Source organism: Haemaphysalis longicornis, unplaced genomic scaffold, assembly GCF_048455015.1.
Source record: "Haemaphysalis longicornis isolate Haplotype H1 unplaced genomic scaffold, Haemaphysalis longicornis Haplotype H1 scaffold_9, whole genome shotgun sequence".
Lineage (NCBI taxonomy): Eukaryota > Metazoa > Arthropoda > Arachnida > Ixodida > Ixodidae > Haemaphysalis > Haemaphysalis longicornis.
In genome coordinates this window covers 20,804,315-21,092,672 of record NW_027526460.1, presented here as the reverse complement: position 1 = coordinate 21,092,672, position 288,358 = coordinate 20,804,315, and the positions used below count along the sequence as shown (strand labels likewise).

Below are 288,358 nucleotides of genomic sequence, written 5' to 3'. Positions count from 1 at the left end.
GTGCACGTTCTGGAATGCCGATTCAACGTTCGCTCTGCAAAAAAAGAAAGAAAGAAACAAACAAACAAAGAAGACACACCCCACTTCTTGAAACCGGAGATGCTCGTGGTCCCGGAGGGAGTCGGCGAGCGTGCGATAAAGTTTTTGAAAACGATGAGCAGGCAGGGTTGCCGAAGTATGCTTAGTTGCTGCTGGGAGAGACACCTCCAGAGCACGGGTTGCGCGCAGTATAACACGTCTTTAAACGCGTCCGCTCGCGCACGCTAAAATAAAACCTTAGAAGACGCGTGTTCTTCGCACGTAGAATCGTTCGCGCGTTGCGCCTGCATCGTGGCGTCTCTTTAGCGCAGCCTGCGGGAAGCGGCAATCGGGGCAATTGAATGCGGCCTCTTTTTCGCGCTCTTCCGAATAGCGCTATTCCGCGAGCTGACACCGCGTAGGTCGAAGCGAGGCCTGCTGGTCGCGTCGTCCAGCGTGGCGGCGAACGCCGGTTGGAGCTTTCTTCGTTGGGTCGTAATGAAATTCGTCACCAATTGACGCCTCTTGTTCCCAATATGGTGAGGCGAAAAAAAAAGATCGTCGGGAACCGCCGCTGCGGGGCCTTTCGAACCCGGGGCGGTGTGTGCGGTGAGTGCCGTCCGCAACGGTCGTTTTGGACTTCTGGCCAGACCTCTGCATTTCGCCCATGTCTCCCGCGCCGTCTTGTACCTGGCCTGGCTCCTTTTTTTTTCAGCTTTCTTTGGTTGTTATTTATCTTCTCCACTTCTTCAGTTTCCTTTTCCTTTTTATGTCTTGCCTGGCTTGTATACGCAGCCGCGTTTCTTGGTTTTATGCTTTCTTGTTTTCAACTGCAACCTGGGTTGCGAGCAAATAATACCTGTGCGCTTTGAACGCCCTGCAGCTCGCTCGCTGTAGTTGTCGCCGTACATGGCGGCCCTTATCTCTGCCACTAGAGTTTTACACCCGGTTTTCCTACGGCCAATGCTCGCGGTTAGCGAGGATAGATAAGAGCGAGAGAGCGAGAGCGAGAGACGTTGGAGTGCAGTAACGTCGCAAGCTTACACCGGTGAAAGCAGCCAGGAATGGTTCTCGACACTACGTACTCGCTTATAGGGTCGGCGATGATTACGACTTACGAAACGGCGGGGACAGACTATTCAGTACGAGCAAAGCGAACCAGCTTTTTTTTTTCTTATTGACGTCGTTATTTCGGATTTTTTCTTATTTTTGTTTTACGGCGTTGGTGTAGCGTTCGCAGCGCACGTGTTTTGTCTGCGCGTTTGTTTTCCAATTTGTGCAGGAGCGGTTGCGATGGGACGGAGAGATTGGCTTCCCTTTTCATCAGCATGAGGCACATGTCGGAAGAAGCTGCTCCCCATAGGCACGCGTTTCTCAGCGCACGTTAATGGGGCTCGGTCGAGTGGCTTTTCACAAGTTACCAGATAAAGACAGCAGCTTCGGTTTCTGCTGCTGCTCGCCAAACCTCGTCCTGTCTAGCTACATAAAAAAATTTCACGCATCTCCACGAAGTTGAATCATGACGAGTGGGCGAAGCACTGGGGGTCGTTCTTACCGTAATTCACCCGCGTTATTGCCCACTCGTGCATGTAAATTAGTGATAACGCGTGTGTTCAGAAGTTACAATTCCAATCCGATCCGATACAATTCAATTTAATCCAATCCAATCCATTTCAATCCAATCCAATCCATTTCAATCCAATTCCAATGCTTCTCGCGCATGCGCAACACACTTTGTACACGGACGCCAATGCACGGACAAAGCGAGTTTTTAAGGAGCTTCGCACCTAAAATATGAAAGTAGATTCGCCTGGTGCTGGCTCAGTATACTGGGCAAGAATAACCGCTCTGATTGATCTCAAGATTTGGGGCCGGCAGCCCGCGTCGGCAGATCCATAACGCCACTTTTCTTCGTCCGCTATCGAGCCGCGGCGGCCGCGGCTCCAGCCCACACCTCCCCTGTCCCACCATCCCTGCAGCGCACCCGAAATAGGTGCGCTCCTTCACCGCGATTTCTCCCGTATTGCCATTCGCTCCCACAGCCCCGGCGTAAATTTTGACGCCCGTGGCGCTAGGGCAGGCCGATCTGGTTTTAGCATAATCGTATGTATATATTTTTTCGCGCGCGATTTTTGGTTGGTCGTCACGGCCGCGTCGTGAACGGGAGATGCTGCGATCACGGGGCCCCGGAAGTGAGCGTCGGCGCCGAAGGTGGCGACGCCGGAAGTTCGGCAGCGGCGCTATGTGGCAGCGCACCGGTTGCGTCGGAAGCGGCGGCGCAGGGTCCGCTCGATACCTTTTCTCCGTTCTTTTTTCTCCACCTCCGAGTGATTGTTATTTGTACGCCTTTACTTTTTGCGCGCCACGGGGGAAAGCAGTCACGGCTCGCACGGCGGCCGGATACCCGCCGGCCCCGGGCATCGCGGGGGGCAAGGAGAGCGGTCAAAAAACGCGCCCCGGCTGGAGCGAGCTAAGGAACGAAGCAAAGAAGGTCCGCGATTCGAAAATAAGCAGAAGGGGGACGGGAACGAAATACCTACAAAGAAACGTATTCCGCTTGCGAAGTTGTCCTGAAAACTGCGAGCCCCGTAGGCTTGGTGTCGTTCTTGATGTTTTGTTTCCTACACTCCCTCTTTCACACTACCTCCTCTTCTTCACTTTGGTCTTGTGTTGCCTAAAGCTCTTCTTTTTTTTATTTTTGACGTCTACGTTGTCGTAGTTCGCCTGAAACGTCGCCCGGGAGGGACTCTGCAATATGCACTCTCTTTCTCAGCTTTCCTCGCTTCCTTTATTCTGTCGCTCTTTATATATTTATGCTGACTGCGAATTCGAGATACTCGATCTCCCTCCGTCCCGGATTTTTTTCTTGTCCTTGGGTTGAGACCCCGCTCGTTCTTTGCGCCTTTGTTTTCGGGGGCCGCCACGGCTCTCTCCTCCTTTTGACGATTTTCGTATACCTGAGGCGCAAACAGCGCTCCGGCGCAGCGACTTCGTATCCGCGAGCAGCGGGTTCCTTTTTGGTCCTGACAGGGTGTCTTTAATCACCGAGCGTAGATATCTTTGCTTTCCCTCACTGCGCGGCTGCTTCGCCGCGTAGCTTTGGTGTCGAGCGTCGGAGCTCGGAACTTTTTGTTGTGCAGCGGCCAATAAAGACAGCGTAGGCAGCACAAAAGGTGAATGGAAAATTATCCTGATAGCCGTGGGATATTTTGCCCCACTAGGTTTCTATTTGTAGAAGCCGGTAGTGGACACTGCATTTGACAGTTCGATTATTCTTCGGTTGTTGGCGAAGTGGTGTTCTGCACGCGAACGAACTTCCGTTTCTTTATTGCGCGTAAACGTTTGCGGTCTCAGCGATGGCACTGTTGGCTGAAATCCAAACTGCAAACCGCCTGCAGGTGAATTTCTAGCGGGATCGAGTGTGCAAATCGTGTTTTTACCTGTTTGACCTAGTACGTGCTCCTACAAATTCCGTATAATTCCACGTGCAACCTCGACTGTCTTCGTTTAATCGCTATCGTGCAAGTTAGGCCGGGTTCAGACTGTTGCCACAACTGTCGTAAGACCTTAAAGAATCACGTCATTTCACGTCTCAGCCAACCGACTGCGGGACGCACCGTTTTTTTTTTTTTTTTTTTTTTTACGTCCATAGATCACAATATGGCTTTTGCATCGGTAGTCTGAACATAGCCGTACAGCTTGCGATTTTGGTTTCCTGTTGGTTTCCTGTATATGACACTCACAGCAGTGGGGAGCTTTTCAGTTTGCCTTGATCACTTCTGAATTCACGGATTAACCTCGGGCTTCTGCTTCAAGTTGCGATACTATCGTTCGTTTATCGAGCTTTCATCTTTCTTTTTGCCTAAGGCTAACACGAGTCGTTAAAATAGTGCGGATAAGAACATATAGGTGGATTAAGCGATGGCGTTTACTTCAGGCGTGTTCACTGAGGGAGAACAAATCGAGTACCCACTACCTGCGAACCAGAACCAGTAGTTTGTGGGTGTGGCTAGATTGAGCCAATTATCCAACCACAACAACTCACATCAATGTAGCCGTTACAGCTGCATTGAGGTGGATGTCAAATCTTCCTTCGTAGAAACTTACTCCACCTTGGGGATTTCTCTGAAATCTGGTCGATTAACACCTGTTCATTACTTCGAGTTGATGATCAATTCGCTCTCGCGCTGCAAACGACTGGCCTCCTGGTTAGCTAAGTTATTAGAGTGACTGCTCCAGTTAAGCGGTGGTCCCGGGTCGAATCCTGGACCAGGACGAATTTTTCTTCAACTGCGAAGTTTCTGAGAAAGCTGTCCAGCTTTCATTTGTAACCGTACGGCTGCACTGAGGTGGATGTCAAGCCTTCCCTTCGTAACAACTCATTTATATATATTTTGCTCTTATATAAACTTACGTACACTCGGTAAACAAAGAAATAAAAAATCGCGCGCCTCTTTCGTCCGTCCCAAAACACACAAGCGCTGCGATGGATCCCATCTCGGCTACGGGCGGACCCGGTGGAGCGGCGAGCTAGCGCAGCTACCGCGCACCGTTCGACGACGCTTCCTCTGATCCCCTTTTTCTTTCCCCTCCACCCGAGCTCCTCCTCTGTCCCGCACATGCGCCCCGGAACATTCATCGTGCCTCTTTTCCCTCGCGGTTCTTCGCGTTTTCTTCGTTCCTCCGTTTCGTCCTCTTCGTTCTTTGGAATCCGTTCGATCTCGCCGGGAGGCCTTTGTTTTCCTCCTCGCCGTGGCGCGTCCACTCCTCCCTTCCCGCTCCGAGTTCAAGTCTGACACGACGTGGAGTGGGTGTGTCTTGGGGAACGCAGTGGCCGCCCGGCGCGTATCTCGGACCGTAGACTGTGCCGCGCCGCTTACTACGCACAACGGCGTGCACTTGGGGCGAACGGCGAACACGGGTGCGCGAGACGGAGACTAATGTGCGCCGAAGGAGCGGAGAATGGAAAATGGAGAGACTGCGGTAACGGCCGACACGGTTCCCTTATTGGACCGGCCCTGGGCGATCATTATATATGATTCGCTCGCGGCTATCGCAACGACGCAGCTTCTCCGGCAGCCGCTCGCTGCAGGCTTCTGTCGCCCACTGTCCGGCAGGATAGGAATGTGTGGACATCTGCCCTTATGAGGACAACTGGAGAAGGCCGTAATGCAGAAGCTGACAAGTTCAGGATAGCCAGGGTTGACCATGTGTTCCGAACTCCTTGAGTGCAGAGGCGGCCGTAAGTACGCGACTGCATTGAGGAGGAAACGGTGCACCAGCAAGTAGTAGAATTGCAGGAGGCTCTAGGGGGCACTGTTTGTTGTAGCTTCAGTTTAAACCTAAGGCGTTGGTTTGACCATCATGAGCCATGTAATCATAGTACAAAATGCCGTCCTGAGGAGACAAGTACAGTCGAGCTGGGTGAACGCCTCTCCCCCCTCGCACCACCTCCCAAAGAAAAAAAAAATCCCGGGCCATCTCACTAACGTGAAACCAGGGGAGGGGCGAAGCATGCAGTGTATTTGCCTTGGTGTTATTTGCCAACGGAGATGAACCGTTTGGGTGTAGAGGTATACAGCTTTGCTGTAAAAGTCTCTAGTCTTTGAAACACGAAGCTCTCTAGCGTGAGGCGTAAACGAGTGCCCCGGCGGTTTTTAGTACGCGTTACAAAGTGCTCCAGCGCGAGGTGTAAACGAGTGTCCCGGTACCCGCCGCGGTGGCTCAGTGGCTAAGGCGTTGCGCTGCTGAGCACGAGGTCGCGGGTTCGATTCCCATCCGCGGCGGCCGCTTTTCTGATGGAGGCGAAGATTTCGGTGCGCGTTAAAGATCCCCAGGTGGTCAAAATTGATCCGGAGCCCTCCACTACGGCGCGCCTCATCGCCTGCGTTGCGTCGGCGCGTTAAACCCTACAAGCAATCGAATAAGTGTCCCGGTGTTCTAGTTACGTTTTGGCAAGAGAGAGAGAGAGAGAGAGAGAGAGAGAGAGAGAGAGAGAGAGAGAGAGAGAGAGAGAGAGAGAGAGAGAGAGAGAGAGAGAGAGAGAGAGAGAGAGAGAGAGAGAGAGAGAGAGAGAGAGAGAGAGAGAGAAACTTCATTGTACAATGCAGTTAGGAGGGCGGGGTGGCCGGTGGCAGCATGAGTCTGCCGGCAGCGTTGGCTCGGTTCACCAGGGAGATATGGATCCCCGGATGCGAGCTACCCAACGCCCCCTCTCACTGCTCGTCACACGCTATGGAGGGGAAGGGATCATTAGGACATGCCCGCATGGAGTGCGACACGGTGGCTAGAGCACCGCACGAAAGGAAGTTGGGGGAGGGAAACAATGTGGGGTGAATATGGTGCAGCAGTGCACGGCATGGAAGAGTGTCGGTCTACAAGAGCCGTTCCTGGGAGTTATTAAGGCTGACATGAGCGCAGGGAAACGCGTGGCGGAAGAGACGGTAGTGTAGGACCAAGTCGTGATAGCTGAGGAGGCTATCTCGAGCCGATGTGGCACCGTGTGCGAAGACAAGGCTTGGGCCCGCTCAAATTGTGAGTTCTCGAGCCTCTCCGTCCGTACCACCTTCCCCGCGACGGCGGAAGAGACGGCAATTGCACTAGCCTTAACTCAACTGCCAGCCACCGCAATTGTAATCTCTGATTCGAAGACGGGCCGTTCAAAATTTCGCCCGGGGACTCTAATAACCCTTGAAGCCCTCCAAATTCTCTCCAAAAATCCACCGACCACCCCGATAGAACTTATCTGAACTCCAGCCCACACCGGTGTTGGGGGGTAACGAGGCGGCCCACGCTACTGCTCGAGAATTCTGGCGCGAGGCGTAAACGAGTTTCCTGGTGTTTTAGTACCGTGACTACCTGAGACGACGACGAAGACAGAAGACGTCAACAGCCCCAGCCCCTAAGGGGCTTCACCCCTAAAAAAATAATTTATGACATAAGCAGATGGCTGTGTCTGAAGTTGCATGTTTAGCTTATTTTCTGAGGTCCTTAAAAGCTGTTCTTAGCTGTGGTTAGTTACTGCAACGGGACTGGAATTTAAAAAAAAATCAAAAACATCGCACGCTGTTTTCCGGTTGCTTCAGCTCTTGCATAAGCATTTATTGTTACGTAACCTGTAGATAGGGACCGTGCACATGTACTGCTGTATGAAGTTTTGGTGCGGCGGATACGTGGCTAAGTCGTCTCGCTGCTGCGATGAGGCGAACGGCGGCGCCCACATATATCTGGTCGGTAATTAGACAAGAATGCTTTCGCACTTAAAATTTAAAAGAACGAAGGGCGTTTTGTGTAGTCTTACAGTGTTAGTAAACGACTGAATCAGCCCTCGGTATATTACGTATATTGTGGCTAGTAGTTGTTGTTACTGAATAAATGTGTATATCGTCATTTCACTGTTTTTTATATTTTTGGGCGCAGCCCTTCGGCAGCCGTCTCTGGGCTGAACCGCGTTGTCGGCGTAACCGAGTGAACGACGGCAAGTGAAAGAAAAAGCGAACGATGAAAGAAAGCAAACTAGGATAGTGTCGCGAAATTGGGAGGAAAGGGCGGTTCGCCGTGGCGGCGCGAGCCAGCGCTCTCCGAAAGTGTGCGGTGGGGAAGCGGAGGGGGCAGTATGCTGTTCCCGCACGAGGCGCTCGACGGCGTGACCCTTGGCGAAAACGGGAGGGGGGCGTGCGCGTGACTATGATGTGTGTTTGCTTAAGACGCAGCTCGAGGTCCCTTCCTGGGACTCACTTCGCGCCGCCGACGCAGAGGCTCACCATCGCTGCCGTCGAGAGAACCCAGGAGCGAGTGCTGCCTCAACGCACTGCTGCTGCGCCCAAATATCGAATTAGGGAGTATAGTAATCGCCCGCCATTTTTTAAAGACAAAAGCCCTAGCTGTTTCTTTAAACTTGAAAAGTAACCATCATCGTCTTCGGCAGCGGCGCTGTCAACACGAATGGTACCAAGATCACTGCCGCTGTAAAAAAGATAAATAAAAACGCATTTGGGTTCGTGTGGGACTTGAACCCGGGTCTGCGAAACAGGAGACGGCTCAAGAATTTACCTGGTGCGTGCCGCTGGACACGTGAACGTGATGGCACGTGAGTAGAACGGGTGCATGCGGAGGAGAGCTCTGACTGTAGTGAGGCTGCCGCGTAAATTGCGGCCAGTAGTTTGACGAGTAGCTTTCTAACTATTTTTTTTTCTCAGTCCCGTACTTTAGTAATTTCGCTTTAAGATAACGCGTTTATTAGAATCAATCGCTTAAAAAAAATGACGGAAGCTCACACTAACGTGCAAGACTTGAAGGTAGCGAAGCTGTACGCAACCTTCACGACCACCTTGAAGGTTTAAGTCCACGATTTCAGCCGATTTTCTCCTTCTTCGCTGCCGCAACGGCCTTTACTCCAGCACAGTTGCTAGAAGTGTGAGCTTCCTTCGTTTTTTTGGAAGCGATAATCATTGGACATCACCTTGGAGGGGCGTACGCTATGACGTGTCTTTCTCGTTCCGAGCAAGTGTTGCCACGATTACGGCGAACGCTGGTGTCTTTCTTGGCCGATCTCCCTAAGTGGATACGCTTGGCTTGACAACGTGCGCAGGGGACTCTGAACGGTCGTCGCGAGGCACGCACGCACGAGCGCTGGGTATTTTCTTGGTTTTGTTAACTGCCGGGCGGTCGCCGCGAGGCCTGAGCTCACGTTCGCGCGCTCGCCTATTTTTTCGTATTTTAAACCGCGGACGCGAAAAATTACCATTTGCTAAACAGCTTCGCTGTTCAAAAATCAGAAATAGATATACGCTATGCAGGTTGTCAGCTCAACCACGATATATTTTATCCCTAGTATACGACGACTGGCCACTATATATTTTTCGCGTGAAATGATTCCGGGAGTTCCCAAGTTTTGCGCGTTCGCGTATTCATCCTCGAATGCGTGGGCAGGTCAGGAACGGGTCCCTCCTAAACAGCGCCTAACAACACAACGACGAGGAAGAGGGGACACAAAACGGCGCTGACTCTCAACTAAAACTTTAATAAAAACACACACACACACACACACACACACACACACACACACACACACACACACACACACACACACACACACACATATATATATATATATATATATATATATATATATATATATATATATATATATATACAATCATACACCACACGTGTCTCTAAACGTCATCACTGCACAGCAGTGCGCCAAACAATCTTATCGTAGCCTACTTCCCCCAAACAAAACACAACCTAAGGCATCGTCTTCGACAGGAAGGCAAATTCCTTATCGTGCAGTGTCACAGAAGCATGACTAATGCCCTTCCCTTCACTCTTTCTTATATGAAACACCTACACCAAGAACGGGTCAGAAAAAAAATAATGCACCCGTCCGTCTAACGGCGACGATGCCATTGAACGCGAAGCTTTCTCGTGATGCATGCTTTGGTTGGCCAATCCCACACTACGGGTATGTGTCTACTCTGGAGGCGTGCACAGCAACTCTCGGGTGGGCGCTCCGTAGGCCTAACTTTTGTGTTTAGAGGGTACGGCGGGAATCGGTACCTGATGCTCTGCGTTCGCTTCGGCCATGTCGAAATGGAGCAATCGGATGGATGCCGGCTTCGTAGCGCGAGGGACTCCGGTTCGATTCCGGCCGCGGGAAGCGTTTAGATTGATTGATTGTAGGGTTTAACGCGCCGACGCAGCGCTGGCGATGAGGCGCGCCGTAGTGGAGGGCTCCGGATTAATTTTGACCACCTGGGGTTCTTTAACGTGCGCCGAAAGCGGGAAGCGTTTACTTCTTCCACTTGACCCACGATCATTCAACATCGCCGTCTGAGAACGTTGGCTTTCCTGCAGGGCGTACTGGAGTACTACGGAATCTGTGAGGACACTGAAGCTTCGCTGTAATAAATATCTGAACCAATTGCAGCCCAAGTCCGTCTGCTTGCATGACGGGAATCATAGCCACCCGGCCACAGTTATTTTTCTCGTGGGAAGTCGTCACTGCGTAGTTTTAACAACCGTTTTTACACGGTGTTGTAAAATCCTAGAGGTGGTCGAGAAATTCATCACGGCTGGTAGATTTAGCTCCACTGAGAGATACAGAAACCCATTGCTGGCTTCTGCTTGAATACTTGTCGGGGGATTGACAAAACTGGCGAGGCCTTTGCCAGATAGGTCTGGAAGCTGATTCCCTGCCGCCTCAGGCCCACGCATGCGCACGCGTACAATGTCCACGCTGGGGATGGGTCGAAAGTGCGGAGAGAAGACGACACACGTGCAACGAACGCCGACTTGCTTGTTGGTTCGTATTCCAGCACAGTCGAAGTATTCATATTCGCACCTTTCGCGCCCTCGACGACTTCCTCACAAAACGTGAGCTGCCATTATTCAGCTTCCGTACGGAGCAAAGCAAAAAAAAAAAAAAAAAATCAACTACTCCTCTGTCGAAACGACAACGACGGTAAAACGCGAAGCTTTGCAAAAATCAAGTCCAACGACGAACTAACCATCCCAGAAGCGAGCGGACAGTTTGGTGCACTGCGATTGTGTTCTCCAGTACTTTACTGATACGGGCATTTCATGGATATCCCTAGCGTTCAACCATCGTCGTCCTTAGACGACTGGGTGAATTTTATAATTGTGTACGTCCATGCATCCCTCTCCAAATGTAAGCTGCTTCGACCGTCGTGGAATTACGCAATCATATAAACGTCGCCTTCGTAATGCGAGGGACACAGTTCGTTTCCGACCACGGGAAGGGTTTTATTTTTTCTTCACTCCACCCACGATCATCATCATCAGCAGCAGAACAAGTTGGCTTTACTGCTACAGACGACATCAGTGAGAGGCTGAGAGCTTCGCTGCAACAGTGAACGGGTTGCAGGTGTAATATGGGGTTAACGCTCCCTATTTTCTTCCGCCAATTTTCTTCCGGATCGTGAAGCCTGAAAGTGTGCTCTCGCTAGCTGTAGTACTGATCCGTTCAAGACGGAAATGGTAAGCAAAGACCGTCGGATGCCCGCACCGCCATCCGAGAGCTTACACTAAAGACGAGTCACTTCTTCAACTGAGGGGGGCCTCTGTGGTGCATTCTCGCTTAGCGGGGGCGGGGAATTCGAGAACTGCTCGTAATCACCGCCGGGCGTCTGCAGAGGCGTTTGCGCGTCTCCATTAACACGCGCGCTCCCGTCTTCAGCGGAGGCCTCTCGAGGCGAAGAACTCCCGGCGTCGTCGTGCTGGGAGTTGTGAGTTTCGGGCGGCGCTCGCGGCGCCTGCCATTATCGTCATCATTGGTAATTACGGCCGCACCGTGGACGTTGCCGGCCGCTACAGCCTCAGACCTTCTGTTCGGGACGAATGCGGAGACCTTATTAGGATCGCAAAATTGTTCACAATCCCTCTCGCTCCCCCTTCCTCCCTTCCGCGGCTGCCTGCCTAATTATTTCTCCCCGTGTTTAGCTAGCCTCGCCTGGAGAGTAGGCTCGGGCGGCAAGACGGAGCCGTGTTGAGTTTCCGCCCTGGAGCGAGTGGGGAGGATAGCTTGCGTTTCACCGGGGTCGGTATGCTCGCCACCTCGTCTCCCTTTCGTATATGCCTTAGTGTGGATCATATTCCTCGACGCGCTTCCGCTGTTTGCGGAGCATAATTTGCCTTTGTGCATTGAGGGCGTTTCAGGGCGTGGTCCTGCGACAGTGTTATATAAAGGCTAACCAACCACCTTGCGAGACGAGAAGGCTGTGCTTCAAGACTAACCTGGATTTTTGGAAGTGTGTGCGACGGAAAGATTTTGGCGCCAAGGTTTGAAAGGGTCCATACACCATAGGAAACAAGCAAGTCAGAGCATGGATGTTCTTTCGTGCTGGCTCTACACAATAATCTCGTCACACTCACGCAGCCGCAAATATGGTGCCACAGCAAACACGGCCTCTGCCAGCGCTGACAGTCATAGCAATCTGCGCACATGTACATTGCACGCTCTTGTGTAAAAAAGTGTGTGCGTAGACATGTGTTTGTGTGTGTGGCGCACGTCCCTTTAAAGGGAGGGTTACGTCGATATGCGAATCTGTGACTGCGTTGGGCGTCACATCAAGGAACTCTGATGAAATTTCAACCTGTTTCGCTAGCGTCAAGGCTTGGCTGCGCAGGTGGCTACTATGTTTCATTGGCAACGCTATCGCCAACACAATTATATCTAACCTTTCACTATGTTTTACGTGATAATAAAAGTAGTCCCCCGTCATGAAGGACGTGAAGCAAGGAGACACTGTCTCTCCAAACTTGTTTTTAGCCTGTATTGAAGGTTGGGGTATTTTGGAAGCCTTATCGAAAGAAGTCTGGCCTATGCAAGATTTATTGGCAAGGCTCCCTAGAGCGCCTTCCACCTTACAATCAACCGTACTGAGTAACAAGTCACCAATAACAGGTACCAGTGCCGACTCTATGCACACACCTTTTTCTGTGCACAAGATGGAAATTTTTTCTACTAAAGCATAGTGGAATCCAGAAAAAGTGACAACAGCGCCAAAAACATTTCAACTGACAGCCCACACCTGTCGAAGAAAGCCGATTCGTCTTCGTTTTCTGTTTTTTTTTGTACACACTCGAACGCACCTCATCAACTGGGAGCGTGGCATTGAATGATACAAACCAACTACGACAATGATAAAGGCGTCGCAACCACCTGAATTAGATTATTTTAGATACACAGCCGTTCAATACCGCGCACCACTTAATGAAATGTGTTCGAGCATGTGTAAGGGAACATAAAGGCCAGTAGATATTGACGTGACGGGCCCGGAGCAAATTATTGACGTTTCTAAGTAGCTCTAGTAGGTTTGGTAAAGGGCGCATGGTGACGCCCAAATTGGGTACAAGATCATTTAGCAAACCGGAAGAAACACGAGAATGTATTGGCACCTTCCGTCGTGCGTTTCATAAAGGTAACATGGTTACGCCCTAATCAGGTAAAAATGTCATTCAGCAAACTGAGAAAAATGGGACGATTCCTGGGCATTGCAGTACTGGTTCGTGGTTACGGTGCAAGCTGCCGTTGGGGGGGGGGGACGTGTGTTATAACTCGCTAGTATAGAAATTTTGGTTTTGTCTCCTTAAAATATACAAGCACAACCCCATAGCTTCGGAAATTTAGGAATTTAATGGTTCCTGGCTTTCAGAGAGAGCCTGGGAGAGAAATTCAAGAGTCACTGTACAAATTTGACGCACCTTTTAACAGCAGAACTGTGTGAGCTTGAGTTCCTTCCGCGCCTGACGCCGCTCAAAATTGGGCGCAGCAAGGTGCAGAGGAGGAAAATGCTAGGTCACGATGTGTGAAGGAAAGAGGCGAGGAGGCAAGGAGTCGACGAGCAGGTGTTGGGAGTACGCGTCGTGACGCATATGTTCGGGTGGGGAGGCGCGCGTCGGTGATTGGCTATGCCTAGTGATGACGTAAGTCCTGTTGTGCAGGTGTTCTCCTAGTTGAGAGAGACGGCGTGCGCTCGGCGGTATCAGTATCTGATCTACCGATAAGATGGGCACACCTAGGAAAAGGTTATTCCGTAAAGGTTATTCAACAATGGACCATATTCACACGATCAATAAGGTGATAGACAAGTGCGCTGAGTATACTGAACCCCTATATATAGCCTTCATAGATTATGAGAAAGCATTTGACTCGGTCGAAACCCTAGCAGTCATTCAGGCATTACGGAACCAGGGGGCAGATTAGCATTATGTAAGAATACTAGAGGATATCTACAATGGGTCCACAGCTACCATCATCCTCCATAAGGAGAGCAGTAAAATACCTATAAGGAAGGGTGTCATACAAGGAGACACAATCTCTCCAATGTTATTCACAGCATTTTTACAAGAAGTGTTCAGAACGTTGGATTTGGAACAGGTGGGAGTAAGGGTTAATGGAGAATACCTCAGTAACCTCAGATTTGCTGATGACGTTGCCTTGCTAAGTAACTCGGGGGACGAATTGCAAAGCATGCTTTCCGCACTGGGCGAACAGAGTAGAACCGTGGGCCTGAAAATTAATATGCAGAAAACTCAAGTAATGATCAATAACCTCGGGACAGCACAGCGGTTTGAGGTAGGTGGCGAGGCAGTGGAAGTGGTAAGCGAATATATCTACTTAGGCCAAGTTGTGACCCCAGATCCCAACCATGAGGCAGAGATAATTAGAAGGATGAGAATGGGGTGGGGTGCATATGGCAGACATTCTCAGATTATGAATAGCAGCCTACCATTGTCGCTGAAGAAGAAAGTGTATGACAGCTGCATCTTACCGGTACTCACCTACGGGGAAGAAACCTGGAGGCTCACTAAGAGTGTTCAACTTAAATTGAGAACGACTCAGCGTGCAATGGAGCGGAAAATGATAGGTGTAACATTAAGGGACAAGAAGAGAGCGGAGTGGGTCAGGGAACAAACACGTGTTAAGGACATATTATTAGAGATTAAGAAAAAGAAATGGACGTTGGCAGGGCATCTAATGCGAAGGCAAGATAACCGCTGGTCATTAAGGGTAACAGAGTGGATCCCTAGAGAAGGCAACCGTTGCAGGGAGCGGCAGAAAGTTAGATGGGCAGATGAGATCAAGAAGTTTGCGGGGATAAATTGGTCACAGTTGGCACAGGACCGAGGTAATTGGAGAATAATGAGAGAGGCCTTTGCCCTGCCGTGGGCGTAGATAGGCTGGTGATGATGACCTAGGAAAAGCCAAGTAAAAGCTAGTGAGGACCACGAGCTCCGCTGTTCCCTCAGTCTTCGCACGTCAATTGCCATGGTTGCCGATTTTTTTTTTGTTTTGTAGAGAGTTAGTCTCTCTAAATGTCTGTGAAAGGCGAAATGTCTGTGAAAGGCGATGTTTTTCAATCAAGGCATCAACAGTGTAAATGGGTACGTAGCAATGTGTTATAAATGAATACGTTCGCATATTTTATTGCCGATGCCCACTGTCGGCTGGACAGCACCTCAAGGCATCGGACGAGCGTATTTATGTCGTGATGCCCTTGGTGCGTCATACGGTGGTGGAGGAAGCAGGAAAAATGTAATCCGACTCTTTAAAGATGAATTCCTCAGGAATGCAGCAACCTTTGGTCCTAAGCATAGCTGTAAGAAGGTGTAAGCTCACGGATCTTTCGAACCAATCGCAAATGAACGCTTTCTTTATTGTCACTTTATAGGACCACCTCTAACATGACCTGAAAGCACGAACGCTTCAAAAAAGTTTGAATACTGAAGCGCATGGTGGTGACGGAAAATAACAAAGTTCGGGGCGTTGGTCCCTCTTTCAGAGGATTGGTAGCAGGCGATAGCCTTAGCCGCATGCTTGCACGACCACACGCTCACCGTATACGCTTGCGGATGCGCACCTACTTGCCGAGGGATTCTCTTAGAGCCAGGCAGTTCCGCATTGCGTGACTGAAAGTGCGGAAAATCCCCATTAGTTCTTGTTGTCTGCTCGTTATGGGCAAGCGAATGGTACCCTCGACGCCATTCTGCCCTGCTCTTACCCTTCGCGCTCTTATTCTCGGAATGTTAACACACTTCTCGAGCACGCGATCATCCCTATTATGCATTGTTTGTTATTTTTGTACTTCCGTGGCGAGCTCCTGTTCTCTTTCTTTTCCTACTTATCCATTTCTAACGATGAATTGAAGGGCTAGGACAACGGGACAAGAGAGTCAACACACACAAGGCGCTGCGCCAACGCAAGGCGCGAAGTCAACACACAGACTCGCTTGTCCCGTTGTCCTAGCGCTTCAATTCCTTGTCATGTTCTACCAACAGGCCCAAACCAGCACCCTCGTGAACTATCCATTTCTGGGTAGCCCGCCGTTAACGAGGCGCACGTTGCTGTATTTCGTCATCGTCATTTATATTTTTATGCCTATCGATTCTCACGTGGCTGATATTTTTTTTTGTGGTTTTTGGGGCGCAGTATTACCCTGATCTATCGCCTCTTGGTTTCTCTTTGCCGTTGCCGTGCGTCGGGCTTTCCCTCATATCGACTCGGTATGAGGAGAAGCACGCTTGCGGTTTCGGCCAGAAAAAAAAGAGGCGAGTGCGCTTACAACTGAATTCGTCTCGCCTTCGAAAAATCGCATGACATGATATTTTTGCCATTTAAAAGGCTACTCGACTAACTCGTTAACGCCCCCTCCCCTCCAAGAAAATATAACCGAAATTTTGGGTAGGTAAAATCGCTGGAAGCCGACAACGCGATAGGAATTTCGCAGGACCTCTACACGCGCCTTCGCCTGGTGGTGGATGAATGTTGCGGAAATATAACTCAGACCTGGGTTATTTATTTACATTGTCCTACCCGGCATTTCCGAGTACACCCGGTAGTTCTACATAAATCGTAAACGTTGGCCAAGTACCGTTTTGTGCTTGAGATTGTGTTTTATGCCTAACAACAATGAATTGGAGCGCGTGCGACGCCTGCGATGAAACTTCATGTCGGTGCACTTTTTTTTTACATTTCGTTATTTTTGTTTATCTTTTTTTTTTACGTCGGCAATTCTTTGGTTTTGGTCTCTTCTGCAGCGTCTCAGTTGCGGAATTAAGTGGGAAGCAGTCAGGAGCGGCAAGCCTCGCATATCGCCGAGTAACTTCGAGCTACCAGATCAATAAATAAAGCGCGTTCCCGTGGCTCCCTTTAACGGCCCTGTGGCCGCTTCCTGGGTGCTTCGAGCCCGAACGTGGCATTTCACTTGGCACCCTTATCGCAGCAGTCAAAAAGAGGCGGCGCGCGCCCGAGTGGGAAATCCCGCGCTCGAGGAAGCGGTGGTGGCGGCGGCGGCGGCAACCCGGGGCTTATTTTAACATTCCTGGGCGTCCTCTCCTGCCCGTCGGCGGGGGAGAAAGAGGAGGGAGAGGTCTTTCCCCTCCGCCTCGCCCGGCGTCCTCCTCGCGCGTATCCCGGCGTGCCCCGGTCGGACAAAGATGGCGGGGCTGGGTGCCCGGGACTGCCGTGCGGACGCTGCCTGGGCGCATCCAGCGCGCCGCGGGCCCCCTTCGGCGGCCAGCTAGGCCCCGCTCGCGAGCCGGCCGAGGCCCCGCGCGTCCCGCCAAGCCCCCTGGGACGCCCCCGAGGCCGGACCGACGCCCCAGCACCGGTCGCGCTGCCCCGTCCCCCGGAAGCCATTGCGCCCCGGGAAGCCTTCTCCAGCGCACGCCGCCGCCGCAGCGCGCAGGCCGAGGTGAGAGCGCCCGCGCGCATGCGCCACCCCGCGATGCAGCCACCATGGCTTCTCCCAGCCCCCGCCGCCGGCCGATCCCGCCGCGACGACCGCCGCGGCACGCTGCCGACGCCGAAGCTCGGAAGAGGCTCAGTTTTAAGAGGCAGCCCCCCGTGCGTCTTTCCAAAAGACGCGGACGATGCGCGAGTCGCCGCCCCGCTGTCGAGCGGAGGGGGCGTTACGGAGCGCTGTCTCCCCAGATGCGGGACCTTGCGCGCCCGGTCCCTACCTCCCCTTTCGCCCACTTTTTTCCCTTCATCGTCCGCTTCGGCGGCCGTATAAAGGTTGAAACCGCATAGACCCGTCCCTTTCACGCCTGCATATGCTACTATGCGAGCTTACTGGACTCGGTAATGAAGTGCTAACCCGATTTCGATGTGATGCTGGAGGCGCATAGTGTCGAGGACTTACTGTGCCAACATCGTGCAGTTCCCCATATCTCGGAGGGCAGTGCATGCTCGGCTCGGTTCGCTGGTGCCCGCGTCAACCCCATTTTCGCACGTTTAGGTCTCCGTAGCAGCAGCTCCCTGTTCTACAAGGTTAGATTTTACTGTGGCACCTGTGTTGAGTCTCAAGCACCCCCCTGTGCAAGGCTTAAAGTGCTGTTCGTAATCGTGTCGCTGTGGGGTTTGCCCGAGGCAATCTCCGCCAGGTTCGGCTTCGAGCTAGGCCTCATCGTAGCTGGAAAACGCGAGTCGTTCTCAAAATAGACCCGCGTTTGATATTACTATTTCTTCCGCTACACGGCAGCAGTATCGGTATTTAAGGCCGTCATTGCTGCAGGATAAATAGCGCCGGAGACGAAACTTCGTATGTTCGCGCCTAATTTATACATCTGAAGAATATAACTGTAGTGCGCGGATGGCTGGCGAACCGTTAGTGCACGAGAATCCGTCGCGTTGTGTAATTAAGATTAAATAACCAAGAGACAAGTGATGTAAACATGTTCAATTGCTGGTCTGGCACGGAAGCTTACATATTTCTTTGAAATAGCGTCTGAACCAATAGTAGAGCTGTTTAGATTATCGAATAACCAAGCTAACATATTTTTGTCGTTTTAGGGAGCGCGTAATGTATTCGCGTGTTTATTCTCTGTCGGCCTTAGACCTATTTTAACCATGTATTGACATTTTTAAAAACGCGCCTTACACGTATTCTTTGGAGGAATGTTCCATTGACTGCCTGCGTATTTTAGGGATGCTTCTCCCCTGCACGCATGTGTGTGCGGTGAAGCACGCTTTAGGTTAAAGAGCGGAAGACTAAATTGATCGCTGAGATTGATCGCCCACGTCGCTTTTCGACCTTTACAGTGAGGTGGGGGCAGCAGCGCATGTTTCAGCAAACGCGGAGGAGTACAGCAGTGGAGTTACGTTGCGTGGAAGTTAGTAAGAGCCATCGGTGATGGGGTTGCTTGGTAGCCTGTCCTGGAAGAAATTGCGTACACTAGATCTCGGTGATGTTTTTTGCACATTTTTTGAACAAACCTAGTATTCGGAGGACAGAAATATGTAAAGAAAGGAGTCACAACAATAAAGTCGTTGTTTTGTGGTATAAAAATCCGGAAAAAGTGGGGTGCAGAAGTTTTTTTCGCACTGCATTCAAGCAGACTATTTAAGGTAACAAGTCACAGCAACTTTGTAACGCATTTGTGTTCGGCTAGTATAATGGCACCTGATTAAATATAACGTTTAAAGTGTGAAAAATGGCAGAAAATCTCAACGGGAAGTGTGGGATAAATGCGTGAGCCCCTTTTCTGTACACCGAGCTCCTTTAAAATCGGCTACATTATAATACGCAAATTGGTTGATGCCATTGTTCAGCCACAAGAAAACATTAGGCAAATTTGAGGTAAACCATAAATGCGTATTTTATATACCAGCAGTGTTCTGTTAACTAAAAAATAAACATGGTCTTGGCTTTGGCGACAGGAAAAAGAAACGCGTTGAAACAATGTGTTAACCGAAACTAAATAAAAGAGCTCGTACTTCAGCTCAATGGGGCATCCGAAGCCCTGCAGTAACAAATGATCCCAAGAGGTGGTGCGCGAGCACTGCGAACGCGGGAAATTTGAATTGAATTAACCGAACCTTCAACCCGTTCGTTATGGGAGGAGAGATGCAGTTACGGGGCAGAGGTGCACATGTCTATGGTCTTTCGACGCGATTTGCACCGAAGTGAGCTGATGTGTGCCCGTTTTTATTCTAGGGGCAATATAAGAAGTCGGATATCAAAGTATGATGTCTCAGTGGCCTTATAATAAACGTCTCCATAGGACCCCGTATACATATGCCGTCATAAGTAATTGGAACAAACAAGGATTAGTCAATACCGCAAGATATTTGTCTTACTGGCTTTATGAGAGCCATTACCCGTTTAGGGGCAGCTTTTTCTGCTAGGGAGGAATTTTTTAAACGGACACCAACGCAGCCAGGTAGTTTCCTGAAGAAGAAATTCCCATAAATTTGCGAGACTGTGTTTCAATTACTTTTGACGGCGCCTGTACGCGTATGGAAAGGTATGCACCCAGGCCCTTCAAAGTCAGCTTCACCGTTATACGCAAACGCTGTGGTAGAAAGACATTCTTTCAGGGGGCACTATAAATAGTTTTGTAAGAAAATAGGGAGACACTAGGTCCTTTTATCAGCAACATTTTTGAGCGTGGCCGAAGTGCGACACATCAAAGCGTTCTAGACTGACAGACGAGTTTAAAATGCTTAAGCCTTTAAAATTGTAAAAGCCGTTTAGGCCTGACTCTAAAAGAAAAAAACCTTGTCTGCCATGTGGCTTGTACTGGAAGTAGAGGTGTTTTGTTTTGAGCGCTGGTTCTTTCTCTTTTGAGTTCGAGAAGCGCACTTCGTGGCGAATTTCATTTCGACATTACAGGACAGTTGATTCCGTCTACTGACCTTACAATGCCGCAAGTAGCTTGTATGCGGTCTCGGGCCGCAGAGTTTTTGCTGAATTGACAAACAGGGGAAGCCTCAGTGATGTGGGGACGTCAAAGTGGGTTGGCAGATCCCGCTCCTCCCGTTAATTTGACCAGGCGTCGTGTTTGAGTGCGTTTGAGAGAGCTTCCCGAAAAATAAAAGTCTGTCGAAACGGGCATACTCCACGCAGCGCCAACAGATCCTGGCGCCAGGTTTGAACAGATGAAATAAACGTGTTAAAAAAGAAAGATCTCGTCAAAGTATTTTAGTCCTTACTAATACGCACGTGTTTCTGCGTTTTGACCTTCCTGCTCGGTCGGATCTGCACAGGCAATCATTTTTTCTTCACCGTTTCAGCCTACCTCCCAGTGTGGAATAAATTACTCTTGCTGGTTTAACGCTCATATTTACTCACTTTTTCTCCGCCGCCGTGCATCCCGAAAGAGCTTGTGATGCAGCAATTTGGGCATATATATTCACTTGTATAAGTCATCCATAGGCACGTATTGGTCTCTGTTTTAGCTGCACGAATGTTGTAGTTGCGCTTTGCTTACTTAACCCCTTTAAATGAAAGACACAGTGCAGGTTCTGCCAATACGCTTTAAACCGTTCCTATCCTGCTATGCGCTCCCCTTCAGCTTTTTGACCCATCAAAATTATTTTTACGTGTGTTGGGGTGGGGGGTTAAGGACGATATAGCGGGGGTTATTTAAAAAGATTTTTCATTCCTTTCTTCAGTTTATTTTTTTCTTGCGTAGTTCGTTGCTCAAGACGTGTTTACTTTCATATCCTGCAAGGAACTCCGTCGCAGACTGGCGTTTACGTGATCCAAAATCCTGTTATTAATCTTCCCTGAGGCCATACCGCCGCTGTCTTCATCATTTTTTATCGCTTCTTCGTTCGTCACGGCGAGTTCAGCGCGCGCGATAGCTGCTGCGGGAGCATATCGGCTTTGACGTCTGCGCTCCGTGCCGGTGGATGGCGCTGTAGCACCGGCCTTGTTTCTGCGCGCTCGCATGGAAAATAATTTTCGATGGTCTCGTCCAAAGCCACGCCCGATTCGCCCGATGAGATTCGTGATAGTGTATTCAAGTGCGGTGTAATATCGGGCTCACTGTCTAGATTTAAAAAAATGCTTAAAAGCTCATTAACATATCCACCGCGACAACGAATTGTCTGTGGAATCCCCTGTATCGCTGCGGTCGGAGAAGCAAGCGGTAGGACAGCGAGTACCGTTCACATTGGGTTAATGGGCAGTGCGAAACTACATTGCATTCTCTGTTGTCGGTAGCTTAACTGGACTAGAAAAAAAAAAAGGAATGAATGGGCTGGAGATATGAGTATATTGGTGGCAGACACAGCAGTTTGTTGCACTAGGCTGTTGGTATTGAAATGTGTGAATGGCCCTACAACAACACAATATAAAAGCCGGGAAGTTCTTACAGATCTGGATTTCTGACTGAATTTCTTACTGTCTTTTTGTTTTGAGGTAGTAAATGCTGATATTAACTTGGGTGTTTTCCTCTTTTAGGGAAAAGCTGTAATTGCAGACGGGATACTTGTCGTGCGGAGCTAATCGCTCGCATTCCTCAAGCAGTTCCACGTAAGCCTAATGTTCTCTCGATTTTACAAAGTTCTGATCTAACGAAATGATTCGCGGGTTTTGGTGACTTCGATAAGTCTAGGTGCAAGTGTAAGTGTGAACTGAGCAACAGACTAATTCGATTATCCTCCTTGCATAAGCAGAAAAACGACCGGTTGAGCGTATCTGGCTTTTGTGTCCCGCCGCTGCTACTTACTTAAAAAGTTCGCAAAATTCTGCGCTCTGGAATCCTGTCGAGGTTCGACAGCAGGAATGAAGGATGATAAATTGGAAATGTTGGTTGAAGCGCGTTGTTTTTACTTCTGACTAAACTTGTAGGAAACAGTCATTGTTGAGGATGAAGAAATGAACGCTGATGCCTTCAATATGACTGTCCGTATTTTTTTTTTTCGCTACGTTGGTCGCACCTAATACGTGGAGATAAGAATCGGAATCTACACCCCCTGCACATTGATATTGTGGTTCAGGAAGCGCGTTCAGACCTGCGTGCATTTACCCCAGGGTTGTAATACCGAGAATGAACGATAAAATGCTAATCCGCTTGAGTTGTGCCGACGTCAGAGAACAAACCCATTACTTACCGTGATACCGTGAAACAATAGAGCGCGCGTTTGTAGCTGACCACACATCATGAAGTACTTCCGAAACGGGGTATCATGTTAATAAAGGGACCATGAAGACAAAATACAAGTTTGGTCCATCAAACGGACTACTGTGTTCCGATAACGATGACACTGATTTCATCGCAAACTTCAAACAAATAAGCGAGAAATCAAAGCAAACATGTGAAGCAGTGGAGACTACCCAGCCATTTTTTTAAGACGTCAGAGAATCTTGTTTGTGCGATTGGTGGCCGACGATCTAAGGCACCGTCGACCGAGAAACATGACTGAGCGACTGTAGCAGGGCCTCTAGCTTCGTCTGATCGCACCCCTTGTTAACACACTAATAAAAAATCCCGGGCCATCTCCACTAACGTGAGACCTGGCGAGGGGCGAACCATGCAGTGTATAAGTGTATTCTTAGCGCCTTGGTGTTTTTGCCCATGGAAATGAAACCGTTGGGGGGCAGAGGTATACAGCTTTGCTGTAAAAGTCTCGTGTCTTTAAGCACGAAGCGTTCTAGCGCGAGGCGCAAACGAGTGTCCCGGTGTTTTTTAGCACGCGTTACGAAGCGTTCTAGCGCGAGGCGTAAACTAAACGAGTGCCCCGATGTTTCTTAGTACGCGTTACGTTCTAGTGCGAGGCGTAAACGAGCGTCCGGTTTTTAGTACCGTGACTAAATGAGACGAACGACGATTACGACGATGACGACAGGAGACGCCACAGCCCCAGCCCCTAAGCGGCTTCGCCCCTAAAAATACCGGGCCATCTCCACTAACGTGAAACCTGGGGAGGGGTGAAGCACGCAGTGTATAAGTGTATTCTTGGCGCCTTGGTGTTTTTGCCCACGGAGATGAACCCGATGGGAGGTAGAGGTATACAGCTTTGCTGTAAAAGTCTTGTGTCCTTGTAGCACGAAGCGTTCTAGCTCGAGGCGTTGGAAAACGAGTGTACCAGTGTGTTCTTTTAGTGCGCATTTTTCCCACGGAGATGAAACGTTCTAGCGCGAGGCATTAAAACGAGTGTCCCGGTGTTTTAGTGCTTTAGTACCATGACTACATGATGCTACGACGACAGGAGATGACGGCAGCCCGAGGCCCCGAAGGGGCTTCGCCCCAAAAATGTGTTTAGTGCAGGCCTATATGACGTCACGGCTACCCGTAACACGTCACTGGAGCGCGAAATTTGAAAGTGTTTCAATATGTGTTGCGTTTTTTTTTTTTTCTGTAAGAAGTCTTTCGTGGCTAGGACAGAGCTGACTCAGTTACCAAATGCTAGTTCTGTCAAAATGAACAAAGTTTTATGTTGTCTTCATAGCATCTTTGAGGCGGGAAAAGTGGGGTGAGGGGTAAAGGAGGACTCTACGTGTATGCAGGAAAGAATTTTCCTTATTGAAGCCGGGACGAAAATAATCAGCGAACCGCGCTTGCTGTCGTATATCTTCCCCTGATCTGACGATAATCTTGTCCAAACTCTGAGCGTTATCGAGAGAGGTCGAAAGTCAGTGTAAACAAATAAGCTCCCAAGTATCTCGCGGCGCACGACGCTCGTGGCGGCGGCATATTCAAAAAGCCGAAGTATAGTGGGCGAGACAAAAGGAAGAAGCCGGCAGCGGTTTTTCCGAGCCGAGTGAAAGCGGGAGAGGCTCAACGGAAATCGATGCGAGTCCGCGCTATATTACAGTCTTGCTCTGCGGAAAAGCAGGCGACAGCCGTAGCGATTATTTTCTGCGCTGACGTTGTTGGGCCGCATTTAGAAGAGCACACTCGGCCTTTTCGGCGTTCCGTCGCGGGAACAGCGGGGGGCAAGTCTGGCCTCCGCTGCGGGCTGGCCTTTGTCTTAAGCGGCCAGCCCATTTCCATATAGAGAGCCTCGACGGGTCGCCGAGGTTTCGCGCGCAGTCGGCTTCGAGCTCGCAGAAGGACGCGCTGTTCGGGACGCCTGTGCGCTGCGCTCATTCACCGCGCTCTGTGAGAGGACGCCAGTAAAAGCGCCATTTGTACGAATGCAGATTGATCGTCATCTTTTTCTTTGGCGGCCGTTCGCGTGTTGAGTGCCGTGGACTAAGGGTGCGACCGTCTTGCCTCTCGCTACGTGCGTGCGTCTTTTGTCGTGGTGCTGCGCTGCTACCTTTCATGGACGTCGGCCCTGTACGTGCGTGGTGCGTGACTTAAGATCGCTTAAGTCCCTGCATATGCAATAGTGTGTATGTAAACCCATACGAGGGCTACTCACCCATCTTGCACGAGCAGAGATCAGCCTTATAGCCACTCGAGCTTGGGAAAGGTACTGTCCCGTCCCCTGATCCTAGAGCTACGTTTTTCTTGCTTTTTTTACGATGAGCGTCACTTGCGAGCGTCGGAAGGGCCGTGTCCTGTCGTTTTTTGTTAATAAAATCTGCGTCAGACTCTATGGTATGCTAGCGTGGAGGAATGTGAAAGGTAGTACGGCGTCCGCCGGCGAGTATCGGTACAGCACTGCCGTTTGTTACAGACGAGTTGGCAAAAGTGCGACCAAGGAGAGCGTAACGCTGGCACTGCACACTCCGTTTATAGTTCTCCCTTGCCCACGACGGAGATCGATGCTCACGAGGCGAGCGCTTTACCGTCGTCGGCGCTCACAGCCATTTCTGCGACCAACCCTCATCACCCCGGACCGGCCGTCCTGGCTGCTGACGATCCTCTTCGGTCGTTTGATGCTCGCAGGTTAGATTGGAGGAGGAGGAGAAGGAGAAGGGACGTGCTGTGGCGGGTCAGCTCCGAAGAGGAGGGAGGGGGGGGGGGGGGGGGGAGGAGGTTAGCCCGGTTGGTCGATTGATTGTCGCGGGCATTCCAGCAGTCGTGTGACCCGTCCGCTGCGACGCGGCGGGGACGTCCCCGATGACTGTGTCCCCGCGCTGTCCCTCGCCGTCCCGAACTCGCTTCACGCTCGCGCGTCCAGTCCCGTTCTCATTATCCGCCGCCAGACCGGCCTAGTTTTTCATTTCTTCGGGAAGATTCTTCTTCTCTTTGGTGTAGATAGCGAGATTGTGGACAAGTGCCAACGGTTCGCGGAAGCCGGGTTTGTGCCAGTTCGCCCCCTCCTTGTTTTTGTTTGTTTGTTTGTTTGTTTTTGTTGACAGGCGCGCATACTGCTCGCGGAGATTTAGAAAAAAGGGACGGAAAAAAGGTATCCACATGAACATTCTGGCATTTTTGAGCTCCCGAAAGGGAGTTTCTTTTTATAAGGGGCCTTCCTTTTTGGGGGTCTTCTATTTCAGGTCAGCGTCTTCAATTTTAATTTGTTGTAACATAACGAGAATAAGAAATAGAAAATGAAATGTTTTTTTAGGTGTGCCTGTGGGTACATATTTATGTAAAAAAATAAAGAGATAATTTCTATTCGTACGGTGGGTTTCCCCTGCGCTAGTAGCACGATTCCGGCTGGGACAGATTTGTGCTGTCGAACTCAATTCTCTTCACCCACCCACCCACTCACCCTTCTCCTCCCCACCTCCTTTACGCTGTCTTCAGACCCCTCGCTGTTCCGTCCCGTTTCCGGCTGTTCCGGCTCGCTTTTCCGGCGTCATCCAGACAACAGCGCCGCCGACTTTTTGAGCAATAACACCACTACTGCTAGCGCAGTAAAAAGAAAGTGCGAGGGATGAAAATGTGAAGCCCGGTAGAAGCGAATACGTTCCGAGTCGTGGTTGACCCTCTTCCCTGTGTGCGCGTCGTTCTATTGAGGACATCGTAATTAAATGGGCAGCCTTGAATGCGTCTTGTTTTATTAAATAACGAGAAATGTAAAAATTGGTCCTTCCGAGCCAAATAAAGGCTATGATGAACCGGCCCTGAGGAAACGTCTGCCGAACGACCCTTCGAAAGTCAGCAAAATCGATAACGATGTTTGCCGAAGTTGTCGTCGAGAAGTGCTGCAACACTCCGTACGTGCGGTGTTCAGGGACGGCGTCTCTGGCGTGCGGGTTACAGCGGCAAAACCGCGGACTTAGGGATCAGAACGTGCCCATTACTCTGTGACAACGGACGGCACTTAGCGACAGTTGCACGCCGAAAAAAAAAAAAAACGGGAGAACAGAAAAGTATACGAACGCGCGTCACTGTCTTACTGTACTCTTCTATTTATCTATCAGCGCTATTATCACCTCATGCGGGTCGTCGCGGCGAGTGCCCTTTCTTTTACGCTGTTATTGTAGCCGAGTATAGCGGACACAGTAGTTCCTCGCGCGACGCTAGTAGGGCTTTTTTCGTGCTGAAAAAAAAAAAAAAAAGGCAAAAGGAGAGAAGCAGAGATCGCGAACTTGATCGTCAGGGTTTCCCCAAGTGGAGCGGTCTTTTCTTTCTCTTCCCCTTTTCATAAAAAAAGGACAGCGGGAGAAACATTAGCGCTGCCCAGGATCAACATAACCGCCTCGGCGCACGGAGCTTCCTTTTCTGGAGTGTGGCTTTAATCGACCCACTTTTCGCCGCATTTTCTTGCGTGCTATTTTTTTCTTTCTTTTCTCAGTCTCCGGCTTCCATAGAAACGATCGCGCCTTGAAAGGGGCGCTAGCATGAAGCGCGCATTCTTTCGGCTCTCCTTTGCGACTCGCTCATTTGTTCACGACACCCTGTGAAGATGCGTGATTGCGCCGTAATTCTGTCGGTTCTTTTCTTCCAAGCAACGAAGTAAGATTTAAGTAAGGACGTTAAACTTACGTAGCCTTATGGTAAGCGGAGTTGTCATGCGGCCGCAGGCTTGACTAAGGAGTGTCCTTAAGCAAAAAAATTAAAGCCGTTCCATTCAATGTGAAAGCTGTCGGAAGTGCAGAGCAGTGATTCGCCATAATGGGCTGTAGCGCCGTTATCCGCTCACTGCTATCCCCCCCAATGCAATTCAAATTTCCCGCCTTCGCTGGGCTCGCCCCCCCCCCCCCTTCCCCCCTGCCTGAAACTGCGCCAGCGGGAGTTTGGTTTTATTTGTGCTTGCTTTTCCTCCCGCACGTGCCGGCGCTGCGCTGCCACTTTTTTTCGCTTACTATCGCAACAACCAGCCCAACGAGCGTTCCTAACTCAATGAACGCAGGCGCTGGCGGTTAATTTCGTATGTTTTGCCTCAGATGTGCCTGCACTTTTATTCGCGCTAAATGGCGGGAAGATGTATGACAAGCGCCAGCGGTTCATGAGTTTCGAACGCTTATGACTATATAAACCGCTTGATTTTCGAAGCCTCTGGTTTACGCCGCAACGACAGCCGCTACCGTCGAAACGCCGTGTGGCTCAGCTTGGGTCCAGCGAGTTAGCTATGACGACAAGGCGAGCCCCTAAAGTGATCTGCACTTAAAACTAGGTTTATTGTTTTTCCGCTTTGAATTGTGCTCAACCGCGAGACCTCACAAGAGGATACCGTCGTGGGTTATCAACAGATCAACTGGTTCCGCCGCCAATCATCACTAATGGGCCAGCTTGCCCTAGTTCACCCGGGCCAAATTCTTTCGCTGTAGTGGTACTCCCAATATCGCTCTTGATGCGTCTATCTATAGGAATTTGCTACTATTCGCAGCACAACACATTTGGCCGTGTGATACGGCAAGTCTCCGTCGCGCCGTTATATCTAGTTACCGGCCTACCGAGTCCTTCAACCGTTCCCTCTCCGTCGCCGCATCACGGGCCTACTCGTGACACCGCCATCCGGGGTGGTGAACCAATTTTAGCACGTCGACGCCGAGATGTGCGCTACGCACTGTGCCTCCGTTGCTGCCTGTTGCGGCGGCGCGCGGTTTTTGCTTTAAAGGGCGCTCGCTGACACCGCGCAGCATCGCCGTGCTTCCCCACTGGGCGTGCCTGCCCGCGGGAGAAGCTCGCTTTGAGGTCGCGTGGGGCCCGCCTCGCGGCAGCAGCAGCGGCAGCGCGACGTAATTACTGTAATGAAGGCCAGCCCGCGCGCCTTCGTCGATCGAACGCTGCCCAAGTAGCAAGGCGTGCTGTTTGGCTCCGCGCCCCAGCGTTTCACTTCGATTCATTAGCGGCCTCACACCCGCACGCCGCCACCCCTGGAGAAGGAAGGCCACGACGCGTGCGCGGCGCTGATCCGTGTACAGAGGGGGGGCACCTTTTAATGCGTGTCAACCGTCTGGGCCGAGTTCCCCGAAGCGAGCGGTGTAGCTCAACAAAAAAGCGCTATTGGCGAAATTAAGAGTTGTAATCGTTGGAATTGTGGAGAAAAAATAACGAAAAATAACAGGAAAAAAATAACGCAGAAAAAATAACGAGAAACAAAAAATAATAACACAAAATGGATAGCCGCCAGTTATGACCGGAAAATAGAAACAAAAAGGAAAGAATAAAAACTGTAAAAATAAAAAAAAGAGTAAAAATAAAAAATAAAGTAACGAGAGCATTATGGTCTACCTAATGCAACGCCTCGACGCGATTTACTTAAAAATAAAGAGATTTGAAAATCTCAAGATTATTCAATAAATTTCTAAAGGTTTTCAAGTCGAGTCGTGAAGCGCGAGTAACTAAAAAACATAAATATCAAAATAAACAACTGAAAATGAACTAAGTAAATTACGAAGGCCTATTTATCCAGCGCCCTCGCGTGATTTACTCAAAAGCCATGAAAAACAAACAAAACTAAAAAGAAACTGAAAACAAACTCACAAAAATTACACAGGTATATCTATATAAATCCAGTGCCTTCACAATAATATCTTCACAATAATAAATAAAAAAGTGAAAAACGAAACACAGGAAAACGCGCTGTCTGGGTTCACGTGTTCGTTCAGTCAGTGCCACCAAGGAAACGTTAGGTTGGGGAACGAAAAAGTGGCGTGAGAACAATTACGCCTTGCTAGACAGCTTTCTGATTTCTGTAGCCATTTTTTTTTCTTTCGGGAAGGGGGTAGATTTTGAACAGCAATTTAGACCCGCGGGAAACTGAATGCTTGTTCAGTAACGAGGAATTTTTTTGTGTTCACTGGCTGGAAACAGTATATTGCTTTGCAGGTTAAAATAACTGCGACTTCTGGGAGTTACCCCATCTTCAAGGCCGTTGTATCTGTGGAGCACAAAGGTTTAGTTTCAGTGGTAGGAGACACTCACATGGCAAAGTATGAGAGAGAGAACATGGTAAGAAGAGAAATGAGAGACATAAAGTCAAATAATAATAACTGTAAACACCTCTACATGCAATGGGCGCCCTCTATAGATTGTATTCACTGGCGAGGCATGCATGCAGGCAACCGTGTGAGTGCGCCGCCACTGGTTGCGTCTGGCTCTGCGAGATGGCGGTACTTGTTCGTGCTAAGCACTTATGTGTGTTGGACGTTCCAAACTCTACGCCACCGAACGCAAAGTAATGCCTCGACTCCAATGTGAGTGCGATTAACAACATCTCTGTTGACACCACCGTTGAGAATAGGGTTGAAACGGAGCACACGACCCACGCCGGTGTTTTTCTTTTCTTCGGCGTGGGGGTGCAGTGGCACAAGCCACGCCATGTCCGTGGTGCTTCGGCCATGTCCGTGGCCATTTCCAGTGCTGCCAAGGGAAGAAATGACAGCTAAACTTTTCAATGAATACCACCTATACAAAAACGTGGGCGTTTTTCATCATTTTTGTTTTTTGTGGGGGCATTACCAAACGCTAATCAACAAAAAGGTCGGAGGGGGCCGGGCTGATAAAGAGAACATGTCGTATGATTGGGCTGTGTCGCTTGTCGCATTTGAAGAAAATATGGCTAGTATTTATTTGATGAAGGCTGTACTCAGGAATGTCGTCAACTCTTTCATTACCCTAAACTAACGGGGAGGAAGGGGTCACACGCGAGTAGGTTAAACCATGTTTCCACCGCGCGTCCTCCGAACCCTGCGGGGTCAAAAATTCGCTTTTTAGAGGCAAAGCCCCTTAGGGGCTCGGGCTTTCCGCGTCTCCTGTTGTCGCCGTGGTTTCATGTAGTCACGGTACTAAAACACCGGGCCACTCGTTTTCCAACGCATCGCGCTAGAACGTAACGCGTACTAAAAGATCACACCGGCACACTCTTTTTCCAACGCGTCGCGCTAGAACGCTTCGCGCTTCAAAGACACGAGACTTTTACAGCCAAACTGTATACCTCTACCGCCCATGGTTTCATCTCCGTGGGCAAAACGCCAATGCGCCAGAAATACACTTATGCACTGCCCAGGTTTCACGTTAGTGGAGATGGCCTTTTTTTTTTTTTTTTTGTCTTTAGAGATACATTTATTTGGACGTTTTTGTGAACTGCTCAGCTGGCAGAAACATCTAGTCTCTGTGACCCTTCGAACTGGTAGCACTGTGTATTATTTTTTTCTTCGAACGTTGTGTTTACCGGAACAATTTTGAAACGTAGAGCCGCAGCTTAACTTGCAGTGAACTTGCAAAACCTGTGCAAAATTTATGAACTTGCGGGTAGTGACTCCACTTGAAATGTCCGTTTAGGCGCGCGCGAAGAATGGCCTTTTAACTACCCTTCTTCAACTGAGCTGCGTGGCACCGCCCCTGCGTGGAGAGTTTTACGCAACACTGGGCGTCTTGGGCCCGGGGTTCCGGCGGGGAAGAAGACCCTGGCTCGCGGCGGTGCCCTAACCTCCTCCCCGGGGCGCGTTGCTATATTTACCCAACAAAGGCGCGCGATGTCCGCCTCGGATGCATGCGGTCGCCTCCCCTGGAGAAGAATGACAGAGGAGACGTCGCGGAAGAGAGGCGGAGGAGGAGGCGCTCTCGAGCTTTGTCGTCGTCGCCGCCGTCTGCGCGTGACGTCACGACTGCCGCAGCTGCGAGCCCGCTTCGCAGTCTGATCGCGCGTGTTCGTAGCCCCGCGTCGGAAAGGTTAAAGTTGAGCGGCCCCGTCCTGTTCGCCGCCGGGTCACGGCGTCGCAGGCAGCGCTGAGTCCGCGGGCGGCATCGATCAGCGCCGTCTACACAACGCCGTCGGCAGCCCTGCTTCCTCACCAAACAGATCCGCCCCTCTCGCAGCAACGGCCACAGCAGTGGTAGTGTGACCTCTTTCTTTGGATCCGCACTTTGACCTTTCAAAATGCGAGATGCCAGAAGACTCGGTTACAGCCTTCAATACACTAGCGTGTTCAACATTCGGACGCCGCGGGCCAAGTCAGAGGTATACCCTCAGCGTTCTGCTATGTCCGGCCTTAGGGGCTCCAGGGATCCTGTTTTCGTGGCAACCATTTAACCCTTTCGGCCGTCTGGTGGTGTGAATTGACGCCACCACATAAAAGTTCTTCTGGCGCATAGAGAACGAAACCAGAACTGCTCGTTTTTGGCGGAATTGCTCTTCAATGATGCCTGTTGCGATAGATATTACTGTTGTGTCATTTTAGTGAAGCTGCACGCTACATTTCATATTGAAAGGCGGATTCATCGAGCCACGACACTAGATAAAAAATTTCCCCCTTCCAGAGCGACCATCTATGTCGATGCCGCAGAATATCGGCATAAAGATGCATTCGCCATTGCTGTAACTCATTCCACGTCATCTCCTCCTCTTGCAACCCTCACCATTTACACCCGTCACCCGCATGTCGCGGAAGAGGCGGCAATCGCACTGGCATTAACCCAAAGGCCCACCCCTGAAATTGTGTTTTCGGATTCGAAAACGGCCGTTCAAAACTTTGCCAAAGGGCTCACACATTTCCGACCAGGCACACAAAATTCTCTGTCTGAATTCGCCATCCGACACGGTCGAACTCCAATGGTTCCCGGCTCACACGGGCATTGGAGGGATAGAGGCAGCCCGCACGGCAGGCCGAGCGCACTTGTCACCCGGGCGTACGATGTGGACTCTTCCCTCCATGGAGCCAGATCGACCAGGGACAGTCTTCTGACCTTCAAGAGGTCACAGAGCATTACCGCCTCTCCCGCCGCAAGCTTCCCCCGTTCACTCATCCCTCACTCTGGAGGAGGAGCGCCTCTGGCTTCAACTCCAAACGAATCGCTACGCTGCAGAGCCGTCCTTCATCATGTCCACCCCTCCCTCTACCCATCCTCACTCCGCCCCCGCTGCGGTGAAAAAGCCATGGTCCAACACCAAATGTGGGCTTGTGGAGAGTACCCATTCCCTCCAATTAGTTTTCCTGACCAGTGGATGGAGGCGTTGGGCCGCTCGGACCCCCAGCTCCAGAAGGAGCTTGTGACTCGAGAGGCTGAAGTCATCGCGACCCTCCGGGTCGTTCCCACCGCGCCCTAACCCTTTATGTAAATAAAAGTTATTTCTCTCTCTTTTTTTTTGCACAGAATAATGAGCTCCGGTAAGGGCGAAATTACGGCATTGAGGCTGAAAAAAACGGTGGTCCGAGTTTTATTCCCAAGCTTGTAAATCTATAAATACATGCACTACGAAACTCCTTTTTTGCTTGTAGGTTCATGTAGTCATAAAGTTTAGGAAATTATGCAAAAGATATGTCCATGCTTAACATAGAATTTTTAATTGCCAAATGTCTTAATTAATTGCCTCATAAAAAACTGTTTATACTTGCACTTTACGCTCTATTTTTTTGTTTCTGGGCTTATGGGGCCATAAAATTATAAAAAAACACAGAAAATGGCTTTGCTTGAAATAAAAAAACCAAAGCAGAAAGGGTTAAAATCTTATTTGGTGCATTTAGCATCAATTGCTGCTAGCAATAATTAAAGATGCAACAAATAAGTTGACTTTATAAATTGCTTTCGCGACGACCTTTCGTTATCCGAGGGTGAAGCTTCAAGTTCGGCAACCACGTCAAGGCAGCGTCGAGAAACAAAGCTGAGATTCAAAATTTTAAGGCGAATACAGTAAAACGTGTCTTCGGTTACAGCTTCTGTTCAGTTGCGGGATTCAATACCTCGTGCGCCACCATTTCCAGATTGTCATGTTAGTTTTTCCCTTGTTCCGAGGTGATTTTTTTTCTTACGCTGAGAAATTAATTTAAAAATCTTTTAAAACATATCTACAATCAGGAGAATCATTACGAAGAAATGGGACGTGTAATGTATGCGCAAGTGTAATGAGCTGAAGACAGTGACGTTATTCTGGATCCGACGATCCGACCCACTGGTCGCTCATATACTGAGGTCTAATTGGGAGCTGTACCATGCAAAATAGCCTGTCTCGTTTTCACAGCGTTTGTAGAAAGCAAATTTTTCTGCACCGACGACGGAAGTCGTTTGTTGCGACCCTATTATGTCGTCATCGTCAGTATGGAAAGAAGTCAATCTAACATGGCTCCTTTAATTGGTCAGCCAAACCGCACGTACGTTGAAATGGCCACAACTTCACCGCAAACAAAAAAAAAAGAAAGAAAGAATATTACTCAAATTCAACGCACCACTCAAAATCATTGCAGTAAAGGACAAAAATTATTCATTTTCAGTCTACCCACAAAAATAAAGAAAAGGAAAGGTCTATCGAACAAGATGTTTGAGACACCGTCATATTCATTTTCGCATGGCCCGAGTCTTTGATTGTCAGGCTTCTTACATACACCCGTGACGCGAAGACGTATGCCCTCGCGTAAGATGCCAGGACACCTAAGCACTTTTCAAGATGTGAGTGCGGAATAATTTGTCTTCCTGAATACCGCTGTGTGCTCTTTTGAGTCTTGCGCTGCCAGCAAAGCTTTAGCGTTCCTGGGGGTAATGTTTTCGCGTTGTGCGAATGAACTTGTTCAGAAGATTTTCTTGTGTTTCTACATTACCTTTCTGGCTCTGGCTCGTGGCGCCTATCTGCGCGGACTCCCCCTGTGCTCCGAACAAGGAGGTTGTATTCAACCTCTTTGGATCCGAACGCGCCCTTCTAGCATAGAGGCATAGGTCGCATCCCCTTAGAAGCTTGTTGAGCTCGATTGGACCACATTACTAACTCGCATCAGGAACACACCGACACTAGAAAGCCAAGCCGTCACTCGTACTCAGGCTCCAGAATAAACCCGATTCTGATTGATTGATTGATTGATTGATTGATTGATTGATTGATTGATTGATTGATTGATTGATTGATTGATTGATTGATTGATTGATTAATTAGTAGTGTTATCCCCTTTGAAACAGGGTGATGACTGTCATCTTACCAAGAAATCTATGTTTTATACTCTTCGTTTAATTCTAGCGCTGCTCTGCAGGAAGGCACAAAATACTTTTTTTTTCTGTTGCAGGTGGTAGCTGTCCTAGGCATTATTCCCCTCTCTGCTTTTCTTCCACCAGCATCCTAATCTTCTTTTAGTCGTCTCGACAGCCTTGAAGTTAACTCCCTCTGTGCTACCCTTAAATCCTAGGGCTTTTGGAAGTCGAACATTTCCCTCTGCCCTGGACATCTCTAACGACGTTTTAGCTTCCATTCAGCTTCCAGTCTAACGTCGTTTTATCTCTCTCTCTCTCTCTCTCTCTCTCTCTCTCTCTCTCTCTCTCTCTCTCTCTCTCTCTCTCTCGCTCGCTCGCTCTCTCTCTCTGGGTAGGTGGGTGGGGCGAGTGGTGTGTTGGTTCCCGGTTCCCGGTCCCCCGTCGGGGGGCTCCGTGCCGGCTGATGAAGCGGGGCGGTGTGGGGGCAATCGAAGAATGGCGGTGGGCCCAGACTCCCGCTAAACGGCGGCGTGGGTAAATATAGCCGCGCCAGCGTCTCGCTCCCGGTTGCCTCCGCCGTTCGGAGGATGGAGAAGAAGGCGTCGAGGAAACCGCCGGCGCAACAGCGGCGCAACCGTAGTCTGGGACGCTGCGTCACCGCTGCGTGACACCCCTCGGGAGGAGGAAAAGAGCGGGTCACCACTTTCGGCCACTCACTGTGAATGAAGCTGCTGACAGCAAAAAAAAAAAAAAAGAAAAACACGCGAGTGACCTAAAAATAAAAAAAACGACTGTCCTGGCGCCGCTTTGCTGAGCGCTGAACCTCAATGCCTGCGGACGCGTGCAGGTGGAACGGTCGCTTCTCCGTGTGGTTGTTCCGCGAAGCTCGGTGGCGCAACGCGCAAACGGATAACAAATTATGTGTGCTAATGTAGGTGTTGACCGTTGTTCTGCTTTGAGCGGAAGGTCTATCGGCTGGTTTAGAGTAATGCTGGTTTGAAATTAAAAAGCGAGGGCCATAGACGGCACCATAGTGGCCAGTGATGTAGTAGCGAAATTCTAAGGCGATTTTCGAAATTTGTGTTTATACACTGCCATACGTTTGCTTTTTATATGTTATTCTTCCTGTGCTTGTTTCCGTGGAGAACTTTGTTTTTGTTTTTTTTTATTGGTAAAGGCACGTCAAAACTCTGGTGTGAAGCGGTAGTCTGGTCAGTTCAAGCCAATCTAAAAGTAGTCTTGCGAAGGTGTAAAAACTGCTTTTGTCCGTCAGTTTTCCATCACTTGCTGCTTTGTTTTTTGTCGCTGGTACTGCCGCTTTCTTCATTTTTTTTTTTTTTTGCGGCGCAGATTGATTCAGTTATTGACGCCCGTTTTGATTGATTGTAAGGTTGTAGGTGCAGTGAGTTGCGCCGTAGTGGAGGACTCCGGCTTTATTTTGATCACCTGGGGATATTTAACGTAAGACGAAATCTCGTACACACGGGCGTTTTGGTTTCGCCTCCATCAGCACTAGTGGTGCGAGGCTGGAGAAACAGCAGAGCCGGGTCTCATTTAGTCGGAGACCCAGCTGTTAAAAGCCAACGCTACGAATAACCCAAAGAAAATAACGCCGGCCGTACGCCCCAAATGCGATTATGGTGATAGTTCTTTTTTTTTTCTTTATTGCCTGCTTTGGCACATACAGAACACAGACATTCATCCACAGACATCTGTCAACCTGACTTTGGTTGACGTCATGTGTTTAAAAGTCCCTTAGGTGTACCAATGATTCCATGTCTGCAAGACATTTGGGCGGATTCGACACATATTTTTGATTTTCCACGTATTCACTCATTGCCTCTCTAAAATACTGTCTCGCGCTTCGCGCATCGATGTCAGAGTACCTTGCGGCCATTCTTGCTTTCCAAATAGAGCTCAATCCAACAAGCATGATCAGGTCGTAAGGCTTACCATCCTCGCTTTCAACAGGCAAGTACCGTATACCTTGGGCATCCACAGGCAGATCCTTTTTCAGAGTTCGTTGGAGCACATCCCACAGGAACACAGCATCCCAACAATCGATGAATACATATGCTCAATAGTTTCAGCTTTTTTGCATATTATGCAGTCAATTCCCCATGGAACGAACAAGTCCTTTTCTGCCATCCACGTCTTAACAGAAAGTGTTCCAGTATGCAGTTTGAATAAAAAAGTCTTTAAAAATGGTGATAGTTCAATCGGATAGACGTCGGTTGTGGTTGTGCTCTCCAAGCACACCCACAAGACCCGCAAATCATGCTGAGCTGCAGATTTCGCTGCACATTTCACTTTCGTGTTTTACCGATTCCTATGACAGAGGCATCAACCGAAGTTTTTTTCTTGACTTGTTAAGTGATCCGCTAAATTTTACGTTAACTTCTAATGTCGCTCAGCGAAGCAATGTAGGTAGTGAGTTTCAAAGAAGCGCGTAAGGTCGTTTTCGGCCGACTTTTCTCCTTTGCTCAGTTTAACGCGCCCACTCGAAGTCTCGCGCAACCGCCTCGGAGACTTCGCGCTTTGGTCGCGCTGTTTCGGTTCCTCTCCGGCTTGAACCCGAGCCAGTGGAGACAAACAAAGAGTCACCATTGTGGCACGCGCGGTGCCGCTTTGGACGGTCGCTTCCTGTCGGCGATGGAACCCACAAGCGACGCCCTTCTCCGACGGGGGAGGGAGGGAAACGTCCGTTTCCTCCGGTTGTTTTCCTTGGCTTCCGAGCGCCTTGCAAGGACAGCCTGGACGCCTGTGGTCACAGCATTCGATAGCGCCATTCGGCCTGTGCCTTGGGTGACTCTGGAAGCGCGCCTGTGGTGGTACCTCCGGTTCGCTTGGGTACCAAGGGCCCTGATAAGGAAGCTTCTCCTTACTGCGTAAAGAGGGCGCGTCAGTGAACGTGTGAATTGCCCGAAAAGAAAAAAAAAATGGGGGCAACGCCGATTTTCGTGCAGCTTGAACTTGCCTTTTATCTTTTGTGTCTAGGGCGAGGGTTGCGAAAGCATTTTATAGTTGCTAACTCAACTTTTTTTCTTTTTTGCAAATGTACTCAGAAACGCAGAGCTTCGAGGGGAAGTATGTTCACAGAAAAATTCCGCTTGGGCAGACAAGAGCCGACGAATTGATCGCAAACCGCATAGAAATCGGGGAAGTGTTAACAATGGTGCCTGCAAATTTTTTGGCTATTTTGCCTTCATCATCATCATCATCATCATGTCTGCGCCTACTGCAGGGCGAAGACCTCTCTCATAGATCTCCAATTATCCCGGTCTTGTTCTAACTGCGACCAGTTTATCTCCGCAAACTTCTTGATCTCATCTGCCCATCTAACTTTCTGCCACCCCCTGCACGTTCGCCTTCTGTGGGGATCTACTCTGTTATACCTTTAATGCCGAACGGTTATCTTGCCTTCGCATTACATGCCCTACCCACGTCCATTTCTTCTTAATTTCTACTAATATGTCCTTAACACGCGTTTGTTCCCTGACCCACTACGCTCTCTTCTTGTCCCTTAATGTTACACCTATCATTTTCCGTTCCATTGCTCGCTGAGTCGTCCACAATTTAAGTTGAACCCTTTTAGTGAGCCTCCAAGTTTCTGCCCCATAGATGAGTACAGGCCACTTCTTCAGGGACAATGGTAGGCTGCCATTCATTATCTGAGAGTGCCTGCCGAATGCACTCCACCCCATTTTTACCCTTCTAATTATATCTGCCTCATGGTTGGGATCCGACGTCACAACTTGGCCTAAGTAGATATATTGGCTTACCGCTTCCACTCCCGCGCCACCTATCTCAAACCGCTATGCTCTCCCTAGGCTATTGAGCATTAGTTTAGTTTTCTACATTAATTTTCAGGCTCACGATTCTACTCTGCTTTTCCAGTGCGGTTATCGTGCTTTGATACTTTGCTTTAGTGGGAAACAAATCTTGGGTACGCAACAAGTCACCCCTTTCCGAATTCCATTGATTAACATACTTTAAAGGGTCATGGTGACAACTTTTTGCCATCAAAGAACATCGTCCGTTTTCCCTAACGTTGTTAATGTGCTTGAAGCCGGAGGCTTCTAAGCCAATGAATCTTCAACGGCCAAAAAACTTCTTATCCTGAGGGTCATCAGGTCACACGGGCCCCGCTGCGTACCAAGTCGTTGGTGAATGGAGGAATACCTCCATTCCTTCTTAACAGCCCATAATCCGACACAGATGCCTTCAAAACGACCTGTGCAGTTGTTTTCTCCTTCATTCTTGCTTCCTGCCCATGTCTGTGGAGGTGAAATCGATGGTCGGAGGACGGGGGAGGGGAAGGAGGGGGGGGGGGGAGGGGCGTGGAAGGCGGGAGCGCCCACCCTTGCGGACATGATGGGCCTGTAATGCTAAATGTTATGGGTAAGATTTCTTCCACCCGTAGATGAAGACGCCTCTAAATTGCAATGGGACATGCACAATAGGAACTGGACATCGAATCTAAAGTGGTATTGTGCAGGTGTCCTTATGGAGGTGCATCTTTTATTACCACTCTGAATGATGTAAGATAATCTGCAGCTCAACTCCAGCTGCTTCAACTATACACGTAAAAAAAAGTACAGTAAGTCAGGGTCGAAGTTTTGCAGTTTTGTATGTGCTACAGTTTGTCGAATGCTTTTCCTCTTTTCGCGGTGGCCGGGCGCTGCCCCCTCCCCCCCCCCCCCCCCCTTTCCTCCCGCGTGCTTTAACGATTCGCACCACTCGCATCGTGACTGGCTTTGTCTACCCGCGTCAGCGTCAACGGTCGCTGTCGGGTCTTTGAACCGAGCCGCCGTGGCGTCAGAATTGGCGTCGAGGGGGACGTCCTCGCCTTTGGCCCCGCGCGAGAAGACGTGCTGCTGCTGCAGCGAGACTTGTAACCTGGCCAAAAGCTTTGCCGACTGCGTCGCCATACATCCGTCGTCGAGTGGCAGCGCAACGCTCGAAAGCTATTACCCCGGACCTTCACTTCACCCGGTGGCGTTGCCACCGCCTGCGCAAGCAGTTGTTGCCCTTCGTTCAGTGGCCGCGCCAGGTGGGCGTCTGGGCCAATGCCGACCGCCAAACGCGTCTGCAGAGAGGTCCTAAAGCGAACTAAAAAGTTTACCATTTTATTACCACTCTTAGTACTACTTCAAAAAACGCTGGGGCGCATAGGAGAAAGGGCTGGCACGTATCACTAACATCCAGCGAGCATGGAAGTATGGTATTGTCTGCGCAACTTTATAACAATGAGAAGAGTACTATATATAGCACTGATCTGCTGTATTGATCACGTGTAGTTTATAAGAGAGGGCCGCAGGGGCGTAATTGTTTGTTTTGGCTGGGGTGCTACCATAATCGTTCGCTCATTCTGCAGGAAGACGCCATACTCTGTCTCTCTCTGTGCTTCCTAAATATATATAGGAATCCACCAAAACCAACAGCCCATGAGCCAAAGAGGGCATACTTGGTGGAGTTTGTTGCTTTTGTCGTATTAAAATAAGAATGTTTGAATTGTTGAGCAGTCGGAAAATTGAGAAAAATGTGTGCTCGTGGTTATATCCGAACCTAAACTTTTCGAATGACGCATCGCATGGTTTACTGATTAGTCTACGGAAACGACTGTGTTTCTTTTCATTTTCTGATGTACGTATGTGTGCGTAACTGCGTTCTGACGCTCAGGACTGGTAGTCGGCGCCACTTCGACGAGCCGCAGAGAAGGGGATCTTATTTTTAACCCACGGCACGGCCTTGACTCGAGGGTGTACGGCGTGTCAAAAGAAGACGACTGACCTGGAACCATGTTACGGTGTACCTGTGGCCCCAAGACTGTGAGAACCGACGCAGTCTCGTTGTTGATGAACGTAGAAAGGAAAACCAACAACGAAGAACGCCTAGGAAGGCAAATGAAAAGTAGTTGGTCTCTCTGTTTTGTTCTTTTGCGTAAAACTCGGGATTGTAAGTAGTTCGCCACGAAGAAGAAAAAACATGCGCCCCGGGTGGTATTCGAACCAACAACTTTCGAAGAAAGCTACTGACGTTGTACCCGCTAAACTACAGCTGCAACTGCATTTCCATCAATTTTCTGGCGCGTTTATGTACGCATTTTAGTTTCTGAAGTATTGAAGTCCTCTCAGATCACTAATGCGCTGTGAACAGGTATTTCCTCCTGATGAGACCGGGCCACTTTTACATCTTGCTCCGATGGACCGCATCTCTCGCTCCAACAAGCTCGAACCCAGTTCATGCGGCCACCGCATCTGCTGAACGTTTCGGTCTCTTTAGTCGCACCCTGACTTTCTTTCGCCCGCAACACCCCGGTTTCGAACTTTGCGGAACCACGCGAAATCTCTGCGCTGGAAAGTTGCCTCGTGGCTGGAGAGACTCTGAGGCGCTCTGGGTTGCCCGGCCTGTCCTCAACGTTCGCTCTCGTGCAGGCCGGACAAAACTGGCGTTGAGACAAACGACGCGTTCGCGTCACTTCCCGTCCCCGTGAGCTTCCGGTGCAAGTAACGGCCTTCAGTCTGCAGGGAGCGGCCGATTAATCGTCCTCGCTGGTCGTTCCAGGCCGAGCCGGCTGACGGATGGCTCCTTTGCTGGCGTCTTCTCCAATAGGAACGCGCCAGAATGGTTGTCCCGGCAGGATCTGTGTTTTCTTTTTTGTTGCTTTTTTTGCTTCCCAACGCTGCTTCCGCCAGACGTAAAATGGATGGTCATCTCTCTGGCTTCGTGGGCAGTTCTGTGGCCACCTAATGCCCGGCTAAAACAAAATAAGCCACTTTGAGTGTGGGAGCTTTCGTCGGTAATGGTCGAATGTACCGAAGACGCGTTCTTTCTTCAGGGTAGATACGCAAGCAGCGTTCAAACGTAGACCCTGCTCAAGCTCAGCCCCTCAGTTATCGATTCAAAATTAAGCGCCCAACTGCTTTCTTGCCACTGTGGTGCAGCGCACCGTCTGAGACAAGGCCTGTTTGTTTTTCATCTGACATTCGGGACGGCGTCCGAACGCTTGCACCGACTCTCGTCTATATCAAGCTTCCCGAGTTACACACCTCGGCGTTATGCGGATTGTGCGACGCCGCCCCGGCGGGATTTGCGAGATTTATGAATTTTCCAAGCTATTCCTTATGCTTACTTTCGTATTGCTTATCATAAAATAGTCACTCAGGTCCACTTCAACTGCTTCCGATATTACAATTTGAACAATGTACAGGACATACAGGTCTTCTTCGCGTCTCTTCAACCTGCAAGGAACTGACCTCCCGTGTAGACTAAGTAGTTGGGAAGAGAGGTCTTGCTGAATACACTTCGGGTTGGAGTGGCTGGCCCTGTAACATCATTTTGAAGGCCATGGAGTCAATTCGTTGGTGACTGGGAACCTTATTTTCGCATTAGAAGGAATGCCGCAGTCGTAGCGATCCCGAAAGGCGGAATTGCACGCGTCGTTACCAGAGCTCCTTTCGTATCGCGCAGAATATGTCACTGTGCGCTATCACTCCTAGCCCTGTCTTACTTCCTGTTACCCCGTCCTTCTTTACCTTGCCGTGAAAGCAAGCGGACTATCTGTCAACTCACCAGATTTGCTATTCTGGTGCAATACTTTTTAAGCAGCCGGGTTCATCCAACCCTTTCGTTCCGCTAGCGGAAGCGTCCCGCCCAGAGTTGACGTCACACTTTGGGTCTCATTCGTTTCTGTCTGCACAATCGCAAGCTCTGCTAATTGCGTCCATTAGCACGCAGACGAACATCGTTGCGCAACACCTCGTTGTACAATTTGGGCCTCGCAAGCGTGACGAAACGCTCATTGTTTCCCTTCTAAAACCTCTTCTCACGCACCGCCGCACCCGCTTCGACCTTGGCTTTCTTTGCAATGCTCTCCTCCGATCATCCTGCAAGGTGCTATCAAGGTTATCGCGTGCGACCGAGCGCTCTGTACGAGTGCTAACGCTACGGTCGGTGCAACGCGCGGCCACGTTCCCCGAGCTTACCTGCCTCGCCCCCAGGTGAGTGGTTGCTCCGCCTGGGTGTGGCCTCTGCAGCGGGGAAACCGAGGTGCTCCTCAGCATCCGCCTTAAACTTGGCACGCTTCGCGCAACACGCTGTTGCGACGGGCTTTTCTCATCTCCCCCCTTTCTTCTGGCGCATACAACGCTTCTCCCAGCCATCGCGCTGTGCGGAGCGCCTCTCCGATGCGGGCGCTTCTCTTCCTGGCTCCGTCGTCCTCCCCTCCGCGTGCTCCGCTCTCAAAAGAGGGGCCGGCCGACATTTCTGGTCGTCGGCGCCCCCTGCCGTTGGGAACGTTCTCGGAAACGCACCGGCGGCCCTCGCAGCCGGCGTCTGCACTCGCGGTACCGTAACCTCTGTTGTCTCTTCTGCTCGGTGTCCTTTGTGTGCCGTTGCGGGTTGCGGCGTACGACTGCTGCGGCCTTTTCCCTTCCTGCTTCCATTTTCCAAGACGGATAACCTGCGCGCCTGGTTGTGCACTGGATACCGATCCCTCCGCTGAAATGCGGCGAGCGCGATGCGTGTAGTGAGCCGCTCTTTGCGGAGACCGCCTTCGTGAGCCTCGCGGGACGCCGGGCAGCCAAGGTGAGCCGTCGCCGACGATGCTGCTGTGCGCTGAACCTCCTTCGCCTGCTTCACTAACCTACGCTTCTTCGCCTTGTTTACGCGTGCAGCGAACGTTCGCTATAGCGAAATCTCTTTATGAGAAATTTCGCTTTATTCCAAGCGTTTCGTAGTACTCACTGCGGTGGATAAAGAGCAAATCGTTCCCATGATTTTAGCGAATCATCGCTTATAACGAAGCCAGCTCCCTGTTCCGAGGGCTTGCCTTTCGCGCGTCTGCTTTTTGTTAAAGTATTGGTGCCGATACTATTGTTTAATGTCTGATTTCTTCATGGTTGCGAGCGCGGTTTTAATTGTTCAGTCTCCTGCCGTGTTCCATAATTTGATACAGGGGTGATAAACAAGACACTTAACGAGTAAAAGAAAAACTGGGAGCGTGGTGGTGATGGTCTCACCTGCCCTGATACTTGAGCCATGTCTTAGCGATGGTCTGGTTCGGCAACAACGGCGAATTCCTATCCCTGTAGTACGGAACTTTGCGGGTCGTGAGGCGCTGTTGTTTGACTCAAGCAGTGGATTTCCTGTCTCGTTGAAGTTTTGATTCTCGCCACGCTGCCGTATTTTGATGAAACGGCAGAGAAACAAGGCAGCATATAAGTGTTGTCGTGGTTTATGGACATATAAATGCTCGCGGAAAAAAACAGTATCTGGTGGCGGCATAAGGTGGATTGGACTATAGCCACCTTTTCTGCTGGCTGCCATTCCGAATGCCAGAAGCGAAATTCGGGAAAGCTGATTTTTTACGCGGGCGTTCCGTGTGCGGGAAACGATGTGCGCGTTGTTGTGTCGTGAACATTTTGCAAACTTCCGCTTCTGGGCTTCGCATTCTTACTTTTTTGTCCTTCCCTTCAATACATCATCTCCATGTTGTCCTCGTAGGAAAGTTATTTTTATTCTATTGTCGCGACATTAGATAACATTACTTGCGCGGCATCTTTGTTTTTTTGTTTTTTTGCATTCGATTAAAATGGGGTGGTCTGCTTATTTCGCTTTTTTTTTAATAGAGGGAATACAGTGAAAGAAATTCGCACTTAAGCACTCGTTGTGCGAATAAGGAGGACAGCAGTTGCTCCGAATCGTGTCCGAGCAATGCGAGTGAAATAGCTTCTCTCAACCGTGCACGTACTAAGCTTTGATGGTTTTAATTACGACTTCGGCGCCCGCTGGCCGATTCAGGGTTGCTAGCATCCCTTCTCTACGGTGTTCACATTCATGCACTGGTTGAGAGATTACACACCCACACATGCAATAATTCGGCACTCCAATTTCCTGCATGGTGGAACGCGAAGCGAACCGCACCCGCGAAGTTTCCCGCTGTTCCTACACTGTGGCCGCACCGCATTACGCTGGAGGCTGTGGACGAAGCCAGCTAACAAGGGGGCGTGTTTAGCACGTGGCGCTCTTTTTGTCCATGCCACGGCTTGTTCCGTGTTGGGTTGTAGTCCTAGGGCAACAGATTGGCGCATTTTTTAGGGCAGATCTACCGTTGGATGTGTACGCCCCACTCCCCCTCCATTTCGTTGTTTCTTGCGGTTGAGGCGAAATTGAAAAACCAGGATGAAATATTCTTCCTCCTCCGGAACTTGCAATGAAGCGGGCGTATAGAATTGATAAACATACCGCAGCAAAAGTGACCCATACGTAGCTGGTTTTTTTTGAAAGCCAGTATTGTCTGATGCAAAACAAAAGCTGTTGGCAGGTGAAGAAGGGGACGGCTGCCGCGGCGACCTCAGATGGCAGGCTGCTACTCGGAGCGCACAAGCTTTACATGCTTTGCTGCGCATTCCCTGGATGCATACTTCGTACGCGCCTGGGGTTGGCGTAAGACCGTGCAGTCACCGGTACGTACGAATCGAGGCACAACGCTTTAGGGAGACGTTCTGCTAGGCGGTTGTGAGAGAGTCCGATTAGTTCAGCCAGGGTTCTTCAACCAAGCGTCGTTGAATTGAACCATGAATCGAACGCCGTTTGTGGTAGGGCACGGTCAGAAGTCTTTGCGAAAATTTTGCGCTGTTGAATACGGCGTCGTGGTTTCCCGGACGAGAAAATAAAAGGCTAACGTGCAAGAAATTTCTGCTCAGGTTGGCGATTCCTATAGCTGCACAAAATGCATCAGTCGCCCTCCTGTATGGCGCACCTACGCCAAACTTTTATTCGCGCGTGTTCCAACCAAACTTGTACGTTTGTTCAAAAAAGAAATAAGACATTAAAATTGTCTTTTCAGTGATACCGGGGTGGTTTCAAAGGAGATAGCACTCAAAGGCGCTCCCGCGAATGGGTTGGTAGGGAAGTGATGTGGCAAGGCTTTGAGCCTAGCGGAAGGTCACTGGATCCCTCCCCCTCCGCTTAGTTCCCTCTTATGTGGAACTGTTCTGGGAGAGACATTTTGCCTTGTGAAAGGCGCACCGACCTGTATACGAAATCTTCAGCCTCTCCCCGCGTTTTATTTAAGGTCGGAGACCACTGCGACGGGTACCAGATTCCTAACAGGAGGACGCGGCAAGAGGACCGCCATGCTCCAAATGGCATCTTGTACAAGAGGGGCTCGTGCCAATATGGCAAGAAGTCCGTGGGTCAGATGAAATCGGTCTGCATGCGTGCCTATCGAGAATGAGAGCGGCCGGAGCAGTACAGCGCGTACGGTATTGCGCGCACTCCTCGAGAGGTCGGAGTAAGTCCGTCGTGTTGTCAGCACCCGGACGACGCGCTGAGCAGACTTCTACGTGGCGCCCCGCTGTAATCCAATCGCCTTTATGGTGTCGTGCGCAAAGAGGGGAACAGTGCCTTGAGACGGACAACCGCGAGGGACGCACGAGTACACAGAGGGATGCCTCTTCTCAGCCCGTGTCCCTGTCGCGCTCGCCACCAAGCCCATGCCTGCAGTCTCTGCCCCCTAATCACGAGAGCAAACTGCCCCGGGCAAACTTCCTTTCGCACGGATTGCACGCGTTCTCGCTGCGCGGACAAATCAGGGCGCACCCGTACACTGGTGTCTTCGGGTGCAGGGACAACACGGGGCCTCGCAACCCACATGTACGTGCGCAACCAATCGGACGTGTCCCACTGGTGGCGGGACGAGTGTGTTGTTTGCCTTCTCTTCTGGCTGCGGTTTCGCCCATCTCGGCTGCTGTGACCCGCCTTCTCAGATTTCTTCTCTCGTGTTGTTTCCGTGTTACTGTTCTTACGGGACATGAAATGTCCTCAGAACAATCCAACCCATCTCTTTCAAATTTTTGTGCGCTTGTATGAGCGCGGAATTCAACATTTTTTTGCGATGACTATTTTGGGAGTTTTGGGATTATTATTTGATTGAATAAAATGAGAAGGATGCTACGATGACCATATTGGCATGTCTGGAGTGCAGCCTCCACAAAAGCATTCATGTCCCGATACCCATATGTTACGGTGGAGCGCGAGTGAGTGTCCTGGCGCGCATGGGCAGCTATACGGCCGCATCTTGTTCGTCAGTGTCTGCCACATGTTTACGCAACTGCTTTCGCGTGCCCGAACGGAAAGACTCGGGCGTTGCATCCCTGTTTTCCCGAACCAGCAAAACTCGCACAGGCGACTCGCAGAGAGCTCACATTCGGCTGGCACATTCTTGCAGTACAGTCTCGGCCTCATACCAGGAAATAAACAGTGCTAAACTTTCGAGCTCAACATTGTGTTCCCTTAAACAAAATGGAAAGACGAGCTAGTTGGTGAACATACATGAGTGAAACTTAAGCACAAACGGTCACAGGGACGAGGGGCGTCACACAGCATTCTAGATAAATAAGTGTTACTTCTTAAGGACAGGGGTTAGAAGTAGAAAAAAGAAAGGAAAGGAAATGGGGCCGTGCGCATGTGCGACGGTCACACGCGCCTGATTGTTGGGTCTTGGCTTGGTATATATGTGCTTTCGATTTTAATAAAACTTTCGCAATAGGTTGCGCAAGTGAAATATCCCTTTTTGCAGCCCTTGGTTTAACTTCGAGCGGAATAGAGCTAGATCGTTAGCCCCGTATCACTCGCTCCCTTGCATTATTCATCAAAGCCAACTACTACGATGCGCTCGCGAAGTCGCAGTTATCATGTATCTTGTAAGGTTAGTATAAGGTTAGCCTGTGAAGCACCCGACACCCTTATAAATCTCGCCACTGTATATCCATTTGGCTGCGGGGTTTTAGGAGGAATAATTAATCACCATCATCACCAGCCTGTCTACGCCCACTGCGGGGCAAAGGCCTCTCCCGCAGGTCTCCAATAATTCTGATCTTGTGCTAACTGCGACCAATTTATCCCCGCAAACTTATTGGTCTCATCTGCCCATCTAACTTTCTGCGGCCCCCTTCCACGCTTCCCTTCTCTTCAAATCCACTCTGTTGCCCATAATGACCAACGGTTTTCTTGCCTTCGCATTACATGCCCTGCCAACGTCCATTTCTTCTTCTTAATTTATACTAATATGTCCTTAAAACGCGTTTGTTCCCTGACCCGCTCCGCTGTTTTCTTGTCCCTTAATGTTACACCTATCATGTTCCATTCCATTGCTCGCTGAGTCGTCCTCAGTTTAAGTTGAACCCTCTTAGTGAGCCTCCAAGTTTCTGCCCCGTAGGTGGGTGAGAATAATTAACACTGCTCTCGAAATCCTCGCTGTCCTAGCCGCGTGCCACGAGGCCTTGTTGGTTGTCGGATTCTTGAGGGAGGCGGGTGCAACGCCGCGGCGTTGGTTCAGCGTAGCCCCTGTTAGCCGATTACGGGCCTCTTACGCGAAGCGTATCCTCCGTTGGCCCTTCCAGGAGTGACGCGAAACGGGCGTTAAACCGGCTTGCGCCTGGCTTATCGCTATGGGAACATCTGCACCCATTTGTCTGGACAAGAGGACCTCGCCTCCGTCGCTTCCTCGCCCTTGTTGCGCGTTGAACGTTCTGTGGGCTGGCATAGGTCGTAAAATGGCTTCCAACTAGAAGCCGCTGACACCGTATAACGTGGTTGTTCCCTGGAAAAGGGGAACATATTTGGCGCAGTCGTTCGTTTCGGGGGTGGGACATTATATTTCGCTTTTGTTTTTCTGTTAATTTTCCCGTCGTAAATTACTTGGGCGTGGGCAATTTCGAGGAGAAACGCCGCGGGTTCCCGGAAGTGGCCACTTTGCATGTTTCCGCTCTCCGGAAATTGACTGCTGCTGCGCGGACCTCGCACGATCGATTTGTTGTGTGCTGCCTTTCTATTGGGCATAATGGAGTGTGCGTGCGCGACCCGTATTTCGCCTTGAATTAGCATGGAGATCGTGGCTGGGAGTTTGATCGGCAGCCACATTTGTCACCACCCGATATTGCTGGTTTTGCCAAATTAACAGTATTTGTCGTCGACCACACGACCATTTTTGTGTTTCTTACCTGCAGTATTTGAACTATCCTGTGTGCTGTTATAATAATAATAATAATAATAATAATAATAATAATAATAATAATAATAATAATAATAATAACGGTGATGATGATGGTGATGATTATGATGCTGATGATGATGATGATGACGACGACAACGACAGCCTTTATTTCGCATCAACTCAATGCGTGATGCCTGGGACATGCAGGGAAAAGAAAGCGCTAAATATTGCAACGCACAATAAAAGTTTTGTGAAATCTGTCGACCAGCACCCGATTACTCCATATTTATGCTGCGATAGTGCACCGTGTTTGTGTGGTTACTTACATAGTGATGCCACCGTTAGGCAACTATCTCCGCGTCGTTAGAACACCTTTAGCGGTAGAAGCCAACCCAATGCCATGTTGACTGAACTCCGCGCCCGCAGCTTGACAGCGTTCATTGAAATTCCTCGCTTCTGAATGATTATGTAGGATGGTTTGATTCAATGTTTTACCAGTTCAGTGTTTTAAAAGCAGGGCTGTTTAAGCTTTTGGTACCGCCGCATAGCGTTATCATACAGAAATACCAAGAAAAAAGACCGAGTGCACGTGAACGTGCGCCTCGTGAGGAGCTCCCAGCGTCAGCCAGGCTTGTGCGTAGGCTTGCGCCATGTGAGGAGCTTGAAAAAAAGCAAGAAAAATACCGAGCTCACGTGAGCGTGCGCCTCGTGAAGAGCGCCCGGTGTCGACCAGCTCGACTTTCGAGAACACCCTGCCCAGCGTTCGTGACGTGATCTCTCGCGTGTTCTTATGCTCGCCAGTTCACGTGAGCTCGCGCCTGGAGTGGGGAGCGCAGACACCGAGTTCGCTCTACAGACGCCGAGTTCGCGAAGCCGGTTGCCGCGGGTTATAGCGCGTGCGGTCCACTTTGGGAGAGATGTGAAAGGCTGTGGACAAAACGATCCGGGCCTTCTAGTCATGGACAGCTTTAGGCGGCAAATTCGAAATCCACGTGAGGTGCAACAGCCGGGCCTTCGACGAAGGAAGCTGTGCGGCCGCCAGCTCTGCTGCTTGCACCACTAGTGCAAGCTGCGCCAATTGTTTACCACTTGTTGAAAATTGAAAGGAGGTGTCTCTTTTCAAGTATTTGCCCTCGTTTCCTGTTATGTTTGAATTCATCCGCCTACAGTTAGTTAGTTTTTAAACCGCGCTACACCTGCGTTCTAGGATACCACCTTGGTGGATATCATTTTGCCCTCAGTGCCAACAACAGCTGCTGTTTTTTCCATGGATTTACGCAGTTACCGTTGAACCTTCCGGGAACAGTAGTCGTGCGAAGCCGACACAACGCTGCCAGCTGCATTAGCGTTTACGCGCCATTTCTGCGCTGTTTTCCAAAGGTCTTCCTGAAGGGCTTTGTGCTTTCGATGCAAACACGCCTAGCACGCGCATCAATGAGCGCGTGCGCGGAAGGAAGCATGCCCCAAAATGTCCAGCGTCTTGGCGTTTCTTGCGTGCTCACGAAACGTCGGCTCATGTTCCCACTATTTGATGTCCTATGCAAACGTTTAATAAAGGTGCAAGCCCGGGCAAGTTATTAATCCATACGCCCGGGCGAGTTATTAATCCATACTTGGCATTCATTGCGCAGAAATATACGACGGCACAGAGTACGGCACGAAACGCAATGTGCATTCGATGTCCTGTATATTCTTCTCATGGTCACCTTTTCTTGCGCAGTGAATGTTAATTACACAAAAGATCTGTGGAAGCCGAAGCTTTCTGTGAATACGGCTTTATTAAAACAAAATAAGTGGACGTGTAGACCGGCTCGTCCTGCTCCGCGTTACTTCCGGGCGCTTGTCGTTTGCCTCTACGTATTAAGTCCGCGTTGTGTCGCCTGTTGAACTTCAAACTCTCTGGTGCTTGGAAACATCGAACATGCCAATCCTTTCCGCCGCCAGGCATTCATGTCGTCATGATCTGTAGCGCAACAAAAAACACGGACGAAGGAACAGAGTAGACGAGACAGGCGCCTGTCTCGTCTACTCTGTTTCTTCGTCCGTGTTTTTTGTTGCGCTACAAATCATGACGACCGATCACCAACTAGCCCAGCAAGAAGTTCTTCTCAGGGCATTCATGTCTTAGGCTCGCACAACGTGGTCACAGGAGTGAGGAGGGAAATGGAGATGGAAGCTAAATGCACCGCACATGTGAGCGTTTCGCTTGCCGCGCGATATAGAAGTGGACTAAAAGGCGATTCGTCGCCTGCTAGGAAGGTTCAAAGCTGCCCGTTGGAGGCATCGATGCCATTCATGCATGCATACAGTTCCAGTGTTGCGCACACAGGCAGAATACGTCGCGGGATACACTGTACATGGCCTCAGCATGTGACAAACATTTCTGCTCGGCTCTGAGTAGGCTGCTTTGACACGTGGTTTCACCCGCCGCCTTGAATCCCACTGCAACCGAGCTCGGTCGTGCTTCCAACGAGTAAAGGGCTCGGTGGAATGAATGAATGGATCCGATCGTTGGCCAGCTCTGCCGGGTCTGTCGGAGTATATGGCTCGTGATCGCGAGGAAGCCTGCCTTCAGGAGGCCGTCTGCAGCGGCCGAACCGGCGTGGCTTCTCCTGGCGGGGAACGCGCGAGTTCGCGAGAGTGAGCTTTTGCGCCCGGGACGCTAAAATTACCAGGCCCGGGAAGCCTATTTTTTGCTGCTGCCGCCGCTTCGCGCTCTGTGCGGCGGCGGGCGCCTGGAATAGCAGCGCATGGCTCCCGCCGTCGGGACGATGGGCGGGCACCGCCAAATTACCTTACGGGGCGGACACGGGCCCTACAATAGCAGCATGCGGGGACGACTATACTGCCGCCGGTAGCTCGGAGAGGTCGGACAGCCGACTGCGGGGTGTCTGTCCTGCGCTCTTCCCGACAGGGAACGCTGGAAGCGGGGTTGGCGTAGATGTGGTGGAGCCTCGTTGCACGTATCCAACATTCTGTTTGAGCGCGGTATCTTTCTGCCGCTTTGAAGCCCGTCGCTGACAGGCTAGAGGCTAGCAGATTTTGCTGAAACGAGCGAGCAGTTGCGCAACACATTAGAAATTACAATCGGGTGCGACAGCGTAGCATCTCGATGGGACGGTTCAGAAAGCTGACACAGCGGAGCAAGCGCGGACCCTTGTTCGCATCGTGTCTTGTGGGATGTAGCTGATAGAACGTTCGCTCGATAAGTCCGCGATTTTTAAACGTTGCTAAAACGTGGTTGCGTTTTTTTTTTCTCAATGATCATGTACAACATCCAGTCCTCAAATCACCTTCAGCGTTTGTCAATATGTAGCAGCATTTCCGTCAAGAACTCTCGTTTCATTGCTCTTTCCTGAAGATACAAAACCGCTGCGTTTCCGTTACTGTAATGCTCGCGCAATACGACTTCGCCGAGTAATCACCGTAATTTCCTTCTTACGTCAGAGCGATTCGGTTGGCGTAGGTTTTCTCTGTATTTTCTGATGGAAGAACAAGAGTTGCACCACTGTGTTCCTCGAGCCGCCAGTTCTAGTGTTGCGCCACGGCTCGGACTGTTCGGGTTAGCGTCCTTGCACGAGCGTCCTTGAGCGATCTCGGAAGGAACGGAAGAGCGCCACCGCAACCAGGAATGAAAGCGGTCGCGTGCGACGGAAAGACCGGCGAAGAGGTGGACCGTGCGGTAAACTTGCCCCAAAAATTGGTGTGCCCAGCTGGCGTCCGCCGTCGCCAGTTTATTAGTCTCTGTCGTGGTACAGCACGTGCTCTGCCGTGGCTCCACCAACCCTCTGTATATAGGGAAAGCACCGTCGCTGTACTGGCACCCCGCACGACCGCCAGCCGATATAGAATGGCGGATGGTAAGTTCAGCGAGCATCGAAGAACGAGTGAGAGACGTGAACATAAGCACGCCACTCCATCTCGCCGCCCAGCGAGTCTCCCCCAAGTGAGGCGGACGGCAGGTCACGACGGCGAGTACGGCACAACAATAGGGCGCGTTGCGCGGACGGCCACATCAGCTATTGATTGATTGATTGATTGATTGATTGATTGATTGATTGATTGATTGATTGATTGATTGATTGATTGATTGATTGATTGATTGATTGATTGATTGATTGATTGATTGTAGGGTTTAAGGCGCCAACGCAACGTAGGCGATGATGCGCGCCGTAGTGGAGGGCTTCGGATTAATTTTGACCACCTTGGGATCTTTAACGTGAGTTGAAATCTCGAACACACGAGCGTTTTTACTTTTCGCTTCCATCAAAAAGCTGCCGCCGCGGCAGGGATTCGAACCCGCGTCCTCGAGCTCTTCTTTCCCATTCGTTTTGATAAAAGCGCATTCGCAAAAGTCTACAATTATGTACGGCGCCGTAATGTTACCATGCGCATCTCAGCATAAAAGTCCACCCGCAGACGTGCGAGGTTTCTTTCTTGTGCTGAAGTTGCTAAAGAAAAGCTGCCGCTTTTCATAGAACTGCCTAACACGTTTTTTTTTTGTTTTTGCTTCACTCTCGCTATTAGTTGTCCTCTCCGGGAATTTTTTATATCATCTTATATTGCTTCGCCTTTGCTAGTGCATTTCAATGTCGATAAGTTCGAAACCGCGCTATAAATGGAACTAGCGAAACCGAAATCGATTCTAAAAAAAGTTTCGAATATACGATAAATACATCACTGGCTTGATGGTTGAGCATGCATGGTTTGAATGACGGATAAGAAGCCCAGCATGGCGAATTTCTGCATAAATATTTTCCCTTGTGAAGCTGTTTACAGAAGCCCTGTGGTGGCGCTTACTGGTGTCGCACTCTTCTGATTACGGATGACGGGTTACAGAGACGGCGCTTGTGCTAGGTCGCACCACATGGCCCTGTTGTTGCCATAAAACGTCCTCCACCACGCCTCGTCTAGATACGTGTCGAGTGCAGCCCGGACGATGGAATACTGAGAGGGCACGCGTGCTGCTCGTTCTCGAAGTAAAGCCTGTTTTCATCTCCCTCCGACTGCAAAAACGGGCCCCTACGGAAAGGGTTCCGTAATAAGTCTCTCCTCCACCGAATTCCGCTTCTCTTCCGCATAAACGGTTTTTTGGCGAACGGAACCCCTTGCGTTTGCGCCCGTTTTTGCGGTGCCGAGAGAGAAGGAAACAGATCCTACCGATGCGTGATAGCGATGCTGAAGGCCGCCCTGCGATGACTGCACTGGTTGGTTCCGCGCGGAACAAGATGCCCGCGAGCTGCCGGTAGCTGTGTTATTTATTAAACCAAAGCTTTGTTCGTGGGACCGATGACGTCCCGTCAAAAAACTAATGCATTTCCCCATAGACCGGTTAGTCGACTGAAAAGCTCTGACAAGATCTCCGGACACACGGCGCGTGCGTGAAACCGAACTTCCATTATGTCAAAACGGTGGCTTGAAAATTGCGAGAAAAGAACGGTTCTAGATAAGAAAATACACGCATCGATCATGAAGTAGGAATACAGTAGTGTACCTTTATCTCATAAACCACGTATCGGTATACATTGAGGTCATTCGTAGGTGCGTTACTTAGTGCGCGAAAAATCGTCGCACGGGTTCGTTCTTCGTTTGCGAATTGGGTCTTTGAAGCTTTGACGATCGATTGGACGCATTTTCAGCGAAGGTTGGACGTAATTTTAGGGTTTCGCGCTTCGCTCAACTTTATTTAGGAAGGGGTGGTAAATTTTCACTGCACTGGATGGTCCGCGCGAAAGGAGATGACCGCAAGCTTCCGGTACCTGTGTTATTTTTTGTGTGTGTGCATCAGTCTGTGCTACATCGCTCCAAGCAAACGCGACACTCACTGTGAAACCGCTGCTTTTTGCCATATAGTGGTTCGGAAATTAGCGCAGCTTTTCTCAGCTTTGGGTATTCTTCAGAACGTTTGCCTCTGCTCCTAGCTTAACTAACGCACGGTCACTTTAACCGGCAACCTTGTTAGCGGGGGGAAAAAAGTAAAGGAGACCATTTTAACACGAAAGTATTTTATTCCGGGATTCACGAAGATATCACTTACGCCATATTCGTCACGGAAGTGACGCCAGTACAACGAAGCAAGCGGCTTGTAAAGGGTGCACCCCTGCACACAGGGTCTTCTTGCGGGGAAGCAACCTTTAGTACTAAAGAGTACGTTATACTTAGGGCTGTTCGTTTTCGGGTTTTATATTTTAACACCAAAGTGTTTTATGCCGGGATGCTTCAAGATTTCACTGACTTCATATCCGTCACGGAAATGACGCCAGTACACCCTTGCCGAAGCGACCCGGCAGCAGGACGCCGCTCGCCAAGCACACCCACAAGACAGCCGCAGACACGCAAACCATGCTCAGCTGCAGATTTCGCTGCACATTTCACTTTCCTGTTTTACCGATTCCTAAGGCAGAGGAATCAACCACAGTTTTTTTTTTAACGTAACGTTTAGTCGCACGCTATTAATGAACTCGATAATAATTTTGAAAGGGGGCACATAAGGTACACCCAAGTCCGCGGACAAAGGTGTTTTGGGGTTTTTACTCATACAACTAAAAAGAAAACTTCGTTGTGGCCTCTTTTCGTATTACCGAACCCGTCAGCGAAAAGATAACGATGCACACACACCTTGCTCTAGTACGTTTAACCGACGTGACATTTAGTGCTGCCTATGCGACTCGGGATTAGTTCGCCCCGTAGAAGTGTCGCTTCTTGTACAGAACGCCGCTTCGTCGCTATTAGGCACGTTGCGCTGATGTTTGTCTCGCATGCAGCAGCGCTGTTTTCTATATCCTTATGGTTCGGGTGGTCATTTCTTGTAGGAAAGATGCCAGGAATATCACGGGCTCGGTTCGTAGCATTCGTATTACGTAAGTGTCGGCGCCCTGTCCTAGACTGCAACAACCGGGATTATCGTGAGTCACGCACGGGCGCCCACACAGAGAAGGCGTCTAAGGTATCGTCATGATAACAAGGCCGAGAAGAAACAGCTTAAGTGGAGCAGGCGAAAATACGTCAGTCGCTGCTATTGTAGCCGACCAGTCAGATTGCAGATAGTACAAATGGCAGGGAGGATCCGATGCATTCATCACGGGCGTCTTTCTTTACACCGTGTCTCAGTGTCGACCCCATAGATTGTTGGCACGGCATGCTGCAGGCAGTGGGTGATAACTGCTCGAGAAATCTGTACCGGTGGGGCAATCGGCTGCTGTAAAAATAACTGGAAGCTGGAATCCGCGCGAAAAATGTTTCTGAACCAGCGATTATTTGTTGATTAGCATGGATGCAATGCAATCGGTTCGTAACATCGCAACTCGCCAGCTTGCTTCAAGCAGACTCGATAAAAAGATGTTGCTCATTTAATAGCACTTCATTTTTTTGTAAGTGGTTGCCACTGAAACCGAAGGAGTACATGCGCACAATGTTTATTAGAAATAAATTGTGAGCTTGAAGTTAGCTCCGGAACTACAACCTCGATTCAAGTTGTGGTGGAAAATCACCTTTGTGATTTTTATTAGGCACGCTTGTACAAAGATCGCGCATTCAAGCTTCAAAGCGGGTCATTATTAGGAAACGACACGAAACATAGCAGAAGACTAGCAGACGCTCCGATGACGCGATGCGCGCGCTGAAAGCAAATTCTGGCTTGACATGCACAGCGCATGCGTGATGCTTCGCGCTGCTCACGGTAGGCTGCTCTGATAGTACTGGCGGCCACGCGCTCCCGTTTTCACCCTTAGCGAGCTCACCACTGTACCTGGCTCAGGTCACGCACACTGAAATGCAAAATGTTTATTCCGCGCTCAAGGGTTATTTTTAAATCCTAAGATTTAATTTATATCTGGCCAAGAAGCGCTTCTGCTAGCGATCAAGCCTAAATTCTCGTGAAAGTGACTCGAAATCACGAGCTCGCCACCTAAATAAGAGCGGAATGTGATCAGCTTGTGGGGCTCGTCCGGCGGGTTGGCCGTAGAGCAAGTAACGGTGGCGTAGAGTGAGTGTGTGCGTGTCTGTGCGTGCGTGCGTGTCGGCGTGTGTGTGTGTGTGCGTGTCTGCGTGTGTGTGCGTGCGTGTGTGTGTGTGCGTGTGCGTGTGTGCGTGCGTGTGTGTGCGTGCGTGCGCGTGTGCGTGCGTGTGCGTGTGTGTGCGTGCGTGTGTGTGCGTGTGTGTGTGTGTGTGTGTGTGTGTGTGTGTGTGTGTGTGTGTGTGTGTGTGTGTTTGGGGGAGGGGGGTGTTGGAGTGAAAATAGAACGAACGAAAAGAGGAGCAGAACGGAAGGGCCGTAATACTGTTTGCTACAAAAGATGCCCCCTGCAATGGATGCCCACTTCTCTTCGTTTTTTTTTTTTGCCCGAAAGCGGTCACCGCGCATTCTCATGACCTACTTTCACCTACAGAGGCAGAAACGAACAAATGGCTAACGGCCTGTCAGGTTGTGGCCACCTTAAATATTGCGAACGGGCGCTTCGAGAGAGACAAGTGATCAATATACGAGCACTAGCGGTGCTCAGCGAGCCTGTGTCGACGGTCAATGCCAGAAGCAGAACCGGCCAGGAGCGCACAAGACGAGCGGAAGGACGAGCTCGCTCTATCGCGGCCGGTACTCACGAGACGGTTCTTCCGTGACTCAGCGCGGTAGGCGTCCCCTGGGAGCCGCAGCCGGCGTCGACGGCACCTGCCCGAGGACGTCTATAAATACGGAGGGGCTCGCGTGGTGGGGTGCGCACCTGCTCAAGTGCTGCCGTGAGCCGTACCTCCTCGTAGCCGCCAGTGGCTCAGACCCGTGCGCTCAGGCTGCGAAGACGATCGGCGGAAGCTTTTTTACCCGTCCAAGCTTAAGGCTTGTATAAGGGCTGCTGCGCCATGGGTGGGGAGTAGTGGTCGATAACCTTGTTGGTGCATCCAGGCCTAATAAGGGCCGGCGCAAACCATTCAGACTCCGTGCACGCGACAGTTTGAGCAGCCCATGGTAGTGATTGATAAGGGATGTTTTGCTCTCGTAGCGCTACACTGGCTGACCGCAAAAAACTACTAAGAAAAAGAGGTGTGCTATGGTCGACAATACTAATGGAGTTGTAAATTTACCTTCCAATTGGGATTTGGTTTTCGAAACGTCTGCATTGAATGTAGTAAGGTGGCTATGTTGTGTGCCCTTAAACGCATGCCGGTCCTATTTCTGCTCGTGAGCGTTTTCGGCATCCGACCCCTGGGAATCGTCTTGAAGGGAATTGGGCTTGCATAGCCGTAGTCAGTAGGAAAACGCTCTGCAGTGGGTTCTTTATGAATGAGGCCGAAAGGAAGAACACCGTGGACTTGCATTCATGAAGGGGCTACGAATCAGCGCGCCGCTGTGCCGCAAGCTTCGTGCAGCGCTTTTCTGCTTTGCGGCGGAGCCTCCACTACGTGCGCCTTTCGAGTGGGCGCCCCTGTGTCGGTGACTGAGGCTTGCAGCGACAGCCGAAGGATCCCAACAAGCCGCTAAATGTCTGGTAAAGGCCAAACCGCTGGCGCCTCGCTGTCTGCGTGATTCAAACTTCGGCGGCGGCAACGCGACGTGTGGCTACATGCCCGAAGGACGCGGATACCGTTGCGGAGACCTCCTTTCTTCCCTCTCTCGCACTCAGCGTGCGCCGCTACTACCGACCTCTCACGAATTCTGGACAGAGCATTGTGTGTGTCTGTACCATGTCGCGCCGTGTGCAGAAACCAGAAGGAACGCTTGTTTGACTCTTAGCGCTTTGGGTATAAATAAGAGCCCCTGAACGCTGAACTTGCGTGAAGTTCATTCCTGTTGGAGCAGTGAATCAATGCTGTCACTTTGCTCGAGTCCTGTACTGTAACCTCGCCCGTTAGGGCATTGTTCTTGTCTTGCCTCGGCTCATTTCTCGCCATGCAGCAAGCCAGTTACGTTTGCCTCCGGCTTTTCAGCAACATTGGCTGACCGCTCGCTTCACCACGCTACCATGCGCATGACGGAGGTGACGGATCTCGGCTCGGGACGCCTGCCCGAACGCAACAAAGGGTGTTCGTATCCGCAGAGGGTCCTGTACAAAGACATAAAGGAAAGTCGAGGGGGTAGAGGGGGGGGGGGGGTCGCGTAAATCAAGCGGGCAGGTAAAGTTGGTCGAATATTAATAGGAACGAAGAGAGGGATAAGAGGCTCAGTGAGAAGGGAAGAGTAAGTTTCTTCGATTGTGTACAGCACTTTGCTTCAAGTGTACGCGTGTTTGTGTGCGTTTCCCCGTGGGCTAATCCCGTGTGCACACAACATACTTCTTCCTTCTTCGTGTGCCGATCAGCACTCCTTGTGTCTCTCCGAAACACAAAAGCGAGTTTCTATGTGATGAGCACTCAACGCCTTAATGTTCTTCGTCAGTGCACACAAGCCATGGATTCGCAGTCATCGTGCATGATGTGACCCGTTACGGTCTTGCGTCCGCTTGCACTTAGCCGCTTGAACCCTGATTCAATGCGGCAGCTTCAATCTACGATTCGGCAGTGCGAGGTTAGAGGCGCGCTCGACAAAAAAAATGGAGCTGGGCTAGCGCAACTGCGAAACAATATTCTGCAATCGTATTTATGATCAGTCCGCAAACGTATCAGGCGTGCCACTGAGAGGAATCGCTAGCTGGTAACATTGGCCACGAATGATTGTGTTTCCTGTCGTCTTTGATACCTGTAAAACGTAACACACTGTTGAGAGGGCATCTTTTATTTATGCTCAGACTAACAGAATGGCAACGTGCGGCTTAGAGTTAGTCCTGTCTCCGAGGTGGAGCGCTCGCCCTTCTCTCTCTCTCTCTCTCTCTCTCTCTCTCTCTCTCTCTCTCTCTCTCTCTCTCTCTCTCTCTCTCTCTCTCTCTCTCTCTCTCTCTCTCTCTCTCTCTCTCTCTCTCTCTCTCTCTCTCTCTCTCTCTCTCTGTTGCTTGTTTTTTGTCTCGAGGCGGAACAGGCCGAGAGAAAGAGCGCGTTCTGCGTGTCTGTCATGGCCAGGAAGCCAGCTCTTCTGGTTATGCACCGTGATAGTCGGGTGGGCCGTCGGAGGCGAGAGAAAGACGCAGTACAGCGGTGAGTCACTCCGCCTGTTCCTTTTGTTTGAGCGCCGTGGAGGACCTCCTGCCGGCACTGAGAAAACAAGAGCGGCTGCGAGAGGAACACGAGCCGCGTCCCGGATCCAGAAGCAAAGCCGATGAAAGCAATCCAACGGGGGAAAATAAATCCTGCGCTAAAAACTACTCGCGCATGCGCGGAGCGGAGGAAGTGCTGAAAGCTGCGCTCGTGGGAATTGCCATCGCTTTTTTTTTTTCTTTATCCCTCTCGTACATATGCGAGCGGCTGACGTCATACGTCGGATTTGGAATGCATACCGTCTGGGCCGCGCCTGCCTTGTTTGCGAGCCCAGCTTGCGCTCGAAACAATACGAATAACGCCGGGGTGCCCGAAATGTGTGCTTATTCAGCGGGTTGCGTCAAGTAAAATGGACTCGTTCGCGGATGGAGGGCTGGTCGATTGAAAGCGTTCGCCTGTCGGACATGGCAGGCAACGCATCGGTTAGGCTGAGTTTGTCGGTATGTTTGTTTTGTGGGGATGCACTTCACGGTTTCAAGCTGACGTTGGAGATTTAATGGATAAAGACAGAAAGGTGGAAATGCCCGAAAACCTTTATATTTTTAAACTTTCGCCGGAATTGATCGTTTGCGGAAAGGTAGAGACAACTTGGAACAGTGACCTCGGCGAGAAACACGTAGACAAACACAGATGGACCTTCCTGCTGCTGTTTCGTTTCAGGGAGAACGTAAATACTACGTACGGAACGTTCGTTCCGTGAGAAAAAAATGGCAGGGGCTGTAGATAAGAATTGGGGAGTTCAAGCTTAAATTTGTGGAAGCAGAAATAAGGTATACATGCTGAAAAAGATGCTGCACCGTTCTTACTCTCCGTCCGTGGAAAAGTTTTTTTTGGGGGGCGCCCCAATTAAGAGGTGCTTTTCTTTTGCGCGGAAACAAAGCCAGGCCGCGTGTTCTCCAGCGGTGAAATCACTGCAGTCAGGGTTATTTGCATCGCTCTTGCTTCGATGGCCAATTCAACAAATTTGATGGTCAACGAAATGATCAATTTGTCGTTATCGTTTAAGCTGCGTCGGGGTGAAATACCGCAGTGTTGCGCCGTTTCGCGTAGTGTAGAATCATATTACGAGGTTTGTTCGCCTCCGTTCGGAAGCGAGATTGCCTAGGTTTCAACTGTCATTCAACTTCCTAGCGCCATTCTCTCCCGTGTTGGCCAAAAAAAAGCCCATGTTTTGGGACGAAATACAGATAGCGATGAGCAAACACAGCCTGCGAAGCCTATTTGTTTCTTGTATAATTTTTGTCACGCCGGTGCGAAAAAAATGGCGAGAAGTTTCAACGTGTTGACCAGCCAAACGCAAACATGACGTCAAAATGATTGCGCTACGCGTGAATCATGCGCACCTTATTATGACATCATATTGAATGACCAATCACCGCTTCCATCCTACACTTGATTTATTTGAATGTACAGGGTTTAACGCGCCGACGCAAACCAGCGATAAGGCGCGCCGAAGTGTAGGGCTCCGGATTAATTTTGACCACCTGGGGATCTCTAACGCGCGCGGAAATCACGAACACGCGGGCGTTTTTGCTTTTCGCCTCCATCAGAAAAGCGGCCGCTGCGGCCGGGAATCAAACCCGCGTCCTTGTGCTCAGCAGCACAACGCCTCAGCCACTGAGCCACCGCGGTGAATCCCATCCGACGCTTCGGCTATGCACTGGTTAACGAAGGGGAGGGGGGGGGGGGGGGTAAACTCATGATCACTAGGGTCCTGCGGTGTCATTACTGATTTATGCCGATCCCCCTTGTGCCCATTTCCCCCCATTGCAGACGGGGGTGACGTCTCTTCGTTCTTCCTTGTTACCTGGTAGCGGCTGTCGCGACTCGCACGCCGAGAAATTCGCCCGCGCGCTTTTTATCCACACACCCGATCGTTCGTGCCGGCTGTGTAAGTAACCTGCTCCATGTGTGCGCCCCAGTGAGGGAAAGAGGCCATAACAAATTGGCTTCGAGCGCCGACCGACTCCTTTCAACTGTTTCCACACAAATCGTGTTAGTCACGCGACTGTAACAGGGCCACGCGGTCGACGGAACCCTGACGTCAGCAATTGATTCACGGATCTCTCGCTGCCCCGCGCGACAGCCGCGCATTGGGGAGAAACCAGCCGCACGCACTCGCCTGCCATTTATTCACAGACTTGTACCGGACGGCCTCTCGTCGGCAGTGAAACTTGCGTTTGCAGCTTCGAGTCCGCTGTATTTGTAAGCTGCAGCTTGATTTATTCAAAGTCGGGAACACTTAAACTTGCGTGCATAGCTTCGACGTACACACACGCATACTCCCGGCGGCGACCCGGTGCGTGTGTGTGACAAGAAAGCCGTTCAAAAACCATAAATTTTGTTGCGACGCCGCGTTTCGGATGGGCTATCGTTTATCAATTATGATACAACCTACGAGTTACACCATATTTGAAGGCGCTACGCATTTCTGTATGCGTTAAAAAAAAGAAGTCACGAGGACACACAATATGCAAGTGCGCATCGCCTACTAAGTTCGCTTCTGGAAGTATGTCCTCCTGGTGGTCTGTGTGTGTGTGTGTGTGTTCGTGTGCGCGTGCGCGTGCGCGTGCGTGTGCGCCCGCGCATATAGCGATAATTGTCTGTTGTACGGGAGCGTGCTGGTACCTGAAGTGAGGCAATGAGGGCAAACTACTTCATCAAACTTTTATTCGTTATTGTTTTGGATAAACAAAAGGTAAAAGAGCCTGTTGGCACTTTCGATGAACCGCTATAAATTTTTCGAACAATAGTCATTTCGTGTGAGTAGAGAATACGATTTTATTGCTTCGACAGGTTCAGTGACTTCTACGAACCCAACTTCCGGTTATGGTTTGTCTTTTTTAGCGCGTTCATGGTTTTATTCTTGCTTTAAATATCCGTTTACAGTTATAAAAATCTTTTGGCCGGTTCGTACGCTTTTTACTGTTTAAAGCGAAAATAAGGTCGGTGAAATCACAAAAATTGGACACAGTGCTCCTTAGATAGACAAGAACCTTGAGGGAAAATGGTGCTATTTTTGTTTGTGCATACGAATACTCTAGTCGTGAAGCAGGGTTATTAGAAATCGCAGAAAGAAAAAAGAAAATGAAAACAGTAGATGTAATTACCTCAGCGCAGGCAAGTATTTTCGCCGTGTTGCTGTTCCGGTATTTTTACTCCCACGAATGAAATAAAATATTGTTATCAAAAATTTCGCCACCAAGGTATGTGTAAACAATGTAGACAAAATGCAAGTTTATTTCGTCATAAAAAGCTGTCTTGGCCCATTATCAACGATGCCATTGTTAACGTAAAATTCCGATGACAAAGCTAGGAAAAAGATCAGAGGAAGCAGTGGTGACTCAACAGTACTTTTTTGCCGTTACCTTATGACGTCATTTGGTTTTGGTTGTGTGGTCGGCGGCCGCTGAGAAAAGCTCCCTCCATCTAGTAAAAAGGCATCTAGTTCCGTTTTATCGTGTCACTTAAATTCTTTCGGGCAGTTAACACGCCAATATTGTTTTTAATGTTCCCCAGTTACGTCACTGTTCACATCGTATAGCCCAAAGTGTGTACATTTCTTGTATTTGGGATCTTTTTAAGGCGAGAAAACGTATTTTGGGACTGTGATTGAGAAGAGTGAGTTACCAAAGGCTTGTTCTTTCCCGTGAAACAAATTGGATTGGATGGGAAAACCATTTATTGATTTTGCAGTAAAATCTGCATGCAGTCTTCAGACGGGGCCTACGTCGTCTTCCTGACCCCAACGGTTATATTTTCTCTTTTTCGCCCCTTTAAACCGATGGCCTGTTGCAGCCGGACTCGGTAATGCAATCTCTAAATAAAGTGTACAATGCGAAATTCAGTTATAGAGCCCGTGTATAGAGCCCGTCCATAATTTCCGTGCGTGTATATGCGTCGGCAACTTCCTTACACGAAATGTTTGACGGATTGCACGCACGCACGCATTGCACGATTTGAAACATTCTGCAAAAACGTCACCATCATCATCATCATCACCACCATCATCATCATCCTATCTAATCCCACTGCAGGGAAAAGGTCTATCCCAGTAATCTACAATTATCCCGGTCCTGGGTTAACTACGGTCAATCTATACCCGCAAACTTCTTAATCTCATCTGCCCATCTAACCTTCTTGCCCTCTCTAGGTATCCACTGTGTTACACTTAAGGACCAACGGTTACCTGCAATCAGGACTGCATACGTTTAAATCTGAATAAAGCATGCATTTCTCACTTATGTTTCAACATCTCTCCACCAAATGTACACGCCTGCGTTAATCGATAATGTGACACTGGCCGCCACCGAAAAAAAAAAAGTGTTCACAGTAAAGTAGTTATTCAGTGCTTTTTTTTTTCGTTTAAATCACAAGTACGGCTTTTACTGCGTTTCAACATCACTGTCGTCATGGTTGTCACGGTCGCGATCGTTATCCTGTTTTTCCACTGCAGGATATCCTGTGTCAGCTGGGGAAGTATCTTTACGCTTTGATAACAGCTGCCCTACCCTTGGTCCTTTCACATTCACTGTGTGTCTTTTCTGCATATTTCGTAACGGCCTGGGATGTTGTGCTGGTGGACGAGGCGATTGGCGCGCCAGTAATTTACGTCGCTGTGTGGGAACGCGATTCCGATACTACGGCCGTCCATCTTCCTGTTGCGAAAACGGACCTAAACAGAAGGGGATCCGTACTCCCAAAAAATCGTGACCTTATTCCGCTCTGTGAAGGTATCGGATGAGCGGCGAAGTTGAGGCGACGCAGAATTCTGAACAAAGGTACGAACTCATTTATTGTCGTGATCGGTGGTCATTATTGGGTCATTCCTTCTTGGTCGTGATGGGGTTACGACGGCTTTGCGGTCGCTATTGTACATACTGATCGGCTTTGGTACACCCTTGGGCACGTTCTTATCCAGAGTCTAATCTGTGCACGAGCGGTTGGGGAGTGGTGGGGTTCGCGCAATTTGTGTGCTACTAGAAGTTAAAGCACTGTAACACAAATTGCGTCAGCCGCTTGTTGTCCAGTGTGGAGATGTTGGATGTTGAAATCACCAACCATGATGATGGGCTTGGTGTTTTTATTTCTGACCCAATCAAAGTGCGCTGACGTGAGAGTCTCGATCTGGCTCTTATCGCGCACACATTACAACATCTCGCGCTATGGACGGCTCCTCGCTGCAGAGGCAAACAAACGCACATGCACGAACGCCTCGCGCAATGGAACGCACCGTGCTCCAGATGCACGTGCGTGGAGCCTTGGCAGGTTTGGTTCGCGCACATGGAAAATATGCGGAACTTTAGCCACAAGCAGCTTCGCAGTAAAAACGGTGATACGGCACAGAGGCCGAATTCGGTCGACGAGCGACTTTTTACGGAACGCAATCTGTTGATGCCCGTTCAGGACCGGTGGTTGCTGCGAACAATGTTGAGAATATTTTGATACCATTGAGTTGTGAAATCAGCAACACTGAGATACACTAATGTTACCACACGAAAGTTTGCTCGCAAAATCTGCAGAATTACCGTGTTTTTCAGTGACATTGTTTTGAAGTGATATCTTTCCATTCTCAGGCGTTGCGGCCTCGGCTATTATTATTGAAATGCATTCTCCTCTTACGTGAGAACTTTGCCAATGTGCTTAATTAAGTCGCTCGCCCATGTGTTCACATCATCTTAAATAATATGTTGTATTCGTGAATGTTGCGCACGTCATCAACGTTCCTGGCCCAGCGGCCTGGAACTCCCATGAGCGAACCTTTTTTTATTTCTTTAGTTAGTTTTTACTAGCGAACTGCGAAATGACACGTCTAACATTTAACTAAAGTTGATTAACACCATGTACAGGAACAAAAATTGAACCGTCAGTACTTCAAGCCCATAGCACTGACCCTCACAACCTGGTTATACTTAGCAGCTCGGTAAATCAGTGGCTGCTTTGTTGGCTGTATTTTAAAACCCCGCTCGTAACTCTACGATGTGTAGCTATACTCTCCTCAAACACCTTTTTATGGCCGTATAGTTCAGCTATCTTAGACTGGGGTGCTTATATGGCACTACTTCATGTAGCACGTGACAAAATTGTCAGACAAAACGTAACATCGTTGGCCAGAAAAGGGCGTCGATTCTAACCTTCAGTGTGAGAAATTCTCGGTAAAAGGAAGAATGTTCGAAAAAAAAATGAAATGAGTCCGAAGGACGTTGTAGGGCAGTGCATCTAACGAAAATATACTTTGGTTCGCTGCACTGACGATGACCGGGCGTCCTGGACCTGGTGGCGTGCCACATGCTGCATGCAGCACCTGGACACAACCATCTCCGCCCTTCCGCGTTATCGCACGGATCGTGCAGCCGAAGAATAACTGCTCGTGTTATCGTCCTTCGGTCGAGTTGTCGAGTGGACTGCTCTGCGATAAGGCGAGAAAAGTAGCTGGCGCGATACGGACGGCATGATTGCGCCGCGGTCGCCCCGAGGCGAACGCTGACAGTCCCTCACGGCGCACACTTCTTCCCTGCCGTGTCGTCGTGCTCATTGGCTGCCTCGGCCCGCTTAGTCGGACGTGTCCTGGTTCCGGCCAATGAGAGGACGCGTGGTGCGTGACTCCATTGATGACCTGCGGTTGTCTCAGAGAGGGTGAAAGCCGTCCCTGTCGAGATTGTCGGCCGGCGGGCGATCTGTCCGGCTCGGACTCCTAGGACGAGGCTTTGCGTCCACGCCGGGGATACACGAAGACGAGCTGTCGTCGCCATTAATCCGCGAAAGTTGACCCAATGAGGATACGCTTGTCGCACAGCCGAAGGTGAGCGTTCTCGTTGGAACTTCGGAGCACCGCTTCAACCCGTTAGCCTTGCGAGTTGTGGGCAATAACGTAGTCACAGGGGCATCACGCACGCAGCGCTGTACGACAGGAATAATATCGCTTCGTTGTGATGTAAATAATAACCGAACCTCCTCCAATGGAGGTCAATACAAAGCAAGGCACTATTAAAGGCTTTTAGATTAATTAACACCCCGCATATATCTTGTGTCTCCGAGCAATTGGGTGTGTAGCTTGTATTGCAACACCCCGATTATATATCTGGTGTCTCCGAGCGACCACAGGACACTCGCCAACGTAGACGTTCGGTGCACCGTTCGGACTGTTCAAGTTTCACAGAAATGTGTTTGCACACTCTCCGTGATAGCATATATTTTTTTGCGGCTGCCGAGGACCCGAAAGCGTAATATAGATATTTGGATCTAAAATCTACAAAAATAAATCATCATGTCTACTGACCACCCGCAAGTATCTGAAAGAGATGAAAGAGGTATACATATATACATATTGATTCAGAGCGTGTGAACATTCATTGTCATTTATTTCTGCGTTTGCCGGCACATCTCCGCTGAGCCTTCTGTTCTAGTGGCATTTGCCGACAACAATGCCGGCGAGAATTCCGCGTGAACCCGCGTTACTCGGTAACGCGCGGTTGTTGTGCGTAAAGAAGTACCAGCCCTGTTAGTCCTAACCTTGCCTCTGCAGCCGTCTGAAGGGAGTGGAGAGGTAACATTCGGACGAACGTGCCGGGGTCTTCGTCCCTGGTTCCTTTCCAACGCGTCAAACGGGGACCCGCGGCCTGACATTTGAGCGTCGTGGAGCCGGGAGGGTGTCTCCCCCCTTCGCGCTGTGTCAGAGCACCGCCGCGGCGCGCGCAATGACTGATCGGGGGCGATGTTCCTTGGCTCGTCGTGCGAGGGCAATTGTTTCGACAGCGCGGCGCAAGTGCTTTTTGGCAACTTAGTTCTCTTCTTCTTTCGTTTCCGTTCCTGGAGTTGACACGCAGCTTCACAATATGGAATGTGATCAGCTCTGCAAACATTCTGAACAGCATAGCTGGGCCTCAGGGTGTCAAAGCGTGTCGTCCTCCTTTTTCTGTGCCTTATCGTTCGATGTTTGCAGGGAGAGGAATTCGCTAATGTTTGAGAGAAGCCGTGGGAGCAACCGTGCGCTGAACGAAAGTACTGCAGTTAAAACTTTGTGCAAGACTTTTAGTCAAGTTCGAATGGCGCCCGCGCTGTGTGCGCTGATTTTAAAGCGAAACTTTACTCGGCTAGGATTCCGTGCATTTTTCCTGTGCGAAAGAAGAAATGCTTCGCGGCAAAGCCAGCATTGTCGCGAATGCTCAACAAGAGGCTGTGACTTTTGTTTTACCGAAACTTTCCAAAAACAGTTATGTGACAATTGGCTTCTAAGGCAGTTCTATCGTCATGATGCCTTATTTTATTTACTTGTCATTATTAGTTAATTCGAAATAAATCAGTGCGTACCTTTGTTCTGAACTATGTGTCCGCTCTGTGTCGTGCGCTAAAGAGCTTCGCTGCCCATCCGTGTCCACAGAGTGTAATGGCTCGAGTTCGTCTTTTGTTTCTTTGCTTTTTCTTTTCCCCGCTCATTGATATACGTAACTGATTCCTTTAACGAAGTCTTGACGCGCCTTGTACCAAGAACGTACCACGAATGTTTGGTCTGGATTCGGCATAAATTTGCTTTACATCGCAAGCTGGTCAGCAGGCATATATGTTCGTTGGATAAGCTGGTGTTCAAGCCCAATCTGTATTCTTGAAGGCTTTCCGCCTGAGAAAAACGTCCGGTTAAGTCCACCCGGTCAGATCATATCTGTGTACACCCACTACCACAAAAAAGACACGCGGGCTTCATCCTTTCATCAGTAGCCGCCAAATGCTAACTAAACGCAAGGGCAAGGGTGGCAGAGTAAAGACATTATTTTGCGCAGCTAACACGTGCAATGCGGCTCTATCTATGTCCTCGTTTTGTTATCACTTGTTTGATTTAGTTTATCTGTATGCTTTACTATTTGCATATCGTGTTTCTAAAGCTAGACGTTATCTCACCTTATCACGAGGCTCTTGCTTTGATCTAGGCTAAGCCGAACTAGCTGTATCGGGCTGTTGGTCGGGTGTGCGGGTCGTTTTTCTCTGATAAGCGTGTGTTGTGTGCTTTGTAGGAATCGAATGTTTGCGCTCTAGCGCTGTCGCTTCTCGTTTCGTACAAAAATAAAATTGGCGTTTTGTCACTCAGAGAGCACATGTGCGCGTGGTCCAAAGCAATGGTGAAAGGGGGTGAAATATTGTGGTATGAGTGTTGCAATGCTGATAGTTTTGTTTCGCTTGTTATTTTTTTTTACCGCGAGGTTATATACGTATGTGCCTACGCGTAGAAAATTTAAGGTGCGTTGTGTAAGTCAGCCGCGTCAAATAAGCGCAGTTCCCCCTCCCCCTGCCCCGTTCTAGCTTGTGTTCTTGTACCGATTGTGTGCTGTGCATTTAGTCTTCGTGTGTGGCATCTCGTTCATGTTATGCATGCATTCAGGGACCGAACTTTGAGTCCTGACATCGTTCTAGGTGAACGAAACATAACTGAAATTCCAAACCACGGGAGCATTGCGTTGTGGCGTGCGCGTAATCGTGCGCTAAATGTACTCGTTTCTGCCGTGGTGCCATGCTTATATGATTTAAACTCACGCGCTTTAACCAAATTTACTGGAGTAAAGGGCGTTAATCTGGTGCGCTGAAGAAAGTAAACTAATTCTCTTTGGGGAACAAACGCTGAACGTTTTCATAGCGGAAGTGCTAAAAAGCTACCGCAACCTATTTTCCATGAAAAAAAGGTAAAAGTGCTGTGTTCCGCTTGTCCCGTATTCTTGTTCTCCTACTAAACTGCATCACTTTGTCAACTGAGGCAGCGTCAACTAGTTTTACTTTTGTACGAGCTTTACGTTTATTCTAGTTAACTAGTTTTACTTTTATACGAGTTTTACGTTTATTCTAGTGAACTAGTTTTACTTTTATACGCTTCCGTTCATCTAGCATTGTGCTTAACCCCTTTCCAATATGTGCTGCTGAGCACAAGGACGCGGGTTCGATTCCTGGCCGCGGCGGCCGCTTTTGTGATAGAGACGAAAAGCAAAAACGCCCGTGTGTACGAGATTTCAGTGCACGTTAAAAATCCCCGGGTGGTCAAAATTAATCCCGAGCCCTCCACTACGGCGCGCCTCATCGCCTGTGTAGCGTCGGCGCGTTAAACCCTACAGCCAATCAATCAACCCCGCTTCTGTGCATCAACGTACCATCAAGGAAACTACGACGTATGTGAACAAAGGCTGGATTATATTGAGAAGCAATTTAGTAGCGTATTGCATGGTTCGCCGTTGGTTGTAGCGCCATTTTGTGTGTACGTTGTTGCAAAAGATGTTTTAGCACTCCGACTTTAAGTTTCTTCATCACCTTTCAAGACGTTCACGGTTGGCCTGTACTAATGAGCGTTTGTTCTCTCTCGTTCCAGGGCTTCCCCATGATCAGCTCACCTTCCCATGAAGCGCTCACTGGTGAGTGCGTTCTCTTTTACGAATCACGAAACAATTGTCCGAGAACAGTCTCGGCACAGGCAACGAATGGCGAAGCGGTGCATCGAAATGCGCACTGAGGCGCAACTTGCGGTCCGCGTTTTATCCAAATGCTGGCGTACCAGTCGCTGATTGGCCGAGTGTTCTAATGCTGCGTCCGGGGCGGCTATTTCCAAACGCTTCGTTGCACACAGCACCCACGTGACATGTCTGTTCGCGCGATGGAGAGCGGTAATTCAACGTGGTCATTGGCTGCGCTCCAAACCTAAAGCGACCTAAAACATACCAAATCGCCATTATTAACCAAAACAACGCGTAGATGTAAGTTTAGAAAAAAAATCAAATTTAGAAAAAAAAATTGGGCGATAAACCTGCTGGGGCTCGAATCCAAGCCTTTAGCGCCAGTATACTCTACATCTAGGCTGCAGAGCCCGAACGGCGGGCTTGTTGTACAGGGGCTCAAAAGAATAGCGCGCACAGTGACATCACACATGTCACGTGGGTGCTCTGTGTAACAAAACGTTTGGAAACACGCATCCGGCGTTGCTATTTCCATTAAGCAGTTTCAGAGTCTTTTGGTGATGCCTGTATTCCTATCGAATTCTGTGGTGGTGGTGGTGGTGGTGGTAGTATTCGCATTTACTTGCACAGAGTTATACAAAACGCCGGTAAAGTTTGCTGTGTATGGAAAGTAGCTCTGATGCCTGACTTGGGCGCGCCTTAGCGAAAGTTAAGTGTCGCCGTGGTGATGGCGTGCGCCGCTCTGACGTACCTCGTAGGGGAACTGTCCGTTTGACCCACAAAAAAGCTTCCCTTAGATTCGCACGAAAGAATACGCTCACTTAAAAAAAGAGAGATAACGTAGTTCGTGAGGCGACATGGAAGCCATGACAGGGGACGAAGAGGGCACCTTATCCATTAAGTGTCGCCTGTTTTAATTTGCGTTCCGTTTTGCACATACAGCCGAGACCATCCTTGTTCTGTACAAGCGGGCTCTTTAATTAAGGGCGACCATAAAAGGTGAGAGACAGGCAAACGCGTTACGTGCTACGCGCTAATGGTCGCCGGAGAGTCTGGCCTTGCTGATAATGCCCTCGCTTCGTGCTTCGCACAGGGTTAGAGGGAAAAATGTGGGAAGAAAAGCGAAATGCAATGCAGGGAGTTGTTTGTACGTTCCTGCGCCCGTGTTGATTGAGAAAGTATAGCCGGAAGCAGCTTGTGGTCGTTGCATTTATGTAGAGCTCTGTCCACTGGCCTTCCCATAGCATAGTGTAAAAACAACATCCCTCAAGACAGCACTAGACATCCCTCGAAGCAGTGTCGCGGTGAATGCCTTGAAATATGCACCGATTTTACCATTTCGGTTTTATTTCAGTCGCTGGCATTAACAATGTGCGTGCGTACCGTCGCGCGCCGATGACAGTCTGGAGCCCTACCTACCGCTCTTGCATGGCCGATACACAACGCCCTACTACACCACTTCCTTCCCAACCTTCCTTTTCTCTTGCTATGGCTCAGCCGTTGAAGGTCTCCAGTTCGAGAGCACAACTGTACAAGAAACCAAAAAAAAACAGGCAACGATTGGACGTCTCATTAGGCCGGTATGGGGCAGTGACTGAAAACCATGTAGAAGTAGGCACTATAGTCTCGTCTCATGTAGCGTCTAACGGAGAACGAATTTTCGTCTTTCGGGAGGCCTCACACCAGAATGTACACGAGCGTCGCTTAGCCGAAGCTAAAATTTTAAAGCGAAGCTGTAGTGTTCTCCCTGATGGCGTCTGTAACGCCAATACGCCCTGCGGGAAAGCCAACTTTCTCTGACGATGATGTATGGTCGTGGGTGAAGTGAAAGAAAAAAACGCTTGCCGTGGCCAGAATAGAACCTGGGTACCCGGTGTTATAGTGCCGGCATCTGTCCGATTGCACCATTTCGACATAGTTGAAACTCTGTCGAAACACAGACGACAACCAAAGAATCCGTCACGAGGAAGCATCGCGTTCAACCATCGTCGTCGTTAGACGGAGGGGTGCGCGATTTTTTCCCCTTTTTGCCTTGTAAATGCATCATCCACTGGAAGTTGATTAGCGCACGGCACTCATGATTCTTGAGAAAGGCTTTAATCGCGTTGGCAAGACCTGGAAGCCACGTGACGGGGTCCGACCTGCCCGTTTTCTCGCAACACGCGTTTCTCGCCTGAACGCCCTCCAGGAAACCATACGGCAGTCTGCGCGCGTCGCGCAGTTGTCTCTAGTTTAAAGCTATGAGTATGCCTTATCTGGACTATCGTCCTGACTGTATATGGGGCTTTTGCTGACGTATACAGGCGAGGAAGAACGATTCCCTTATCTCGAGGAGACGTGACGCACGCAGCGGGCCTGAATGGTGCCGTCGCCCATGCCTTTAGCCGATAAGAGCATATCTTGAGGGTTTTGTGACGTCATTGCCGCCTTCCCTTCCCCTCTCGTTACTGCCCTGCAAGTGTCCCCCGGCTTGAAATTTCTAGCGTTTTTTATAGCTCGGTATGTGCCCTTCGTCCTTTGGGTGTATTGCCTTCTTTCTTCTTGTGATAAAGAAGTATCGAGGGCTCTTCTTGGCACTGTTGCTCTTCCGTCTGCTCGTCTATTTTAGTTGAAGTTATAAGAAGAAAATAGAGTAAGGGGGGGGGGGGGGGTGCATCAAATGAGACCACGCGTAGAGAACTTTACAAACTGCGATAAAACTTGCAGAGTTTGCCCGTGAGTGAGATTCACCTCTTGTTCATCTTGGCGCGCCCGCCGCGCAGTTCTTGGCGCCGAAAGATAGCACCGCACCCGGTGCAGCAGCTTCTATGCTGCCAAGAGTTCTGCTCTACGCGGGGAGGAAGAGCTCCTAAGAACAGGAGGGTGTGCTAACTCTCTTCTTCTATCACACCGTATTCGGCATGTACGAAACGTTATGTAGGATTAAGGCTATTTTAAAGCACTGGCTGTCGCATTGGTGACGGTGGCTAAGCGCTTCGCCATTTGAATTAAAGGGACCCTGTAACGCTTTTTTTTTTTTGAAATCTTAAATGCTTCTCACCCATCACACCCAGTGCTTAGATTACGGGGGTCTCAACATACCTCAGCCAAAAAGTACTAATGTATGTCCATCAGACAACTTAGACTCGCTCATAACATTTTCCTCTCTTTCCCGGTCTCTACGTTCTTCGACGGCTTGAATTGCGTCACTAAGGCCATGTAGCGGTTGTGCGCCGGTTTTCCTTCAGTTGCAGCAATGAACGCTTTTCGATAGAAACTTAAAAAATAAAGCCACAAAAACAAAACAGCAACGGAAGGCGTATCTGGTGCGACGAACAAATCACGCAGTGCCGCTCCGTGCTAGCAATAACTATAGCTTTCGCAGTGCTTCGAAACGCGGAGGAAAGAGTGAAAGCTTTTATCAAAAGTGTTGCAGGGTCCCTTTAAGTGTTGCTACCCCTTACCCTTTCAACTAAGGCTGTGGTTGTGATGGGCTCGCAACCTCGTTTTTTTCCCCCCGTGATTTTGATATTCTCTTACAAATCTCCACAGCAGACCCGCTAACGCATGCATCAACTGTAGATCCTGCAGTGCTCAGGAAGGGGTCGACGCTCCCTCCATTTCGGACTGGATGGATGCTTTGGCGTTCTATTTACGATTTTCTCTATTAAATGGGTATCCTTGCCACGTTATACACAAGTATCGTCCTGTTGCGAGTACTTGCTCTTAGCATCCAGCTCGGGCATCAAGAGGCAACGCACTCCAGTTTGTCCTATTGTACTTTTCATAGACTTTTCATTTCCTCTGAATTTTCATTCCCATCTTCTCCGACCACTAAACTGTTTCTGTGTCTTTCACTCTCTCTTTGTCGGCCCCTGATAGTCCATTTCAGCCTCCGGTTTTGTATTTTGTCGGTGCAGGATAGGATAGGAGTAAGTTTATTAAATGCCGGCAACCGACGGTTTAAAGCGTCGTGAAGTTAGCGAAGAGTCGACCCGGGGTTACGCTTTTTTTCTCGGGACTGTGAGTGGTATACGCGCGGTTGTGCGTGTATGCGGGTGCGGTTGCGTGCGCGCGTATGCGTCTTCACTTGTTTCCACAACTTGTGTTACCGTCCGTCTTCGAAACGCCACCTCAACGCTGCACTGGGGTGGTGGGTTGACTGCAGTAGCTTTGTGCATTCCTCAAGAGGCTTCGGCGATGAGAGGAGGTCTTGCATGCTACATAATTGTTTTGTTTTTCGTTCGAAGAAGGAGAGGGATGTACAGACAAGAGGAAAAATTTTCGGTACTCGCAGAACCACCTCCGGAAAAGTGCACTTTTCCCCCATGACATATCTGAATCCAAAGAGCGCTGGCAATCGGCGCGAGTGCAGCAGAACATCTGATGCTCCATGGACCTCGATGAACAAAGTGCTTCGTACCTGACTTCTTCTTCCTTTCCTGGCACCATCCCTAAAGCGTGGCGGCGCAAGGGGATAAGGGAAGCGCTACCCCCCCCCCCCCTTTCCCTGGCAATAGAGCGGTGAAATCATGCGCTAACGTCGACTGAGCTCGCGGAAAATTGCGCTGAATTCGAGTTCGGTACCGCGTTTCAACCGCCATCCAATATACGGCGCGGCGGCGGCGGCGGGTCGCCTGCGAAGTGGGGCAAAGCAGACGCCCCGCGTGAATCCAATAGACGTGAGCCGAACGAGTGAATTTCCCTGAAACCATCACCGACGGCGGCGGCAGCGACGAAGCGCGGGTTCAACGCTTTTTGTCTTTTCCGTTTCCTGCCTCCGCTTCCTTCTCTTCTGTGTTTGCCTACGAATCCCTTTGTTTCTGCTTGTATTTCTAGCTCTAGCTACTGTACCTTTTTACATCCAGCATGCTGTCGCACCCAAACACGCGCTATATATATATATATATATATATATATATATATATATATATATATATATATATATATATATATATATATATATATATATATATATATATATATATATATATATATATATATATATATATATATATATATATATATGTATATATGCACATTATCTCTGCATTGATATCTAATGTACTGGTGACGGTTGCTTGTAACCTGACGGAACGAATGGATGGTGAAGGATAAAAAAAAACGTCGCCGTCGACGTTAATTACGCCGTCGCAGCAGAATAGCCCAGCCACCTATCGATCGTGCACAAGCTTCGCAGATAACGGTTACGACGTGCGACGGCCAATTGAGAAGCCGTCATTGGATTCAAATAAAGGGAATGGGCGAACGTTACGACGGAAGCGCCGTCGCCGCCGGAGGTGGCCACGGTGAAGCGGGGACAAACAGAAACTTTAGGCTTCCCAAGTTGCGAAGTCTGATCTGCGTGTCCGCAATGAATAGAACGTTGGCAGGATGGAAGATGATTAAGGAAGGAGAAATGATCTGTGCAGAGAATCAATCCTTTGGGGGATGTAGACGTTTCCCTGGTGTCAAATCTAATTATTGAAAGCCGCAAAAAAAAAATGGACAAAATATGGCATGCCGCGTTCTCTCTTTTCTCTCGCTGAGTAATTTTGGGGCTGCCTTTCCGAGGAATTACCAAACTTGTTCGTTAACAGCGCGTTCCCTTTGCTTTCGCCTTTCTACGTTCTGTTATGGGAAGACAGTGGGGCTCTTCGATTTACAGTCTCGGACTCGCTGCGGATAGTGTCCGCGGGTAGTCCGAGGATTTCCCGAAGCCGTAGGGATACATGGGAAAATCGAACGCCGGACTGCTTCTCGGGGAGTCCGCGGTGAGTCCGAGACTGTAAGTCGAAGAGCCCCAGTAAAGAGCAGCTTGGAGGTATCTTTCAAATTCAGTTAATTTCTGAGGTTTTTCTCGCGGAAGCTGCCCCTGTCTATGAGGCACGCCGTAGCGGAGGGCTACGGGTTAATTTCGACCACTTGGGGAACTTAAACGTGCGTCGAAATCCCGACACACGGACGTTATCGCTTGTTGCCTCCACCAGAAAAACGCCCTAGCTCCGCGGCCGAACCTGATTTGGCGAATGTTTATAGTGTGTGGAGGCAGGTGTAAAGTGAATAAAAAAAGTTTTTTCTTTCTTCTTGCACGGGTTGCTGAATGTATTTGTTGAATTCAGTGCGGTGAAGAAACATTGAGCGCTTTTCAAGTTGGCGTATATTTGCAAGCCGCTTAAATTAACTGAGAGGAACACAAAAAGACGAGAAATACAGGACACGCCGCTGACTAACAAGTTGTTCTTTACTGTAGAAAACACGGGTGTGACCCAATTTTATGTATACACCTGCGTTTTCTTCAGTGAAGAGTCAGTTGTTAGTCAGCCTCGTGTCCTGTATTTTGTGTGTGTGTGTGCGTGCGTGCGAAGTTACAGCTGCTTCCCCTACGACCGCTGTTCCATTTATTCGCAGGTAAACGGGAAGGCAAGAGACATTACGCGAAGCTAGCATAGCCAGCAGGTACGTGTGAAAGTATATCTGCTTAGCTTACGAAATACTATTCCATATCCAGTGCTAGCGTAGTTATAAGCATTGCGGGGGTCTGCTATAAGCCCCACTCTTGTCCTTTTCGGTCATCCAGCCCGCGGTACCAGGACGGTCAATATAGCATACATACGACATTTCGGTATCTTAGAAATGTCCAGGGCGTCATTGTTACGCGAATGCCTTTAGGTTTATCTTGTAGGACCAATGAAACTTTTTTCCCACTTTGGCGCTTCCTGAAGAGAGATTTGGGTGTATTGGGGTAATCTGGAGTTAGGCTGTACGCTTGCGGAGCGTCGTGCGCTAATTGATAGCTGGCTGAAATTTTCCCGAGTCCTGTGACGAGCGGTTTTGTACGCGGCTGCAGCGCAAAATATTTTGTCGCACATTTTCCTCTGCTTCCGTAACCTGCCTTCGCAACTTTTGTCGTTAACTGTTCATATGCATCACTAATATACTTGTTTCGTGTTTTTTTTTTTCGTCGGTAGTGGTTACACGCTGACAGGAGAGAAGTAGTGTGAGGGACGTTCAAGAAATTGACCGGGGAACTTTTGCGGCCGCTTCTTGGTGATGCTTCTGCGTCATACGGGAAAGTACAGCCGTCTTGCCGATTGCGTTGCTTTTCGTGGCCCATCTGCGTGCTGTATGGAGTGCACTCCTCTCTGATTAATCATCCACTCGGCTTAGGGAATTCAGCAATGACTCCTGGGACGTCGGAGTTGTGTCACACGCGTTCGCCGGAGATCGATTAATTGGCAGGCGGGGAAACGGAACAAAAAGAAAAACTTGCCATGCGACGAGGACACACACCCGAAGAGCGTAGACCATGCGCACTGTGTTTGAGGAACGCGGACGACACGGCGAGCAAGTTTCGACACATAGTGAACACGCAGTGCGGCTCGTATGCGCCTCTCGTAAACGGAGGCGCTCGCTCGGCGCAAAGCCACGAGGGGGAGGAGGAAGGCGGAGAGTCATTTCCAATGCAGCTGAGGCCGGCGACACATCGACGTATCGATCTGCCTGGCGCGCAAAAAAAGGAGAGAGGAAGGAGGGAGTGCGGGGAAGGCAATAATATCATGCGGGTGCAGTCAACACCGAGGCTCAGTTCTCCCTCCTTCTAGGTTGTACCGCTGCAGTCGCGTCGAGGCTGCGGAGAGGAACTGGAAGCCGACACCACTTAGATAATGAGGCCCGGCCGCGCATATTTCTTATTCCGACCAGCCTCTGCGGAAAACTTTTCGCTCGGGTTGGATGAAGGCATCCGTCGGTAAGCGAGCCCGGATGAAGTCGATCAGCCCCGTGTTCTCTCTCTAGGGATGGGAGAAACTGACGCCGAACAGAACGCGCGCTGCCAGTTATGGCGTAAACTCGAAAAAGTGGGCACGCCAATGGAATGATAGCCGCCGCTGAGAACTGGTGGTTACGATCACCGATCGATACTTTTCATTTCTCTGCACGCGCGGGGGGTCGGCGCCGGGTAGGCAGTGACCGGCCAAACGTCGTCGCTGACCGCAGGTTCTGTTACTTGCTCTTGTTGCTTCTGCTCGTTTCATTGCTAGGTGGATAAACAAAGGGACAAAAATTGCAGGATAAATGCTTAAGCCGTTCTTATAAATACGGAACCATTCAAGTTGGCTTCACTACTGCACTCAAATGATTTGCTCAGAAGGCGTCGCTTCAAAGCAATATAACAAGTCTGATATGAGAATGTAAAGACCCTACGGCCTTGCATTAAATACCTCTGTCAGACCCCATGTATCCGTCCTTCAGAGTCGGCTTCGCTATTATGCACAAATGCATTACTGTGAGGATTTTCTTTCTTGGGAGGGGGGCGGGGGTATACGAAGTCTGGTATCAAAATATGATGGCGGAATGGTCTTTTAATAAATGCATACTTAGCTCTCCCTATATCCCTACGGAGCGGTACACACCAAGCCTATTTAAAGTCGTCTTCAATACTGTACACAAATGCATTGCTGGGAAGACATCTTTTAGGGGTAAATATGAAGCGTCTTACATCAAAGTATGAAAGCTTTTGTTACTAACATTTTCGTATGCAGCAAGAGAGTGACACCTCAGACGTTACAGACGAACAGACAGCTTTCGTATTTGAGTGCACACATGAAAAAATAAGCGTTTAAAGGAGCCATGAAGAGAAAATACAGCTTCGTGTGATTTCAAAGAACTAAGATTTAGTATCTCACTCAGCTCCATTACAGCCCCAAAAGATGTTTTTAGCGAAAAAAAAAGCAAGAAGTATTTCAAAACTTTCAAATTTTGCGCCACAGTGACGTGTTATGAGCAAGAATGACGTCATTCGGGCCAACAATAAAACATAATTTTCAGTGCGTTAATTGCACGTTAGCATTCAAGTGATGCGGTCAAATGGAACTAGAGGCCCTATTACAGACGTCCAGTCATGTGTCGTCGGGACAGGTCAGTTAGGCGGCCGCCAATCGCACAAACAAGGTTCCGTGACGTCATAGAAAGGTTGCGGGAAATTGACTAGGGGGTCGCGACTGCTTCACACGTTTTCTTTAATATCTCCGTTATTTGTTCGAAGATTGCGATGATATTGGTATCATTGTTATCGGGACTAAGCAGTCTTTCCAATAAACCCAACTTGTATTTTGTCTTCATGGCTCCTTTAAAATATTGGCACCATCAGCGCACATTATCATATCTGTGCCGGAACCTACGAATGTTACATGCATCGTTTATATTTATCATAAATAAAAGCGGCGCTTAGATTGGTCCTTGCAGTACGCTACTGGTAACAGCCAGCCTCGCTGAACAGACCGATATTTTGACTTTTATTCAAGTAGCGGTGTAATAAATCTAAAGCGATTCCACGTATGCAAATGTGTCTAGCTTCATCGCTAGTAGTTTATGTTGTACGTCATCAAAGGCTTTTCCGATGTCTAGAAGCAAACGTGTGGCACACATTTAATGTGCAGTATTATCGATCATGTTGTCGTTTATAACGAGCAGATTTTTCTTTTTCGTGGGCTCATTCTTCATTATTACGTACGGGATTTTATTATCCCATCATACCATGTAGTTTATAGCCCTGAAGACACCTCTGATAGCACCAAAATTGATCTTATTTTTATGTCATTTTTAGTGCCACACTTATGGCCACGACAAAGCGGTCGATCTTCCAACCATCTGAAAATGTAGCCGTTACAAACATCAGGTTTATAAGGACTAGACCTTACGTACAGTATAAAGGACACGTGCTTTAAAGTGATAGCTAAGCTGCTGATACATCGTCTTTTTAGATTTCAAATAAAATTCTCATAGGCGTGTAAGAGCACATGTAATAGAGTTAGGCAGCTAAGCAAGTAATCATTTCAGACAGAAAGAATTCTATTGCATTGAGCTTGTGGGTTGCCCATGTTACCTACTAAAGGCTGATGCCGACTTGGAGCCAATAAGAGTGCTCCTTCTGGCCAATAAAATCTATACATCATCATCTCATCCCGCAAAAGTTTCGATTTCGGTGATATTCGTAGTACTTTTTGGTTACATCACCAATGTTACGCCACAACTGTGCTATCATTTCTAACCCTCGGAAATAGTGCAACGTAATAGTAGTTTCTTCTCGCTGTTTTTAGATCTTCCGTTTAATTATTCTGGTACCTCTTAAGATCTTCGTAAGTTTTAATGTCGTGGCTTTTACAAAAAACGAGTTCATTCAAATTTCTTAGGTTAATTATTTTATGCTATAGGAGCTTGTTCATCCACGGCTTGTGGTGTTTCTTGTTGTCGGGCTCTTATTTTACTGTTGAAAAACAGACGCTACGTCTCGTTGTTTGTGTGTTCTTTCGTCTTTGTTTCGCCTTTCCTGCTTTTCTTTTTTTCAAAGTGTGAACCTTCACCAACTCGCCCAGCTGTCTATTAGTACACTTGGAATGGCATCATCCTGTAGGATTCCAAAAACTTTGCTATAAATAAGCCGCGTGCGTCATTCGCATCGCACGTATTATAATGCATGCAATAGTCGTTCATCACTTTCTTCGTCGTCTTCCATATCCATCACTTGGCAGAATTGCTTGATATCTGTACAGGTCATCTTTTCACCCTTTGCGTCGTACTTTTTATATCTTTCATTTAGCATTTCGAGGTAACTAAGGTGGCCACCTACTCCAGCTTCCTACTCTCGCTCCCAACAAGCCTGCAAAGACAACTATAGTGACACTTACAAACGTTTCCCCTGCAAATTGAGGTAGGCGTTTTCGTGCGTCTCTATGCACCAGCTGTGAGATACCGGACACAACTGAACATCATCGTTAGACATGCTCTCAAGAACTCACGAACAAATTTATTTTACGTTCTCCTCCTCCCTCTATATCCACAAAAATTCCATTCTCGGAAGGGATTATCCTGCATTGTAATGCATAAACATCAGTGGCGCATTACTTGGCTCAGTTGGCGAAAAAGGGCGGCGTCCCCAGATTCCCTAGGAAAGGAAGGTGTCATGAAAATTCCCTGCGGTCTTGTATTAGAATTCCCCATGTGGCTGCGAATGGGGATATGCGGCGGCCTGACGTCATCATTGGGTATGCGACGTACCGACGTAAGCACTAACGTCGCTAACGTTGCGCTTTCAGGTCCAACGTCACCAGCCTGTATCCGCCGCTTGACGTACAATGAGTTAAAACGTTAGACAATGAGTCTATACGTCTTGGCGTATTGACTAACAACGGGAACCCGTCGAAAGCTCTGAAACCCGGGGGGCCTGCTTCTGTAACAGTTACAAATGTACGCATTCACTGCGGTGAAAACTACGAATATAGGCTCCGTAAAGTCCACCGCTAAGTGCCGCCTGTTGTTAGAAGCCGCACTACGAAGCTAGAAAAGCCCGTGTGTTACGTTGCGCACGCTGGCTCACAGGTGTTGGCGCAAACGGCCCGGAAACGGTGGCCCCGCAAGGGGCATAAAATAAAGGCAGGCATTCGTTGTTTAATGTTGTGGCCACCCTGTCTTCCCCCAACCTGCGTGTGTGTCGACGTCCCAGTGGCGACGGCGTTCTCCGTAATGTTTTCCTACCTGCGCAAAATTAAAAAGAAAAATGCTGCGCGTATCGCTCGACAACACAACTGTTTTGCGCCCGTGGCGTTGTGACGTGCTCGCCGTTCGAAACGCACAGCTGCGCGCTGTTTCGGTTTCCATGCGCCCCCGTTTCTGGTGCGCTCGCTCCGAGACGTTGCGACCTCGTGAGTACCAACCAGCTTTGCGTGTGTATGGCGAACGCTGCCAACGGATTTGAACTTTGCGCCGGCGACGCAGCTTAGATCGCTCAGGAACACCTGTCGTTAGTAGTAGGATTTGCCGCTCTACCCTTGGTGTCTCCATCGCGCCGCTACCGTCGCGCCGTTCTCCTAAATGACTGCGAACGGCAGGACTTTCCGTTTATCTGATGCGCAAAAAAGGCTGCGAAGTGTTGCTTCTGCAGTAACAACACCTATACGGTGAGTCCTCATCGTGTTTCAAAGTTCAAACGCTGTTTGCTTAGAGACAGAGTAAAAGACGAACAACGATGCAAACATCTATTCATTTCACTGTGACAACTCCATTGATGTCGGCGTCCTGTTGGATTTTCAAGGAGCCACATTCAACCGCAGTCGATGTAAGATGGCTTCTTCACGTGCTTGCTCATCCCATGGGTGTCACCCTGAACAAGGTACAGAGCCTAACAGAGGCGCATAATTCTTGCAGCACCAAAGATAGACGGTCTTGTTTTCCAGGCAACCGAGGTTGCGAATGTAGCCGCGTCGTTGTTGCCCATCAAAGGAATCGTTTGAGAAGAGAGGCCGATAAGGTCCCTTGGTCAGCTGCGACATTGCCGGTGATCCCACAGTTTTCAGGAAGCCACTTCCATTCTGTCACCCTTGCATTGCTTGTATGTGCAGGAAATTTCTTAAGCTATCTGTTGTTCCTGTAGCTATGCTAAGCACTGGAGTGCTGATCAAGAACCAGCAAAGAGAGCCTGTTTATTGGCTGTCTGCTTCAAGATGTGATGAAAAGCAGCGCACCATCCATCCAGCATGGTAGCCATCATCGATGTATTGTGGCTAAGTGGGGTGCAAATTACTGCGAAGAGATCCAGATCCCAATCGGCAACAATTAACCGTCACTAAGCGATCAGTGTACTCATCAGTGTGAGCTTTGCAGTTGCTAATAATGAGCTCTAAGGCAGAAACCTTAGGGCCGACATCTTGATGTGTGCGTTCCGCTTGAAGCCAGACGCGATGGCTGCGATTTTCATTGGAGGGGCATTCAGGGTGGGAGCCCCTGACGTAGGAAGATCCTGTTGAACCACGGACGACCTGCTAGAGGATGACCTGGCTGCCTCGTCACAACGCGCAATGGCGTGCGAAATTGTTATATTGCCGCTAAGCAGGAGGCGGAAGCCCTCTGCTTTCTGTCATTGTCCCCTTCTGAACACCAAGAAAAAACGTACTGTTTTGGCCTGCAGCCCCTCTAGTTATTTTAAAGTTTCTCTGGAGAGAACTGAATCGTGGCTGCAGTAGCTGTAGCGGAGCAGGCGCCCGCAAAGAGTGTTATATGCATCCTGAAAAGGAAGCTGACGTGACATGCATCAGCTTTGCTGGAAAGCATGTCAAAAATGCACACAGATGATGATGATGATAGCTGCTCTTTCAGGCAGTGAAAGTGTGGTGTCCAAGTCAGATAGCGGCTGAAAGTGGCACCAAGAGATTTGTGATAGTTAGCGTGGTACCAGTACGCCTACGGCCGTTAGCCGGTAACTCGTGGCGCCTCGTTTTGTGAAGGCAGTCGCGTCTCATTTCGTGGTTGATATTTTAAGGCCACGGGTCACGGGATTTTTCGAAATCGCGCTTATCGCACGCTCGAGCGGAGCACCTGTTGCGGCCTGAGCACCACATGCAGATATCTTCGCGTACATTGTGATTTTAACTAGTTGCGGCAGCTATCTGTCAAGTCCTATCAGGGTGAGGTTAAAAAGAGTCGAGCTCAGAACGCAATCCTGGAGGACACCTCGGGTCACGTTGTACGAGGATGTCTCATCTGCTGCAGGCATGTAGCAGGTGGTGATTATAAATCCATGCATTCCGCAATGCCTGCAGATCTCATTGCTATGCGCGTAGCTTCATGCACGGAGCGCACGATCATACGTCGGTTTGATGTCAGTGAAGACTGCGATGGTTAAGTGCCGTCGAATCAGCGTGCTTCACGTGTGTTGCAAGGCTACCACATTATCAGTGCTGCCCCGGCCCTTGTGAAAGCCAGACAAACATCTGTGACGGATATACGCTTCTGTGAGATCCCAGTCCAAGCGTAGCAGCACCGGTCGCGGAACAAATGGTCCCGGAACAAATGGTCCCGGAACAAATGGCCCCGGAACTTATGGTCCCGGAACTAATGGTCCCGGAACAAATGGTCCCAACTTCGAAGTAGGAAGAAATGGTCCCACCACTACTACGCCTTAGCGCCTGCATGAGGGAAGGAGGGGTGTCAATGTATTTATATTTATGCTTGTATCTGTGCACAATGTATTTTGCATCTGTTCGTACACAGTATATTTGCTAATGCTGAATTTGCTTGAGCTCAATGCTGTATACAAACTTTTTTTGTCGCACGTGTACGATCTCCCGGGCTTGCTTTGTTCGGATTTTTTTGTTATTCCGAGTGCCAGGCAAACCAGTGGTGAAACTGTCAATCAAAAATATGCGTGTACTGGGCCGCCCTCGGCCGGTGTTTAACGTGAATACAATAACGGGCTACCGTAATTTTCTTCGTGAATGCAGTTTTGTTATGAAGTGGAGCAACACAACTGTTTAAATTAACATGGCTGACGTGCAATACTCGCAAGAATACAAAATTTTGTTAATGCTTGAGAAATGAGTCTGACTTCATCCAGTGCGTTGAGCCTATTTACAGTGACGGTATTATTTAGGTTATGTAAAGTAACAAAAATGTGAGTGGGACGGTACTGTTGACCGCCAGTCAACATAGAGCTGTACTGGTGCATTGCGCTCGCCGTTTTGTCGCTATTACAAAAGGGAACTTTACTCGATGAGGGTTTATTGGGTTGGCTAAGCTGAGTTACTGTGCTCACCACCTAGCAGCACCGCCTTCTCCGTAAGCTTTCCAATTCAACTGAGGAGCTATAGGCCGATACGAGTGAATATGCGTGGGGGCTTTTCCAGGTTTAAAAACTGACACAGTGCGGGTGCGCCTCCACCCGGGTTCAAATCCGCCGGTCTTCATGGGGGTTTGACACTGTGAGAAATCAGCGTTTCGCATTGCCGCCTTTCAGTTAAAAACCTTTCAGCTGATAACCCCAGGTCAGAGCAGCCTCGAGCTTTGCGAAAGAGAATGGTTCGTCCGTGTAAGGTGTTTTAGGTGAAGGACGGTTTGCTGCTCTTTTGAAGCGGTCGCAGGAGATAACACCGGTGCGGCAGTAATGGCACAACAAGCTTCGGCAAGATTCAAGTCGGCTATCTTGATTCTCAAAAGTATGTAGTTGAAGGGGTGCAACTGAGCCCGTGAACACACGAAGACCACGAACGAACGGCTCGATATCCTCGTGCGTGGCTTTTTTGGGGTGTAATTTCGAGAACAAGCACACCCATTCACGCTTTACAAGCTTCATCAAGTGTGTCTAAATGGGCTTTTTGCACGCACCTGGCTGCTTGGGCGTCTTCTACCGCCGAGGCCTGTCGCCAAAAACTTCCTTAGCGGCGTAACGCGCAGGGAAGTTCCGTTTGGTTTTCTCCAGCCATCGCTTAGGGCGGGATGTATGCGCAAAGAAAAGCGCCAGCGGGTCCAATGGTAACGGCTGCGAATTCTTTCAGTGCGTTATATAGCGACAAGTTGGGCTGCGAAAACGTAAGGTTGTTTCTCGCCTCGGTTAGAACTCTCATCTTTGCAACACCAGTTAATGACGGCAAGACTTCGTATATGTCTAGATAAGTGTATGCCTGTGGGGAGTCAGGACTCCACGGTGGCGATAGCATTAACAAACTGGTTCTTATGGACATATCGGCGGACATCTGGCGGCCGCTGTCCAAGTCTGCAAGCGTTTCATTGAAAAATCTTCTCTAAAAAGTTAGTGCATGAAGAATACAACGACAAGTTCTTCGTCGTCTTCGTGCTCTTAACGTTTTATAACAGTATGTCAGGACCGAGGCTAGACAGATTGGTTTGCAACAGTATTGGTTTGCAACAGATTGGTTTGCAACCAACAACATGTTTAATTGAAAAATAGTTTGATGTCAACTAGTTTGATGTCAACTAGTTTTTTTGCACAGTTCACTGGGCAAAAAACTAGTTAAAAGGCAGTTATTGGGAAACGTTACTACGTAAGGTTAAAAGGCATATTGGCGACCCGTGTCGGAGCGATTACGGCTGCCGCTATTGTGCGGGCAGAGGCGGGACAGTCGTACCACATTTATAACAAAATCGTAGCATTGTTGTAACGATTTCGTAACAAGCCGCATAAACAGATCAGCTGTTTCTTTTTTTCTTTTATCGGAACGAGACGCCGACCTTTAAAAACACAACGCTACACTCAGCCCCAAGAGAATTTTCGTTATCACACAATGGATTGTACACCGAACTCCAAACAAAAATTTCACCGCACTTACGTCACACGAACGCCATGCATCGTCATCGCCACGGCTGTCGACGTCATCATGCCCCCTGCTAGAGAAAGCTAGAAGACAATGTACCTCTGCTTTTTTTAGAGGGGCAATGCGTGGTTGTAGCGCAAATGTCTAAACCTCGTATTTCGCCATCTGTGGATTACAGGTTTGATGTAAACCAGCGCCTCCTATTTTTTTTTTCTTTGGTTTAAGTATTCTCGGTTGCGCACAGCGAACAACAACGCTTTTTTGTTGCACTCCGAGATATTTTCTGCCACGATTACTCCTTATAGCTACAGTTGGGCTTCGCAAAACTCGTTTTTTTTTTTTCGGTTTTAAATCTAACCACGTCATTACCAAAAAATAAAGCTACTATACTACTGCGGTCATAAAAAAATAAATTTAACTTTTGCGTCCCCCCCCCCCTTCTCTCATTTACGCCTATTGTACTTCGTCTAAAGCCTCTTTTATTTCGCAGCGAAGCCGTTTATGGCTAAAGTTCCGTGCATTTTTGTTGTGCATGTGGGACTCGGGACCCAGGTCCCGAGTTTTGTGCAAAATCGTTTGATTCACTGCAAAAACGTCTCAACTTTTGAACATACAGTTTGAGAAGATTAGTTATAAATATGAGCCATTTTCAAGACCACCTGCCCCGGTGGCTCAGTGGCTGAGGCTAGAGCACTGCACTGGCCTGATTTTAAGGCCCAAGCCCGGCCCGAGCCCGCTTTGTGAAGCCCGAGCCCGACCCGGGCCCGGGCATTCAGAAGTGAGCCTAGCCCGGGCCCGGTCCGGGCCCGTCGTCTCAAGCCCACGCCCAGCCCGCGCACGGTCTTTTTTTTTTTTTTAGCCTAGGGAGGGCCCGCATGTGTGTGACCAGGCCTGGTCTTTGACGTTGAAGAAAATTTGTTTATTATATTTGGTCGAGTGTCTTCGTAGCGGGAAATCAGACGGAGCATCTAGTCTGTACAAGCACGCCCTGAATTGTAACGCAGAAAATAAGGGTTTAAAAGTACACGTAGTTTAGTTCACACCGTGTGCAGTTCACGCCACATGGGCGTAACAATAGCTCTTATTCTTACACGAGAGACACCATCACCTTTGATGACCCGACTCTTGGCAACTTCATGTGGTTGTTTCGGTCACAAGTTGGTATTAATGAAATTTTTTGCTCTCCATATGAATCCACGAATATGTGCGTGCGTTGAAATATTTTCCCTGGAGTGGTTGTCAAGCGGTGGTGCTTCTCTAGCACGTGAGTTTGATTTCAAGCCACGGCAGCCGCATTTAAATCGATTCGACATCTAAAACACACGTACATAGACATAGGCGCACAGCTCCAGGGTGGCTTAATTAATTCCTTCCCCGCTAGGGCATTCCCTGTAACCATATCTTTGATATGTTATACACCAAAATATAAAATCTTGATGCAGTACATGAAATGTCATTAAAGTTACAGTATAGTGACTATCAGCCCTAGCAAAACACGTTTTTAAAACAATGTGTACAACTAACATCAAGAAGCGCGTAAAAGTATACTCAGAATATTCAATTTTATGCTCTTTTCTACACTTCACGTCGGAACTATTAACGGCCGGTCCTATGAATTCAAGCCCGAGCCCAGCCCGGGCCCGTGGCGTCGAGCCCGAGCCCGGCCCGGGCCCGTGGCACTGATCCCGAGCCCAGCCCGGGCCCGGGCCCGCCGATTATCGACTTCGGGCGGCCCGGCCCGGCCCGGCCCGCGGGCCCTGTCGGGCCCGGGCTTTCGTGCCGGCCCGGGCCCGTGCAGTGCTCTAGCTGAGGCGTTGCGCTGCTGAGCACGAGGACGCCGGTTCGGTTCCCGGCCGCGGCGGCCGCTTTTCTGATGGAGCCGAAAATCGAAAACGCCTGTGTGTACGAGATTTCGGCGCACGTCAAAGATCCCCAGGCGGTCAAAATTAATCCGGAGCCCTTCACTACGGCGCGCCTCATCGCCTGCGTTGCGTCGGCGCGTTAAATCAATCAATCAATCAATCAATCAATCAATCAATCAATCAATCAATCAATCAATCAATCAATCAATCATTATCCAGACCAGTAGACTCTCGGGGATAGAAAAAGTTTCTCAAAGGTGTGCTGCTATATTACCCAGCGTAGACGATGTCTGCATTCGCACCGCCCTCGCTCTGTCGGCGTTCCAAGCATTTGCGTGTCTAGTTTTCTTTGGCTCCGGTGTTCCCGTCGTCAAGAAATTTGCCGGTCTCTGTTTCTCTTCCGTTGTGATAATGGCGAGGCCTCGTATGTCCAGGTTCGAGCATCGCTGACCATCTGCCTTCATAGTGTGTTGTGACTTTGGCTGCCGCTGCTGTGGTTTGGCGGTGGCGTCGTAACCGAGCGCGTGAAGACAGAAAGAAAACGGCGGAGAAAAGCGTACCGAAAGTGTGAGGGGGAGGGCGAACGCTGACCCCGCACGAGACGCTCGTCGGCGGCGACGCTTGGCGAAAGTGTGAGGGGGAGGCGGGGAGACATGCGCCTCGTTGCGCGGCTCGTTGCGCGGCCTCGTTGCGCGGCCTCGTTGCGCGTGACATTTGAGAGGGAAGTTCAAACTCGGTTTACAGCAACATGCTCGGCGGCGGCGACGCGCTGCGAGATAACGACAGAGTAGCGCACGCCGTCGTGCGTTCGCTGATCACGCGATCACTTCCTGAGACGCAGCAGCTATGAGCCATGATCGAGGAGACTGCAGTTCGCAGGGCGCACAAATTTCGCATTAGGAAGTATAGTAATCGCCAGCCATTTTTTTAGATCTTATCAATTAATTGGGTATACATAAAATATCCGCGATCCTATAAAGAACAAAATTTAATTGAAGATCCATTCGTGGTTCTTTAAAGGGACACTGAAGTGTAGAAGCCAGTTGGACTAAATCAGTAGACTACAGTGTCGTGAATACAAATACACTACTCGCATATTAGTGCAGAAAATGCCGAAAGCGTGAAAACAAGTGTCGACGCCCCGTACACTTTCCCGCGGAGGCCCTGGGCCGCTCGGCCGAAGACTCCCAGCGCCCTCTGGTCACCCGAGCACAAGCCGTGGTGGCGGCCCCTTAGGCCAGTGGTGTCAATAAAAGTTTTAAATGCAGAGCATTTCAGTAACTCACGATGTCACCCGCGTTGGCGTCCGTAGTCCGCACCGCACCCCTCCCTACTATATAAAAATAAAATACTATCCGGCGCCCGGTTTCGACCCCTCGACCCTGCGGGCAGAACGCAATGTACATGGTGCGCTTCCCACTACGCCACAAAGCCAACACGGAATCGGACGCTACCAACGCGCCTTACATCGTTGACTCATTCAAATTACTGCTGACGAGCGCTTTCTCGTCAGCAGTTGCCACAAGTGCAACAACATTAACGTAACGCAAACTACTTAACGTCGTGCGCCCCCGGAAATGCTCTGCATTTGATCGTGCCCCTCGCGAGGGGGATGTTTATACAGGAACTCCTACTTCTAGCGGACTCCTGGCGCTCTCTTTCTGCCATTGTAGAGACTATGAGGTGGTCTTCGAAGGGCGCCAAATTTGAATTCTACAAAATCGATTTTTATCTCTCTCTCTCTCCCGCGCTACAATTTGTGAAATCAGAAATCGCTATTGCATGGTGAAACGGGATTGGTGGAGCTTGCCTAAGCGTTTTTCTGATAGAGACACTGAGGCAGCGCGGACATGCAGATGTAAAATAAATGTATGTGGAACGTTCGCTGGTCATCCGCTTTTTTTTATGAGGGGTAAACCTCAACTTGCAAACATCATGCGTAGGTTTTGTTTTAGTTCCGATTTCGTTGACATGTTCTACCTTGCGTACAATCGCAGTCAAAAAATGCGTACATGCGGTGTTGTGGATCCGGATTCGGGTGTCCATTTTGGTAGCGTGGCTAGTGTTCCGAAACGTTGATCAGGAGGCCGAGGCGTGCTGATTAAGGAGAAAACTTTATACAATTATTTACACGATGAATATACAGGTTTGGATGCCGAGTCTCGAATCGAATCGTACAACGAGCAACCCTCGGCGGCGCACATGCGGCACCGCCTTTTTTTGTCCATAGAAAAAGTCCGTATAGAGTTCCCCAATGCAATTTCAACTCCACGAGTCTGGTATTATCAGGAACGCACATATCAAAACACATAGCTAGGCCCCTCCCACGCTCGACGCTGTCCCGGATGCTTGCCCACGTGACCACGAGGGCGAGAAGACGTTGGCGCCGCTTCGACGGGGAGACCTTTTGTCCGAGCACGGGGCACACCTGGGTGCCTGAGCCAGGTAGCTCGCCGATTACCGATTCCACGGCTGGGGAAGTCGCCTAGCTCCTTCGTTATGCTGCGCGTCGTCTTGCGGGATTGACGCAGGGTAGGCGTCTTCTCTCTTGAATAAGGCGTCGTCCGCAGCATAGGCCAAATCGGGCGCTGGCGACGAAGACACCCTAATTAGCGTCGACGTCCCCTGTCAGCTCAGTTATGTCGGGTTCACCAACCCCATCATGACAGCGGGTAATCGTGAGAGCATACGTACCGTACCTACTGATCATGTATATGAAACAGCCAGTGGCAAAAGCGCATATTAGAGAGTTTTAGCACGCATGTTCCGTCCGTTCGTGCTTACCGGCAGTACGGGAACCTGACTGCGGCTGCGCGCGCGTGCACAGCGAGGAGGCCCCCCCCCCCCCCCCACCGTAACGAATGCGGCGAACTAATCCGCCCTACTGGAGCGAATGCGCAGGTGCCTTGTCGGGTCCCGGTCAACACGATACAAAAACGGAGCAGACGGAGTGCTAAAACTCTCTATCCGACTTGAAACGAGACAGCCGTCAATTTAGTTGATCAACTGCACGTATATTGATTGTCAACACCTGCACCAATGTGGTAGCATGTCCTGGACATTCCTGGCAAAGCTTCGCCGGTGTCATCAAGTCCTGCCCATAAAGCGCGCGACTTGGTGGCCGGGTTTTGCCTGTAAGCCGCCGTACAAGATGGCGTTCACAAGAACTTTTCTAATAACCATGCTAATAACATATGGTGGCTATAGGCTGCTGCGACCATGCTAATAGGCTGCGATGAAAGCGAAAGGCAATTCAGACATTCGGATAAGATGAAGAAAATCGAGTAAAATCGGACTCGACTCTGCGCGTTTTGTGACGTACTGTGAAACGTCACGAGAAAAAAAAATAAAAAAAAAACGGCAGAGATAAATGATTTTTCAGCAAACGAGGCATTGTTGGCCGTCGAAAAAAAGCCGAGAGAGCTACAAAGAACGGGATCTTTCAATTACAAAAAAAAAAAAAAGTTGCACTCAGTGTGATATCTGTTGAAACAGCGGAGCTGTGGTTCTCTTGTATCGGCTCGAACGTTAAAGGGCGCTCACCGGAGAACGGCAGCGCCGTCGCCGCGCATATTCTGCGGTTCGCGCAAAGGAATCGGCAGAGCGGCGGGAGAGGAACCCTTCCTCTTCGAGACCACTGCGCCTTCTATCGGTGGGTCTGAGAACCTGCACCTAGCCTTGCGTCTTCCACATCGTACAGCAGACGGACGAAAAGGCTGTACCTATAACAGTTCCGCTGTTAAAATGTGTGAACATCTCGTCCGTCCCCGCGAGTGGTGCAGGATCCGTCGAGACGGCGCAAAGGCAGGTGGCGTGCCGCGCTTCGACTTGACGTCACACTGGCAATTCGTACCATCACCATCACCATCAGGCAGCCCTCTCCACGAGCTCTCTCCACTCTGTCGTTTTGTGCTCTCCTCTGTCGCTCGGTGTGTTGACAGATCGACGCGGCTGTGCGGAGCGACGCGAAAATTTTGCCGACATGCCCCTCACGCAAGAAAAAAAAAAAAATGTGCGGGCGTCTGCTGCCCGCTGCACCCGCCCTCCCTTTCCTTCCCTTCAGACCTGCCCCCCATCTTTGCCTCTTTCTTTCCCCGAGGCTTTACGCAGACGAAGAGACGACGATGCCGCCGTGCTTTTGCAAAATGACACTACTACCGACAGCGCATCAAAAAAGAAAAGAAATGCATAGCAGTCTTCCCGTTCTGACGTCGCAAGCTCTGAGGCGCCTCAGCGAGCGTCGATGTTGTTCGAGCGGTTTCGGTTTTGAATAGCCATCCCGGGAATCACAGCGCGGCGCTTCGGTGTGTCTTCTTTGGTAAGCTCGTAGTTTCCAGTTACATGCACAGATGGCGGCGCGTGCTGGAAAGAAAAGAAAATCCAAGAGGCAAGAAAACGCTAGAACGCGGCGACCGAGGCGGACCAGCTGGAGTTTTTGGGTTAGTTCTTCGAACGTGTGTGTGATCGACGCTCGGCTTCGGCGTCCCCACTTCGTCGCCGCGGAACTACTACAGACACGCCAAGCGTGCGGGGCATACCAACTACACCGGCGGTGTCGTGGTGTCATCCGTATTCGTCGCGCATTCGCGCCTTGTTGTAGAGCTGGATTTCTCGCGCCGCGGCGAATCCGTAGGGCGTCTCGGGCGTGCTCCGGAGCTCTCGTAGGTCCTCCCTGGGATCGGCGGTGAGAGTTTTAGCCAGACGCTGCATCAGAGTTACCAGCGACGGCGTTTGTTTCTGCCTCGTCGTCATCGCGGAGGCGTGTGTCATTCCTGGTGACGCAAGTTGCGCGCTGCTTCGCCCGCTTCCGGGTGCCGACGCAGAGCCGCCTTTGGTTGAGCTCCACCCGTTGAAAGGAGTGTTTTTTTGCAACCATCAGATGAATGCTATCGGGCGTGAATACGTGCTGTACTTTTCTGTTGCCTCTTTTTGTTGATGCGAGCAGGGTCAGTGCTATCAATGCAACGCCTACTGCCGGTCGGCATGTTTTGGTGCTCCGTCGCGTTCGCCAGTTCCCACGTGTTTTCTCTCGCGTGAAAAGTGTGCTTCTCTTTTAGTGCTTTACGCGCCTTCGTGCGTGGCCACTGTGCAGTATTGTATGCTGATTTGGACAAGTATCTACGCCGGAAGTACTTCACGTTGATTTGCTTGCTGCTCCAGAAAGTCGCGCTGCGCCATCGCGCTAGCGATTGTGTCGGATATTCCTCCTGTATGGCCGTATTCCTTTTCAAATCGTTTGCAGTGTGATCGGAACGCGAAAAAACTGAGTTTTTTTTTTAAATGTCACCCATGCTTATCCAACCAACTTTTGTTTAGTTTAAGGTGTTGAGGTTTGTTGTTGATAGAAGTACAATGAAACACGGAACTGCGAACGCAGCTACATTCTTCACATTCGTTGCATATTGTGGCCCCTTAAACCGCCAGTGCGCTGTTGCTTTCTGAACCCAAATATCATTCCACTCGTGCGCCGACATATCGGCAATAAAGGAGGCAAGGACTCGTCTACTACCATCGCTGTTTAGGCTAACCATTCCACGTGTGTAGTACACACCACTGTAATTGACCTTATCGCGCGCTTGGATGTTTTCCTGAAAGAGTAGGGGGAAGGCGGCTCCCCGGTCGTGTTTTCGTAGTGCCTTGTTCGAGCAGAGCAAAACGTGATCCATCATTGGAACGGGCCCGGCAGCAGCAGCTATGCCGTCTTTACCCGGCGCGCACCTGCGCTGGTTTTCTAACTCTGGTCGCAGCTGTGAGCCCTGTCATGAGCCAGCCTTAACCTTGTCTGGACAGTAACAAAAGCATGCCTCGCTTGTGTACTCTGCGAGCCGCATCCGGGAAAAACAGTTACGGGGGGGCTCTGCACAGCCAAAAAGGGATCAGGGCACGAGTTGTGAATACGGTATCCACTTACTTACTTTGAGGGGGATCCAGTTTCCCCTGGATTGGGAGCTGCTATTGTGTTGTTTCTCAGTGCTTGTTGTGTTGATATCTGGCTGACACGCGCCTGTCCGTTTCATCGTACCCTTTTCTCTTTCTTTTGTTCTGTGCGCAGACACATTGATGTTCAAGATCTCTCGGAAGCCAACCAGTGTGATAGGGGGAGAATTGAGGATAACGGTGAGTATGCAGTTGCTGTTTGTTGGTGGAACCTAAGTCTCCTCGTTTTTGCTAAATGAATAAAGTTGAATGTGCGCCGTTGACTCTGCCCGTCTTTTTCTTTTTCAGGAACTAGAGATAGGTCCACTGGGGCATGATGATAAGCAGTATCTTCATCCTGTGATATAAGCTGTAAGTGCATTTTACAACAATTAACATGCTGTTGTGTGATGTGTATTAGTGCACTATGCTAGAGTGGTTTCGTTTAAAATGACTGCAATGAAGCTTTTGGCCATGAAGGTTGCTAAGGGGGAATTCGGTTTCTGCCCTCACAGCCATTATATACTTTGTGAGTAGAGCCCATGAGACAGAACATCCCTAAGGCTTAGCATTCCCTTTTTAGTTCATTTTAATGCTGTCCATGAAGCACTGAACAGAATTGGTTCAGGTTTTGGTGTTCCCCTAGTTGCTACCTACACTGCAGTCTCTTGGGAAACGTTGAGCTTGCTGCCAACAAAGTTTGTCCCACTGCTCCTTTTTTAGTCTCATGTCTGGTCCTGTGTGACACCACTTAGTGGCTCAATGGTAGTAATACATGGTAATTCATCTTTAAAACAATGCGCGTCTTGCAATAACCAGGTTCCACTCTTGGTTGCCTTGTGCAGCAATCTTACCGGGGGCGCTCTTAGCGGCATAAGCTACAAATGTACTTCTAAAAGCATGGATAATCTATCACACTGTGAGTTGGAAATTTAGACGAATGTTTGTTCCAGAGAGCTTGTTGATTGCACTGATATGGAGAGCATGAAGTGTGGAGTCCAGAAGCGTACCCACATGCTCCAGCCTGTTTGCTTCCTTACTTGAGGCATGGACGGATTCGTAATAGCAGCTTTGTTTTGTCCGCTGTGTGTATGTCTTGCCATTGACGGGGGTCTGGAGAAGGTGAAACGAAGCGCTTGGTTCCCTCGCAGCGTGGTCCTCTGCGGAGGAGGAGGAGGAAGGCGGGAGCAGGATGGCGACGGTGGAGGGTCGGCCGGCCCAGTATGGGGTGACGGTGCAGCAGCTGCGGGAGCTCATGGAGACCCGCGGCCACGAGGCCATCCAGCGGATCCAGGAGGAGTTTGGCGGCATCCAGGAGCTCTGCCGCAAGCTCTACACCTCGCCCACCGACGGGCTGAGCGGCTCGGCGGCAGACCTCGAGCACCGGCGGGCGACCTTTGGGCCCAACTCGATCCCGCCCAAGCCGCCCAAGACCTTCCTGCAGCTCGTGTGGGAGGCCCTGCAGGACATGACGCTCATCATCCTGCAGGTGGCTGCCTTCGTCTCCCTCGTGCTCGCCTTCATCGAGCCCGAGGACCACGACGCGGGCCACGGAGGTACGATGCTCCTCCTCCTCCTCCTTTTCCCCCTTTGGGAGGGAGCACTCGCTGACGCCGCTTTCCCTCCCTCTCTCTCTCCCTTTACGCAGGCAAGCCAAAGGAGTCGGGGGAATCGGAAGCCGGCTGGATAGAAGGTGTAGCTATTCTAGTGTCTGTAGTAATTGTGGTTCTAGTGACTGCATTCAATGACTACACGAAGGAACGCCAGTTCCGTGGACTCCAAAACCGGATAGAGCAGGAGCACAAGTTTGCTGTGATTCGGGGTGGTGAGGTGAACCAGATCGGCGTGTCGGAAATTGTGGTCGGCGACATCTGCCAAGTCAAGTACGGTGAGTCGCCCTCCTCCTCCTCCTCCATCTCCTTGCAAGGAAGCGGCACTGGGGAAGAGTGCATCCGCGCACCTCGTGAACGAAGGGCTGCTTTTGTCGAGTCTCGAACTGCTGTGCTTGAGCGATTGTCCACAATATTTGGCTGAATATGTGCGTACTAGGAGACTCAAGCTTGTGGCAGCTGCATGCCTGGCGTAAAGCTGTCAGGTTCTGCTTGGACAGGTTCAGGGGACGGAGTTTCCTAAGTGAACACCGGCACGACGTGTACTATTGCATAAGAAGGTCACCAGAATACAAACTCTGCAACAAGTTCATCCCTCGTGGTGCAGCCTATAACTACTACTGGCTTGACAGCTAGAAGTGTTTCACTGTAATGAGGAATTCAGTGTCCTCCCTGTGTCCTGAGCCATTGCAATTCCCAAAGTGCTGTTAAGCCTGTATATATCAAGTTCAAATGGAAATGAGAAAATATTTGATTTATCGATCACCTAAAGGCTAATATTGAGAAATAATGTATGCTGGGCTGAAACGTCTGTGACATCCCAATTGTTTCTGATTTTGTGGCAGAAGATTAATCTATGGCCAGAGACGATAGTGCCGTGTTTTTGTTGCTGGCTTGAGATTGGTACCTGTGTCCAGTCTTTGCAAGCCGTTTGCAGCGTGGATCATGCCGAACGACCCCAGTTCTTGCTGTTGTTTCACAAATGATGAAGTTCCAACTTCAAAGAGAATAGTGTGCGTGTGCTTCATGATCCATGGTCAGGTGGAAACTTCACGGTACGACGGTGCATGTTTGTGCCTTCTTCCACTGTGTACTTGTTGTTTTGCTCTATACCAACGGCAATAATTCCCGGTCTGGCAGCTTCAAGTAGTAGTCAGAAATGGGTTAAAATATAAGCTGAAAAAATCTTTTTTTGTTTGTCTGGGTGTTTGCGTATAGAGGCCATTACACAATGTTCGCATAGGGCGGGAACCGTGGATTGTTTTTATATGGGCAGCATTTCGAATAGCTTTATGCCACCAAGGCCCTCCCAGCAGGGAAAATATCCTTCATGGCTTAGTAAGGCCAGTGGCAGTTTGCAAAGCCTTGGAAGCCCGCCTGTGTGTGAATCACTTTTCCAAGCCACTGAAAGGGGAAAAAAAATTATATTGATGGTGGCAGGGGTATTAGACAACACTCATTTCAAATAATTTGGTGAGCCATTTAACCTTCACACACACAAAATGGGGAAATGGTGCATTTTTTTCTTCTTGCTTTAGACTTTTTGTGCATTTCATATTGGACTGATTCCCAGTCCGTCCTTTTCGTTTTGTGGTTTTTTAGTGTTTAGTCTGCAGGTATACTTACCTGCTACCTGCACTTTTCTGCTGCGTGTTTCATCGTGTTGTTATTGCATAATTTTTCTTGCGTGTTGAGGCCAAAAGTTTAGAGTACTATAGTAAAATGCTCCTAATTATCTTTTTTTTTATTTTAATTTTTAAACTGGCCGTCTTCATTGGTCGCCTTAAGCGTGCTTGTTATTTGAACTTTCATGTATTAGTAAGCGCTTAATTATTTTTGCCAAACATTATATGCCTCCACTGCATTGCCTTGACATTTAATGTGTATCAGTGTAAGGATCGTTGCTAAAAACTACGTCATCTTCCTATTCTGAGTTCTTAGCATACATATAATCGGGCTTGAACCACCTGTATGCAAGCCTTATGGGGAGCCTTATAAGAGGGGGCTTGGCATGACAAGGTAGAGACGAGCAGTATTGACTGCGCCTGCAAGGAGTATATTTTGTTTCACACACGAGCCTTACACGTGCTTCTGAGAACTGCATGGTTGCCTCATCACATTGTGTCTTGTCGAAAGGTAAGGACCTCTACTTAATGCAAATGCCAGTGACTGGAAATGCTTTGTCAGCTTTGCTTTCTTGACTGTTTAGCTTTAGATGTCCGAACTAAGAAGCACTCTGCAATCGTGAGGGCAGAATCGGTGCCAAAGGCATGTTTGGTTTTATGGCAGTAGCCGTCCATAGGGGGCTCTGGACGTTAGGTAACATTTTCTGTTAACTTGAAGACCACGCCTCTCGTAGTTCTTCTGGATTTTGTTCAATACTTAACAGTGCTTTGTGATGTTGGGGAGCTCACCATATATCAAGCTAACTGGAAAACCATACCTATTTTAATTCTCGGCACTTTCTCTGTTTAGCAACTGTGTTACTTTACCATGAATCTTCGTGGTTTTGGAGGGCTAGTTGGCTGAGAAGGAATATTACAGTTCAGTGTATAAAGGACTGATAAGACGAGAATGATGCTGTTTAGCTGGCATACTTTTCTTACAATTTTCTCACTCAGTCGGGCAGTTTAGGTATATGAAGCTTTGACTGAGTTACCGTAGTCAGGACCCCTGGATTGCCTATTTTTAATCCATTTTCCATTTCCTTTGCCATGCACGGTGCAGGTGATCTTCTGCCTGCGGATGGAATCATTATTCAGAGCAATGACTTAAAAATTGACGAGAGCACGCTAACGGGTGAATCAGACCATGTAAAAAAGGGAGAACTTACGGACCCCATGCTGTTCTCGGGTGAGTAATTCTTTCTTTTAAGTCCTTATGTGCAGTGAACAAAGTTTGCCTATCACTTTTCACAGTGGTGTGCACAGTATGCAGTGCTTTTTGCTGTCTGATACACGGCCTGTGACCAGTACTAGAATTTATACAGACGTTTTAACTTGTGCAGAAGTTTTAAGCACGGTTGTGTCCCCACACCCTCAGCAGAAATCGTGTGTGCCTGATGTTTCTGCTGCTTGGCCTTCCAGTCATTGTAGTCATTGTCTGGCCGCTCTGACTAAGTTGGGTTGTTTGCTGTCGTCATGCTACAAACATTCCGTGAACAAGTTATTTGACTACTCTGCAAGTGCACTGTTTAGTAATTAAACGATTGACTGTACAACAGCTGGCGTGTTTATCTTTAGTTGAGTCTTGTCTCTATTAAAGGAACATTGAAGTGAATTTGTCAAGCTCCACTGCGTAGACTGGCTCAAGTTAGCACACTTTTCATCTTTCATCCGGTTGACAAGTCGGTAATTATTTAACAAAGCGTGAAAGAAGGAAAACTACCATGTGGGTTTGCGGCGGCCGCACCAACTAAAGGCTGTGACGACGGGAGGAGACGCACCGTGATTGGTTAGCATTCAAACAAGTTTCGGTTTTGGTTCTGTAAAACAACATGCTTGACATCCGACGGCATCGTTGGATGGGCATTCTCGATATCTCAGTAATCGTCGTACCGCGCTTCTGCCATGTTGTCAGCTGTAAAATGCATAAGGTAAGCCCCCCACGACGGCTTGGAATCGTAGCAATCACTAGCCGAGGCCTACACAGTGGATGAACGCCCTCCGCGTCCCCGCAGACGCTCAAATGCCATGCGCTTTTCCCCCCTATTTGGAGCTTGCCTCACTCATACCTGTATAGTAAAAAGCGTGTTTGCACCAGGCCAAGGGCCGGTGGATTCTGGCCTGTGCCCACTCCCCGCAAGCAGTCGGTGCGTATGGCAACAGCACGCCAACGAGAACTCGCTAGCGCGCCAGTGTCAACCTGCACGCGGTCTTTGAACTAGTTCGTGGAGCAGTGAACAAGTTTCCACAATATCTCACGTCTAGCAATTGCATTTCTTAGACGGAAAAGCGTTCGCAGATGCGTAGTCGTGCTACTGACCGCTGTGCTTGTTCGCCGAGCGCAAAAAAGTGCTTCCTGCACCCTAGTTTTACGCTGTACCGTGAAATTTTCAGTTGATTTTATTTCCTTAGTACCTATATTGACTTCGCTGACTCTTCTCCCGCCTTCAAGTGGCCTTATATTTTCCTAATGGCGTACCAGTCAGCGAAGCGCAGCGCTTGTGTGAAGCGACCTTGACTTGGAGCTAGATACAGTGTACAAACTAACGAAGTAAAGAGAGGCACATTCTTCCATTCACAAACGTGTCCTGGCTTCGTTTCAACTGAGTGAACGAATTGCGACGACCCGTCGGCGGCGGGCGGACGAAACGCTGGGCCAACTGACTCTGTCAGAAAGCCGGCGAGCCGTGCAGTAGCGCAGCCAATTGCCAGATCATCTCCTCGTGACGTCACACGGAAACGCCACAGAAAATGGGCGAGGGTGCAGAGAAGAGGACAGCATTTTCGAATTCATTTTTCTACTAAATAAATTCGTGTAAACGTGCTCAGAGTGGTCGAAACAGGGCCTAGGAACTCCGGACTACAATTTGCGCTCGTAATCCCGCAATGTTTACAAATCTCTTCAGTGTCCCTTTAAGAAATTGGGGAAACGCTTTGAATGTTCCACGACTGATCTCTGCTTGTGTGGACGAGTGGCGACTGCCCCCCTGGGCCTTGCTAAGTGTGGCCTCCTGCTGCCTGTCGACAGGTACGCACGTCATGGAAGGGAGCGGCAAGGTTTTGGTGTCTGCGGTGGGCGTCAACTCACAGGCGGGCATCATCCTCACCCTGCTGGGGGCGGCCCACACTGAGAGTAAGGAGCAGAAGAAGAAGAAGAAGAAGAGCAAAGGTAAGCACTGTGCTAGTTCTTAATAAGGGACGTGGTTGCATACGGAGTGCGGCAACTGCATGCGAGTAGTAGTAGTTTACATTTGCTGCTGTCTGACTGCTCCCCCGTTATTTGACCTCTGGCAAGGGTCGTTTAAACTACCCTTTAATGTTTGTGAGTAGTTCCCTGAAAAGATTTTGCAGTAGTGCAAGAAATTATCAAAATGAGTGCTTTCAAAAGGTATCGGAGAGACAAAAGTGCACCAGCTGAGATTGGAGTCTGGCCCGCTGGTCAGGACAATTCGCTTTGGGTCAGGGCTCAACATTGGAGGTTCGTGTGTGCCGAACTTGGTCAATTCGCATGTTCCGGCGTGGTGGCAGTCGTCACTACATTATTAAACTAAGCTTCGAATAATTTTAGCTGCAAGCTCATTGCAATTGCAATTTTAGCTGCAACGCGGTGCATTTGTTGCAGATGGAGTGACCGCTAAGTTTTTCTGAGGACATTGTGGTGTTGTTGCCTTCATTTCTCTTTTTTCTGTCAAGTTTGACCCTGTTCCCCAGATTTGGGCATCCCTGATCCCGAAATCGGTAGAAAACCTCTGTTGCCGGGACTGCCTGGTATATGACTGTATGTGCTCACTTAGTGTAGTTAACACCCTTACTCATGTCCTTGCTTGTGTGATGTCTAAAGGGGTCCTGAAACACATTTTGAATGTGGAAAATAAACTGCTGCGGCCATTATGCTACGGGGTCAATGACGTTTGGTACGGTTTATTGCACCGCTCGTCAAATGACATGAGCACAGCTCGCTGAAATGCATGGACATCATGCATCAATCGTCCCGTGCCTACCTGGAGAGGCGTCCCGTCATAGCGGAGGAGCCAGTCTGAACATATTGCTGAACAGTTATAGAACAGTGTGAACCTGTTCTCGTATTGCCTGCTGCTTTGCACATGTGTTTGCCGAGGGGTTTACAAAAAGCATTAGTGTGCGGTTATTGGCTGTAAGTCCAACTGGACAGAGTATCGCAGGTTATTGTCGCGCGCTTCCAGTTGGCAAGTTGTGGCAAGTGTGGCTGCTTAGGGTCGGACGGAAAAATGCACGTACGTTCATGGGTGACACTTTGCTGACAAAGCTTACAGCAGAGACCAGGAAACGACGCATTACATTGGACTTTCCACAAGAAAGAAAAAGAAAAGAAGGCGTGATGCTAACACTGTGCCTTTCTGTCTTGCAGGCTGTGAGCACTTAGCCAGAGCAGCATGAGGAAGAGATCCTTGTTATGCACTAAATGTGGCTACCATACCGTTCATCAGTGCATTTGAGCTGGAAGCAGTTTACTGACGTACGCAAGACCAGATTTGCCACCATTCTGTGCCAGTATTGCTCTGCCTTCCTGAACTCTTTTGATAGGCCTGGACTCCTTTAACACAAATTGAACTACAAAACTCGTCAGGTGGGCAGATCAGTGCGACCAGCAAGGTGGGCTTCAGGACCCCTTTAGAAGATCTCTTCCTTGGTGCCTAGTCATGCATATTTTCACCTGTCCCCCGAGCCGTGTTTTGTTATTGGCAATCTTCCTGTTGCCTTTGTGTAGTCCCATGGGAGTACTGCCCCCCGATGTGTTGTGACATGTCTCCATCGACTGTGCGTAATAACTCCGTTGTCGCTCTCTTTCTCTCCTTCCCTCTTCCAACCCTTCCCCCTCTCTGTGCTCGCCCCGTCCTGTGTGTGCGACCCTCCAGACGCTAAGAAAGGTCATAGAAAGAAGAAAGGGGAACCAGGTGACCATGCCATTCCACTCTCAAATGTTTCCCCCTCACTCGTGCACAGTTTTGCCCGTATGCTAACACCTTGCCAGTGTACACAGAAGAGAACTTGAGAGCGTGGTATTCTTTTCGTGCTAGTTTACTCAGCCAGCTCTTCGAAGCCAAAAGCCAGAGGGGGCAGCGGTGTTGGCTGATAGTTTTGGTCTGCGATGTTCGGCCTTGTGTGCCAAGAGGAACAGTTGGGACCACAGAGATCCTTTTTGCTTTTCGTATAAACCAGAGCCAAGTTGTTAGCTTCGCATTGGTGTATTCAGAATTTTCTTTGTTTTAGGAAGGCCTTCAGGGATTGTTTTTCGCACCTCCTTTATTTTCTTTAGAAAGGAAATCGTTTCAGAACCTACTGAGCTTGTCTACTGGTAGCGGTCTCCCTAAACTTTGTTTAGGTTGCGATTTGTTTGAGGAAAGAAAGCATTGAAGCTCCAAATGTCAGTTTGGCATTTGCCCCATAACAGCTTTAAACACTTGCCAAAGCAGTCAACTTGTTCTGTTCACTACATTTGCTTAGGTCCTTAGGCGCTTTACCAGTGCATACGACAGTCCATAGCTTTTGAAAGATACCCACCACACTGCCTCAGTGGCTAAGGCGTTGTGCTGCTGAGCACGAGGTCGCGGGTTCGATCCCCGGCCACAGTGGCTGCTTTTCAGGTGGGAGTGGGAAGCGAAAATGCCCGTGTTTCGAGGTTTCGGAGCACGTGAAAGATCCCAGGGTGGCTGAAATTAATCCAGAGTCCCCCACTACGGCGCACCTCGTAGCCCCACCCACATGTAGCTTCAGGGTGTTAAATCCCTCGATCAGTTCCTGAAAAATGTGAGACTGAACGTACTCTCAGCATGGCAGAAAAGATGGGATGAATTCTGAGGGGTGCTCCAATTTATCAGTACTTTATTGCTCTTGGGAAACTTGTTTACTTTCCACAGGGGAGTTTAAGCTATTACGAGGTATCACTTTGAATTCATGCACTTGTATGAAAACATTCCTGTGTTTTATACAGCTGTAGCTATGCTGGATGCAGTTTGTGCGAGCTTTCTGCTAGCTTTATTTTTTGGCCTGCTAGTGTCAGTCACCTGAGTATGTGTATTGAAGGCAAAGCAAACCATACCGACCCCCTTCTAAGTACTGATATTGATGGGAAAATGCTGTATCAGGTTGTCCTGTTCAGCACCCTCTTCTACACGTGAGCTGTGGCAAAGTGGCGAGTCCCTCCTTTGCCATCTATGCCACACTTGGAGAAACGTGCTTGTCCTTGTGGAGCTTCCTCTCTCTCTCTCTCTCTCAAGTCCTCTTGCTGTTGTTTGTTTTCCTCCGGGCATAAGTGTTCCCACCAATTTGGGCATGTCTCTTACGTGATGTGCTATTTGGACTTCCTGTAGCGGTCAGTGTCTAGGAACAAAGAAGCCAAATAGGCGAAAAAAAGAAAAAAGATGCCTCTGATGATTTTGAAGCATATGTTGGCTCATCTGCGCAAAAAGTACTTGCCATGATAGATTGTTCTTTTTTCTTCCTTCAAATTAATCAAGCCTGTATTTTCGTGGCTAGGTCCCTGTGTCCTCGGTGTGCACCAATTAACACAAAAAATAGCCCCCAGACACAGTGTTCACTGGACTGGTGAGAACGGAAAAACTTGAAATTTGAGCTGCCCTTGAGCGGAGAAAACCACAGCTTCCGTGGAAACCATGTGCGTTTCTGTGGGTTGTTTTTGGCAGTGGTAAGCTCGGCAGAGTTCCCATATCTCGGAGAGGAACTTTCTACAATATTCACTTCATCAGATTCCAAGTACCTTTTTAACTTTGCCTGAGAAGCTTCTGTAGAGTGCGCAGGAAGAAATGACTGTGTAGTGAGAAGAATGCTTTTTCTCGTTCCCATGTCAAGCGCGATCGTAAAGCTTGCACTTCTCAGCCTGCATTCTCTTAGCTGTATCTACTATCGCCTTCGTTTAACCCATACTCCACTTTGTCTACGAGCCTCCTCATTGAATAAAGTCAATCAATCAATCAACTGCTTAAAATGGTGATGCCATGATTTTGGAAGAGACGCAGTAGGGTTACCTTTGTTTTTTAATTGTTGCTATCCAGATTATGTGTCTTGGCATTTCTTCAGTAAAGCTTAGTAATGTTAGTTTCATTATAATATCTGCGACAGCTACAATTTATAACCCTATGAACACACAGCGCTTTACGACAACAGTTCTCATAGCTGCCAATTTGTTTCTGGCACAAACATTGGGCACTGGAATGATGCCTCGAAAACATGGTACCCTAGGCATGACTAGCAGTAGCCCGCAAGAATACCCTTCATCACTGGCCTGTGTGAGCATGGCCAGAGTATTCTGACCGCAAAAGGAAAAGTTGTTAAACTGCGACTAAGTTCTTTCTGATGTATAAGCACAATGTAATCTTTCTTCTCCAATGAATATTTCTAGCAGCTAACCTTGATGTGTGAGATGTTAAAGAGTAGGTGCATCAGAACAAATATTTTCCAAAACCATATGCACCACCTGTTTTCGTTTCTCAAGCCTGGTTTGCACGTGTCCGCGACTACTGTTGTTCCTAATGCCTCTGATCCGGGGTAGATGTGTCTGATGAACACATGGCCTGACAACGCTAGTCTTTTGCAAAAATGTCTTGCTGCATATTTTAACTAATTTGCATTATGTGTGCATGTTTAACCCAATTTTTTTCTTTGTGGTGAAAAAAAGAAAAGTAGATGTATGCGCTTCTTTTCTGACACCTGTGTGTACCACAGTTTTGTAGGGCAGTTATGCTTCTTGCATTTGCTAAACATTATGGGGGCAACCATATGAGCTGAATGTACCTCCAAAACTTGAAAAAATCTGTTGTGGTCTGCCAAGATAAGCTTTGCATACAAAAATGTCGAGCTGCTAGTCAGGGAATCGGCCCTTGGCACCGTGGCAGAGGCATGATGCTGCCTGGACCATTGTGTGGGAGAGTTGAAATTGGGGGGGCCTGCATTTTAACAGATTGTGCCTTCGTACAAGATGCTTGCCTCTCTCTGAACAGCAACTAAGGTTTGAATGTCCTCGTGCGATTATGCACTGGACCAAGCATCCACGCAGGAGCTATCCAGCTTTGTGCAGTCAGCGCATGATGGCTGATGCATGTGCATTTAGTGGCCGAGAGTGCTTTTACTTGGTATAGTACTAACACCGCTATATTGCTGCTGCCTTATTTCTCTGAGTAGCACCTGTTCTGTTTTCGGTCAACCCTCCAGCAGATTAGCAACAAGTGAACTTGAACCAGCTTTATTGGCGTGATGCCTGCATTTCCTATTTTTTGCTGTTTTGATGCCTGTAACCTTACGTGCCAACCTGCTTGTACTAACCAGATAGTAATTGATGCTGTCGTCATCGCATGTTTTGCTGAACTGATGCATTCTGGAGTACCTTTGCGCATTTAACCTTTGCTTGCCAGTTTCTAACTTGCATCATCAGAGCAGACTAAAAGTGGCCGCCACGTTCGGGAAAACGCTGGCATAAAAAGTGCCTTTTTACGCTTTACGTTTAAAATTTTGTCAGTTTTTCAGTTTCATCTTCCTTTTTTCACCAATGTTTTTCCGCAGCACTGTACGGTGCAACTAACACTGTTTAAACGAGGGCTGGCACTTACCCAAGTTGCTTTCATTGGCACCCGTGCCACCAAGCAGCCGCACTGTGGTTGGCCCCCTTTTGGTTTGGTCTTGACGAGTGCTTTGTGCAGTTTTTCGTTGGCCCGCGTTCGGTTTTCTTTGACACTGGTTGACATTGTGTTCTGTTTTCCCCTTTTTCTCCCCCATTGATTGGGCGATCTCCCCCTCGTCCCTCTTATTTTTTTTCCCCCTTCCTCCAACACTTCCACCCGCTTTGCCGCCTTGTTGTGCTGCGTCCCCCCCAGCATGCTACGTCGAAGCTGGCGAAAAGGAGTTGTCGCCACTCACCCAGCCTGACCCAAATGGTAGCGTATGCCTCACCGAGAACAACAACCCTGTTTGTTGGTCGTTGGTTTTCGTTTTGTTTTGTTGTTCCGTTTGGTTCTCCCCGCCGCCCCCACCGCACTCCTCCCCCTGCCTGGTGTTGGTGCCTGCCAAGTTCCCCCTCTTTCGCCCACCTTTTGCCTGTAACGTTTTCTTGCGACCGTGCAACAACCTGCCGACTGCCGTAACAGGGGCATACACTAGCGCTGTGCGCACTAGAGTGACACTGTGGGCCACTGGAATGTGTAGCTGGGTGTGTTTGTGTAGACCAAGTGCACTTGCCTGCTGTCGAGTTGTGTGACACGAACGGATTGCACCTGTGAGTCTCCTGGGCAACAAAAGAGGTGGCTTGACGCCTCCTGTCAGCAGTTTGGGGTCCACTTGAACAGCTTCCTTTTCACCCCTCACACTCAATGCCTGTGCTAACACCATTCTCGGGGAAGGGGGGGTTACTGACCATTGGACAGGACACCGTCCCTACTTTTGAGAGCAGAGAGCACATTGCTAACCGTAACTGCCCTGACGAGACGTGTGCTGTGCTGGGTTGGTGCATGCAGTTTCGGCCTTACACATTGCACACTGTGGTTTGTCCTCGTTTGTTGCATTTTGTGTTGGTTTGAAGTTGTTTCAACTGCTGTAATCGGTTCTAACGTGTGGTTTGTAACTTACATTGGTTGCCCATACTGCGGGGCTTAATAGGAGTAATTAGTGTGGGGCAGTTTGGTGTCCTTTTAAAACCTGCTTGAGTCTTACTTCAGAGGTTGGAAAGATGTAAACTGACCCAGCTGTAATTGGTAGTCTGTGTAAGCCATGCCACATTTTAAAGTCTGTGCTTGCTTTCCTTGCTACAAATTGAGGGGAAAAAATCAGCGCATTTCTTTAATTAAAATGAGTGTTGGGAGAGTTTCTGGTTCTCTGTTGTTGAAGGGACATTCCACTTTTGGAGCAGCTGCCATTCGAACCGAATCCTTAGTGTCCTCAGTCAGAAATCATAGAAATGTTGAGATAATGGAGCTGTCAGGAAAAAAGAAAGGTTGAAAGAGTTCTGTTCTAATCTTAATAAAAGTTTCCAAGTACATCCGGAATTTCAGCACCAGCAAAGTGAGTCAGCTCTGCATTTATTTTGTTAATGTAGTTTAAGCCAGCGAGAAAAGAAACGTGACTGTTACATTGTTTTCTTCCAGCTTTGCACAGTTGATGGCGTACCGACTAGCAGGAATAGCAGTTAAGGTTCAAACTGCAAGAAAAAGAAAAAGCAAGGACAAAGTCTGGCTAGATTTATAAGCATACAGAAGCAAAAAAATCTGCAACATGGTTTTATAGGGGCATCGTGTAATAAGTGCACAAGGAAAGCCGGACCGAAAGATAGTGAGATACACAGTGCTGAGCGGTGCCTGTCTCTAAGCTTCTCTGACGGGGTCTCCAAAGGGTAAACGGTGGCTCAGCGCGTTTCACTCAGTCATTATTTGTCACTGCCCAATAAGCTATGGAGGGAAGGATGGTAAGGAATGATAGTATGGCTACTGAGGAATGGTGTCAGAAGTAGGGACACACAGATGAAACTTGGTGGAGGAGTGAGGTTTAACTTTCACCCCGCAACAAACATCAACAGGAATGACAAATATGATGCATCACTCAGTTTCGATTTGGCAGCTGTTAAGCATTCAAGATTTTGGAGGCCAGATCTCGTATCCCGGTGGCCCTTTCCTGAAACTAAGGATGAAAGAGTAGTCTACATTTAGCACAGCTGCCGTGTTTCCTGCTGCAGCTATAACTTTGAATTCTTTATGCTGAATTACCTTATTCAACTGTAGGGTGATTACTGCCGCAGTTTATATCTGCGCCGTGCTTGCTAGAGTGGCTCCCCCTCCCGCCACTGTACAACCGCCCTTCCCGTGTTGATCGGCAGACGAGGAAGCGGGGGCCATGTCGGGCAACTCTCACCTGGCCGGGGGCGCTGGGGGCGCCATCACTGCCAACACGCACGTGGAGCCTGCACGGGCCGACTCCATCGTCCCCTCTCCGGCCGCCGAGGACAGCAACCCCCGCAAGGAGAAGTCCGTGCTCCAGGCCAAGCTCACCAAGCTCGCCATCCAGATTGGATACGTCGGTAAGGAGCCCTTAAGCTTAGGTTACCACCTAGTGCAGGGGTCGGCAACCTGCGGCGACCCGTGGGGCCGTATTACGCAGCTCCCAGGACGACGTCTGAACCCCCGCCCCTCCCCTGTAACTTCCTATCCGAACTCTGGCACACCCATTTTGACCTCAAATGGGGTTAGACGGGAGAGAACAACAGAGAATTGATCGCTTCCGGTTGGCATTGTCCCCTTTCTTCAGACTTAGCCAGATTGTTGTCAATTATTGTCAGATATATTGTTGTAAATTCGCTGAATGTTTTATCCCTGCCTGTAAAGCCCCCCCCCAGCCCCACCCGAATTGCCGCCTGGCCCTCCGCCGCTTCAGCTTCATTGAACTCGGCCCTTTACCTTCAAAGGTTGCCAGCCCCTGACCTAGCGCGTAGAGGTGTCCTTGGTGATGTCGAACAAGAATTTCCTATTTTTGTGTTTTGCCTGCCAAAGAGATTAGAACATCTATGTGCTAATCCATGATTCTTGTGATCCTAAATGTTTACCATAAAGCGCGAGACACATGTACGAGACACATGTACGAGACGAGACACATGCGAGACACATGTACAGGTAACAGAGTGGATCCCTAGAGAAGGCAAGCGTTGCAGGGGGCGGCTGAAAGTTAGATGGGCAGATGAGATCAAGAAGTTTGCGGGGATAAATTGGTCACAGTTGGCACAGGACCGGGGTAATTGGAGAATAATGGGAGAGGCCTTTGCCTTGCAGTGGGCGTAGATAGGCTGGTGATGATGATGATGGCATGTACGACTGGTGCACGCGTTTCGCATGCGACTGATTGTTACGATTGATTGTTAGGACCTGTTTTGGCGTCGTTCGCTGGTCGGAGGAGGCTCACGACGCGTGACTGGCAAGCCAGATGCAGTCGTGCCATCGTTGCGATCATCGGGAGGCCACAGCCAATGAGAGCCCGCTGAGCCCCAACCGTCCGCAACCGGCTTGCGTTGCTCGAGTCAGATCGGGTGTTGGGAACTTTAGGCTTAGCATCCTGGCGGATATTTGATCGCCGCTATCTGTGCAGCTGCGAATGACAATCCGTAACACAACTTTTCACCACAATATCATCCCCTTTCTCGCATGTGGAACTTTATTTAAGCTATAACTGCCGTTTGAGCGATCGGTGACCAAGACATCTGCGTAGCCTGTTTCGATGCTTCCGCGCAGGTATCGCCATCGCTCGGCTGCTCGGCGCACCACGCACCGTAGCGACCGGTCAGCGTAGGCTTGCATTGCGGCAGATATCTGATCGCCACTTTTAAAATAAGCCCTGACAACAATCCCTAGCACAATTTTTCACCACACTAACACCTACTTTCTCACATGTGGAACTTCTTTTTAGCGATCAGATTGATTCAGAAGAGCAGCGACAAGTGCAGTTGCTGCCGTGGTCTGCACCGGTTCGAGCCGCTGAGTGTGCCGAGCTGGCAGGCGCGGCTGGCGTGTGCGCGGACTGTTTCCGAAGGCAGGAAACGCTTCACGATTGCCTGCTTTATCCATTTTTTGCGAACAAACACGCGGAATCTACAAATTCAGCTCAGCGATCGTCGTAGTTGACCATGGAGCAAAAACAGTGGGTGGAGCGACGCTGACGATGCACGCATCGGGCCATGTGTCTCAAATTCACGCGTACGACTAGTTGTGGCGACAGTCGTAACGATCAGTCGCATGCGCATCGCGTGTACCAATCGTACATGTATCCAGCGCTTGAAGCTAACTCATCCCAATGGTACAAGGAAAAGCACTGTGCTCGCCTTCTTCATGAGAACAAACTATCCTTTTGACAGCGCTGGTCTAAATGAGCTAAATCGTGCTGTTGACAGTTGAGCCCGAGTGGTGGTGGGTGTTGTGCAGGTTCGACGATTGCCGTCCTGACGGTGATCATCCTGGTGGTACGGCACTTGATCGAGGTGTTTGTGGCCGAGGGTCGCCAGTGGAAGAGCAGCGACACGCAGCACATAGTCAACTGTTTCATCATTGGCGTCACTGTCTTGGTGGTGGCCGTCCCCGAAGGTCTTCCATTGGCTGTCACGCTCTCCCTCGCCTACTCCGTCAAGGTGCGTGTCGTGCAAGCGGGACTTCTTCTCGGGTGCTGCCTTTGCTGGCAGGAATTCGGGCACTTTGCAAATTTGTGGCTCTCTTCTGTTGTGCTCTTGCAGAAAATGATGAAAGATAACAATTTAGTACGTCACCTAGATGCCTGCGAAACCATGGGTAATGCCACAGCAATTTGCTCGGACAAGACCGGTACACTGACAACCAACCGCATGACTGTTGTCCAAAGTTACGTATGCGGTAAGTTTCCAAGCACGTGTGTGTGTGTGTGTGTGTGCATCTGTGTCCTGTGTTCTGTTTTTGTCTTGGTCAGCTGCTACAGTTTGTTTGTGCCTCCCATCCGGCAACCTGTATGAGGGTTTGGGATGCTGGTTTTGCAGGTGTTCTCCACAAATCAGCACCGAGGTACGAAAGCTTACCCCCTGTTGTGGCGGAGAAGATTGTGTATGGCATATCAGTCAACAGCGCCTACACCTCAAGAATTTTTGTGAGTGGTCGCATTCCCCTCCATCTTTGTTTGCCTGTAGTGGTGGCTAGTTTGTGTCAGAACCTCGTTGAGTCGTAGTATCTGGTGGGGAGGCGATGGCACACCATGCAGGATGGCTTGGCCGGTTAATACGAGACGATCGCATGGTGTGAAGCAGAATGACAATGTGGCGGGGATGGCACTTATGCTATGATTGGGCAACGTGGCCGTTTGCTCAGGCGTATTCCTAGGCAGACTGATTTCACTTTAGGCTTAAAACATGTCTAGATAAGTGAATTGCAGCTCTAAATGTCTGGAAATGGGCTTTCACAGTCTTCCATTAGCTTAACAGGTGGCATTCATGTGTGCTTTGTGCTTTGTAAAGTGGTTCTATCTACGGGGTTGTGTCCAGCATTGAGGGTGCCCGCCATTTTGACACGGTACGCTTGCTTTTACCAATTTTATGTGCTGTGCGTGAGGTTGATCCACCCCCTGCTCACAGCCCCCGGAGAGTGCCGGCGACCTGCCCAAGCAGGTGGGAAACAAGACGGAATGCGCCCTGCTGGGCTATGTGCTGGACCTGGGCCGGGAGTACCAGAGCGTGCGCGACGACATTCCCGAGGAGATGCTGCACAAGGTCTACACCTTCAACTCGGTCCGCAAGTCCATGAGCACTGTCATCGCCCTGGACGGAGGCCGGGGCTTCCGCGTCTACACCAAAGGCGCCTCCGAGATCGTCCTCAAGAAGTGAGCGTCCCTGCTACCACAGCGCGCTTGTTTCACTTGGGACATACCTAAATGTTGACCAGCAGAGGACAGGTTGTGAGCCAGCGTTGCACTCCTGAATTACCGGTCGGCTGCTGAGAAATTAGCAGTGAAACGGCTTTCCAGCTGTCATTGCTGCGACAGTTTAGAAGTCTTGTAGCATTGGGAAGTCAGGTGGCCTGCGTTTCAGCCACCTCCACGTGTTGAGGTGTATGCAATGCCTCCGTTGCGGTGCTGTTCAGGTGCAGCTTCATCTTTGGATCTGGAGGCCAGCTGGACAACTTCAGGTCAGAGGACCAGGACCGCCTGGTGCGGACAGTCATCGAGCCCATGGCCTCCAACGGACTGCGGACCATCTGCGTCGCCTACAAGGACTACATCCTCACGGTGGGTCCCCAGGCCACCACACCTGGCTCAGCTCGTTGCTTGAAGAAAAGCAGTCGCGGGCCATCTCCACTAACGGGAAACCTGGGGAGGGGCAAAGCATGCAGTGTATAAGTGTAGTCAAAGATTGTAAGTCTCTCTTGCCACACGGTGCGCTCTGATTGGGCACCGGAGAAGCGCCAGTGGGCGGAGCAATTGTGCGCTTGCTGAGGCGGTGGCGCCCTCTCTTGCATTGAACCGGATTTAAGCAAATAATTAAATGAGAGACAGACTGGCCGTAAGTCGCCTTTGTGTCACACGCTTTAGCATGCTAGGAAGTGTGCTAAGAAGTAGCGCGAGGCGTTGGAAAACGTGTTCCGGTGTTTTAGTATCATGACTACATGAGACGACAGGAGGTTTCGAGAGCCTGAGCCCCTAAGGTTCTTCGCCCCTAAAAGAAAGGTCCAGCTGTTATTTAATGGACTGCAGGAGTGTTGCGTTGAGGACACTGCATCACTCAAAGGTGTTTATTCTGCAGTCTATGTAGCTTAGGAAAGTGCGCCGACTGTCTTTTTGTTACGTTTGCTTTTCGTTTTCATGGCCGTGCCTGACAAGCTATCTTTCGACAAATTTTCTCCCGTTCTTGTCGAATAGGCTTTGTAAAACTGGGTTCATTTTGTTAGCAACAAAAAGTTTACAGATTCATTCAACTGGGTGGATAGCTACTGCGAAATGTGTGCCTGTAAAAACAATGTGAAGGTGTAGGTAAACGAAGGTCGAGGTCACTAGCCATAATGTTGTCACTGTGTTGGCTGCCAGTGCACAGGTAGCTCGGAGAAAAGCTACATGCCGGTACATTTTATATTTTTAGGGGTCAAAGTCCAAGAAGAGAGGTAGCCTCGGGGTAAGTTGTGAAATTCTGAGGCTTACAAGACTGCTTGAGCCTACTTTTGTGCCTCACTAGCTTTCCCTATGAGCCAATGATGCTGCTGCGGTAATTTTACATTTCCGTGTGTGTTTGCTTAGTGTGAGCTTGAAAGGCACTACTGTTTTGCTTCTTTCAGGGTGCAGGTGCAGGAAGAAAAGGTTCTGTTGTAAGTTTGTAATTGGACGAGCACATGGTTGCGATTAAAGCATGTGAATGTTTGGGACGTGAACAACATGTTGTAATTTACAATGTTTCGCTGTTGTGGTAAATTTGTATTTCCTCGTGTGTTTGCTTAGTGCATGAAAGGCACAACTGTTTCACTTGTTGCAGGGTGCTGCAAGTTCTGGAAGAAAAGGTTCTATTGTAAGTTAGTTACTGCACAAGCAAATTGCCAGAATGAAGGCATGCGAATGTTCATGACTTAGATACCATGTTATTTATTAGGTTGTTTTGCTACTGTGGCAATTTCCTGTTTCTTTGCGTTTGCTGAGCGCAAGGTTGGAAGGCCCAACTCTTTCACTTGTTGCAGGGTGCTGCAGGTTCGGGAAGAAAAGGTTCTATTTTAAATTAAGTTAGTTATTGGACAAACAAACGGCTGGAATTAGAGCATGCGAATGTTGGTGCCTTAGATACTATGTTGTTTTAATTTAGGGTGTTTCTTTCAGATTGATTTCAGTGGCTGTATCGCTGTGGTGCCACGTGTGCCACTTTAGGGAAGGGTGTAATAAGAGGTGGGAGGCATCATCCTAGGCACAGACTGACCGCTGCCTTGTTTTTAGTGCTAGCAACACCTAGAATGACAGTACCATTATTCGGGAGAGTAAAGAACAGGGATCACGGAATGTTGGGTGAAATCAGGCTACCTAGATCTGAGAACGAAAAAGGGGAAACTGGTATGTAAAAAAGAATGAAACGAAGCTTAAACAGGCAGGGTGGAGGAGTTTAGAATAGCACTTCAGAACATATTGCGGTGTTTAGCCATAGAAGATAGCATTAGGCATACTGAATGGCAACCTAACTACGGTAATCACAGCATCACCAGTAGTCTTCCCTTGCAAAAAGACCTAGAGAAGTTACTACCAGACTGCTTTAAGAAAATGAAGAAAATTACCGAGAGACGCAGGGACGTGAAAGTATGAAGAACAAAGAAGCAAATCAGATTAGAGTTGTCAAAATTGGGCAGCAGTTGCGAGGTTAGTGATATTCGTACAAACAAAAGGGGAAAAAATTCAAGAAATGGAGGAAACTTAAAGGGACCCTGCAGCACTTACCATCGACTGCTCAGAATGTATTTTGTGGTAAAGCCTATTGTCCCAGCAATCTCCTCCCGCAAGAATTAAGGAGACATACAAAAGAGGAGGAAGTTTAAGCTTGTTTTTGGCAGAGATAGTCTTTACTCATAACGACTAACAGGGATGGGTTAATGAAAGTAACGGGAAAGGGTCCACAGAGACTTGTGTGCTAGCAATAATGCCAGGCAACGAAGCGGAAGTAAAAGGACTAGCTTGGTTTGAAACTAACTAAAATTAGGTGGAAAAGGGGCTCAACATGGGCGCATGTGGATAGTCATTCTTGCTCTTTCAAAGCTAACACAGATCTGGTTGAAATAACTATTTAAAAAAACGTAACCAGCAGCTGAGGTGAGCCCCTGGTTGGTCGAACGCAACTGATTGGAAGGGCTTTTGGGCTGGAGGGACCGAGTGACACCTGGCCGACTGCTCGTGCAGGGTTCGAACCCCAAGCCGAATGATGTGACAGTCTCGGAAGAACCAGACTGGGAAGACGAGGACAACATTGTCAAGGAGCTCACTTGCGTCTGTGTGGTCGGCATCGAAGACCCTGTCCGACCCGAAGTAAGTGTCTTTCCACGTTTTTGGAAGCTTCCCGCCATGGACTGCTCTGCCCAGCAGTGTAACGGTCTCGAGCCATGCATTGAGCTGGTTTATCACCATTCTCACTGCTGGGCTGTGCTCGCTGGCGTAGGGGTATTTTCTCGGCACATGTCTTCCACGATCTGCTTTGCATTTGGAGGCAGTCAGCTTTCCTTTGGTGTAACCATATTGAACAAGCAGCGCAACAGGGATTGGACCAGAGAAGAGTGAACGGTGACACAGCGCTGTGAATTCCGCCCCTTTTGTGCTGCTTGTTCGATATGGTCACTATGAACCAACTAGCCCAACTTGCCACCCTTCTTTCCTTTTGTAAGCATCTTTAGTAAGCCGTTCCACCAGCTGTACTTTGTGGAGGAGCCACTGATGTCGTGCTCGCTTACCTGCCAGTGACATCCGAGCTGCATTTGCTCTTCTCGGTTTCGAGATGGTCGCAGTCCTCCTGCATGTTCACTTGTCGCCATTGCCTGCAGGTCCCCGAAGCCATCCGCAAGTGCCAGCGGGCGGGCATCACGGTGCGCATGGTGACCGGCGACAACGTGAATACGGCGCGGTCCATCGCGCTCAAGTGCGGCATCATCCGGCCGGGCGACGACTTCCTCGTGCTGGAAGGGAAGGAGCTGAACCGGCGGATCCGGGACTCCACCGGCGAGATCCAGCAGGCCCTGCTTGACAAGGTGTGGCCGCGGCTGCGGGTGCTGGCGCGCTCCTCGCCGCAGGACAAGTACAACCTGGTCAAGGGCATCATCGAGAGCAAGCTGAGCGACAACCGGGAAGTCGTGGCCGTCACGGGCGACGGCACCAACGACGGGCCCGCTCTCAAGAAGGCCGACGTCGGCTTTGCCATGGTGAGGCAGCACCCCCTTGCCTCCGCAGATCTGTGAGCTGGACACACACCACGGGTTGTCACGTCCGCTTGCTCTTTGAAAATTTGTCAGGTGGAAGCGTACACACAACGTATTAACTATGGGTTTTTGTGTCGGGTACAAGGTTTGCACTCAAGGGCTGCATTGAAAATGGTGGATCCAGTGTTGTACCCGGGGCTTCGCCTTGCGCCTGGCACTTTGCAGGTTAGCCCCATCTAAAAACCACATGTCTAGTGTGATCTGTAGGAGCCTTGAACGCCAGCGCGCGCATGCTGCCCCGACAAATACTGCGAAAAGGATATTGCTGGCACATTACCCATTTAATCGTATTTTTAGGATGCAATTGCTACGAACTTGTTTTTTAACTGTTCATCAGTTTCTGTGCCTTTCACTTGGAGTGAAAAGTTGGGTGTTCTTGTGTGGCGATAGATGACAGAAGCAATGAGCAGCCGGTGCTGATAGGCTTCAAAAGACCTCGTAAAAAACAAAGCACAGTGTAGGGTGGAGACTCAAATAAGACATGACACGAGCACTCATATTTCGTCTTATTCCTTTGGTACCCATCTGTGTCAGTTTTTTTTCACGAGGTGCCTTACAAAAGCGCCCTAAAGCAGCAAGCTCTGTCAAAGTGTGGCTTGTCTCACGTGCCAGGCCTTAGCAAGTCCCCTGTTCTTCCTGCCTGTGGTGTCCAGGGCATAGCCGGCACAGACGTGGCCAAGGAGGCCTCGGACATCATCCTGACGGACGACAACTTCACGAGCATAGTGAAGGCGGTGATGTGGGGGCGCAACGTGTACGACAGCATCGCCAAGTTCCTCCAGTTCCAGCTGACGGTGAACACGGTGGCGGTCATTGTGGCCTTTACGGGCGCCTGCGCCATCCGGGACAGCCCCCTGAAGGCGGTGCAGATGCTGTGGGTGAACCTGATCATGGACACGCTGGCCTCGCTGGCGCTGGCCACTGAGATGCCCACGTCCAGCCTGCTCCTGCGCAAGCCCTACGGCCGCACCAAGCCGCTCATCTCACGAACCATGATGAAGAACATCCTGGGCCACGCCATCTACCAACTCACCGTCATCTTCCTGCTGCTCTTCCTGGGGCCGGAGATATTCGACATCGACCCGGGCATGGGCGTGCGCCTCTCCGAGCACTTCACCATCATCTTCAACACCTTCGTCATGATGACCCTCTTCAACGAGGTCAACGCCCGCAAGATCCACGGCGAACGCAATATCTTCGAGGGCCTCCTAACCAACCCCATTTTCTATAGCATTCTGATCATCACTGCAGTTGCTCAGGTCCGTCTCTTTTTTTTTTTTTTCGCTCTCTCTTCGTTGGGGGGGGGCAGTGCCTTATCTGCGTACACTGTCAGGTCTCACGGCTCGATAATGACCAAGTGCAGTCAGACAGTTTTGCTTGTGGGTGATAGCCCCACGCCACCAAGCTGGGAAGAGAGTGAGTGTTTTGCTATGTTCCTAGCATTGTCGGGCGTTATTCTCTTCTGTGGGCCATTGACGGCTGCAGTGTGTCCCTAGTCAAATGTTGGCGGAAATGTAGTTTCAGTGGTATTTCTGTCGGAAGCACTGTGCCGTCTCTCGGCTAGTATCCTGGCAGTGAAGGCTCAGCAACTTGTGGACTGGGAACGGTATAAAACCAAAGGAGCAGGAGCATTCTACTGAATGCATGGTTTTCATCTACCATCCAGAGCACTCCTTGCAAGCAGGGTTTGTATAAACCTTTGATTTAGAGAGATCCCTTCAGGGGCCCGCCCCGTATCCTTGGAAACCTTTGGGAAAGCTCAGCTGGGAGAAAGAAAACGGACTAAGCTTGGTGAGCAGAGCTAGCTTGAAGAGTCGCTACTGATGTATGCTTTGTAGTAGTAGTGGTGGTGCACTTTTAGGCTGGTTCTAGGTGAGGAGATGTCTTCGTTTGTGGGGGGGAGTGCTGGCTAACGGTGCTTCTCTCTCTCCCTCCCTCTTTCCCCCTCACCCTGGCTCTGCCTGCGCCTGGGACCCACCCACCATCACTGCTGCGCACCCTGGCACCACCCCACAGGTGATAATAGTGCAGTACGGTAGCGTGTTTTTCCAAACCAAGGCCCTGAGCCTGGACCAGTGGCTGTGGTGTGTGTTCTTTGGCTGTGGCACGCTGGTGTGGGGCCAGCTGGTGACCACGGTGCCCACCAAGCGCATCCCCAAGACCTTCACCTGGGGCTCGGGCGCCCCCGATGAGATGATGAACGCCACGGGCTCGCTCGTCGAGGACGGCTCTTCGGGATCCCTCTCGCAGGACGTCAAGCGCACAGGCCAGATCCTCTGGATCCGAGGGCTCACCCGGCTGCAGACACAGGTGAGGGGGGTGGGGACGAGGATGGGGAGCATCCTCCTCTTCCTCTTCCGGAAGTTGAGCCCGCTCGGGAGCTGACCGGGGTGCACACTGGCTGCAAAGTACTTGGCTGTCCGCACAGAATATTATCCAGGGGCTAGTGTGCCAGATAACGAATGCTGTGTTTGGTGCAGCTTGCGAAGTTCAAGGAAATTTCTGGCATTCTGCTGTCATCAGAACTAAGATAGGCAAGCTCCGAGCTAGCAGACTTGCTCATTTTACACCTAGAGTGGTGGCACTGTGGACCTCTTTAACAAACGCTGCACAAGCTTAAGCGAGAGAGAATCCGACGTTTAGTGTCGGTGCGCTCCTGCACTTGTAAGTCAGCCAGTGTGAACTCTGTCTGGTCCCTGTTGAGACTGTAGACACCAGCAAAGTGTCTCTTAAATGCCGTTGTCGTAACTGAAGAAGATTTGCCGCTTTTACTCGGGTGGCCGCCCGTGAAGTGCGATTTGTAGCGCTTGTGGGAAGTGGTGAGCCCGTATAAGCTGCAATGGTCCGTTTGGGGGCTTGTTAAGTTAGCTATAACTGCAATGACAACTCGTTGCGAACAGTCGTGACAAGTCCTGAACAACCTTCGGCAGGCCAGAAAATTGGTGCAGCAGTTAAGGAACATCAAAGTGCTAAAAAAAGCTTTACCTGTGCCGGCAAAATATTATCCGTGAATGTACAATAAACGTAGCAATTGTGACAACTATTCGCTAATATTGCGCAAAATGCCAAGAGTCGGAAAATGGGCTCTGCTGCGGTGCACAATCTTTTCAGCACTATGACTTTTCGCGAATCTAGAAATTGAAAAAGGATTGGCGTAGTAGCTTGTTACAATGTTTTTTAATTTTGGAAGGGAACGGTGAGATACACCTGCAAAAGTAAAATAAACCCATGTGAAAAATTTCATTACACTTTTTTGCGGACTTCAACTGCAGTGTGTACTAAGCGTTACTGAGCAAGGTGCCTCGCTTCAACAATATTGTTGGCCACTATTGTGTGTTCTAATTTTGCCCAAAGCAGTTTAAAAAGGTCTGTGATTGAGAGTTATGCGTGAGCTACTGTCCCCGCCTTCTGTCAGCAATGTCAGCTGCTTATACTGCAACGGCTAAGCTGCGAAAGTCCGAGGTGATTACTGCGGGTGTATCACAGTGCTGGTGACTTTCTTTGTCACTGGAAAAGATAAAAGGGAATTGAAGGTGAGAGATGGCAGCCTTAATTAATTTTAAACACGCAAACTATGCTTCGTTGTGGAATAAAATCAGGAAAGCTAAGACAGGTTTAACTTCTTCAATTTGAGCGAGATGGTATGGAACCTTCAATATTTTGTTCACTTGCACTGGGCATTGACAGTTACTTGGCATGCCATAGGGGGAAGTTAATGCTTCTCCAAAATGTTTGTAGTTGTAAGCGAATTGGTTTGTTGTTTCGTTACTTTTCATCACTTTTTGAACCTTCCTTTGGTGTCACGATGATGTGGTAACATGCCACGAGAACCTCTCTCGATCTATTGGTGTCCAGGCTAGAGTAGCCTCTTTAGCATCAACCCTAGCGCGAAATGACTGCCCAGAGCGGCGTTTAGGTAATCTTTTGAAGTGATGTTATGGGGGCAAACTGGAAATCTAAGTGGGTCTGCAGATTTGATGTGCTCGTCTCTGAGAGCCAAGTTGCTAGCCTCTGACCTAAAGCTACAGGGACGCTGTCCTGGAAATTGACGATGCTCTATCGGATCGATGCTGTCGAGGATGTGCACAAGAAAAAGGGCCAGCGAGGAGGAATCGGTGCAGGCCAGCACCCCAAAAAGTTGCTAGGAACTAACTGGTGAAACTGACATTGTGTTGTACCTCTTGTAGCCAGTGTGCCGTTATGCACTTTTGATGGCCCTCCGGCTACCCGCACTAACTGACCTGGGGAAGAACCCTGCATGGTGGTATGACACAGTTGTGCTGGCATGTGTGTGAAGTGGCTGCCCCCGTGAAGGAGGGGTGGTCGGCCATGCGAGGGGGGTTTTGCCCCCTGTGACCATGTGGGTCCCCACGCACTTCGGGTTGTTTGAGGGTGGGGTCTGTTTTAGTTGTTACCTAGTCTGTGTGTGCAGGTGTGTGTGCGTTGCCTACGTATTGCATCTTGCCCACTCTTTTGTTTTGTGTGTGTGTGCGTGTGGGAATGCCTCCGTAGAGTAGAGCGGCGCTTTTTTGTTGGGAAGTACACTGTGTGGCTCTGGCGCGATGCGTGCCTGTTTGATTGTGCAGCATTGTGGTTGGCTTCCCTTTATTGAGTGTGTGTGTTGATGACGGGGTCGAGTGTGTGCACCCTGTCCCATGTCGCTGCTCGGAGCTAAAGCCAGGGGGAAGGGGTTCAAACTGGCTGGGGTTCAGATGGGAGGGGGTTCAGAGTTCGTGCCCTGTGCTGTGGCGGCTCGACAGGGCGTGGCAGTTGTGCCACCGTCTTAACGCGGTTGTACGAGCTTCCAGCTCGAAGGGAAGAAGGGGCTACCATGATGCCTGTTGATGGTGGTGCTGCTGCTGCTGCAGCTATAAATACCAGCTTCTGTTGCGAACACTAACATGGTCATGGCTTCTGTTGGTGGTTGGGAATACCGGAGGACTTGTTTTATCCCCGTTGCTGCAGTCGGGGGTGTGTTATGTGTACTGCCTGTGTGTCTTCCCTCCATTAGGAGTAGTGGTGGCCACCACCCTTTCCCCCCCCCCCCCCCCACCCCCTTACCACCACATCTTTCTTGGCACGTATGCCAAGCTCTTTGTACTGTGGATCCATTTTTTCCACGTTGTGACTAACTGCTTTCCCATGACTGCTGTCTATCTTCCTGTTCAGCGCTTTGACGAGTGGCAACACGGTGCCAGTTGTCAGGTCGCTTTGACACTTATCTAATAGTGCAGCTCGCAGACTGTTGATTTGTTTCGAAGTGAGTAGTGGCAAGGCATCAGTCTCAAAAAGGGTTTGTTACATTGTATCATTAACTCTAGTGAGCATTACAGGCTTTGTTTCGTGATATTAATGAAGACTGTGTGGATTTCTGAACCACCACTGTTCCAAAAGGGAAATCCATGTACACCTTTTAGTAACTGCCAAAATGGTCCTATATAAACTCGAAGTTAAAAGGTAAATCTACCAAACCTTTCTGGCATACTAGGCCACAAATGGAGAATTGCAACGTGTGATAAAAATGTAATATTGTTTCTATGATTCATAGTTCCCGAACATAGCGTATATACATAAACGAATAAATGGACACCTTGCTTTAAGGTTGCAAGGTAAATTAGGGTAGCAGCTAAATTTTGTTACAAAATGACCTGAAAAACTGAACTTTGTAGTTAGGAATTAATGTGCCTAGTGGCTTTCCTGAAGCTTTGCTAGTTTGTGGCGTAATTGCTCGAAAAAAAAAAAAGCATTTATCCAAAATCTTGGAGACTAACAGAGTGCTTTTAGGATGTCGACAAGTGACTAACTTAATGCTCAGCGCGCAAATTTTATAGGTTTCATTAACACATTTTTACAGAAGTTAAGGCTTAGGATGCCAGAGCATCCAACCCATAATGCCGAGCTCACTGTCTATGAAAGGGACTAACCGCAAGGATCTCAAGACTGGCACCCTGTCATAGCCACTGGATACAGCTTGGCAAGTTACGGAGTCAGTTTCTTCACCATTTCTCGTTAGAACCCGTGGAAAGTGTGCTTGGGTGAACTTGATGAACACTAGTAATTTCATTATAGTAAATGAACACATCTGGCCTCACCACTGAATATACCTGCAGCCATTGTCGCTGTTTTTCACACCATTTTTTACTGGCTGCAAATGCCTCGGGGCTATTCTTCTTTTCTTCTTCCTTGAAGAGAGTGAAAGAATGTCGGCAACAAAGCGTCCATGTAGCCATGAGATTTTGTTTCAATAAAGCCCAACTTTGTTGTGCTTATACCGTTCTTTTTGTTTTCAGGTTAGGTTATTGTACTCACTTTTATTTGTCTGATCGTTCGCCCCTTTTGTGTGTTTGGTGAAAAGGTTTGTGACACACTATCGTTGGGCTGTCGCGTATTACACTCAGTTGACTTTGATCCATAGCAAGTATTTTGTGCTGCAAAGAGAGTGAACTATGAACGTTGCTATATGCTCCATACGCGTGTTACGCTGCCCACTCTACGGTTGACCTAGTATGCATCTGTATTTACCATGTACGTAGTCAGTGTTCAGCTGTTACTGTCTTCTATTTCCCACTGACATCTCTCTTATGTATCTGTGCTATACCCCTCTTATCCTGTCATTTCTGGCAACACAGTGTCGAAGCTACCATCAGCTGGCAGCTCTGAGACTGCGTAGTTTTAAGTGCAGAGCACTTTAGGGGCTCGCCTTGTCGTCGTAGCTCGCTCGCTGGACCTAAGTAAAGCCACATGGCATTTTGTCGTCGTGGCGTAACCCAGAGGCTTCGAAAGCCAAGCGGTTTATATAGTCGTAAGCGTTTGGAACCCGTGAACCGCTGCCGCTTGCCATACATCTCCCCATTGTTTAGCGCAAAGAAAGCTGCAGGTACATTTGAGACAAAATATACTACGCAATTAACCAACAGCGCCCATGTTCATTTAGTTAGGAACGCTCGTTGGGTTGGTTTTTATGATAGTAAGTGAAAAAAAGTGGCAGTGCAACGCCGGCACGTGCGGGAGGAAAAGCAAGCACAAAAAGAACAGAACTCCCGCTGGCGCAGTTTCAGGCAGGGGGCGCGCGAGCACTGCGAAGGTGGGAAATTTGAAATGAACTGGGTGAGCAGATAGTGGCGCTGCAGCCCATTATGGTGAATCACTGCTCTGCACTTCCGACAGCTTTCACATTTGAGTGGACTGGCTTTAATTTCCTGAAAGGGGTGCCCCCTGAGAGGCATTGATTTTTAAAGATCTGCAAAGCTTGCTTTACAGGGCTGCCAGCTGTGGTGAGCTAAGGGCGTTGACATTGTTCAGCTCGTATTATCCTGCTGTGCGGTCTCTGCTGATGGAGCAGGGATGGTCAAAGTGTTTGCTGTGTTTTTAAATGCTTTGCTTGACAAGAAACTTTTATTCGAGACTAATGTGCACTTGTTTTCTCCGTTTTGTGTGCTGTGTATGCTTTAATAACTGCCTGTTGCGCATCGATGGGCATGTTTGCACCCGTGTTGCAGTTTAGTGTATCTAGTATTGCTCAAGGTTTTGGTATTTACCGACACCTCAAAATTTCAATTTTCTGCATTTCGTGGAAACATAAATCAACACCTAAACAGGATCTTTGTAAAGTTTTAATCAAAGAATAACTCTTGGTTTTTTATTTAATAATGACTGCAAATAAGTTTTTGCGACAGGTCTCTCAAATTGTCAAGTTGCGAGCAGTACAACTTTTCGTACAGTAGGAGATACGAAAATTTCCTTTAGAAGCAAAACTTACTTAAAAAAAAAGTATTCTTTGCCCAATGTTGCCTCAACGTTGCCTTGTTAACGATGCCTAAGCTGAAACCGGCATGGCTTCAATCGATTATTATTGTTATTGTAATGGTGTATGTGGCAAAATTTGTCAGCCTAATTTCAGTCGAGGCAAAACAGTGTTCAGGTGTAACAGTGCCTACAGTAATTTTCCTAATACTGCTCTGTGCAATTGTGCCAAGCATTGAAATGCTCATTGCTTTTAACAGTGTTTCAGCTTATTCACAGAAAGGAAGCATTATTACACCAAATGTGTAAGTTGAAAGCTTTACTGTGAAATTATGCGGGGGGTTGCACTTGCATGCTTTGTTGATCTCATTAACACTACTGACAACCACTGCCTGTTACTTAGTGCAGAGGGAGTTTCTTTGCAGTGCAGTTTCAGAGCACACACACAAAGTGGTAGCCAGTTCCTACTTGGCCAGAACAGAGGTGGATGTAAGCGTACCTGGCAAGGTTTCAGGCACAGGGTAGTTGAACACCATTGCATTGTCTGTATGGACAGCTTTTTGAACTGCATCAAAACTGTTAGACTTGGACATGATGAGGCAAATGTGAAATTTAAAGGATGTCCTGGCTCCTTTAATGTACATTCTTACGTATCTGTACTGTGAAAGCTTTTAGAAGTTGCTAGCCGAGGAAGAAAGTGCAGCAAGGACGTGCTTCCTTAGTTGTAGACCAGCCGTTTGGCAAGGGTTTAGGCCTAATTGCGTAACTGTAATGTCACGAAGTGCTGTACCATCATGCTATCTCTCAGCTCTTACCTCACAGCCCTTGCCTGACATTACACCGGCGCACGTTTATCAGGTTCAGGAATATGGCGCGCACTCGCAAACGGAGCACAAAGTTGACTATGCTCAGTCAGATATGAGTACCTTTGTCTTGCTCATGCACTTTTCTGACTAGACTAAACACTGAGAACTTGACACGGTGACTGCCAAGAAGCCAGAGTACGGAGTTGTTAGCGCAGAGGGAACTACATTGCTTGGCATTTTAATCTGGCATGAACGGCTCCTAATTCTAATGAAGCTTCAGGTTTTGCCCAAGCGGGACAAACACTTTGCCGATTAGTTTGCATACCAAAGCGAAGGATGAGTCGCAGCAGCCAGTGGCGAGAAAAAGGGAGGGCACGTTACGAGGGATGCAAAAGTTTCGCTTCTTAATGCCTCGTCAAATTTGAATTATGAGGACCAATTTACTCAGAGGAATACAGGTTAGATTGCTGATCTGATCTTCCCTTTTTGATTTGTGCCTTTTCGCTTGTTTTTGCCAAAGCACTTGGTTCCTTGAGAGGGTTTGAGTGAGACATCCTACCCTGGGGTACAAGCAACTCTGCAAGCGCAATAGAAGAACAGGTTCAAATATCTTCTCACGTACCTGTCTTGAAGTACAGCTAGGCACTTTGCTTCTTTAAAAATGCCTGAAAAATTTTATTCAACATTGAATTGTTATTCCCACTGTTGGAAATGCATCTTTACTCTGAAGGCAAAATATACAGGGGGGTGTTCCAAGGTGAATCGCAATTTATTCAGCTTGGCAACTTATTAATGTCAACACAGCAGCGTTTTTTTTTTTTTTTTGAAGCCACTTTGATTGCCACTTCTAGCACAGATGTCTTCACTGACGTATTAAGTCACTGGCTGTTGTAACCTGTCTTACGGCAATCTCAACGCAATTTTTCTCACCCATGCAAGCTGTAGTTTGGGTTTGATTTCGGGGTCCTTTGCATCTGTTGGTTTTGGCCTGTTGCAACAAAATATGTGAACGCGCAACAAGGACATATAAAAGTGAATTCTACGGTGTGGTTAAACTGCAGTCTATATGTAGTTGCTGGTAAAGATCATCATCATTTATTGCTGGGTTTGAGCCAGAGTGACCTCCGTTTAGCTGGTAAAGATAGCACAGGTAAATGCTGGGAGTTTGTTACATGGCAAGGTTTACTTCACATTGCTGTATTGCCACCCATTTAACTACTACCCCAGTGGCCTGGAATGTGACAGAGGCAGCTAATGATCTTTTATTTTGTATTAACCGGGGCCTGGAAAAACTTGATACCCTTTTGTATACATTTAAGCTGGCTACATAGTTGGAAAATGCAGAACACACAGTCTCAATACTACAGAACATTGTTTACAAATTCAAGTACCAGAAGATATTCATGGTAGTATCTAATTTTTTAAGCCACCAGGACATTTTTTTGGGGGGGTTTCTTTGTTAACAGCTTGCGAAATTCATACCTTTAAAATGGGGTGATGACTGTGCACTTGCCGCTCAGAGTCTTCGTAGGGGCACGCGTTGATTCTTTCTTTTAGTATGAGGCCAATGCATGGGGGAAAAAATGGCAAAATAAAAACAAAGGTCAGCAGGTGGGAATAAAGAAGTAGGTGTTGAATTTGGTGATAAAGCAAAACATCGCCCACAATGTTCTACTCTCTGCAGCAGCAAAAAATGCCAAATGGATGCATGCTACACAACAAAACGAAAGATAAATTTTTGCACACTTCTATTGGTTTCAATTTCTGCAGGTTAACATGACATTTATTACTATTTTGTTGCAAAAGGTCGTTTGCGGGCAATGCTTTGTCTGCAAGAGGGAGCCTGATTTTTCTCTGTTTGGTGTGCTGTTGTTCACTATATATTTTTGTAGCGTTGACGTTAGCAGCCAAAACCATCATCTCAAAGCCAGTCCATTCATTGCGCAGCGGGTTGAAAAGATGAAGCACTAATGCAGTGCAAAGAGGCCCTCAACATAAAGTTGGTGCCCTTTATTGAAAATTTCTTTCCTCGCGCGTCAGTTATTCTGACACCGTTAACCAGACACGAAAACATGCTTGTTGCCTTAATTGCCAGTTCTTTTGTTTCTTATGCATCACCTATGCAAAGCATTGTACTTTTATATCAGCTTTTTTAATGCATTACTTTTAATGTGTAACATTCAGTTGTTGTCGCCAAGCTTGTTGAAGCTGTCTGGTAGTTCCCGCACGACTGCGAGACAAAAAATTACTCGCCCCCAAAGGGAACGAATTCACCGATTAGTATCGTCTAGCTGGCAGGCAGGAAAGAGCACTACCAAAAGAAAAAAAGCAGGCTGCTTCCTGGGTGTCCCCTTCTCCCCTATTTCACCTCAAGGGTTCCCCCTTGAAACGTGCGCCGGGTTCCCCGCAGAACCCAGCCCCCGAGATGGCTGGCGAGAACATGGATCTGCTGAGTGACAGCTTAGCGCAACTGCGACGGTTTTCTGCTGCCAGTCACCACGGCAGCCCCGATGACTTGAGCGGGGGACCCCAAGCCCGCCTACGGAGGCCCCTGCCATGAGCAGCAGCTGCAGTGTGTGCCGTCGGGATGAGTGTCCCCTCCCCCCCCGAGGAGGACTGCGTCGTTTGCCTTGTGCAGAACGTAATCCCGACCTTACCGGCGGCTCCCACATTGTGCCAATGACTCTCTACCGGGACCCTACGCTCTGCAGGGCCATTTTTTTTTCTGTGCCAGTTCCCTTTGCTTTGTACAGGCTTGTAGCACCAGAATCTCCTTTTCTCATCAGGTAGGAAGTGTCTTTCTCGACTAATTTTTGTCCAATGCATGAAGTGGGAAAAAAAAAAGGGAAGAAAGGTGTCTTCGACTCAGTTTGTGTGTGTGTTGTTCTTGAAGTGTTGCACTTGTCTTCTTAGTCTCGCTGTTGTGGCCGTGATGCAAATTAAACGTGGCAAATTTTGGGCTCTGTACACGGCTTTAGCACTGCATAAATATTCGGTTCTTTTGTAACTGAGGTCATGTTGCGAACAGCGCATTATTTTTATTAGTAGTAGTGTTCATTGTGTGTTGAACTTTGGGAAGTGTGTAGTGTGGGTGCACTAGACTGCCCAAAATGAACGTGGGAAAAAAAAGGGCCCCTAGGGCCGTGTGTGTACTGTCCGGTCGTTGTGGTATTCCCAACTGTCAGCCGAAGCCGTGACCATGCTTTTTGGTAGTCGCCAAATCCATCGAGTAGTACCCCGGGTTGTCCAGGGTGTGCCATGAGCTGCCAGCTCCTACTTTCCTGGCCATTGTTTGTTGCAAAAAAAGTCATCAGCCGTGTTTTGCCCTTGGCAGACTGGGTGCACTAGTCTTAGCGTAAGGGGCTTTTTTTTTTTTTTTTTTTTGTCTTTTTCGTTGGAGTTTGTATTGGGTATTGTGAACATCATTGTAGGCTTGAAGTGGTTCCATCCTCCCACGCTCTCTTTGTTGCACCACCCCGCCGTTGTCCACCCCGCCAGCGGTGGGCGACAGAACTGGTAGTGGGTGGAACCAAGCCTTAGACGCTGCTTCCCCGAGGCCTACCGGTGCCCCGTCCCCATCGTGCTTGGTTAATGCCTGTATGGTGTGTCATGGCCAGTGGGTGCAATGACAGGGTCAGGTGGTGGCCGGGTGACGTGTGTGCGCCGATTCTTCGCGTATCTACCCCCCCTTTGTCTGTTGTGGGGGGGGTGGGCATGCGAGGTGATCGGCCTAAATTAACGACCTTTTTTTTTCTCCCCCGAAACGAGGTTCCTTTTGCCATCACGATCGACTGTTGCGGCTGGCGTCTGTTGGTGGGGATGAACCATCGGCCCGTTTGTTTCTTTGAGTGGCGGGTTTGAGTCTCTCTCTCTCTCTCCTTCCCCCCCCTTTCAATTTCGGCCTCATTCCACGCCCCCTCATCACTTCCTTCGCCGGCCCTGCACTGCTGTTCTTCCCTTCCACTGCACTGCAGACCCCTTGTTTGTTTTTCTCGAGCTCTGTGTGGCCAGTGAACTCTTTGGCCTTTCTTTGCCCACACTGCTTCGTCCCCCCCTTCCCCCTGCACAACCGTGGCTCTCTGCTGGCGTGTTCGCGGTGGCAGGCTGCATGCCTTGTCATAAAACAACGCCCGTGTCGACCATGCGTGTTGATGACCGGGGGAGCCATAGGCTTTCAGCCATCTCGAAGCAGCGAGTTGCACCATAAAGCAGAGCCCGTGCTGCGCTGGGATGTATCTGTTCGAGAGAGAAGCCGTGCTCGCACAAGACTCTCCGAAGACCAAGCGGCCAGGAGTCGAGATAGACAAGGTGGCTTTCCTGCAAGGCTTGCTCTGGGGTTCGCACTTGAAGAGGACAGCAGCAGCAGCCAGTGGATTTGGAGAAGTTCCAGTCGGCAGTGCGGACCCTTAGCTCACTGCTGGGCCGGGCGGCTGCCGGCACGAGCCTTCTCGGGCGAAGCGAGTGGAGCCGGTGGGGTCCCCGAGGGCCGCCCTTCCTCCTCTGCCCATCCTCCTGTTTGTTGTCTTGATGTGCCGACTGTGCCCCTCTCCCGTCCTGCCCTCTTAGCATGCCCTGGTTTCAGAGCTCCGCTGTCCACCTGAGTTTGAGTAGCGTAGTTGCTTTTCTTCGCCCACTTTTGTACACAGTCCCCACCTGCTCATTCTCACAACTTTTTTTGTTTCGTTACTCTCCTCCTTCTCTTTTAGATTCGTAGAAGCACAGCCCTTCCAAATTTGTTCCTGACCATTTCCTCACACTGACATGAAAGAAACGAAAGAGCTTGGTCATGTGCATTTATGCCGCGGCGTCATGCGCAGGCCTGAATCCTTTGAGCCAGGACGCTTCTGGTGATGGTGGAGCGTGTGCGTTCTGTTGGAAGTAATTGTGCACAAATGATGCAGCACATTCTTGACAGGCGCTTACAAGGCAACGAATTGCCAAAAAGTTGGGGGTAGCACACTCATTCTGCAAAACCTTGGCGCTGCTGTCATCTTGAGTGTGCAGCTGCTTCTTGAAACTACTAGAGTGCTGTAGCAACTAAAACTAAGTCTCTTTTGTTTATCCCTAAAGCTGCACACTTCTTGTAGAAACAGCAAGGATTTATAAGCTTTGCTTGGTGTACTCGAAGCATAGGATGTCCCTGAAGCTTGAAAGAGCCTTTAATGATAAACGAAACATATCTGGCATTGAGGAAATGTCTAAGCTCAAAACCTTTAAGGAAACGAGAATCGCGAAGTTCGGATTATTGGCCAAAGAGGCAAAAATTTTTAGGGGGAGCCATTGGACACTTAAAAATTTTCACAAGAATAAACTAAGGGTATCTTATTTTATTTTATTGGCAGACACAGTAGCGCGAGATGAAGGAGTAGGTAATTAAAATATAGCTGTGATACATAAAGTATAATCCCCAGGGAATAGTTTGCACTTGATGCTAATGGGAATGAAGCAGTGCCAACAACATGGTCTTTTCGTTTTCTTCTTTCCATCTCTCTACCTCTTTAACTTTTGTGTAGTTTGTGGGGGAAGCTTGAGTAAGGTCATGGTTGTACGGAAATTTTATGCTGCATTTAGTAATCGTACTGGAGTCATTTCTCTTTTCGTTTTCATTTCCATAATTATATTGCTCATTTTCTTCCACTGTGGGGCAGAGGAAGTAGTCTCTCGCACAGATGGTCAAGCAAACGGGTTGCCTTACCGCATAGCACGGTATGCAGTGCTGGGAAACGCATTGCATCGTGTGGGGGCAACGACCCTCGGTGACAGGCCTTTCCAAAAACAGTCACGCTCTACCATCTCGAGGCAGTCTCCGCTACGCGAGTGCTCGCACGACTGTGCGGGCGCTGTTGGCCTTCCTGTCTTTTTTCTCTCTCTCTTTCTCGCTTTGCTGGCTTTCTTGCTTTTTCTTCTCCCTCTTGCTTTTGGTTGCCCCCCACTGGGCGCGCTGAGATGACATTGGCCACCCGTCATCACGTGACAACACCTACTCACCCGACTGACGATACTTGCTGGTCAATGCCAACACATACAGTTCATTAACATGGCACAAACTCTTCCTGGTCGGTTGTCTGCCTTCGAGGCCCACGGGGATGGTGATCACAGTACCTAATACATGCAGGGACCATAGGTGGGTGGGGGGGCTGGGTGGGTGGGGTGTCGGTGCTCTACCCCGGCACAGAGAGCGGCTGTGCGACACTCCAGTGCCCTGGGACAAGCCTGCATACCTTCCAACAACCACTGCATCCTGTCTGGCACACATTCTCAAAACATGCATGATGCTTCGACTAAACACTCTCTCCTGGCACAGCAGTCGTCCCGGCTGCTTGGCACAGGTGCGCTGTTTTACCTTGGTTCCTGCTTTACGACTTACCCACAGGTCCTGTGTTGGGAATGTGGAGCTGTACTGGGCTTTCGTTCCGTTCTTTGCGTGCGTTGCTTTGTTTAAATGTTTTTTTGCGTGTGTTATACAGATTTTTCGTGCTCAGCAGGGAAAGGGAAAAGCTGTTAACATTTTTCTCCCTCTCTTTCTGTCTCCAGTTTTGCTTTTTTTATTCATATGCGTAACTTTGTATTTCTTTGTTACAACGTGCGTGACAAGGCAGAGAGTTTTCCGTTGCTTTCGTTTCTGTTTGACTGCGCGGGCAGAGAGACGAGCATGTGCAAGGAGCGGTCACCTCACTCGTCCTGTTTCCCACATGACAATGCTGCTTCACTGTTTTTTGCTTACACTCTCTTCTTGTGCTTTCAGTTGTTGGTTTCGTTGCCGCCGTCGAGCGTTTGCTTCCGACACCCTAGGTGCCCAAGGAGGCCAACACGGGGAGGGCTTTCTTTGTCACCCGCCCTGCTCTCCTTGCCTGCGGTCTCTTCCTTTCCGTTCCGTTATTTTCCGCCTTGTTTGTGGCTGTACTGAACAAAAACTAATGCTTGCCTGCTTCGGTGACATGTGACACTGCAGAAACACTGCTGTCTGAGGAAATGGTCAGGTGCTGTGGAGGAGGAGGAGGTTTTGTTGCAATTGAAGTGGAGGTGTGTTTTCTTTTTTCCTCTATGCACACGTGGGTGTGGAGCCTGCATCTTAGCTTTTACGTGTTTGTGCCGGGATGGCACATTCGTACTGTTCAGACAGGCCATGCGAGTGTGAGGTATGCGCAGTTAGGAGGTTGAAATCCCACAAGTGACTAGAGGCTCGTTTAGGCCAGGCTTGGTGTATCAGAGCTCGCATGTCAAGGAAAGAAAACGCTTTGCAGGCTATGGAGACTTTGCTCGCACAGCCACGGTTGGCTGCATAGACCGGCGCTATGCGGGATCCAAGTGTGCGCCCTTGCTTTCGTGTGGGAGGCATTGGCTGCCATTGCATGCTGGCTCGCACAGAGTGTGCGAAGGAGCCCCTGGAGGCGTGCACAGAGGAAAAAACAAAGCACAGCATGGGTGTACCGTTGCCGTCGCGACCTGGTCTTTATTTCCTTTTTCTTTTGTGCCTCGCCCCGTTCTTCTTCCTCCTCCCCCCGCCCCGGGTGCCCCTCCGTCCAGCTGCGGGTAGTGAGGGCCTTTAAGAGCACGCTGGAGGACATGGAGGACCAGCGCAGCGTCCACAGCCTGCACAGCCTGCACAGCTCGCGCAGCCACCCGGGCGGCCGGCCCATGTCGGACATCAGCTTCATCGACGAGGAGGCCAAGAGCCCGTCGCCGCAGAGCGACCCGCTCCCCGCGGACCTGGTGTCGCCCCGGCACAACGGCCGCGCCCGGGACGCCCTGCTGTTCTTGCGCCGGGGCCCCAGCCTGCACAGCGGCAACCACCTGCCTTCGTCGGCCGAGTTCGCCCCGCTCGTGGCGGAGCGCAACTCATCAGAACCGGCGACCCCGCGCTCGGCGCTCAGTGCCTCGTCGTCCAGCTCGTCGACGTCCTCGTCGGCGCCCGCCGCTGCGCCGGACAACAACAACCGGGCCAGCTTCTCCAACCCGCTCACGCAGGGCTACAACCTGCTTGCCGAGCCGCCGGTGAACAAGCTGCACGAGACGAGTATCTGATGGCCCCCACGCAGGGTTGGGCTCTCGCGCGGGCGCTGGAGCCGACACTCGGGCGCGTGAGTTAGCGGCCGGGACGTCCAGGGCACACACATCGAACTCTGCTCAGAGGGGGGCGCCTCTTCTCCTCCGTAGCGGCCGCCTCGCTGCTCCCAGGAACAGGGCGCCGGTTCTGGTGAGGCCTGTCGCGAAACACACCGCTGTAGGGCCTTCGGGCACTCCATTTTCGGTGGGCACTGGTCGGCAGTGTAGCTTAGTCTCTGGTGGAATGCCGGTTCTTCATCGATCAAATCAGACCGTAAGTGCTCGATACTACCACTAGGCCAGTGGCTCTCCTGTGGCCCCTGTCCATCTGCCAAGTTGCACAGAACTGCAGCCGCTCGCGTGTAGCGGCACTGGCTTAGCGATGCGCACCGGCTCGGGCTGCTGCGCATCACTCGTAGCACTTATAGTGCTTCCTGCGGACCCAGCTAGGCAAAGGGTCGCTTCTATACGCATTGCCATCGGGTGACGTCAGGGGTGTTCCACGTAGAGTTGCAATTTGGGCTCGCCCCTGTTCCCTAGGTGTTCCCTAAAAGATACACGTTTTTACACATAACCGTGCGCTCTGCCGACAATTTAAATGCCTTCCCACCAAATCCCTTGGCACGATCATGAGGGGAATACACGCTTTGTTCTCAAGATCAGAATTTCGGAGTTTGCGAGAAAATTTCAAGGACATCTATACTCACTGGTAGAAGTAACTTCCATGTATGCTAGCTCAGGTAATTCAGCACTTGACAAGGGCCACATCCGCAGTGTATTTATTGTGCGAGGTCTTATCATCCGCTCTGCCGCTGTGCGTTGGTAGTTGCAGCTAGCTTTGTCCCCAGCGCTCGGTGGGGTGCAGCGAGCATTGCTACCCCGGCCCTGTCATGCGCCGAGCGAAGCCCAGCACAAAGGCAGATTGTGAAGTGGGTGCTTGCCCACTGGTGACCACTGCCGCTCGCCCAGCGTGCTGTCCCGGCTCTTCGTGGAGGCGTTGCCATGCAAACCCCCCTCCCCACTCGCCCCCACACCCCTCAGGACCGCCAAGCTCTTGCGAGTCTTGCTCGGGTGGTAGCTAGGTCGCGAACCGCTGGCCCGTCCTTCGGGGCGCTCGCAAGAATTTTACAACGAGAACAGTGGACTAGAGAACAGTGCAGTCCAGGTCCCCTAGGGAGCACGTCTGCAGTACCCTGCTCCACGTTGACGGAAGAAGGAAAGTGTGGGCCGTTGGCAGCGGCAACAGCAAACTCTGTTGTTTCACCGTCACTGTGGCTTTTGACATCGGCGAATTCGTTCTGTGACTGTGCTATCCGAAAGTCGTTGAGTTTTGAATTTGTTTATTTATCCTCACTTTTTTTATCACCCTCTCCGGCAGTTCTGTGCATTTTGTGTGTGGAGGCGGCCGGAGTGCGTTCTTCTGTTCCGTCAAGGACGTGTCCTGAGTGGCCCTTTGAGTGTGTTGCGTGTTTTGCTCTGTCGTTTGTCGCCTGCCCCCGTTGATCGCGTGTGTCGAGCACCTCCTGGTCGCAAGCCGTGTCATCTGTCCAGTATTTTGAAGTTGGCACTGCCTTGTTTCTCGTTGACCTGGGTGCCTGGACAGAAGTAGCAGCCAGGCCGCTGTTTTTGCTTTGCAGAGGAACCACCATGTTGTTCTTGTTGGATGTTGGACCTTGTGCAAAGGCGCCCAAGAAGTGTGATATTTTCAAGCACACAATAGCAAAAATGTGCACTTCGGGAACCTGCTCTCCTTCCCTGTTCAATTTCGTGCAGGGTCTGCATAAGTGTACAGACGTGTGAGTGCATGAACCCACAGTTTGCAGTGCCCCCGTTAGGCCCCCCTGCGGTTCACACCCCCCTCCCCGCCTTTGTTCTTTCGCTCCTGTCCGTTGCATGGAAGCCCTTCCCGGGGGGAGGGGGAAGAGAGGGGAAGGCGTCCCGTGGACGCGATACTCGTACCGATGCTGCCATTTGTCGTGCTCAGTTTCTCTTTGTTTCTGCCTTCGAAGCGGGCCTGGCTTTTAATGGGGCCAGCCCTTGAAGCAAGCTGCCGATTTGCGCTCGCAGACCACGTGATGTTTCAGCAAACGAATGCAAGGCCGTTGAGGGGGAGAAGAAAAGATCACCTTTGGCACACACACCGTCAAGCTCTCGCCCACCTCTCCCTACCTTCATTGTTTCATTCACTTGATCTCCCTCTTCCCTAGGCACTAGCCCTGCGGCAATTTCTACAGCATCCCTTTGAGCCCCCGAACTTATGCACTCCCTGCCTAGTGAGGAGAGCAATGAGGGGGGAACACAGTGACGAAGCCAGGCACACCTTGCAAGTTGGTCGGGTGCGCTCGAGCTGTAGTCTTGGGGGCGGAAGAGTGCGTTACCCCTGGCGCCCGTGGATATGCGGCAGGTTCCTAGTCATGCGTTTACAGCATGCGACAGTGAAGGCGTGGACAGGAAAGTGCCGATTAGGAAACGAATATGCAATTTGCACTGTGTGCTCTGCTCCTTTCCTGCCGTGACCTGTTGTTGTTTGACGTGAGTGTTTGGGTGCAAGGTTTTCTGTGTCCTTTGTTTTTATTTTTTGGTGCATGTCATACTGGGCATTTTTTGGGGGCCAGCCCTTGGCCAAAGCGTGGAGTGTTCCTAGCCTTGGGTGGTATTTTCGCTGTGGTCGCTTGGCCAGAACGCGGGCCGACAGCCGTTCTCCGAGGCGCACCAGAGTGGTGTGCGTTGACGGGCGGAGTCAGGGTCAGCGGAGCTTAGTGGGCTGGGCATTTTTTTGAGGTTTGGCTCGTGGAAGGGCTTGATCAGGAAGGCCGTGCGAAGAGAGCCGGGTGCTTAGTAGGTGCCCGCGTGCAGCTGTTGCGCTAGCTTCAGGCCGTGCCAAGCCTCTTGGAAGCCGGGTCCACCTTTCTCGGCTGGTACAGACCCCTTGTTGGGCGGCGCCCTTCTGCGGCTCCCTTGTGGCGCAAATAAGCCCCTGGCCCTCGCTGACCACAAGGGATGCCTGCGAGTGCGGGTGGTTGCAAGACGTGTTGTCGCGTCTTCACAGTTGCTTGTCGCCCCTCGCGTTGCACGTGACGGCTGGCACCACCGACATTGATTACTCCTCCGTTCCACAAGGTTTCCCCACAGGGAGGTTGTCCCTTAGTGCTTTGCGGGGGGCTTTGCGGTGAGCAAATCAAGTACCAGTCTTCCTGTAACTTTTGAGTCTGGGTCGGAGCAGCTTTGGGCGAAGGTCTGAGCGAAGTTGCCCTCCCTCGTCTCATCTCCTTACACCGCCTCCTCCCCCTCCCCTGGTCATCGTCATGGCTGCCGCCGCTGTATCGACACGTATGCATACAGGAATCGCGCGCACCCAGTCGTGGGTCACGTTTTTTCCAAATATCCAGTGGGTGTTCGCATCTTTGTGGTCACAGAGCACGAACAAACATTGTAGACTTGTAGGTGGGTCAGTGTAAACTATAGAGATGAGTACAAATATTCTGTTTCCACTTTGCTCTTTTGCGGGTTGGCCGCTGCACCTGCACGTTGTGGGGAAGAGGCCAGAGAGGCAATTGGGAGGGGGGGGAACAAACCAAGCGCTTTTCACCAGTTTGATAGACAACAGCTGTGGCTCTCTTCCTGACCAAGCCCCGTGCCACCCTTAAGCGTCTTGCGTGACTGAAGAGTTGCGTGCGCAACCGACCAGCATTTAGCTTCGGAGCTCCGCTGCTTGCGGCAGCGGCCGGGGTCACACGCAGCTTTCTTCTCGTAGCCGAAGCAGTATACCATAGCTGGCTAGCTTGTGTTCTCGGACACAAACCTAGAAGAACTTGTGAGAATAACGTTGTCTTTTGCAGAAGCTCTTGCATCTGAAGCAATACCTTAGTGTCACTGTAAGACGTACGGTTTCGTTGGCTCGGCGGGGTGGCGGCGCGAGTGCTGTAGCTGGCAAGTTGAGCCCGCCCCGAGCACTCGTTTCGTCACCCGCCGGGAGCCCAGTAGACCTGCATTTGAATTTGTTGGTTGTTTGGCCTTTTTGTGGATTTTAAGAGAGCGAGAGAGACTCCAGTGTTGGAATACGTCACTGTATGGCGGTGTTGAGAGATGCGAGATATTTTTAACCAAGGGCTCATTGCAACTGGTCACAAGGTATGGCGCCGTACGTAGTCAGCTATTTTCCTCTTTACAAATACTCCCATTATTGCTATTATTTTTGAGACCTCTGGCAGGCTGGCTGTTCAAGTCTTCATGTGAGCTATTGGCGCGTTTGTGGATTGTTACAGATGCCTTGTTATAAAGTTGTTCTACTGTGCACAAAGATGACTTGCTGCGTTTCTCGTCAAGTGTGGCAGAGTCCTTTTTTGCGTTTAGTGTAAATAATACCGAGGCATGTGCGAGCTGTAATCTTCTAGCCTGAGTGACGCTGAGCATTGTGGAAGGACGGCGCCCTTTTTTTTCTCTCTTCCTGTTTGTTTGTTTCATCCCTGTGCAGGCTAAGGGAAACCTGATGTACAAAAGAGGTGATTGAGTGCAGCAGCTCTGTACAGGGGATACATAGAACCGCATATTAAAATGGAGATCCTGGAAAACTCTGCTACATGCCGCCTGGCTCTGTTTTGCTCCCCAGGGGTGCACCACGCCCCCACTCTCTTCTTTTTGTCTTTTTTTTTTTCCATCCCATAATGCTACGCTATCCAGCTGCCAAAATGAATTTGTGAGCTCTAAAAAAGGGGGACTGCTCTTATAGCCAGTTCACTGCCCTGTGACACTGAAGAGCATTCTGTAAAAAAAAAAATGTTGGGGCTCTTTAGATAAACGTGCCCTTTACACAAAAGACTCACGAATTTTTAAAACGCATTGTGGGCTTGCATCAGGGCTAATGTCTGCATCTTGCTACAGATTAGTCAACACACTGGCAGCCATCAAGGGAACCTGTGTAGCCGGCCCTGAAAATCGGCCTTTAGCCATCTTTACATTGCTGCGGTAACGCCGCTGACGTACACTCGACGGGGCATCCCTGCATGTTGCTATGCTTGCGTGTTGGGGTTGGGGTCAGCCAGCATGGTTCACCTACAAGTTTAATGCTATACTATCTCAATAAACAGTCAGTAATAATGAAGTGTCAGGTGAGAAGAGTAAACAATCGCAGCTGGCCACAAACTACTTTGCATCACCGGTCTTGCTTCTTGGTGCCTGCGACCTGAGCGTCCGTAGTGCAAGCACTGACAAGTCAGTGAGCTGGACTAGACGTGGCCTGTAGGCTCGCATGTGAGCTCACGAAAGGTTCGTCTGTAAGGGCTACTGACTTGTGGCGCCATATGCTGGGCCCCAGCACTGTGCCCGGCACTGGTGTACAAAAGTGTGCGTGGTGGTGCTTGCTTTTTGCCGGTGCTGAAGTGCGAAAGAGAAAAGTTTTTCTGCTCCCGGGGCGTCTCATTGATGGTTGTGCTGAGGGCTGGGGCGGAGTGCAGGGCCTGGGTTTCACACTCATCCCCACCCTGATGCTATTTCCCAAGGTGATTGGAGGAGAGTTGCAGGATCGATTGATTCCAGTTCCCTACAGCAAGAGTGCAACAGATCAAGCTGTAAGACTCTTTAAGCTGTTGGAAACCCTTTTTTCTTTATGTCCTGCACCTTGTGCTGCCTGCTACGTTGTCCATATAACTTTGTAGTGATTTGGTTTGTTGGTAGCCATAGAATGCCTAACAACAGCCCTCCAGAGTAGCCAACGTGCCAGTTTTCGCAATGTGGCCTGGCTTGCTGCGGGAGGGCACTTCGATGAAACACTGCTGCTCCTCTTGGCTCGATCAGTAACTTGCTCTCGTTCGTTGTGGGCCATCGGTGGAAACGGGCACGTTGGCGTCTTTAGACGTGCTTGTCTGTTTTCTTTTGCGGGGCTGCATGTGTCATTCTAGTCTTGCTCGTATCTCTTGTGCAGTGAGAGTGATGGTGACGCACCCGTGGTTCAAATGCTGTGTTGTACTAGTGGCTCAGCCCATGGCATTGCAGTTTGGCGTCTCGCTGCGATAGGCGTCTGATGTGGCGGATTGCTCTGATGGTTTTTTGACACCATACAAGGGGGGCTGCTGTGGAGAACAACCTCCAAGATTTATTGCCTTTGGGGGTTTTCTGACGGGGCGATCAAAAGGAGCAGCAGTTATTTCGGTCAACATTTCAGAAGGGGACGAAATTCTTCACTGAGTAAATAAAATGGGTCAATGAATTTATTCACAGCATGCTTTTATGCTGTTTGTTTTCAGTCTAGGTTTATCAACCTATCTCAGTCCCAAGCTGCAATTCACAGGGCTGGAGCATCGGGGCGGGGCATGGCCATCCTGAAGTTTGCTCTCTGGGAATGCCCTCCCTGGGTGTTGCTCTAAACACTGTGCTCTGGGACAGCTTGTTACTGAAATACAGGCAGTTGGATCACGTATGATTCAGATTGAATGTTCACGGTGATGATTTGGTTCGCTTCGTATGTCCCGGATTCCGGAGAGCAAGCTCAGGGATGTGTCCACTTGTGCATAATACGTGGCATGCACTTGTGGTTGATTAGGGAGGCTTTTCGTTTTCTGCCTCTTGTTTCTTTTTTTTATTATTATTATTGCTATACCCAGGGGTTGTTTAGTGTTAATTGCTATTTTCCCCCTCTTTGGTTTCTCTTTTCCTCTTTTTTTTTTTTTTTTTTTGCTTTTCTAGTCTGCATAGGAACATGTTCCCTTTCTTACCATGTGCAGCCACGTTTTGTTGTACATTTTTTTTTGTGTGTATGCGGGGACTGGAATCTGGTGCTTTACTTTGTGGCAAATGTGAGCGCAACATTGTCATTGCAAGCAGCTAGTGTTGGTTTGATTTTGCACTCTCTCTTATGTTGTACACAAAGCAGCATCACTGAGCAGTGTTCGTTTGAAGACTGAGCAAAAAAAGCAACAAGTCAGCAATTGCGCATTCAGACAACATACTTGATGACAGTGGAATTCAAAGTGGCCCGCATTAAGGGAGTGCAACTGCCAAGAGCAGAGAAGTCGGTGCTTGTGCTGCTGCAAGGGGGCTTCACTTGGAATTCCTCTGAACGAGCAATCACCTGACCTGTTTGCCCAACTAACACTGGACTGTTGTACATACATCCCAATGGAAACGGTTGTTTTGTTCCCAGACTTGCTGCGCCATCTTCCTGTTTGCTGTAGCTGCATGCCGGTGGGAATGGGGCTAGAGCAGCTGCCATTTTGGTTCGCCATGGTCGAGGATAGCGGTGCTTTGGCCCGAGACATGGCTGACCGGGCATCTTTGCACTTGCGGGGATAGAGGGGGGGTTCAGTGCAGTAAGTCCGTGTTAACTTGCAATACTCAGCCACTTCCTTCTCTGGTGGGCACAGGTCCCGCCGTACACACTGGACAGAGTCTCAGCCAGCTATACAGCAAGTTTTGTGCGAGCGGAGGGTAGTGTGATCAGTATACGCCTAGCTTCAGGCAGCCTCGCGTTTCCAACTTCTAATTTGGCTCCACTGACGAAGTGGCAGCGTTGGCAGTGTTGTCGGAATGATACCTCAAATGGAAAAATAGAGGCACTTGAGGGAGGCAGAAAGGAGAACGGCAGCACAGAACAATGAAGCGGGAAAGGAATTGGGCAGCTTCGTGTCTACGCCCATTTGTTCTCATGCTTCTATCTTGTGTGCTGCTTATTGACGAAGCATATGTTGGCGAACAGAGACAGGTGTTTTGGTGTTTGAAGCTCATGTTAGCTCGTCTGGACCTTGCAACCTTCTAGCGGCAAATAACACCTCTGTGGCGACAGTGCCTATGAATGAGGGGTTGGTCGCAGAACTGAGCATTTAAATTGGGAATATTGAATGTCTAGCAACAAAGCACTCAAAAAGCATTGAGGGGGCCTGGACCATTGCGGCATGTTTTTAGATTTCATTCCACTAAAGTCCGCGCACAGGAAAAGGAACTGAGGGCGACATGCATCAGCCTTTATTTGGTTACCAGTTATTTGTGTGAGATGTAATTTAGCGGAGCTCGCGTACATTTCTATGCAGGCAGTGAAGTGAGCTCGCCGTTCAGATAGGAGGTAGTTGCGGTGTGGGTTAACAAGGGCTTACTGTATCACACTGCTTTGGCTTTGTAGTGCCTGTTGTTCTTTCAGCTTACTATTTGAGCTGAATCTGCATTGTGGAGAAGTCTGACTTGCATTTTGTGCTGCTTGACTGTAGTAACCTTTGAGAGGGCTGCATTTGGAAAGCTAACCTTGCGCTTTGTGCACATGGCGGAGCGACTGGGTTCGTTACGGAGTATCCGTATGCTGTAGACGGACAAGTGCTTGTTGGTAGTGTGCGAATGCATCGACATGCCTGGATAATAGCTGCTGTATTCAATTTAAAGTACCAACTTTTATCAGCTGTCCAGCTGTACTTAGCTGATAGTGAAATAGGGAGTCTGTCAAAAGCCGCACTTTTTTTTTCTTTTATGGCCTGGGCATTTACTGTGAGGAGCAAAACCTCATATCCATAGGCTTGCCTTTTTTTTTTTCTTTTTATTGCATTGTGCCATAATTTGCATCTTTCGCATCTTTTGTTCTAATGTGACGGGAACCTTATGGGGGTCATCCTGGGTAGTTAAGCATTGGCTTCTGGAAAAGGAAACTACTACGTCCGCTTACCAGGCCTGGCTCTCTCACCAGCCATTACCACGAAATGTTTGCATTTGTGGCCATAATGCCGAAATCAGTATTTTTTTTTTGCTAGTTATTTTAAGCACCAACAGGTATTTCTGGCATTGAGGTTACTTGCGCTCTAATGCCCACCATCTTCGCAGCCTTGCGTCATGTGCTAGACCTCAGATTTTCTCACTAACATGCTTGCGTGTGTTGTCTGGGTGATTTACTGGCCTGCGTCTAAGGCTGCTGTTGCAGCATAGAAGTCCTCTGTAGGAAACCACGCAGCGAGCATTGGATCCCGGCCCCACTGTCCCTCTTTCTAGCACGTACCTCACGTTCAGCCCACTGCAGAAGGGTTGCCCAGAAGCCCCCGATATTGGGTTAGCCGCTTGTGCACTGTTCGCCACAGCCAAAAGCAAGCGTACTGGGCGAATGGTGGGGCTTCCCGTTGGACAGACGCTGTTCTTCTCCGCCTTTCTCTTAATCTCGTCCTCGTACAAGATATCTTGCCCACCTCGAAGGGCCGCCCTCATCCTTCTGTTTGTTTATTCTCCTGTTTCTCCTTTTCCGTGTTCACCTAGTGTCTCTGCAAAAGAGAGCGAGAAAACGTGCCACTTACTCCATTTGTCGTTTACGCATGCAGGCCTATCATTCTGATGTATTGGCGAAACAAGTAAGTTGACCCCTTGGACTTATAGGCACGCAACTCCGGCGGCATGGACCTTACTGTTTGATGCCTTGAGCAGAGCAGGCGGCTTCTTCCCCTCTCGTGTAACTCTCGTGTCCTCCTGGCATGGCCATCGTGTGCTGCCACCGGCGCGCCGACGGACGGCGGCGGCTGATTCGGTGGCGCGACCATCTCTCTGTGCTGTGGTGCAGTCTGCTGTGCTTGCATGCCGCTGTGTTTTACTTGCCGCTTCCACTGGCTCTCCACTAGGGTTGTTCCTCGGCTGCTTGGCTGGCTTGTCTTTTGGGCGGTCTGCCGTTCCTCCTTCGACGAAGCGCAGTAGGAGGGAGTGTCGCTTAGTGCGTGTGCCGTCGTGCCTGCTGTGGTGATGCAAGTCTGGCCTGGTGCAAGTTTCGTGCCGTGTGGTGCTTTTCTTTTGCCGTGCCTTGGTTTTGCACACTCGGGCGCAGGGTCCTTTACGTTTGCCACGAACGCAGACAGGAGGAAACAGACGGTACAGCACTGACCCTTCCCCCCGACACTCGTTGAGGATCACAGGGCGGGGGTTTGAGGTCGAAATGCCTGCGGTCTGTTGCACCTCCCCGGGGCACGCACTGGTGCCGGGTCTGTCCCGAAGCGTCGTGCTCTTGGCAGCTGCAAGGGACCGAACACGACCCGCCGTGTGGCCCCCCCCGTGACATTTGGGAACATGTGGTGGGAAAATCTGCCGCTTCCAAGGAACACCTCGTGTCCGAGAGCACTCTCGGCCCCCCACTGGGAGAGAACCGGAACGACAACAGCACCACGACAGTGTCTACAGGAAGGCATCGCAGACCACCAACACACACAACACCACCGGGCACTCCCACAGAATCTCACGGGACCAGCGCGGGCGAGTGGCGGAACAACACCTACCACCACAAACTGCCGCACAGACTGACTGCAGGCATTTTCGTTCTGACTTCTTTTTTTTGCTCCTTTGCCTGTCGTGGACACTTGTGGTATAACCCCGTACCAAGCGTTTTGTTTGTTTTTCTCTGAGTGGCGAGGCTTCTCAACTGACAGACAGAGGGAAACTAAACATGTGCATGTCTTGGTTTTGTGCGTCTTTGGGCCCTTTTGCTTTTGTTTGGCTGTTGATGGTTTGTTTTGTTGTCGAGTGAATAGTGACGAGCCGCATGGACAGCACAGGAAAGGACGGGCACCAGGTGTGTCCGGGTGAGCCACACCGTGAGACCTCACCACCACCCTTCACGCTGACCGGGCGTAGAGGGGACCGTTTGCGAGGCTTTTTTTCGGTTGGCTGGGGTGTGTGCGCTTGGCAAGTTCTGCTGTGTGTTTTTGTTGTGTGTGCTGGTTGTTGCTGGGACGGGGAGCTGTTGAGAGTGGAGGTGCCGCCGCACAGGACCCGCTGCTCCCTACTAGGATGCACGTTTTTTGGTTTTTTTGCTATGAGCATGCTAGGTTTTGAAGCACAGCTCTACAGAGGAGCCAAGTGACCAGTGGCTGTGCCATTTTGTTGTTTTGTGACAGTGGCTGTTTCTAGTTGCCTGTCTCTGAAGCAGTACAAATGTTGAGTCAAAGTGATTGCAAGTTCTAGGTACGTGGGCTCTTGGCAGTAGCTCTTAGCACCTTTGCCTTTAAGCTACCCTAGCCAGGCGAGCACTGGTAATGGCTTTGACAGCTTGCTTTTCCTCTCTAGGAGTGCTGCCTAAGACCTCTTAGCCGTGGTCGTAAGCGTAGGAACGCCTGTCTTCAGAGCTAGTCTCTGGGAGGGTGCATCCTCTGTGCACTGGCGTCAGGTTTGCCACGCACTCTCTTCGGCACTTGTAGTGTTTGAGCCCGAGTGAGGCCTTGTTGCCGACCATGGGTGCTGCTGCAACTGCTTTGTCTGCCTTTTTGGACAAACTCTCTCTTTTCCGCCTTTTTGCTGTCTGGCTGCGCTGCCTCTCATATTTTTCTTTTTGGTTTTTTATGCGAGCATTGTTTGGTTTTGAAGCTTTTTTTGGTTGGCTCACGTTTGTTTGCTGCGTTTTGTTTGAACTTCTCTCTCTCTCTCTCTTTCTCTCTTTTTTGGTTTGGTACTCACACGTTTGTTTTGTCTCCCCCGCCCCTGCTCCCCGTTTTTCTTTTTCTTCCCCCTTCTTCTTCGTCTTCTTCTCTTTGCTTTCTGCCCCCCCCTTCCCCCCTCCCCTCCCCACCCCCCGCCCCTTCTCTCCCCCGTTTTTTCTTCTGGCCTGTTTCAGATCCGAGTAGTGAATGCTTTCCGCAGTAACTTAGACGCTCGCAATAATCCTGCCTACCAGACCGCGCTCCTTCGGAAGGCATCAGCGGCCTCCCCTTCGGGCACGGGCGGCTTTGTGCGGCCGCAGCTGCACGCGCAGCCGCACTCGTCAGCCGGCGCGGGCGTGGCCTCGCCCAAGGAAGAGGCGCCGAGTGCCCCCGCCGCTGCTCCCCCTGCCGTGCCCCCCCGAGAGCCCCCCGCCGCCGCTGCCGCTGCCGCTGCCGCCGCCAGGGAGCAGCCGCCCGCCAAGGAGGGCGACGCCACATCTAATCACAGTGTGGAGACTGCCGTGTGAGCCAGCGGCACCACTTCCCTTTCGCGTCGCCGAGAGCCTCCAGAAGATGTGTGCGTGCGTGTGTGTGTGCGTGCGTGTTGTTCCCCGCGGCTGAACCCTGCACCTCGACGCGCCGCTCGGCCGCTGACGAAAGATGTGCGTCAACCACCGCACCTGTCGCTCCCCGCCTCAACTCGGCTTCCTCTCGACCGCTAACACCGTTGTCGCATTGCGAAACACCCTCTCTGTGTGCGTGTCGGTGTCTAGGCAAGGCTTTTTTGTGCCACGGACGGACGCATCGGTGTTGGCGACGATGCAAAACAAAATAACGTAGAAAATATGTCGTCGAGCCTCAAAACATTTTATCGCCGCAGAACGTGAGGCTCAACTTCGGTTTCCTTTAACCACTTTCCACACGTAGCGCCTGCGTTTGAAACCCTCTGCTGTGTGTGGACAGCTAGGCTGCCGTTTGTATGTTTTTCTGTTCTCTCTCTCTCTTTCTTTTCTCTTCATGGCTCAAAGTTGTCGCCAGCTCTGAAATGTGTGAGTGATCGGGGGCACACGAGCACGCGGCTTTTGTTTGCGTGCGACGTCACGGCACGATGGGCGCGGCTGGCAGATGAAGCTGCCGTATCGCTTGGCACCCTGCCCACTGTTTGTACACTGTTAATCAAAAAACAATGATGCACGAATTCACGTTCTTGAGCAGAAGAGATGGTGTTGAATTGCATGTGAAGCATGCAATCGAGTCGCAAGGCAAGGTTGCTTGAAAAAAGATACCCGTTAAGTTTGCGCATATTTTAATATCGAAGTTTAGGCAGTGTGCGTGTTCGAACTGAACATGTTCCCATCTATGACCGCTTTCGTTTCCCTCAACTTGTTATTGATCTTTCAAATGCCCCGCCTCTCCCATTGCGTTCCTGTGAAGTTTGCAAACTGCTTTCGATCCTTTGCTTCACCCCCTCCCCCTTTTTTTCCCCTTGCGAATTGAGCGTTTAGAAATCAAAAGGGTTATGGAAATGGTAAGTTAGGCAAAGTGCTGTTGCACAGTGGGATTGTTAGTTACTGCACAGTTCTTGCTGGATCATACGTTAGTCGTATACAAATATAAATACTATACAGATATATATATATATATATATATATATGACAAGCATTTATTTTAGCATTACATTGCGATGCCGAGAGAGCAATGGTGGAGAGAGAGGGGTGTTAGGCGCGCAATTTAAGCAACAAATACTAGTAGCAAAGTTTTTTCAGTGCTATGGAGCTGATGATTAGCAGCGAACATAGTGGCCACACAGGTTAAACAAAAGAGAGAAAAAAAAGACATGGCTCAAGCTGTCCCCGCTAGGCCTTTGCGCAAACGGCTTTTGTTGGGCTCTGTAGTTTTGCATGTTGGCAGTCGTCCCTTGTTGAAACGAAACATTCTCCCCACTGTTGCCACTCCCTTTACCGCAGCTGCTGCTGTCAGTGGACAAGCGCTCTCTCTCTCTCTCTCTCTCTTCTGCACGTACGTCGCAAGAGTCTCTGCACCAACCCTCTCTCATTCTCTCTGTGCAAAAAGAAAAAAAAAAAAAAAACAGGCATTCTCTTTTCGGAGGGTGTAACATAGAAGACGCGTACAAAGGCGAGATAAAATGCGTACTCTGCCCCGTGTCCCCCGTCACTCTTGCCTTATGGCCTGTCGTCTTGGGCTGGCATGCATCCCCGACAGACCGCTCCTCCCAACTCGCTCCCCCTCCCCCTCCCCGATGAGAGTCAAAGCCCCACCCTTCTCCCTTTTCACTGAATGTCAAGAGATCGCAGTTTTCTTGGTGTTTTAAGGGAATTAATGCAAGGTGTGAAAGTTGCTTGCCAAGACGAGAGAAGAAAGAAAAGTGCTTCATGAACATACCAACTTCCTTTTCCTTGCGTATATCTACGGCATTATATATATATATATAAATATACATATACGATATAAATATGGAGAGAGAGATATACATGTCTAACCTTCCTGACCTTAACCAGCTCTTACACAACAAGAAAAAAAATACGATGTTGCTCCTTTGTCACTCCAGAGTAAATTTATTTGGTTGGCAACGCTGGCGCCAGCTCTGCACTTGTACAACGAATACGACGGGATTTTTCTTACGAAGGAGAGTCTCGCTGAAAAAAAATGCTTTATTGTTTGACTGCCAATGGCCGAGCTTTCTTTGTCAAGCTTTGAATTCTCATTTACCCTTTGTTTTGTGTGTGCATGTGTGTGTGAGTCTGCACGCACTTCAGTTCTCGTCATTAGGTACGATTGTGCTGCACTGCACGTCATGAAAACAAATAAAGGCGTTGCGAATGGGCGCAAGAAAGTAAGTGGGCATTCACGGAGAGGATTAGTAGGCACGGAGCGAGAGTTCGTTTTTGTAACAGTTGCGTGGTGCGACTCAAACGGGGCAGCACGCGGCAGATTTGTCATCAACTTGCGATGCTGCGGAAAAGGACGGAGTAATTCATGCTCATTTTATTTTCTCTTTACCGAAACCCGAGAACGCATGTGTGTGCCTTGTATTGCGCGGGCAAATGTATTGAAAGGAGAGGGATGCCTGTCATCTATGTTTCCCGCCATGTAAGGGACAGAGAAGAGCAAAGATATTTAAAAGAAGCGAATTATGCAAGTTAGCACCTTACGTCCGTCTTCACGAGCGCTAGCACCACGCAGCTGACAGGACGGTTGTTATCCCCACATAAAGAATGCCTATTTGCTCCTCAGCCTTCTAATACGTCTTTTTTATTTGCACCCGATTTTGCGTGCACACTTGCTCGCGTCCTAAAGCTGTTGCTCATTGTTGTTTATTCTCAAGCAGGAAGGGAAAAAAACTTGTTCTCGGTGCTTGATTTTGCACTTTTCGGAGAAAACTCCAGTGAACGAGGTCAGCTTGGCACCTGGGCTACACAGGGGATGCATGGTATGGTGGAGGTAGTACCACAAGGCGCAGCATCAGTTTTGTGACGCGACTCAGGGCCCCCGCTTGGACGCTTTGGTTACCTGCTTCAGGGACATAGCTGGGGTTAGGTGAGTGAATAAGCGACCTGACTCTTGCATCCAGTGTTTGTGGCACAGCCAAGAAGGGGGGGCGCAGTCCGAGCGATGTTCTGCAAGCATCAAGGAGCAGATCGATGGGCACCTTGGACTATGAGACACTAACTGTAGTCCAGACCACAAAAATACAGCCAATGCAAGCAGCGCCAAAGTGGCTGAGCTTCTGCTGCCAGCTTTTAGCTGATTCTTTGCTTGCAGACACTGTGTGGGGGGTCATTGGCGAGATGACGGAACTGTTTGAACGCAAGCACGGTGATCTTTACTCAGTTTTTGGTCTTGCAGCACCGGCCTAGGTGATCAGTAGCTTTTTGTGAACAAGGGTGCCGCAGAAAGATAACCACCCGCTTTGGCTACGCCACGGACTCTTGTAACAGCCTCCCAGCCGGGGTAATGCAGGACTGAGGCCAAACGTAAGACCCCGTTCATTTAGACTCCCTCTTTCGTTGGTGGCTAGGGGGATTCGCTCATTTTTTGGCCTTAGCTGGCACATTATTCTTCCCAACCCCCGGCCTTTTTCTTGTGTGTGTTTAGTTGCTCTTGCCTTGAAACTTGCACAGTAGTTGTGTGGTCGCATGGGTCCTTCTTACTCGGCCTGTTTATTTATGTCCCTAGCACGTTTCCAGCACGGAGACAGGGCAAAAGGGTGAGTGCCTGACTGATGCGAAGTTGGTGTGTGTGGAAGCTGTCTCCGATGCAGCCTTTCTTCCTCTTCAGGTGTGGTGAACTCAGCGGCGAGGCTTTTTTTCCTCTAACGTGGAGGGTGATGCCATTATGCGTAACTGTTAGCACTATTATTGCCATTTGCTGTTCACTGTTATGCAGAGCCTGTTTCGTTCTTGTTTGGCTGTATTTCCCCCTCTTCCCCTCTTTTTTCCATTTTTCTTTTACTTTTTTTTTCTGATCTCATTTGAGGTACCGTGCAAGCTCTTGTAGCTTCTCATGTCAGCAGGCTGCGACGTTTCGAGATATCACCAAAGCTGTTTCTAGCGACCGTAGGCATCTCTGATGGTAACGATACCATTCTAGGGCCCATTTGAACTTTTTAAATGCTACACACAGCCGTGGTGTTAGAAGCTAGGTGTATTTCGCCTTTAAGTGTCTGGCGTCCATCGTGGTCAAGTTGAAAGTCTGGGTGCATTCTTTCTTTCATGGTAGCGATCACGACTGCAATCTTCTGCAAAGCAAACTCGGTCACTTTCTCCCTCGGTATTCTCTCTGTCGGTGAGCTCGGTCTGCCCACATGCCTGTGCGCGCCACGTCGAGCATCTGGCATTGACGTCCGTAGAATTGACATTGCTTTACGTGCCTCTTGTTGAAACGTTGCACTGCTTTCTTTCTTCGAGTACATCATGATGTGAATGTCTTAGAGTAAAGAATAATTCAAATTTGGGGGAAAAAACACACTAGTGGAGCATAACATCTGTGTGTTAATTCTAATGAATGCATGACAGCACTTGTGTTTTCAGGGGTAATTTATGCAACAACTTATCAGTGGTATGTCGCGGCAAGTGCTTTGCATTTGACACATTGTGCATCATAATGACCGTTCAATGCCATTGTAAATGAATCATCAACTTCATCTTCTGTTGCGAAATAAAGTTACCCAGCTCTTGATCAGTGAGTCTTGTCTGCCTGCCCAGTTGGGCTCATGGTGTGGGCAGCAGTTTCTGCAGCACCCGCTTCCCTGCTGCCCACTGCTACTAGGCCCACAGATTAGGGGGGAGGAGCCTCGTTATGTTATAAGAGCTAACCCTTGCGAAAGTGTCTTTTGGGATGACGACTTCCTGACCTGGGCACAAATAACTGAGGCAAGAACAATTCTGAACCCTGACACACCCATGGTGCTGCCAGTGTGTGTAGCGCCCAAAATCCCAGTGTGCCTCCCCCCCCAAAATGTTTCGTGCCAGGCTGGGGTGCGGTTCAAGGAGCATGAAAAAACCGCCTGATGTCGCCTACAGGCGCGGAACCTGCAGTTTTAAGGACATTCTTGTTCATATGAAGCTGAAAACAACTGATATGTCGATGTCTGATCCCTGTGCCCGCTCCAGATGCTGTACATGTCAACATATGCAGCCCGGCTGCATTTCGTGCCGGATATAGCGAGCTGCGCGGGGAACCTGCCGCGAGCCGATCGAGGCAGTCCCGCTGTTTCTCTGGCGGAACAGCACGGCCGGGAAATGGCGGAATAGCAGGAAAAGCCTCATATGGGCATACATGTGGTCTGGACATTAGCGTGTCATTCCTTGTCTTTACGCTGGTACAAAGTATAATCACATGACAGAGCATGTCACTGTATTTTGTTCAGTCAACTATCAATCCTTGATATTTTTATTTTTCTACCGACGTCGCATTTCATTGACTATTGCAGTTCCTTAATTTCTGCTATATGAAAAGCATTGCTCTGCACATTTTGTATTTCCTTCACATCAACAAAACTGTACAATTCTCTTTATTGCGGAGCTTTGTCTTTTCGGCACTATTCCATTGTTTCCTTGACCTCCCTCTTGATTAGAATCTGCATTTGCTTAACCGGAATTTTACTGAAGCCATGTCTGTTCGATTTAGCGGTTAGAAATAGAATGAAATTTAAGAAACGTGCAATAAGCTCAACATTCAACAGCAGCGCAATAAGGTGTTCCGCTAAGCGTAAGTTTACTATTATAATAATATACGAATGTGCCGCACATGTGACGAAGGTTATCGCGGGAAAGCTACTCTTGCAAATGCAGACAGAACACCAGCTTTAGCAAATCTTTCATGCCAGTTTCGTTATCGCCGGCGTACCCGTGCCACACATACACAAAAAGTGACATAAATGCTGAAGGCCTTAGGATGCCAAATGACATTAATTGGTCGGGCTGTACTACACGCGAAACCGCAAAGGTAGTCTAGCAAAGGCATTAAATCGATTAAATGTGCATACACAAATCGCATGTTGAAGTCAGTTATTCCAAGCTTCGTTTGAAAAACAACGCGCAAGAAGCCTTGCCTACATAATCCCTCCCCCCATGTTTTGGTCGACCGTCCCCCCCACCCCCCCACCCCCCTACCTTGAAAAAAATTCCTGGCTACGCCCCTGGTAGCAGCACTGTGGCGGCGGTGAAAGGTCGTGTTCTGTCTGCCCAACTCCAGAAGAGACCTTCAATATCAAACTGTGGCAAGCTGCTGCGACGGAAGGGAGGTTGCATGGAGTACTTGAGGCCCTTAGCAAAGTGTTGCTCAAGTGGCTGCCAAGGAGAATAAAAAATTGCGGACACCTTCAGCATGGCTAACGAGGACGTAATATGGGTCAAATACATAGGCACCTACCGGGAATTGTGGACTTGAGCATCACTGTATGAGCTGCGAATATGCGAAGCCCTGTGAAGTTTAGGTGGGTTCTGAGGGCAGCTTCTTCCAGTGAAAAGGAATTCATTGGGGAATTTCAGCGAGAAAATATGGCTTTTTTTTGTGATCTCCATCTGCTTGTGCAGTTTTACTTGGATGTGTATTGAAAAGGTCTGGCGCTTTACTTAAAAGCATGTGGTTACGGATGGGTACTGATCTGCAGTTATCTCCTGGTATACCGTCCCTCTGGTGTGTGACCTTCCCGAAGAGAGAAAAAGCACAATACATAAGGAAGGGGTGACAAATGCATAAGTGGGGTGCAGTTATTAGCACACAGTTTGGCAAACATTTTTTTAAAACAAAGCTTGTATTGGCTGACTCGTGTCGCCGTAGGTGTTGTTGCTGGCGTCGTATGCCAAAACTCCCTCCTCTACCGTAGCTGGCGGCCGAAAATCCCCCAATCCCACAATTGGTGCGCCGGTTAACGCCATACTTCTCTCCCTCCGGTGGAGGGAAAGGGAGGTTAGCTCGCTTCGCGTGCGCCGTTTCTCGCCAATTCAAGGCCATTTGCGCCATAGGTAGGCCGCGCGTGGCCCGCTCTGCCGAAGAGCAGGCAGCGCTGAAAGAACGATAACTGGAGCGGGCCCGGAACACGCGCGTTGCTCCGCGCGCTAATCCTAAACTTCGGCCAGGCGAAACGACGAGCCGCGGAAGGGGTTCGGTAAGCAGGGATTGGACAATTGGTTTGGCAGGGATTTCACAAGGGATTGGTTTACGGTTTCACAGGGTTGGGCGTACAAGCAGTACAAGCTCCTCGTGCATCCCTGGTCCTGATGGTGGAAGGGTTCAGTGCTTTTTGTTTTCTTTTCTTTTTTCATATTGAGGTTGACAGCTTCAGAAATTCCATTAGCAAAAATTATCGTACATGTGTGCGTTCACTATGTACACCACATTGTAGAACAAGTGCATCGGTAATGTTTTTATATGGTTTTCATCGTTTCCATGGTTTCCAGATTCTGTGTTGGCCACCGTGTGCACGTCAATTTGCGCCGATTTGCGCGCCCTTTTTCTTTGCCGTTACCGTAGCTGCCGAAGCAGTGTAACCGAAGAGTTGGGGGCAGGCGCCTTGTAGGCGTCCCCCCCCCCCCCCCCCCCCCTACCCTGAGACTATGTTAATTCCCTGCGAGGCCACATGCGCGCATTTCACCTTCAATTTCCACGTATATTCTGCCTCTATGAACTCTACGTGAACTCTAAGACAGGTGTCGTCATATGCGTGCCGTACTCGTGAAGCTCGATTGGCAACAACCTCAGTCGTCGTGAAATTGCCGTACTCGCTCGCTGGCGCGCGGCCCAAACTCTCTCTCCGTTTCCTGCCCTTGCATACTATTTTCTCGCTCCCTGCAATTTGTAAATTCTCATCTGTCTAACTACACCTCCTGCGTCCTCATCTCTTGCCTACTTTTCTTCCAGCACAACTCTGCCAGCACCCGGTCGACGCGTACGCTGTCGGGGCGCGTTGGCGAGCGAGTACGGCAATTTCACGACGCCTGACGTTGTTGCCGAGCTTCAAGAATACGGCACGCATATCACGATGCATATAGAGGCCCGAAGACCACGAGGCACACGGTCGCTACGGCAGCAGCCGGTCTCACGAGCGCAATAGCTGCGGAGCGCAGTGCACGGCATTAAGTGTCGGGTAGGGGGGGGAGAGAGATTTCACAACGCCTACGAGGCGCCAGCCGAGTTGGGCAGTTTTTCATAAATTTTTCGCCAGTACTCTTCCTTGGCGCCCGTTTTTGTCACAACGTAAAGGGCGATGATGTAAAACTTCGAGCGCGCCATTTTCGCCCAGACGTCTCGCCCCATCCAGCAGCCTCCGTTTTTGGCGACGCTGAGCCTCTACACCTGTAAGCTATGACAGAGTCCGCCATGTTTGCTACGCGGGGTCCTGCATCAGACCATGGTACAGCAAAAGTTGTTACAGATAACACTGTGACTCTGCTCATCGGCACTGGGTACCTGCGGTGAAGCAAGTTGTCAAGAACATTTTCTCTGACTATCCACTTCGGGTGGTAAAGTGAGGCTGGTGGACTCTCGAAGCATTGAAAGCTTGCTTTTGTTCCTATTCGGGTTGCGGAGTGCTGTACGGAGAATCTCCAACTGTGAATCTGTAGACAAGACAGTTACTCCCTCAGTGCTGCTGCCAGCCCCTCTGCGTGGTGAGTTTTCGCACCTTTTGTCCAGTGAACTTGAAAGTACGTCTAACGGTGAAAACCTCCAGTTTCAAAGCTGCGAAATTGCCGCCTACTCAGCGTTGACGTGTGTCTTCTGAGTGGCGCCGGCTGGCTCACCTCTGCTGACCTCCGACAGGGGTTCGAACGTGCTTATGAGAGTGGATGGGTTCCCCTTCCCGACCCAGAAACTTTTGCATCAGCTGGTAGGTGCAACTAGGCATTTGTAATAAGCCGCCCACCATCAGCTAAAACTGGCAACCGAAGGTCGTGAGCTGAAAACATTTGTTACGCACGAAGCCTTTAGGTTCGGGGGGGTGACGTCAGCCATATACCGAAAGGGTGCCCAGTGGTACTTTCTTACGTAGATGACTTAATGGTCTGGGCCAAAACTGCCAGTGGGCATGATGAGATTCTGCGAGTGGTTCTGAGGTGAATTTGTAATGCAGCCCTCACATTAAGGAAAAATGTTTTTGATGTGGACCAGGTATTTCCTTTGGGGCATGGGGGCAGTCGGTGAGTGCATTGCACACATGCACTCAAAGGTGGAAGCATTCACTCAGACAGCAGTGCCAGAAAATGCACCATTGTTACATTTGTGTTTGGGACTCGCAGGATATTATTCCCGTTTCGTGTCACACCATGTGGACATTGAGAACTACTCAAGAAACTGCTGTGCAAAGTTCAAGCATTCATTCGGAACAAAGCCGCACAGCATAGGTCTGATGCAGACAGGGCAGTGTCATTACGCAGAATAATCTACGTTTGATCCAGAATTCCTGGTGATTGTGGCTACAGACACATCAGACGCAGGTCTCGGGGCTGTTCTGCAGCAGCAGTCAGAGAGCGAGCTGCAAACAGCATTTTTGTCATTGACAGCTGCTGAACGATTGCAACTTTTCAGTCAGGGGAAAAGAAGCCCTTGCATGCCTCCTTGCGTGTTAATACTGGCATTTTTACTTCTGGGGCTGGCATTTGCTTCGCAGAGCTAGCTGATTATTAGGCGTTAGTGACATTGCTGTTCTCAAGAGGTGTTGGCAGACGGCTGCTACGGATTGCAACATGGTCTTACAGACCTGTGTATTACAACTTTGTAATCTTGTGTTAAAAAAATTGGCTGACAATTACGATACTCCTTAATGCAGAATTTGAGTGCAGCGTGAACTCAATCTTCTTGATGACACTGCATACCTGCTGCATCTCAGGAGGTGATCGCGTCATCAGCGAACGCACAATGGCGCGCACTATACGCTGGCGTTATCTTGTAGCGCATCACTGCTGGTAAGCACGTCTCGCGCAGCCTCCACATGCCACCCTCCCCATCACACTTTCGCCACACTTTCATCCTCTGCTTTTACCCACCGCGGTGGCTCAGTAGCTAAGGCGTTGCTCTGCTGAGCACGAGGTCGCGGGTTCGATTCCCGGCCGCGGCGGCCACTTTTCTGATGGAGGCGAAAAGCAAAAACGCCCATATGTATGAGATTTCGGCGCACGTTAAAGATCCCCAGGTGGTCAAAATTAAAGGAGTACTGACACCAAATTTAGAGGCCTAAATAACGATATAATTGGCTTCAGTAGTTTGTACAGATTACCCACAGAAATTTTTGGAGCGATCCGAGGCTGGAAACGCATCAAAAATCGATTTTAATTGCCCTGGCCGCGAACTATTACAAATCGGCAGCACTAGCGAAATCGCTTAGGGTGTGACGTCAGGCTATCCGCGATTTTGCGGCCGATTCAGCATGACGTCATACAGTTGTTTCCGGAACCGGAAGCGATAGCCTGCGCTGTTGTTGTGGGCGGTCTCGCTTCGATAGGAGGTTTGGCTTGGCTGCGGTACCGCTGTGAGCAAGGCTTGCGAAGTGCGCACTTCACGTTTCCGCGCAGGTATTGGCGGTGAGCGCGAACACAGGCGGCGCTGCGAAGCGCGCCTCCGTGACGTCAGCTTAGGGATTCTCGCATTTGTCGTCTGCTTCACTCAGGATCGCTCTCCCTGCTGTTTATTTGCGCTCGGTCAACGTCTGATGCTTGTCCGCACCAGAATTGGCGTGTGGGTAACTTTTCATCATAATAGGCTTAAAATCGCATACACTAGCTCATGGTGTCAATTAAAGTATGTTTTGGATACCGCTACGGGAGAAACATTGCCGGCGCTACCCCATTCTTTGCGAAGCCGGTCCTGCGCGGACCGCGAAGAGTCGGAGCTAGGCGTCAGCTTCTTATGTAAGCATTCGAACAAAAGGAACAGTCAGCTGCTAATAACCGACAACAGCGAAAATGGAAGACCAAAACAAATTCTATGCCTTCAGGGCTGTCGGCTTTGGCAGAAGGCATCACGATTCCCGGTAATCATATGTAAGGTAAAACAGTTTTTGCAACCTTGCCGAACGCTCGAACGCGTTTTGTCACATCACTTTACGTTGTCGAGGCATGAAAGTTTTCCGACATGCACTATAGACTGCAAGAACTGTAGGTTGATTTCCAAATAACCCAGTGTGTATATACGCGCGTGCTGATTCTGTACCAGGCATCTAACTAGTATGGAGGTTTATTGAGCAAAACGAGTCACGTCTTCGTTAAATTTATAGTAATACATATATGTTGTTAAGACCTGGAGGGATATTTCGGAACATTTTGCACAGGCATATCTCCACGATATTCGGATATGCGTTATAGGAAAACTGCACTCAAGAGGAGGAGGAGTATGAAGGGGAGGAGGGGAAAACTTTGTTTAACAATTAAATCGATCTGGTTAGTGGGCCGGGTTCTCAGTCCAGGACAGTAAAAGTAATTTTCTTCAAATCATAGAACGCCATCTGGAGTAGAATAGGATTTCTTCTTCGCGCCTGGAAGGGTTGAAAAGCAATAAAGAGTTACTTAGAATTCTTCTTCGGTTTCGAGTCTTGTAATATGTACAGGTATATTATTTATTACGTTAGTTAGCGAGTATATCATGCCTTTAACACCGTAATCATGTCATCATTGTTTGAGTTGAGAGTCAGTTCGTTATGATAACGATATAATTACGATAGAAATTCGGAGCACAAAAGCCACCTTCGAGTACTGTGGGCCACGTTGTTTAGGGCGCGATCGCGGTGGCGTCGCACAAACCTTCTCATTGTATTTGCATGTGAATAAATAAAGCACGCTGTTGATATGCACCTTCTTGCACTCAGCCGTAATGAAAGCCAATTTGTGAAGAAGGGAATGTATGCCATACAAAATGAAGGAAATATCCACACGACCTTTATGAGGCTCCCAAACATCCCGAAACCTCCTAATAAGAAGTTGGTGAGGGCGCAGAAAGAATGCGTTGGGCAGAAAAAAAAAGCAAGAAACATTAATCTGATACAAGACAACAACGAAAGAACCATAAGAAAGCCGCTTTATTTCCTGCTGTGCGATGAGCGTGTAGAGGCCGCTGCTTGGTACGTAGTATTAGACTGTTGAGTCTTCATAGTAGCATCTCAAAAATACTGCAGGGAAGCCTACGCGTTTTGAATACTTATCGAGAAGCTCTGATCGCTGATCCTCGCGAATAAGCAAGAAAGGACGAGTTACACACGATCTTCTGACCGATACTCTGAAGAAAGTTGTTCTCTATCTCTTCGTGTGTTGCAAACTTGTGGGGGATACAGCTTCAAATTATTCAGATGCGTCAGAAGCTGGCAAAATAACTGAGTCGCTAGAAATACGCTTTTTAACGCACTACAGCAACGAAGCGGGCAATTTCTAGCCCAGGCACTGTTGCCCCTCACAAGCGGAGTGTAGCAGACGACAGTGGCGCGAATCCCTAAGCCGACGTCAGAGCCAGGGGACGCCACTCAAAGATCTCACCGCCAATTGCCATCTCTCGACCGGTCGGCGCACCGCCCGCCGCGCGCCGCGGGGGGCCGGTCAGCGTATACGCTTGCATCGCGGCAGATATCTGATCGCCGCTTTTAAAATAAGCCCTGATAACAATCCCAAGCACAATTTTTCACCACACTAACACCTACTTTCTCGCATGTGGAACTTCATTTTAACGATCAGATTGATTCAGAAGAGCAGCGACAAGCGGTTGCTACCGTCTTGCTACCGTGGTCTGCGCCGGATCGAGCCGCTGAGTGTCCGAGCTGGCAGGCGCGGCCGGCGTGTGCGCGAACTGTTTCCGAAGGCAGGAAACGCTTCACGATTGCCTGCTTTATCCATTTTTTGCGATTAAACGCGCGGGATCTACAAATTCAGCTCAGCGATAGTCGTAGTTGACCATGGAGCAAAAACGGTGGGCGGAGCGACGCCGACGACGCATCGCATGCACGCATCGGGTCATGTGTCTCAAATTCACGCGTACGACTAGTCGTGGTGACAGTCGTAACGATCAGTCGCATGCGAATCGAGTGTACAAATCGTACATGTGTCCAGCGCTTTAGTGTGAACCGCGTGCAATCCGTAGCAGACGATGCAGCGAACGTCCCTGACGTCACGGAGACCATGACGTCACGGTCCGACGTCACGGAGACCGTGACGTCAGGCAGTCCGCTTGCAGGCTCTCCTTCGAACGGCCATTTTCCCGCGCGGCGACCGAATTTGAAAGTGGTTGCAATAAACGTGCTATAATTAATTATATGTTGGTGGCTGACGCCTTTCGGTTCGATTTTCGTAATTACTGGGACCATAGGTATTCTTTACAGCATAAAAACTGAAAGCGAGAAATTTCGTGTCAGTACTCCTTTAACCCAGAGCCCTCCACGACGGCGGGCCTCATCGCCTGCGTTCCGTCGGTGCGTTAAACCCTACAATCAAAGGGGAGTGACAATGTTGTGGCTGATGCCTTATTCACTTATTCAGACTAGTGTTTTAGGGACACTAATTCAGACTAGCAGTCACATCTGCTGCTGAGTCAGAGTTGGATGAAGTGGTGTCCTTGGCTGTCTTGTATCCCCAAAAAACAGCTGTTCTTTGGAGATACAGGACTGCTAGCTATTGCTGACGATGCAACCTTACAGACTGCCTAAATACATTGCACCTGTATGACCCACCAAAAACCTTTTAGGCCCAGAGCTAATGATTTACCAGGAGGTAGGCAGCATTGTCTTTAGATGAGGCGAAATTTTTGTGCCTACAACCTTGACATTCGAGTTGGTGTTGTGCACACATGGCATGTACACAAGAATTACAAGAGTGAAGCAAAGACTTTGAGAGGAATTCTGGCGGCCCAAAATGGATAAGGAGATGAAACGCGCAGTGAGCAGTCGCCACATTTGCAAGCAGCTAACAAGTTTTCAAAACGGGCTGGTTCACACTTGTGGCATTCACAAAGCTGCCGTAGCTAAGGCCGGCTGTTGACATTATCTGCAGGCCAGTCGAATGATATTCCATCATACCAAGTGGCCAGAAGTTTACTTCACCCGTACAGTGACGCCAAATCTGAAGTTGGCGTCATCGTTATGTGATGCCCTCAGGCATGAGGGCAGTGCTTGAAAATTTGTATCTTGCCGAGGCCAGTGGCTTGGTGGAGAGGTTTAATAGGAGCGCAAAACTTCATCCCAACTCTTTGCCTTGGAAGGCTGGTGCATCGAGTTGACTTTCGTCAATAAAGTGGCCCGAATTCTACTACAGGAGTCTCCCCAGCTGAGTTACTTCATTCCAGCTCAGGGTTCGCTGCGATGTTGTGGGCATGCCATGCACGGAGTTCTTCAGACAGCCTGCCTTTGCTACGCGCTGGCTGTGTGCCCATGTCTGGGCAAAGTAGACATCAATGGAGACTTATACAGGCCAGCGACGAAGGCCCCAATGTTTCGGGAGGGGGCTAGGAAGTTGGAATTCGTGTGAGTTTGTAACCCAACAGGTATGGAAAAGGCTGGGCTATCCTATCCTTCCCAAAGCAGTCTTTGTAAGATGGGTGGAAATGGAACACCTCCAAGTCGATGCCAATTCCAGAGGAGTGTTGGACCGAAAGGAATTGGCAGTCATCGTGAATACTGCAAAGTGAGGACACAGACCCAGGTGTGCGTGAGCAACTCCCAACTGCCTCCACGAGCAACAGTGATGCCGTCGATATCACCGTATAATGCTTAAGATTAAGCTCAACCCCCGCCGACAACAGTCCTTCAGATACGAGATCGAGAAAACCACCAAGTAAGGATTGACAGATTCCGTTACAGCTCCGGTACTTATACTGGTTACTTTTTTTCTTTCTTCCAAAGGGGTTGATGCGGCATTCCCATCTGTAGCATTTCTATAGGTTGTGTGGTGCAAGTCCTAGATGGCAAATAAATGTTCTTTCTGTTCACCGTTACAGGAATCTGGTGCACTTCTCTGCCCAGTGTCATCTTTAGCACCCTTTTGCTCTGGCATGGGGTAAAACTCGGGCCTTGCATTGCTTGCATCTGGCCTCATGTACACACACTGCTCACTGTAGTCCAGCCATACACTGCCGAATTCGAAGAAATGTCTAGAGCTCGGGGAGCCTGTTTCTCATCGTAGTCTAGAGCTCGGGGAGCCTGTTTCTCATCGTAACAGTGAGTTCATTTGAGCTCAAGCAGTCCAATTCGAGCCAGGTATATATGACAGCATCCAGCGCATTCAACAGAAACCGGCTAAGTTATCACATTGTCATGCGAAGAAATCGCATCGGCAAAAAAGGACCAGCACGAGACGAAAAAACTTACATAAAACGATCGACAACAAAGAAGACGCAAGGCACGCGGTGCGAAGGTCATCGACACCGGCTACGGCGCCGAAGGCTCGCGACCACGGCACGAGCTTGCGCCGGCGACCAGCCAATGGGAAGCGGCCAGTGACAGCAGCTGGCGGCAGAAGCGGCCGAAGAACACCGAGAGTGAAGAGAGACCGGAACGCTGGCGGCCGGGTGCCCTGACCCGGGCCACGTCCAAGAGGCCCTTCACAACAAAACCCCTGACGCCCTCTCCCGCAAGCAAGTTGTCTCGTCGGACGTCGTAAGAAGGCAGCGACGTTCCAAGAGAGCTGCGTCGGCTCTTCAGTGACGGGATCTCGGAGCGCGTTGCCCTACCTTCAGCCACAAGATGTCACGCCCTGACTGTGCTACCTGGAAGTGAGGTGCGGTGGACCATTTTCGGTGACAAACCACGTACTTTCTCTACTTTTGTTTGAATTGTAACGTTTTGCCAATAGTTAGCCACGCTCACCTTTTGTTATTCTCTCATCACTGTATCTGTTTCTGTTGTGTTTATTTTGGGTGGTTTGGAGCAATAGAACTTAGTCTCGTCGAAAGTTTTTCGTTCTGTTATTATTATTGTCCCGAACCTGACACACATACACTTTGGGCCAAATAGCACAGGGAGCAATCCTTTTGCGTGAACGGTACAGAACATGCAGTACAGCCCTGCACATGCTCACTAGCTTTGGAATGCTGATTCTTTCTTATTCGTAGCAACTGCCATACACGTACCGGCAAGCAATAGAAGCTCATGCATCACTTTGGAAAAAACATCTCGGACCAATTAGCATCTAAGAAAGAACAACATATAGCGCCAGCAGTTCTGGCAGTTTTGGTAATGGTGCCAAGTGGTTCAGTGCAGATAACAGGGACAGTAGACATTTTGCTCCTCAATAACGTCTTTTGCGAAATGACCAGAGTCCAGAACCCTTTCGGTATGTCATGAAACAGCAGGTGTTTACTGACACATAGCCGAAGTAAAGAAAGTAGCACATGCGGTCAGGCTATTTTGGTAGAAAGCTTCTATGCCAACCTTGGCCAATTGGCCAATCAACTATACGCCTCGAGCTTCGCGATCGCTGCGCCGCCTGCCGCCGCTTCTCCGCGGCGTTTACGGGATGTCCGCAGCGCAGCTGATAGCGGTTCATGCAGTGTTTTGGTTCTCTTTCTCTTCTTTTTGCCTTTCCGCGCCCTAAACATCTTGTTATTGGGATGTCTGTAAGCAATTGTATGTTTAGGGCATTTAAAAAAACAGCTGCGTCCTGATTAGAGTTGTTAGAGTGCTCGAACGCCAACAAGAGCTAACCCGGGAACGCGGTACTGCGGGCTTCTTCGCGTCGGCGACGGCAGCGGCATATCAGTCACCTCCGAATATCTCAGGCGCAAGTGAATTCTATTGACGCCTCGTGTAGACCTGATATATGGCACAGTGAGAGGTAGGTTTCGTTTTGCAGCGTGGGCAACGAATTCGGCCTTGTTTTTGATGTATACGTCGTCCAAAAATATCATTCGGGAGATGATTACCTAATATACCTGGCAATAACTTGTGCCTTTTATAGAAATAGAGGCCACGCGAACATGTTAAGTATATTCCAAGTCTATGGGTCGTTAAATATGTGCCCACTCCCGCCTGATAGAACGGACCAAGGAGAGTTAATGAAACCAAGAAAAAATAAATGGTCTGTCAAGTCCGGAAGCAATGTTCGTGCGAGAATGAAAAAAAAAAAACAGTGCAGCTTCGCAAATCCTAGAGACGTTCGTCTTAGCTTAAGCAAGGTTGAACTCACTAGACCAACTAGATGCGAAATTCACTGATGTTTTCCAAGACAGGGAGCGGGAGGAGGCTGCGCTTAACTATCATTGTGTACAAATGCGGAGCGAAATCAAGGAAAGGCCGTTTTAGTAAATCACACACAAGCTGCACGTTCACCTTTATTTTGTTTTTCGACTTTAACGAACAGGGGATCACTCGGCGGACACATTTTTTGAAGTACAGTAAGGAAATTCACAAGCGATAAAAGGTGTCGTTGGATTGAGTGTGGTATCTGATAAGGCCCCCTGATTTCACTTTTGTGCTAAATTCTGCAGGCTCCCTGTGTCATACGATGATGTTTCGAAAAAGCGTTTAGTCACGGCCGCGGATATAAGCGGAAGATATATGTAACCGATGACTGTTTGGGGAAGCTCACCTCGCGACAAGACGACCCAGCCGTAAATTCTTTGTGCTGACTCCCGCATGTAATTTTGCGTTATCAATATTACTTATTGCGTAGAATGCCCGTGATATTTATGCCACATTGGCTTGTTCGGGGTAGTGATCAGTATCCGAGATATGAAGCGTAACTGGCGGGCTGCCAGGTATGAGTACTGCTCCGTTAGATTATGGAACTACACGAAACCGATTTACATCGCAGTGTATAGCCGTAGAATGAGCATCTGAACGAACGCTGCTTTCAGGGCAGCGTTCTTTCAGGGCAGCGAACGCTGCTTTCAGTAAATTTCAGGGCAGTGGAATTACAATCAGATCCATGCATGTATGCCGGTTTCGTGACGATGGCTTGTGACACACACCTGGCGCTTATACGAACCGAATGTACCAGAGTAAGATCGCGTCAGAAGCATTTACACTCTCGTAAATGAACCACGTTTGCGAACAGGGTGACTGGTCTACATAAATATGTATTTCCAACGCATACAAACGGAAAATATCAGTCGCGAACGTGCCTCAAAAGCAACGGCGACAGTGGTGAGCGGGCCGGCAACTCCCGCGACTGCTTTCGAAACAGGCCGCTAGGGGGATTGGCGGGCCCCTACAGGCAGCGCTCGAGGCGTATACTCCCAACATTTCCTCTCCCGTTAAAAATGATGGTGATGAAAAAATTACACTATCTTCCCACGTGGGAACCCTGAGGGGATGCAAAGCCGTGGAGTAGTAGCGTGTTAATTGGTTGTTAGAGTAAAGACACGTGTAGTAGCGTATTAAATGTCTTCTTTATTTATCGAGTAATGGGGAACGTTTTGCGGCTTCTCGTTCTCGAAGCGAGGAAGCCGCTGTTCGACGCTGGCGTTTAGAAGCGTTGTCACGTTGCCGAACGCCATCTTGATCAGCTACTCGCCGCTGGCGTTTCAAAGCGGCTTCTCGTTCTCGAAGCGAGGAATCCGCTGCTCGACGCTGCCGTTTACGTTCGGCGTCGCGAGCTCTCCTCTGTCCAGCCTTGTCTTCGGAGGTGCTCGCGGTTCTGACAGTGTGCTGGCTGGCGCTAGTTGAAGGTGTGCTAGCCAGTTCGCTGACGGAATCGTCGGCGTCCATTTCCAGTCATCGGACGGCGCAGTACCGCAGAAGCAACTGAGCGTAGCGCTTTGGTTTATTTGCAGAGCAGCGGGAGTGGAGAGGAGGAGCAGCGCGCATGCGGGTGATTGGACAGCTGGTGCGCAGAGGGGAGAGGAGGAGGAGCGCGCGCTAGCGCACAGGTGGTGTGGAAAGGAGGAGGGGAGAGAGAGCGGCGTTATCACAGCTGTTGTGGAGAGGAGAGGTGCGGACGCCGCACGACGGAGGGTCGACTAAGAGATGCTTTGCATCTAATAAATCTTCATTTGTCAAGCTGGTGCAGATATTAGGGCACCCGCCTATTAGGGCACCTTCCCTATTCCGGGATACCGTGAGCTCGGCTGGCGGTCCAGGCCCTCTTCACCAGTTCACGCTGGATACCAAGGTCCGGGCTCGCCAGGCGGTTCGCCCAGTGCTTGTAGAAGGGGGAGGTTATTGGGGCAAGGCCTGGGGTCTTCTGGCACTCCCAAATCTGGTGGTACAGTGTACCGGGTGTTGGACAGAAATTGCAGGTAGACGGGTATTGGGTGGGGTAAATCACATGGAGTAGGGTTCTGTGGGAGAATTGTAGCCCTTCTCCTAAGAGAGACCATGCCCTCCCACTCCCTGCTAATCTTTCATATCTACTGTCGTCAGTGTAGATGGAAAAAAATTGGTTAGCGCGGAGACATGGTATTTTTCCTTCTGGGAAGATGCATAGTAGTTCTACTCCTCTGGAGGAGAGGAGTGTTTTTTGTGGAGTGGGAGGGCAGTCGGTTTTCTTTATTGTGTACCAAGGAGGAGGTGTTTTCCACACTAACACGGAAGATCCCAGCTGATGTGTATACCACTGGCCGTTTTGCGTTAAAAGGAGGAGGCTGGCCTAGTGCATTGTTGGCGATTTCCAGGGGGTACTGCGGTGCTCGATGCCCAAAGTCGTCCCTCCATTGTGGTTGGTTCCTGAGAGGGCCACCAAACAGCTGATTGCAGAGAAAGCTTTTATTTGAGCAGGAAGACTTTAGGTTAAGTGGGGGAAGGGGGTGGGGGTGCCTATGACATCTAGAGGTCAGTTGGTGCCTCAGAAGCGAGCCCCGTGGTAGGGCGGGATAAGTCATCTGAGCTTAATGGGTGAAGGGGGCAGACTACTTGCGTGAGACCGCTTTCAATAAGTAGAATAGTGTGCAGTGGGAGACAGCGTGGGGAGGGGTTCAGTGTATGAGGGTTGATGTATGAGGAGGCAGTGGGAGGAGGGTTAAAGGTTCTATATGGGGGGATAAGGCGCTGAACATTGGATGGTGTGGAGGATTAGCAGTTCGTGTGCGAGGTGGCAGTGATGGGGGGTATTTTTTGCAGGTCTCTAGCTCATGGCTAGTGTTGGCAAAGTATTCATTGTTTAAAAATTCAGCTGATCTTGGCCTGTTAGAAGAGTTTGCAGACAAATGGCTTTCTTATTCTTGCTCCCAAGCGAGACAGTGCGTGTGGAAAATGCTTGGTAGCATCGCCCCGTCTTCCCTTTTATTGATTCTGTGTTCCCCGTATGAAAAAATAAAATTGAGGGAACGAGTGTTGCTCTGCCGTTTGTGCTCAATTAAACATCAGTAGGCCATAACACAACGAAAGTCGGCGGGATGTCAGTAGAAACCCAACGGCCACTTGGCCACTAAGCGTACCGCCGACGGTACCGGATCTCATTTGTGCGGTCAATAAAAATGGTTTGCTAATGTAAGTACAACTGCGTATTCCCCGATTCTCACAGAGTATAAATATAATTCCAACAATAACATTCGAAAGGAATGTCTGACTTTTTTATAACAGCTTATTGCCTGTGGTATGTGGAGGAAAATTTGACACGTGCAGTGAGGAGGTGGTGGAGAGTGGAGAAAAATGTATTTACAAAAAAGGGTTAGGGCGCACTGGGTGCTAACCTCTGGTCACGGCGACATCAGCCGCTCAATTCACGAGCTTCTCCTGGAGTTTGAAGTTCAAGTGGCCCTACACCCACCTGCTGGTCAGGGGAATTATTGGGAAGAAATAGGTCCTCTGCACAGCCCTCCCTGCTTCCCTACTTGGTATTTTATTGACTGAATAGTGCTGTACAGTATGTACAAATGCAGATTTATGCAATTCATGAAAACGGAAAAATACATGAATGAAGAATTGCAATGGCACGTTGAGAGTGTCTGTTCCTAGACAGACTCATTCGCCTGCAAGTGAATGCAGTGCATCTTAATTTACTCCAGTGACGTATATTGCTAACAGTTTGTGCATTCACAAGCTTGAACGGCCACACAAATAAGCGGAATCACCGGTTGCAGTGACGCACTGGTGCATTGTAGATGATGAGCAATCATGCTTGACGACGACGTTGATGACCGAAAACTTTCTCTACGGCTGAAGGGCGGCGTTGCTGAAGACCTCCTTTTCGCAGTTTGGTGCCTGGCGCGGTGACACACCCGCTCGAAGCCTCTGTAAATGGAAAAGCAAGGCTTGTATCCATTTGAGTGCGGCAAAAAAAATATTTTCTTGGTGTGGTTACATACCTGGGATGTGAGTCACGCCTTAGTGAAGGGCTACGGATTTAAATTACCTGTGGCCCATAAATATTGACTCATTGGCATTTTAGTTTCCTTTTTTTTTTGCTTCTGTCCTGATGAGTTATTGCAGCAAATTGCACACGTGTTTTATTAAGCTGCCTGCCCAATGCATACCATATTTGTTTGATTATAAGGCGAGGGTGCAGCTTGGAGAGTAAAAAAATCGTCATATTGGGCTTCGAATATTAGGCGCGGTATGACTTTGCGACTACAGATTTTGGAGAAAAACCTCGCCTTATATTCGAATAAATGCAGTACTTCATGCCTGCTTGGGTCATTTGGCTCAGCGTATATGGTGTTGTGCTGGGAAACATGAGGCCATAGGACTACTTAGCAGTGGCGGCTGCTTTTCAGATACAGGTGAAACATGATACATTCTTTATGTGCGAAGCGCGCACATTAAAGAACCCCAGGTGGTCTGAATTAATGCGTAGTGTCTGCTGCATGGTGCCCCACAATTCGGGTGTAGATGGACTTCGCGTGTAAAACCTCAATTCAAGCTCACGGAACTGCCCATTTATTGCTCGTATTAGATAACTTTCTGCGCCAAAATGAAAACTGAGCCTAATGGTGTTGCTAAAGTTCAATCAGCTTGTTATAAGCAGTTGCTACTTTCGGAGCAGCACCCTTAGGGGAATGTTACAGCATTCGCACATCTCGGTTAGCTGCTATAGCTTTTAGGAAGCTGTCCTGGTAAAATACCTACAGCTCACACGTAGCATCATTTTTATCAGGAAAAACAGCGTAAGCCTTTGAATAATAATCTACGTGTGAGCAGATAGTGGGCACACACTGTGCCACATGCAGCAGAGGCCTGGGCTCTCGGGGAACATGCTAGTGCCATTTACAGTTACAGTTTGTAGGGACGCAGCCCCTACGTGCGCCCGCGGAGGGTGATTACACTGCAGTGAGTGCCGGACGAACACTGATAGTGGCGTCAGTGCGTCATGGTGCCCGTGCGCGCGTGTGCGATGAACAGTGAGCCGCAACGGACACGTGTAGTGCAACAGAACCCGGAGCATGCGCACAACCAACAAAGTGGCTTAAAAGCGGCGCTCACAGGAGCAGCTGGACAGTGCGCACCGAGGGACACGCGAGAGCAGCTGCGGCCGCGGGCGGCGGCGAGCCACGACCATGACGCCCGGACCGCGAGGAGCAACCAGCGTCCGAGGCGGACGCTCTTCACCCGACGTCGGCACAAGTGACTGAAGACGTCGTCGTGAGTGTACAGCACCATGCTGTACCTTTCTGGACAAGCAGGGTTTCAACCACCGCAATGTTTTCTTTACGCGCTTTCGGCGCTTGCTTGCTGTGCTCTCTTTTTGTTGCCTCCCAACCTGCCTTGTTTGTTTTTTCCTGTTTTGGTTTTCCCGGAATAAACCGCTGATTTGTTCTCATGCGGATCGGCGTTACTTCGTCGGGCGGGTTCGGGCTCGCGAACCCTTTACGCTCGAAGGGGGATCCTTCACGTTGAACCTCGTTATCAGGACAGTAATTTAGTTCGTTTTGTTCGATATTCGTTGTAACAGTAGAGCTAAAAATTGGTTCAAACCAATCGGTAATCTGGCTCCTGCAAAAATCCTTGATACAAAAATGCATTATTTTGATCTTCGAACCTACTATAAACAAGGTAACCCTTATCTTTCTCCTTGTGGCATTTCAAGCTCAATGAACCGGAACATAAAATGGGAAATTCCAATAGAACATAGTCCATGGCAAAACAGGCCTGCGTTCCTATTTTTTCGAGGAAAGATATGTGCTCTTTGTCTGATGGCTATTCACAGCACTGAGCAGGATGACGTTTTCCAGTGTCCACAAACAAAGGGGCTGACTCTATCACCCCTATGCATAAAATTCATACCTGGACTCACCCCAAAAAAGTTATGCCTCAGATATGCCTCCTTCAATTAACACTTGCCCATATAAGTGACCAATACTCTCATATGACCCACATTTTTACTGATGGATCATCTGCGCCTGCAGATCTGCAGTTCTTCTGGGCTCTTCATTTCATCCACCGGCCAAGCACTCTCATACCGTCTTGAGCGCCCAACGTCATCTACATCTGCTGAGCTTCATGCCATCAAACAAGCACTTCGCTACATTCTCCGCCAGCAGCCAGCACAGTGGGTAATCTTCACGGATTCGAAGACAGCACTGCAAACTCTTCGACGTGCCAGCTGCTTCAGTATTCACGAGCATATATCCCGCGATGTCTCTTACCTAAATCATCTATTTTGTTTCGCCGGGCACCGCGTGATACTGCAGTGGATCCCTGCCCACTGCGGCATCATAGGCAATGAAAAAGCAGAGGAGGCTGCCAAGAGAGGATTACGACTGCGGAACGAGAGGAACATTTTCTTCACGAAGCACGATGCCTCGAGACTAGCAAAGGAGCTTGTTTTCAGGGAAAGAAGCACCTTCTGGTCTCTCCCGGAAAACCAGCACCCATTCCTGCATCATGTCGACCCAACTTTGGCACTGAGGTTACCGGAGCGACTTCCACGTCGGCTAGAGACTTTGCTCCATCGCTTACGTCTCAACGTGGCGCTAACACATACCTACCGCCATCGCCTTGGCCTAACCTCGAACCCCTATTGTGACAACTACGGTTCACCAGAAACCGTCGAGCATATTTTACTGGAGTGCCCTACATACTGTCAAGCAAGGAACAACCTCGCACAGAAGATCGAGTGCCTCAACCACAGTTCCTTGACTTTAAAATCACTTCTGGGACCATGGCCATCTCCCTCCTCTCAGCGTAAAGTGCTAACCGTATTATTTGAATACCTCAATGACATCGGCGTCGCTGAGCTGATATAGAACCAAACCATCCTTGCACTGTACAACCGTCCATAGACTTTTCACGTGTCGCACTGACGGTCCCCAACGCACACGCTACCTCCTTTTTTTTTACTTCTTTTATTTTCTTCTTTCTTCTCTCCCTTCCGCCTTTCTTCCTATTGCAACTTTATTCCCTCCTCTCGTACCCCGCAGAGTAGCATGTCGGCGTTAACATGCCGGCAAACCTCTTTGCTTTCCTCTAATAAAGAGCTTTCTCTCTCTCTCTCTTTTCTACTTCTGCAGTTTCAGATGCCACGAGTTTTTCCAAGCAGCTTCTAGCCTACTGGTGAAACATTTCTTTGTTATATCTGATAGTGCGTGCGACTCTCGCAAATTCACTTTTGTTATAGAAGAACAAGTGTCATTGAAATGAAGCGTATGCAGTTCGCTATAGCCGATAATTCGCTATATGTCAGTGTTCGTTATAATAAGGTTCAACTGTAGTAGCATTTGGTGATTCCTGCCCCCTAGTACACAGTGCCTGCCATCCCTAGTGACAGGTGTTCACCACATTGAGTGCTTCTCTGTTGTGATGAAAAAGCATAGTTGTGCCACCTCTACTTTGTAGGGGCCTGGGTAGGACGGTGAGCCGAGGAAAACCTATGAAAGTTAAACCCCTGGAGGCATATCAAAAACTGTTCTGTATGGCCAAAAGGAAGCTTGTTCAATTGTGTCTATGCGATCGCGCCGCTTTGGTGCCTCACCTGCCGTAGAGAGCCGGGCGTGGTGAGCAGAAAGTAGATCATGTAGCCGGGGATCATGACCATGGATGCGAGCGCCATGAGCCAGCCGAGCATCTCGCCCCACCAGGGGTACGTGTACGTCTTGGCGTACACGAGTGGCTGGTACTTGATCACGGAGAACAGGAAGATGGCCTGCAGAGGAAGGGGGAGCCACTTTACACGCTGCCGTCTGTGTACTGTGTACATAACGCGTGAGTAGCTGCAAATGGCAAGTGAAGAGAGGGTGGGACAATACGTGTCCTGCCTACTACCATACCTTCCACTATACTGCCACCAACCATACCTTCTGATATGTTCATTTATGCCTGTTGCCAGCGCGTGGCTGCGCTCGGCTATCTTATCCTGTGTTTCATTCGAAGCTTGCATTTCTTCTTTCGCATTCCTCATCGGCGGTCTTGTTCGGCGGGGAAAGGGTGTAGCTTTGCGATCATTATTCTGGACTGCACTGTCTAGTCAACAGTGTTCTTGATCTAATTCGATGTTTCTAGAAATGAGAGCACACCAGATAAATGCATGAAAAGTAACACAAACACCACAGCATTTGATTCGCCAAGAATCGTCCGTGCACAGCACTTTGTTGGCTGCTGCTTCGACGTTTGTGCATTTTTTGAGTTCATTGTGGAACGAAAGTTGGCTCCAATAAACCTTATTCCCTAAAGAATCTTGCGGCGTCCTTGGCTACGTAACATTACATTGTTTTCTCCAAATGGTCGAGACACAGCGAGGAAAACGCGTAAAGCTCTGAGACATTTTTCACTGTTGTAAACAGGCTTATTGGGCTGACGTTCGCTTGCTAGCCTGTCGCGTTCATCAACAATCTATCGATCGTGCGACTTATGTGATGGAAGCAATCATCAACGGTGCGCCAGCAGCATTGAAGTTTCCTTCTTTGTATACATTTTAATGATTTCTCTAAAATACCGTGTCAATTTTTAACATTTGTAGCTTGGAAAGCTTTTGATGCTACAAAACATTACAATGTTTGCCATACATATAGAGGTTATGCATAGGTACGCGGTGAGGCCAAGAAGTACCTGGACAGTAAATACAAAAACTAAGAGAATAAAACTCTGCATACGAACCACGCACACTACCGGTGCAAAGACCGACCATCCCAACCGGAACAGGATGCTTGGCCGACGTCCAATCATTTCATTGATGTTGTTGGAGAGGTTTTTTGTCCCTGTAAGCACGTTAAATTAGTTCCTGTTACTTGCAATAGGCTGTCACACCATGCTTATACATACTCTCGAAAGAAAAAAAGCATCTGAAATGGGCTCTAAAAAACATGCTCACCATAAATCCATGACAGTGCAATGGCCTCGAAGAACACTGTAAACAGCAGCGTGATGCCGGTGACGGCATAGTTGTCCACTAAATGGAAAAGGTACATGCCACCCTGTAATCATAGGAACAAAGGAAAAAGGCCTGCTAAAAAATTATAGGGGCACCTAAAGTTTCTTTTGACGTGAGGATGCGTGGGTATCAGTATCACCTTTTGTTGAGTTCTGCCTTTGAGTTTTGTGCTGGTGAGTTTAAAGTTGAGTGTATGATGTCGCAAAAAATGCGAAACAAACCGGCCATATCTCTACCTTTTGGATAAGTTTTATTTGCAGCATTTCTCCTTACAGTGTGATGCGGAGAGAGGTTATAGTGCTGCATTTCGCGAAGACACTGCTTTTTAATGCGTAGCATTCTTTGCCGAGTACCCCCACAGCCAGGACCGTGTAACGCCCTGCATTTCCACGAAAATGCAGATATCGCGAAAGTTCCACCTGAAATCGCTATAATGGCGTAAATTGGGACAACTGCTCGCACGAAATTTTGAAAAACTAAAAAATAAGAAAAATATAAAATTGCGGGAAATGGCGAAACGTGTAACGCCCTGCATCTCCACAATAATGCAGATTTCGCGAAAGTTCTACTTCTAATCGTTATAATAGTATAAATCGGGATAATTGGTCGGACATTATTTAGAAAAGCCAAAAAAATTGGCTGGAAAAAATTACACCATCTTCCCACGTGGGAACCGTGAGGGGATGCAAAGCTGTGGAGTAGTAGCGTGTTAATTGGTTGTTAGAGTAAAGACACGTGTAGTAGCGTATTAAATGTCTTCTTTATTTATTGAGTAGTGGGGAACGTTTTGCGGCTTCTCGTTCTTGAAGCGAGGAATCCGCTGTTCGACGCTGGCGTTTCGAAGCGTTGTCACGTTGCCGAACGCCATCTAGATCAGCTACTCGCCGCTGGCGTTCAAAGCGGCTTCTCGTTCTCGAAGCGAGGAAAACGCTGCCGTTTACGTTCGGCGTCGCGAGCTCTTCTCTGTGCAGCATTGTCTTCGGGGGTGCTTGCGGTTCTGACAGTGTGCTGGCTGGCGCTAGTTGAAGGTGTGCCAGCCAGTTCGCTGACTGAATCGTTGGCGTCCATTTCCAGTCATCGGACGGCGCAGTAACTGAGCGGAGCGCGGACGGGGTTTATTTGCAGAGCAGAGGGAGTGGAGAGGCGGAGTAGTGCGCATGCACGTGATTGGACAGCTGGTGGGGAGAGGGGAGAGGAGGAGCAGCACGCGTAGCGCACAGGTGGTGTGGAGAGGTGGAGCAGCGCGCACTAGCGCACAGTGTTGCCGGTGTCTTCCTGAGCCGGCACGAGACGAGCCGAGGGGCGAGGAGGAGAGCGGCGTTATCACAGCTGGCGTGGAGAGGGGGACGCAGAGGAGAGATGCGGACGCCGGACGGCGGAGGTCGACTAAGAGATGCTGTGCATCTAAAAACTTGCAGTCGAGACAAGCGGCTTAAGAATGCTACGCATTAATTCTCTGAATTTCCGCAGAATTTTTTTAGCTGTGACACCACTTTTCTAGACAAAGACAGTGCTTTTCAGCTGCCCACTAGATGATGTGATCGCAGACGACGATGTAGACGCTTCCTACATGCTCTTGCTGGGTTTTTACTCTTCGTAAATCGCCGAGGAAGCACCCATGTGCGCTGCCTCGCGGACTATATTCACGTGATGGAAAAGGCAGTGTTTTTTCCCGATAGCTTCCAGCCACGCTGTTTACCGGGACTTTACCAGAAATAGAAAGGTCAATACTTCACTGGTATATCTGGAGACTCACTTACCCAGTCCAAAATGCACACATGGCACATGCCGACACTCTTTTTTTTTTGTTGTTATAAAACGTGCACTTCAGGATGCATGGTATAAGCGTGTTTTTGAAGATCCACGATAATCGCACAGCCTTACGTCAACAGCTATTGACACAGGAAATTTTGTCTTGGAGTGATCATCTGCGAATATTTTATACTGAAATAAACCTTCTTACATCTTGTACCGCTGAAGGCACCGAGTTTCTATGAATCCTGCTTTATGGTTCCTTCAAGGGTTTACTCGGGATGTCTTCAAGATAACCATCCTTTTAAACCTGTTTTTAATGACAGATCCACATCTTACATCTTTTTAAATCGCCCAACAATTTCTGTGCCTTTCTCACACACAGTCAAAGAGCAAGTGTCTGAACACATACCTGTAAAACATCCTGTAGCACACTTTTAACCCCATGACAAGTTCGTCCTGTGCTATGCGACTTGTAATTCATGAAAATTGAGAAAAATGGATTGATTGATTGATTGATTGTAGGGTTTAACGCGCCGACGCAACGCAGGCGATGAGGCGCGCCGTAGTGGAGGGCTCCGGATTAATTTTGACCACCTGGGGATCTTTAGCGTGCGCCGAAATCTCGTACACACGGGCATTTTTGCTTTTCGCCTCCATCAGAAAAGCGACCGCCGCGGCCGGGAATCGAACCCGCGACCTCGTGCTCAGCAGCGCAACGCCTTAGCCACTGAGCCACCGCGGCGGGTTGAGAAAAATGGAGTTCCAAGAAGTGCAGTTTTGCAGCACTTGCTTTTACAGGGAAAATATCACTGGGCAGAATTTTACAGTAACGCGTCCAAAACATCCTCCACCGTGTCCTGTGCTGTGCACGGTCCCAATTTTACTGCAAGTTGCCGGGCGAGCGCAGCGCCAGCCGCGGCAGACCCGCGCAACTCTGGATCGGTCCCGCCGCGCACACCGCCTTCAGCGCCCGAGTACGCAACTTTTGCAAAAACGTGTGTCATTACGTTATTTGCGTGTATATCTACTACACAGTGCAACGAAGTCATGCAGAAATTTGTTACAGTAGGGGGAAACCTCCAAATAAAACGGGGCGCGATAAAATGCTGTCGCCTTGCTGCCGAGCCGTAGGTTGACGCAACTGGGAAGCGTGTGTTCAAGGCTTTGCCGCTTTGCATTCTCCCGCGGATTCTTCTTCTCTCTTTTTTTTCGCAGATACGAAGTGCAGTTGCTGAATCTTGAAAAGCCCACACTAAGCGAGCGGATTACATGCTGCCGTGGTGTACGAGCAGCTTGTTAGTCGGCTGGTTAGCAGGTGGTATAATACTGCCGCGAACCATGCATTGGGTTTGTTTATTTGTGTTTTGCTTTTACCGCCCGACTGCGCCGGTCTGTGTTATCTCTGTGCCAAGGGAAGCGCGTGTTACATTTTTTCTTTCTGTGCCGCATGTGTTATCTGTTCTGATAGGGAGAGCATTCCGATCTAACGTGAACAGCCCGGAATAATCTTCTTGGATCTACAATGTTCTCGATGCGAATCGACGGTTCGAGAACCACGCGCGCCGAAAGAGTATGCGATTCTGCGACGTTCGCCGACGCACGTCACTTTGTTGACCGCTGCTTCGCCGCCTTTGTATTCTTTTGAGTTGTTAGGGGAGCACAAGTTCGCTCCAATAAACTTGTTTCTTTTCCAAAACAACTGCGTCGTCCCTGGCTTCGTGACAATACACATTTAAATTTGGTAACAGAGAGGGCCCCCAAACAGTTATAGTATAGGGCCTAGAATATAGACACTATAGTTATAGCAGCATAGATTATCACCCAGCGGTTCTACTCTGCTTTATATAATATTTCACGTGCTTATATCGCCGTATTAAATACATATAAACACATATGGGGTGAACACGTTCTCAAATGTTTCGCAAGATATATTTGGATAGCATAAAATCACCACCTCTTCTGCAAAAGAAACAATTAAATTGTTTTCTAAGGCACTGAAAAGCAAAGAAAAATAGAGATAAGACGTTCCCCAATAAAAGTTGGAAATAAAAGTTGCGAGGCGGAGGAGAAGGACAATATTTATCCAATCTGTTGTGATTGCGGTCACTCCCGACCAGTGAGGGGTGTCCTCAGGGGACTAAATTTTTCTCCCTTGACTTTTGCTGGGAAGGTGTTGATGGTAATAAAAGCGCTGCTATTTCTTTCGAAGAGGTCTCACGCCGGACCCGTTGGCGTGGAGAGAAAAAAAAAAATACCCGAATATGAATATTCCGTAATTTATTCCGATACGCCTATTAGACGTTCTGCCTACCCCTCTCCCCACACCCTCCCCGCCCAATGGAATTTTTTGTGATAGCCTTCCCGTGAAGAGTTTATTTTTAGGGGCGTGTTTTTATACACCTGGCGTACTTGGCTACACCTGGAAGCTCAAAAGTTTCTTGGCGGAGCGGGCACTTATTAGCGGCAGAACTTTAGCCATACACAAACAAATGTGAATTTCATACTGTAACATGTATGGAGCATCACATTCTGATCAAAGACCCACATCTAACACTCATGTGGAACAGTTAGTAGTTCTGCAGTCGCTAATGCACTCGCATGGCTAGAATATACCTCGCACAGAAACATCGTGCAACGTCTGATATATTTGCAGACAAAGCCTCCTCCTCTGTCGATTGAACAATATCAATTACGTTTTCTTTTGAAGGGAAACATGGTGGTCTCGAGAAATTTTTGCCCGCAGGCAGGCTGTACAAGCGTTTCTCTGGTCACCCGAGCACAAGCCGTGGTCATGGCGGCCCCTTAGGCCAGTGGTGTCAATAAAAGTTTTTATCTCTCTCTCTCTCTCTCTTCTGGGCATCACGCCTATGCGGCCTTTATATGCCATCCCATACGCGAATTCAACCGGATAAATCCATCTACATTCACCTACACTATACGGAAGGATTACTGTACAATCTCTTACTTCGTTTTAAGCCCAAAAGGGGCACTAATATGCTTCACCCATGCTGCAAAAAGAGGAGCGCTGCCCAGCCAGGAACGTAATGGCTTGCGGGGACCGACCCAGTGTTGCGCATATCTGCCGAAGGGGACGCTAGGTGTCACGCGCTCCGTGTCACCCTCTGGGTGCTGTCCGGTGCCTATGCCATTTTTCTTGTTGCAAGTCATATCGTTGAACATAATAGTATCCCTAAGTCTGTAATTTATACAGACTCTTTGAGTGTGGTGCATGCATTGTCATCCACAAAGTCATCCAAAAACTACGTCATCAATCTTGTTCTAAAGACCATTATCTCTGCTTATGCCTCAAATCTTGAACTGACTTTGTGTTGGGTACCTGACCACTCTGGGATAGCCAGTAATGAGACCGCGGATCAGATGGCCGCTGCTGCTGTACATACCAACAGTACCTTACACTGACCTCAAGCCACACATCAGAAAGCACCTTTGCAATATCTGGCAAGCAGACTAGAATACACAGACACAACGTTACACTTAATAAAACCACGCTCAGGACCACACATCACCGACACACACAACGGACACACCGAAGTGGCCTTAGCAAGGTTACGGATAGGCCACACACTTGTAACGCACTCCCACCTGCCCACTAGATCACCAAACCATGTGCAGCAAGTGTGGAGAGGGCCTGTCCGTAATCCAGGTACCCATTGAATGCAAGGCACTTGACACAACGCGACGCAAACACTTCCCACGACTATACAGATTACGCATACCACTACACCCAGCGTTTTTTCTGTCTGATGATCCCATTTTTCTGTCAAACGAGTTTTTAAATATTTAGCAGAAGTAAAATCTTTATACCTAATTTCATACCCCGCATAATCATAACCTGGCCTTCTACACCAGCCATCCTCATTGTATTTTACAGATTTTGCTTTCATTCTTGTTGAGCGATTTTAGTCTTTGTCTTCATCCCTCATACATAACCACTGTTTTGTCACTCTTTTCCCCCAGTTGGCCTTGCACCATTAATATCCAACCATCATCATCATGTCTTCAAAATGGCAGATGTAAGGTTGTTTAAAAGTAATCCTCCTTGGCAGTCAATGAGGTGGAAATTGTTTCTCCACAAAATTGTTTCCCTGGCAGTGCAGTTAAAAATAGCTTATGCAATCTTTTTTTTACCCAACTGGCCAAACCATTACCGATTTTACAGCAAAGCTTTCTACCTTTACCAGCCAACGGCTTCGTTGTGTGTGCCACAAGAAACTTCCAACCAGGCTATATAAAACTAAGGCACTGCCAGGGATGGAACCTGGGCCCGAAGAGAAGCAGAGCAAGAGCCCGCCATCTTAGCGACTAAGCTACACCCACACGTGGAAACAGGGGAGACACATGCTGGTTTTGATTCAGCTGCTAGGGAGGGGGAGCATGCTTTTTGGAAGCGCCACATGAAACCAGAGTGAGGGGAGGCAGTGAAGGCGATGACGCACCGCCCTCCTCCTCACCCTTCGAAAGACGCTCCTCTCCGTTTTTTTCCGACGCACGGCCGGGCTAGAGCGGCGGCGTCCGCCGCTCTAGTCCAACCGTGGCCGACGCTCCTGCGTTCGGGATTCCACCCCTGCAAATCCCAGGTAAACCTGGGCCCAAAGAGTAGTGAAGCGAAGCGAGAGCCCGTCGTCTTAGCGACTAAGCTACGCCCACACATGGAGACGGGAAGACAGACGCTGGTTTTGATTCAGCGGCTTGGGAGGGGGAGGGCGCTTTTTTAGTGCGAATCCGAGGTAACGGCTGGCAGAATCTCTGGTTTCACTCTTTGTAGAGTCACGTGTGTGAATTCAAGTGACGTCGCTTGGGCAATTGTTGTGGGTGTCGTTTAAAGCTTTGCTTTCCAACCACCTTCACAGCGTAGATTGGAGCCATTTTGTATAATATATTTAGAACATTCAGAATTTCGGCATAGTTTTCACATTTTTCTGGTGAGGAATGATTAATTGATTGATTGTGGGCTCTAACGCACCGAAGCTACACCTGCGCACCGTAGTTTAGGGCTCTGAATTAATTTTGACCACCTGGGGATCTTTGACATGCGCCAAGATCTCAACACACGGGCGTTTTCACCTCCATCAGAAAAGCAGCCACCACGCCCGGAATCGAACCCACATCCTTGGGCTCAGAAGCACAGCGCCTTAGCCACTGAGCCACCGCGGCGGGTTCTGGTCAAAAAAGAAATGCGGCAAAGGCAAGAGTTCATACTGAATAGAATGAAATTTAAAAAAAAAATGGCATACAGTTAAATGAACCAGGAGTGCAAAAAACAACCGCAGGAGCTGATCCGATTGTCAAACATAGCTGCACCATTGCTATGACATTGCACTTCTCATTTATGGTGCAACACTTTTAGAACTTCTCCTTACTTCTTTTCATGGTGTATTCACAGTCTGGTCTTTTTTGCGCGCTCTTATTTGGGTGCCAAGGAGCTGTTCGGCAGCCCCTGTAACAGACCCCACGCTGCCCCGGTGTGCAATTTCATTATAACCATGCCCTTTCCTCTTCAGTAAGTATGGTGCCAACATAAACCCAGCATACTTCAGCAAAAAGTGTTTATTTGAACGCAACAAAGACAAAAAGAGAGGTGTTATAGGTGAACGGTAAAAGTGTTGGGGCTGATCCCCATATGTGACTGACAAATAAATGCATTTCATTTCTCCAACCTAAATATCCGTGCATGCACACGCACTAAAATTTGAAGATTACTTGAGAAATCATAAGGGAATTTCGTGCCTTAAGAAACCCTACCTGAGTGACCATTGGCAGTCCAAGCAGAAACTGAAGGAGGACCGTGAAGAAAGCAAGGAGTGTTCTCCGTTTGATGAGGTGCGGCCATTGGTCAATAATGCCAGCGACTACCGCTTCCGACGTACAAAACTGTAAAAGAGGGTGTTTCAGTACAATTGTGCAAGTACAAAACAGCGGAGTGGTTGCTTCTATGCATGTCAGTATTCCCGGGCAAGACACAGCAAGAAACGGTCGTCTGCCATGTGTCTATTCGTTTCGTTGAAGAAAGCGGATATGCCAAGGCCGGTTTGCTCACTTGAGCTTATTGAGCACTAAATAATGTCAAAAACAATGTCTAATTGTCTACCAAATGGGAGTTTAGAGTGCGCAAATCAATTCCTTTACTTGTTTCCGCCAACATCAGCACATTCTCTCGTGAGAAACAAGAGGGGTTGAAAGAACAGTTCCCTTTTTCCTGTCCTGCTCTTATGATCTGGTGACATGCTTGCGAAGACCCACTGGCAAGTCTACAAAGACGTTGGCTGATTGATTGATTGATTGATTGATTGATTGTGACTGACTGACTGACTGACTGACTGACTGACTGACTGACTGACTGACTGACTGACTGACTGACTGACTGACTGATAATGAGGTTTTAACGTGCCGACGCTACACAGGCAATGAGGCGCGCTGTAGTGGAGGGCTGCAGAGTAATTTTGATCACCTGGGGATCTTTAACATGTGCCGAAATTTCGAACGCACAGGCATTTTCGTTTTTCGCCTCCATCAGAAAAGCGTCTACAAAGAGGCATTCAGTGTATTCTGAAAGCAACTGAGAAACAAGTTTGTACCGACATACTAGCATGCCTGCCTTGGAAATACATTCCGCTTGGCGACAGCAGCTCGTTGATAAAGGACAAACTTGAAGAAAGGTAGAACAGCCAAAGGTTGTGTTTTGCCCTGTACGATTTGCGCCACCTCTAGTCGCAAATGTCGATGTCAGTAGTCTTTAAAGGCCACTGATAAGGCAAACCTACATACTTAGTCGCAAATGTGGGCGATGGATATTACAATACTTAGTGGGTAGCTTCCAAGTTGTGAGAAGCAGTGGCCCTACCTGTCTACAAAAATTTCGAGGAGGATACGTCTGCCCTTATTCATTATCTGGTTAAATCTAAACAAAGGAAGGAAGGACTTCTGCTGAAAACAAACACCAATGAAGCTATAAAATGTTGGATCATTATGAGAAAATTAATCGCTCATTTTCCCGTCGCGTCTCTGTCGACAGGTTAAGAGCATGTTGGCCATTTTCAAATTGTGCCTAAAACAAAGTGAGCAAAAACTGTAGAACAGGTGACCATTCAGAATAGAAAGGCCTGTACCACATCAAATCACTTTGTAATTCGGCCACAGCGACGTAAGGGTTGCTCTCTCACTCACTCACTCACTCACTCACTCACTCACTCACTCACTCACTCACTCACTCACTCACTCACTCACTCACTCACTCACCCGTAAGTCACCATATATAGTTATCCACCAATACAGCTTCGCTGGTTTTCCGCCTTCACATGGCTGTAAATGTTCTAATGCTTCCGGTTTGGCAATTAAAAAGGTGAAAAACCTAATTTGAAGCCTGTATTTATGACACAGACCAGACTCGCCAACCGCTTCTTTCCGAGAATTGTCAATGCCGTCTGCAGGTGTAGATGCCAAAAAAAAAGAGGGGCTGTACCAGCACTTACAACATGGTGGCATCTGCTGCCATCGTGTTGTATATGTTGGTCGATCCTTGCTCTTCCTCATCTCCCCCGTTCTTTCTTTTCTGCCGATCAACACAGTATCCATCACCTTCTTTGGGTCTGCAGTGGACTCGCCACTGAATGTCACCGGTGTTCACCTTCTTATGTAAACCACCCTATGAATATCGATAACCCCTCTTGGTGCGCGATCGATTTTCCCCTTGGCTCAGGTGTTGTGAAATTGCCTGAAAACAGCAGTGGTTCATGTACGGGGCACGTGAATGCCAGAAGATTCGTTCAGGGACACTCATTTCCTCTTTCTATCCCCCTTTCCTCTACACTCACCGTATTCACTCAACTCCCGGTATGTGTGAGCGATGACGTATTTGTGTTCTGCCCCATGCCTTCTTTAAGAAAGGGACAGAATTTGCAAGAGGGTTCCCATTACTGACAACAATTTCCACTGCCTCAGGTCCCAATCCGTGCTGCTTACACTGTCGTGAGTGTGAGTGCGTGGTTCAAGCTACTGCTTTCCACGACACACAGGAGACTCTTTGTTTCCAAGGCAACTAGAGGGCTGGCAAGGCATTGCTCATTTAGTGCTCAACTCGGTAGCGCTACTAGTGTCTCGTTTTTAGGGGTTTAATTTATGGTGACGCTAATGTTTTGGGTGAGCGCACCTGGCTGTTGATCCCAAGACAGAGCAGCATAATGAAGAACAGTATTGACCAGACGGTTGAAGCTGGCATTCGAGTGACGACCTCAGGATACACGAGAAACGCCAGGCCTGGCCCTGGAGAGGTCAAACAAAGGACGGAGGTACGTTAGTCGCGAAAACAATAGCTCCCCCAAACCGCAAGCTGATGCAATAATATGTCTGCTGATTGCTGTCTGATCAACCTGAATGGTTTAGCAATGTTTGCTCAGAGCAGAAAGAGCTGCTTCATAATGCTCCCAGCTGTACCGCATGCCACGAAAGCAGACACGGCTACCGAATGGAAATAAAGAACATAGACGTTGAAGTCCTCGGTTCATCAGTTATCTTACCTAACCAACACTGAAAGCTGATCGTGTACGATGATGGTTCGAGCAAAGGTTGTTTCCATGCGCAGCACTGTTAAGGCATGCATGTGAGTTGCGTTAATGAAGGACGAAATGGATGGTATGCGTGGATCTGTGATGAAATGATGATCTTTACTTTAATTGTAATAATTCAATTCATCAATTATAATAGGTCATCGGGCTCTTTAACGCAATTCATCCTCTCCTCTTGAGGGAAAAAATCACAATTGCTAAGTACGGTGGACAAACGTGATAAACAATGACAAATTGAGGGGGATTGCGCTTTTCTGTCTACACTGAAGATGAACACTTGAGGGGCTCCATTCGTAGCTTCGCCGTATGGATCCCACAACTTCTTCTAAGCTTGTTTTTAAGTTTTTACTTATCAGTTTTCATAAACACCTTTACACTGTCTGCTTTTTCTTTAATTTGGCGCTCTTTGCCCGTTGTTGGACTTTGCGCCACTGAACCCATAATTGTCATTATCAAAAACGTAGGAAGCAAGATGACATTAAATGAAATGACAATACAAAAGGGATGACATTTACCTGACTTTACTACGTCGCCCACCGATTTTTCAGCTATGTGGGCCATGTGACCAAGCATGGAGAATATTACTGTTCCAGCTAGGAGGCTCGTCATAGGGTTGACCGTGCAAACAATCGCCGAATCCCTGTGGACAAAGGATATCTCTTTTTTAAATGCTAGTTGACATTTTCTCGAGGAAGCCATCACCTAATTAACCATGAGGCTGAGCAAGGGAGTGAGCAAGTGGGTGAGCAAGCAAGTCGGCATTCCTAGCAACCTCAACATTTGTCTAGCAACTGCCTGTTTTTTTTTTCTGTTTATGTCAAGTTCCAAAAAGTTACACTGATTATTGGAGATTATTTATTTGCTTCGTGGATTTTTGATAATATACAAAACCCCGAAATCTCACTCTTATCAGCAAGAGTGGTGGCTGAGCGGTAATAATTCCCATCTCACAACCTGTGGAGGGTGTGTTCGGTTCCCAGTACTGCCCAGTTCGTTGTATTTTGCAATTCGTATGAGCTCAAATCGTCAGGCGTCTACTCTTGAACTTCCGAGAATGTGAAGATTGGGTGTGCACTGCTAAGTGGATTCTACCTCTAAAGAAGTGTGGAGGGTATGGGTATGCCACGCATGGTTTCTCTGCAAATCCAAAGGCCTCTAACTAGCTAACATTTGTTTTTGCTGCTTTGCTCTGCTACAGCAAGGAAAGGAGGATGTACAGTTGAATGTTAGTTTTAGGAAATAAAATTTTATAAATATGTTTAACGAATATATTTGAATTTCCTTCCCCCTCCCCCCCTCCCCCCTCCCTCCCCCTCTTCGTTGCCCATTTTTTGGCTTAATACTTTTTTCGATTTTACAGAGTTCTTTATAAACGTGAAGAGAAAAACAGCTTTGGTCAGTCTGAAAAAGCTAGCTTGTTGCAACTCACTGATCAGTTCAATTCCAATCACAGAAGACATTTTTTAGCTGATGAAATGCGAGCAATATTGAAATACTTTCGAATTTTCCGCTGCAGTGACGTATTATGGGCAGGCTAGATGTAATATGGTCCACCACAAAAAAAACAAAGTTATCAGTGTGCTAATTGCACATTAGCATTCAAGTGATATGATCAAATCGAACTAAAGGTCCTACTACAATTGCCCAGTCTTTTTTTCTTGGCGGTGACTTAGGCCGGCGGCTCTGAATCGCACTGACAAATTCTGTGACAACTGGAGAACTCGCCAGAAAGCGGCTGGGAGTCGTTACTGCTTCGCATGTTTTCTTTAATATGTACCTCTGTTATTTGTTTAAAGTTTGCGATAAAATCGGCACTGTTGTTATTGGCACAACGCAGATTTGTATTTACAAAACTTGTATTTTGTCTTCATGGCCCCTTTAATGAAACAATTCACTGCTCCCTGTGACTTCATTCAATCTAAGTTTCTTCAACAACGGGTTCTGACCTGAAGAGATCTTGATGAAATGTGTTGTAGCTACCCAGCGTCACCAAAGAGGAGAGGCCAATGCCAAAGGTATAGCACACCTGAGTTCCCGCGGCAATCCATACCTGAGCATACGGGGGGAAAGGAAAAGTGCCCGCATGAAGTTTGCATTGTTCAAAAAAGAAACGCCGTGAATAGAGCAACGCCTTTTCCAAATAATAGTTCATTAATCCAATTCACGTAGCGTTCTCACCTTTGGTTCGAGCAACTGGCTCCAGTCTGGAGTGACATAAAAGAGTAAGCCACTGGATGATCCCACCAAGGTAAGACCCCTCACAAGGAGAGTAAGAAGGCAGATGTAGGGAAATATGGCAATGGCCCGGACTATCTGGAAAGGAGGAAACGTGCTTGTTACAAATAGCGTCAAGCATGCTTTCTACAGAAGAGGCTTCACAAGCTAATTATTTCCAGCACCCAACCAACAGATAGGCTCGGGGCACACTTCACTACTCCTGTGCCTCCTTCGTTTGTCACCACTGATATAAACGCAGTCTCTTGGGGGCAAATGCACCAGGGACAACACATTTTGGAGTTTTTATGCACCGAAATTTAATTGATACACTTTTATTGTCCTCTTTCTACCATCAACATTGCCGAATACAGTCCAGCCCGCTTGTAATGAACACATCGGGTAACGTAAATCAGTTAGTTATATCCGTTTTTCGCTGTACATATCCGGACATAAAATAAATATTGTATACACATGGTAACGAAAAACGAAGATTTTGTTCGTTATAGTCGGGCTTTCGTTAAAACCGGGTTCGCTATAAAAGGGGATATTATACTCTCTAGCGCCCCTCCGATCGTACTTCTCCTCGTCCACTTCACCATTTCCGTCTGAGTACCCCTCCCTTCTCTTCTCTTTCCTCCTGTCCTATTCCCTGAGCTCTTTCTATCCCACTTTCCCTCTACACTACTCTTCCCCTCACAATTGGGTAAGTAACCCACTAGCGATCAGGCTTGCCAGTACCATTTTTGGTTGATTCAAGGGAAAGACAGACCAAATTTTCAAGTTCACGCAGTGCAAGAGAGGCTATCTGTTTTATAGCATTGTTGGGGTCGTCGCATGCGCAACAGCAGCGCACTGGACTGCCGCCTGACGCTTAGGGTAGCTCTCACCGCAGTTCATGGTGGCTTGGTAACCAGAAATCAAATTGCTCATCCTGAGCATCTAAAGCTTCTTTTTAGTCCGCCATACTACAGTATATAGCTAGTGTTCATTATGTCGTTGGAGTGAAGAACAAAGTAGCTTTGCCTCGTCCACTGAGATTGTAATCAAAGGAAAATTGCGACGATATAGCAAGTGCTTGCAGTGGAACAATCGGGGATGAACAAAAGCAGTCACGGGAACGTTACCAGTAAAAAGTAACAGCATTACAGTTACCTAAGCCAAAGAAGTGACTCAGTTACAGTTTCCGAATGTAGATTGTTACAGTTACTGTTAAAAGGTAACGTCGTTACTTTTTCGTTGCTGTATAAAACTAGTAGAGGAGGACGCCGAAGGGTTGATGGACGTGCATCACGCGACGTGTGGGCGTGGCCTCGGCATACTGCCCCCCCCCCCCCCTTCACACTTTCGCCATACTTTCATCCTCCGCTTTCTTGCGGGCTCATTCGGTGGCGTCTTTGTTCTCTCGGTTATCTCGTAGCGCATCGCCGCTGGGGAGCGTCTCTGTCTGGCCGCCTCGGCGTACCGCCCTCCCCCTCACACTTTCACCACAGTTTTCTCCACCGGTGTTCGATCTTCGGTGTTCCCTTCATTCGCTCGGTTATGAGGCCGGCGACGCCACCAAACCACCGCAGCAGACCCTTAAGTGCTACGCACTAAAAGCAACAAGGTGACCGTCATGTCTCGATAAAGTTCAAAATCTTGAGCTCCTAAACACCGCTGTGCTCTTCGTTATGTAGGCACCACCGCAACTGAGGCAGCGCATAGTCGGTAAAGCGGCAGTTCAGTTGCGACTAGAGCCAGCGAACGCTTCTGTCTCTTTTCAGTTCATCAACCTTTTTTTCTGTGGGCACAGCTCCGTGTGAGCAGTCTGCGTGGTGGAAGCTTCAGGCTTCGATTTTAGCGGTAAATCTCAACTATCATGGTGACACGCCGTGTCGTACGCTCGTCGAGACTCTTAACAAATTCAAGCAGGGAGACTTGTTGCGGATTAATAACAATGCTGTTCTTGTGATATTTGTTTGATTGGAAATTCGGTTATAATTGGATTTTTGCGGTCCCCACGGACTTCGTATTACCGGGAGTCAGCTGAACCAAGAAAAATCCTGCAGGGCACTTTCTTTTCTCGTCTTTTTTTTACTGCACTTATACAAGACTATTTATACTGGCGATGGCGAAGTAGGATCATTACCTTTGCGCTTTCATGGAGACCTTTCCATATAACAATGAACACGATGAACCACGAGACTAGGAGATAAAGGGCCAGTTGTGGACGCACGGTTCCTGTCTCATGCAGTCCAGAAGAGATGCCCAATACGTGGTTCCTGAAAGGGCAACAAGCAAAACTTACTGAATGTGTAAAAAAGAAATCAACGCGACAACACAGCATGGTGCACTGCTATCCTGCAGTTTTCTATGGGGGGTGAGAAAAAATCAAAGCTTAGTTTTTACGTCAATGATCCTGGAAAAACGTGCACTGGGACACCATGGAAATGTGCACAGTGATTACACCAACTTCGACAGGTAAGAAATACAGTGCCATTAAAACTGCTGCCAATGAAGGCTTTCTTTTTCGATTTCCAATGTTGGCCCGAGGCATTTCGTTGTCACTGCGCACACCTATACGTGTGTCTTCAGCTGTTGCAAACAGGTGCACGCACCGCATGCCACTGCGTATACATGTGTTGTTTCAACTGCACGGGTACTAGCATCATCTTTTCAGTCAGTGAAATGCTTCTTCACTGTTTAGTTGCCATCTTAAATAGCAGGTCAAAGTCACTGTCAGGCTGTCCTCCCTCCAACTCAAGTATTCTCACTGTGTCCTGCTATTGTGCATCCTCACAGTGGCCATGCCACGCGTGTACGGTTTGGGTGGATTTCGCATATACGAGCGCAACATCCCGGTTGTCCCATCCTCTACTCCGGTGACATTAATGCTCCTCACCCTGCCTTGGGCTATGACATAGCGAGTGCACGAGGTTCAGATCTCCTCAAGATCATGGAGCATGCTCGCTTCACTCTACCTAAAGACGAGCTGCACTCAAATTTTCCTCAACGTAAAAATAATGTCATCTAATAGTGCACATAAAAAGAGTGCTAACTGCAAAACACTACGTTTTAAACAGGAACGTGGGCAACGCAAACGGCTCGTGAAGATTGGCATTTTCGGAACCACAACTGGAAGAAAAGGCGACCATTACCGGCGGCCGGACGTGACGTAGGTGATGGAACGGAAGCGGGGTGCCGGTGCCGATGGTCGCTCGCAGCAGTCTCCAAATGCGCGTGGTGGTGTCACGTTTCAAACTTTTATTTCTACAGAACTTCTGCTAACATTTTGCTGATGCTAAGGAAGTTAGGCGAAATTGCGACTTCGTGATGCTATCAACCGAGATGTAGTGGGCTGTCGGAAGTGGTTTTTTTTTGCCTTTGGAATACTTTCCGGAGCAGCAATCCCTGGCATTGGTAGTAAAAAAGCAGGACCAGATTTACAACGCTGTTTGCTCTATGGTATCGAAAAGCAGCTTAGCCGGCGCCTTGGCTATCAACCCGTTTCTTTTTTTTTTCTTGTTTTAGGGCTCGGGCTGTCAGCGCCTGATGTCGTCGTCGTAACCGTCGTCTCATGTAGTCACGCTACTAAAACACTGGGGCACGCGTTTACGCATCGCGCTAGAATGTAACGCGTATTTAAAAAAAAACACCGGGACGCTGGAACGCTTCGTAACGCGTACTAAAAAAAAAAAAACAACACCGGGACACTGGTTTACGCCTCGCGCTAGAACGCTTCGTGCTTCAAAGACGAGAGTTTTACAGCAAAGCTGTATACCTCTGCCCCCCAATGGTTTAATCTCCGTTGGCAAAAACGCCAAGGCACCGAGAATACACTTATACACTGCATGCTTCACCCTCCCCAGGTTTCACGTTAGTGGAGGTGGCCCAAAATTTTTCGCTCTCTCGCTCACGGTTCCCACCTTCTTTGTTGCTTACCATTCAGTTTTTACCTTACATTGCATTCTGTTTTGGTGCTGTACAAATGCGAAAAGGTTTCAGAGCAAGGACCAAATGGCGCGTTCCAAACTGCGCAGTAAGGTGCCGGCACGTGCGGAATGAAAAGCAAGCACACAAAAAAAAAAATTGGCCGCATATCTGCTCCTTCCATTGCAAATGTCGTCAAAAGACGATAGTCTCTATCGACTTTTGCCAAGTAAATGCCTCCCTTCGCTTCCCCGCTCACCTCTCATGTTGTTCCTGTTGCGTCGCGCTCCTCCCAAGGTAAATACGCCAAAGGTTTGCTTAAATCATTTTAAATTTCCAACGTTCCACTGCTCCAAACCGGGTGTCTCGATGCCAACGCTGCCGTACGGCGAAGACACGTGTGAATCGAGGCGCCCTACTTCAACGTTTATAGAACCGCGTTTCCCTAGTCCACGTGCGTTCCAAGCAGAACGTGGAACCTATCTAGTGGAACCTTTCATAACTTTTGCCACTTGATTTCTTCAAATGCCGCCAGAAGCTATATGGCGCGGGCGACAGCAGGCGACGGCGGAGTGATATTTTTTTCTTCAGTTGATGAAGTATTTAATCTTACCAAAATCAAATATGTACGATTTTTTTATAAAGGAACGCTGCAAATATCACTTCTGTATTAATTTGTTGTCTTATATATGCGTAATGTCTTGTTGTTCTTCAACAATATTGAGAAGTCTGAACATTACACCGGACTTAGACGGGCACATTTAGCTGTGACTATATAAGACTATTACTTTGGCCGGGTGGCTGAATCGAGTCACAGACAGACAAACGGACAGACAGACAGACATACAGACATACAGATCGACCAAAAATTCCCCGCATTTCCCCGAGGGGAAGAATGTGAAAGTGCGAATGCAGGAGTTGAATTTGCGCGGTTCGGTAATGTTCGCGAAAGAGAGATCACACACACACACACACACACACACACACACACACACACACACACACACACACACACACACACACACACACACACACACACACACACACACACACTACAAAGAAAGAAAGATGCATTTATTCACAGACACCTATTTGTGTTGTCGTTTTACTTGATTGCTAGAGCGGATCTCAGCTTTGAAATTTCGTGTCAGTACTCCTTTAAGCGGGTGCATTAGCCCTTCTCACGCCCGATTCCTGGCCAATCCCCCACGTGGGTATGTGCCATGTCAGCGGCCAGGCAGCGCGCGCCCATCTCCCCCCGTTGCCAAGGAAGACGAGGAGATTCCTGGCCAATCCCCCACGTGGGTATGTGCCATGTCAGCGGCCAGGCAGCGCGCGCCCATCTCCCCCCGTTGCCAAGGAAGACGAGGAGCGCGTGCACCCGCAGCTGTTGCTATGTGGACGGACGGCGGTCACCGGAATTCAGGGTCGCTTATAAATTGCATTCGCACTTAAAAGAAAACTCCCACCTCCCCTCGCGGGAACCCCTGTGTAGATGCGACGCATAGGCGGAGCGGCGAAGGGACCGCGTTTTATAGCGCACATAACGTTGAGGGGACTGCGTAAGCCGGTCCCAGTCGATGACGACGTAGGCGTACTTGTAAAGCGGCGTGGACTCTAGGTGTTTGAGCCAAGCGTGGATGTTGCTTCGCCGGAGAACGGCACACCGGTTATATGCGCAGCGCGCCCGAAGGAGAGGAAACCACGGACGAGAGAGTACTGCACATGCGCCGGCCCCAGCGCATCTGCCGCGGCTATGACGCAACACAATCCAACACAATCCACTTTAATCCAATCCAATCCTAATACAATCCAATCCAAGCCAAGCAAAGCCAATACAATCGAATCCAATCCAATGCCCCTCGCGAGAGAGTGTTCGCTATCGGAGAGGAGAGGGGGTGAGCGGCGGAGAGCGCAGCTGGCGCGGCGAGGAGAATGGGGGAGGGGTGGACAACGCCGACGACGACAACGACGACGACGCCGGAGGGACAAGGCGAGTGAATCAGATGCTCTGCATCTAAAATTTCTGGGTTTAAGTAGCCCAAGAAAGACTATCGTCTTTAAAAACCTCCCACTCGCGCTGTTTCAGGCAGGGGGTGCGCAAGCACTGCGAAAGCGTATTTGAAATGCGTTGGACAAACCTCCGTTCAATTCATCAGGTGGGGAGCGAGACAGGGTGGCGATTGGCGCGATGGGTGGTAGCAGTGAGCGGATAACGGCGCCACAGCCCATTATCAATTTATGGCGAATCACTGCTCTGCATTTCCAACACCTTTCAAGTTGAGTGGAACGGCTGTAATTTTTTTCTAGCTATGCCGCCATGCCCGGAAAAGTCCTAAAACCAGTCGAACACCAATCCTCACGACCTGCTTTGGAGTGAGCTGGAAGCCGAGCGGCGAAAAAGGAGAGAACAGAGCGTGGTGAGCGCGCAGTCGCTGACCTTGCAAACTGAGCAGCCAGCGTGAGATAAAACGAGTTGCTAGTTTCTTGAAAGTTGGGTTCAGAAACCAACCGTGCGTTCACGAGCGCCGATTGAAAAGAAAAAAAAATTAGCGCCACCATCATCATCACGAACAGCATCCTGCCTTCATCATCATCAGCGATGCGTGGCCCCGAGCACGAGCCGAGCCACGCAACAGATCGAACATGACTGCTCGCCTGGTCGGTCGCATCTCCACGTCCCAATTCCTACAGATTCAATGCCGTTGTTCGTGCATTGACGTGCGATAGGCGCATATGGTCGGGCAGCCACGTCTGAGTGGAGGAGCGACTCGTGCGACGCTGCGAGGAATTTTCTGAAGGAGCGCGTAAAGACGCACCAGTGTATTTTGCTCCAGAAGCTGACTGGCCCCCCGCCCCAGCTGCTGCCTGACCTGAGGACAAAGTACGGGAACTCCGTCAAGTCCCTCAAGGCTTTCCTGCGGCAGTTCCCGAAGGTGTTTGCCATCCGCAACCACAGGAACGTCTCCATGCTGACCAAAAGCCGCCACCCGGCTTCGTCGCTTACCGGCAGCGTGGAGAGCCCCACTGGTAAAGCATCGGACAGCGGTACGAACGAAAAGGACATCACCTGCCTGACTGATGTCAAGGTCACCGTGTACCGCATATTCATCGTTTGCGGCTTCATCTCCATCGAGTCACCCGTCAAGACTAGCCTCCACTTCGACGTTCAAGTCTTTGAGTGTGCCGACCACACCAGCCTGCCATCGTCCGGGCTGCAGGTGGGGGACAGCGCCATCTTTGACGCCAACGTAGAACCCAAAGACTGCGCAGCCAGGTTCCGATCGCCACCCGCGTCACTCGTGCCACCATGCAAAGCCTGTCATCGTCGGCTCGCCAACTTCTCCAGCAAGCGGGGACGAGCAACGCAAAATACATGCGCTACCCTGGAGCATACAAGCCGTCGTCTACCTGTGAAGCGGCTCCAGACCTATCGTTCTTCAGGTGTGAACGACGAGGTGCTCCTTCGGCTGGCCACAACAAATGAGGAGGAGATCACTGCGAAGAAGTAGAGGCTACGAGTCGTCCTCCATGACGGTGGCGTACCCACCGTTGGCGAAGACCCTTTTCCATTCCCGTCCTCAAAGCAAGATGAACCTGTTACGGTCCTGGGGAGCTCTCGCACGCAGACCATCTGGACAGCAGGAATTATTTCCGAAAAGCTGTGCATCAATTGATGGGCTTTTCAGTTGGTGGCAATCCAGCCTTCCTTCAGGACTGCTTATACGACGTAATGTTACAGTTCTCGTGTAATTCGTCTTTACCCCCCTGTTTGTTTTCCAGAAATTTAATTGCTATTTGAAGAACGTTGGAAGACGCATCTGCTCTGAAAAAAGCAAACGGGCGAAGCGTCTCATTGTGCGGTCTTTCAAATGCTGTCCACATGTGCCATTTGAATGTGAGGGAAATGCCGCTGCGATAACGTTGTTGTGAAAATATTGCAGCTTTTGAACTGGATTCCGAACTGTTGCTGCGCTGTTTTTCAATCTCTATTTCTCTCTAGTCAGTATCGGTGCTTGTGCAAAGGGCGGACTAAGCGAGACAGAGCGCGGCTTCTTTAATCATTTATATCAAGAGCAATTAATGATTGACCCTGCTACTACTAATAAATAAATGATTTACCTTAATTACCACTGAGCCCATTTCGTATCGGTGTGTGAGAAGGCATTCATGTCCAATTTCACGCCGCTGATTGATTCCTGGAGTTTCGCGTGGCGATTAACGTTTTCGAGCTTATACGTATGGCGTGTTTGTCTCGTTCTTAAGGTGTGTCTTGCTATTCACAGTACATACGCTAGCATGTTGGCTATAGACCGGAATCATCTGACGGAACTGCCCCGGTGCTCTGCGTAGCGGGAGGGTTCTTATACCTTTCACTGCCTGAGCATGGCCTCCGTGAACGCGCGCGGGGTGATCTCGGAGGCCGTGGCCTGAGACTCTTTGCCCCTCAGTACGCTTCCGAGTCCCGCTTTTGCTGTCTCCTTGCGAGTTGCCCCACGGCGCTTTCTTTCGCCAAATATTAAGAATAATGCCGACGAGGGCGGATCTAGCAGCCTGCGCCTTCGCTCGTTTTGCTGCAGCCTTCCGCTCATTTTCTCATCTGTGGTGTACTTGCGCGGAGGGCCGCGTTTCAATGCTAGAGTGGTTGCGGCCACCGACAGTGTAGAAGGTTTTAAACTCAATGGTGTTGCCAACACGTACTGCCACGCAAAGCCGCCTGGCTTGCTGCAGACAGTTGCCACCAGAATACAGAGCGCATCCTATGGAACGTGTCGCTGCCGATGAAAAATTCCCTGGTGTTGTCCACCAGCGTGTGGTTCCTTGTGTTGTGGGTTTGCCAGCCCACCTGAGGGGCAGGTTGTCATGCTCGCTGAGTCATAGAGTTTCATACTTATTAGTATGAAACTCTATGCGTTGAGTAGGTTGTGCGTTTACATTGACGTTTATAACACCGACAAGTAGAACTACATTCAAAAGCTCTTAAAGGGGCCCTGAAAGGCATTTTGAGCTAACTAAATTGACTAGCGCAATCGTTAGATTGGGTCGTCAACATCATCTGTGCCAAGTATTACTCTTTTACGAGCAACGGAAAGCTCACTTTTGTTGCAAAGTTTGTCGTTTTTTTCTCGCCCTTCCCTTCGTGTTTTTGGACGCCGCCATCTTCACATGTCTACGTCATCAATTCCCAGATGTTCGTCATGAGCTAGACATCCTGCTATTGGGCGGCTTTTTCACGCACTTCCGGCAAAGAGATGAGTCGTCTGCTCAGCGTCAGCTCGCCGGCTGATCTGCCAGCGGAGTGCCGGAGTGCTTGGACATTTTACGACAAACGAAACAAGTGTAAACAAACGCTTAACCGTTTGTATTAAATGCAACAGGGCCATAACACGACATGGATATTCTCTTACTTGAGTACGTTCCATAAAGAAAGTGTTGAAGCCCCGTGGCACTTCTTTCTTTCAATCGCAGAGAACGCCCTGAGCCGAATGCCCGGGTTTGCCGCATACATTTTATTCAACTTCCAAACAATCCAGAGATGCGTTTCGAACGAACACAACGTCACAACATGCGTTGCAAGTCCGAACCGCGATTGAAAGACGATGGTTGCCTCCTCCTGCCCCTCGTAAATTCGGCACTCACCTCGCGCGCGGTTTGCGGGGACGAAGAGCAAGTCACTTAACTCTGGCGCACAAGCCGAGATGGCTTTTAGCCACGCACACTGCACATACCCCATGCGAGGTTGAGTCGTACGCCGCTTGAGAAAGATAATCCAGACCATGGGAAGCACTATCCACCTGCAGAAGCACAACGTCGCATTTCATCGCGAAACAAAGGCGTCCACAACACACACACCATCGCCTGCTGTAATGCCAAACGCATCTCGCACTTCCAAATGGGAGTGAGTGATATGCCTGCAGTGCCCATATGCCGCAATGTGGGGCCCCAAGCTGAACCGGGATCACGCAACCGTAACTGACATCCAGCGCGGTTTGTGCCTTGTTGCCAGGGCAACCGATGTTTGATATTGTCAAAGAAATGGTGCTCGCTCCAGCGCTAGAAAGCTCAGAGCTGCGGCGGAGCATGTTTTGCCAACGTTGCCACTCTCCACCACGCGTCGCCCCAAGCTGAACTGGCGTTTTGTGCACGGGTTCTGTATCGGTTTAAAATGTCTTTTTCACATGCCGCCGCCAGGAATTACCACCGCCACAAAATAAGACCCGGCACCAGCGGGGCCACATCTGATACGGCGCTTTTTGGATAAACAGTGCGCTGTGCATCCAAGGGAGCGAGCGCAGGATCCTCCCCGCGCGGCTGCGAGTTCGCCGCCGATAAAAAGTCGCGTGCCGCCGATAGCAAAGTTCTGCAGCAACGTACACCGCGAAAGGGCAAGGCCAGGCCGCCGCACACATGGGACCAGATTTTTCGTTCGCTTTTCCAGCCTTGAGCGGAGTGCGGGATTCATGGTGTCAACAAAGCTTGTCCGTAGCAGACGGCTGTGTGAGCAGCGCAATAGCGGAAGTACGTCACCGCGGAGGAGCGCAGCATCATGGGAGGGAAGGCTCGCTCGCCGTCAACAGCGGAGAGTAAGTTGAAAGGAGGAGGAAACGCGGCGCGACGATAATGCGCGGTTTTTGATTTACGATTTCTTAGCTAATACTCATCGCTTCAACAAAATTCTTGCGGGAGGAGATTGCTGATACATTGCTTTATTTGGTTACATGTACATCCACGCATCGGCGGAAGGTATTTCAGGATCCCTTTAAAGCGAAGATTTCGTTAGTTTTTCAATCGGCTTCGCGGGGTGAGGGGAGCTTCTGTTGCTGCTTTTTTTTTCTTATATAATCTTCTGGGGGAACTCATCCGTGCATGGGCGGCGGTCAGTCATGAACTATGTTTGCTGTGTATCATGCGTGCAGAATCCTTTGTGAATATTCGACAATAACTTTCACCTCGCTTCACATCAAGGATCGAATTGTAAAAAGGCACTGAAACGCGAAAAAGTTAGCTATCTACCGTGGTATGCCAATTTTACCTTCTAAATGTGCAGTTCAATATAACATGTATACTTTCAGGTAAACTAAATCTAACAATAAAAAGTAAGTATTTTTGTTTTAGATTGAAAACAGTGTAATTACCATATGGCTGTGGAGCAGTTTCGTTAGCTTTCGCACTTCGCGAAGACGACGGCCCATCTTTGTGCGGATATATTTGTTGACACGAGCAAGGCTGGTTTTAGTTCACTTGGCGAGGGAGGTAAAAGTCGCACAGATGTTTATACCGGAGCGTAGAACAACTCAAGTTTGGCCGTCCAACTTTTGGAAATGTCTAAAGTGGAGGTGGCTTGGGGCCAGCCAAGGTACAGCAAATATTGCCCGCAGGAGTGCAAGGGTTCAATGATTTAGGAAAGAATTCTGTGGCATATTCTGTGGCATATGCAATAGGAATTATAAGAATTCTGTAATAGGAAAGAATTCTGTGGCATATGCAATAGGAATTATAAGTCAACAGGTAAGTGCGCGTTTTGCGCTATTGTTATGAGTTAATAAATGAATTAATTTATTCATACAGAAGAGGTCGAACGCTTCATGTTGGGGAAAGGGAAGGGGGAAAAAGGGGAAAAAGCTGTGGAGGAGGGGTGGAAACGGCGAAGAAATTGCATGCCATTGCCACCTTCAACACCCAGTCCAAGACTTTGTTTTGGGTTGTAGGCGTTGAGCTATGGCAGCCTCCGACTGCTCAGACGTAGTTATTTGGATGCATTTATGAGGGAGCCGTCTGGGAATCCCCGCATTAAGTGTTGCCTATTGATAACTAACCTACTCAAGTTGCATATTCAAGTAATGAGACGCATAAGCTTGATATCTAGGTCACGTTTTGACCTTGAAAATGAGGCCTGTTATTGACTAATCTACTCAGAATTCTTATCCTGGTTGGAGATATATAGCCTTGAGGTCTGAATCAAGTTTTGAACGGCGTGTGACTTTGGTGGGGTTCACATGCTAATAACACACGCACGCACGTACGCAGGCACGCATGCACGCACGCACACACACGCACACGCACTCGCACACGAACACGCACACCCACCTTGCCGTTCGTTTTCCAATTCCTCGAGCCATAGAACGCCTCGTGCTTATAAGACACGTTACCCTCGGAAGTTTTTGTTCTGGGAGGTCAAAAAAAATTGTTCCTGCGTGGCGTGCGAACTAAACTTTTAAAGAAGGGCGATGACCCCGCGCCGGCGCCGGTGCCCGCGGAGGCCGCAGACGCGATCGCGGAGACGCCAGCGCCATCTCTCGCCCCCGCCGCGGATCCTCCCGCGGCGAAGTGCGAGGAGGTGGCGCCGCTCGTCGGCACCTCAGCAAAGAGCAAACTGTTCGCATGGCGACGCAGTGAAACATCCCCCTCGCGAGGGGCACGATCAAATGCAGAGCATTTCCGGGGGCGCACGACGTTAAGTAGCTTTCGTTACGTTAATGTTGTTGCACTTGTGGCAACTGCTGACGAGAGAGCGCTCGTCAGCAGTAATTTGAATGAGTCAACGATATAAGGCGCGTTCGTAGCGTCCCATTCTGTGTCGGATTTGTGGCGCAGTGGGTAGAGCACCATGTACATTGCGTTCCGCCCGCAGGGTCGAGGGATCGAAACCAGGCGCCGGATAGTATTTTCTTTTATATAGTGTAGGGGGAGGGGTGCGGACAACGACGGTGCGGACTACGGCGGGACAACGCGGGTGACATCGTGAGTTACTGAAATGTTCTGCATTTAAAAGCCAGAAACGCAAATGCTTGCGGAGTTGTTAACTAACTAACTAACTAAGTAACTGACTGACTGACTGACTGACTGACTGACTGACTTACTGCAACGGCTTACTTGCACGAATGCTTTGCTCTGTGGACAGCCAATGCACTCGCCATTTGTATAAGTGCGGCACGCACACACACAGCTGGCTGGCGCCGCATCTTTTCAAAGTGCTACGAGTTGTGCCGCGCCTCCGCCAGATGGCGCCACGGGTCCCGCGACCGAGAGAAGACGCAGTGAAACATCCCCCTCGCGAGGGGCACGATCAAATGCAGAGCATTTCCGGGGGCGGACGACGTTAAGTAGTTTGCGTTACGTTAATGTTGTTGCACTTGTGGCAACTGCTGACGAGAGAGCGCTCGTCAGCAGTAATTTGAATGAGTCAACGATATAAGGCGCGTTCGTAGCGTCCCATTCTGTGTCGGCTTTGTGGCGCAGTGGGTAGAGCACCATGTACATTGCGTTCCGCCCGCAGGGTCGAGGGATGGAAACCGGGCGCCGGATAGTTTTTTTTTATATATATAGTAGGGAGGGGTGCGGACAACGACGGTGCGGACTACGGACGTCAACGCGGGTGACATCGTGAGTTACTGAAATGCTCTGCATTTAAAAATGTTTGCAGGTGGCATGTGTTCGTTTCACACATCCGCCCCGCACACGGACCACTTAGTGAAGGTCATTCGGGGAAAAGTAACTTTCCGAGAGAATCGACTGGTGGCTTGGTGGTGTCTTTATGTCCGCCCCGCACTCAGACCACCTCAAGTCCACTGAACAAGGTTGGCAGCTTTTGCGAAAGACCGGAGGGTCATGTACGTTTCTATTTGGTTTTGCTGTGGCTGAATCCATTCTTCATATGTGCGAACATAGTGTGGTTTGTGTCTCCACCTTTCTTCATCCAGCTTGTTGCGCATTCCCATATAAGGTGCTTAACGCTGGGTCTGCTGTTGTGACATAGCGTGCATGGACGGAAAGGTGGTGGCGTGGGTATGGTGCCGTCCGGTCTTTTTTTGTCAAATCGTCGCATCCAGTAAAAACTATATTTTCAAATAAAAAAGCTTTGCAAACTCGTCCCGAAGCATAGTTTGTTGGCTTTTAGTTTGTTGGCTAGTTATTGGCTAGTTGTTGGCCACTTTCTCACAAAGTCAGACGGCACTGCTCGACTCAATAAATGATTCAGCTATGCGGGCAATAACTGGTCTTCCAGCCCTCACCCCCATCCCAATACTTCAACAGGCAGCACCGATGAGCACATTTGATAAGTTAATGCATCAGCGTCGAAACGCCCTCGACCTAGATGCCGCTGCACTTGCAGCTTATATGACCGGTTCACCAGCCTCACAACTATCGAACACCACTATACGGCCCCCATGGAAGTTCCACCAAATAAGATACACGACCTGATGCCCGCATTCATCCCCGAATGGTTGGTGCTCCGATTCCGCCTTCTACGGTCGTTGCTAGTCCTTCCTTTACGTTATGTTTGTCGACGCCACTGCTTCAAATACACTCCTTCATACCGCTCTACTTTGACTATGGCTTCCGGACGTGCACCTACATTACCACGGAGAAGTGGCCAGCAGCGCAGGCAAAACTCCTTGCCATTCATCCCACACTCTATACCCCCCTGCGCAATTACTGCGGCCAACGCGCCACTCTATATCATATGGTCTGGGAGTGCCAGAATAACCCAGGCTTGAAACCAATTCCCAGGCCTACCTACGAGCAGTGGGAGAGGGAGCTTGCCAGCTCTGACCCGAATAGGCAGTTATGGCTAATACAAAGGGCGAAGACGGCGGGTAGAACCGACGGAGTCCTGGACTAAGCACGTCGCCCACCTACCAGCTCTTCAATTGAATAAAGTTTTTCCTCCTCCTTGCAGTGCGGGATGCTCAGCTACACACATCTGTGCTAATGAACCCCGCTTCACCGCAGTGTACAATGTACACTGATTCATCGGCAGCTGTTCGAGAGCTTTGTAGAACTCTTACGTACAGCGAACTTCTGCTAGAAATTCCGAACATAGTGGGCACTTACCCATGCCGTGTTCGCGTGTCATGGCGGCAACGCAACAGCCACCCTGCAATGCAGGCTGCAGATGCCGGTACGCACCCCGTGCGTGTGCAATATCCCGCTCCTCTGGAACCTTCCCCTGTGGCTGTTCGCCTAGCCAGTGCGAAAGAACGTCTACGGCGCGCAGCGCGCGCTCTTATACACCCGCGCGACACGAATCTCCCTGGCGGGTTGTCTCGCCAAGATGAGGTCCTGCTCCGACGTCTTCGCCTGGGTGTCGCCCTCACACCGGCTGTGACGAGAACCTGGCCACCTCATGCCCCGTTTGTCTCGGCATGCCCACTCTGCCCCGCTCCTGTTTGAACAGACTAGAGCAGCTGTGGCGGAGCACTTGGTGTGGAGCTGCCCTTCCCTGCGAAGCCTCCATCGCATCGCCTCCTGCGCCCCGCGCCCCGCACGACCACCAGATTGCATGGTGTGAATACAAGGTTCACATCATAGCCCCCTGCTCCAATTCTTTCGGCAATCCGGAGTGTATCTGCATATTTAGTTTTTCCTTGTGCTGAATAGCAGATTTCGCCAATAAAAAAAACTGTGGCTCAAAGAACAGCAGTGAATTAAAAGGCGCAAAGCCAGCAATTTGTAAAGTACATGGTTCTTCATCTAATTTCGGCAAACATGACCGGCATTTAATTACGTGCATGCTAAACATACGTGAAAGTTTCGCTTACTCCCAGAACTCTACGATGGGCGTGACGGAGTTGTTTGGAGTCAGTTGCGTGTCGTTGTGCTCCCAGCAGTTGTTGGTGTTCCAGTAGTTGCTGCAGTGCATCCACGGTAGCACCTCGGTGAAAGAGGAGACGAGATAGAAGAGAATCCAAGCCACGATCACCATGTAGTAGATGTTACAAAACGTCACTATGATGAGAGACGCTATCCCGACACCTGCAGGGGGGTTGAAACGAGCACGTGTGGCTTAATTGGTGACTTGTCACACGCTTTTGCTAATTAGTGCCACAGAATGTCACATTATCTTAAGCAAACAGTGCATGTCAGACTTAAGTGAAATGAAGGATAAAGAGCTGAAAATATTAGACAAAAATAAGTACTAGTAAAATATGTCGTGCAAATGTGGACAGTTGCAGCTGTTTGCACTTGTGGTCCCTTGTGGTCCTTGTGGTCCTTCCACGTTCTTCACTGAAAATGGAGCTGAAAGACCACAGCATCTCTGGCGCCTCTACCAGGCAACACCCCCATTCCTTAATCCAGTTTTCAATTCCGTATTTCACAGAACATTTAAGAATGCAAATTTACTTTCAGCTTGTTGCCCCAGTAGAAACCAGCACGACCACTTGTGCCAATAGACCAGTGGCTAGTGATTCACCCATGGGTTGTCAGTGGGTCATCACTGGTGATCACCGAGTAGTGAGGGATGCTAATGGGTGACCCCCACCCGACCTCATTACTGAGTGATGAGGGTCGCCGCAGGCCTCTGATGGGTGACCCTCTCGAGGTGGCCAGCTGGTGACGCATGGGTATGTCACTAACGTGCGACCGGTGGTTTACTGCATGGTAGCTTTTGGGTCCTGGATTATGGTGGCGAGAAGGCTTCTAGCCACCATATCTGGGTCACATTTGGTCACCCGAAAGTGATCGACCTGTGACCCATGTGTTTGTCACTGGTCTGTCACTGGAGGGTCAAAAAAAATTACGCCCATCTTCCCGCGAGGGAACCCTGATGTGATGCGACGCATCGGGGGGTTCAATTGGTCGTAACGTTGCCTTGAGCGTTTGCGCTGACGCTGGTATTGGATTGTGTCAGCCCACTCGCTGAAGGGACCGTCGCTTCCATCACGTCTTCATCGGAAGAATCAAGTCAAGCACGGAGTCGTCAAGCAAAGTCACGCGGAGTCGAACGAGAGCGAGCGCTGACTGAACCGCCGATGCACGCTACCCGCTTTATATTCACAGCGCCTGAAGGAGACGAGACAGCGGAGGAGAGTTGCGCATGCGCGCACTTGCGCACCGGAACAGACGCGAGTGGAGCGAAGCGCGCGCGCAGCTGTTGTTGTTATGCTAATGCGACGGAGTGAGAGTGTTGCACAAAGCTGTCGGAAAGAAGAACGGGGGAGAGTTGCACATTCGCAGGTGGTGTGCGTCGCGCATGCGCGCACTTGCGCGCGCCGGAGCAGTTGTTAATGCAGCGTTACGAAGCGAAGCGCGCCCGAACAAGCGTGCCAGCTGTGGTACGCTAATGAGCCGGAGTGAGAGTGCTGCACACAGCTGTGGGAGAGAAGAACGGAGGAGGGATGCGGACGGACGCCGCGACAACGACGCAGGAGGGACATGCCTCAGAGCAAGAGATGCGTCGCATCTAATAATTTGTGGGTCACAGATTACTGTTTGGTGGGCCACCTCTGGATCGCCGGTTGGTCAGTGCTGTCAATAACGTTCCTGGCTAGTTTACGTGACAGCCGGCTTGCCAGAAGTTAAGCGTTTACCTAACAAAAGAAATACTCTTGTATCTTCCCCCCATCACATTGAAGTTTAAAGTCTTTGAGCACATTACACGCTTCGTGTTACGATTCGGCGCGAATATTCTGTGTGCGCGTGATGTATGCCGGAGTATTGCAGATGTTTGTGTTGCGGTGAAGCCAGGGCGTCAGGTGGCGACACATCGAAGCCTCTTCATCGGGCGAGCCCTCGAGGCACGGAGGTCTCGAGGCAATGATTCACCCCGCGACGATTACGAGAACCATCCGGTTCCGGCTACCGTCGGCGAGCTTCGGACAACGGTTGAAGCCCTCCTTTCTCGCCCTCTCTCCGGCACGGAGTGTACAGGCAGCAGCGTCTTCGGGTTTTAAATAGAAGCGTTCTGCGGGCGCTTATCAGCAGAACGTCCAGGGCCTCAGCTAGACGTTTATCTGCCCTTTCGAGGCGTCGTGTTGTAAGCACGCCAGGGTTTCTGTTGTCTATTGCCCGTGCATTAAATGTTAAATTTTCTCTTGGCTCGTCGTCGTTCGGAACGGATGCAACTCCCTGAAAACCACTCGTCCACCACGCGGCCACTACATGGCGGAGGTGACGGAGGTAGTTTGTGGGACGCCTTCGCCAATTTAGCAGTACATACATGCACAGCCGTTTTCATTTTCCCGAGGAAGGGGAGGGGGGGGGGGGCAACCGATATATATATATATATATATATATATATATATATATATATATATATATATATATATATATATATAGAAACCTGGATGTAAGAAAGCTGACAAAAGTTGGTTGCAATTTTTCGTTACATGCAGGTTTCGAGTTAAGGCTTGCGGGAATAAAGCAGAAACGAAGCCAAAATGCTAGACATAAGTGAAGGGGAACTCAGCCTTCATAGATTTATTCCACAGCGAAAAACTGCGTAAGTTGCGCCTCCTGCGTTTGCACGAGCTTCGGCTCTACACGGCGCTCCAAAGATTCAAGGTCGCTTAAACCCGTATTAACAAAGACAACTTAAGTACCAGTTTTGCCTTTTGCCACATTTCGGCGCCATATAGGGTTACAAGAATCAAACGTATGCTGAAAGGGTGCCTTTTTGCGAACTTGATGCTCTTCACCTCACTCAAGGTTGTTGAGACGGTGCTAGCGGATACTGTAGGCGGCAACATTCTTCTTTTTCGCCTGCGGAGACGGCATTTACAATTGTGCGCTTTTCTTGAAAGACAGCTTTTTTTGTTTTGTTTTCTGGCAGCAGCACTCACCGCCGACGAACCGATACCACAGATTAAAGTAGAGACGCGCGACTACCGGCCGACACGGCGGCCTAGCACCTCAAAACTCCTGAGTGAAACCGAAACTGCTCTCACACGTGGAAACGCGCGGTAGTTTGCTTTGCGGGCGAAAAAAAAACGTAAAGGGTAGTTACTCTTGCTAGCTGGTGCGGCGCCGTGCTACACAAGCAAAACCAGAAGTGACTGCTACGTTACCCACGGGATGGTGCTAGCCCCTCCATTTTAATCATCATCATTATCATGACGAATTTCGTGTTTAGGCGATTCCAGATGTTTTCATGTTGCGCGGGCGTGTTTATCTTGGGAGGAGCTAGACGTGAGAGGAACAGCATGAGAGGTGAGCAGGAAAGAAACGGGAGGCATTTACTTGGCAGGGGCGCCAGACAACTATCGTCTTTCGCCGACATTTGCGACGCAGTGAGCAGATACGCGGGCATTTTGTTTTATCATAGTCATCACATTGTATGTTCTGACCAATTACTTCTGAGCCATTGCGCTCATCTTGCGATGCCAACGAAAATAAAGAGAAAGTGTTTAAACACCAGAAATCTGTCTCGCGTATCTATAGACTTACTCACAGTAACCCCTGTGGGGTCGATGTAAACGCAGCGCATGCGGCACACTGCAAAAAACTGCAGAATAATTTTTGTTGCTATTTTGGTGTGGGCTGGTTTCTGTTGTTAATTTGGTGTGTGCTGGTTTTCGTTCAGTGCACTGTACGTTTTTGTGAACTTCTATCTTACAGCCAATTTAGTGTTGCGGCAAGCCCTTTGCGCTCATCGAGGCTCGGGACCAAATGGCTGACGGAATAGGTGTTATACCTTTGAACATGGGCACAATGCTCCATATGCCGATGCCTCCACGGCTCAGGTACTGGCCCAAGGCCACCTCCAGGTAGAACATAGGTATTGCCGTCGTGATGAAGCAGATGAAGTAAGGGACGAGGAATGCACCTGGGTGGTAAAATTCAAATGCGTCACTTACGCTCACTTGATTCAGTGCACCTACTATCACTGTGGCTATTACTCTGGCTATTGGCTGTTGCCTTAATAACGGGGATCCGGGAATTTTTATTAATAATTTAAGAACCATTAAGCACTTAATGTTGTTAATGAATGAAGTGATACCGCTATAGGTGGTATTCACTGAAAAGTTTAGCTGTCAATTTTTTTCGCTTGGCAACACTGGAAACGGCCACGGACATGGCGCGGCTTCTGCCACTACGTCCGCACGCCACAGAAGAAAAGAAAAAACACCGGCATGCGTCGTCTGCTCCGTTTCAACCCGATTCTCAACGGTGGTGTCAACAGATCGGTTGATCGGTGGTGTCAACAGATCGGTGGTGTCAACAGATCAACAGATCGGTTCGCACTCACACTCGAGTCGAGGCATTGCTTTGCGTTCGGTGGTGTAGAGTTTGGAACGTTCCAACACACATCATGTGCTTAGCACGGACAAGTACCACCATCCCGCGGAGCCCGACGTAACCACTGACGGCGCACTCACGTGGTTGCCTGCATGCGTGCCTCGCCAGTGAATACAACCTATAGTTAACATTTGTGGGCTACACTGTGTTATTGCACAGCGAAATGCTAACACGAGATACAACAGGACGAAGTGAGAATCTTGAGATTTTGTTTTTTAGTTCGCAATTTTAGAGCAAAAGATGAGCGCGAGAGCTTCAATCAAAACCCACTGGCTTTCAACTGTTTGTAATGCATTTATTATCCGCCTGAAGTTACTGCCTGGCTACCGAAAGTTCTTGCCCTTGTGCTGAAATATATTTTGTGCGGCTCAGCAAAGTCGGTTTAGTCTGAACTGTGGCCATTTTATTTCCTTGTGTGTGTGCGCGTGTGTGGGCTTTTTCTTTTTTAACACGAGAGTGTTTTATTCCTGGATACACCAAGATTTCACTGACGTCATATCTATCACAGAAATGACGGCTTGTAAAAGGTGCACCCTTACACACAGGGTCTTCTTGCGGGGAAGCAACCTTTAGTACTAAAGAGTGCGTTATACTTAGGGTTGTTCGTTTTCGGGTTTTATATTTTAACACGAAGTTGTTTTATTCCGGGATAAACCAAGATTTCACTGACGTCATATCCTTTACCGAAATGTCGCCAGTAACCTTTGCCGAAGCGACCCGCCAGCGGGGCGTCGCTCGCCAAGCACACCCACAAGACAGCCGCCGGCCCGCAAATCATGCTCAGCTGCAGATTTCGCTGCATATTTTACTTTCATGTTTTACCGATTCTTATGACAGGGGAATCAACCAAAGTTGGTTTTTTTTATAGTGTCGAACGTTTAGATTGTATACATTGTACATATATGTCCTTATTAGTCCTGTATATATGCATCCTCCCCTTCTCTCTCTCCACCCGTTCCTGTACACCTGTGCTCCCCGTTCTCCACCCCCACCCCACCAGCAGGCGTTTCGGTGTCCACCCTTAGGTGAGACAAACTGCGCCTGCTGGTGGTCTTTTCTTTTCATTTCAACAATAAATTCATTCATTCATTCATTCATTCATTCATTCATTCATTCATTCATTATTCAGCAGTCACTTTAGTGAGATGCTCACCGCCGCCGTTCTCGTAGCAGAGGTAGGGGAACCGCCAAACGTTGCCCAGGCCCACCGCGTAGCTGATGCAGCCGAAGATGAAGTCCGCCTTGCTCGACCACTTGCCTCGGGCGGGTGGAGGGCCACTCTGGCTGCTCAGACTGGCACATGATGACCGGTCGACCTGCGCATGACGACCGCTTGGCCTGAAGCAACTTAACGCAACTTCTGTTGCCCTTTGAGGCCACCACGGGCTTTCCCTGATTTAAGCTCTCCTTTTCGACCTCACGAACGTCAATTGCTTACTAACGGCGTAGATCTAAATCCCACCCCCTCCTTTGCTTTCTTTTTAGAAGAAATGCAGGTACCAGCGTTTGTATGTAAGGTACCATCACATCACAAAGGTCAAAGGGAAGTTGAGGGTATGCTTTGGTTCCCTCCTTTTTATTTATGTATTCATACCCTCAAAACCCGAGGGCATTACAGATGGGAGTGGGTGCATACATGCACTGCATACAAATCATGATACAACAGAAAAAATTCAATCAAGTAACATCGCTTGATACAGGGTTGAACTAAAGGCTGCATACAAATAAAATTAGTGACAGCAACTTTGAACAAAACAGCATCTTGTATACCAACAATGTCATAAGGAAGACGATTCCAACTTACAGAAGTATCTGGCACAAATGAGTCCTGAAAACACTTGGTGTGCGCTGACGGAATTCTTCTTTGTGGCGAGGATCAATGCGAGGGGAAACGTAAGTTGGTTGGGGTAATAATCTATTTCTGAGTAACGTATTGTTGAAGTAAATTTTATGGAATTGACACAGCCGAAACACTTTCCTGCGAAAAGACAGTAGGGCTAATGATAGTGTGGTTTTCATTGATGTGATTTAGTGCCCAACCACTTGTGCAATTATATCCTATTGACGAAGAAAGAGTAGCTTTTTTTTTGCCTTGGCTACCTGCTAGCTAAACAGCCGCACAAAGATATCCAAATGATACAACTTGCAATTGAATCTGGTGAACGTACAGTGGTGAGAGAGCGTAATAAATTTGTGAGTGTCTGCCAGTCAAATCTGTGGGAAGTCACTTGCAGGAGAGTGATGTTTTCGGCCCCGGATGTTGCGTGGACCTCTTATGAGCTTAACAGGCTGTACGATGTGAATGAGGCAGTGACTCCCTCATTCACATCATACAGCCTATCAAACTTCGGTATGCCTGGAGAGGCTTGAGCAAATCAACACACAAGCAAGCCTAAAGGTTTTTTTTTTTTTTTTTGCAGCGAAGCTGTTTACCTCTTTCCCCTGTATGCATCCCCTGCATGCGTTATCAGGGGTAGTACCAGTGCCGCGGGATGTCGCTGTACAGAAAACCGGGTAAGGGGAGAGGGTGAGGCCAAGCCGCAGGTGAGTCATCCTTTTCTCTCCACCGCCGCGCAAATCCGCACCATTCATTCGCCAGTTTTGGTCACGTGGTCGGTGCCGACCACTTTTGGTCCATCTCCTCGGTTCTCCCCGCCAGCGGTGGCTGGGATCGTGCGTCAATCGGATTCAATCATCGCTTTCATCTTTCATGCGTGCTTTTTCATTACAAGAGGTGGTACAACGTGGTGTAAAGGATAACGGAATGCCAGGGTGCTGTGCTTTTGGCTGCAGCAACAGAGGGGAGTCGGGTAAGGCAATTTTTTCGATTCCAAGAGGCCAGGCAGATGCGAAGCGACAAGCGATATGGATACGCAGGATTTGACGGGACAAATTTGTCCCCACGGGAGATACCAGCCGGTGCAAGGACTTTGCACAGGCTGGTTTCTTTTTGTATTTACATCGCGTTGGACCGAGATGGGTGTTGCTGACTAAATGGGACGGTTGAAGTGTTCAAAGGCGCAAACGTTGCCGTTGCGTGTTGTTGTATGGAGTCGATTACGAAAGCTTACGCCAGTTTTGTACGCAGCTTACGCAAAAACGCCCGTGTGTACGAGATTTCGGCGCACGTTAAAGATCCCCAGGTGGTCAAAATTAATCCGGAGCCCTCCACTACAGCGCGCCTTGTCGCCTGCGTTGCGTCGGCGCGTTCCTACAACCAATCAATCAGTTTTGTTCGAGGCGCACTAAAGAACTTCGCACCCATTTCATTTCTTTTTATATATGCTTCATTAGACCCCTGTTTTTTTTTTGTATTCTGTACCTGCCAGTACTTTCCAAAAAATAACGCAAACGCATGATGTTGCGGTGAGTATAAATGCCACTGCGCTAAACCTCAGGTTAGGCATGATGAAAGGGGCTGTGCATTCCAGGCTGAAAGAGCATATATGCTCCTCAATAATGCCATTGACTACAGGCAATTCCCTCTCGCAACAATTTCACAAAACGCGCACTGGGAAAATCAGAAAACTGAATCTTGCAGCTAGTGCTGATGGGACTTTTGTTTACTATTTAAATCTAATATGAATAAGCTCGAGCACACTGCGATGCACTGTAAACAAACCGTGCATACGGAGCGTACGCGGATGGGAAAGGCTTCCCCCCCCCTCCTCCTCCCAAGAATTATTTTTGTTACGAGGTGCTACACAGCTTAAATCGAGACACTGTATCGAGATCCGATAGCTTGGATCGAGATCGAGATCGTTACATAGCTTGTATCAAGATTATGTTCACTAAGACAGTGCGTGAAATTTTAAGCACTCGAGAAACCAATAGCCGCACTGTTTCTTTTCCACACACCACGCATTCCCCATCATTTTGTGAATAGTTCCCCACAAAGCTCTTAGTTCGCAAGCAACCTGATCTAGCCTCAAAAAGCAGAGCACTGCCCTTGGAATTATCGTCGAAATTTTCCTTTCTGGTCTCCAATTTCCCAGCCCTGTACATCTCGAACGTTTTAGCTTCCATCTTTTCTCTCCATTTATTCGTCTCTATCTGCCTTGCCTCGTTTTTGGTTACGGTGGCTGTCTTGGATTCTCCTCTGTTCTTTCCGTATTTCGTCATTAGCCTTCTAGTCTTCCTTAGCCCCTGCGTGTCCAAGTCTCCCTTAGCCCCTGCGTGTCCACGCATTTCACCTAAACAACTCAGCTGTCCACCTACGTTGATACATTGCTCTGAACCTCCTCTCAAAACATATTTTACTCCGGTCTTCTCGAACTTCAAACGACGCGCAGCCAATATGTCCCTACACTGCCTCGTTAGTTGTTTTTCCATGCGTTCCTGCTGCTGTGCGCATGGAAAAGCGTGCTGAGCTTTTGTTGTTAAAAGAAAGTCACTCGATAGCCTGCTTTTATTTTTTTTACTTCGAACCCCCTCCCCCTTTTTTTGCACTATAATATAGCTTTCCAATACACTTCGCCCTTGCTAAAAGAAATCGTTCATGTCCGATAAAAGTGTTGTCCGGTTTACCATTACAAACCCAGGCAGCACAGGACTGTACGGCCTAACTCAAGCCGGTGTACTTTGGCCGGTGATTTTCTGTCCGGCCTTTTTCTGGCAGACGTGTTCGGCCCGTGTCCAAAGGTGGGCCTTTTGGCCGTATACGGCCGTACTCCCATGGCTATCCAACGGCCAGTGTCCGTCGGCCAGTCGACCGGCTTACGTTCATACGGCCAGATTCCAGCCGTAGGGCTCCGGCCATTTCAAAGCCACCCGTGTGCGGCCGAAGTACGGCCACCGGATGACAGCCGAAATGCGGTCGTCGGACTCCAGCCGGACTAAAGCTGCCGGAAGTTCGGCCATGCTACGGGCATTGGAGTTCGGCCGCAGTACGTTAACTGTGCTGAGGCCGGTGGACGGCTACTGCATGCAGTAAACCTAGCTTTGACCACTCGCTTTTGATGACGTACCACCCAGTTTCCGTATACAGACGGGTCAGCTCACCTCGTTGCAGGTGGGTGCTGCAAACGGCGGCGCTTCGTCCTTGGTGGAACAACGGCGTCTCAGAAATGCCAAAGCGAGCACGTGTGGTTCGGACGCCTTCTTGTTCATTTTGTATACCTGTGGACGCGTTCGGTCCTGCGGCAGATGAAGGGGAGAAAGCACTCGTTAACTGCGCGGCTGGATATCACTTCGGAAGACCACGCTGTTTGCGCGAGCATATTCTGCGCCTGATTAAGTCAAGTGGCTCACCCGCTGTTGCTCGCGCATTTCAACATTCGGTTGAAACTTAATCCTCAATAAATCTAAATTTAACAAGGGTAATAAGACGTTCGTTGAAGAAACGTAATACAAAAACAACATGGACGCCTATGAGGGCACGGGGAGTAGTAGTTCGTCTCTTTTTTGCGTGACGATAGGAGTTTAAGAATGACAGTAAAGAAAGAAAATGGAGAAGAACTTGCGCTTCCAGTGAGGTCCCAGCCCACATCAAATTCGTATAACGCGTCGGGTGCTCTAGAACAGTGCTTGCCCAATGAGGATCCGGGAACCTCAAGGGGTCCGTTAGGGCATTTGGTGGGGTCCGCGAGTCCCTCCTTATATATTTTCTTTTGTCAAACCTGAAGCCCCTGCATCGCGCCCACCGCCGCTTATGGGGGGGCTTTAGCCACACTTTGCCGCCAACACGTAAAAATATTGGCTTTGTCGCACACCCCGCGTTGCACATGCTTAAAGTCGGCTTTTTTGCGTGACACTCCAATCATGCGGCATAGCCAGGCACACAGAAGGCGAGAGTAAATTGACATTATGGCACGCATACACACACTTCATCGTGGATTCCGCCGTCACTTTTAAAATCCCAGGAGGGGTCCCCGGCACGCTCATGGTTGAGAAACGCTACCTGAGAAATTGCGCTATGCAGGGGCGATTAAATTCCCCTCCACTTTCCTGTGTACTGTTTGTTGGTGTGACACGTACTGCCGCGGGGGGTCTCCTTCTTTAGTAAAGTTTTTTGGCCCGAAGGGCATCTAAGGCCAACAGATTGCTATGATCGGATAAAAACGTTATAAAATGGTACAGGTTCCGTCACAAGTAATTGGAACAATGATTTGTGAATACCACAAAATATTTGTCTTACTGCCTTTATGGCAGCCATTGCAGGTTTACGGGAATCTTGTTTTATTAGGGAGGACTCCTTTAAACGCACACCAATGCAGCCAGGCAGTTTCGGGAAGAAGAAATTCCCGTAAATTTACGAGACCGAGTTCAAAGTACTTTTGATGGTGCCTGTACAGTCGACTACCGTTAATAGGGTCTCCACGGGAACTGTGAAACACATCGAATTAACCGAACTTTCAATTACACAAAAAGCACAAGAACAGCATTGTCATCAGTCTGCAGCACGTATCCGGTCTCGAAGTTCCAGAGTACGACTCGGGTCACCATGATAGTTGAGGCTTATCGCTAAAATTGAAGCCTCAAGCGTCCGCCACATCAGCTATTCGGACGGTGCTGTGCGCAATAAAGAATGATGACATCAAGAGAGAGGTCACTTAGCTGGCGCGAGTCCTCAACTGACTTGTCGCTTCGTCAACTGTGCACTGTCTCAGTTACGATAGTGCCGACAACAATACAGAATACGGCGCTGCTTTTGCCGAAACAATTTTGAATTTAATCGAAAAGGTCGGTCACCTCGACGCTTTTTATTCGAGGACTTCCAAGTAACCGATATAATGAGTTTTAGCTTAGAATTACCGAGCGATTTCTTCCACTGGATTGCATGTAAGATTGCCGGGACCAGCAGGTCACTTGTAATTAACCGAAAATTCTAATTAAGCGCCATCGAATTATCGGAAGTCCACTGTGTTAGGTTAAAGGAGATCTAAGGGTGCGTAGAACTGCATTGGTGTAAATTAAGAACGACTTTCAAAAGATGCTTTATGAATGAGGATATGCTGATGGGGCGTGCATGGAGGGCCGCGGGGGGTAAAACAAAACTTTCTTAATTTTCACCCCGAATCTGTCGAAGTTCTTAGTGAACCAATACTACGAGTAGCTCGAATACTGCGGGGGCGAAAGCACTCCACCGTATCGCACAAAAAGTTCTCGGTGTACAGACCTGTTCTGGCGTTACGTCCGGTATACGAGTGCGTCGCGAGGCGCAGGTGTTCGGCGTACTGGTTGTGATTGAAAACGAAGCATTTGTAACCGCAGTGGTCTCGCATTTCGTATTATCTGGAGCTATCTTACGAAGGAATTTCCTTTGACTTTATCTTGTCCTGTGTAACACATCGTACACAGTATCACCAGAATCAACTGGGACGGGCGACTAAGATCAACGCTTTTGAGGTGATAAAAGTTATCGCCATTAGCCACTTAATCCTCCCTCTATTGTCCTTGTTTTCTTGGAACAGGATCGTCGCGATCCTTCTCAAAGAAGGGATGTATTCCGCCACTATGAAGAGTTGACGGATGTGAAGTTCGGGTTTCTCGCTTAATTAGCAATGATTATTGCCCGCAGTCGTTTCTTTTCTATTTTTTTTTGTTTACATTGTAACGAGAGGTATAGGAGCGCTTGTAGGAGCGCTTTTTGATTGTCAGTATGTTTTCTTCGAAGGTCGGAATGTCGTGGCCAGCTGTGCTCGGAACGATCAGAGGTATATATAGGCTATTTAAGGCACCTTCCGCGGTGTCTCTGTGGCTAAGGCGTTGTGCTGCTGAGCCCATGGACCCGGGTTCGATTCTCGGTCGCTGCGGCCGCTTTTCTGATGGAGGCGAAAAGCGAAGGCGCCCGTGTGTTTGAAATTTCGGCGCACGTTAAAGACTCCCAGGTGGCCAAAATTAATCCGGAGCCCTCGACTACGGCGCGCCTCGTCTTCTGTGTAGCGTTGGTGCGTTAAACCTCATAATCGATAAATAGGCTAGTAAGGCGTTGTCAACAGATATATTCGAGGCGTGGGAATCGGACGTTAGCACGTGTGCCCTTTATGGAGCTCGCACGTTGCCTCGTCTCACCTGTGTCAAGGTCGGGAGGTTCCGAGAATTGCAGTGCGCGCTTACCTAAGAGAGTTATGCTTATTACAAACCCTGAGCGTGGGGAAGGTGGGGGCGCGTTAGAGATTGTCGCCGGCGGCTCGACGTTTCTCCGATGGGATAAAGGTTGACCTGGATTTCGTGTGTTGTTCTTTCGTGCTGTTGTGAGGTTGGCGCGGCGTGTTGAGAGCTCGTTATATTTTCTGTCCGGTGCCTTTTTTGTTTTTTGTTTTGTTTGCTCCGTTTAACTTGGGTTTCGAGAACATCTTAAAAACCCCGCATGGCAGTATAAATGATAAAGAGAATAAACGATTATCGGTGGCAACAGATGGGCTTGTACTGAAGCTTTAAGGAGGCGACCTTAGTCCTAGACGCCTTGAGCGCGGGCGACATCGACAGCCTTTGGGCCAACCGGTGCTGGTCGTCTGGGCCGGTGCTCGCCAAGGCTCTCTGCAAAAGCTGGGTAGTGGAAAGTTGCAGATTGGGGGGAATCAGTGGGGATCGGTCACACCGACCGCCATATGGCGTAGCATTCCGGGTTCTCCGCGAAATCGGCAAAGGGGATTTCTGACGGTTAAAAAGGTCGAGTCAGGTATATTCGTTCCGAGAGCGCGTAAACAGTTAAGAACGTGCCTATTTATGCACACACCCAGGATTGGTTGCGTTTTTGTGGCCAGTGGCGGCCAAATTAAATAGCGAACCCTTCTCGCTCTCTGTTGTCACGCCCCCTTGGAAGGCGTGGCTTTTGTAATAAAACCGCCGTGTTTGAATGATGAGGAGAAGGGGTGAGAAAAAGCCCCCCCCCCCCTCCCCCCGCACCCCCGACCTGACACGCTAATCTGCTATGTTATGCCTTTCAGTTGTAAATGTCTGTTAATGAATGGTAAATCTTGGAGGTGACCGTCGTCTGCCATCGATCAACGAGCCAGCTTCACATCGACTTCGATCGTTTCACACCATATTTTAACTATACGGATGTGTGTCTCGACCCTATCGTTCATCTGACTAGAACGATGCAGTCGGCGGGTCATTGCTGAGAGGCAGGAGTGTGGTGCGTGGCAGTATACTTGGATAAAATAACTCCGCGGCCCTTGGTAAATTCACTGAGAAAATGTGCTCTATTGTTGAAGGCTGGTAAATGAGAGATCCCGTCCTATCTATAAGGAAGAACCTACAGCGCAAAAAAAAAAAAAAAACACACACACGAGGAAGGGCACACAGAAACAGCGTTGCGTTTTCGTGTGTTCACTGTTTTTCACGTGTTCCGTTTTCTTTTTGCGTTTATTTTTTGTTCTTATAATGGACCAACTCCCCGGAGTTTCCATTTTAGCGCGATCTAGGCGAGGGAGCAAGTTATTTCCGTGACGTGCGTACATCGCCGCTTTCTGCGCTAGTCGTACGGAAAATTTTAGATCAAGGTCATTGGGGTTCCTTTCCGTTCCAACAAGTCTACGCTTATGAGAGAAGATCTTCTTTTACCTGGTGGTGAGATGACAGGTGTGGCTAGCGGATACGTCGAGACGAAAATGCGTGTGGGGGAGCACAGATCGAAATATCGTTCGCACTGAGCGAGGCTCCACAAACACCACGATGCACAACCGTCTGAGGCGGGACAAAAGATGCGCGTAAGTGGCGACAGCTTAAAAGGTGCGCTTTTCTGGAGCCTCTCCAGACAAGGAATGAAAAGTGACGTGGCGTTGTACTTGAAGGGCAGCGTCATTCTTCGAACCAGGGCACGAAAGGCAACGCCTTCGACCTGTCTGCATGCTTTCGGCCTGTTCCAGAAAGCGTCACTGAAGTTCCGGAATTTGCACCGTTTAGGACGTCAGCGTTGCTTTCCTAACAAGCCAGCGCTCGGGAAGTGATGGATGGAGTTACGAAGCAAATGTGATGGATGCGTTCGCGCGAATTGGAGCCGCCGCCGTTGTGTCTCCGCCGATGCAGTCTGGTCTTGCCCAACAGACAGCTGACTTCCAACTTTGCGCGTATTGCCAAGCCATGCGTGTGTTCCTGCTCTAGTTTTCATTCATTGTGAGCGCTGTAGACGGGAGCTTGGTTACCAAAACCAAAGTCCCTCAATGCTTTTCTTGTCATGAAACTCCGGCCGCCGTTTCATACAGGGAGAAAAGCTGCCGCTAGGGGCGCCGCGGTCTGGGAGGGGGCATTCTGCGCCCGCGCCACCCGCGCGCACAGCGTACCGCTGAAGCTGCTGCCCGTTAGAGGCAGTTGACAGCGTAGAGAATAAAATATTGTGCTGCCCAGTTCAAGTACCTCACTTTAATCAATGAAGATCACCGGCAGCTGCGTAGAGAGTTTTAGCAGTCCGTCTGTTTCGTCGTTTACGTAGTTACCGTGACGACCGGGACCAGACTGCGCATGCGCGCGCGGCAGGGCGAAGAGGAAGGACGAGGAGGCGCACCCCACCGTGATGAATGCATGGGGCCCGCGGAACTAATGCCCCTACCGCGACGAATGCGCAAGTTCCCAGACGGGTCCCGGTCAACACGGTAACCACATACAACACGGAACGTACTGAGTGCTAAAACTCTCTATGCCTGCGTGCCTTCTTTGGGCCGGCCTGAAGCAGAACCTGACCGGCTAGAAGCAGCCACGGAAGCTCTTTCGCCTCTCCCTCTCTGTCTTTGTGTAGTTGTCAGGGCTAATTACCGCATTAGTGCGTGCGAGGCACGGATGCGTCTCGGTCGGCGGGTTAAGCTCCTTGCGAGGTCAATCGTGGGGCTCAAATCAATAGGCTCAAATCACCTGAAATAATTGACATCGTCACACGGGACCTAGTTCAAATCAAGTCATGGGAGTCTCTCTACTGTGTTCTTCCTTAACGGTACGCATTTTCATGCATAAAATGCTTACACAAATAATAGCGGGAAAGACCAGCCCTTCCAAGCATGCGACCTAGTTACACCTCCTCAGCTTCAGATGCTTCAGCTGTTCTCTTTTAGGCGCTCTCTCCCGGTTCAAAGACTTGGCATAGAAGCGGAATCGTAAAAGTATGTAAAACTTCACTATTGCAAGTGTTAGTTCCCGATCATGGTCGCAACAGCCAACTTTCGGCAACTGCACGCCCTGCAAGAAGGTGGCAAGGTCTGTCATGCTTGATGCGGTGATCTTGTTGTGGCTAAAAAAGACGGTAAACGAGTCCTCCAGAGTTGTTACAAGCCTGGCAAGCTCGCCAGACGGATAAAGAAGGCCACCATGGTCAAACTCTTCAATAAACTCGTTCCGTGCATCTGACCGAGCAGATTCCCCAGGAATAGTGAGTCTTTCAGAGCAAGGTCGGCAGTCTGTCTTCTGGATCATTTTTCGGGCTACGTATCCTGCTACATAGTAGACAAGGCGAGCCGGACTATTCTGGGTGATGTATTCATGGTCCTGCGGTGCAAACGAGTTCATGGCGTGCTCTGCATCCTCAAGATTTCCCACGTCCACCAGCTTGTCCAACTTACTGACGACATCAGGGCAGCTTTTACGGCACGTGGCGTTTGCCTCACCGAGCAACGCTGTTATAGTCTGGGGGTCACAGTTTCCTCCCTTTGGTGGCCGTGCCAAGTTGTAGAACGCTAGGACATTCAATGTCGCCAGAAACTGTGCTGGGGTTGGGTGATCGTTAGTGCCGTTGAACTGCCTGACGATTCCAAAAAAGCTTCTCCAGCTTGTCCTGGCTGAGCTTCGATGTGAGTACGTATTTAAAGTTGCAGTCGGCGCAGAGGTAAGCAACAAGATCTAACGTTGACTGCACAGTCACGCGGAGGCCCTCCGCCGTGTTCGCACTTAGGAACACCTTTTTTCAATCGCGGATATGAACGAGCTCCCATTCGTTCAGAAAAATCAGAAACTCCTTCAAGTATGCGGCGTTGGCAGAGTCCGGTCTCAAACTTGTCTTTGCACAGCGTGATGTCATGATGGCGATCAACTTCGACATCCGCAAAATAAATGCTTCCGTCTCACGCGCAGGTCCATAGACCTTTTCTACTTGGCTGCGGTAAAAATATAGGCCTTTTAATACTTCTTCACTGAAGAGGCGAAGAGCTGGGCCGACCCTCATGCATCTTCTCGAAGCCGTTCGGGTAGAGGTGCAGCCTGCTTATGTGAGGCATGACCTTGAGTGTGACGCTGCTGCGGTCATTCTCCCATGCTTCTTTTATGAAGCCAGCATGCACGTTACCCTTCGGTGTATCGTAGCCGGTCTCTAGAAAGCCATTGCGTACGTTTTTCATCAAATGCGGGAAGTCTGAAAAAAAAAATGTAAAAAGCGGCGTTCATCAGCTGGGTGGAGGCATTTGCACTTGATGCTTGCTGAGGAACCTGAATGCAGAAAAAAAAAAACAACAACAAAGTTTTATACAGCCTGTTAGAATACACCGAGTAAATAATTATGAACTCGACACATGACATCCCATTACCAACGTTACCAGCGCGAGGTGCATTGTGCTTAAACGCACCCCTTATGCCGAAAAGCTTCCACATGCTGCGATTCCAGCTGGCAGCATCGCACGTCACACCATCGACAAAAAGGCCCGCCTGCTCACAGAGTAACGTCGCCTCCAGCACAACTTTCGACAGTGCAGCCGCCTTGACGTTGCCCCTTGACGCAAATACTCCCAATATTTGCATCCACTGTCCTGGAAAATCAACACAGTAAAGCAGAATATTACAATTTAACTTAACCGCAGAAATTGATATTGTAACTTAGTTTAATTAGGCAAACGGATATATCGCACAGTATCGATCCCGCATGGTGCATCGTCAGTGTATACACCATAGCTGTGAAAGGCTGGAACACGACTGCCAGGCCGTGGTCAGCAAGCTCGCCTCCAGAACTCTCTTCTCCCAGCCCTTCGAGGTCGACAAATCCCTCGATGGAGCCTGCGTTTTAATCGTTTAACACGGTAAGGAACAACACTGATTGCAATTATTTGTGTGTACCTCAGAAAGACCAATGCTTTATTTCTGTTAATTGGTATGGTAAAATATATGAAGAGAACTTGCCTGATGATTTCACTTCGATGTTCTCGGAAAGTTTCATCTCGTCGAATACTATTAGCCCATGTCGGCTGAAGTCGTCCATTGTCTTTGTTTTCTCACGCAAGGCATCAAAGGTACTTGGATTGAATCCTAAGCCGCTTTTGAAATGCTGCATTGCTTTCCTTATGCAGCTGCGGCCAGGTAGAACCAAGATCTCGTGGCGCCGCAAGTGCTCGTACAGCTGCGGGCTTCGCATACGCATTAGTATGCACTCGAGCAGCCAGTCATTTCGGTACTTCATACCCTTTGTAGACTTTCTCCTGGCTGCTTCAAAGCATGCTCGAACCGCGGCCTGTTGTTTAGAGCGGAGGCCTTTGATTTTCTCTGAGAACTGCTTTTCCGGCAGTTGCTCATTCATCGCCTGCATCTGGCTTATGCTAATTTTTGCTTTCTTTAGCTTCGCCCTCATTTTTTTCAGGTTCCGCCGAACAGCAACTGTGTTGTTCCTAGCTTTTACTCGGTATCTTATTCGCGCAAGCTGGTTAAGAATTAGCTTTCGCTGATACTTGCAGTGAATGCAACTCGCCTGACCATCTTTGACTGTGCGAGAAGTTGCATCTCAATTTCTTCCACATTTAAATTTAAAAAAGATTTGCAAACTAATTGCAGAATTCATAATAACTTTCTACGGCTTTCTTAGCAAAACCTACTCTTCTTTTTGTGTGCGGTCCTAAAAAACACCGCCTTCACCATGGAGGAAAAAAAAGCCTTTTCTTTCCTCCATGGCCTTCACGATATTCCCTTCCCCACGCATAAGCTTCGCAAATCTGCCACAGCTTCGCACTTGTTTTGTTGTGTAAAGCAGCCGCCTGTGGCGCTAGTATCTTACCCCCTTTTTGGCGCGGTTGTTTGAATGTGGAATAACGAGCTGCAATGATTGATAGCGGTTCTAATCAGGAAACACTGTTGAGACTGGATTTTGTCCTACCTGATAAGCATCCGTGTAAGTGTGACGCCGGCATTCAACGAAAGATTTATGCCGGTGTGCAGTCAGTTCGTTAGCAGCATCGTGCGAGTATATCAGTGCTTTGCTATAAAACAAAAAAAACTTTGCTATAAAATGTGTCAACATTATACCAACGCTGCCTATTTGAAGATGAAACAAGGGTACATATAGACGTTCAGTTTGTTTTAAGGAATAAAGAGTTTTCGCGCCTGAAAGTGGATCAGCTTGAGAAAGCAGCTTGTCTCGATTAAAACGAACAGCGACTGCTTTCGTACCGGTACGCCGTTGCAGCGCAGCGCGTAAGGTGAAATATACTTTGCAAAATGTTTGTGTGGGCGTGTGTGTAGCGCGTTCGCGATGCCACACTTCTGAACGAACGTTCAACCATGGTCGATGGGATCGTGGCCCACGCCTCGCACGCCCATTCCGAGAGCTTCTCCAGAGGTGCACGCTTCAGCCGACAGCTCGTTTTGAACGCGTGGTAGCCGCTGCTGCCATTGCTGTTATCAAGCGCGCAAGTGAAACGATTTGACGATTTGTGTGAACGCCGATAGAAAAGCCTAGGCGCCTAGGCTTGCTGCGTGCGAAAAATCGTTCCTAAAAGCTTTGGCGCCATCTTGAGATGGCGATGGCGATGGGTGGGACGAAATTTCCGCTGTTTCGGCAGTTTCGGTTTTGTATCCGATTCTAACGCGCATGCGATTTTTCGGCCTATTTTTTCGTAAAAAAAGTGCGCGTTAGAATCGGGTAAATACGGCAAGCTTAAATTATATTAAAACGACATTTCAAAGATAACACGTTATAATGGCGCGATGAGACAAGATTCAAAGATTTAAAGATTTTATTTCCTCAGAAGTACGAGGAGGCAGGCTGTGACTAAAGGCTACAAAGCCTGACAGACGTCCCATCCCCCTTTGGTACAGTACAATGATGAGGCAAAATCAAAGACGTTAGAAATTTTAATGTGAGTTACAAAAATACAAGCAACATGTAGAGCACAATACATTACAGAACAATATGGTAAAGGTACAGTAAGTACATTAGAGTACAAAGGAGTAAATTAAAACAAAATACAAGTGGACAATCAGAGTACAACTATGATTGAGTTTTAAAGACAGGCACAATTACAAAACCTGTGCATTTAACAGATTGATGGTGGTTCCTGGTGAAAATGCGCATGGCTTGATTTTCAATATGCTGTGCTGACGAAATATGACAATGATATGGCGTATTTCCCCAGGCTGCAACACTATAATTTAAATGTGTATGAATGAAAGAAAAATGAAGTGGCAGGAGAGCATCATAGGAAAATACGGACCAGGTTTGATTAGGGCCCGAATACCATAGGCAGTATTATTCTTGATACAACTGATGTGAGAGCTATATTTTTGTTTAGGGTTGAGTAACACACCAAGAAAGAAAACAGAGTTGCAAACAGCAATGAGATTAGGACCGAGTGTTAAAGGCGGAACTGAGGGTATTTGTCGTTGAGCAGTTTTAAAAATCATACATTTAGTTTTTTCAGGGTTAATGTACAAGCAGTTGTTAAGGCACCAGTTTACGGAGTTCAGTGTTTTACTTAGATGTAAGGCCTGTGACGGATTTGCCTGAAGATGTTATTGTGGTATTGTCAGCGTATAATAAGCAATGGCTTAAAGTCAAGCAATTCAGAAGATCATCAATATATAGGAGGAAAAGCAAGGGACCAAGTATCTACCTCCCGGGCAGACCCTCATTATCAATTTTCGTACCACAAAGCACATCACTCATGTAGACAACGTAATCCCTATCTAAAAGGCAGTTGTGTATAAAAGTTACAGTCGGGCCAGTTACTCCATAAGTATGAAGTTTCGTAAATAGAATGTTATGATTAATGGTGTAAAAAGCTTTGTTGGAGTCCAAAAAGACTGAGCCAACTATGTAGCCAATATCTGTAGAATATTTAATGTGATCAGTTAACGAAAGCAAGGATAAACTAGTTGAGCTTCCCGAATGAAGCCCGAATTGGCGTTGTTTTAGTGGGTTAAAGTTTTCTAGATACTCAGTTAAACAGTTAACAAACAATTTTTCTCAATAATTTTACTGAGGGAAGAAAGAATAAAAATTGTCCGATAATTGGAAATTGGATTTTTGTCGCCTTTTCATACACCGGAATGACCCTAGCGGGGTTTTGTTATTTATTAAGACATACCGCTAAAGGCGGTCTACATAGGGGGGAGGGATACATTGAAAACGAACAATGCGAAGAATACTAGCGGCATGTTAATAGGCAAATGAGTAAATACGAGCGGGTGCGAGGACAGAAAACAAAAGAAAACAAAGCCAGAAAGAAGAAAAACAAAGAAAAAATCTGGAGAGAGAGAGAGAGGACATCTTTATTGGCCGGCTAAATTAGTCGCAGATACCAGCCTCCTGTAGGGAAGGCAGCATCTATGACTGCTGGCGTTGAAGGGCCTCCATCGCGAACTGGACGGCTCCCCGTTGAGAGTCTAAGTCTTCCTTGCCCACCGCACGAGCAAGATGGGGTGGAAGCACGTCTGTTGGGTCCGGAGTCACAGCACATGTCCATAGCATGTGCGCCATAGTAGCGCGACTAGCACTGCACAGCACACACACGTCACTCGGCTGTAGTTCGGGGTGGACGTGTTTCGCCCATACAGGGGTCCACGTCGCACGCACTTGCAATTGTCTGAACAGTACTGCCTCTTGCCTAGAGAGGTTCGAGTGAGGCCCAGGGTATCGTCTCCGGAAGTCCCGGAAGCACTTCAGTACCTCCCCGTACGTAGTAATCGGGTTGAAGTCTTCACCTTCGTTGTCGTGATCGTCCGCTAGAGGAGGGGAGACCGAGCCGGCGTTGCGTCGAGTGAGCGCACTCGCCATCCGGTCCGCGTCCTCGTTGCGGTTCGTTTCGGGTCCCACTGTGCCCATGTGGGCTGGGAACCACTTGATGCACACCGTTGTCTGTGATGACCGTAGGGCCCCGCACACCCTCACAACACTCGGGTGCACCTTGTTCTCAGCGAAACGCAGGACGGCCGTCCGGGAGTCGCTGAGGACGGTGGTGCAGTTAGGGTCGGAGAGAGCCAGCGCGATGGCCAGCTCTTCCGCTTGTTCAGTGGATGATGCCACGATGCTGCCGGCCGTGTAGAGCTCACCGGTGGTGGCTCCGATGACGGCGGCGGCGTACGTGTTCTTGCGGTCCGGGTACCTGGCCACGTCCACGTAGAAGGCCCCGGTGTCTTTGGAGTGAGTGGTTGTAAGTGCCCGCGCTCGAGCGAGCCGTCTTTCGTTGTTCTCCCCTGGACTCATGTGGCGGGGAAGTGGGGCGACCTGCAGCTTGCGCAGTAGGTCCCGCGGAAGCGGCAGCCAGTCCCTACCTTCCTGCAGCCTCGGTTGATATCCTATCCTTTGTAGTAATCTGGAAAGGACTCATATCAAACATACAAAAGCACTTTTTAGTGAGGTTAACATGCAAAGTAAGTGCGTAAAAGTTCTTGGAATTTGGTCGGATCGGTTACAGTTACAATGTGGGATAGTAGGGTGCTCCATTGAGCAATTGTGCGAGGTATTAATGATTGCGAATATCTAGAAGTGAGGCATTTCACACGTGTCACCTTTAAGACATGGTCCTGTCCGGGAAAGATGGTCGGTGGCGAAGAAAAGAAATCAGCATGAATGAAGAATGATGGTACAGTTTATGAAATAATGATAAACGTGATAGTTTACGCCGATGTGATAGGATAGGCAAAGATGCGCGAAGTTTCAAAACCGTGACGCTGGTGGGACGTAATTAATCTGAAAAGATGAAACGAACGACACGATTTTGAAGGGATTCAATTTGGCCAACTAAGTATGCTTTTTCACGGTCCCAAATGACAGATGCTTATTCAATTTAAGGTCTGATGACAGTTGTGTATGCAAGTTTACGGAGGTTTGATGGAGCATGTTTTATTCGGTGCTTTAAAAAAGTGATGAGTTGTTGGCGGATGCAAGAATGATGTTGCTATGATGATTTCATGTCAGGTCACAGTGCAGGTTAATACGCAGGTACTTTTAAGTGTTGTCTAGGTCAACAGTTGAGTTATTTAAAGAATAGGAAGTCTTATTGCGTATGCGTGGTTTCTAAAGGACATAAGTTTAGTTTTAGAATTAATCAGCGGCATTAAACAAGTGGAACACCAAGTAGATATTTTGTCAAGGTCAGTTTGGAGGGCGTCAGAAAAGCATGTTATTATACAATAAATAAAACAGTCATCGGCAAACAACCTTATCATCGAAGAAACGCAATTTGGTAAGTCATTGATAAAAATTAGAAAACGTTTAGGGCCAAGGACATTGCTTTGGGGAACACCAGAGTGCACTTCGCCAAAAGAAGAATTCAAATTATTAGCAGATGTGAATTGAACCTTTGATGATAGAAAATCTTTAAACTATGCAATACAAGAAGGTGGATATTAAGTTGTGTAAGTTTGATTAGCAATCTGTGGTGACGTACCCGGTTGAAAGCTTTGGAAAAATCTAGAAATATTGAGTCGATTTGAAGCCCAGCGTCAACGGATGAGTGAATGTCGTTATGAAACCAGAAAGCTGAGTGTCACACGGGTACCCTTACCTAAACGCGTCTTGTATTTTGTTTTTATGTAACTATCCGTGCGCCAGCAGCACTGAGGCCTTTGGCTGTTCCTGGGCACGTAAATAAACATGATTGATTGATTGATTATATTATTATTATTATTAATATTTTGTTTCCTTCGCGTCTAAAACCGCTGCGATAGCTATAGTTATCGCCAGCTTGAAGCGGCACAGCGTGATTTGCTCGTCGTACCAGATACGCCTTCTATTCCGGCTTTGTTTCTGTGGCTTTTTTTTGTTGTTGTTGAAGTTGCTATCGAAACGCGTTCATTGCTGTGACTGAAGGAAAACCGGCCAACAGCCGCTACATGGCCTCAGTGACGTAATTCGAGCCATCGATGAACGTCAAGACAGGGAAAGGAAGAAAAATCTTATGGGCGAGTTTACAAGTTATCTGATGGGCAAAGAGCAGTAATTTTTAGCTGAGGTACTTTGCGACCCCCTAATCTAAGTACTGGATGTGTTTGGTGACTACGATGTGGAAGCATTTAAGATTTCAAAAAAAAAAAAAATGTTGAAAAACATGTTGCGGGTCCCTTGAAACATGCAATGTTACATTATCATGAGTCCATTAAAACTGGGTAAATATTAGCTAGAACTCGGTACGGCTTCAATAAGTAGTTTAAGCTTGTCAGTACTGCCCAGGAAGCATGGATTGCTTTTTGTTGCGGGCAGCGATCCAGAAGAGGGTTGTAGCGTCAGAGTAGCTGCGGCAGGCGTGCCCTTGAACCGTCACAGCGAAAATTGGGACTCTTTTTACGCCCCGGCACCGAAATCTGAAGAGGAAAGGAAATAGCTGCAACGCGCACGCAGAAATAACTATTGGGCTGCATTGCGCCCTTGTTATTAAATGTGTAGTTATGAATAGACAGACGGGTGGTAATTAACCATGAATCATTACATTCCATGCTGCATCATAAAAAATAAACATGAGAGAGAGAGAGAGAGCGAGAGAGAGAGAGAGAGAGAGAGAGAGAGAGAGAGAGAGAGAGAGAGATTTTTATTTCTCCCTCTCTCTCTCTCTCATGTTTATTTTTTATGATGCAGCATGGAATTTAATGGTTCATGGTTGGAAAGAAAACCTACTCCTGCTTGCCTATAGCAGGTTTGAAGGCAATCAAACGCCTTTACCATTTAACACATCCTCACTCAGGTAATAAAACAGATGCTTACATCCGGTTACGGCAAGCTTAGCGGGCACTTAGGTTCTTACTAGGTACATTAAAAGGAAGCTCAAATAAGCCCAATGGGCCCTGGAAGAAGAATATTAGGAGCGACAATTATGGATAAAAAAACTGCGTCGTTGTTGCGGTTCATGATGATGATGGTGACGCTGCAAGCAGATGGTTATTCTCCGCTACAGTGGCATTGACCCGTGAGGGCATTAGAGCGTTGCTAGGGGACTGTGTTCGTTCTGAAAGTTTCAAGGGCATAACGATCAATTGGATAGGTGATTAATCTTCAAGCTGTGGAGTTTACGACGCCGTTCGGTGGAAAGCATGCACCGCTGCCCCGGGACGCTCTGGCAGCTCCTGGCTCTTCGAGCACTCTTCCCAAAATAAGAAAAGCGGACCTAAGTGTAACTCAGTATTTGTAAAAAAAAACAATTCCTGGTTAAATTGACTATTAACTTCGCTAAACGCAGTCGCTGCCACATTACCCGTTCATTAGTTTCTATTTGTAACATGCAGTGTGTTATAATGGCAGCGGCATACAAGAACTAAAACAATAGTCTCAGAATTAGTTATGTTCATTTCAATTTACAGAAACGATTCGTATTACTATAGTGAAGCAGAACTGAACTACTTCCCAAATCACAACTGACGCTGCATTTCGTTGTTTCTAGTAAGCGAAAAAAAATTTCACGCACCTCTACGAAGTGAATCATGATGAGTGGGCGAAGCACTGGGGATCGTTCTTACCGTAAATCACCCGTGAGAGTGCTTACTGCTGCTAAAACGATTTCCAATCCCATCCAATACAATACAATTCTGCTTAATCCAATCCAATCCAAATCCAGTCCAATCCAATGCTCCTAGCGCATGCGCAGCACGGGTCTCCAGGAGCACTCTCTCTCGCTCTCTCTCTCTCTCTAAACTTTTGTGAACCTTGTATTTTGTTCTCGTTAACCTTTTATGAACCTTTTGTTCACGAACAAGGAGGAGGAATAAACTTTTATTAAACAGCAATGTGCTGGTGTCAGGGGCACCCGCCCGGTGAGAGGAGTCCTCAGTCCAGGACCCCTTGGAGTCTAGCGGCCTTTTTTGCTCTCTCCACCAACGTTTGCTGCTCGGAGAGGTGAGAAGTGGTCAGCATCTCCACCCACTGCTGAAAGGAGGGTGTTTCGATTTACACCGTGCTGTGCCGTGAGCACGAACGCCGGACGCCGCACAAGCCTCGGCCTTAAGGTTCTTCGCCCCTAAAAAACGTGAAGGAGGAAGACGCCCGTAGTTAACCCACGTGGGGCGTGAGCCATACCATTAATTGGAAATGCGCGTAGGGTGAAAGAGAACGAAGAAGAACCGGTCGTCGAGGTCTCTGCCGCCAGCTACGCGTCCAATTTTTCTGCGGACGCGTCGCCAAGGTACGCCACAACACGTCTTTCGCAGTCTAGAGAGCAAATACAATCTTCTAGGTATTTCGGAACGACGCAAAATGAAGTTCTCCTTGGGCACGTTGGATTGTTGCTGCCTAGTGAAATGATCGGAGCCGTGAAATTGTGCAAATGAGCGTACGCTGCCGCGTTTGCACTTGCAATGTACAAAGTAACCGTCTCACCTATAAATTTAAACGTAAATGTGGATTGCCCTCGCTCTAATTTTGTCTTTCGTGTTTGCCTGGCCCAACAAATACCAGTGCCTCCAATTTCTTGGCTTGATTGCCATGGTAATCGATGCATTGTTTTCAATGGTCTGTCCTGGACCTTCAATTCTCTGGGGTATGGTATCAAGTAAATAACTAATGTTCTCCTCTCAATATGAAATTTCGTCTCAATTTTGGATGGTGTTAAGGCCTGTGTATTTTGTCTTGACAAGACCTTTTTGTCCACGGCGCTGCGCAATATTGGCCACAGGATGTTTTCGTTTGCATTGTTGAGAATTCCCCTTCGCTGGAAGCGAATTGTTAAAGATCCTTAATTTAGGATACTGCAATGTTGAATATTACGCGTAACATAGGTATCGAAGTACAAGTGTCATGAAAAGTTAGCTTTAATAAAATAACTGGGCTTCACTAGCCGAATTTTTCGTGTTTACAATAGTAGCCGAATCACGGTTGATGAGCGAGACAGTACGTCGCGCCCTGTAGTATATTTAGGATATGTCACCAGGACTTGTTCATCGATTCAATGTGCCTTTCATCAATCCTGGCACTCGCGAAATTGTGACAAAGTGGAGGTACACAACTAATTGTAAAGTTTAACTTGCGCTTTCGAATAAATTGGTCGTCGTATTTGCCGTGACAATGCGGTCAAGAGGGGCAATTTTTAAATGCGATGACGCCTTCATTCCAGCCGTCAATATTTTATTCCGGACCACGTATCTGTCCACCTCTTTGTCCATAACTTGATCTTTCCTTTGCATCTCTCAATAATTTTTTCAGTTGTAGCCCCCCAAATGTTGCTTACCCACCGTGGTGGCTCAGTGGCTAAGGTGTTGTGCTGCTGAGCACGAGGACGCGGATTCTATTCCCGGCCGCCGCGGCCGCTTTTCTGATTGAAGCGTAAAGCGAAAACGCCCGTGTGTACGTGATTATGTTGCATGTTAAAGACCACGTGGTCGAAATTAATCCGGAGCCATCCACTACGGCGCGCCTCATCACATGCGTTGCGTCGGCGCGTTAAACCCTACAATCAATCAATCAAACAGACTTGCCTTTATTTTACGTCTTAATTCTTTCTCGTCACTCTCATCAACCTCCTCTTCCTCTTTTCGCGTTATAAGCTGTCTTTTCAAATACTCACTACGTTATAAGCGTTCGTTAGACCTTTACGTGAATGTCCACTTCGCCGTACGCAGTACTCGTAGCTTAGGACAGTGCTCATGGCTCGCAAGTGCTGTGGGGTAAAGGCTACCTGGACAGCCCAACTTTCCGGCCCGTTTACCGGTTGGAAGGTGGAAACTTAGCGCCTATCCTCGTGTTTCGTCCTTCGACTGGAAAATCCTTTCGGGCTTAGCGGTGGCTTGTCATGGAGTATTAACTAGCTTGAACACATCAGTTAATAATATGTTATTTTGTTCACAAACTGTAATCACGAACCTGCTCCTCTCACAGCGCGGCGATGGACAAGGAAGGTGCGGTGAGCCGCCGCCTCCGCGCCATCTACGGGTCGGGGCTGGCCGTGGCAGTGCTGCTGACGACCGTGGGGGCGGCGTGGTTCCGCGCTGCTCCGTCCAAGCAGAAGACCCTCGAACTGGGTTCGTTCGAAGCAGGTCTTCCCGGATGGCTTCCCGCGTCCTCGCAACTGGCCGCCGTGCGCAGGTAGGTAGCGCTTGGCCCAGCTCGAAATTTCCGGTGCCCTAAATCACCTCTTACATTGGTCACGCGTGAAAAAAATATTCGAGCTTAATCTCCTTCCGGAAGGAGCTTTCCGGAAGGTGGGTGGATGTATTCGTGGGCGCAAAAGCACACACGCCATTCAGCTCAATCCGCTCCTTAGCCGCGCGAGGAGTGGATGACACTGAACCATCCGTCATTCATTTTTAAAGACCCATCACTGTCTTTTACGAGGTATTGAATCTGAATCGCACACAGCAAGCATGAAAAGGGCCTGTCGTCGTACGCAGCTGTCTACTCATCCGTTGCAATCACCAATACGTAAGATCGTGTTCTGGCTAATTGTTCGCTCCTCACGCCATCCTCGCCGTAACCGAAGAGCGGGTCAGGAGGATTACGGAGTGTTTGGAATTACGCATAAGGAAGCGCGTACACATTTCACTGGAAGCCAGTGATGCGTGATCTTTTAGGATGGAATTCTAGTCAGTCTGAAATGAGAATGAAGCTGGGTCGGAGGACGGAAGACGTTATTTTTCTTTCGTGGTAAAGGGAATAGCTCCTTGTGGTAGAGTTTTTATCTACTACCATCGGATGACTGGTATGTATAGTTGTTTTTTTTTCTTGATCTTTTTGCCGCCGTGGTTGCCTCTACTGAATACTTCCATGATTCCGGCAATAGTCCCCACCGGTAAAAGCGTTCTACTGGTTACTTCCATTTGAGACCCCAATTACACGATTGATTGCGAGAGGTCGCCAGGCCCTCGTAAGGGTTGTATCGCCCAAGGCGGCGCTGAAATGACTCTTAGCGGTAGAAGGGGGGGGGGGGGGGGGTGAGGGGCGGTAAAGCTTTTTAATGCGGAAGCCTTAAATTGCCCAGTGAGCGAAAGCCTGGTCCATAGCCCTTAAGTGGTACATAGCGCTTGAACTCGGCAGTAGCGATAAAGAGAGCGGAAAAACGTAGCCAAGCGAGTGACGCGACATGCAGGGAAATCCACCATCGACGTCAACTGTCCCCGTAAATGGCGTCAGAAACGAGCGGTGTCGCAACGCGTGCGAGACAAATCGAAGCCATTCGAAAGGGTAAGGCGAAAGCATGTAGCCAAGCAAATCGTCTCAAGCGGCAACAGCATAAAGCCCTTTGAGAACGCGGGACGGAAACAAAGCGTCTCATTCGCATTCAGAACCCTTAAGAAGTATTTAGGTGTCCTCAGATTTTTAAATTAAAACATTCTTATAGGCTTCTCTGTCAAAAGTTTGTGCCAGTGGCAGAGCATTTTGTGCCGGTGGCATAGCGTGTACCACTGTGCCACTCTGCCAGTGGCACAGTGACAGACGCTGCTGCTGCACCGTGCGGGTAGGGAAAGCAGACAGGAGTGAAAAAATGCTGTAGGAGCGACTGATGTTCCACAATTTTATGAAATCTTCCGGGAGGCCTCGTGAAATGCTCAGTTCTAATGGTGGTGGCGAAGGAAAGAGGTGAGATACTAGGCTATTAAAACACGCGCTCGGTGTGGCTCTTACAGACGTAACATTAGGCGTAGCGGAGCAATATGCAAAATGCAAAGCAGCAAGATGCAGCAACACATAGCCTAACCTTGCACGTCTCATTCAAAATTGCTTAACAATTTGCGTAATTAATATACTGCCTGGTCCTTCTGCGCCAGTCGGCCGGTCACGCCGTCTCCGTCCAAAAGAGTTAAGGTGCCCACGTGGGGGAGTAGCGTGCACATGTGAAGGAGTGTGGGCGCATGGGCGTCAAAGTGCAACTTCCCTAAAAACCCTGGCATGCGGTAAAAGTGGTTGTTCAGCATTCATTTCACAAAGGAGAGACGGCTGTTACCCGTTGGGCGAGCTTCATAAATAAGAGTGCTGCACCCTTGCCGTGGTTTACAAAAGCATTCCGTTGAACACGCGTTCCCACTTGGGAGATTCAAATTGCCCGATGTACGGCCTCAAGCCCGAGGGTTAATTAAAACTTCGCGGTGGACTCAGTATGAACATATGATGGAACAAGTTTTACGCCTGCAACATGCTTCGCAATTCCAGCGATAGGATAACAGACATATGCGGATCTCTGTAAGTCAGGTTCATGTGTCTTTGCGTGCCTTACATGTAGTCGTCTCTCATGGTTAGCTTCCATGGCGCATAGATACGTGTTCCAGTGTCTGGCAGTTTTACCCATGTGAGTTTTGTTGTCATGAAAGTTGTCTTGCGTTTTATATTGTATGCAATCGGTTACAAACATTTGTCGGTAGAGCTACGTTGGTGAAAACAAATTTTTGCTTGTCTATTTGCAGGGCAGCGCACCAAACACGCGGTTTCCTCCGCCTGTACTTTACTGTAATTCCTCTTAAAAACTGGACTCGAGGATATTGATCTGCTTAGAAAATCAAGTTTGTTTAAACGTTGAACGCAACAGCCTCATGGCAGAGTCCGAGTGCACTTGTTAAGTCTGTTGGTAGCAAAGTTTAATTTTCGCTCACAAAACAAAAGCACTCTTAAAAATGGTCGTGGAACTTTATAACGGAACGCTAACCTGTTACTTGTCACAGTATTCAGTAGCTGCTTAGTGCTTTTAATAACTGGCCATGCTTAGCATAGTAAAAGAATCTGCGCGTGACACTGCGGATCGGCTGAGCGCGGACCACGACATAGGCACATTAAACAAGCACGTGTCACAATTAAAAAACAAATAAATCGAGCAAGAAGACCAAGGGGATGCACGAGGAGAGAGAGTATAACTTAGTTACCTTAGAAATGCATCTGCTTCTTCTTGGTTTTATAGCCAGCAGCGGAAAGTCCTAGAGTCAGTGTGCTTGTCACAAAAATCAAATACATTGGCGATAATTTTAGAATTATGCATTTTAATGTGAGCATATACAAGTCAGCATGATGATTTGCATAAGCTTTTAGTCGGGATTTGGAGTGGAAAAAGTGGTGTAGTTATTATGTTCAGTAATTTATAGAATTTTGTTCTACCAGTGAATGTGAGCATCAAACAAGCAGCAGTTACGAAGTGCACGGTCTAGACTAGTAACGATAGCATTCAGGTTCCATACTTACTGGCAGGACCTACGTACCGTTCTGGGGGTAGTAGAATTCGTAAAGAGATAGTAAATACAACCCGTAACTACATTTTTTCTAGAATTTTCTAGAAGATTGAAACACGTTTTAAAATCCATTTGCGGCTGACTTAAACTTTGACTTTGCTACACAGGCCCGGTCCTCTGGCCCACACGTCGGTTCTCCTCGACGACACTCTGGAGTTCTTCCGCTCCCGGCACCGCACCTCCTCTCACACGGTGCTCTATAACAACCGACTGCCGCGGAAGGTGCTGCCCGAGCACTACGACATCGAGATCCGGCCGCGCTTTGTCGAGAAAGTGGACGACAACACCAAGATGCGAACGCCCCCTGGTCTAGAAGCCGGGGACACGGCGGGTGCCTTTGCGGGCGACGACGACGACACGTTTTCGGCCACCGTGGCCGTGAGAGTGCTCTGCGTTGAGGCCACTGACCTTGTCGTCATGCACGCTGGAAAGTTCAACTACACCAACGGCACTTCCACGCGCCCAGAGGCAGCGGTGCAGGTGATGGCCCCAAGCACTAGCCTCTTGGTTAAAGGCAGCGTGTACGTGACACGTTAACAAATCACGTGAACCTGTTTAGATTACGAGTTTAGTTTGGTTGGGACAGCTTGTACTGGGGGCGGACACATCAACAGGCGCTGCAGCCTAAGGTATATTATCGAAAACGTAACAGGACGGCTCACAAAGTGACAACCCCACACCCTCCCACCTTGTGAGAACAGACGGTGCAGGCGTATAGGAATGTGATAGCGAAGTAGCCAATGCAACTGGCTGTCACTCCTTAGGGTACGGCACACATTAATTTTTATAAATACACCAGAAAGCCAAGGGGAATGTAGTCCCCCCGAATGGCCAAATTAGTAAAGCACCATCGGATGCATTATACAAAGCGCGTACATTCGAGTACCTCTCAGCTGCGTGTTTTACAACGGTGCCGTTATAGGCTAACGCCCTGTTTCTGCCGCCGTAGACCGAGAAAGCCACCCCACCTCTGCTTACTTTGGAACACGCTCTCCCTCAGGCCGCCTGCTCGCCCCCTGCGCGTCATACCTTGTTATAAGATGGCGTATAGTGCACCCTACAATTGGTTGAAAGTTGGGCGAATTAGTAAGGATTAGAGACCGGAACTTTAGGCAAAATGCCTATTTTTTCCTTGAGTCCGTATCAAGCCTATTTAACATATAAGCATAAACTAAGGGAAGGGGAGCATTTTAAGCAATAGTTTATTGTGCCTATAATGCCTATTTTGACTATATGGGCTTTTTAGCGCCTATTTTGACTATATGGGCCTATATAGGCTTTTTAGCCCCTAAAAATGCCTTTTTTGTGTTATATGCGCTTTTTTTTGGTTTTTAGAGTCGCTGGTCTGCACGGACTGTTGTCGCTTCAAGAACCCGCAACAAAGTGTTTGTCGCCCCCCATTCGCAAAAAAAAAAAAAAAACGCGATCCGTGCCAAACAAGCCCAGAAACACAAGCCATTCACAAGCCACCACCACGTAGTCCTCGTCACATCGGCCGAGCTGCCAGAGGTCCGTACGCAGCGAACCGCAGCCAAACTTACCCCGACGTCACTCTTAATTGTCCACACGAGCTGTTTTGTTGTATGTCCTTCTGACGCGCTGTGTCCGCGGACCAACAGCGAGAACTTTTGCCCGTGTGCCCCCCCATTACTAACGCAATAAAAACCACGGCACCGATGAATCTATATATATGAGATTCAACGGTGCTGAGAATAGGGCCCCAGGGGCCCTATTCTCGACTGCACAAATTTCCGGCAATTCGCCCATGTCTTTTTGCGTTAGCACAACGTAAACAATCAGTGACGTGCTGCACCTACAGCTATGACGACATGCAGTGTAATTTGATGATTCACTCATAAAGATCGCAACCAAGGTATCAAATATTGTGCAAGAAAGATATAAAACCACTTGGTATGTACTATAAAAATAAAGACGGTAGCTGAGGGTGACAAGAAAAACACATTTCTGGAGATCAAATTTGGCGTCAACACCACAAGGCGATCGAGTAACGTTGATCCAAAAGCGAGCGAAGGGCGGATGTCGAGCTAAAGAACATCACGCAATTTTTTTTTACCGTATCTATTTATTTCTTTCAATCGCTTTTAGTAACATAGCTGGGCTCAGGCTCGGCTTCAATGCAAGCTTTGTTGCGTTATCACCTTCCCTACCGCCACCGCCGCCACGCCATCGTCTGCTGCTATGTTACAAGTTTATGGCGTGATCACAGAAAAAGACGGCCGCGACAATCGCTTCTATGACACATAAGAGCAGCGAAGCGCTACGCCTGATAACCGCGGAACGTACCGATGTCGCCGATTAACTCATTCGTCAAGCTTGACTCCAATCAGCGCTGTAATGAACCAAATAGTCACTTTTCTTCGTTATTTTTTTCTTGAGTTCGATCATGTGACCCAGCAGCTTACTAGGACGAGTATGGACAAATGGCATGCATTGGGTTCTCTTTGTCATGGAGAGGCTTGTACGGCCCTCTTATGTTGCGGTTACGCCAAACAAATAATTTTTATTTTATTGCCAAACATAAAAGCAAAATACTGCCCGTTATTTGTATGCTCCATGATCGCTGACTTGGAAGCAGTTGAAACTGTAACTTGTTTCGGTAGGAAACATGCTTTAAACAGCGCGCATGCGAAACTGCGCCTGCTGCAAATTGCCGCACATTTCGCGGCGCCGTAAGCCCGGGCTATTTTTTGCCCTATTTCGCTTGTATTTTGCGACAAAACCAGCCGCCATTTTCAAGCTGTTACGTAGCATTACGTCACTTTTACGCAGGCTGAAGTTGCCAATGCATGACGTAATCGTTCCCGCCAACTGTTTAAATTACGTCACGCCTTCTCAGCCAATCACAGAGGGGGTGTGTATTACAAGCAGTATTGTTGTTGAATAGCAAAGACAGCCTTACGTTGTCATGTCCGCTGCATTTAGTCTGGTTTTTCAGTCCCGGCCAAGAATTATGCGCCTTTAGTAACGAGAAATAAGGCAAACTTTAGAACTGGTGTCCGTAGACGACATGAAACGTCAAAATGACGACAGCACACACAACCGCTTTGTCAACCGGAAGCACGTGACCAAAATTGAAAGCCAATCAGAAAAGACTTCCGGAAAATTGCCAGAATTGCCGGGAATTTGTGCAGTCGCGAATAGGGCCCCAGGGTGCAGTTTCAATTTCGGCGTATCAAATATACGTTGGGCGTTGTGGTCTTAAGAAATCGGTGTAGGCTTGGTTTTGTAGCGTAAGCTACACTGGCCGAGGTTGAGCAGTTTCGCGTGGACCTTGAAAAGCCGTGCTGCGCAAGCGCGAGGAGCATTGGATTGGATTGAATTGGATTGGAAATGATTAAATTATATTGTATTGGATTGGATTTCTTTTGGAGTACGGGTGTGTAGATGTGTAGAAAACAGGGTCTGCACATTCGCCGGTCTGCGCATTCTAGAGGAGTGACGTCATAGCCGCGGCTAGTGGCCAACGGGGGCTAGTGGCCAACCAATAACTCGCCAACAGCTCTGCTTGTGATCCACCTTCACGGAATGAATGCACCAATGTTTTTAGATGCGACGCATCTCTTGCTTTCGGGCTTGTCACTCCTGCGTCGTCTTCGCGGCGTCCGTCCACATCCCTCCTCCGTTATTCTCTCCCACATGCAACACTCTCACTCCGGCTCATTAGCATACCACAGCTGGCGCGCTTGTTTGGCGCGCGCTTCGCTGCGGTAACAACTGCTCCGGTGCGCGCAAGTGCGCGCATGCGCGACTCTCCTCCGTTGTCTCGTCTCCTTCAATCGCTGTGGATATAAAGCGGGTATCGCGCCGCGGCGGTTCAGTCAAGCGCTCGCTTTCGCACTGACGTGACCTTGCTTTGACTACTTCGTGCTTGGCTACTTCGTGCTTGACTTGCTTGATTCTTCCGATGAAGACGTGATGGAAGCGACGGTCCCTTCAGTGAGTGGTGTGACACAATAATTACGCCCATCGTCCCGCGTATAGGAACACCCGCATGTGATGGAAATGCATCATACGCGTTCGCAACACGTTTCACGCGATTTAGAGAATCAACCCAACGGAAACAACAAATGAACCCCCCGATGCATCGCATCACACCAGGGTTCCCTCGCGGGAAGATGGGCGTAATTTTTTCTATTTCGTATCTTATCGCAAATGTGCATCCGCAAATGATAGTCCTCAAATGTCTTAGCACTCTATTTTATATCAAGAACTTGGCCCCTAATGTGATTGCCGACAATACAGTCCACACTTGACGTTTCTGTTTGTTCATGGGTGTACAATACACAATGCTTAAAACTAAACCCCCTGCAGTATTCCCACACATTAGAGGGCATGGAAACTTGCGTTTCACGGCATGCATACCGCCAGCTGACAGCCCTCAAGAGCAGGGACAAGATTGATTGATTGATTGATTGATTGATTGATTGATTGATTGATTGATTGATTGATTGATTGATTGATTGATTGATTGATTGATTGATTGATTGATTGATTGATTGATTGATCGGTCGGTCGGTCGGTCGGTCGGTCGGTCGGTCGGTCGGCCGGCCGGGTTTGGTTGGGTTTGGTTTGGTTTGGTTTGGTTGGTTGGTTGGTCGGTCGGTCGGTCGGTCGGTCGGTCGGTCGGTCGGTTGGTTGGTTGGTTTAACGCAACGACGCAACGCAGGCGTTGAGGTGCGACGTAGTGGAGGGCTCCGGAAAAAATTTGACCACCTGGGGATCTTTAAAGTGCGCCAAAATCTCGTACACACGGACATTTTTACTTTTCCCTCCACCAGAAAAGCGGCCGCTGCGGCCGGGAATCGAACCCGGATAACTTGTGCTCAGCAGCACAACGCCTTCGGGGGTATTCACACGACGGAGCGTTTCAGCGGAGAAATCCGAGGGAGGACGTGACGTCACCGCAAGCGGACTTCCGCTCGGCCAGCTCCTTCGCTCACTCGGAGGATGCGTCTGTCGGACGGACATCAGTGTTTGCAGTCGCCTATCTCTAAAGCAGAGCTGCCATAGCACCGCCGATTCGCTAAGGCCGCAATTTGTGCTAAAGCCCCTAAGTACCGATCCTGTCAGCCGACCAAAAATTGGCCGTGGACGCGATGTAGGCGCTGCCGCTGGTACAGAACGGCGCGCGACGCGCGAGGCAGATGGGTGGGGATGACCGCGTTGGGAACAGCCGGCCGGTCCGCCTACGGGCCCGCATACAGATGTTAGGCTTAACACTGCGGGAAATATTCGATTCCCGCTCTCGCAAGCGGCGCAGATGTCGATTTTTAATGCAACTTTCCATCACATCATTATCCCCTTTCTCGCATGTCCAGCTCTGTTACCGCATCGGGGAGCGATAACAAGCTATCGCTCGAGCTACCTGCGCCGGTCTGCGCCACTTCGCGGCCGCGGCCGCCGCTCGCCCAGCGACTGTGCTGGTGGTATACGCGGCTCACTCAGTGCGCCTGTCGTGTGCGCGGCGCATTTTCGCGTCCATTGTAATAAGAAGCAATTAAAAATACAGTGCCTGCAAACGCTCTAGAACTTGAGTCGCGGCCAGCTGCCTGACGAGCAGTCGAAATCCCGCCGCCTCCGCCGCCAAGCTCGCGAGCACAAGCTCCGACCTCCGAAGGGAGCGGTGCGCCGGAGAGAAACCGTGACGTAGGGGTCACGTGATGCGCACTCCTAGGCGCCAAACGGCGGATTTCTCCTTCGTGTGAATACCCCTTTAGCCGCTGAGCCACCGCGGCGGGTAGCAGGGGCATTAGAGGTTTGAAATAATGGTATCGTATTTATGACAGCGGTGCTACTTAATCCACGCACAGAACACCACTAAAAAAATAAAAACTCCTTTCTTAAAAGGACTATGGCTAAAACGCGAAGACTTTCCTCATACAATCTCAGTCATAGTTCGAACCGAAATTCAAACTGCTTCGACTGTGTCCGAATGGCGCAGTCAGATAGACGTCGGCTTCACAGAGCGAGGGACCCGGGTTCGATTACTCCCACGGGAACGTTTATTTAGGCGTTTGATATGCCTTCGCTTATCATCATCATCGTTTTGTTGAACCCGATGTATACAGTTTGCTTTCCTGCAGTGCATTTTGCACGACGAACGACGCCATCAAAGAGACATAGAAAGCTTCGCTTCAAATTATTGCTGGGGGAAAGCGTTCTTCGGTGCACGTGAGGGTAACTGCGGCAATTTCTTAAAGCTCTAAAATTTATCTTGGCAGCACTTTAGCCCTAACTGGCCAGATACGATGCCCAGCCTTTCCTCCGGACAATGAGTCGCTAAATGCAGTTTATTCTCTCTCTCTCTCTCTCTCTCTCTCTCTCTCTCTCTCTCTCTCTCTCTCTCTCTCTCTCTCTCTCTCTCTCTCTCTCGTCCTTTCGGGTGCAGGTGTGGGACGCAGCCACACCGCTGCTCAGCATTCCGGTGACGAGTGTAGAAAAAGGTAATGATGATACACTGATTATCAGGCCAAGCAAGGAGCTGGAGAGAGGGAAGCGGTACGTCATCCAAATACAGTTCGCCGGGCGACTTGGTGACACCAGGGGCTTCTACAAGTACCACTACAACCTCGGCAACCTCAAGCAGTGAGACCTCTTATTCAAAAAATTTAAAAAAATTTAAAGCCGTTCCACTCAATGTGAAAGCTGTCGGAAGTGTGAAGCAGTGATTCGCCATAATGGGCTGTATCGCCGTAAGCCGCTCACTGCTACCACCCATTGCAATCCAAATTTACCGCCCTCGCTAAGGTCCCTAAAATTACAGGGACCTTAGCCCTCGCAGTGCTCGTGCGCCCCCTGCCTGAAACTGCGCCTGCGGGAGTTCTGTTCGTTTTGTGCTTGCTTTCAATTTCGTATGCTGGAGCTGTTTTGCGTCATCCCGAACGCGCCATTTTTTTTTTTTTTTTTGCGTGGCTAGAGCCTTTCTGCGGCATTTTGAACGCGCCCTTTTTTTCTTGCGCGGCCGCTTTTTTCGTTTACTGTCTAAAAACTAACTCAACGAGCGTTCCTAACTAAATGAACGCGGGCGCTCCCGGTTAATTACTTATATTTTGCCTCAAATGTACCAATACTGTCTGCGCTAAACAACGGGGAAATGTAGGACAAGCGCCAGTGGTTCACGAGTTTCGAACGCTTATGACTATATAAAGCGATTGGCTTTCGAAGCCTCTGGGGTACGCCGCGAACGACAGCGTTACCACGGGACGCCCAGTTGCTCTACTTGAGTCCAGCGAGCGAGCTACGACGAGAAGGCGAGCGCCTTCAGTGCTCTGCACTTAAACCCCAGTTTCGGTTAAAGGGGACGAGCATTCACTGGAATTGGGGTCGAAAGAGCGTCGCAGAAATACAGAACTTCATTCATATATAAACAAAAGAACTGCTGAAGTAAATCCCTTTTAAAGAAGAAGAAATGTCGTAGGGTGGGTGACCGTTTACATGTATTTTTCTCTGTATTTAATTCTTTCTTTCCTCCCTTTTTTTCTAACCTTCTTCCTTCTTTGGTAGTGTAAGCTGAGTTATAAAGAATACATGGTATTAAGAAAAATATGGACAAGAACCTTACAAGAAAACTGTGGTTGATTTCTGTCATAGGAATCGGTAAAACAAGAAAGTGAAATGTGCAGGGGTGTGCTTGGCGAGCGACGCCCTGCTGGCGGGTCACTTCTGCAAAGGTGTATTGGCGTCATTTCCGTGACGGATATGACATCATTGAAATCTTGGGGTATACCGGCATAAAACACTTTCGTTTTAAAATATATAACCCGAAAACGAACGACCCTAAGAATAGCGTACTCCATAGTACTAAAGGTTGCTTCCCCGCAATAAGACACTGTGTGCAGGGGTGCACCCTTTAGAGGGCGCTTGCTCCGTTGTGCTGGAGTCATTTTCGTGACGGATATGACGCCATCGAAACTTTTGTGTATCCGGGAATAAAACACTTTAATGTTAAAAAGAAAACACGTAATTTTTCTATTGCGTTCGTCGTAAGCAAAGAAGCATGCAAACTATAGCACAGCAAAATGGTCAACATCGTAGGTAGCTTTTTTGTCCCTGTTCGTTTCCCTTCAAACGCCCGATTCGCAGGCATCTGCTGGTGACTTTCTTCGAGCCAACATTCGCCAGGGAAGCCATTCCTTGCTTCGACGAGCCGGACATGAAGGCCACCTTCACCGTGGTCGTGGTAAGGCCGCGGTCTTACCATTCCATATCAACAATGCCCCTGGCTCGGTCCGAAGACAGGTGAGATTTCTTTCGCCGCTTGGCTTTTAAGGGAGCCATGAAAAAAAAACGTTTTTATTCATACGAAACAGCGTCATACCACTTCAATAATCACGTCATTCTTAACCCAAACTCCACTCAATCAGTCTAGCCACCTTCTTGCATTCCACCCGACAACACAAATGCGGCCGCCAGATGCACACGTGACGGCAGTGGTGCCTCTTATTCTTTCGGGTCAATTTTTTGCGTTTCGAAGCAGTGGTCTTAAGAGGCAAATACACCAACCAAGGGCGTTTATTCAAAGCGGTCCCAACGTTTCGCAGCCAACTCGGCTCCTTCATCAGGGGTGACTATGTACGACAAGAAGCCCTTCCCACCATCTTCGCCCACGGCCTCCGACGCGCAAGGAAAAGAATCCAGTAAAGGAAAAAAGAAAAAGAAGACGACACCTATATAACCGCTGCTTCTTGTCGTACATAGTCACCCCTGATGAAGGAGCCGAGTTGGCTCCGAAACGTTGGGACCGCTTTGAATAAACGCCCTTGGTTGGTGTATTTGCCTCTTAAGTTTAACCCAACCAGACAGAGTTCTGTCGAAGATGTTCACATTCAAAGCAGTGGTCTGATTGGTCGGAATAGAGTCGAACTCGCAATTAGAGGTTAATTTAAGTATAACTAGGGTGTATGTTGTCTTCGTAACGACTTTAAATCTGGGAGCGCATTATGTAGCGAATTATGGAGCATTATGGAGTGCAGTTGGAATAATGAAATAGAATAACCAGTTCCTTGGAATTTTTCTAGGGCTATAAAACAGTGCATTTTCATTCCTTAGTTGCCACATATGCACAAAAACACTGCTATTGCGATTGAAGTTCGTGCTGTTATGTGTACGTCACAAGAATAAAGGAAGCTCAAGATAACACAAATGGTTAAATTGGATACTACTTAAATTTATGGGAACACCGCGAAACCTATCAGCTTGTACTATTGCTTCAACGATTAACTCCAGCGCGTCTGGCAAGATTTCAAAGCTTCATTGTGTTTTTATTGTTGTTTTTTGTTACTGAGAGTGCGGATTTTTATTTATTTATTTATTTATTTATTTATTTATTTATTTATTTATTTATTTATTTATTTATTTATTTATTTATTTATTTATTTATTTATTTATTTATTTATTTATTTATTTATTTATTTATTTATTTATTTATTTATTTATTTATTTATTTATTTATTTATTTATTTATTTATTTATTTATTTATTTACAGAATACTGTCAATCCCCCATGAGGATTATTACAGGGGTGAGCATCACTGCCCCATTTGACGTATGCAGCTCAAAAAATCAGAATAAGAAAGAACACATAATCACTGTGAACATAGCAGTACGGAATAGTACAATCATATATAGTTATTTGTACTATAAAACAAGTATGAATTCACCGGCAAAGAAGCCGAGGTCGAGAAGAAAAGAGGTAAAAAAAAAGGAAATGCAGAGTGGAAACAACAATTCGGTTATTATTATCAAGCAACCACGAAAACCATTATTATCTGTAGACAAGTGTTTTTGTGTGACCATTCAACCGGGAAGGGCTGCGTGAACAAAACACTTAATCAGTTTACATGCCAACTCGTTTAGGGTAAATTAGTACCTTCAATTAGTTTCATAAATTTGTCTAATGTTGACTGGTGTGCAATTACTGCATCCAGTGTGTTCCATTCTAGAATAGCGCGTGGAAATAACGAATAACAAAAACATTATTGCTGAAGGAATATTATTCGAATATTCGAAGAATATTTCGAAGGAATATTCGAAGAAATATTTGAATTCCTTCGAATTCTTCGAATTCGAAGGAATATTCTGCATGCCTTCTACTCGTCGGTGTGGTGTCTCAAAAGTTCAAGTAAGGATCTAGGTTCATGCGGAAAGATTTGTGTAGAAGTAGGAAAAGTAGTTCAAGCTGAAAAACCTTTGCACGACTAAGGGTGGCTAGACTGGCACGGTGTAATCGAGCGGTAGGCGAGTCCTAAAGATGCGTGTTCTCGCGAATATATTTGGAACTTGTCTTTATATCAATTCTGATCTTCAAATTTTTTTCTAGCTACGAAAATTTCTGGCATATTGCTGGGTACATAGAAAAGATTGACGCAGAAGCGCGTTCGCAATGCCGATGAAGACAAAAAACAAGTTTGATTCATTCACACCTCCTTGTCTCGATAACAACGGTATCAATTTTATCGCAAACTTCAGAGAAACAATCTAGATAATAAAAAAAACATGAGCAAGGGGCGACCCTCCAGACGCTTTTCGGTGAAGTCATTGTGACGTCACAGATTGTTGTTTGCGCCATTGGCTTCCGAGGACCTAAGCCGACGCTGAGAAACATGGCTGGGCAGTCGTAGTGGGCCCTCCTGTTTCCATTTGGTCTCGCCACTTGAATAGTAACATGCAGTCAACAAACTGATAACTACGTCTTTAGTGCTAGCCAGTGTCACGTCACTCCTGCACATATTACGTCACTGCAGCGCGAAATTTGAAAGCTTTTTGATATTTCGAGCGTTTTCCAATTTGTAGTTGGTCCCTCTTTCAATGGAATCGGTAAAACACGAAAGTGAAAGGTGCCTTCACCGGAGCAGTTTAATGTTAAAGGAAACTTCTCATATGCGAAAGGTTCGCGGGCATAAAATAGTTTCGTGTTAAAATATCTTCGGTGGCTGGAATTGGTGGCTGGGGGCTGAAATATCTTTGGTGGCTAGTAAGTTCGTTAACCCACTGAGCACTATGGCTAGGTCAAATTGAACAAAGCTGTATTTTCTCTTCGTGGCCCCTTTAACGGTATGCTGCTTCAGCACCCGTCCTACCTGAGATCCTCTCTAGTCTTTCACCCCTTGTCCCTACGTGACAACAGAACCAAGCGCCCTATTCTCGACTGCACAAATTCCCAGGCAAATCGCCATGTTTTTTTTTGCGTAAGCGCGACGTAAGCAATCAGTGACGTGATGCACATATAGCTATGACGACATGCAGTGTAATTTAACGCTTCACTCATAAAGATCGCAACCAAGCTATCTAATATTGCGCATAATAGATATAAAAACACTTGGCACGTACTATAAAATATAAGGCGGTAGCTGAGGCTGGCAAGAGAAGCACATTTCTGCAGGTCAAAATTGGCGTCAATACCACAAGGCGATCGACCAAAGTTGAGCCAAAAGTGACCTAAAGGCAGATTTTGAGCTAAAAAATATCAAACATTTTTCTACCCTATCTATTCATTTATTTCAATCGCTTTTAGTAACATAGTTGGGCTCTCTGCTTCAATGAAACCGTTTTGCGTTATCACCTTCCCGGCCACCACCGCCGCCATGCTATCGTCTGCTTCTATGTTACAAGTTATGGTGTAATCAAAGAAAGAGACGCCAGCGATCCGCCTGTATGATACGTAAGAGCAGCGAAGCGCTACGCCTGATAACCGCGGAGCGCACCGATGTCGCCGATTCACTCATTCGTCAAGTTCGACTTCAATCAGCGCTGTAATATATAAAAGACTCACTTTCCTTTGTTATTTTTCTCTTGAGTTCGGTCATGTGACCCAGCAGCCTACTAGGAGAAGTGTGGACAAATGCCATGCATTGGGTTCTCTTTGTCATGGAGAGGCTTGTAGTGCCCTCTTATGTTGCGGTAACGCATAACAAATTATTTTTATTTTATTGCCAAACATAAAAGCAATATACTGCACGTCATTTGTATCCTCCGTGATCGCTGATTTGGAAACAGTCGAAACTATTCGCAAGGGGCACGCCCTATAGGAGGCGCGCAAAGCGATCCAAGATGACATGTCCTAAGGAGGATCGGGTGTTCCCTCTAGGGACCGCCGCTTGTGTGTTGTTGATGTTGTTGAACACGTTTATTTCACATTTTGAAGCCAATCTAAGGCTACTGTGAAAGAAAAAATAGGTAAACGGTTCGTCGTTTGATCACTGGCTTGTGTGCGCGTTGAAAGCAAAGGGGACTTTTTTAACGTCGTTAGGTGGCGGTGACGGCAGATTTTAAGGACTGTCCTTAACTAAGATATTAGGCGCCACATTAGAACTAAAGACGAACATTTCGCCCCACAAGCGAAAGTGAAGAGATATGGTAAAAGTCGCTCACGTCGCTTGCTGCGGCGGTAGGGCTGCAAGCGGTCGATCTGTGACGCTAAAAAGTTAAGTTTCTGCCTGCAAATATCGCTGGTTCACTAGCCACCACCATAATTAGCAGAGTTCACTCATTAGCGGTTCAGACTTATCAGGGTACGCGCTACTAGGCGTTTTATTACCTACCAATTACTTGACAAATACTGCTTGTGTAAGGCATTTTCATGGTATATCGCTCGGTACGTTGTGTCGCTCCGTGCAGAACACGCAAGTCAATGGCCTGGCCAGCGTGAATAGTTATAGTTTCCCACTATGTCTGTTTTACCACCAGCGAAGGCAAGGATATAAACGTTTCCAATCAAACTACCTAAACGTGACATTTTGGTTTTGTTTAAAACAATACCGAGCGGTCGACGCCGTGGCAGTCTTAGTCGCATTGCTCCCTACTAAAACCAATATTTTGATAACAGGCACTATTAGTAGAGCGTTGGATGCTGCTTACAAAAAAAAAACACATCCAAACCAGCCAAACAATTTTGTGGCTCCAGATTGGAGCTGATTAAACGCTTGATGCTTCTATGCAGAATGTTAACCTGCAAACCAGCTTGAGCTGCTTTCTTACTATCAACTAACGTTTTCTGCATTGCAATAAGCGGCGCCCTGAAACAAGGACAACCAAGGAAGAAACTCAGAGCTCTTCGCACGTAAATCATTAATTGTAATATGCTGGTTCTTAACTATCGCGTCTGGGCAAGCCTGTTGTCTGTTAAATGGGAGGTGATGGCCAAGGTGTCCCCAAATTAAAAACTGCGCTCGCGGTGTCGTACGTGCTAACAGCTTTGTTAATTGACCTTACGCAAAAACTGGCGCCCTCTTGTGGGAACCACGTGCGCTTCCGCCATGTTGGGGGATTCCCGGATCTCCGGATACCGCTGTGTACATGATAGCCCGGGGTTAGCGACACGCACGTCGGCATTTATCGTTGTCCAAGATGCCCAAATACTACCGTGTAACTTGCTGTGCACAAAGACGATACGAGGACGACAACTAAAATAGCGTACACATCTTTTTTTTTTTTTTTTATCAACGGAAACATGGCTTGAGCGCTGCATGAAGTCGCTTGCGGGTGTCGACTTCCCTTCGCGCAGTAATATTATAGCTATAGTCGGATACAACTCAAGAAAAATGCGGCTTTTCCACATCAAAGGACCCCCATCCAGCCAATGGTGTCGCCGTATCAACGTGACGTCGCGGTAGACCGCCTCCACGCCGCGCTCACGGAAGAAATCACAGAGCGTGTTCTCCTCCGCGCTTACCGACTTCTACCAAAATGGCTGCCTCCGCTGTTCGCGGCGAGCCATCGGCGTCGTCGGGCTCTCTGAGGGTGGTTTTTAGTGCCGTTCAGTCGTATTCCTTGTTTGCGTGTTGTGTGCAGTTTTCTTAACATGCTCGGTAACCACAATCGCTCTGGTGTTCTTTCTTCTGCTTTGTGAGCGCTCGGCGTTGCCGGAAAACAGCCGCCGCTGCAGGTACAGGAATCTGTGAACGCTATGCGGTCGTCATCATCCTGTGCGGGCGTTTGATATTGAGCGTGAAATGCTTCTCGTTCTATCGTTTAGTCCCTCCTGTGTCTGTGCTACCCACGTTATCGCACCAGTGACTGCGACAGGGGGCAATAACTCTTTGTTTATTTGTCGTAGAATACGCCAGTCAGTTGTAAATATTTCTGCTGTGCATAGCCCACGACGTTGACGCCGTGGAGACTTAAGCCCGGGGCGAAACACAAACAGCGCGGTTTCGCGCGCTGCATTTCGTTAGAGCAATGTCGAGCCGTGTGTACTGTTGGGAATGGGCCCTCTCACCGCAGCCTCCAACTGTTGGGAAATGACTATCCCAGGGCGGTCGCCAAGGTTGTGACTCGCCTTCCTGCTCGTCACCGAGGTTGGGAATCAGCCATCCCGACGCTGTCTCCGCTGTTGCGACTGGCCATCCGAGCGCAGTCACCGGTGTAGCAACGTTGCCTTGCTCCGTCCGCTATCGACGCGGCGCAGAGCAGAGCGAAGAAGTTCTCAAGCCGACGAAAACTTAAAGTAACATTTATATACAGTATGTACAGGGTAAGCAAACGTTACATAACTCGCACAAAGGCGACAGCACCCCTTTACTCGGTGCTTCCGAAGAGACTGGTGCCGGAGAGAAGCCGCCGAGGAAAGCCGACGATGAGAGCCTCCGGGCTTCTTTTATAGCCCGGGAGTTCGTTGTGGCCCCAAGAAGTTCGAAATGCTCCAATCAGGGCTCTCGCTGCCTGAAGTTTGAATTCCGACGAATGGTAGCGAAGCGGTGAGTCAGCTGCGCCGCCAATGGGGAAAGGGAGAGCGATGCCGCCGCCGTCTCCGTGACCTCGCCTCCGGGCGTAGCGACATGCCCTTGTTTGGGTCGTTCTCCGCTGAGGGAATCGGCCGCGCCGCAGCGTTTCGAGATGCAGGATTCGGCCGCGCCGCAGCGATAAAGGGAGAGGCGTGACTCAGCCTCGCTGTCGGCGCGTCGCCTCGTGCAACGCCTTTGGGCCAGGCGCTCTGGCACAACAGTACCAAGGCCATGCCGGGGTGCCAGGCGCCAAGCGTATTCGCCCAAATTGTGATCAAGTCGCCAAGTATAAGAAGATGAATTTTCGCGCTTTTTGACCGTGAATGCTTACGAGCTGTAGATTAGCAGCGTAATGTGATCTAATATGCCTCATTTTCTATTTCAATTCTCGGCAGCGCTGAGATCCCATTGTTAAGTATTAATTGCAACTTGCATGTTTTCGTCACCTGTTTTTTGTTGGAGTGCTAAGTTGTTGTTTCGGACAAAAGCGTTTGTGAATTAAATACGAATAGGGATGTGCTTTGAGTTTGCATTGCCTATGATAAAAAAGATTATACATGAGTATTACCACTGCAAGTTCAACTTCATTGTCTCGCTTATGCATCGGGAATAAGCTGTTCTTCACGATAGTGGCATTTCATTAGCTAGATTTCACTGGTATGGTCGGCTGCAGCAATGCATGTAAAGATATGAAAAAGCACTAAAATCAAGTAAACCACCTTCCAGCTTTTCCTACACATGCACATGCATATTGTTCACCAAATCAAATTCTTGCATGAGAGATGTGTATTATTGAAGCTTAATAGGCTCAGCTCGCCTCGTGTTTATGTCACTTAAGTACGAAGCTGCTGTACGTGCTCTGCATGCACGTGCTCTAAATTCGAAATAGAGAATTGAGGGTGGAAAACACGTCAGCATTTCACCCATTCTCACTGTTGTGTCACAAGTGGCTGCTGGAGCGAGAAGCTCGCTGCTCCAGTAGTGCTCAACATCGTGGATGCGAAGTCAAACAGTAAGCTGCTGCTTGCAGCAGCACTGTTCGCAACTCATCTCGTGCAATGTCTACACATATATTAGCAGTGTAAATCACAATGACAGCACATCAATTGATGCCCACTTCATAACACAGGCAATGAAGTATGTTTCAAGGGTTACTTAGTGATCTGTACCATAACAGGTTATCTGCACTGATTGATGAATGACATGTTGGTTGAGTGGATGCATGGAAGCACACATATGGTACGCATCGCTGCACTGAAACTGGTCAATGCATATCATACTTTTCTTGTTATGCAAGAGCCAAAATCGGATCATATGTTCAGAAGAAAATTTATTATCGTGCCTATGCACTACATAAAATTATACCCATACATGAAAGGATTGATCGAAACCAACCTTGTTTCCCCTTCCCAAAGCTTTGGGGATTGTTTTTAACGTTGTGCTTTTTCATTTTATTCAGTGGAGTAGACAACAGACAAAACCTTTTTATCTTAATTCCTGCGTAAGACAGCAGATAGCCAAATAGAGGCTAAACGGAATCAAATTAGAAATAAAACATTGAAGCAACTTTTCTTGTTCTCACTGCTGTATCCTAAGTAAAATTTGGCTCGGACAACTAAACAGATGCACTGCTGAATTATGCTGAGCAAATGAAACGAGCAATAAGACACTGAAGCAGATTTATTTGTTCTTAACGCTCTATAAAGACAACTTGGCTCATCCAGCCACGCGGGCACACAATGTTCAGTTACATGCTTTCACATAGGCATTTAATTTTCAACTTTGTTTCTGCATCCCATACGTGCATAAGTGTTCAACCAATGTTAAAAATTTGGGGTGAAAACTCGAACTGGCGTCTTTTCCTGCAGGTGAAACTTGCCTTTATTGCCATTTACATAGTGTCGCACAAGGAGCCCTAGAACCACACACTGCAGAAGTGATTCTGCTTGAAGAGAATTTGGGAACTCGCTTGACTCTCTGCTTGCATGCACCTCATGCTATGTATGCGAATAGCCATCCTCCCTCTGCAGCGAAAAATCGCACAGTGCAAGCGTGGCCTTGCTTCCGGAAAATAGTTTGGAACAGTGTGGGTTTTCTCTAGCTCAAGATGTACAATTTACTTTTATGGAAACATCTGCCATGCAGTGTCGTGTCAGGACTGCACTCATCCGTCCTAATTCCTGCACCACACTTGCAACAAATGATATCAGAAACCAAGCACTGCAACAGCCTTTTCTGATTCTCATAGCTACATATCAAGGCAACCAACCGTCAGTCAGAACCACACAAAAAACCGATCGGTTCACTACAGCAAATGAGATCAAGCATTGATTGTTGCATGATCTCATGATACTTCTTCCCCCCTCACTGTTATACTGGAAGATCCCTGTTGAGTCTACGACACAGCACACAACATTGAGTAATGGCAAATGAAATAACAAACCAAACACTGCAATGGCATATTCTGATTCTCATAGCTACATATCAAAGCAATCAACCATGAGCAAGTTACGCACCACACACAGGCTGCTCAGTTAACTCTACAAATAAGTCTTAATAAAGCACACAAACAGCATGTATGGTCTTGTCTGCTGTCTGAAGGAGTTGCTTGCTCCTGCAGCTGTGTAAACACACCTACCTAAGCTAAATGGCGCACTCCACACTAACGAAAGGGGCAAAGGCGGCACTGGCGAATAGCTGGCCACCTTACACATCTTCAAAGGACTCGATACCAGATAGGTCACTGTCGGAGTCCATGTCATCTTCATCCAGATGGATTATAATAGGTTGAACATGCGCATTTGCTCCACCATCTCCCCTGAACTTTGTTTCAATGTTGATCACATGCTGAACAGCGTTTGCCCACTGTTGAGCTGTAATCTTGGCAGCTTCTTCCCTCAGGAGTACCTCTACATCTGCCAGCTTAAATGTGACATTTCTGGCAGCGACACCTCGTTTTATCTGTGCCCATATGAGCTCAATGGGATTGAGCTCACAATGGTAGGGTGGGAGCATAAGCACAATACATCCTGCCCTTTCAGCTGCACCGTCAATGCGATACTTGATGTACCGTGTCTTTACAGAGGCCACAAGGCTTTGGAGCTCCTTTTTAAGCATTTTTTTCATCCCAAGCAAGTCTTTTGGACGTCAGCCAGTCCTGAACGACCTGTTTGCGCGAAGAAGTCGTAGGCACTGCTTCCAGCCGCGAGTGGTACGAGGCATTGCCCATAGCAATTACACTACCTTGTGGCAGCTGCGGCAAAACGGCCCCAAACCACCTTTCAAAGGGGGTGCCGTCCTTCTCGTCGTGGTAGACGCTGGTCTTCGAACCCCGAAAGATATCCAGGCAACCAGCGACGAAGCCGTCCTCGCTGCCGATGTGCGTTACAATCAGGTGCTGTCCTTTCCCTGACGGCTGCTTCAAACCTGTCGTCAGACCAAGCATGAAGGCGTCGTGGTGGGAAGCAACCGTCGTGTCCGTCCAAACAGCCGAAAGCTTGTGTCCCGCATTCACCCAGGTTTCATCAAGGTAGAAGATTTTTCGATCTTCCATCCTGTACCCGGCCATGTCGTAGAGGTACTTCTGCTGCCACGCGACAATGTCGTCCCGATCGATCAGAAACGAGTTCCGGCCCCTCTTCTCATACCTGAACCCGATGTCATTCAGCAGGCGGCGCACAGTCCATGGCTTGAGAGGAGTAACATCACCGCTAGCGTTCAAATCCGCAGCAATTGCCTTCACTGTCGGGATCTCATTGCTGCGAAAAAAAAAATTCACAGCATATCCACGGGGTGAATGATGATGAGTGGGCGAAGCTCCTGAGGGGAAATCATCGGTAAAACCGTGACTCTTCAGTGAAAGGTCGCCCACTACATCTGTGTCCGAACGTAACGTCTAGAAAGTCTCGCTTAAACCGCGCGTCGGCACCTTGGGGCTGAGCTCGCCTGATGCGTTTTGCAGACGCCTCACGAGCTCTCACTGCATCGGGGTCTGCCTGCCGATACGCGCGCTTTCTCGCCGCTTCCCGTTCTCTGACGTTTTGGCGATCCTCTTCGCGCCGCAGCCGTGCCGCTTCGCGTACGGCAGGGTCCTCGCGCCGTTGCCGTGACGCTTGGGCCTCTCGTTCTCGAACGCTGGGATCTTGGCGGCGTCGTCGCGCAGCCAGACGACACGCTTCGGCCTCCCGCTCTCGTACGGCAGGATCTTGGCGGCGGCGTCGCGCAGCTTCACGGAGCGCTTCTGCCTCGCGGGCTCGCACATCTGCAGCCTATCCATCGGGCGACTCCGAGCGCGCGCCAACAGCGAACGGATTTTATTACAACGCTCCCCGCCATCTAGTAAACAATCCAAGAACTAAACTAGAGGTAGCCACGCCATCTAGTAAACAATCCAAGCGCATCTTTTCATCATATATAAGTACCGCCATCTAGTAAACCATCCAAGAACTAAACTAGAGGTAGCCACGCCATCTAGTAAACAATCCAAGAACTAAACTAGAGGTGGCTACATACATACGTCGAGGATGGACAGACCCACGCCCTAAGGAGCTTCGCCCCTAAAAGCGATGCACGGACGACCGCAATGCGCACTTCGTGAAGTCGTTGTACACTTCTGTGCGTCGTCTCTTTCAGGCGCTTCGCGGGCGCGTTCGGGAGGGCGTCGCAACATTTCCATCGTTATTTTTCATCTCCTCCTTCATGTTCATCACCAAGCTCACGCTGACTCCAAGAAGATCGCTCACTGTCGCGGCCGTTTCTTCAATGCTGCGCTCTGGGTGAAGATGCCGCAAGCGAACGTACGCGTTCCGGATCATCTCCCGTCCGCAGCTGCAGATGACAAGGCCGCTTTTGTTTTTCTTGTACCATCGGCGTGGCGTATATAGCAACGCACCGCAATCCTCAGTAGAGAACGATAAAGCACATTCAGATGTGACTTACTCGGGATCCATGGCGGGAAATGGGGCCGGCAATGCATAAAATCAGAAGCAAGCGGTTGTGGGAAAACCCGGAAGAGCAGAAATTCACCATCAAGAATATAATTGAAACTTGATACTGCAGCTGACGATAAGTTCTTTCACGCGTAGCATTATAACGGGCAAATAAAAGATTTTAGCTAAGGTTTTTATCTCCGCTCAAAATGAAGGCGCCCTTAAGAACTATTTTTCGGCACGGACGCATTCAGAAAAGCTTGGGTCCGAGCGCTGCCTGCAGGCGCAAGGCGGTCGGCCGTGGCGTCACGTTGATAGAGCGACACCATTGGCTGGTGCCTTTGGCTGGTACCATTGGCTGGGGCCTTTGACTGGGCGATGCCGCTTTTTTCTTGACCTGTATCCGAGTATAGATCGCATGCATAGTCACGAAACGAATAATATTTACAGGACTAAAAACGTCCCAAAGTGAGCTATTTTCTAGCCCTGTATTTGCCGCGGAGCACTCCTCCCTTCTGGTACTTAAGGCGCACTGCATCGGTCAGGTCGTACTTTATCATGCAGGTAGAGTTCTTAGTATGCCGTTCGTTCTTTGCGCCCCCGCGTTTTATTTTTATTCTGGACGTTCGGTAGGCTTTTATGGAAGTACTACGTATTCTTTCGTTTGCCAAACGTTACAGGAAATAAGGGATACGCGAGAGTTGCAACCTTCACGTAGCGCCATGAGTAGAGCAAATAACGTACGTAGTAATTCCGTGTATTGGTCATTTACCGCTCGTCGCCTGCTATTCGACCGTAGCCTATTTTCCCAAGATCACATTTTTCGAGCGGAATTTTCTAAGCGGTAGTGTGCACCCAGTTTTGTTGTCCACGGCTCGAGCGAAGGGCGCTCAGCGGTCGCCGCGAGCGAGGCACGCGATCACGAGCGCTCGGCAATTTATTAATAATTTAATTATTCATTGGCAATTTATTGATAATTTATTGGCAATGTTTAAAGGAGCCATGAAGAGAAAACACAAGTATAGTTCATTCAAAAGATTGCCTCGTTAGAATCATACTGACACCACTTTTAACGTAAACTTCGCTTAAATAAGCTACATAATTAGGAAAAAAGGGAATGGCCATGCGACCCACTCCCTCATTTCCCGCAACAGAACCCATGATGTCACATTAGACAGCTCTGCGTTTGGCTGAGGCCTGCAAAAGCAAACGCCAATTAGGCAGAGTTTATAAGCTTGCTGAACGAGCTATTTGCGCCTAAATTTAGGGTACATTCTTTTTAAAGCCGTAAGAATTGTGGCACAAACAGTGCAAGTTACGAAAGCACATGTACCGATGCGTACTGCTGTTGGTACTGCGCGCACTATGCTTGTTTAGCTGCACAGAACTGCTGGGCTTTGGGGTCGTCTCAGACGATACTGGCTGATTGATTGACGCTACGGTGTCTTACGTGACCATATTTATCGAGCGAGCGCTATGTTTCAGGCAACGATTTTCTCCCAGAGCAAAAACAAGTCAGGTTAAAGAAGGTAAAAAACAAATAAAGGCACAAAACGGCATGCCACGGTATAGTGGCGTCATCTAGGTTCAGTAACGGAAACACCTCGTTGCGCCTCGATGCCAGCGCTGCCGTACAGGGTGGAGACACCCTTTGAACGGTCCTGTGCCGCTGCAATTGGGTCAACGTGCTCAACGCGTCGTTGTTTTCGTTTCCCACGCGACCCAGCAACGCGAAACAGATAAGATGATTCAAACTTCGTCAGTTAATTAACCGCGTTGCTGCGATAATTTTAGCGCGGTTTTGATACAATGACTTGCTTCGGCGGCGAGCGAGCGACTCAAATTGGCGGCGCCAGCGTATACGTGTCTCCACCCTGTACGGCGGACGCGTGAATCAAGGGACCCTAGGCTGCAGGGCGGTCTGTGATGTCATTGCAGACCCCAAAAACACACCATTCAGCGGGAAAATCAAACTTTTAACTTAAATTGATTACTTTCTCATTGAACAAAGCGTCGTTTGCATTCGGACAAGCTCTGGGGGCACTATAAAACAAGAAATCTTGCGAATAACACAAACTTGTATTTTGTATTCATGGCTCCTTTAACGCATTACACGCCACACACGTTACGCGCTACACATTACGGCCAGCTACAACAGCGCCGCTATTAAAAAATGCCAGGTATGCAATTTATTTTGTTAAGTGTTTTTCTTTTTCTTCTGCAGGTTTCCTCTGCGTCCCAGAGAATCCTTAGCGTATAGCTATATCGCGAGTGATCCCCCCTCCCTCATTTCAACCTCAGGACAGCCCGCAAGTTTTGAAGTGTTTCAGGAATTACCTCCTGAAAAACCCGCAGGATGCGAACCAACAACTTCACGCCTTCTCAGCCAATCACAGAGAGGGCGTGTATTACAAGAATTATTGCTGTTGAATAGCAAAGACGGGCCTACGTTGTCATGTCCGGTGCATTTAGTCTAGTTTTTCATTGCCGGCCAAGAATTATGCGCTTTCATTAAAGAGAAATAAGGCAAACTTTAGAACTGTTGGCAGTAAACGTCATGAAACGTCAAAATGACGAAACCACACACAACCGCTCCGTAAAGCGGAAGCACGGGACCAAAATTGAAAACCAATCAGAAAAGATTTCCGCCAAATTGCCTAATTCCCCGGGAATTCGAGCAGTCGAGAATAGTGTTTTAAATATATTGCGCTAACAATTGTTATGATGATGATGATAGTGGTGGTAGTGATTATGATGAATCTGTTTAGTCGGCATAGACAGTTTCACTTCTCTTTCATATAGTTATCTCAGCAAACATCCAGGGTAGAATTTCGAAGTACGCCTCAAATTTATTTGCAGGCCGTCTTTCGCATCAAAAACTATCAGGATACGAATTACGCGGCTGAAGAACCAATTAGCACAACTTTTATGATGGCAATCGACATTAGGCATGAGAGATCTGCTTTATTGTCGGTTTTAGAACGCAGCCTCGTGTCCCATCACAGTCCCGCAAAGTTTGCAAACAGCCAAAGTACCTGCAATGGCTTCCGGATAAAATCGTCTCCCCTCTTGTTACAGACCCGACGGATCTGTGGCTGACCATTTCATGACAACCACCAAGATGTCCACTTACACGCTGGCATTTATGATTAGTAACTACAGCAGTACCAGAAATGGCAAGGTAAGTTCGAATAAAAAAAAACTTACGCTTTCGGAATATTTTTATCTTCTCTTTACTTTATGCTGTTTTACACGCAGTCAGTAAGCGTTATCTAAAGCAGCTTTCCCATACTTCATGTCGGTTCCCATGCCTGGTACGTTTGTTACGTGAAGTACAATTTAGCTTAAAAACATGAAACATTGTCACATGACAGGCGGAATAAAGTCTCGTATTCAACTTTTAGCCACAACTTGAAGCAGCACAGACTATATGAAGGATTCAAAAAATGGAGAAAAATCACTGCTTGTCATGACCCTACCTCAGTGGTGTGCACAGAGGAAACCTGACAGGGTCCCCTGCAGGCACGTACCGAGGATTTTCTTTCGGGGTAACCCAAGGTGACTCTTCTATGCAAATTACGGGAGGCAGCGAGGGTACCGCCCGTTACTAGTACAAACACGATGAACACCCAGCGTTTACCATAAAGGCACGTAAACCTGCAAGGGGAAATGACATTAAGTGTATCCGCTTTTGTGATGGAGGCGAAAAGCGAAAACACTCGTGTGTTCGAGATTTCGGGGCACGTCAAAGGTTTCTTGGCCAAGTTTGGAAGTTGTAAAAGAACCGCAGTAATTAAAATATTTGCAGGAATAAATGCGCGTACCACATAGTAACTATACATTCCACATGCTAATTTTAAGGCATATTTCCGAACCATCCTATATATTATATCGAAGTCAGGATCGAGTGCCTATAGGCACTCGAGAATAGGCACTCGAGAGTTCAGATCTTCGCGGCAAAGCTCTTGCGCTTCCATATTTTTCTCCAAACAAACCCTGTGACTACTAGTTATGAAGGAAGGAAACAAAATGCTAGGTAATTCGGAGATGTCATACGCCTAATACCGGGTGTTAACCCTGAAACACACTCACAGATCTACTTCTAATGGTCTGCCATTCAAAGTGCCAACAATTCAGACATCGGAAATTGCAGTATTGAGACGCACTGGACTGCAGTATATGTAGATAAAAAAAACGGTGGCAAGCGTCAGGGCTTACCTATGGAGGTTTTGTAAAGAAGCTTGTTATCTCCAGGGGTGCGTCTTCTCGCTTCTTCGGCGTTGCAGCGTGGCTTGTTCTGCTGTCTTCGCCCATAGCAACGTCTCAGGATGCAAGGCGGGAGTGAGATTCTCCTCCGTCCTCTTTTTTGGCCCGTTGGGGAAGTAAACTCGTTGCTATCTGCAGAAACCTTGACGATACTCCAACATCGCAAGACTACGCTATGTGTAATGCTCCTCGTATTTACATCCTATGTACTCGGGGATTTATAACCTCTCTAATACAAAAAAAGAATTCACAGTCCAATGGTGAAGCCGAACTTTCCCTCGGCCAAAAGTCTGGTTGGTGTCCGTCGAGATGCCCGGCCCGGGTTCATTTTTCACCAATCACCCACTGCACACCCGTCTCTCTCACGTTGACCATTGGCCACCTTGACTCTGTGCCCTTCCTTGCTCAAACCCGGTGTTTTAGAGGTCTGTTCATAGGAATGCAGCTCGGGGTCCGTAAACCCACCGTTGGGCATAGCAGCCATTAACCACAATGGCTGTAAATCAACACTGCCGCTGTCACTGGCTTTAGTTGTCCAAAGGCATGCCACCGGTGTCTCTTGCCGCCATAGCAATGCGATACCCACCTTCCCTTTGTCATCCTGCCGTCGTCGGGCTTTGTAACGTTCTTGAGCTTCCTTTGTGAGCGATACTTCTTGTGCAGACGGACGCACAGACTGTGGAACAGGGCTTTTGTGCTACCACGGTAATTTTCCCTAAGCGGGCGTAACAGTCGTTAGAGGCGCCGGGCGATGGGGTCAAGCATCCCCTCCCGCCACTCCGCTCGTCGCCTTCCGCCTCGAAGCCTTCGTGTCGCGTTCGCGTGTTCGGCGGACGCTGCACACGTGCGCCAGCCAGACGTTGGAAGGCATTCCGTAGAGAAGACCTACAGCGAGTTCCTCGACGGCAAGCAGATTTTTTACCGACAAACGCAAAAGCTGCATTTCCACGAAAACCAGTGGAAAACGTACTGGCAGTTCGGCTCAGGGAAGGAACCGGTTGAGTCACAAACACCAGGCATGGGCGATAGTATCTCTCGACACCATGTCGTGCTATGACGGAGGGATTTCTTGAATGTTTAAACACAAACTTCTTCCCCACCAAAGCATATGCGACCAGAGCCGCTGAAACCGCCACCCTGGCGAATCAAGCGATAAGTTGCTGCTCTCCGAGATGACCCAAGCACCGATTGCAGACAAACAGGGTAAAGGGGGTGCAGCGAATGGCAAGTGACAAGCCGGCAGCATAGCACGAAGCCAGTGTACAGCGGTACTGGCTTGAAGTAAACGGAGCAAATAAACCTCGCGCATTTTATTTTAAACCCCACATTGACCACGAAATGAGGCATATTTTTTTTTCGAAATGAACCAAATACACAATCCAGACCTAAGTTAGGTAAACCTGCGCTACCAAAAGAATAACGGCAACTTTCCCCGAGAAAAAACGTGGCAAGAAAATAGTTGAGATAATTCCCTGCAAGCATGTACGCAGATATTACCTCGTATCGCTAATGAGCCAGCTCCTGCAGTAGCACGGATCAGAATCTGCCAAATTCATTTACCCAATAGGATTTCACTTTTGTTGCGACTGTTCGGGCTGTTTTGTGGGTGTTCCCATATTTTTGTTTTGCTTTTACGAGCTGGCTTATCATGAGTTTATACAGCAATTTGGAGATCGGCGAAAGATCTGCCGCCAGACGTCCACGATAAAGTGAACCGAAGTGAACGAAATGAAACTGAGAGATGCGCAATTACCATTTCATATCGTCACACTCGTCCTTATGGAGTAGATCTGGTCATTATTATTCCTCCAAATTCGCCATTTACCTGACGAATTAGCCGCAGCTTACAAGCCATGGCTGATTCCCCCTCTCTGTGGGTACGAGCCACTTTCTTCAGGTGAAGCAGACGACATGAGCAGGCTTCTTGTGAGGCGTTTAGGAAATTCGCGGCACGGCAATGACGAGCTTCGTGAGTGTCTTCAGGCGTGCCAAAAATGTACCTTATACGGAACAATTCAAAAAGAGCTCCTAATGCTGCCAAGAGGGCTCACCAGCACTTAATATATGGTTTTACTATTTTTGAAGCGCTGTTGCATATGTTTATTGCCTTTTTTGCTTAAAACTCTATCGTACCAGTCTTTAAAGTCAATTGCAATAATGTTTTAGTAAAAATACTGCGCCAACATGACTGTTTCAATTTAGTGTGAACCAAATCCAAACTTATCGTAATATTAGTAAAATTCTCCGCATATTTCTTACTTTTTGTCGCCATAAATTTCCCCTAGCTGACTTGTAAAATGTCATTAAATAGTTTTGACAGCATTGCATTAAGGTCCGGTACCAAACTGTCGTTTTTTATCTAAAATTAGCGTTAGGGGGATTTGGATCATTTCGGAAAAACGGCTCAAATAGCTATCAAGGCCAGGATTTTTAAGGCGGCGGTTTAGAATGTGTACGAGGAGAGCAGAGGGGGCGCGAGGAAAGGGGGGTATGGCCCCAAAAATTTGGGGGAGGGGCTTCCGGGCCTCCCCTCTGGGTACGTCCCTGGTTCCCTGTCATGCCGAGCTACTGCGGGTTAACGTTATTGCAGCAAGCTCTAAATATCAATGAACAGGAAGGGAGTTGCGTGTGAACGCTCTGAATCTGTTTTTATAGAAGCCATTGCGTGTATATACTACAAATCCAAACAACCAGTCGAGTCGCAGCGCCAAATAACTTCTACTATAACCAACGTTGCGCGGAGCTCCTAGTTTTTATTTTTCGTGCTGTTTTGGAATCGACGACGCACCCCTAAGTTAACACATTCCAAGCGAGCGGCGTATTGAGCGGCTGTTTCAACCGCCTAACGCCCCCGTGTTACTTGTGCACTGCTAGTCCTAATATCTGCTAGTGTCCTGGCAGCCATTTACGGTGCACATTCTTAGCGTCAGGCTCGCTGCATTCTATCGTGGCGTCTCTTATTCGCCACCGCAATTCTGACGTGTCCGCCATCCCGACGACAGTTATTTCGAACTTTAAAGGCATCCTGCACCCCCTGGGATGCGCGAGTAGGTACGAAGGCACGATTGCCCAGCTCTTCACAAACCATCGGAGCGACTGCTCTGCCCTTTTTCTCCAACATAAATGTCAACCTTCAACATCGCGAACCGTCCCTAAGGATGGCTTTGGTCATTAAAAGAAAAAAAAATGCAAAACTGCCTTGCGGGGTAGGGATATCAGGTTGCCGCTGGCGCATAAACTCGTGTTAAGTCCTGAGACCTTGTCCCAAAAAGGCAGGCACCACATGCGGACATACTTAAACCAATCACCCCTCTAAGGTATGCTTACTATAGCAGCTCAAAGAAGTAAATACACCTAGACGGCTTTCTGTTGTGTCCTGGGGAGAACTGACCAGTTTAAACAAAAATAAGGCTAAAGCAGAGGCTCACCTTGTTTTTTAAAAAAAACTGCATGTATTTTTATTGCTGTAATCATTATGGCTACTAACGGGGGAAATGCTGCATAGTTATTCACTTCATTGCACTACATGCGAGCGTCACGAGCGAAATAAGGAGCGGAATTTCCGCATGTGACATTTCTTACGTGGGATTTCTTAGGAGTCCCGTTAAAGTCTCTGATTTTGGGTCCCTTTCCTGTTACAAGATTCTGTGTTTCTTTTTTGTTTGGGGGTAAGAGAGGGCGACAATAAAACACCGCTGAAGTGAGAAAAAAAATACATCGGAGGATTTGGGGTATTCGGAAGCAAAACAGAATTACGTAACCTAAGGCCAGTATAAAAATGCAAGACCTTCGTCCATTTGTGCGTGCTAGCCAACCCAATTTAAGCCCCAAACATCATTTCTTTTTGTATCTCTTTGAAAAAGCAATATTATAAGACAAATGCAGCGTTCACCCTGTGTCAAAAGCCGACTGTCTCTGTTTGCAGGTATCGGTTTGGACTCGCCCGGACGAGACTGGATACGCCAATTACGCCGCGGAGATAACACCCTTGATGATCGAGTACTTCGAACAGCTCTTGGACGTGCCGTATGCCCTGCCCAAAATCGGCAAGTCTTCTTTGACTCATTTGATAGGCGCGACGGGCGACACACAGAGGCACGTGAATAGGGCTTGTTTGTTTCAAGATTAATCCTTGAACCGGAAAAATGCAAGATTTAACAACCTACCGCGTACGCTCGTACAGACAATTAAGCACGTCATATAAATGCTGGGTTTGTCTAAGTTGTGTGAAATACTTGCACGTCATTAGGGTGCCGAAGCGTTCTCCTGTTAGACGGAACTACGGGGCGACGAGAATGGCGTTGACTGGGGAATCCTTTTAAGCACATGAGTTTTGTCCCCGTATGTACCATATTTACTGGCACAATGATCGCACTCGCATAATGATCGCACCCCTGAAGTTTGTCGTCTAAGTTCGATTTTTTTTTTATTTCCCGCGCAATGAACGCACTATCAACTAGCCCATCGCCTCCTGTATTTTTCACGAGGTTGGGCCCCGAGCTGAACCGGGATCACGCAACCGTAACTGACTTCGAGAGCGGCTTGTGCATGGTTGCCAAGGCAACCGATGTTTCAGATTGTCAAAGAAATGGTGCTCGCGCCAGCGCTAGAAATCTCAGAGCCGCGGCTGAGCATGTTTTGCCAACGTTGGCGCTCTCCACCACGCGTCGCCCTAAGCTGAACTGGTCACATGATTGAAGCGGTGGGAAGGCTACCGATTGGGGGAGAGTGGCCGCAGTAGAAGGAGAGGGCTTGGCTGGCCGGTCCGGGCTGATGCGTTTGGCATTGTAAAAATACAGGAGGCGATGACTAGCCGCAGCAATATGTCGTATGTGTGCCAAGTCTAGCTGATGATGGTCGTGCGTACCTCTCTGTTCTTACCTTTCAAAGTTGACTTGGTTACGGTATTGTGGCAGACTTGCCGATGTTAGCGGTATCGGCGAGCATGCGTTAAATACTGATGAAGAAGAAACTGTCACTAAATGCACGTAATGTTTTCACAAGACAAAGAAAAAAACGCGCTCAGGTTGCGGCGTCCATTTTGATGTCCCGCACTGTGACAGTGGCAGCCACTTATTGGTCGAACTCTTGTCACCTCGCAGCAAACTCGTTCCGGTTTATTCGGTAAAGAATGAAAACACTGCATTTTGCATCAATTTTCAGAGCGGCTGGCGGCGGTGTCCGTAGTTTTTGTTATTTTTTTTGTTATTTTTATTATGTTCATGAGACCTACCGTAGATAATTCGACCCAGAGCTTGCTTGCGTTTTCTGTGCTCAAAAAAATTTTCGCTAAAACTTTACCCCGAGTAATGAACGCACCCATAAATTTGCATCAAATGTTTTGAGAAAAAAGTGCGATCATTACGCGAGTAAATACGGTAAATTGAAAACAAAATGAAGTTACAGCTCTCCCGTAAGCCATTCCTTCCTCGTTTAAGTTGCTCCGTGATGAAAATAGTTCGCGGCAGAAAATACGAAGATTTCTCAAGCTGGAGTTCAACCTAGCTCACTGCGTTTCTCTTCTACGGCCCCAGACCTGGTGGCTCTGCCGTCGTTCCTGGTAGACGCCATGGAAAACTGGGGCCTGCTGACCTTTCACAAGAACAGCCTCCTCTACAACGAGGGAAGCGACGGCGCGTCCCACAAGACCGCCATTGCCACAGTTATCGCGCACGAGCTTGCGCACCAGGTACCGTAGCGCAGCGGGGCGCGAGCTATGAAAAACTCCACTGGCACGCGATATTCCATTTCAAAATGGGTAGAAGCCCGGCAGTGGTGAAGGCTTAGGCGAGTTAGTGCATAATTTCAAAGAGGGGAACACCGCAACACAGACGAAACGCAAGGAGAAAGTGACAACCGCGACCGCTGGCTTACAGCAGAAATTTACTTTTCGGCATGTCACATATGAACGCTGAGAGTGAAAAAAAAAAAAAAAAATAGCAGTGGCGTAGCACGGCTATGCGAGGATATACGTTGTGTGAGTTAAGGTTCAGCTGGTTATTCTTAGCTTTCCTGGTTGTCTACGATTAGCTTGATTATCATGCTTACTGCTGCTTCAATGACACACACACGGTATACGAATTATGTGACACATGTATATTTATCAAGCGGCTCCGGCGCAGAGCCACCAATCGCCCCAGAGCTAAGCTGGTTTCACAGGCGCACGCCGGTGTTGCTGTGACGCACGAGCAATCGGTTCCACGCCCGGCCACCCCTCGCATGATCATCAAGTGGACCGGGCCGCCACGTGCCGCGCTTGCGCAGCACGGCTCTCCAGGAGCCACGCAAAACTGCTCAACCTCGGCCAGTGTAGCTCACGCTACAAAATACAAGAAAGCAGAAATAAATTGAATGCTGGTGGTAACCCACGCAATGGTCCCACCGCTCCAACGCCATGGGCCACAAACACCTGCTGAACTAACTCAACGTACTGAAAATTAACTTAAAAAAGAGATTAATTTTCTGTCCCGCAGATAGTTCAGCACGTGTTTGTGGCACATGGCGTTGGTGCAGTTTGACGATTGCCTGCATTACCACCAGCATTCGTATTATTTCTGCTTTCTTGTATTTTTTTGACTGTCGGCGCATATATGTGACATGCCGAAAAATAAATTTCAGTTGTAAGTCAGCGCTCGTGGCTGTCACTTTCTTCATGTGCTTCGTCTGTGTTGCGCTGTTCCCCTCTTTGCACAAGCCCGGTACTTCGGGGGCGCCGCAAACCGTTACTTAAACTTGTTGATATGCCGCGCCTTACCTCTAAACTGGCCTATAAGATGCCAATTCACTCCTATTTACGAAACGAATGCAAAGGGCCGAGCTTGAAGAGAACACTTTACAATAAAAAAACAACGCCCGTTTTTGAGCAAAAATCCGCATTGCTGTGGCTTGAACCCGGGCTTCGTTCCAAAATCCGCGATTCTACCCGTGTGCTGCTGAGGCACAATGGCGGAGATAATTTAACAGCTGCAAAATAATGGAAGGAGGGCTTCAAGCAAAGCAGTAGAGGGTGCTGAATGGGCACATGACGTACCGGCCTTCTACCGACAAGGGAACGGAGTCTTGCCACTAGCACGTGTGACCAGTTCTTTATTACGAGCGTATGGTGCATTTAAAGAAGTACGAACAACGGAGCACACAGCCTCCGACGCATGCCGCACCGTCTGGCTGTCCTGTCAGTAAACTGCGCGCATGCGTAGTTTTTTCCGGGCGTTTGAGAGTGTGGCCTACTCTTAGGGGAAATGCTTGATAAAGGAGCGACGCCGGTAATTTATTTAATGGTCTTTTTATGATCTGTCGCCGCTGAGCAACCTGTTATCTACTCCATGCGGGAGCCAAGCGCGCAGCAGGCTGATTGCAGCTAGCATGCTGCCCTTCAACGATCATCCTGCTCAGTGGCGACGCTGCGTGAAAAGGCACCTCAAAATAAAGGACCGGCGTCGCTTCTTGATGAAGTATTTCCATTAACAGTAGGCCACACTAGCAGACGCTCTGGAAGAAGTGCGCATGCGCGCAGTTTACTGTCTTTGCAGCCAGACGGTGCACCATGCGTCGGAGACTGTGCGTTCCGTTGTTCGTATTTCTTTTAATCCCCACTGTACAGCCACAATCTGGGGGGGAAGGGGGACGCTGCAGAAGGATAGTTGATGGGGCGAAATTATTTATTAGTTTTGCTTTATTAGACCCCCTTCCTTCTTTCCCTGTTAAACGACTTGGTTCTAGGTATTCCACAACACTTAATGTTAATTTTATTTCACTGATCGTTCGGCACATCGTGAAGAGAAACGGACGATCGTGTGCCCACGCCCACGTAACAAAGATTAAACCGCTTTACAGACACACACAAATCTGCTTATATGGAAGAGCAGTTGTCTGAAGGAAGTCTCCATATTTTGAACACTGTTTAATCTCACCGGTATTTATCTACCGAATCACTCAAGACGTAATCTTATAACCTGCATTTACCAAACAGGCACGAAAACATACAGCCTGTTTTCTTTTCGCTCGCGCACTGTTCTAACTTTATCGCAAGTTACTTTTAAATCTGTAACCTGACGCTCGCTGCATGCAGTGGTTCGGGAACCTGGTCACCATGCGATGGTGGAACGACGTTTGGCTCAACGAGGGATTCGCATCTTATATGCAATACCTTGGAGTGGATGCCGTACATCCAGAGTGGAAAATTGTAAGTTACAACTACATGCTAATCACGACGAATCATGCAGGGCAGTAAACGGGCCAATTTCACTCTGACTGATTAGTTGTCTATCCCCTCACGAAAACAATATGCGCGAAAATAAGGGAAGAATCGAATTGCATAAAACTCGTCCATAATACTTTTAACTGACAAAAATTTAGGAGCCATTCTATGGTGTCGAAGTGTTTGACCAGCAAAACTGGATAATATTCACATCACACACATGGTTAGCAAATGTACACGTATTTATTTTTCTTGACATTTTTGGCGGCAACCGCGAATTCTGTGATGTTTGCAACGTCGCTGTGAACTATGACAGTCAAACAAAATTTAATTACTCCAAATTTCGATTACTATTTTACAAATATTTTACAATTTGACGCTAAGAAGACTTTGTAGTCTTCTTAGCAGCCAATTGTAAAATAGTTGTTTTTGGAAAAGTTTTGATACAACAAGCGTCATCGCCGTTTTCAGCTGAACATTTGCGATGAAGTTGGCTTCGCCGCAAGTCGCTTGTGAAACGCAGGTGGATAATGCAGGGAACTATATAAAATATATATGGCAGGGAGCAGCCATATAAAGGTTCGCTTTGAAAAAGACTTGTTATAGAGGCCTTCCGGGTGTACATCAGGATGTCACTGTGGAATTGCATAGTGCAGAGAACGTTCTTAAAGGGAAAAAAAAACATTCGCGATGGCTTCTGGACTTTGAACTCTTACTAAATGAGTTATAGACATACTATCAAAATGCGACCACACAGGTCGCCTCAGCAGCATTTTTGTCTAATAAAAAGTCACATTCAGCCTTTTCTGCTCAGGTCTCCCGCAATACAGACAATCACCCGAAATTTAATTTAGAACCTCCAACACCAAATAAAGCAATGCTGCTCACAGTGGATACAAAAATGTGTACTTTAGCATCTTATGTATATCTCATTTAAGAACTTCAGCTTCAAACAAATCAATGCTACTCACAGGAGGTACAAAAATCCTTTACGATCTTGCACCCCCTTGAACTCTTGCCCCATTTAGATGTGCAAGTAATGTTTCTGAACCGACGCCCACTTTATATTGCTCTTCGACAGATGAACCAGTTCCCAGTCACGGACATGATGCCCATTATGAAAGCCGAGTACAACTCGGACAGTCATCCGTTGTCTGTCGACACTAACTTCCCCACAGAACTGGACTCGCTCTTCGACAGGATCGTTTACAACAAGGTAGAACCAGCTCTCTCTGAAACCTCTACAGCCAAGTACGGTTGCCCCGCTCCCAGTACCGAGGCCTTTATCCGCGTATCATTCATGTCATCCCATTTTCGCAGGGTCCTGCCATTGTGCGGATGATGTCTTACTTCCTGACCCCGCCGGTCTTCATCAAAGGAATCAGGGTATGTGGAACACGTTTTCAAGACGTGTCTTGTTTCACCGCGCCTTGTGCGACTGTTCAAGATCAAATTTGGGTTTACGCGGTGAAGCTAGACTTTGGTACGAGATGCACCATGTAGTGGACTACAGATTAATTTAGATCACCCGGTGGTATCGATAAATTCCGCGAGTACAGGGGGTTTTCATTTTAACGCGGAGAGTTAATGCATTCAAAAGCCGACGTTGTAGGCGGCGTTGACCGTGAATGAAAGCTGCGAGCGCCACCTTGCGGGGCCAACTGAAATCCCCCGAATAGTAAGACGCTGCCCCAACTGATGACGTGCGAGCAGGAGCGGAAAGTTATTACCCCTCCCTGGTGCCACTTCGAGGTACGGTGTCGTCAAGCCAGGTCGTAAAAAGGTCTTTATAATCCGACCGTGTTCACGTCCGCCTGCGTGCGCGCGCGCGGCCCGTTTGATGTTGTACCCGCCGCGGTGGCTCAGTGGCTAAGGCGTTGTGCTGCTGAGCCCAAGGAGGCGGGTTGGATTGCCGGCCGCTGCGGCCGCTTTTCTGATGGAGCCGAAAAGCGAAAAAGCCCGTGCGTTCGATATTTCGGCGCACGTTAAAGATCCCCAGTGGGTCAAAATCAATCCGGAGCCCTCCACTAGTGCGCGCCTCATCGCCTGCGTTTCGTCGACGCTTTAAACCTCATAATCAATCAACGTTCGATGTTGTGTCAGCGAAAGTGCAGCGCTCCCTAGTTCGAAGGCTCTGTGTGACCTACGTAACTGGCGTCCGCGCCTCGACATCATCCCTGCTGCAGACTTCGGCTAGCTCACTGTTGCGGCTCATGCAGGAAGCTGAATTTGCGCGTGCGTCCAATGATGTGGTACGAAGTGATACGTCCAACCTGTTAAAGTGTAAAGGTATCCGTTTTTGTTCCAAAGTAACGTGACCAACCGGAGTTCGCCGAACACTACCGCCATAAGACATGAAAAAAAAAATATTTTTGCTATAACTTTTGCTAGTCTGCTTATAAGGAAGCCGCAGAAGAACTTGTACACATGCCGAGGTTTTCGGAAGAAAGTTACGGCTATGGCACAAAAACAAAACAAGATGTTATAATAGACCAGTACGTGGTAAATTTCTTCAAACACAAATTATTCACAGCAACTCCGTGTATTTTTTAACAAAGTAACTAATGTGGCGACATTCGTATTGCAATCAAAATGCTTACATTCCTTTAGTAAATACGGGTGTAAATGAACGGCCACAGAAAAACGGGGATCATTGGCATTAACCGGAGGAGTGGGAGCGGTCAGCACTTTATTGAAGGTGAGGTATACGATGCCGCTTGTTTCATATCTTGCCGTGAACGTGTGGATTCCGTCTGAGCACGGGCGTTACAGCTGCCGATTCTTTCTTCTGGTTGCACGGCGTACAATTGGTGTGATGCGAAATCGCGACAACCGATGCGAAATCGCGACAACCGCGACAACCATATAACGCGATTGATACACGTGTTGTGGGCGCGCTACCACGCATCTGCGCCTCGCGCGCTAGTCTTCCTCACCGCTGAGTACGGTAGTGATATCGCGGTAGGCGAAGCTTACGCGCACTCCAATTTTTTTTTCACCTAACTTTCACAAAAGCCGTTGGGGCTGAGATTCTCAAATGTGTAGTTAAAGGTTTATAACTACAAAGTATTTCTGTGTTAGCATATCCACAAAGCGTACATATCCACATACATATATCTGTGTAGCATATCCACAAACGTTCCTTCACAGAAACTTACTTCACCTTGGGGATTTTCCCTAAATCTGGTCGATTAACACATGTCCTTCACTTTGAGTTGTTGATGAATTCGCTTACGCGCTACTAACGACTAGCCTCCTGGTTAGCTCAGTTGGTAGAGCGACTGCTCCGGTTAAGCAGTGGTCCCGGGTTCGAATCCTGGACCAGGACGAATTTCTCTTCAACTGCGAAGTTTCCAAGAAAGCTGTATAGCTTTCCTTTGTAGCCGTATGCCTGCATTTAGGTGGATGTCTAACTTTCCTTCACAGAAACTTACTCCACCTTGGGGATTTCCCCTAAATCTGGTCGATTAAAGCGTAGCGATGACCCTATAATCTAACCACGCTTGCTTCCCTATGTAGAATAATTTTGCTTTGTTTATTACTCGCAATTCATTCGGGCTAAAATCACAGCATGCTTGGCTCGCAGTGACGATTTCTGTTAAAGCAAAGAAAAAAAACACCTCCGGAAAACAGGTTTGCAGTCGAAACCCGATAGGCAATTTGTGATGCTAACACGGGATGAGAAGTACGGCTCACTCCGAATGCTTTCAAGGGAAACATATATTTATGGGCCGAACGTGCTCCTTTTTCAGGCGTACCTCAAAAAGTACAGCTTCGGCAATGCCAATCAGGACGAACTCTTTGAAGAGCTTACAAAGGTAATCATTCCATTTGTTCCTAACCCCAGTGCCCAAATATCGCTTAGAAGGAAAACAACCCTGTGGTACGAACGACAAAAATGTGATGCAACGTGATAAGAGAGGCTGCGTTTCAATTCGCGGGCAGCTTGGTATACAACTTACGAAGCAGCCTAACTAGACGTCTAAAAGAATAAAATTGGATCGGCGCCGCGGTCCCAAACGCAACACCAAAGCAGACGACAGCCTCGTAGCAGACATGTGGAGCAACGCAAGGCGCAGGTTTCGTAAATAATATTACCGTTATTATTACAAACATTACGTGATTTAAAAACAAACTCATCTTCACCACTAGTAAATTATACTAAATATTTTAATAAAAGAACAAATGCTTTTGTTCTAACATTATTCTGGAAAAAGGTTGCGCTGACGTCACTTATTGGTTTAAACGCTTTAGACAGGGAGGTAGCCTGTATCGTTGCTGACTTTGATGCCGTCTCCTCAAAGCAGTCTTTGTTGACTGGTTCGTTCGAATTGGAACAGTGCTTAACATGGCGGGCTGTCCGCGAAGACGGCAACGAAGCCGTCTAGAAGGGAAATTGGGAGGCACCCAGAATGCCACATTTGCAGAAATGCATGAAAAGCACCTGCGCCGCAGGACACGCTGGACGATGTCAAGCGCGCAGGTAAAATAGTTCTTGAAGCGAAGTATTTCCATGATTTATATAGCATAATCTCAGTTATCAAGCCTGGCGCTGTTTTATATTATGCTGGGGGAGCTCGGGTGCCGACAGCTTCACTTTGCTATTCAGGCACAGCCCGAAGGCCCGAACACCGTGAATGTGAAGGAGGTGATGGATACGTGGACCAAGCAGGCAGGCTACCCCGTCATCGACGTCGTCAGGAACTACGAGGAGCGGACCGCCTCGATCACCCAGCGCCACCACTGCGTCAGACCCGATCAGTAGGCCGCCGTACTCTAACGTCTGTAGACCATACGTAGATCCCACCGCTTTGTCAACTGCTGGTTTAGGAGAGTGATTTTTTCTAAAGGGGGATTAGCTTTCACTACGTCTAGCTTTTTGCTTTCCAGATCCCAGGGTGTTGTTCGGCTTAAGTACGGATTTTCATCCCTGTATGATGCATATGACACGGAAGCGTGTTTCCAAATGCTTCGCTGCGCAGAGCACCCACGTGACATGTGTGATGTCACTGCGCACGCTATTCTTTTGAGCGCCTTCTAAAATGAACCCACTGTATCGGCTGTGCAGCCTCGATGTGGAATACTGAGTACTGACGCTGAGGGCTTGGGTTCGAGACCAGGCTGGTTTATTTGTTGGTTTTTTTTATTTATTGCATAATGTTTCTTTTAAATTATTTTTTTTTCCAAACTCAGATCTACGCGTTTTTTTTTTTTGTTAATGGTGGTGATTTTGTATGTTTTAGGTCACTTTAGGCATGGGGCGCAGCCAATGACCACGTTTAATTACCGTTATCCGTATCGCGAACAGACATGTCACGTGGGTGCTCCGTGCAGCGAGGCGTTTGGAAATACGCGACCCGAACGTCAATCTATTAAATCTCCTGGAATTCAAAGGGTGTGATCGCACATCCCTAACCAGAAACCAGATTACGGGTGTTTTGGTAGGTCTTAATTTTTTTGTTCACTGCATTCTTCTTATTTTACAACATTACCATGTGCCATAAGAATTATTTAAACGTTAACTACTGCATTGTTTTTACTTCATTAAGCGATATTTACGTACTTACTTGGACAGGACATTGGCTAGCCGTATGGACAAATTTAGTGATGATCACGCTGCAGCTACCTTGATGGCGCTCAAACTTACGTACGGTCACACACAACGCACAAGCACAGAGAGAGAGAGAGAGAGAGAGAGAGAGAGAGAGAGAGAGAGAGAGAGAGAGAGAGAGAGAGAGAGAGAGAGAGAGAGAGAGGGAGAGGGGGGGAGAGGAGATGGAGATAGATAGATAGATAGAGAGAGAGAGAGAGAGAGAGAGAGAGAGAGAGAGGGAGGGAGGGAGGGAGGGAGGGAGAGGAGATGGAGAGAGAGAGAGAGAGAGAGATAGATAGATAGATAGATAGATAGATAGATAGATATATATATATATATATATATATATATATATATATATATATATATATATATATATATATATATATATATATATATATATATATATATATATATATATATATATATATATATATATATATATATATATAGAGAGAGAGAGAGAGAGAGAGAGAGAGAGATAGAGAGAGAGAGAGAGAGAGAGAGAGAGAGAGAGAGAGAGAGAGGAGAGAGAGAGAGAGAGAGAGAGAGATCAAAACAAGGCAGAGACGTAATTCGACGCACGTTGAAACAACGACGGGGATCAGTTATGTATCAGCGATGTGCAGTCCCTGGACGGCCAACCTTCATCAGAACGACGTACAGACTCACGGGGCGGTGTTTGGAAGGAACGCTCTTCTACGGGGTGATATGAGTTAGATCAATTTACCTCTGCAATACACCTTTCTCACTTCCTAATCATCGTTATCATGTCGCACAATGGCTTTGATGTGCACATTTTTTTCGTTACTACTGCCAGCAAGCCAGCCAACCGTTAAAACGAGAAACGGTGCTAAATATGCAATAGCCCAATAAATGAAGAACCAGTTGAGGACAGGGACAAATACACAGTAAGCTATACAATTTAAATGAAAATGCCCTATTTGTATTACTAGTCAATGACGCCTTGCTATTGTCTACCTAAATTAAGCTGATAGCCTCGCCCGCATGTTTTCCTTCGCATGCAAATTTACCTGTGCTTTCCTTCTCTTCAGAGCAAGGATCTGGATTATTCCGGTAACGTACACTGACGCCAGGAGTAACAACTTCAATGACACTAGCAACGTACTGTGGATGAAAAGCAGGGAAGGTAAGACGGAAATAATGAAGAATAGTCAATATTTTAGTTTCTTTTCTCAAAATGCTGCCGATTCCTGCGCAGTATTTTTGCCGGAAGGGCATAGAAAAATAATACAAGTGAAAGAGAAAGCACTCGTAAAAAACCCATTGTTTTGCATTGACATAACATCAGCGCTTTGTATCAGTCCATCATTAGGTATCAGTAGGTATTGGAACACAGAGAACAAAGTACAAACCAACGAATGTGTGATTGATTTATTGTGGGGTTTAACGCGCTGACGCTTCACAGGCGATGAGGCGCGCCGTAGTGGAGAGCTCCGGATTAATTTTGACCACCTGAGGATCTTTAACGTGCGCCGAAATCTCGCACACACGGGCGTTTCTGCTTTTCGCCTCACCAGCAAAGCGGCCGCCGCGGCCGGGAATCGAACCCGTGACCCGTGCTCAGCAGCAGAACGCCCTAGCCACTGAACCACCGCGGCGGGCACGAACCACCAAATGTGTCACGTAAACGCAAACAATTTAAATGAGTCTGAAGATTAAAGTTAGCGAAAAAAAAACTTCGGACGCTATTTTTTTCGTTCGTTTTTTGCAACGTTAAGGAACGCGGAAGTAAATATACGAACATGATAAGTAGCGAAAATAAACAACACACCAGAAAGAGGCCACGGACAGGCGCTACTGTCCGTGTTCTCTTCGTCGTGTGCCGTTTTTTGCGATACTTATCTTGTTCTTAGACCGTAACCAACACACCCAGCAAGAAGTTATACCGAAGTAAATGTTGGGACTTTTATGAAGCTTTAAACCCCCTTTTTTTCAAGGGCCCTGCATCCCTTTTTTTCGACTATCTTTTTATCCTAAATGCTTTAGGAACGTAGTCAACAAACACGCTCAGTACTAAGTATTATAAGGGTTCACAAAGTATCTCAGCCAAGACGTACGGCTCTGAGCCCGTCAGATAGCATGGAAACTTGCTCACAAGAATTTTCTCTCTTTCACGGCCTCGGAATTCTTCGAGCTCTCGAATTACGTCATTACAGCGGTGTAGCGGCTATTGGCCGGTTTCGTTTCAGTTGCAGCAATAAAGGCAATCGACAGCCACTTTCAAAAACTGCCACAAAATTAAAGCATATTCGCAAGGCGCGTCTGCTGCGACGATGAAATCACGCAGAGCGGCTCCGGGTTGGCGATAACTTTAGCTTTCGCAGTGCTTCCAGGCGCGAAGAAAAGAGTGAAAGCGTTTATCTGAAGGAGTTTCGGAGTCCCTTTCACTATCCACCACAGGTCTTGAGCATAATTTTATGCTTTAAAGGAACTCTGGAAGAATGCCGTAAATGCCTTCACCGTTTTTTCACGTCTGGAAGCACTTCGAAAGCTACAGTTATCGCCAACCCAGAGCGGCTCTGCGTGATTTGATCGTCGCAGCAGACGCGCCTTGCGAATATGCTTTAATTTTGTGGAAGTTTTTGAAAGTGGCTGTCGATTGCCTTGATTGCTGCAACTGAAACGAAGCCGGGTAATAGCCGCTACACCCCTGTAATGACGTCATTCGGGGGCTTGAAGAACGCGAAGACTCGGAAAAGGGAGCAAGTTCTTGTGAGCAAGTTTCTAAGTTATCTAATGGGCGTATAGCAGCAATTTTTGGCTGATGGGCTTGGTGGCCCCATAATTTAAGTACCGAGTGTGTTTGTTGACTCGTTTCTTAAAGCATTTACAATACAAAAATTACACCATCTTCCCGTGGGGAACCATGAGGAGGATGCGAAGCATCATGGGGGTTCCGTGTAGGTTCCATTGTGTTGCCGTTATGTTGTTTCATTTATTGGAGCACGAATGGGAACGTAGTGTGAACCCCCCTGTAGGGACAGAGAAATGTAGAGAAATGTAGTGAAATGTAGAGACCGCGAAGAGACCGACACCCGCGTTACCTGATCGAACACCTCCTGGTTCTCGGCTTTCTTTATTGCGTGCTCACGCTCCTACCCCGCTTCCCGCCCTCTTCCTCCTCTTCTCTAGTTGAGCTGGAAGGCGCGTTGCGCCTCCCGCCACAGCTTTCCCGCAGGAAATTCAACATCCTCCTCTAAAGTTTTCAGTTCGTCGTTTTCATTGACGTTCAGCTTCGCGTGTCTTCGTTGTATTAGTGGCTTCCTGACGTAGTTTGAATGAGTGAAGGACATAAGGCGTGTTCTAGCACGTGCTCCCGCCTCGGTTTGTAGCGCAGTGGGAAGAGCGCCTCGTACCTCCCGTTGCGGCCAGAGAGTCGTGGGATCGAAACCGGGCGCCGCCTAACTATTTCTTTTTATTGTGGACTGCATTGACGTCACACCAAACGCTGACGGGGCTGAAGAGACACGCATGCGCAGTACAGTGCGGACGGCGCACAACGACAACGAGGGAGGGAGGGACACAGCCCCGAGCATGAGATGCTTCGCATCTAAAAGAGTCCAAAAAAGTGTTGCAGGGCCCCTTTCATCTAAGCAGAAGCGAGAGCGCTACGACCCATGCGTGGTCGCCTCAGGGATGTCCGTCATAACGTCACACTGTTTTGCATGGCGGTTTTATATCATCTGTCTTCAAGGCCTTAATGTGTACCTTTTCATTGGTTAAATTTGACCATTTGTTTGTTGCCGAACAGTTTTTACCGCTTACTAAAAGCAAATTAATTAACCGACGTTGTGGATACTTTCTAGTGGTCGTCGCATGCGCCGTCCCTCAAATCAGCGAAAAGGGTGGCGCAAGAGAAGCAACAATCTGAAACTTAGTTCTCGCTTCAAACAATGCGCACTAACAGCTCATCTTGGACTTTAGCATTATAGTTATTTGGTTATATTTTTAATTTTGTTCAGGGTGCTAACAAGCTAATGGTAACTTGCATCGCAAAATCCACCACACCGCTGAATTCCTTATTTTCCGAACTTATTATCTTGCTCATATTGTCAAGAAAAGATGGGAAACATTTTAAAACTACACCCGAGTAAAAAAAACTACACCGGGACGGAATTACTACAAAATTATCCGATTATCCACACACCCGTATGGGCACTTCCGCGTGGATGAGCATGTGGCGGAAAGCTAGATTTGTTATCGGTTACTCAAAGCATTTGGATGTCTATGAAGGCTCCCAGAAAATCTTTTTAATACGTAGCCTATGTATATTCGCACCTGTGTTGTGAACAGATGAACTCAGGCTGAACTGAATTCAACCAAACGTTTTTTTTTTTTTTCAGCCACGTTGCGAAATCTTCCCGACAGGAAGAGTTGGATCATTCTGAACCTTCAGTCCTCTGGTTACTACAAAGTAAACTACGATACAGAGAACTGGGCTCTCCTAAGAAGTCAGCTAGTGACAGAACCTGAGGTGAGACAGCATTTGCTACGGCATCCTGTGATCTTTAGTCACCGCTCACTCTAAATCCTCCGTGGCGCATACTTCTTTTTAATCGCAATATTGCCGATTTCTTACTTTGCACTGCAGTTTTTTCATCTAGTCGTTAGAAGCATAAAACGCATTTGTAGGTTAATAACCAACCTTCAATTCTTCATGCGTGCCGGCGCTCATACGCGGACACAGATGGCCTCGATTCTTCGGTGATTTTATCTGTGTGGAGATTTTACCATTCTTCGGAAATCCTATCCAGTTATTCGCACTCCCTAGAGAGGGCTATGTGACCCAAAAACCTTTGGTGGGTGTATTACTGTCCGTTTATCTGTGTCCCTTAAAGGCGTACGTTCTCAACTGTTTTTTGAAATCTTAAATGCTTGCAGATCTTGTACCCAACAGACCCAGTACTTCAATTAGGGGGTCGCAAAGTACCTCAGCCAGAAATTACTGCTCTATGCCCGTCAGATAACTTGGAAACTCGCTCAAAAGATTTTTCTCTCTTTCCCGGTCTTGACGTTCTTCGACGGCCCGAATTGCGTCACTGGGGCCATGTAGCGGCTGTTAGCCGGTTTTCCTTCAGTTGCAGCAATGAACGGTTTTCAATGGCAGCTTCAAAAAATAAAGCCACAAAAACAAAGCAGAAACCGAAGGCGTACTTGTGCGACAAGCAAATCCCGCAGTGCCGCTCCGTGCTGGCGATAACAATAGCCTTCGCAGTGTTTTGAGACGCGAAGGAAAGAGTGAAAGCGTTTATCGAAAATGTTGCAAGGTCCCTTTAATATCCCAAATCAAACTGTAAATACTTTGTAGAAGCGCTGTGAATAATTTCGAGGAGATCGCCGTGGCTGATCTCGGACAAGCTTCTTTGGAGGTGGTGATTAGGCGATGTCTTACAGTGCTTGTGTGTTTTTTTATCTTACTTTTTTAACGTGTAAACCTTGTGTGTTTGGTAAGAAACGGGACCCCAAATTACTGAATGATTGCTTGCTCAGGCAGCAAACCGAAACCGATAGAGATGTGCTTAGAAGGGTTAAAGAAACCTTCTTTCGCTTATTGCAGGAAAGGTAATTAATTCGACCTTCACATTTCAGTGAGATGAAAGGTCCTTCATGAAGTATTACCTCTTGCTCAAGTGATAAGCAATTTGACAGTAAACCAACATACCTATGTAGGGGAAGTGCTTTGGCACATTTCAGGGATGGTATCAAGGGTTGCGTAACCGTAGATATTACGCAGTGGAGTATGCCGTCTCCAACGGTAGCAGACTATGTCTGAAGCAGCGGTTCACGAGTATAAAAAAACGATTAGCGTTTCATATTTCAACACAAATTCTGGCGGGTTTCTCAACCCTCGCTTTCTGCAAAATACATGTGTAAAACACCTATTTGATAGGAGGCTGTAACTTAAAGTTTTTTTTCCTTCACTTCATGGCAGATGCTGCGAAAGTGAAGAACAACAGCCGCGTACTTTTAGAAACACCATTGTTTTCGTTTCCAGCAACGGTAGCACATCAATTGAAATCCCTTCATTCTAGCCTGACTTCCTGCGGGGCGATGTTAAATATGATAATAATAATTGACATTATCCACAGCCGTTTAACGATATCGCTGGATGCACCCTCTCCTCCAACATAAGCTCTTTTAGGACAATCAATGTCCTGACTATTGCTAAAGCAGGTACTCTCCGCTGTTTTATCACTTTCTGTCTACTCTGTCGCACCACTGAAGCCTGTAGAATTACCACGCCCTGGTGGAGATAGTCGAGATTAGTTATTGCAATACAAACAATACCACCTCAGGTTACACTGCTAACTGCTGCACCGACCGACAAGGCAGAGATGAAATTCACAACCATCCTAGGGGTAACAGCTACCTACCTATTCACTGATGCCCGGCTGGCTTTGCATGCTAGTTTTCAACGAGACCTTGACAGCTGTGCTCTTATAGTGACAAATATTTTGAACGATTTAATTAGTTCTGTGCGTAAACAAACCAACCATGGGCGAAACCTAGCCTTAGGCTTAACCTTATGTTAGGTGCGTAACGCTGACCTGTAAAACAGCGGCGCCTCAGAAATCAATACGGAATGTTTTTACTGCGGCTGTTTAAACAGCCTGCGAGCTGTCTCGTTCAGCAACGTGTGGGTACGAGTGAGTTGGTAATCCATTATAACTTTGTTGAGCGCAGCAAAGAGAACACAGGACGAGAGATACAAGGACGAGCGCTTCGTCCAACACTCGTCCGTTCCACAAGGGTAAATAAGCGATGCCCCTGAACGCACGTGCCTTAAATTTGTGCACAAGAATGCGCGAATGGAAAGCCGACAGTGTGCGACCGTGACAAGCGAAAAATATTTTTTGCAGGCCATTCCAGTGCTGAACAGGGCGCAGCTGATTCAAGACGCGAACGACTTGGCCCAGTGAGTGTGCCGCAGCTATTCGCAGCGCTCCCCATCTGTCATCCAGTTCGGGGTCGCCGTGAATGTTTGCAGTACGAACGTGTTCAGAAAGCATCCATCACCTGCTAGTCGGCCCGGGCCATGACTTATCCTCAGTCGATACGGGGAAGATTATTATTTTGCGGAGCTTCGTCTTCTCGGCTGGAAGTTTCGTTAGGAAGCTGATTAGTCGTGGATTAATCCAAAACACAAAAGACCACAGCAAAAAAGTATTTCGAGGCCGTCTATATTCTAGAAAGACGTAAAGCCAAAAGGCGCAAAGTTTATCACAAAAACTGCAAAAAAGCGGAGATACGTTCGAAACCGGAATTTATTTTTACTAAATAAGCACAATATTTTTGTCTATTTAAGAAACATGCTGGAAGGGTAGTTCCCAACAACAAGAAAAAATTAACACAACCATATGGAGACAGACGGCTTCTGTCATGAAATAGCAAAAAAAAAAAACGGCTACTATTTAAAGAAACTAGTTGTCCCGACGCTAAAAAATTACCTGTGTAATAAAACTTTTTGTCTGAATACATACATTAATTTGCAAATTCTTGTTTCCAAACATACATACGGCTGGGCACCCTCAAAGTGACTTTTAGATGCTAGCTATATACTCTTCCTTCTTGTATCACCCTTTAAATCCGCCATTTCAAGGAATTATGGCACGTAAAGGCACTCCTACAATCTTCCATCGGATTAGAAAACAAGCTCGTGCATTGCACCCTTGGCAACACACTTGTCCGGAAATGGGATGCTCTCTGGAACAAGTATGCCGAAATTCGACGTATTAAGTCTCTGACGGTAAAAAAGTGTCTTTCACTCATTCTTGGAAATGTTTGACGTGGATCTTATGTTGGGTAGGCTTAATAAAAACACACCTGTGCGAGCTTTATTCTGATATTTCCGCTCGAAATAAAAACTGGGTCGTTGCATTCATAAATACACACCACTTGTTTTTTTTTTGTATTTTACTGTGCTGGAAAACGATCAATGCAGGAATTGTTCGGCATAGCTTCCAGATCAAAAAAATCCACACCATATAATACTATTTGTCATAGAGGTCTGCGTGAATTCGTTTTCTATTTACATTTCCCCTTGTAACGGTTAGAGAACCGCTAGAGTACCGTGATTTACAAGCACGATGCCGCATATGTACGCAACCTTCACTAAAACGCAGAAGGAAATCTTATTCAGGAGCTTGAGTGGAACCGTAATTGGCGAAAAAGTAGGATCGGCTTCCTATGAGGCATTAACACAAGACACTTCGCTCAAGCTATGCACAGTGGTAGAGGAATCATCGTTTTGTTTCAAACTCACATTGGAGAAATGAGAAAAATGTATCCTCCGTGACCGGAATTGAATCCGTGACCTTTTTTTCAGCATCGTAACAACTCAACAGGTTACTATAGCTTTCTGACTCACGTAGTGAACGGGACAAGGTTGGGGGAGGAATTTTGTAGCATACGTACGTACGCGCGTGCGTACAGATATTTAGCTAAAAATATATGCCTACATCATGTTCTGAGATTTATACCTGCTGCATTATGCCGGAAAATGTCGTTACATACAATGCAGTACAATTTCTAAAAAAAGGGTCCTTTCACTTTACGGGCGCGTTGACTGCGGCCTCTGTGTGCGCCTTGCTTAGACAGGTGCTGAGCGTTAGATTTGTTACAGACGATTATACTATTCGCTTACGTTGTTTCCGAGCGACGTACCATATTCCCACGTGCTTTCATGCGAGCTGTGATACAACTAGCGACTGACTGAATCAACAACTAGAGACGTTTTGCAGAACCGTCTTCACCAACCTCGGGACAACCTATGAGGTTTCAGTGTATTTTGCTGTGCCTAGTACCTCTTGTAATTCGGCGCAAAACCAAGCGGCTAAGCGTGACACTGCCTGGATTTCTTCTTGCTTAACGTAGCATGCGTGCTATCGTTCGCGTATTAGAAAGTTCCTTTTGTTTGCTTGTTTGCAGTTAAACTCTGTAAAAGACTATTTGCAATGTCCGAATCGCTGCCTTGACATAGGAAACGTGCTAATAGCAACGTAAGGGCGGCGGCGTAACTGGATAAAAAGCTGCCAGCTGCCCTCACACCAAGCTCCCATTATCCTTCGAGATGGGGTGTTACGGCTGCCGACACTACATTATATCCTGCTTCGTGCAATGGACGCTCATGAATGTCCCCATATTTTGAATAACGTGAGAGATGCTAAAGTAAAATTTATTAAAGGTGGACCGTGGGAGACTCCATGGACCATCAAGCTTCAAAACCCTAATTATGTATAGGTGACTCACTTGATATATGGCCTGCCAAACAACCAACCGTCCTTTTCACAGAAACGCGCGTTGAGTAGATTTATTCTGCAAAAACTAAAGTTACGGTAAAAGGAATAGTTAAATTAGAAGCTGGATCTACCAAGCTCGTCATTTATACACGCGTTTCTCCGTCTCGACCTTCGATTTGTCTAATAGGAACATGGCCTCGTCAGTGCATAGCTTCAGAGGTTTTGCAAGTTCATCAAAGGTGACGAAAAGTTTTTGCCAGAATGCCGCTTCAGCCATTCACGAAGTGCGCCTGAACTTGCAGTTCTGGAGACCTGAGCTACTCCGTGGCGATGGACATCCTAGACTACGTGCGACGTGAGACTGCGTACGCGCCGCTCAAGTCGTCTCTCAACACGGTGGACGAGCTCGACACGCGCCTTCGCGCCACCGACTTCTATGCCAAGTGGCAGGTACCCGCTTGATCTCTCTCATATGCCGGCAACCAATGCGTATACAGCAGACTTGTGCACGTTAGAGAAGAAATGTAACCGATTGCATTGCAATTACAGCCTAAAAAAGTAACAAAAAAAGACCCTAAAGCACTGGTCCTCAACCACGAGTGTGGGGGGGATCCCTTGTGGACTTGCTGAAGTGCTAGGGGTCGCCACCATTAATTAAGTAGACCCCGCCATATTGAAAAAAAAAACACTTTGCTCTTGTATCTAAAGTCGCTCATACACCTATTTATATGTTAACGTCCGTCGAAGCCTCGATTTCATATGCGGACCCTTTGGCGTGTGTGGCTGTTTACCACGACTTCTGTGTTGTGGGAGGAGCCGACTTTACAACGCGTGTTACGAGAAAAATTCAAGCGTACGTAGCTGCTGCTTTGCGTTGCTACCTGGCTTGGTTTGGCTTAGAAGATTGGCACAGAGGAAGAGAGGTTTCGAAAAAGGAAAAAAAAAAGAAAGCATTGAACGTTTTTGCCAGGAGTTCAGTGTCTCTGGCACATCTAACACGTCTCGCAAAAAAAGGAGGCTAGAAATATTTTAATGGGTTATGTTGTAATCAACTTCACGAAAGAAGTAATTGGATTGCAAAGAGCGTTAATGCCGAAAGGAAGTAACAGAATTGTTGAAAAGCTACAATAAAATCGTAAAATGTAATTTTTTACAAGCAGTTCATTAATTGTAACGCGTTGCGTACAAGTCTGATATGCAGTAACCGTAGATGAAAAGTAAATACCAGAAATATGTGAACACAAAGGCGCACACTTCAGCATCTTCCACACACAACAACAAAGCTCCTCTCATAGTAACAAAGCATTTTAACTACTGACAATAAGCAGAACTAGAAAGGTAGTTTTATTGCCCCAAGTGACTCCATTCATAATCCCAAAAATACCTTTCTACATTTCCGCTGCCGAAGTTATGCCATAGAGTCCTCTTTGTTAAAAGAGTGTACTGGAGTGCTTGTCAGTACATTTCAGCGTTTAAAAAGAGCGCAGAATACGTGACTAAGCAAGGAACATAGGACACAGCCACGCGGCGATAAAAATGTTGTTGTCATATTAACAAATCTCTTTATATTACTTTTTACGGCAAAATTTTATTTCGCTTTTCTTCCTTTCTTCTTCTTTTCCATTCGCGTTTCATGTAAATTTTTCTACCCAATTAAAATCCGCACAGGTGTTCATCGTCTGTTGCTTCCTTAGTCCCGTCTTCTGCGCTGTTTTTAAGCGCTAAAACTTTGTCAATACTCTTCAGAATAATAAGAGGATATTACGAGTGGTTTTTATGCGTAGCCTACTTGCCTTTGCGTTTATTCATTCACAATCAGACGTACATGAAGAACCAACTGCAAGTCCACTACGATCGCCTACACTGGGAAGACGCCACGAATGAAAGCATGTCCCAGAAGTGAGTTTGCACGCATGTTTTCGATGCTCGAACCCCGCGATGCGGTGATTTGATCTCTGACGAGAGTGCAACAAACTCCCGCAGGTTGATCAGGAAGGACGTTGTTTTCTGGGCCTGCCAGTTTAACTACCAGCCGTGCTTAGACAATTGTGTACGGACGTTCCAGGATTTTATGAACAATTCGCGAAGCCTTAAAAGGTAAGTGGCCATGAAGTGTTTTCTTTTTATGCTGTCGTTCAAAGCGTGCATTGCCATGATACCTTTCTCGGAAAAGAAGTTTTCACGATTCCCAGAAATAAGTTTGTTCAGACATCTCACAGATAAGTAAAAGGTCCTGCTTCAATGCACTTCCGCGCTGAAGGACCAGATTAGGGAACATTAGTAAGTTTGTTCACCTCAACACTGCTAATAATGTTCGCTCTTGTACGGTGCTAATAAGGCAACATGCTCGAACAGTAATCTACAGATATGAGTGCCTGGCTATGATTATCAGTCAGGGAACCTAAAATAGCGGCAACGAAATGCTAGCCGTGGGCTCTGGTTAGTTTTCTGAACCCCAACAAGCACAAACCTTGAAGTAAATTATAGTTAAGCGTGTATAAGAAATGTAACATACAAAATATCTTAAAACAACGGAAAAGACAACAAATGCTACATTACGATGTTACATACGGGCACTATTATCTATCTTTGCTTACAGTGTATTCCTCGAAAAAACAAGTTGTAATTGTAATCACCGCTTAAACGATATGAAGACCGTTTAAAAAATTCATAGCTCGTGAACCAACTGTTCGTGACTATGTCGTATGCACATTTTGTTATACGATTAAGGGCACGTATAGCAAAGAAGATATCGTGTGCAAATGAATCAATGATATAGCAAGGAAGATATCGCGTGCACCCCTGAATCTTCCTTAAATACATCCGTTATTCAGATTCTATTCGTCGACTGTGCAATGGCCTTTCACGTTAACTTTGTTCGATGAAAAATGGAAATGCCATATGCGCAGGTCGCTTCAGCGCGATCTCACCGGAACCCTGGTGACGTTGTGTCATGGCATCCGGCTGGGGGACAACACGGACTGGCGCTTTCTCGTGGACCACATCCGGGATGCCAGTAACAGCGAACAGGCGCACGTCATTGTTAGCGCCCTCGGGTGCACTAAAGAGACCAACAACATTCGGAGGTACGCCGTCCCCCGGATTCGATCGCGTTGTCGGTCATTCGTCGCGCGTAAATAGACAGTCTCCGCAAAGGCGTTTATGAAATTAATGGCGTAGAAGAAATGTTTGGAATCACCAAGATGACAAAGGTTATGTCCATTAGAATCTGTCTTCTAGAAAAAGCAGGCAAGACTTCACTGAACTTAAAACAGAAATTATGCCGTGGTGCTAACATCGTGTCACGTCTAGATGGCATTACTGCGTGCAAATAAACCATAACTGAAACTCACTAAAATGACAAAAGGTTTCTCCTTTGGAATCAGGCGTCCAGATAAAACAGGCATGACTACTTCACTGACCTCAAAACAGAAATTGGGCCTTCGCAGTAACATCGTGCCAGTCCTTGAAAAGAATTTCCGCCCGCAAGGACACCATAAGGAAGGACAGGTCCATGACACCCTGGAGCGAGTACTACCATATGTTTAAAGATAATGTCCTAAGGCAGAGAAAAAAAAAAACACATTAATAGCCGAATTACGCGCGTGCGACAGCAAAAAGATGAGGAGAGTGGGAAGTTGGGTTTGTTGAGGATGCATAATTGTAGCGCGGGAATAGTCACAGACGCGGGTTCGATTCCCGGCTGCGGCGGCCGCTTTTCTGGGCGCTAAAAGCGAAAACGCCCGTGTGTTCGAGATTTCGGCGCACGTTAGATCCCCAGGGGGTCAAAATTAATCCGGAGCCCTGCACTACGGCACGCCTCATCGTTTGTGTAGCGTCCGTGCGCTAAACCTCCCAATCAATCAATCAATCAATCAATCAATCAATCAATCAATCAATCAATCAATCAATCAATCAATCAATCAATCAATCAATCAATCAATCAATCAATCAATCAATCAATCAATCAATCAATCAATCAATCAATCAATCAATCAATCAATCAATCAATCAATCAATCAATCAATCAATCAATCAATCAACTAATTAATTAATTAAAGTCAGTCAATCAATCAATCAAAGGGAATAGTCACAGATTGTACTCATCCCGTCTCTTGTCATCTACCAATTTAAGCGCTACGTCTACGAGCAGAAAGGTGTCCCAAAAGCTTTAACTGTTCCCTTTGCGTGCTTATGAAATTACCGGTTCGAGCTTCGTTACTGAGATGCTCATACCATCGAGTGTTACTGGCTAATAAAGGCCAAAGAGATACTATAGCTGCGCATTTGAGTTAGCGCGTTTAAAATACCTGGAACCGCATTTTTGCTAATTGCGTCTTTGACTCGGATGTTGCCGGTCGCAGTCTGCTGTCGTTCTCCATGCGCAACATGACGGCCATCAACAAGAACATGGGCGACGCCACCGGGTACTTCTTCGAGAGCGCCGCCTACTCGAACAAGGGAAGCGACATCACCCTGCAGTTCTTCATGGACAACTGGAAAACTTTGCTCGACAAGTAAGACACGCGCGGCTGCTGCTTCTGCTGCTTCTGCAGTGGTTTGTTATTTCGCGCTTTAAACTAATGCTTTTATGACACCTCTGCATCAAACGTGTTGGACTGCAGAAAATATAAGATGTAAGACGGGCATGTCTTATTTAGTGCCGTAGTTCATAGCTGGTTTGCTAGATTTACAATTCACCGGTTAGCCCAACAGCGAGTATTTTGTATATATTTGTAATTGCCTATAATTATTTGCCTGTGTTGTATCAAGCCTAGCCTTTTTTCCCGTCACCTTGATATTTATTGAGGCTTTTAATTCTCACAACGGCGGTTTATGCGAAAGACAGGCGAATTTGTCCGGTTGCTTTTTCTTCCCAGTGTCATTTGTAGTGCCAAGTACTTCCTTAATGCAAACAGTAGTTATTGCCACCATGGCGCGCCTCCCCGATGCGCGAAATTTGTGTCAGCTTACTCTAATTTTTTTTGCCAAAGCTGGCTGTCTTTACTGAGATATTTTTACTAAATATATAAAACCAGGATATGTAAGATGATCACACAGGTCCGAAATAGAATATTATTTTTTTTGCTGAGCGTACCGCCTGTCAGGGAAGACATCGTCATTCCTTAAACGCATGTGAAGGAGATTCGGAACGTTGTAAGGAAGAACAAAAAGAGTAGCAAATCATGGAAAACTTTATACCGCGGAGCTGTTATAAGTTAACTCGCCCCCTTTTTTTGTCGGCGTCCGTAGGACGAGAAAAGCCGCTCTCGTAATCTTCACTTAACCACACCCTCTCCTTTTGTCCACCTGCTTGCCTCCAGTGCTACATATTGTAGCGTGAGCTACACCGGCCGAGGTTGAGCAGTTTCGCGTGGCTCCTGGAGAGCCGTGCTGCGCATGCGCCAGGAGCGGTGACGTCACATGGCGCACAGAACGCTTCCCAGCGTCTCTCACACACCCCATGCGCCCAGCGTCTTCGCCGACCTCCGTTCCGCACGTGGCGGCCCGCTCCACTTGATGATCATGCGAGGGGTGGCAGTGTGTGGAACTGATGGTTCGTGCGTCGCAGCAACACCGGCGTGCGCCTGTGGAACCAGCTTAGCTCTGGGGCGATTGGTGAAGCTGCGCCGAGGCCGCTTGATAAATATACGTGTCACATAACGCGTATACCGTGTGTGTGTGTCATTGAAGCAGCAGCAAGCATGATAATCAAGCTAATCCTAGACAACCAGCGCCCGTGTGCCCGAACGCGATAAGTGTGGGAATAAGTTCTCAACTACGACTTCAGCTCTGTCTAGGTAATAAGTCGTTTGCCCGAAACTGATACAAACGCTCGGTTAAGGTAGTGTTTCCGTCGGGTTTTCTGTCAACTTGCTTATTTGCCGTTGCCGACTTCGTCTTATTGGCGTCTTTTTCATAAGCAGGAACTTAATCGGGAACTTATGCGTACGGGCAAAAGGGCCTTGAAAGCTAAGAATAACCAGCTGAACCTTAGCTCACGCTACTTATGTCCTGACATAGTCGGGCTAAGGAGGAAGAGGAGAGGGAGGGAAAACTTTATTTGGTCCTGCAAGTACTGATAATGAACCACTAAGCGGGCCGCTCCCACGTCGGGACCGAAAGGCCAAGCCTCACGCCCACGTCGTGAGCTTGCAGTACAGCCCAGAATTGATCGTGCAGGTCCGGACTGCGAAGTGCAGCCTCCCACCTGGACGCGTCCTTGATAGCCGGATCTTCAATTCGCTCGCAAGACCAGAGCATGTGTTCCAGTGTGGCTAAATCACCACAGTCCATGCAATAAGGCTCCGTATACGTCTCAGGATAAAACATGTTGAGCCTCCGCGGGCAAGGATAAGTGCCAGTCTGCAGTAAGCGTAATGTAAGTGCCTGAGCCCGGTTTAGTTTAGGATGCGGCAAACCATAAATCCTGCGGTTAAGAAGATAATACTTAGTTACTTCCGTCTCCGTCGTCCGTCATCCGTCCGTCCGCACCTCTCCCCCTACACTATAGAAAAAGAAATAGTTAGCGGCGCCCGGTTTCGATCCCACGACTCTCTGGCCGCAACGGGAGGTACGTGGCGCTCTTCCCACTGCGCTACAAAACCAAGAAAGGAGCAAGTGCTAGGACGCGCCGTATGTCCTTGACTCATTCAAACTACGTCAAGAAGCTACTGATACAACGAAGGCACGTGAACCTGAACGTCAACGGAAACGACGTACTGAAAAATTTAGAGGAGGATGTTGAATTTCCCGTGGGAAAGCTGTGGCGGAAGCGCCACGCACCTTGCAGCTCAACCAGAAAAGAGGACGAAGAGGGCGGGCAGCGGGGTAGGAGCGGGAGCACGCAATAAAGAAAGGCGAGAACCAGGAGGTGTTCGATCAGGTAACGCCGGTGTCGGTCTCTTCGCTGTCTCTACATTTATCTACATTTCTCTGTCTCTACAAGGGGGTTCACACTACGTTCCCATTCATGCTCCGATAAAGGAAACAACATAACGGCAACACAATGGAACCTACACGGAACCCCTATGATGCTTCGCATCCTCCTCATGGTTCCCCACGGGAAGATGGTGTAATTTTTTTTTTATACAAGATAGCGTATACTGCCCTAGGAAGATTGTTTCTTAGCAATGCATTTGTGCTCAAAAGTGAAGCCGACATTAAGAAGGTCGGTGTAAGCTTGGTTTTTATAAGCTGGCTCTCTCACATTCTGTGTTGCGCAGTGAAGCCTACTCACAATGCCGCTGAACACTTCCCCGGCACCAGGGCACGCGGTTTCAGCGGGAATTTGTGGCCAACCGCTAACCCACAAACAGCTCCACTGGTTATCGACCTTCAAAGACTGGAATGGCACTGAATATTTTATTGCATGATGCGGCTTGTGTTTGGTTTTAAAGCAAAGCTTTCTACCTTTACCAGCCAACGATGCCTTCGTGGCGTGCGGGACAAGGAACTCCGAATGCGGATGGGAAGGGGGAGGGCGGTTTTCCCTCCCTGAGCACAGTGTAGATGGCGCGGCGATAGGACGCTATTACCCAGCGTTCCCCGCGCACAGCTCCCTGCTCGCACCTGCGGGCGCGTTCTAGGCACGGCTTTGTCGTGTGCTTTAGCGACGGTGGTTTTCGGCCTGTTCTGGCGTGGTTCGCGTCCATCGCGCGCTTCCTTCGCACGGCTTGATTAACTTGTTCGACAGCACTTCCTAGGAAACCCGGACCCGACGGAATTCAGTCGTCGTACGGCAAACATACGTTAAGGATTGGTTTGCAGAGCGGGAAAACAAAATGTAGAGGCCACATACAGACATCTGGCCGCTAGAGAAACGCTACCTTTTGCGCACTGTTAGCCACGAATGGGACCGTTTTCTAAATTGGTGAATACCAATTCGGTTGTGCTTTAACAGGTATTACAATAGGCGAAAGGAGCAACTGGTTATCATAAATAGCGATTGTAAACGTTCCCTCAGCTTTCTCGAAATTCTCAAACTTAACAAAGTAACTAGTTTAAATTGGTATAAATAGGAATCACTAAGCTCACATGCCGAGTTGTTTGGATGTCTGCGCGTGTGTCGCCCGATTGCGTAGCCCTGAGTTAGCACATCAGAATGGCTAGGTTCCGCTGTCTCACCCTTCGAAAGACGCTGCTCTCGGTTTTCTGCCGACGCACGGCTGGGCTACAGCGGCGGCGGCGGACCGTCGTCCGCCGCTCTAGTCCGGCGCTGACGGACGCTCCTGCGTTCGGGACGCCGCCCCCGCGAATTCCAGGTAACGGCTGCCAGAATCTCTGGTTTCGCTCTTTATAAAGCCAGTGTGTGAATTCGAGTGCGTCGCATGAGCAATTCTTGTGGGCGTTTTTTAAAGCTTTGCTTTCCAACTACCTTCACAGCACGGATTGAAGCCAATTTTGTTCTTTTATGTTTTCTGAAAGCAATTGCTGATTTAGGGTATAATTTATACAGATATCTTTATTAACATGCGGGCATAATGTGTGCTTGATGACTTGTTCTCCTTTCCATTATTAGGTACGGGAAGAGTCCGTCTCTAAGGGACACCATATGGTTTGCAATTCAAGGAATCCGGAAAAGTGAAGATATCAAACGGGTACGTTAAACTGGTGATTTGTTTATGACGTCTTATACCCCGAAAACAACTCTCGCGAGACTGCTAAGAGTGCAGAGATGAAGCGCCACCCTGGCATGGATCTTCTCATGCTTCTTCGGGCCATGCAGTATCCGTAAAACTATTAGGTTAACGGTAAAGAGCGTTTCCCAGCTCATGAACGCTTGACCGGAGCCCGCAACAATTGGTTGATCGGAAACAACATAGCACCAAGTGGGTTATTGATCAAGACCAAGTTGGCGGATGGAGCGATACACGCTGCAGCTTTAACTCCCGGTTCATTCGTCTCTTTGTCGCTCCTGCTGCCTTCAGGCCATTTTTCAGTGGAAGGGAATTTGAGTTACATCACACGTGGGTCATTCGACTGCAGGAAAAGTTCACGTATTGTTTAGCGCGAATGTATAACGATGTGCTAATGCAAACCGTAATAGGTATAGAGAAGCCTGCCTTGAAGTACCTGGCTACCTTCTGTGTGGTAAGTATTGTGCGGGGCGTAAATATGCGGTAATGAGAGATCAGTTCAATGCACTTCTCTGCCTGGCGCACGCTAGTAGGCCTACCTTTAAGTGTAGTGTTTGCCTTCACACTCCTCCTACGTGACAAACTGACAGCAACATGGCTCCGTTTCTAACTTTCGTATTTATTCAAGGTTGGGGCTAACCGCGCACAAGAAACAGGCACAGAAAAATCCAAGCAAGAGTACCAGGGTGTAAAATATCAACGTTATTATTTCTGTACCATACTTTCATGCCCCCCTCCTGTACTCTTTTTTCCGTTTCTTTATGGCTCTTTCTTTCGGAAATACGCATGACGACCTATAGACACTTCGTTCAGTGGTTCGTCCTTTAGCTTAAAATGACCGTACTCTTTTCTTATAAAACTGTGCATTTGACTCTTGGGGGAGGTACACTGTTAGCTTTCACGCTTCTCTCAACTTTTTTTTAGGAAGGGATGGCAAATTTTAATATACATGTTCTTGTGTACACGGGTGTTTCAGACTTCATATGCTCCGAACACGGCACAGGTGGATGTTAAGCCCATGACGCATTTCCGCAAAATGCTTTTTTTTCGCTTTCAGTTTGCTCGGGTTGTCTGCACAGCAAAACCCGTCGTGCTCAGGTTTTTCTTATGCACGTTAAGACCTTCAGCAAAACTCATTGCTGAACAAGGTGGTGCTTACTTGTTCCCAAAAATTAAAGCGAGCTAATTCACAACGGCACAGAGGAAGCATGCCGGGGCAAGAGATTTTATTTTTAGAACTCTTGACACCTGTCGGCCGTAAAGGCTTGTACGACTATCTTCGCTTCCCGTCCCTCAAATGGAGCACTGATAAAGAAAGAGTTTTACCACAGCAGACAGTGAAGGCGGTACCTATATTTGGTCAAATAAAAATAAACGTTGTTCAGAGAGCTTAACGGGATACTTTAGTCCTCAGGCGTATGTCCTTGCTGCATTATCAAAAGGAAAAAACTACGTGGAGGGTATAATAGAGTCCACATTGCGGGGTATGTGCTGTGCAGATGGAGCACTTCTTCGCGGACAACGTCCAGAGCAAGAAAGCGCCCAAGAAGCTCACGCGCACCTTTCAGACAGCGCTGGACCTCGCTAGGTCCAACATCAACTGGGTTCTAAAGAACGGCCACGTCATCGAGAAGTGGCTGGACTCCAAACTTGCCAAATCCGACATGCCCAGTGTCGCCGCTGCGTGACGGACCGGCGGCTCACGTTGATGCCGCGTGTGGCGTGCCCAAGCGGCTGCGGTTGTATTGACAACGATTATCCGAAAAGAATCAACAAATAAAATTGAACTTAAAATTGTACTTGTACTGAAGAGAAACGCTTGTTCGATTCAGATCGTGGTGTTTAAAGCTGCACGTGGGCTATGAGTCGCGCCGTAGTGGGAGGCTATGGATTAATTTAAACCACCTGGGGATCTTTAGCGTGCGCCGAAATCCCTACACACGAGCGTTTTAGCTACTCGCCTCCGTTTGAAATGCAGCCACCGCGGCCGAGGTCTAACCCGCGTCCTTGGGCCCAGCAGCACAACTCACTGAGCCACAGAGGCGGGTGGAAACACGAGTATTCATTCACCTGGGCACAAATTATAGGTTTTTGTTTGTTTCTTTCTATTTTTTCTTATTTCGAGCGAAGTTTTTGGTTTTTGTGTGGGTCAGAGGAGAGGCACGGCCAGCCTGATGACACCCTGCCAAAGAACACAGGAAACGTTACCTTTTCGACATGAATCAGTTTGATGTTCGACGGAGCCAATTGTCTACGTAGAGGCAAAAGCCGGGCTGAATTCATGCAGTAACGTCACAATGCCTGTAGCAGAAAAAAAAATACTTTGTATGCGTGTACAGGGACCGGGCGTCTTTTGCGGGCCGTATAAAGTTCCATCAGGTTCTACAGTCACTACACCCAGATGCGGGCTGAAACACCTGATTCGAAAACGCGGTTTCTCGCATGATGCGCCAAACAGTACCAGTCAGAGACGTGCGAGCTACGAGACCTGCAAGCTACCTACGTTTGCATAGGGTGATGCTGAATTAGATCAGCCTTCCTTGTAATTACAACAATGAGCATAATGCATAGCTGTTGACACAGACCAGACGCACGCAGTAGGGACCATTACTGCGGCTTGCCTAATCCCTTGCGCCGAAAGCAGTGATGGTGATAGTGACAGTGACTTTAGATGCGAAACCATTATTATAGTATGTCGAAAATATAGCGTCTCCAGATCACAGACGGCACACAAAATGGCCGATGGCTCAAAAACTGAAAAGTTGATTGAGTTGAAAGTAAATTTGGACAAATTATAGTCTGGGTGGGATTCGACCCAGCGACCACCGGAATACGCGACTGGCACGCATACCCCAAGTTACCCCAGTTCAGCGAAGCTAGTGTACGAAGGTGAACCTAGTGAAAGCGTTGTCGCATTCGAAACTAGCAATTAAACGAGTAGCAAGGTATGTTAACCCTACATTTCCTGTTTGTTTAGCGATATCCATGCGGGTATGTGCAAGTCATAATAAATGAAAGGGACTTTTTTGTATTTGAGAGTCTGGCATGCAGTTGCTGGTTATCCAACTCACTTAACCAGACCTTTGAAATAAAGTTCTCTCTCCTCTCTCTTTCCTCTCTCTCTCTCTCTCTCTCTCTCTCTCTCTCTCTCTCTCTCTCTCTCTCTCTCTCTCTCTCTCTCTCTCTCTCTCTCTCTCTCTCTCTCTCTTATGATGAACGTTATGGAATACCAACTAGCCCGATCGCAAGCCCTTTTTTCTCGCCACCTTTTTCGATGTCTGAAACGCGGCCCCTGCGAGGTTCATCACTTCTGTCCACTTGTGAAACACTGATTCGGTGAAGTCTTGGTTGGACACAAACTCAGCCGGAAGACCCTCTCCTGCTTGCCATGCTTCAGCCTCAGGCCCTTGTTGGTTCTGGACCATCCCAGGGCGTACACTTTGGCCTTGCTGACTTCTTGGATCTTGCTGACTTCTTCCTTCGTGGCGACAATTTGTGGCTTGGCCTTCTCCTCATCTTCCGGTGATGAGGACGAAGATGAGGAAGAATGGCGCCGTTCTGACGCGTCGCCACCAGCCTTGTTGTCCTCTTCCCCATCTCGGTCGGAAGTGTCATAATCTTCGTCATCCGAATAAATGTCTCTGGCTTTGAGCTGCCTAGCCGTCTGGGCCTGGGAATCCTCCCCTTACTGCGACTTGCGCTTCTCTTTTTCCTCTTCCTCCTTCTGCAGCTGCCCTGGCTGATGTTCAAACCGCTGAAGCTGCC

At 48.6% G+C, this 288,358-nt stretch overlaps 3 protein-coding genes across 24 annotated transcripts in view; 2 read left to right on the top strand and 1 right to left on the bottom strand.

The window, feature by feature from the left end:
* Positions 1-148,754, top strand: part of Pmca (plasma membrane calcium-transporting ATPase 3) — a 283,076-nt gene extending 134,322 nt beyond the window's left edge. The window contains exons 3-24 of one of the 22 annotated variants that reach the window (XM_077682992.1): positions 69,927-69,969; positions 94,005-94,069; positions 94,178-94,240; positions 95,020-95,424; positions 95,517-95,756; positions 98,206-98,331; positions 100,171-100,311; positions 102,038-102,076; positions 106,010-106,069; positions 107,998-108,198; positions 110,087-110,289; positions 110,392-110,527; positions 110,668-110,774; positions 111,256-111,500; positions 111,761-111,905; positions 114,537-114,662; positions 115,172-115,546; positions 116,257-116,862; positions 117,620-117,913; positions 137,697-137,765; positions 141,480-141,509; positions 143,810-148,754. In XM_077682992.1, coding sequence (XP_077539118.1) covers positions 95,061-95,424; positions 95,517-95,756; positions 98,206-98,331; positions 100,171-100,311; positions 102,038-102,076; positions 106,010-106,069; positions 107,998-108,198; positions 110,087-110,289; positions 110,392-110,527; positions 110,668-110,774; positions 111,256-111,500; positions 111,761-111,905; positions 114,537-114,662; positions 115,172-115,546; positions 116,257-116,862; positions 117,620-117,913; positions 137,697-137,765; positions 141,480-141,509; positions 143,810-144,082 — 3,780 coding nt within the window. In that variant the 5' untranslated portion in view covers positions 69,927-69,969; positions 94,005-94,069; positions 94,178-94,240; positions 95,020-95,060 and the 3' untranslated portion in view covers positions 144,083-148,754. The other 21 variants (XM_077682989.1, XM_077682980.1, XM_077682996.1 and 18 more) reach the window with 21 other exon arrangements.
* Positions 148,755-164,741: 15,987 nt separating this feature from the next.
* LOC144151721 (sodium- and chloride-dependent GABA transporter 1-like) lies at positions 164,742-212,406 on the bottom strand. The gene is made up of 15 exons (XM_077682843.1): positions 212,221-212,406; positions 207,712-207,846; positions 203,864-204,026; positions 202,106-202,237; positions 198,234-198,447; positions 184,910-185,042; positions 182,743-182,877; positions 182,511-182,614; positions 181,080-181,204; positions 180,150-180,262; positions 177,746-177,874; positions 170,168-170,270; positions 169,954-170,054; positions 168,833-169,003; positions 164,742-165,156 (listed from the first exon to the last, which is right to left on the bottom strand). Exons 2-15 carry the CDS (start codon positions 207,817-207,819, stop codon positions 165,076-165,078), a joined length of 1,812 nt encoding a protein of 603 aa, XP_077538969.1. The 5' UTR covers positions 207,820-207,846; positions 212,221-212,406; the 3' UTR covers positions 164,742-165,075.
* A 13,234-nt stretch (positions 212,407-225,640) lies between these two features.
* On the top strand, positions 225,641-286,351 carry LOC144151432 (aminopeptidase Ey-like). Its single transcript, XM_077682483.1, has 22 exons — positions 225,641-225,841; positions 229,074-229,446; positions 235,376-235,572; positions 237,070-237,225; positions 251,714-251,816; positions 256,827-256,947; positions 258,436-258,590; positions 260,970-261,083; positions 262,180-262,314; positions 262,419-262,484; positions 264,851-264,916; positions 265,708-265,859; positions 267,747-267,841; positions 271,059-271,189; positions 273,576-273,631; positions 276,257-276,404; positions 277,774-277,853; positions 277,938-278,051; positions 278,864-279,040; positions 280,319-280,471; positions 284,476-284,554; positions 286,093-286,351. Exons 1-22 carry the CDS (start codon positions 225,642-225,644, stop codon positions 286,279-286,281), a joined length of 3,060 nt encoding a protein of 1,019 aa, XP_077538609.1. The 5' UTR covers position 225,641; the 3' UTR covers positions 286,282-286,351.
* The last annotated feature ends 2,007 nt before the right edge of the window (positions 286,352-288,358 follow it).

What these genes read in the sequence shown, in the direction of transcription:
- LOC144151432 (XM_077682483.1), top strand. Translation starts at nt 225,642, where the DNA reads ATGGACAAGGAAGGTGCGGTGAGCCGCCGCCTCCGCGCCATCTACGGG. An exon ending in GTATGCCCTGCCCAAAATCG is followed by an intron (nt 256,948 to 258,435) that starts GCAAGTCTTCTT and finishes CTACGGCCCCAG; the next exon opens with ACCTGGTGGCTCTGCCGTCG. An exon ending in ACAGGATCGTTTACAACAAG is followed by an intron (nt 262,315 to 262,418) that starts GTAGAACCAGCT and finishes CCATTTTCGCAG; the next exon opens with GGTCCTGCCATTGTGCGGAT.
- LOC144151721 (XM_077682843.1), bottom strand. Translation starts at nt 207,819, where the DNA reads ATGAACAAGAAGGCGTCCGAACCACACGTGCTCGCTTTGGCATTTCTG. An exon ending in CAGCACCCACCTGCAACGAG is followed by an intron (nt 204,027 to 207,711) that starts GTGAGCTGACCC and finishes CGTCATGCGCAG; the next exon opens with GTCGACCGGTCATCATGTGC. An exon ending in CCCATCGTAGAGTTCTGGGA is followed by an intron (nt 185,043 to 198,233) that starts GTAAGCGAAACT and finishes TTGCCCTTTCAG; the next exon opens with GAACCACGTATTGGGCATCT.